Raw genomic sequence first — 288358 nt, 5'->3', positions numbered from 1 at the left:
TGACGGGTGCATTCACCTATGTATTTTGATGCAAACCCAGATTTACCAAGACTTGTAAAGCTTGGTTGTATGCCAACGTTATTTCCTGTTTCCATGGGTGCTGCATAGAGGAGAGTGCCTGTTTGCCATGTTTTCATGCTGGAAGGCATGCCTTCCTGCACAAATATAATCCTGTCCATAACACAGGCTGCCTGGCACTATGGCGCGAGGGCGTCTGTCGGTGCCAGGCATCAACAAGTGTTCCAGCTTAGGAGAGAGCAGACATGCTCGGCATCTTTGTAAGGGTGAAGTATATGTGCTGCTATACCTGAAATAACAGTTTTCACTCAATCATACATGTAGAACTCTAAAATACCCTCTAGCATGACTCCTATCAGTTACTGCATGTTTTTTATATTTCTGTAATATAATTCTTTTATACAGGAACTCATTTCATAGCTTTGAATGGGGAAGGTGTCATTGCAACAGCAGCGGGCAACACAGAAGGCAGGTCCCACAATGTCGACATCAACACCCAAGTATCAATAACACATGATTGGCAACTTATATCACTTGTGTAGTTAAATCCTAATACTATAGACAATGATGTTTTTGAATGGCTTTTACTTGTAGTCACACTTACCCTATTATATACTCATATTTCTTAAACTTTTTAAGGCCCTTAGTTACATCCACCGCCTGCCACAGACACAACCTCTGCTCTTAACAGTGCTCTAACGCCTGGACTGGCACCACACAGCAGAAGGATGGTTCAGACTGGTAATCTTAATGAATGTTTCTTTTTCTTTGGGCTAATTTATTTTTTATGATTGCTGGAGAACCCAAATGTCTTTTATCTTACATCTTATAAGTCCCATGAGCAATATGATACAATATGCATTTATGCTTGATGATACATGCATATAAAAATGTAAGCATAGCAATATCAGAAATCTGTTATGCCACATCTTAACTTTAAAGAGATGAATCTTTGTGTATTTCAAAAAGAGTATGTCAACTTTTTTATAGCTTTTTCTTATATAATGTTGGATGGCATTCTCTGCTCGCTCTCTCTTCTCAGCTTCTGTCATACAGCCGTCCCTAACGCTCTCCATAAAAGCATCACCACCACCTTACATTCTTGGTACAGCTATTTTTAGACCCTCTACCATCTCTGGGCCTGGTGAGTCTAGAAACCTATGTTCTTCTCTTTGGCACCTCTACCCTAGTTTTTTTTGATGTCACTCTATTTGGGAAGTATATCTAATTCTGTAAATCTGTTGATTGGTTTTGGTTACTTTCTTTTCTTATATGAATGTCTAAGTGTTATCATTTCTGCTACGGGCTAATTTCACAGAGGTATGATACTGATTGTAGCTAATCTACATCTCCATAGCTGCTGGGACACAGATTCAGGCTGCTGACATCATGGGTAAACTTCAAAACTCAAACACCTGTGACTGGAGCTTGTGAGTTCACATTGTTAATATATAATATTTCCACACCTGGATCTACCCTTAATTTTATACACATGTTTGCACAAATGGAAATAACTTTATTTTTTGTTTACAAAACAATGTTCATGAAAGTACTATGTAGACATGTAGGCAACACTAATTGAATGTAATCAACTTTTTTAATCTTGAAAGCCTTACACTGAGAAGAATGTGTCAGATATTTAAACTCACTAAACCTACAAATCTTTGAAAAGTAACAAGGCCCCGGGCCCAGACGGCTTCTCAGCTTCCTTTTATAAGGCATTTAGGGGGTCCCTACAACCAACCCTGCTAAAAGTTTTCAATGCCATAGCCAAGGAAGAACCCACATCCAATTAAATGAAAGAAGCCAATATTATTGTTATACCTAAGAAGGGGAAGGATCCCTTATTACCTAAAAATTATAGGCCAATCTCACTGATCAATGTGGACTGTAAAATCTATGCAAAATTTCTAGCCATACGACTGAATGGGGTTCTTCCAAAGTTGATCAGTAATTCCCAAGCTGGATTCCACAAAAAACGAATGTCTAATGACACCTGCTTATTATGTCACTTTCTTGAGCAAGCAAAGCTGAAGCCTGACCCATCTGTAGTCATCACCCTAGAGGCAGAAAAGGCATTTGATAGATTTTCATGGTCATTCTTGATACACTGCATGTTGTCTTTTAACCTAGGAGGTCCGTACATCGACATGGTTATGGCAATGTACTCAGCACCTATCGCCTGCATAGCGAACAATGGAACGCTCTTGTATGCCTTTGTTCTTGAGCAAGTCAAGTGAAGTCAAAATTTGTATAAAGCACTACTCACCCAGAGGGTTTCAAGGCGCATGAGGGGGGGGGTTCACTACTTATCAAATAGCCAAGTTTTAAGTTGTTTTCTGAAGGAGAGGTGGTTCTGTGCAAGGAGGAGGTGGGTGGGAAGAGAATTCCAGGTTTTGGCCGCTAAGTAGGAGAATGATCTTCCTCCCATGGTGGCTCTTTGGATGCGTGGAATTGTGGCGAGGGCTTGATATGACGATCATAGTTATCGGGTGGGGGTGTAAAAGGTCAGGCGCGTGTTGAGGTATCTGGGTACTAGGTCGTATAGGGCTTTGTGTGCATGTGGTGAGGAGACGGAACGTTATTCTCTTGTTGACGGGGAGCCAGGGAAGGTCTCTGAGGTGACCGGATATGTGATTGTGGCAGGGTACATCTAGGATGAGTTGGGCGGAGGCGTTCTGAATATGTTGAAGTTTTTTCTGTAATTTGTGGTTCCGGCGTAGAGGGTGTTTCCGTAGTCCAGTCGGCTTGTGACAAGTTCTTGGGTGACCGTCTTTCTTGTTTCGGTGGGGATCCATCGGAAGATCTTTCGGAGCATGCATAAGATGTTAAAGCATAATGATGAGATGGCGTTGACTTGTCTGGTCATCGAGAGGGAGGAGTCTAGAATGAATCCCAGGTTGCAAGCATGGTCCGTTGGTTTGGGTGCGCTGCCCAGGGCCGGTGGCCACCATGAGTCGTCCCATGCAGAGGGGGATGATCCTAGGATTAGGACTTCCGTATTGTCTGAATTCAGTTTTAAGCGGCTGTTCTTCATCCACTCGGCTACGTCTTTCATCCCTTCATGTAGGTTGGTTTTAGCGGCGTTTGGGTCTTTGGTGAGGGAGAGGATCAGCTGGGTGTCGTCGGCGTAGGAGATGATGTTGAGGTTGTGCTGACGTGCTATGGATGCGAGGGGGCTCATGTAGATGTTGAAGAGGGTGGGGCTGACAGATGATCCTTGTGGTACGCCGCAGATGACTTTAGTGGCCTCTGATCTGAAAGGGGGAGGCGGACTCTCTGGGTTCTTCCGGCGAGGAACGAGATGATCCAATCCAATGCTTTTCCTTGTATCCCAACGTTACTGAGGCATTGTACAAGGGTGCTATGACAGACCATATCAAACGCTGCGGAGAGGTCCAGGAGCATGAGGGCAGCTGTTTCCCCGTTGTCGAGTAGTGTTCAGATGTCATCTGTGGCTGCGATGAGGGCGGTTTTGGTGCTGTGTTTGGCTCGGAAGCCGGACTGTGAGGGGTCGAGGGAACCGTTAGACTCGAGGAAGGCGGCGAGCTGACTGTTGACGGTCTTCTCTATGACTTTGGCAGGGAATGGGAGGAGCTAGATGGGGCGGTAGTTCTTAAGTTCAGTGGGGTTTGCTGAGGTTTCTTCAAGAGGGCACTGAGTTTGGCATGTTTCCAGCTTTCTGGGAAGGTAGCGGTGTTGAGGGAGCAGTTGTTGAAATCCTGGAGATGGGGTGCGCTAATGGAGTCGGCCTTGTTGAAGATGTGGTGGGGGCATGGGTTGGTTGGTGATCCGGAGAGAATGGAGTTCATCAGGCGGATGGTGTCTTTGGTGCTGATCGGGTTCCAGGCGCAAAGGGTGGTGGTGGGGGGCTTCAGTTCGGTGGTAAGGGGGTAGACTGGTCGCCAAAGCTGGAATGTATGTCAGCGATTTTGCTGTGGAAGAATAAGGCTAGAGAGTTGCAGAGGTCTTGAGAGGGAGTGATGTTGTTGGTGCCGGCGCTGGGATTGGTAAGCTCTTTGACGATGCTGAAGAGTTCCTTGCTGTTGTGGGCGTTGTTGTCGAGTCGATCCTTGAAAGCTGATTTCTTGGTGGATCGGATCAACTGGTGGTGATTGCGAGTGGCGTCCTTGAGAGCGGTCATGTTGTCTGTGGTTGGGTTTTTTCGCCAGGCTTTCTCGAGGGTGCAGCAGTTCTTTTTGGAGTTCTTGAGGTTGTCATTAAACCAGGAGGCTTTTTTGCTTCCTAGCTTGTTGTGATGGTTTTTCAAGGGTGCTAATTTGTCAGCGCAGTGGTTGATCCATTGTGCGAGATTGATGGCTGCTTGATTTGGGTCCGACAATTTGGCGGGAGGGTTTTGGTTTAGCAATGTGGTGAGCTGGTCGGTGGTAATTTTGTTCCAGTTTCTGCGGGGAACTTGTTGTGGGTGGTGGTGGGCAAGGTACTAGACAGAGTTGTCCTCTTTCCTCCTCCCTCTTTATCCTAGCCCTTGAGCCACTAATTCAGGACATTAAGCGTAATAAAGAGATAGAAGGAGTAAGTTTTATGGTATCTCAGATTAAACTGGCTGCTTACGCTGATGATATTCTCGTTGTAACGGGAGACCCAAGCTCTTCCATTAAGGCACTGATGTGATCTATAGAGGATAATTCATCCCACTTGGGATACAAGTTAAACAGGGATAAATATGAAGTTAAGCCCAGTAACAGTCACTGCACCAGGGAGGTACTGGGTGATTCGGGCCTTGTGTGGAAGCTGGGATTTTCCAAATACATGGGGATAGAGTTCGGAAGTACTATCCTTGAGTCTCTCCATCAGAATGAATCTGCCACTCTGAGGAAGATTAAAAATCTGTTAGACATATGGTCCCCAAGATTCATCACATGGTGGGGTAGAGTCAAAACCATCAAGATGATGATCACACCCTTATTGAATTATCTAATAACTGTTAAGAATACCGCTTCTACAAGTTGTAAGGAGGAGAACAAAGTTTATTCTGACTGAATCCACATTAACCAGCTAACAAGTGAAGTCACCAACATTCTAAGGTGAGCTTCACGCCAACATTCTACTGATCATGGAATGTACCAAAAGGGTAGAGAGGAAGGGGTGGAGATTGAGGTTCAGTGGATTCTGAACCCATTTCATAAAGGTCATCGTATCGTGACGATTTTGGTATCAGCGGCCCGCAAATGACGAGTGCGGCATGTATGAGTGTTTTCGTCATGATCGAGCGATGGATTTACTACGTATTACGTTCTGAACCTTTGGGTTATATTTTGTGTACGGCAGCCATTTTGTAGGTTGCCCTCACATAGGCCTATGACTATGGCCGAACCAGTTCTTGGGACACGTACACCTTTAGCTGACTTCTGTGTGACCTGAGCAAGCTGACTCCATTGCCGGAGGCTAACTTGTTAGGCCAGTTCCTTGTTCGGCAGCTGGTCAAGATAGAGATCAAAGAGCAGGACATTGCTGAGTTTATGGTCCATGAACACACCCTTCTATCTTGCTTCTCATCTGTTTCTGTTCCTTCTTTTATGGTCCTTTTATTATGGGTTTCGTCCGGCCTGTCCGAGCAGGAATGTTGGATTTTGCCTTGCCATTTCTGGTGGGCTGGACAACTGAAAGTGGGCTTGCCGTCATGCGATATGTTTGAAATGTCGTTACGCGATTGGCCAGTTTGTATGTAATTGATGCCAGCCAGGAATGTGATTTTTAGAATAAAGACGATGTCTTGCTCTATGAATTTGTGCAGTCTCTAGCGAACCACCCTTGTTGTGCTTCGTAGATCTCTGTTCCTGATTGCAGCCAATAAATTTGATCTGTGACGTCACTGTTGGACTTTGGCCCTTAGGGCAGGTTCACCCCTAGACTTTTTGCGTGAAATGGTGACCTGGTGATGGTGATTTTAGGGATTCTGCGCACTTTCACTGTGTCCCAGTGGAAAGTGCGTGCGCACTCTGAGTGCATGTGCTGAGCTAGGCCTGCCCGCCCATAGGAATGCATGGGGAATGTATGTGTCCCTGGTAGTTCCTGATGCGTGGGGTGTACAGGCTTGAGTCTGGTATGTGTGAACTCGTGTGAGTGAATGCTGCGCAACGGTGTATGCAGCATGTATGTGTCTAGTAGGGAAGCGCCATTTCTAGACATGGCTGTACGTGTGCTGTGAGGGTGCTGGCGTGTGATTGGCTGGAGCTGGCTGGCATGCCAGGCTCCAGGAAGTCTGGATGGGTCTGCCCGGTGGTGAGTGGGAGATTTGCATGAGTAATGTGTGGGAGGAGTGTACCTGTGCCCTGGATGGGCTGGGTTTTCCCCCCACAATGCTGGCTCCGCCCCCCTGTGGTGTGTCTAATGACCCAAGCCCTGCCAGTGAATAGAGAGGGTGGTTGAGGTAAACAGAGTACTCAAGAACCAGCTGCGACTGGTTCCGCCCCCACTCTGCACCCTCAGACAAAGGGAAATGGTGTATAAAAATGGGGCTGTGTCCCCACAGAGGTTGTTCTTTTTCCAGGATCCTGAGGGGGCTGTTGCTGCTGTCGCTGGGCCAGAGGACCGCCACTTGGGGTGTCTCCCTGCCTGGAGACCCAGTGAGCTGGCTCTGGGCCCAGCCTTGCCCCCCTGCCTTGCTGAAGGACTCTGCTGGACCTTTATTTTACTTATAGCGCCTGGGAGCGCTCTATTTTGGTCCTCTAGCGCTTGGGAGCGCTTGATTTTGTTCTAGCGCTTGAGAGCGCTGTATTTTGCATCTAGCGCAGGGAGCGCTTTAAATTGCCTTTTAGCGCTGAGGAGTGCTTTGTCCGCCCAAGCGAGTGCCACCTCGCTTTTATTTGTGAATTCCCGGGAGGCTACCCCGGATTGCGGCAAAAAGAAGTTCCCCTCGGCCTCAGCAGCGCGACCCAGAGCCTGGGGGGCTCGTCTGCAGGGCCGCGCTGCCATTGGCTGTCTCGCCAGCCTATCAAGCTTTAGCCTGGCCGGAGGGTTGCCCGGCAACGGGAGAAGCGTCCTCGAGGACGTCGGGGAAAATGGCGGCCTAATCGCGGCTGGGGCGCCGGCCGCACGTACTGCCCAGGAGGAAGAAGGAGCCCAGCGTCTTGTCCTCGGCGAGGCTCTCGAGGGTGAGAGAGCCCCGCCCGTGGCCCGGTAAGGAGGAGAGCCAAGCTCCGGACGAGGAAGGAGACTGCCAGCGTCCCCGCAGCCTACGGAGAGACTGAGCCGGTGAGTGATTCGAGGGAGAGGGGGCGTCGGTGCCCGCCCCTCCCCTCCAGCGCGGGGTGCCTGGGTGTAGAGAGGCCCGCGGGGCCTCTCCAGATACTGAGTCCCCCGAGAGGGGCTCCCCGACCCTGCCCCAGTAGGAAGGAGCCGGAGAGGCTCCAGAGACAGCCCCCCTTTGGCTTGCAGAGCCCAGAGAGGCTTGTGACGGCCGCATTTCTTGTTCGGCCCACGAGGGCCCCGGGGGCACATCATTTCTTCTGGGCCCATGAGAGGCTCCTGGGCCAAAGTGAATCTCGAGTCCCCAGGGAGGGGACTCCGACGCTCCGGGGGCATAATTTGTTCATTTGAGCCCTGAGAGGCTCCAAGTGCCCACACTGGGTTGCGAGCCCAGAGAGGCTCGTGGGGGCACATCTTTGTCCTGGGGCACCGAGGCTCCCACGTGTGTTTTGCCCCGCCATCTTCACAGCTGCCCAGCACTTTGTGGGCAGCTGCCACGTTTAGGCCCCCCCTGACATTGGACACAGGGCGTCCTAGCCCCAACAAGGCCAGAGGGCCTAGGGACAGTCACAGGTGGTGACTTACGTGAGTTTGGCGCTATTGTTCCTTTTTCTGCACCTCTGAATGTATTGTTGATGCATCATGTGTTTTCCTCCCTTACACCTCTGAATGAATGTTATGCATTGCATCATGTGTTCTGTTTTTACACCCCTACAGGTATTGTGATGTGTAGGTGGTTGTTTTCTCCCTAGTGCAGGTGGTGCTAGTGAGGTCCTGGTTACCAGTAGTGACTGGTTGTGTGCTCTATCTTTATTGTGTGCTACAGTGATTTTACATGCAAAAGTATTATTTCTGAAAGTGTTACTTCTGATTCCGGACAGTGGTCCAGGTGGCCCTGTCTTGTAGATATCCCCTGTAAATTCTGCCCGTGCCTCTGGCACATTGTAAAGTGTGTGTTTTATCTAATGTGTTTTGGTGTAATACAAAGGCTATTTTTATATAACCTTGTGTGGAGTTTCCTTTGTGGTGGGCCTTTGGTTGTTGTTGCTGGGGTGCGTGCGCAAATACTTAGCCTACATCGCCTCCAAGTTTAGCCTTGCTGCTCGCGCCACGTTACCTAGAGGGTGAGTAGGGGTTATCTTGGCGTGTAACTCCCTTGCCCTGACTTGGGTGTGGTGGTCTCTGACTGACTTTGGCGAAAGCCCTGGCCAGCCAGGGATCCCATTTCCAACATTGGCGGCAAGCGGTGGGATAAGGATTTGTGTTTGCCTTGTACCTTAGTGGCGGCTGGCTGCACCACAAAACTCTGCATTTTAGATGACCACATTTTAGGGGATTGTTTTTTTGGAAGTTTCATATTTTCTTCTCCTGAAGGTATCATTGTGCAATTGTGTCAGTACATTTGTCCCCTACCCTGCGCCCAGAGTCGGTACCTGTGTCACTTGTGGTCAGGGTGAGGAATCAGGGGTGGTAGAAACTGCCTTACCAGTCCGAGGGGAGGGTTGTGTGTGGATGAATGGTGTGTGGCACTAGGCAAGTGAGTGTGAGTTCTCTGGGATAGAGAGCTTGCTGATACCTTTGTGAATTGTGTACTCCTGTGTTAGCTCAGACCCCTAGGTTCCCTGTGTGATCTCTTCTCTAGAACGTCTGCCAGAATGGATCTTGTTTTTGATTTCAGTGATCTAGATACCTACAGTACGTGGGAGCTGGTAAGGTTCTGTGAGGAGAGAGACCTAGGGAGGGGTGAGTCAAACTGGTACGACCTTAGGGACCGCCTGGTCAGATGGCACGATGGTCACTGGGATCGTGAGCGCAGGGAGGAAAGGGTCTGGGCCCCACACCAGGAGGGTGGTGGGTCTGTGGGGAGCCCTGAAGATTCAGAAGAGGAGGAAGAAGATGACAGCACCTGGACGCCAGTAGAGAGTAGAGACCCCATAGATAGGGAGTCCCTTGCTGGGTCCAGTGTAGGAGGCAGCGCCTCATCCCTTTCCCTGTCCCCAGAGGAGCTGGAAGATAGGAGGAGAGAAAGGGAGCACCAGCTGGCTTTAGAAAAGCTCAGGTTGGAGCATGCCCAGGCGATGGCGCAGCTGGAGCTTAGGAAGCAACAGCTAGAGACCGAGATGGTCTTAGCACAGGAAAGGATAGAGGAGGCTGAGAGGGCCTCCACCAGAGGCAAAGTAGCTCTGGAGGATAGACTATCCCCTGCGCGCAGTTTTAATTTTCTGGATTCCCCAGGGAGGGCTGAGTCCAGTGGTGGCAGCTATTTAGACTTCAGTGCAGACAGTCCCCTACCCCGTGCCCAACGTATGGTCCCTTGTTCCCAAGAGGAGGAGTTAAGGTTAAAGTTCAGGGGCAGTAGGAAACCGCCTCAACAGAAGTGGGGTTTTTTTGTGGATGACTGTTCTGATGCAATGTGGGATTGGCTGGCGGCTAGCTCGGATGATGAGAAAGACGGAGTGCTGAATATGTTTCTCAAGGAGCAGTTGCTCAGTGTTGTTTGTCCAGAGTTGCGCCAGCACCTGTTGAAGTCTGAATCCCTTAGTCCTTGGGCGCTTGCTGAGGAAGCAGAGCGCTGGGAGAGTGATAAAGGTTCTCTAGGGTCATTAGGGAGTGACTCCAAAAGTAGTGGTTCAGGTATCTTCCAGCCCAGCGTGGTGGAAGAGGCTCAGTGTAGCCCAGCTAGGTCCCAGGATAGCGAGGAGGGTGTAGGGGCTCACTGCCTGGCTCAGTGGAGCAGGAGTGAGGGGGAGACCGAGGTTCCCCGGACGCCCGAAGCCCTGCCTCAGGACTTGGATGGTTTCTGTAGGGAACACCAGGTTGGGGACCTAGGCTGTCCTGTTAGTCCACTTGAGGAAGATCTCTTAGTGAGTAGAGGACCTGGAGCGTCTGTAACCAGAGCTCCTGTGGTTCTAGAGGCTGGCAGTACCGCTCCGGTAGGGAGGGTACAGGAGTCCAGCGTGAGGAGTGATTGGGGGATGAGTTTCCCAGTGGATGCACCAGTGGACCAGGGACTAGCCAGTTGGGCTAGATCTTCTTGGGGGGACCCGGGTGGCGCCACTTCTGGTCTGGGGGATCGTCACGCACTGTCAGGTGGACAGAGGGCGGGAGATCTGCGCCAGACAGACAGTCACACAACATATGTCTCATTTGTTAGCCTCAGGGGGATGGAGTGTAAGTCCCCAGAAGTCCTGGAGTGCCAGGCAATTGTTCCACCGAAGGTTTTAGACCAGAGGTTGGAAGGCCAGGTTCAGGATCAGCCTGACCTGAAGGGTAGGATGACTGTAACTAGTGTCCTGACCGGTTCTTCTTCCAGAGGAACTTCTCCAGGTGGGAGAGGGCAGACCTCTGGAAGGGGGTGCAGAGGGTGGGAGAGCCCCCCTCTGACCCCGGTGCAACCTGAGGGGTTAAACCCTGGGTTGGAGTGGCGTTGTAAGGGTACCCCTCGCAGAGGGAGGAGGAACCCTAGAAGAAGAGGTAGGGGTAGGAGAGCCTTCCCTGAGACTCCTGGTCCGCCTGAGGTTGTAGACCCTAGGCTGGAGAACCAGTGGCAGTCTAGTCCTGTCTTGCAGACAGGAAGAGTGGAAAATGGCCGCTATGTGCCAGGGGTTACTACCCCCCGCTCTGCGAATTGGCAAGGACCAGTGGCACCTGGGTGGCCCAGGGCCTGGTCCTGGCCGCGGACAACTTGGGAGTACCAGTGGGGTAGCCCAGTTGGTCCAGACAGTGTGTTGAGAAGGAATCCCATGGGTTCACCGTGGCGTAGAACAGGAGGGTGTCCCTGCAGTTGCGGGCCCGCGTCTGTGTTCTATCGCCCCAAGCAGGGAAGTCCATCACGGTGGTGATTGGTCTCCCCTGCGTTTTGGCTGGAAGGGGGTTATGTTGGACTTTGGCCCTTAGGGCAGGTTCACCCCTAGACTTTTTGCGTGAAATGGTGACCTGGTGATGGTGATTTTAGGGATTCTGCGCACTTTCACTGTGTCCCAGTGGAAAGTGCGTGCGCACTCTGAGTGCATGTGCTGAGCTAGGCCTGCCCGCCCATAGGAATGCATGGGGAATGTATGTGTCCCTGGTAGTTCCTGATGCGTGGGGTGTACAGGCTTGAGTCTGGTATATGTGAACTCGTGAGAGTGAATGCTGCGAGATGGTGTATGCAGCATGTATGTGTCTAGTGGGGAAGCACCATTTCTAGACATGGCTGTACGTGTGCTGTGAGGGTGCTGGCGTGTGCTTGGCTGGAGCTGGCTGGCATGCCAGGCTCCAGGAAGTCTGGATGGGTCTGCCCGGTGGTGAGTGGGAGATTTGCATGAGTAATGTGTGGGAGGAGTGTACCTGTGCCCTGGATGGGCTGGGTTTTCCGACCACAATGCTGGCTCCGCCCCCCTGTGGTGTGTCTAATGACCCAAGCCCTGCCAGTGAATAGAGAGGGTGGTTGAGGTAAACAGAGTACTCAAGAACCAGCTGCGACTGGTTCCGCCCCCACTCTGCACCCTCAGACAAAGGGAAATGGTGTATAAAAATGGGGCTGTGTCCCCACAGAGGTTGTTCTTTTTCCAGGATCCTGAGGGGGCTGTTGCTGCTGTCGCTGGGCCAGAGGACCGCCACTTGGGGTGTCTCCCTGCCTGGAGACCCAGTGAGCTGGCTCTGGGCCCAGCCTTGCCCCCCTGCCTTGCTGAAGGACTCTGCTGGACCTTTATTTTACTTATAGCGCCTGGGAGCGCTCTATTTTGGTCCTCTAGCGCTTGGGAGCGCTTGATTTTGTTCTAGCGCTTGAGAGCGCTGTATTTTGCATCTAGCGCAGGGAGCGCTTTAAATTGCCTTTTAGCGCTGAGAAGCGCTTTGTCCGCCCAAGCGAGTGCCACCTCGCTTTTATTTGTGAATTCCCGGGAGGCTACCCCGGATTGCGGCAAAAAGAAGTTCCCCTCGGCCTCAGCAGCGCGACCCGGAGCCTGGGGGGCTCGTCTGCAGGGCCGCGCTGCCATTGGCTGTCTCGCCAGCCTATCAAGCTTTAGCCTGGCCGGAGGGTTGCCCGGCAACGGGAGAAGCGTCCTCGAGGACGTCGGGGAAAATGGCGGCCTAATCGCGGCTGGGGCGCCGGCCGCACGTACTGCCCAGGAGGAAGAAGGAGCCCATCGTCTTGTCCTCGGCGAGGCTCTCGAGGGTGAGAGAGCCCCGCCCGCAGCCCGGTAAGGAGGAGAGCCAAGCTCCGGACGAGGAAGGAGACTGCCAGCGTCCCCGCAGCCTACGGAGAGACTGAGCCGGTGAGTGATTCGAGGGAGAGGGGGCGTCGGTGCCCGCCCCTCCCCTCCAGCGCGGGGTGCCTGGGTGTAGAGAGGCCCGCGGGGCCTCTCCAGATACTGAGTCCCCCGAGAGGGGCTCCCCGACCCTGCCCCAGTAGGAAGGAGCCGGAGAGGCTCCAGAGACAGCCCCCCTTTGGCTTGCAGAGCCCAGAGAGGCTTGTGACGGCCGCATTTCTTGTTCGGCCCACGAGGGCCCCGGGGGCACATCATTTCTTCTGGGCCCATGAGAGGCTCCTGGGCCAAAGTGAATCTCGAGTCCCCAGGGAGGGGACTCCGACGCTCCGGGGGCATAATTTGATCATTTGAGCCCTGAGAGGCTCCAAGTGCCCACACTGGGTTGCGAGCCCAGAGAGGCTCGTGGGGGCACATCTTTGTCCTGGGGCACCGAGGCTCCCACGTGTGTTTTGCCCCGCCATCTTCACAGCTGCCCAGCACTTTGTGGGCAGCTGCCACGTTTAGGCCCCCCCTGACATTGGACACAGGGCGTCCTAGCCCCAACAAGGCCAGAGGGCCTAGGGACAGTCACAGGTGGTGACTTACGTGAGTTTGGCGCTATTGTTCCTTTTTCTGCACCTCTGAATGTATTGTTGATGCATCATGTGTTTTCCTCCCTTACACCTCTGAATGAATGTTATGCATTGCATCATGTGTTCTGTGTTTACACCCCTACAGGTATTGTGATGTGTAGGTGGTTGTTTTCTCCCTAGTGCAGGTGGTGCTAGTGAGGTCCTGGTTACCAGTAGTGACTGGTTGTGTGCTCTATCTTTATTGTGTGCTACAGTGATTTTACATGCAAAAGTATTATTTCTGAAAGTGTTACTTCTGATTCCGGACAGTGGTCCAGGTGGCCCTGTCTTGTAGATATCCCCTGTAAATTCTGCCCGTGCCTCTGGCACATTGTAAAGTGTGTGTTTTATCTAATGTGTTTTGGTGTAATACAAAGGCTATTTTTATATAACCTTGTGTGGAGTTTCCTTTGTGGTGGGCCTTTGGTTGTTGTTGCTGGGGTGCGTGCGCAAATACTTAGCCTACATCGCCTCCAAGTTTAGCCTTGCTGCTCGCGCCACGTTACCTAGAGGGTGAGTAGGGGTTATCTTGGCGTGTAACTCCCTTGCCCTGACTTGGGTGTGGTGGTCTCTGACTGACTTTGGCGAAAGCCCTGGCCAGCCAGGGATCCCATTTCCAACAGTCACCAATAAGTATCCTGTGCCTCTGTTTGCCAGGACAGGTGAATCTAAAGACATCGGGCATTCTCCCTGGCGCAGCTAGGTTCTAAAAAGCCGGTTCTTAAGAATAAGTAAAGTGGGAAGGGAAGATGAGGCGAAGGGAAATGGAAAGCACTGATTACAACACATCTCCCTGTGAATAAGGGAAAACTAAGGATTAAAGGTGAAAATGAAAACGTTCACAAAGGGAAAAACAATTCAATGCGACCTGAAAAATATAGGGTTTACATTTCATAATCTGCCAACCAGAAAGGAGGTCGATGACATCTGGATTCTTTAGAGCCATGTGAGATGGAGGATTGGCTCAATCAGACTCTCATCATTGGAGGACAATGAGGTGAGTACCTTGGAGCAACAAACTACATTATCCATGCTCCAGGTGCTCCTGTCTTCCAAAACAACCTAGTTGTTATTGACAAGTTTGACTCTCATTGGTTTGGAAGATGATGACACTCTAGCTCGAAGTACATTAGGCCTTTTTATGACCACTCATTGGCCTATTTGCATAACCTTATTGACTGTACCCCATTTTTTATAGTACCTGGATTTGTAGTCATTTTGATGTCGTTCAGCTTTTTACAGCACTGACTCCCTGTCTACCAAAACAAGACACCCACCATTAAGCCAATTGGGAGCCAGTTTCGATCCAGGATTTCTCCCTTTAAGGGAGACAAAAGGAAACACTTTTGTAACAGCATTAGGTGTGATATGATATGACTATAGCATTTGTCTTATGGCTTCTTCAACTGCTTCATGAGATGCCAAAGCTAATTGAATAGTGTATTTTATCATTCTGTTGGTTCTCTCTACCAATCCATTATCTTTTGGATAATAGAGTGATGATTTGAGATGTACAATGGATAATGTGGTCATAAATTGTTTCATTTCATCTGAAGTGAATTTAACACCATTGTCTGTGATTAATGTGCTGGGAATGCCTTCTTTGGAAAAGGTATCTTAAACAAATTCAATCAATGAAGATGTGATTGTGGAGACCATTTTCGTGGAAATCCAGGCTGAATATTAATTTATAAGTATGAACATGTATTTTTGGGAGTAGTTGAGCATGTTTAAAGGACCAATATTGTCTAGGCCTAATTTATCCCAGGGTTGATTGGGAATAGGTACAGGACTGAGCGGAACTTTACGAATAACCTTAGTTTTGTCACTGGTCTCACATGCAAGGCAATCTCTATTACTTTCTCTTCCACCATGGAACCCATGTTTGGAAACAAATAATCTTGTCTGATTTTGCTCTTTGTCATGCTTCTACCTGGGTGACCTTCATGGGCTTTGTGTATTATGCGTTCATACATTTTATTTGGAGGAACAATCCTATTGCCTCTGTAGATGTGGTTCTTTAGGATTGACAATTCATATTTTACTACCCAGAAAGGTTTAAGGGGCTGTGGAAGGTCATTGACACTTTTTGGCCATCCTTTGCAGATAGTGTTTGCTAATTCAGGAAGAGTAACATCTTCATTCATACATTTTTCCCATTCCTCTATGTTGATGGCAGGGATACTTACTGAGAAAATGGTTTCATCAGGAGGGTACATTTGAGGGCTTTCATTAGCGATTGGAAGTCTGGAGAGACAATCTGCATCACAATTTTTATTTCCAGGTACATAGTTCATGGTGTAGTTGAAACCCTGTAGACTTAAGATCCATTTGGAGATACAAGACATAGGGCTAAATGTAGGTAATTTTATTTTACCACTTCTTAAATACCGAATTTTACCGATTCGGTATTTAAGAAGTGGTAAGATGGAGGGGGGGGGGGATGTAGGTATTACAGAATCGGTAAATACCAAATCGTTGAGATTCGGTATTTACCGATTCTGTAAATACTGATTCGGTAATGCCCATTGATTCCCATGGGCATTGAAGCCCATAGGAATCAATGGGCATTGCCGAATCGGTATTTACCGATTTGGTAAATACCGATTCCAGCAAGGGTGCAGTGGGTGTCACTTTGACACCCTCTAGCACCCCAAATACAGGCATGTGTGCCATGTGGTACTCAGACATGCCCGAAGGGCATGTCTGTCTGTCATATGGCATAGGTGTGCATGCACACATGTGCATGCACACCTGGATTCGGTATTTTACCATCCAATTGGATTGGGTGGTAAAATACCGAATCTGAAAGGCCTTTGGGACTCAGAAGAGTCCCACCTACATCTAGAAGTTACCGAATCAGTAAAAATACTGATTAGGTATTTTACCGAATCGGTAAATTTACCAATTCGGTAAATATACAGATTCGGTAATGTTGGCCCCCTACATCCCAAAAACCCATTTACCGGTCGGTAACGGCCAAAATCGTCCGTTACCGGCCGGTAAATGGCCACCTACATCGGGCCCCTAGTTTTTTCTAAGCACTTCGTAGAAAACAAAGGAAGTAGGGTTTGTAATCAGTTTTCAGATTAAATGGGATCCCCCATGAAGAGAATTTAAAGTGATTTATAGCCCAATAACAAGTGAGGGCCTCCTTCTCAATTGTGGAGTAGTTTCTTTCTGTTTCCTTCAAAGTTCTGGATGCAAAGGCTATCACTTTCTCTTGTCCACTTACGTTTTCGGTAAGTGAGGCTCCCAACTCTTTCATGCTGGCATCCATTGGTAAAGTGGTTTTGGCATTGGGGTTGAACATACTTAGAATAAGTGCCTCTATAATACAAACAGTGACCAGAGGAGCAGAGGACTCCAACCTACCTGCCACATACCACTCCTGGGCCCCAAACGCTGTAGTCTTGCCGTGCCGCACAGCTCCCTTTCGCGACCCGCGGCTGGAGACTACAGCTCCCAGGGAGCATAGCGGCGACTTCCTGTTTGCCCACGCAGCGCGCCCGGAGGCGCTACATCAGCAGGATGCTCCCTCGGTGGAGCGGGGGAGAAACAAACAGTGACCAGAGGAGCAGAGGACTCCAACCTACCTGCCACATACCACTCCTGGGCCCCAAACGCTGTAGTCTCGCCGCTCCGCACAGCTCCATCTCGCTGTCAGGCCTTTCGTCGTACTCCTCAGGATGGGTTTGATGCTGATAGGGGGCCCACCTCTAGATCATCCCAAGTCTGGCTCTTAAGACCATAGACTGTTAAGGAGATCAAGCGGGGGAAAAAGATAGGTAGTCCGGAGGGGAACAGCTGGGCAACTGGAGCAGGAACCTGTAACATATAAAACAGGGAATCAATGGAAGAGCGGCTCTAACTCTATCTATTCTCTGCGATCAGTGGTATGTCCGCCACCCACCTGAAGAGTCCTATAAGTGATGAGAGAACGAAGAGTGACAGGCAAGGCGTCTTCTCAATTCTCAGAGTGTCCTGTGCAAAAGAGATAAAGAAGACCATAAATGTGCCCCCTTTGTCCCACCACTAGATAAAGGGTTTCAAACTTCCCCTGAGTTAAGGAAAACCATTCACCACCTACCCTCTGCGAACAGGAAGATGACCTAAAGCAATACTGAGGATGCCCTTCGCTTGTCACAGTGTACATAAATGAAAGAACTTTCCCCTCCGATAGTTTGGTTACTGTTAGTACCGACAGGCACTTCAAATACCCTAAGAGTATCTCAACCACAGCAAACGGGAGTCAATTAGGGTACTTCCATACGTGAATGTAGCAACTGAAATAATGCCCAGTTAAAGAAAGCAAAAAATGAATGAAAAGCACTCCTCTGCAGATACGTCTCTGCGAGGAACAGAAAGACCTCCTTTTTCCACTGTTGCACACTGGAAAACAAAAGCGTCAAAATCCTGAACACTTCAGACTCAGCCGAGTCGGAAGATAACCGGGTTGATAGCAACCTCAGTTCAACACTAAATAAACGCTCCCCTAAGCGCGGGGAAAACCTGTAGCTGGCACACTGAAGACGAAGTGGGCGCTTCTTAAGCCCCTCCAATGTATCCACCCAGGTTTCGACGGATCCGGAGTTCCCAGAACTCGAACAATCAGCCAATGATGCGGGCGCTTCCTAAGCCCCACCTGATATTCCAAAGGATCCGCAAATCTGTCCGACGCGAGCTTAACTACAGCCCGCCCGGAACGAACGCCAAAGCACAGAACGGGTCGCACAAACCACCAAGCCAAAACAGGAAGGAATAATCGGCAAAGTCTCTTCCTCTACCGCCAGGATATCCCGTTTCCCAGGCGTGCATCGTCATCTGACGCGCCGCGTTAGGAAACATGGGTAATGTAGTCTTTGCATGATCGAGATACTTTCACAATTGCAGGCAGTGATTTACCGGAGGCCGGGAAACCTGACAGAACACCCCCCCTTACAAGATTCACTGACTGCCTCCAGGTTTACCAGGATGCGACAAATGAAATTTATTAACCAGTCTAGGAGCATGAACAGCACCCGCAGGTTCCCAAGAGTCCTCCTCAGGCCCATAGCCCTTCCACGCCACCAGATACTGGAGCTGACCCTTCACCCTACGTGCATCCAGAATGCCTCTCACCTCATATTCAACGTCCTGCTGCACTCTCACGGGTTCAGGGCCTTTAGCCCGAGGACCCTTTGCGGGCTTGAGCAGGGACACATGGAAAACAGGATGGATCCGGAAATGTCCCGGGAGGCTCAGTTTCACAGCCACAGGGTTGATGTGACGAATCACCTGGTAAGGGCCAATGAACCTGGGGTTGAATACACTGTATTTGCGGAAGCGAATATTTCTAGTGGACAGCCATACCCAATCTCCCTTGGCATACTGAGGACAAGCCTTCCGATGTTTATCGGCCTGTGCCTTGTATTTCCCTTTAGCCCTCCCCAGTTTCACCCTTGCTAGCCGTACTTTTTCCCGTAACTGGACCAACCTAGACTGCAACTGAGGGATCGGGACCTCGGAGGATGAAACGCTCAAAGGGGCAAACCTAGGGTGAAACCCGTAGGTGCAGAAAAACGGGGTATATGAAGTTGAAGAATGAACAGCATCATTGTAAGACACCTCCGCAGTCCATAACCAATCAACCCAAGCCTCAGTAGTGGTATCCACAAAGCATCTCAAGTATTGCTTGAGTGTTTGGTTTAACCTCTCGATTTGCCCGTCAGTTTGGGGGTGAAAGCTGGTGGACAAGGAAGGGGCAATGCCCATCCTATTACACCACACTTTCCAAAACCTAGCAGTGAACTGGGCTCCCCTGTCTGAAACTATGACTTTAGGCAATCCGTGTAACCTAACTACATGAAGGAGCAATAGGTGAGCAAGTTGGCTGGCAGTAGGGACCCCTTTGCATGCAATAAAATGACCTAGCTTGGTCAAATAGTCCACAACTACCAATACCGCAGTCATCCCCCGATCTTTGGGAAGGCCCACCACAAAGTCCACAGAAAAGCTCTCCCAAGGACTCACAGGAGTAGGCATGTTTCGCAAAAGTCCTTGTGTTGGACGATGATCACTCTTGGCCTTAGAACAGGTGTCACATCGCTGAACCCATGCAAAGACATCAGGACGGATGGTAGGCCACCAATACAAACGTAGCATCTTCTCCAAGGTTTTCTTTCCTCCTGTGTGTCCAGCGCATGGTAGATCATGACACCACTGAAAAGCTTGTCGTCTTAGAGCTACCGTAGGCAGTAGTATCTGGGTTCCTTTTCTCGGCAACCCTTGTCGAATTTTCCACTCCGGATGTAGATGAATCCAGGTCTTCCAGCTAAAGGTTTGCACCCCTCTTTTTACTTTGTGAAGAAACTCATCAGTGTGTATAGTCCCTATCACTTTCTTGGGGTCAATGATGCTTTTTTCTTGTGCCACTTCCATGGCAGAGCTGTGTTCCTGACGCGAGAGTGCATCAGCCTTCCGATTATCACAACCTGGACGAAATGTCACCGTGAAGTGGAATTCGGCAAAAAACAGCATCCAACGTAGTTGTCGAGGGGTAAGGTGCCGAGCAGCTCGCATGAACTGTAAGTTGCGGTGATCGGTGTACACCGTGATTTGTTGTGATGCTCCCATCAACCAATGCCTCCATTCTGCGAAGGCGTCCTTTATTGCTAGCAGTTCTTTTTCCGCAATGGTGTAATTACGCTCCGCGCTGTTTAGTTTCCGAGACATGAAGGCAATGGGATGGAGATGACCTGTATTTTCATTCCGTTGGGAGAGCACCGCACCAACAGCTACTTCGGAGGCATCTGCTTCCACCACAAACGGGAGGGTCGGATCGGCGTGGGTTAGCACAGGAGCAGTCATGAAAGCCGTTTTCAAATGTTCAAAAGCTGTCTGTTCCTCCAAACCCCACACAAAAGGAGTGTTCTTCCTGGTGAGCTTAGTAAGCGGAGTCACCATGTCCGAGAAGTGTGCAATGAACCTCCTATAAAAATTTGCAAACCCAAGGAGTCTTTGGATGTCTTTGATGTTGCGAGGGCTTGGCCATTCCACGATTGCCCGTACTTTTCGGTCAGCCATAAGTTGCCCGGAGGGAGTGAGCATGACTCCAAGAAATTCAACAGTAGTGACATGGAATTCACACTTCGTCAGCTTACAATATAGATGGTTCTGTTGTAAGGCGCGAAGGACTTGGCCGACATGTCTTTGATGTTCCATGACTCCATTCGAGTAAATCAGAATGTCATCAATGTAGACGACCACAAAGATGTCTAAAAAGTCTCTCAAGACCTCATTCAAAAAAAATTGAAAAGAGGCTGGGGCATTGCAGAGCCCGAAGGGCATCACCAAGTATTCAAATAGTCCGTACCGCGTTTTAAACGCGGTCTTCCACTCATCGCCACTTCTTACTCGTACCAGATGGTAGGCTCCCCTGAGGTCCAATTTGGTGTAGATATTGGCAGATCGTACTTGCTCCAGTAATACTGGTATCAAGGGGAGCGGGTACTGGTTTTTTATCGTGATGGCATTCAAAGCCCTGTAATTGATGCAGCATCGGAGTTCCCCGTTGGCTTTAGGGATGAAAAACAGCGGGGAAGCTGCTGGGGATCTGGAGGGACGAATGAAACCCAATTTAAGCAGGTCATCCAAATACTCCCGGAGGTGTGCAGTTTCAGGTTGTGATAAAGCATAGATCCTACCACAAGGAACCACGGACCCTGGCGTCAAATCAATACGGCAATCGTATTCGCGATGTGGAGGGAGGACTTCTGCTTTTGCTTTGCTGAATACCTCCTCATACTCTCTATAACACTGAGGTAACTCTACTTCCTTCTCCGCAGCCGTGGAAAGGTAATGAGTAGAGGCTAAGGACAGGGAGGGTCGAGGCGTCTCTCTCAGGCAATGGGTTTGGCAATAGGTGGAATGAAAATGTACTGAATGATCCGTCCAGCTAATAGTGGGCTCATGTTTTTTCAGCCACGGAAGTCCCAAAATAACCCCGTAGGTCGGGGCATGAATGAGGTTGAATGTGATGTTTTCTGTATGGTCATCTCCATACCACATTTCATATTCTGGCGTATGTTGATTGATTGGGCCAGACTCCAGTTCATGTCCGTCAACCGCAAACACAGCCTCAGGAACAGTTTTGGTAACGGGAACTACCCCCAACCGCCGGGCTTCAGCTAGGTCTATAAAGCATCCAGTGGCCCCAGAGTCTATCATTGCTCGAATGGTCTTGGGGGTGTTGTCTATCCACAACTCCAGGGTCAGGAAGAACAGGCGGTTTTCTACATCTTCTTATTCGATTACTGAAGGGATGAAGTGAGTGCTCGAGTTTCTCCCTTCTGCTAAACTCAAGCGTTGGAGTTTTCCGACCCCTTCTCCACTGTGGATACTGCCACCTGTCCTGAACGATAACGACCGCCCTTAGGTTTCACAGGGCATTCCCTTAAGAAGTGTCCTTTCTTCCCACAATAGAGGCAGAGCCCAAACTTACGACGATGCTCTCTTTCATTCGGGGTTAATGATGCCCGTACAACCCCAATCTCCATGGATTCTACTTTCCCTTCAGATTTTTCCCCAGTGGCGGTCTTCTCACCCAAGAGGACTGGGCGGTCCTTTCTGCCTTGTTCTCCTTTGCGTTCCCGGAGACGGTGGTCCAAGCGTAGAGCTAAATCAATAAAAGCAGCGCACGTCGTAGGCTGGGGTTCAACTTGAGCGATAACATCCTTAAGATTTTCTGTGAGCCCCTGGTAGAACAGAACCATCTGTTTTGCTTCAGGCCAATCGGTTTCAGCGATTAACCTCCTAAAGTGGTTAAGGTAAGTAACTAAATCGGAGGAGCCCTGTTTTAGCACAAGCAATTCTTTATCCGCTGAAAAAGTTTCAGCCCTCCGGTCAAAGGTCTTCTCAAACTCAGATCTAAATAGCTCCCAATCATATAGAATAGCATCATTATTCCTCACTATGGGAACCGCCCACTGAGCTGCCTCTCCCCCCAGGTACGAGATCAAAAAGGAAACCCTGGATTGGTTAGTCAAAAAACACTTCGGTTTACACGTGAAGTGCAACAATACTTGAGTCATGAACACTTGTACTTTTTTCCTATCACCTAAAAACCGTTCAGGGGGGCCAAGGGAACCGGAGAAGGCATTTCCACCACTACTGAGGCAGGTTGAGAGGCTGAGGCCCCTGCATCAAACGGGTTACGCTGTGCGGCGTCAAATCGAGCCTGCAGAGTGGCTGTTTCTTGACGGGAGGTGGCTAGTTCTGTTTGCACTAAGCCCAGTGCCGCCAGAACATCATCTAAGGTGGCCATCCTTTAATTCAATCCCACCAGGAGGAGATGAACTCGTGGGCCGATTATTCTGTCAGGCCTTTCGTCGTACTCCTCAGGATGGGTTTGATGCTGATAGGGGGCCCACCTCTAGATCATCCCAAGTCTGGCTCTTAAGACCACAGACTGTTAAGGAGATCAAGCAGGGGAAAAAGATAGGTAGTCCGGAGGGGAACAGCTGGGCAACTGGAGCAGGAACCTGTAACATATAAAACAGGGAATCAATGGAAGAGCGGCTCTAACTCTATCTATTCTCTGCGATCAGTGGTATGTCCGCCACCCACCTGAAGAGTCCTATAAGTGATGAGAGAACGAAGAGTGACAGGCAAGGCGTCTTCTCAATTCTCAGAGTGTCCTGTGCAAAAGAGATAAAGAAGACCATAAATGTGCCCCCTTTGTCCCACCACTAGATAAAGGGTTTCAAACTTCCCCTGAGTTAAGGAAAACCATTCACCACCTACCCTCTGCGAACAGGAAGATGACCTAAAGCAATACTGGGGATGCCCTTCGCTTGTCACAGTGTACATAAATGAAAGAACTTTCCCCTCCGATAGTTTGGTTACTGTTAGTACCGACAGGCACTTCAAATACCCTAAGAGTATCTCAACCACAGCAAACGGGAGTCAATTAGGGTACTTCCATACGTGAATGTAGCAACTGAAATAATGCCCAGTTAAAGAAAGCAAAAAATGAATGAAAAGCACTCCTCTGCAGATACGTCTCTGCGAGGAACAGAAAGACCTCCTTTTTCCACTGTTGCACACTGGAAAACAAAAGCGTCAAAATCCTGAACACTTCAGACTCAGCCGAGTCGGAAGATAACCGGGTTGATAGCAACCTCAGTTCAACACTAAATAAACGCTCCCCTAAGCGCGGGGAAAACCTGTAGCTGGCAAACTGAAGACGAAGTGGGCGCTTCCTAAGCCCCTCCAATGTATCCACCCAGGTTTCGACGGATCCGGAGTTCCCAGAACTCGAACAATCAGCCAATGATGCGGGCGCTTCCTAAGCCCCACCTGATATTCCAAAGGATCCGCAAATCTGTCCGACGCGAGCTTAACCACAGCCCGCACGGAACGAACGCCAAAGCACAGAACGGGTCGCACAAACCACCAAGCCAAAACAGGAAGGAATAATCGGCAAAGTCTCTTCCTCTACCGCCAGGATATCCCGTTTCCCAGGCGCGCATCGTCATCTGACGCGCCGCGTTAGGAAACATGGGTAATGTAGTCTTTGCATGATCGAGATACTTTCACAATTGCAGGCAGTGATTTACCGGAGGCCGGGAAACCTGACACTCGCGGCCCGCGGCTGGAGACTACAGCTCCCAGGGAGCATAGCGGCGACTTCCTGTTTGCCCACGCAGCGCGCCCGGAGGCGCTACATCAGCAGGACGCTCCCTCGGTGGAGCGGGGGAGAAACAAACAGTGACCAGAGGAGCAGAGGACTCCAACCTACCTGCCACATACCACTCCTGGGCCCCAAACGCTGTAGTCTCGCCGCCCCGCACAGCTCCATCTCGCGGCCCACGGCTGGAGACTACAGCTCCCAGGGAGCATAGCGGCGACTTCCTGTTTGCCCACGCAGCGCGCCCGGAGGCGCTACATCAGCAGGACGCTCCCTCGGTGGAGCGGGGAGAAACAAACAGTGACCAAAGGAGCAGAGGACTCCAACCTACCTGCCACATACAACTCCTGGGCCCCAAACACTGTGGTCTCGCCGCGCCGCACAGCTGCATCTCACGGCCCACGGCTGGAGACTACAGCTCCCAGGGAGCATAGCGGCGACTTCCTGTTTGCCCACGCAGCACGCCCGGAGGCGCTACATCAGCCGGACGCTCCCTCGGTGGAGCGGGGGAGAAACAAACAGTGACCAGAGGAGCAGAGGACTCCAACCTACCTGCCACATACCACTCCTGGGCCCCAAACGCTGTAGTTTTGCAGCGCCGCACAGCTCCATCTCACGGCCCGTGGCTGGAGACTACAGCTCCCAGGGAGCATAGCGGCGACTTCTTGTTTGCCCACGCAGCGCGCCCGGAGGCGCTACATCAGCAGGACGCTCCCTCGGTGGAGCGGGGGAGAAACAAACAGTGACCAGTGGAGCAGCTGTTAATGTTGCAGGTAAAACAAATCAACTATCTAGAATAGCGAGTTGGAACACGGCAGGTGTAAAAGCGAAAATGGCGAATGACATCTGGATCAGCTACCTAAAAAAATTTCACATAATAGCTTTGCAAGAAACTTGGGATCATCAAAATAGTTTTTCCCTGGACGGGTACTCTCATTTCTATGTCCAAGCTAGGAAAAATGGGGCAGGAAGAGCCAGAGGGGGATTGATCACCCTGTTCTCTTTAGAAATAAAGGGACCACTTACACAGCTAGACATAGGAGGCCAAAATTGTCTGGCTGTAGAACTCTTAGCACCAGACTCAGACAATATATTATTTTTAAATTTTTACAACTCCCAAGATACAGACAAAAACTTCGATATGTTAGAGGAGTTATTATTATTATACAGCAGTAGGTCAACCTCCTTTGAAGTAATCCTAATGGGGGACCTAAACATACATCCGTGCGAAAACAAGTGTGGGAGTAAGACGTACGAAGGACCACAGTTTTCAGCACATTCTCATTTCGAGCACACCAAACAAGGGGAGGTTCTGGAAAATGTTCTAGCTAACCGGAACCTATATGAATCAGGGTGTTGTGAGGAGGAACGTAGGATCCCAACATTTAAAGGGAGGGATAGAGACATGAGCACAGTCATTGATTATATTTTTCTAACTGCTTTTATGTTAGGGTTAGTCTTTAGGTATTTTACAGAGGTCTCAACCTTTAGCGATCACAACCCCGTGATATTTGAATTATCAGCAGTAGGTGCACTGTCTTTAAGATCTGACCCCCAAAGGAAAGTAAGAGAGGTTATACCAACGGACCAAGGAAGAAAATAAAAATGGGGAAAAGTGGTCCCTGAGATTTTTACATCAGAAATCCTATTGAATGCAGGGGCTGAGATAAACACTTGCCTAGATGAAACAGGACAATGTCCAAACATAATACATGCATTTAAAATTATTTGTGCACATATAAATCAAAAACTGACAGTCAAGGATAAACACAAACCCCAAATGGAGTACAGATTGTTTGATAAAAAGTGCTCCATGGCTCACGCAGCACTTCTTAAATCCCTAAAGACCACCCCACGGGATAGGGGGTTGGTAGCTCAAAATAGAGCAGCCTACAAACAAGCTGTATTCGCTAGAAAAAGGGAACTACGGGATGAGGCTTGGACTGACTTGTTGTCACCAGAAGTTTTGAAAAACAGCTCCAGATTTTGGGAAGTAATAAATCAGCCACTGTTTGTAAATAATGTTAATACTGTGTTAGATTGTAACATCACTGATGAGGCCTGGATCGCCCACTTTGAGCAAATATATAGCCTTCCTCAAAGTGGAGATAATATCACGAACCAAGCATCAGACCAAGCCGTACATCCTTTAAGGTTCGAGACTGCAGAAATTGAAAGGTCTATAGGGGAAATGACCAAAAACAAGGCCCTAGGCCCGGATGGGGTCACTGCGGTCCTGTTCAGAGCCGCACCTTATTTGTGGGCAAAAGTCCTACCAAATGTATTTAACTCAATTGGGCAGGATAGTATGCCCTCTACATGGGCCACATCAATTATTGTGCCAATTTTTAAGAAGGGTTCTAGACAGGACCCTATTTGCTACAGACCCATTTCACTGATCGATTCTTCTGTAAAAATCTTTGGTCCGGTTCTGTTGCACAGATTGAACGATAGCTTAGCTGATAGAGGTGTCCTGTCTAAAACTCAGTATGGTTTTAAATCGAAACATAGTACTATAGATCAATATTTGAATTTACACCTTTTAATCAATAAGTACACTGTGGCCAGGGAGGGGTCCATGTACATGGGGTTCATGGACCTCTCCTCGGCATTTGACTTTGTAAATAGATCCAAACTCTGGAACATCTTGCTTGAAATGGGGGTATATGCACCTTTAGTGCACTTCATAGCAGATCTGTACTCAAACCTCACGGCTAAAATCAGAGTGAACACAGATGGAAGATGTACTTTAATTTTAATTTAATTGTGGGTTTATATAGGGCTAGAATAGACTCCTGGAGGAGTATCTCCGTGCTTCGACCGCTGGGGAACCCATCCTGGCTCACCCTGAGAGATGGTCCCTAATGGGTATCTCTAAGGTGCGACCAAGCATCCCCGGCGGTCTGGGGGGGCCGTTGTGAAGATGAGGCAAGCTAATGCCCAGAGTTGTCGAGTGTGGTCCCTGACTGGAGTAGGCACCGAGGCGAGAATTATCGAGCCCGCTGACCCTGGTCCACGACCCTGCCGCGTCGGGAATCGAACCCTGGTCCCGGGTCGTCCTCTGCTTACGGGTCTGCCGCCTCTAACCAGTGAGCCACACCACTTCACATGTACCAAGCAGTTCAGGTCAGACAGGGGCGTCAGGCAGGGGTGCATCTTGGCACCGTTGCTGTTCATACTCTATATAAACGCACTAGAACAAACCCTGGGGGAGGTTCCCGCAGACATTCCGCGTGTGGGGGAAACGGTTTTACCAGTTCTCCTATACGCGGACGACGCGGTTCTCTTATCGCAAACCAGGGTAGGCTTACAAAGACTGCTGAATGCTTTTGGCTCCTTCATGCAGAACCTGGACCTAAAAGTAAATGCAAAGGAATCCCAGGTTCTCATCACAGGAAGAAGTAACTCAAAGAATAAAGCAAAAACCTTCTTCTGTAATGGTGAAATGGTTTGTAGGGTCCCTAAATTTCTTTATTTGGGGGTTGGTTTTCGATCAGAAGGGCACCTGGCGGGCACAAAATCATAGCCGCTCGGTGGCATTCATGAGAACAGTCTCAGGGCTCATGGGGTTTAGTAAAAAACTGGGAGCTAAACCAATTAAGGCAATCTTAAAAGTATACGAATCTAAGTGTCTGTCGGTTGTAACCTACGGGTGTGAAATATGGGGTTACACCAGTGAAGAGAAACTACAACTAGTAGAGAACAAGTTTTTAAGAAGTGTACTCTCAGTTCCTCAATCAACCCCTACTTTCTCAACCCATACAGAACTGGGACTTGGGTATATTTCTGATCGGATTAAAATTGCACCCTTGATTTATTGGTTAAAAATATGGGTGAATGATGAGATTCCCCTAAACCATTCAATAATTAGGGATTGCCAGAGACTGGACAAAGTACATAAAATTCCTTGGCTGGCGTTCATAAGAGCTGGGTTCCAGAGAATAGGGCGTATTGGTTGGTTTACCTCTCCGGAAACAATAACCAACAAAGACATTGTCTTAACAAAAAAAGCCCTTTTGGATCTTTTCTCCTTAGAGCGGGAGGAAATAGAGATGGGAAAACCTAGGGTAAGAGAAAACTATGCATTGGTCACCTGCATAGGACCGGAACCATACTTGGTCACAGTAAATAATCCCTATCATCGGTTTCTCCTGACCAGATTTCGGTTTAATTTAATTCACTATACTCTGGGTGTTTATCATAAATGGTGCACCCCAGAACAGGCAGACCCTTGCTCTTGTGACGATCTCTCTGCTCAAAACACCTTACATTTTTTGATGTTTTGTGAACATTTTAATGAGTGCAGGAGGAAATATTTATTGCCAATTCTTAGAGAGGCAGGATTCGTACAAGTCAGGCCGGCACTAGTGTATCTAAAACAACTTGGCACACCTAAAATAATGTTTCACGTTGCTAGTTTTTTAAATTGCGGCCAACCGAATCAGGAGAAGGAACATCACATATCCACCGCTCTTAAACATTTGTGATAAATAGACCCCATATTTAGAAAAAAATCTTTAAGGGCAGGCCGACACCATGGTGTTCATATATTAATATGGTTTTTAGGAATATGTGAAATAAATGTAAAATGTATATTTTTCTTTTTTACATGATACGGAATGAATTTTAAGAAAAATATTGTTCTATTTTTAGGAAATTTTAAATAAAATTCACATTTATTGTAATTGATTGTATATTTTTATGACTGTGTTTTTTGTCTTTATATGATATTAATTTATCGAAAATAAAGGAATTGACTGACTGGCATGCACACCTGGATTCGGTATTTTACCATCCAATTGGACTGGGTGGTAAAATACCGAATCTGAAAGGCCTTTGGGACTCAGAAGAGTCCCACCTACATCTAGAAGTTACCGAATCAGTAAAAATACTGATTCAGTATTTTACTGAATCAGTAAATTTACTGATTCAGTAAATTTACAGATTCGGTAATGTTGGCCCCCTACATCCCAAAAACCCATATACAGGTCGGTAACGGCCAAAATCGTCCATTACCGGCTGGTAAATTGCCACCTACATCGGGCCCCTAGTTTTTTCCAAGCACTTGGTAGAAAACAAAGGAAGTAGGGTTTGTAATCAGTTTTCAGATTAAATGGGATCCCCCATAAAGAGAATTTAAAGTGATGTATAGCCCAATAACAAGTGAGGGCCTCCTTCTCAATTGTGGAGTAGTTTCTTTCTGTTTCCTTCAAAGTTCTGGATGCAAAGGCTATCACTTTCTCTTGTCCACTTACGTGTTGGGTAAGTGAGGCTCCCAACTCTTTCATGCTGGCATCCATTGTTAAAGTGGTTTTGGCATTGGGGTCGAACATACTTAGAATAGGTGCCTCTATAATAGCCTGCTTAATTTGAGTGAAATCATTGTGACATTGAGAATACGATTCAAACAAGGTACCTTTTTGAGTAATTCTCCAAGTGAATGGACATGGTCCGCAAAGTTCTTCACTTATCTGGACATGTATTCGGCTAAGCCCAGAAAGGATTCGATTTCTTCTTTGTTGGTAGGAGCAGGAGCGAATTTGACTGAGTCTATCAGGCTGGATTTTGTATTCAATTTTTCACCTGATATGGTTTGACCTAGATAAACCACTGATTCAATGCCTATCTTTCATTTCTTTTTTTGAGTGGTGAATCCAGCCTTGCTAAGTTTCTTTAAAACTTCTTCTAGGACTTTATTATGTTCCGTTTCAGATGCTCCATAAATCAGAATGTCGTCCTGAAAACACAGTACTTTGTCTGCACCCTCTAAAATATGCTGCATAATGCGTTGAAATACTGCCGCAGCAGGCGGTATGCGAAATGGCATCCTTGAAAATTGGTATGCCCCAAAGGGAGTTATGAAAGAGGTAAGCGACTTGGAATCAGGGTGGAGAGCTACCTGATGGTAAGCGCAAGAGAGATTGAGAACGCTAAAGAATTTTGCTCTTTGTGTAACCATAAGCATTTTGTGGTGTGTTACTCTTACAACGCAACTATTACAACGTAATGCTGTTACAACGCAGCTATTACAACGCAAATACCATTACAATGCATGCCATTACAACGCATGGCATTACATAGCAGATGCTATTACAACGCATACCATTACATCGTAAGTATTGGTAAGTATTTAATTTTTTTTTTTTTTTAATATTTTATAATTGATTTAATTATTATTAATTATAAATAAAAATATTTATTTCGTTTTTAAATATTATAAATTAAATATATTAATTTAAGTAATTTTTTAAATAAGTATGAGTATAGGAGTATATGTTTTGGGGTACTGATGTATATGTTTTGGGGTGTTTGGGTCTTTTTAGGTTTTTGGGCTGGGTTTGGGTTTTGGGGTACAGGGGTGTTTTTAGGTTTTTGGGCTGGGTTTGGGTTTTGGGGTACAGGGGTGTTTTTAGGTTTTAGGGCAGGGTTTGGGTTTTGGGGTACAGGGGTGTTTTTGGGTTTTAAGGCAGGGTTTGGGTTTTGGGGTACAGGGGTGTTTTTAGGTTTTAGGGCAGGGTTTGGGTTTTGGGGTACAGGGGTGTTTTTAGGTTTTTGGGCTGGGTTTGGGTTTTGGGGTACAGGGGTGTTTTTAGGTTTTAGGGCAGGGTTTGGGTTTTGGGGTACAGGGGTGTTTTTAGGTTTTAGGGCAGGGTTTGGGTTTTGGGGTACAGGGGTGTTTTTAGGTTTTAGGGCAGGGTTTGGGTTTTGGGGTACAGGGGTGTTTTTAGGTTTTAGGGCAGGGTTTGGGTTTTGGGGTACAGGGGTTTGTGTTTTGGGTTACATAAATTATATTTACCATTGTTAAATTAATTAAAATATGTTTAATAAATTAAATTAATTTTATTTCATTAATTACATTTTTAAATTAAAATAATTAAATTAAATAAATTATTCCAATTAATTAAATTTTATATCAATTTTAAAAATATGTACATTAAGTTAATTTTATTATTTAAATTAAATTAAATTATTCCCATTTTTTATTAAAATTACATTTATTAAATAGATATTATTTTATTAAATTAAATTAATGGCTATTTTAATATGCATTTTATTTAAATTAATTAAATTAAATTAATTAAATTAACTTAATAATATTTTTAAAAAAAGGTATACTTACCTATACTTACGATGTAATGCCATGCGTTGTAATACCATCTGCTATGTAATGCCATGCGTTGTAATGGCATCCGATGTAATGGATCCTGCGTTGTAAAAATTCCGTTGTAACGGAATGCGATGTAATATTTCGCGTTGTACTGACACCAATCCGCATTTTGTTGATGTTAGGGAGGGGATATCTGTTACCCATATGTTTGAATTCAAGTCTCTGAGGTCAACGCATAAGCGAATCCCCTTTCTTCCTTCTTTAGATGCCACAACAATAGGGGCCAACCATTCAAAACATTCGATACGCTCAATTACTTTATTGGCTTCCAATCTGTCAAGTACTTTTTTGTGCGGGTCTCTTATGAGTAAGGGAACAGACCTGGCCTTGTGGACAAAAGGTTTGTGCTTTGAGGTTAGTTTGATTTTATGCAGGTATCATTTCAACAGACCCAACTTATCAGTAAACACTTCGGGAAACTTCTCACATATTTCTTTCCCTATATTTGACCTATCTACTAGGTAAACTGGTTCAGTTGCATTTGGATCCAGTTTGATCCCCACACTTTCTGGTGTTTCCACCCAAGTAAATTAGAACCATTCTTAGTAGTGTAAACTTTCCCTACCCTGGATCTATCTTTAAAATTAATATGCATAAGAAGCATTCCAACAAGGGGTATGATATCATGGTTGTATCCTCCTGGTTTGATATCAGGGGGTTTATTTGCTGAAGACTTTTGAATTTGTGGATTCACTGATGAGTGTATATGGAGAACAAGAGTCCGCAAATACATCATATGGAATGTCATCCAGTAATATTTCACATTTAGGGTACATGTTATTTGTCACATCTGGATTGTTAGTTACTTGGACAACAATATATTCCTTGGGAATAGAATCATTGCTAACCATATAGGTTACAGGTTGCTTACATTCCTTGCAGACTTGTGAAAATGTTCCTCTTTTATTGCATTTCCTGCAAGTGACATTTCTCGAAGGGCATTTTATATGATTGGCCAAATGGTTGGGATTACCATATCTGTAACATCTAAGTTTTGTAGATATGTTATTTATCTTATTGTCCAACATTTGTTTGACCTCTACTGCATCCTTCATTTCGTTCATACAGAACAATGTGTGTACACTAGTTTTTGCTATATCAATAGCATGTTTCAAGTCAGGCGCTTCAACTAATAGTTTTTCTTGAATTATCTTATGACTTGTGCATCTGACTAATTGGTCCTTGATCAGAGATTCAGTTAACATGCCAAAATCACAAGTTGAAGCTAACCCTCTTAGAACGGCTAAGTAATTTTTACTTTGGGTACTTTAAAAAAATGTCGATTTTTTCCCAAAATTGTGTTTCTAGTTTTTTCAGAGTGTTTTGATACACATCATGTTGTACATCCCCCTTTGCATCTTCATTAATTTTTTCACCTTCAACTTTAGAATCAGGAAGGTCATCAAATATTTCTCTAGCATGTTTCCCTAAGTTATGCAATAAGATATGTTGTTTATGAACAGATTAAAATCTATCACCCCCTATGGCAATTAAATACGATTCAAACATGTTTACCCATTTTTTCCATGGTATAAGAGGTTCTCCTTCTTCATTCAGAAATGCAGGAGGTTGAGACATCGCAGATGCAGCCATAGGGAAGATACAAAATAAAGAGAAGATGGAAAAGAGGAAAGAAGGAATATATATATGAATTTATAAAAAAAACTTTAAAAAATGTAGAGAAGGAGTTGAATGAGAGTAGATGTAAAAGAGAAAATGGTAGACAGAGTAGCAGGATAATTTCACAGAAAGGATCACTGGACTATAAATATAAAAATTATACTACTATTGGAGTTGTTAGAATAGCAGTACAAGGAGTAAGCTGGTATAATACTTGAGAAAACCACCAGCGTAAAATAAAATAAACTGAAACACAAATGGAGTGCCAAGTTTATTCTGTGCCTGTCAGCGAGGTAAGTACTGGCATGCAGTAGGGAATGATAAATAGTTTGTTCAAGAGAAAAGCATCTGAAGAGGTATGAATAAGAACAGTACCAGGTGTGTACTAATTGCATGCAGTACCAGTCAGCAGAACCAAAGTAACAGACAGTGGAGATAGATGGTGGCTTCTCCGTACAGTACAATTTACAGTAAAAGTATAAAATGAAAATGAGAATGGCAACAATTGTATGTATTAAGCTGTGCCTGTCAGCAATGAAGAAATAGCTGGCAGCCGATGGACTGCTGTAGCCCACTAAATGAAAATTGCAACACCTGTCAGGAATGAGCTAAATAGCTGAGGTAAAACAAGCAGAGCGGCATTGCTGAATTTACGCTGTGCCTGTCAGCACTGAAAAAAAGAGTGGTAGGCTGTATAAAAAGCTGTTGTCCACAATGTGAATATAAAGCGCTGGCTAAATTGAGCACTAGTCAATCAGTCAGTCAAAAGCAATGTTTATTTAGACCTTAGTCTTTAAACTGCATTACCCAAAAATATAAAACATTAAAACAGGGATAAACAAGTATTCAGTAACAAACAGTAAAAAAAAAAATACAAATAAATCAATACATTCTTATTGCTGAATATGCTTTTTGATGACCAAATTCAGTCTAGGGCTCACAAAACTAAATGCACAAACATAATCACAATTAAAAATTCTACCCGTTTGGCACCGGGAAAGAAAAATGTAATTCATATTAAGTTAAAATTTATAAATATTCATCATTAAAATCACCATAATCCAGTATAATTCTAAAATTTTACAATATTTCACTAGGAGCTTTTTACAGACTTCATATAAATTCCGATTGCAATAACAATCTCGAGGTTAGGCAGACCCCAAGGTATCTATATTCTTTTACTACCTCCAATTTTAAGGAGCCTAGATAACAACTAAAACCTAAATCTCTTTTTCCAAAACAGAAGATTTAAGTTTTATCCACATTTACCGTTAAGTACTTTAACACACAGTATTCTTGGAAGACATTTAATTTCCTTTGAAGGCCTATCGCTGTCTGGTCAAAAATCACCAAATCATCTGCATAAAGCAGACAGGATTGTTTCAATCCATTCATTTTAGGGCTGGCACCTCTATCAGTCTCTAAGGCCTTTGGTATATCAGCAAGAAAAATGGCAATCAAGACCAGACAGCGCTGGGCCTTGAAAGGAAATTACATGTCTTCCAAGAATACGGTCCCAGAAGTGACGCGGTTATAGACGAGCCTTTGAATTGGATAGATCTGGTGGGGACTTAAAAGCAGACTTTTGAGTACCAAATGTTAGAAAAACAATAGGAAGTTTAAACCTGACTAGGGCGGCCGGCCCCAGTAACCTGCCTGCAATAATATTGAAAACCCAGCCACAATAGTGGGCAGAATTTTTATCTCATATGTTTTTACGGATTTTAGAGCTGGGAAAAATACAGAGAAACTGGAGAGGGGCTGTCAATCGACCAGTGCATAAGAAGGGTGACATGGATGTCCCTAAAGATTACAGGTTGATTAATCTTTTAGATATCGGGGAAAAAGTGTTAACAAAGATAATGTTAGATAGATTAAAAGACTGGGGCGAGGAGTGTGCAATCGTGCCTATAGAGCAAGGTGGGTTCTAACACGGCCATTCAACAATAGATCATTGCATTGTGGGCCGTCTCACGAAAGTCAATCGAGAAAAGTGGGAAGCTGTGTTGCTGCTTTCTTGACTTCCGTGCGGCATTTGACCTAGTGGATCGGAAATGCCAGTGGGAAACCCTTAAAAAAAGAATAATATCCTAGAAGTACTCTTTACTTTAATAAAAAACCTACATACTGAGAATTGGGCACAGATTATTATGTATAAGTAAGGGTCCTTAACTCCTAAAAATACAAATCGGAAATGGACTGAAACAAGCCTGTAGTAATTTTGGAAGATAAGGTAAAGGCATTGGTGTTAATGATTGTGAAGTTCCTAAAAAAGGTAGAACTTGTTGCTGTGGTTATGGGGTTGACAAGTTGAAGAACCCATTAGACACATGTAATAGCGATTGGATTAGAGGATTGTCTGTCTCCTTCCAGCGAAGATTCAGATCACCAAGAATTAGGTTATTGGAGTTGCCGGGTGCGCCTTGTGCTATCAGGTCGGATAGTTGTTCTCCAAAAGTGTTGTTTCTGCAAGGGGGGTAATAGAGCAGGTGACACAGTAAAGAATCCTTATCTTTGGTCTTGATGATGGCGGAGAAGCATTCAAATGAATCGTAATCAAAAGAGGTGGTTTCTGAAATGTCCAAGCTGTCCTTGTGGATGATACCCACCCCTCCTCCACGTTGATCTAACTTGTCTTTGGTAATGAGGGATTCAGCCAGGTCTCCTTGAGGAACGCGATGTCAATGTCATAAGTGAGGATAGCTTCAGCTAGTTCTGTTGCGTGAAGTGAGGCCGATCTGCAGTTGATTAGTAAGCAATTGGAGAATTGCTCCTGATTACTGGCAGATTTATCTTTAGTCTCCCTGGTTATGGCGGTGAGGACCGGGTATCTCTGTGATTTGGTGCTGGGAAGGTCTTTCCGGTGACCTGTGATTACTTGGATTTAGATTTGGGAGAATCTAAGGTGGGAGTGTTGTATGCAGCGGCTAGTAGGTCTGCTTCACTGTCTGACATAGGTGCTTCTGTTCAGAAAGGTCTTGAGGTCAGGTGTTTTGTGTCTGATAGAGTGTCGGATGGAGTATGTGATAGAGTATGAGTCTTGGTCCTAGGGAAGGGGACTCCAGTTTTTGCGGTCTTCTGTGGACAGGATCCCGAGATCTTGTAGGGGGGACAGTGTAGCTGGGTACTAGGGGTTTCAGTGGGCCTCGGGGTGCTGTTAGCGTTGATGATGTGCGCAGTCAGCGGAGGGCATTTAGAGAGTCTGCCGGCTATACCTAGGTTAGAGAGGATTTCCAATAAGCCCTGGGAGATTGCGTCAATCTGGTTTTCGAGAGCAGCAAGGCATTGTGACATGGAATTGAGGGAGGGGTTGGTGGCATCTAGGGTAACGACAAGCGTGTTGTGGTTCAGGTTGAGGGGTTGAGGGGTCAGGGAAGAAGATAGAGGAAGGGGAGGGGAAGGGACAGGGGAAGACCTTGAGTGACTGAGAGTGACTGAGAGCTGGGATGAGGCTCGTGGGGAGGGGGGTTACTGAAGGCGAGGTAGTATTTTCTGTAAGGGGCTGTGGGAGGCGGTAGCTGGGGGAGGTGTGGCAGTTGGAAGGAGGAATTGAGGGTGGGGTTGTAGTTTCCTGTTGTGGCTGGTTGGCAGTAAGTGTGCATTGTGATGCAGCAGTTCAAAGAGGAGCGTAGCGGGCAGTCACTCAATTTTGTAGAGAGGAGGGTAGGGAAGATGATGGTGAAAGAGTTTCGGGCATGGGGTTTCAGGTGGGAAGGTAGTACTTGTGGGGGAGGGGAAGGCCGGTCTCGAGCCATCCTAAAGGTAGTGTGAGCATGAGGGGACCTGGTTTAGCTACGGTGTTACGCTTCCCAGCAGGTTCTACCTACCCTTTCATCCATCAGAAGTCGATAAAATGAGTACCATTGAGGTTGGTAACAATGAAAATCTGTTATTCAGTGCCAAAATACTGTTCGGAGTGAACGTGTGCTTTACAAATACATATGTTATGTGTTCATGTATCAATACCACTCTCTCATTAATACCTGTCATATGCATTATCGAAAAGGGTGTTACCTAGCAGCATAAGAAGGGGACTTACCCATCATACGTTGTGTTTGATCCCTCCTTATTAGCTCCTAGTTCATTGAATAGTTTTAGAGGCTCCTGTTCTTGAGCATCAACCTCAAAAGGATGAAACGATATTTGAAGAGGGAATCACATGAGGGGAGTAGAGCTGTATCCTGTACGGCCTTTACAATGTGCTCTGTCGGTGCCAGCATGAAGTCCCGTTGTACAACCTAGGGTTCTTGCTGAACACAAACTCCTATTCCGTAGGCAATACATATAAAACCTCACGTTAATCACTAACATAGCAGTGGATAGAGCATTTTGTTACCATGCTTGTTGGAATTTTAACACCAACTGGTTTGCTTCCTGGCAAGAGTTGCCATGCTCTAAAGTACTGGGTTGTACAGGGAAAATGGTGCCTACATTACCAAAGACACCTTTGCTTATGAGGGAGAAGCTGTCAAATTGAGGGTGGTCACTTGATTACCACCTCTGCGGTGTTAGGAAGTATGACTATGACAAAGGAAAAATAATTCAAATAACACAGTGAGTTGCCACAGCCATGGAGTGTACATTTAATAACACAATCTGTGAATGTCTTCTTGAAGAACTAATTTTGGATTAAAAGAAGATGAAAAAGTAAAAGTCAACGTATACCAATAAAACGCTGGATATAGAAAAAAGGAATCTTGCAGTGGAACTGGATTATTACGGCCTTCAATATTTAATTGTTGATATTGGTATTACATTGGCGCTCCTTCTATATGGTGGATCACTTTGCTACATAGAATGCCCTCACAGTTGTGCTTTTGTTAAATACCCTTGTCCCTAAATAGCATTTCCTGAGTGTCAAGACAAATAATGTTACTACTTATGTAGGAAATGTCTAAACATTGGCACATACAAAGTATTATGAGAACATGTCAACTCTGAATTCATCCTGGAATGCATGGGCAACATCAACCTCACCCAGCTGGTCACAGACCCCACACACACAGTAGGACACATACTGGGTCCCATCTTCCCTTCCAGCCATGCAACAGAACTCACCTGGAGTGACTACTCCATTGTCCACATTACCATAACATGCCCCCCAAAACACCTTTTGTAGCTGGAACAAAGTGACAAAGACCTAATGGATGGATGGTCTTAACATCACCCAGCCTGAACCTACAATAGACCTGAAACAAGCAGTCCAGAACTTCGCCAACTGGATCACCAACACTGCCAATCTAGTAACCTTCATAAAACCAGGCAAGATCCACATATTCACCTAATAAACCAGCAGGTACACCCCAGAACACAGGACAATTAAAGGTAGCTGCAATCGACTGGAATGGAAATGGTACACCAGCAGAGACACCACAGACCATGCCACCTTCAAGTCCGCCCTTAACAAATACTACCAACAATTCAACTACCTGAAAAAGACACCCAAGCAGACCGTATTGAAACAAGCGCCAATCACACCAAGGAACTCTTCAGCATCGTCAGATGATTCTCCTGCCAAACGGTCACTGACAGCACAATCCCCCTGACAGGAAATATGCAATGCTCTTGCAAATCATTTCAACAACAAAATATCCACTTGCTACAAGAACTCTGATCCCCAACCCACCAACCTCCACAGCCTTTTCAATCCAATGGATGCCTCCCCTAACCAGCCACTCACAGCAAGAACAGATCACAACAGAGAACACCACAGTCATCATGAATTCAACTCACTCTGAAGCACCTAGGTATGCATATTATCCACCAACCTCAATACATCTATCACCACAGCCACCAATCCTGATGCATGGAAACAGGCAGAGTCAGAGAAGAAACCTTCCACTGCCTTGAGCAAACTGCAAAACTACCGCCCCATCTCGCCACTCCCTTTCCCTGCCAAACTCCTTGTGAAGTCTATCAATCAACAGCTTGTGCACACCTGGAGAGAAATAACATGCTAGACGCCTCCCAATCAGGTTTCGATGCCAACCACAACACCAAGACTTCCCTAACAGAATCTACCTATTGTCTTCCACCTCGGAACCCAAGAGCATCATCTGCGTTGTTCCTCAAGGTTCATTTCTCAGTCACGCACTCTTCAACACTTACATGAGACCTCTAACCGGTATCATCAGAACCAATGATCTCAACATCATATCTGAGATTTCTATAGGTTCTATTATTTTCTGCTTGCACAGGGAATCTAGTTCTAGGGCTAATTCTTTTTTGATGGATAAAGGAACCCTTCTGGATTTGTGTACCACTGTTTGAGCATCATGTTTAAGGATAAGCTGATATCCAATTGTGAGAATTTATGGTGCAAACAGGTATAACTTGATCTCTGGGAAGAACTTGTTCCTCACTATTGGGATCAAGATTTATAACTAAATGTTTCTGTTCTAACCAACCCAGAAGTGAAGACTTATTGTTGGATTCTGACCAGCCCAAGCACTGCAGGAACGTAGCATGCACCAGTCCCCTTTACCTGCCCACCGGACACTCACAGGACAACCACTATGAGTGCACCAATGAACCTGAAAAGAGGGTGGTAATGTTGAGGAGACACCAAGTCTTCCACCCTTAGTAACCATAGGACACAGCTCCCTCCTTCCTTTACGCTTCTGCACCTATGTACAATAGGAAAAAAACAAACCCTTCATGTATCTCTGTTCATACTATTAAGTCTCAACCCCAATGACCATGCCTTGCCAAACATACATGACCGCTCTTACCAGTGTGAAGCGCAGGCTCAGCTTCATAAAGGTCTGGAGTAAAAAACAAAAACGTGGCACTCTGGTGTCTGCAGCAAAGTCTCTATAACAGGGAAGTGGAGGGAGTCTTTTATCAATGTCCTTAAGGAATATACAGCGAGGGGAAAAAGGACTTACAATGGATTGTGTCACTGCCTGAAAAAACCCCTTCGTTTTCGTAGGTTTGACCGATGGGGCAGGGACAGAGGAAAACCTCTCGGGAATACCAAACAAACCCAGCGTTCTACAACAGAGCCTTCGCGGAGTGACCCAAAACGTCACTTCCGCCCAAAACGAAGCAGGGCGGCGTCTAGGCAAAGACGCGCTAAAACAAAACAAAGCTTCGTTTACACTCAGCGCTGCCTCTTTACACTTCACGAGAGAAATATCTCCCGACAACGCTATGAATGAACGGGAGCCCCCGAACACCCAGAATCAAGGCAAAAACGCAGGGACAAGAAAAACGGGGATGCAAAGGGGAGGGAAACCCGGGACCCAGAACTCTCTAACTAAAAGGGAAAAATGGGGGAAAAAGGAAACAGTCAAACCAACAAGGAATAAAACGAACCCTTCTCATGAGCCCGTGAGAAAGGGTAATACAAAAAAGGTATTGAATTGCAGGAAAAGTCTCTACACAGCAGCAAACAGCAGCCAACAACCAGGATACAGGAATCCGAACACTGGCAATATCAAGCATCGAACTAAAGGTAGGACCAACATTTATCCTCCTTGCCACTGTCATGTGATGTCAAGGCATGGTCACTAAAGAGGGCCTAACCCCAAACCCTAACACTTATCATGAGCAATATACACTGTAGCTGGGACAGAACGTTTTTTGAAGGTTAAGGTACAGTCAAATTCACCTAAAACTTCAACTGGTTTACCACCATAAGCTACAGGTTTGATGAATGACTTCCTTAAAGAAACACCAGATGATTTTATTTTCAGCCACTCTTCAGGACCAACTAACGTGAAAAAGGAACCTGAATCGGCCATCATACCAATTTGTTTGCCATGAATTTCCACTTGACAGTGAGGACGCTTAATGTTTGACAATTGTAATTTTAAAATCTGTGAAGCACTTTCCTCACAAGTGGACATAGATGGAATGTTCTGAGACTCAGTAACACAAATATTAGACAACATCATCATCTCATTTCCATCATCACTGTCTGAAGTTGAATTTGACTCGGGTTTAGCCTCAATAGCCAGAATTTTCTTAGTAGAAGGTTTAGAATTTGACTTGGAAGTAGTATACATTGGTTTAAATTTACAAAGCTTAGAAAAATGACCCTTCTTCTTGCACTTTGCACAAAACATGTCTATGGCAGGAAAAAAAGGAGCATTGCCCAAATGATTCCTGCTTCCACATCTGCAACATTCACAGACTCTCTTTTGTTTATCATACTTAACTTATTGTTTAACTACAGACTTGTCTACAGCTAGAGTAGGTGTCTTAGTGTCTAAAGCCATTTGATCCACATACTCAGCAGTTGACTCAATATTTTTAGCTATTTCGAGAGCTTTATCTAAAGTGAGATCTTGAGTAATTAGTAACTTTTTTGTACCTTTTTGCTATTAGTTTTTTCAACAATTTGATACCTAAACATTTCATCATGAAAGGTTTTGTAATCGCATGTGGCAGCCCAATCTCTTAAGTCACTTACAAACGTTTCAATAGATTCTCCAGGTAACTGTTTCCTCACATAAAATATATGCCTCTCCATAATAATGTTACACTTCTTTTTAAATCTAAGACCTAATACTTTTAGGGCAGAAGCGTATTCATCAATGGCATCTCCTTCACCCATGATGACAGCAGGAGGAAGATGTTTTAACGCTTTCCTTCCTTCTGTGCTTAAACAGTGACGTAAAAGAGCAAATGTCTTCTTTTTTGTGAAAACATCTGCTTCTATGGCTTCTAGATAAGTCTCAAAACCTTCAAACCATAACTCCCATTCAAGAAGAGGATTTCTGGGGGTGGAGAGAAATGGAGGAGGTGGTAGAATAGACTGTTGAATTATTATCAATAATTAAAATTAAATTGATAGGAAATTAATATAACTTATGATAATAAATGTATACAGTTTTTGTTGAAAAGAGAATAAAGTGAATGTAATTTAAAACAGTATATGCAATGTAAAATATAAATTGGTCATTATATGTAACAATGCAAAGAACAATATGAAATGTACACTCCAAAAATGAAGTGAAGTAATAATAAATCTGTTTAAATAAAAATTACACAAGAGTAATATGTGTGCATAACAAAAATGCACGTCAAACCCTTCAAAATCTAAAAATATGTAAAAATAGTTCTATTAAACCAAGCACTTAGAGTTATGAAAAGAGAAAAACACAATATATATATATATATATATATATATATTCACTGAAAAAAACATAGTTAGGAATTAGCATTTACAAAAGCTTGAAAATTCACTGAAAAAAACATAGGTTATATTTACAAAACCTTAATTTACTCGCACAAAACCATTGAAATTCGCATATATAGTTAGTTGCACTAACTATATATCGCGCACCCGCAATCCACTGCTGATGATGTCACATATTACATCATTCATGACATGGTCAGTGACATCACTGATGACATCACTGATGACATCTCAAATGACATCACTGATTACATCACTGATCACAACATCCAGTGACTGTGAAGTATTTCGGGGTTCCCAAGGCCTACACGCTCCAGAGATTACCCACTTACACAAGAACTGTTGGCACGGAAACTGTAAAATGCAAAGAACAAGTTTATTAAAACCCCATGGGGTGGTGGTACACTCAAACAGCACCCTTCGGTAATGCAAGAGGTATCACACCGAACACCGGTGTGACCCCGTTTATATACAGTTTTGGGGGCAATAAAAGTTTAGGCGGCACAAGTTAAGACACAGTTTTAGAGACATATATGGTCATGTTTTGGAATACTGCCAGCTCATTGGAGAGTTTCAAACCCACTGGTCAGTTAGCGGCACATTCCTGAAGGTTTACGGGTCAGTGAGAACTGCGCATGTGTGGCTTGACCAGTACTAAAAATAGCCTGTTGCTGGGCAGATGAGAGTGGTCAGTGGAATGGACAAAGGACTAAAGGGCACATCGGCCACGAGGCCGCTCATGGTGTAAGATGGCCGCTGCGACATTAAGAATGGCGTTTATCGTATATAGCCAAGTTAAGGAGGACAACGTGTAGGTTCAGCCAATCGCTAATCCAAAAGGGCCAATTACGACAGACGACCCTTTTAGCGTTTAGCTGAATCTACCTCATAATGAACATAGTCTGGATGTTCGTCCTCGATGTCTATTAACAAAATTTGTGTCACCTCTTTGCGTAGCATCATTTTGTCATGGGCAAGAGCTCGTCTCGATGGTAAGCAAGCTGATAGACACATTGAACATAAGGCAGGGCCACATTGGATACACAAACATATAAAGAACATTACTCCCACAAGTATGCAGAGAATTGTCAACAGTTTCCAGCCCCAAGTTGCAATCATGGACCAGAACCATCCAGAAAGTGTCCAAGTTCCATTGTCCGGGTGTATTTCGGCAGCTATTTTATGCAGCTTGGAAATCGCATCATACACAGATGGAGAATTATCAGGGACGTAAACACAACAGCTGCTTCCGATGATTCTACATGCCCCTCCACGATCAGCCAAAACAACGTCCAGCACCATCCGGTTTTGGAGGGTAACAATTCTGGAAATCTGCAGTTCTTCGGTAATATTCCCCAGGGCAATAGCAGTGTCATTCGCAACAGCCTCGACAACGCGAGTCAGCCGTCTAATTTTCCGGCTGTTCAATGCAGCCCCCACAAAGGAGAATAGTCCCAGATTGAAATCCACATACTGTTGTAATGCAGTGTCCGTTTGATCAATGTCCTCTAGAGCAACAGTTCGCTTAACTCTGTTCAAAACAAAATCGTGGTACAGAGTATAGTCGTTGTGGTACATCGGTGGGGCAATGAATACAGGAGGTAGCACAAACGATACATAACATGTGCCCAACCACCCCACTGGAAGCTGATGGTACCCCTTCGTTCCACAGATGAAGTAGGTGTTTCGAGATGCAACAAATGAAATGCCATTCGGGCTATCAAACGTGAGAGTAATATTACATTCGCTTTTCCCCACTGCAATCGTGCCCTTGTTTCGGATACATAAATCGGCTTTTGTGGCAATGACATTTATGACATGAGCACTGGATACATTCACATTCCGTTGATTGCTATATATTCGTGGAGCAGATACATTATCAGGCCTGTATTCTTCCCACTCAAAACGTGTACCCTCCGCCCGGGGAAACCCATCCTTGTCATGGGAACATACTTTATTCAAACGGAAAAGCACCCCCCCTTTGGTTGGCCATCTCAAAGTAAAGAGGAGGGTGTACCAGGCATTGCATGACCCATTGTGCGAAAACGGGAGTGGAATAAGTGGGGTGCCCCCTCTCTTCTGGTGCCCAGGCAACATTCCACACACCCAGCAGTTAGAAGTATTGGTCATATTATGCGTGTGGTGAAGAATCTGAATGAAGCTGTTATTTAAGTACGTTTGGCGATGGCGTTCTTCATGGAATGGCAATGTAAAATGGAAATGTTCAGACGGTGCCGGGGTAGTCGGCAGCAAATGTTCTCGTACAGGCACCACAAGTTCGACTACCCAGGCTATAACAGCTATCACCACAATAGTTAGAACAAAGAGAAAGGCACCCAATATTTTCTTGTCACGGGATGCCGTTGATGCCATAGTTCAAGAAAGTTTGTACAGAGTCTCAAGTAGCACGAATTGTTCACAAATTGTCCCAGATACACGTGCGTGTATACCTAAAAAAAAAATGCGGTGCTGAACTCCGAGGTAGCCGTTGTTTTTTTCTCCGGGCCAAGACGGGTGTCGCTACTCTGGCAGAACTGATCCCCCCCCCTTGGAATTCCCGGTTTCCGTTTCACAAACCTGGAGCGGTAACCAACCAGTCATAAAAAAGGAACAAAAATCTTCTTATCGCGGGCGTAGATTGTAGCGCTCTCTTCCGGTAGCAGATTGGTCCGGGAAGACTCCCTCCACTTCGGCCGACGTCACAGCTGGGCTCTTTTCTTTCTCCAGGATCTCCTTATAGTCAGTCAGCACAGCAGGAGTCACCAGGTCCGGAGAGACACGGCGACAATGGGTCGAATGCACCCACCGCTTCCTGTTCGTCACTCGTACTGCGGTGCGGGTCGCCAAGAGGACCTGCTCGGGGCCTTTCCACCTGGGCTCCAAACTGCTTGCTCTCTCAAACGAGCGGATCATCACGTGGTCCCCAGGACGAAGATCGTGGCCTTCTCCAGTGGAGTTATCAGGGAGCGCTTCTCGAACCTGTTGATGAATAGAGAGCAAATCATTTGTTAATCGTGCCAAATAATCATTCATCATAACACAAGGCACATCATGTATTAATCGCGGCTTGGGCACCCCCCAGATATTCATGGGGCGGCCAAACACCACCTCATAGGGCGTAAGGCCAGTTCGTGAGTGGGGTACTGATCTAAGAGAGAGCAGTGCCAGCGGCAATGCATCTGGCCACTTCAACGATGTAGACGCCACGATTTTGGCCAGCTTAAGCTTCAAGGTGGCATTGTACCGCTCGACCAAACCTGCTGACTGAGGGTGGAATACAGCGTGGAACTTTTGCTGAATCCCCAACCCCTTCAGTACATATTCCACAATCTTTCCAACAAAATGGGGCCCATTATCGCTCCACAGAAATTTGCAAACTCCAAAGCGAGGAAAGAACTCCTTAAGCAACACCTTAGCTGTTGTCAAAGCCGTATTGTCTTTCGTGGGGTAGGCCTCAACCCATTTGCTAAAGGCACACGCCACCACTAGGACGTACTTCAGGTTATTGCAGCGCTCGAGTTGGATGTAATCCATTTGAAGCACTTCAAACGGTGCAGAAGGTGGAACGAACCCTCCTTTCGGAGTATGGGCCCCCTTCCCAGGATTGTGTTGTAAACACACCAGGCAGGTCTGCACTACTCTCTTTGCAGTATTTGCAATCTCAGGATGTTCCCAGACTCGTGTTAAAAGCCGAGTTATTGCAAGAGCTCCGACATGGACCAGTCCATGAGTCATCTGGACCATCGCCTGTAAGTAAGCCGCAAGCAATTTCCACTTCTCCATGTCTTTGCTTCTCCAACAACCTTCGTCATCTAGCACCCCATCTGCTGCCCAAGCCGCAAGCTCAGATTCTGTAGCTGATTTTTGAATATCCCGTATCTCTGCTCTAGCATCACTCCATCTCTCGGCCTGTGATTGTACCACGTACATAGGGGAGCTAGTTCGGGACATAGCCGTCTGCCTTGCTATGCTGTCTGCAAAGGCATTTCCTTGACCCACTTTATCCGTGATCTTTTTATGGGCACTGCACTTCACTATCGCTACTTTCTTGGGGCAAAGCAACGCGTTTAGGAGATCACGCACTAACTCTCCGTGCATAATGTGCTCTCCGTGTGATGTCAGAAACCCACGTTCCCTCCAGAGAAGTCCGAAATCATGGGCCACTCCAAAGGCATACCGGCTGTCTGTGTATATGTTCACACATAGGCCAGCACTCAATTTGCAGGCTCTTGTTAAAGCTATCAGCTCTGCTGCCTGAGCCGATTTTTGTGGTATTCTAGCTGTTTCAACCACCGTCTTAAGAGTCGTGATCGCATATGCTGCGGAAGTCGTACCATCTGGTAGCCTCAAACACGATCCATCAACCCACAGTTCCCCATCCACATCAGGAAGTGGCACATCCTGTAAGTCAACACGACCCTTTGTCTGTTCCTCAGTCAGGAAAACACAGTCATGATGTTTTTCTTCCTGACCCTCCTCGGCCGGATAGGGCAATAAAGTCGCGGGGTTCAGAGTAGCGCATCTTTTCAATGTTATGTGTGGCGCTAAAAGTGTCAGCTCATATCCTGTAAGTCGTGCACTCGTGAGGTATTGGGTCTTTGTTTGGTTTAACAGGGCATCTACTGCGTGAGGAACTAACACCAACAGTTTGTGTGATAACACTATGCCCTCACTCTGTCGTATGGCTACTGCTGTTGCCGCTACCGCTCGAAAACACCCAGGCAACCCTCGTGCTACAGGATCCAGAATGGCAGAGAAGTATGCACATGGTCTCTGCTTGTCCCCGTGTAACTGCACTAACACTGACAACGCGCACCCATCATTCTCGTGCACATACAATGTGAAAAGTTTCGTGTAATCTGGTGTTCCTAGCACAGGTGCAGAACAAAGGGCCTGTCTCAACTGCTCAAAGGCTTTCTGACATTCGTCTGTCCACTCAAGAGGCATCGGTGTAGTTTTGGACAATAATGCTAGCAAAGGTTTTATGATATGTGAAAAACCCATGATCCATTGTCTACAAAAAGATGTCAACCCTATGAAGGCACGCACATCTCTCTGCGTGCGGGGGACTGGTGTGTCTAAAATTGCCTGAATTCGATCAGATGTTAATGCCCGCCCCTCCTTAGACAACAGATGACCGAGGTAGGTCACCTGGGGTCTACAGTATTGAAGCTTTTTCTTGGAAACCTTGTGATTGTTTTGTGCCAAAAAGGAAAGCAACGCAAGCGTACTCTGTTCACATTGTGCATAGGAGTCGGCGGCGAGCAGAAGGTCATCCACGTACTGGATGAGCGCCACACCAGACTGCAATTTAAAGGAATCTAGTTGACGTTTCAAAGCCTGGCTGTAGATGCTAGGGCTTTCAGTATATCCTTGGGGAACACGACAAAATCTATACGATTTATTATTGAGCGTAAAACCAAACAGATATCTGCTATCTGGATGAACAGGGATAGAAAAGAACGCATTCTTTAGGTCAATAACGCTAAAAGTGGTGGCTGTCGGCGGAACCAAAGTAAGCAAAGTCGTGATATCAGACACCACTGGGTATTGGGGAATGACAATTTTATTTATTTCACGCAAATCAATAATAAATCGATAGATCTTGCCATCTGAGTCTCTCTTAAGAATCGGTAGAATAGGGCTGTTGCAAACATTATAAGGGACCTCCTCCACCACCCCTGCAGAAATCAAATCCTGAACAATATGCGTCAGTGCAATTTCACCTTCCTTCGAGATCTTATACTGTGGCACTCGTGGTAGAGGGGCCCCCTCCTTAACAGTAATGTGTATTGGTGGAATGCGCATCTCTCCCACATCCGTATCTGATGTCGCCCACAACGTGTGCGGCAGAGAGGCCAAAGCGGGAATATCTAAAATGACACAAAATCTGTCAGGGTCAGGGCAATCATCAGGGTCAGGGTAGTTGTCATTCAGAATAACCCGCACTCCCTCTGGAGCGCAGCGTATTGTTGCTCGAAAATATTTAAGCAAGTCAATGCCCAAGATATTATCTGGGGTATGGGGCGATATCAAAAATTGGCCAAAACTAAAGTATTTGTCAATGCATAGTGCAAGGGGCTTGGACAATGGGCTGGGGGAGGGTGTGCCATCAAACCCTACACACGTAATCATTTCGCCAGACAGGGGAGCCCTCGGAACCAAGTTTTTCGACAGAGCGCTACGAGTAGCTCCTGTGTCGACTTGAAACTGATCAGTAGAACCCAAAATACCCGCTGTTACATATGGACCTTGCTGATCTACTGGCACTTCAACTGATTCCTTACCCCATCCTACGCAATCCTATGCATGCACATAATCCTGATGTTCCACATTCTCTCCTTCCAAAATCTGATATTGATTCCGTCTATCAAACGTATTTCGTTCGTCCTGGCCACGGCCCCTCTCCTCAACCTGTCTACGATCTCCTCCGCCACCTCTTGTTCCCGTATAACCTCCTCTTGACCTTCCACTGCCTCGACCACGCTGACTACGCTGTTCACGAAGTACCGGACAATCTTCGGCCCAATGCCCAAACTCCTTACAATAAGCACACTGATCCTCCGCAATGTCCGTACGACCATACGATGCGTTACCTCCACCTCGTCTACCTCTCTCATTCCCTCTACCCTGTGTTCCCCGAACCTGCGCCAACATCACCTTCGTTTTCAATTCCTTCGTCTTTTTCTCTACACTTTCTTTAGCCTCCACTTCCTGCCGCTCATAATACTGAGCCATAGTTAACAAAGACGCAGGGGTCGCCGTGGCCCAGGAACTTTCACTCGACTTCAATCGCTTTGCAATCTCTGGTAGGAGATTAGCCACATACTTATCTACAAACAAATGCCGACCCGTATCATCTGTTAAAGATTGACCACTGTAATCATGAAAGGCCTCCTCGAAGCGCGTAAAGAAATCGGAAACCGTTTCATCGGGTTTCTGCTTGCACGACGTTAACATAGTCCAATCAATCTTTTTGGCGGGAACAAGCGTTTTTAATTTACGCAAAATAGCTGCCGGGAGTTCTAGGATTAGCTGACAAGGCTTGCATGCTGGTGCCCTGTCTAAATCTGCAGCATTTATTTCTTTCCATGTCCCTCCCAATATTGTCTCATCATTATTTTTACGAATCTGCCGCCACATATCAGGGGGTAATATCAACCCAAAAAACAAATCTATATCTACAAGAGTCATCACACAAGACGATATAGCCCCCTCCACCCCCTCATAAAATGCCGCTGGATTTTTTCGGAGATCAGGTAAAGAATTTTTCAATGCCATGACATCTGCTCTATTCCATGGCGTATATACCCAATTATACACGAAATACCCTTTCGCATCCTTCGACAATTTATCATCATCCGTACCTTCCCCTTTTGGTGGAACATACAAAGGCGCAGCTTCACGCATAGGCATAACATGCAACGCAGAATTCTTATCTGAACCACGAAGAGAACACTCCTTAGCCTCCCCGCTATTTCCCGGCTCGGACTCCTTTTGTCTCCGTTTTCGTTCCTGTCGCAACTGGGTTGTCTCATCCCGCAGCTTGATCAATTGCTTGAACAGGTCGTCAACATCTGTAAGATCAAAATCACCTTTAGCTAAATTCTCACGATACACCGACAACACTTTAGGCTCAAGCGTATCAGAAAGTTCACGATATGCGTTTACAACTTCATCCGCCAAACTGGACAGAAAATACATTAATTCAAGATCCGACCACCCTTTCTTCTCTGTTAACAACTGCTCCTGAGTAACACAATGCTTATTCACTTTACGAGCCCAACTACGTAAATGAGCGGACCTATCCGCAGTAAACCTGAGAGCAGATACACCCTTTTGGTTCGACTTATCCTGTCCATCATCCTCGGAATCCGCAGCCGGAGCCGTCGGCAGAACGTACGGAGGCGGTGACCGATCTAACAAAGAAAAATCATCAATTTCATTATTAAGGACAGGATAGAGTGGTCGACGAATAGGAAACTGACCAGTCGTTTGCAAATTACGCTCCCGTTCCTCCCTTTCTGTCTTCTCCTGAGCCTCCTTTTCCTCAAGCTGTAAAGCCTTATCCCGAGCAGCCTTGCGCTGCTCTTTGTCCGCCAAGGCAACCTCACGCTTCATTCGCTCACGCGCCGCTTTCTCCCACATTCGCACACAATCAAACATGTTTTGTCTAGACCTGCGCTGAAACATACATTGCTCCACAAATTGGATTTTACTCAAATCGTATGACCCGTGTAGGGGCCATTGCAATTCGGGATCGGCCTTAGTGTACTTATGCCACAATTTACTGTACATAATAGGGGGGAGGCCAAACTTAATATACATTTCCCTATTTGGAGTCCCCTCTGGGGGAGCCGGCTGTGATTCCGCTAACCTAATTGAGGTACCGTCTCCAAAACAACACATTCCTCGAAGTGTGCTAAAAACAGGCATGTTCGAAAAGTATCACGAAAGCGTGACACCAGAAAAAATGGCACTTACAGTTCTCCACACGATTGTGCCGCTCAAGGGGAAAAAACAAAGTTAGAGAAACATCTCTACATGCCTGCCTATGTGAAGTGCACTACACATATAAGTTCAAAGATCACAAATTCACAATGTTAGCTAACTCAAATCAAAGTTCATAGAATTCGGCAAGCGTCCTCACTGATCACAAAGCACAGATTTTCAGTAAGCGTCCGAAGACTACCTTACCGAACACAATTCGTAGGACTTCAGTAAGCGTCCGAAGACTACCTTACCGAACACAAAGCTTACCAAATACTCAACTGTCCAGGTTCCAACTGCCAAGGTCTTGTAAGCCAAATCAGCCAAACGGCACTCTCTCAGTGATGCGGACACTTCGAAAACTCAGTCGGAGACCGGCGCCACCTGGAAAGTCAGATCGGAAGGAAAGGAAAAAACACCGTGGCAGCCAAGACTCGGGTCACTCGTGGCAGCGCGCGCCCATGGCGGATTTCCAAGCCTTCGTCACGACCTCTCCTTCGGGCATCCGAGTCGCCGATGAGTCCCTTCGTGGTCGCCAATTGAAGTATTTCGGGGTTCCCAAGGCCTACACGCTCCAGAGATTACCCACTTACACAAGAACTGTTGGCACGGAAACTGTAAAATGCAAAGAACAAGTTTATTAAAACCCCATGGGGTGGTGGTACACTCAAACAGCACCCTTCGGTAATGCAAGAGGTATCACACCGAACACCGGTGTGACCCCGTTTATATACAGTTTTGGGGGCAATAAAAGTTTAGGCGGCACAAGTTAAGACACAGTTTTAGAGACATATATGGTCATGTTTTGGAATACTGCCAGCTCATTGGAGAGTTTCAAACCCACTGGTCAGTTAGCGGCACATTCCTGAAGGTTTACGGGTCAGTGAGAACTGCGCATGTGTGGCTTGACCAGTACTAAAAATAGCCTGTTGCTGGGCAGATGAGAGTGGTCAGTGGAACGGACAAAGGACTAAAGGGCACATCGGCCACGAGGCCGCTCATGGTGTAAGATGGCCGCTGCGACATTAAGAATGGCGTTTATCGTATATAGCCAAGTTAAGGAGGACAACGTGTAGGTTCAGCCAATCGCTAATCCAAAAGGGCCAATTACGACAACTGTATGTTTCTGTAAAGGTAAAATATGTCTTACATATTGAAGAATGAGTGGATGTATAAGTGTCTGGATGAAGGATTTAGTAGGTGCATGACTCACTGTATGAGTGAGTGATTTAATGTGTCTCACTGAGTGCATGAGTTAGTGACTAAACTGTCTTAATTAGTGCATCATTATGTCTGTTGTTCTGTAAACTGCTGCATGTGTTGATCAGTAGCTATATGAGTAACTATATGGGTTATTGATTGGTTGCCCAAGTATTTGTATGGGAGACTGAGTGTGTGTGTGGGTGGCTGGGAGGTGTGTGACTCTGTGCATAGATGTGTGAGTAGTTGATTCACTATATGTATGGGTTCAAAAGTGAATTTGTTAAACACAGTACATGTGGGAGTTGACATATATAAATAACTGTGCATAAGAGCCAGTGAATGTGTGAGTGGCTGTAAGGGTCATTGTGAACATGTATCAGGGATTGTATAAGAGAGTAAATATGTGTTAGTATATGTTTGAATAAGTAAGGTGTGTATAACTGTATAGTTGAGAAAATGGAGGTGTGATTGATTCTTTGCATGACTGACTAGGTGTGTGAGTAACTCCATGGATAAGTGACAGTCTGTGAGTGTCTGTTTATACTGAATGTATCTAAGGTTATATTAGAGTCTGAAGATGTTCATTGTATTATCACATAAATGATATCATCAGTGATGTGATCAGTAATGTCAAATGAGATGTCATCAGTGATGTCATCAGTGATATCATTCGAGATGTCATCAATGATGTCATCAGTGATGTCATTTGAGATGTCATCAGTGATGTCATCAGTGATGTCACTGACCATGTCATGAATGATGTAATATGTGACATCATCAGCAGTGGATTGCGGGTGCGCGATATATAGTTAGTGCAACTAACTATATATGCAAATTTCAATGGTTTTGTGCGAGTAAATTAAGGTTTTGTAAATGCTAATCCCTAACTATATATGGTCTATAACCTATGGTTTTTTCAGTGAATTTTCAAGGTTTTGTAAATGCTAATTCCTAGCTATATATGGTCTATAACCTATGTTTTTTTCAGTGAATTTCAATGGCTTTTTAATAGCAAATATCAAAAGCTGTAAAATGTCAAGTACGTGGTAGGTAAAAACATTTTCGTATTTATGCACGCTGATGTACTTTGAACGCTGCCCCCCCCCTCCTCTTTTCTTTTAGGAGTATTCTCTCTTTGCAGATAGTGAAGGGTAGGTAACACAGGCCTTTGCCCCCGTTGTAATCCGTCGTGCCTGCTTCCCTCTCCATTTGATTGAAGTAGTGTGGCTCACTGGTTAGAGGCGGCAGACCCGAGAGCAGAGGACGGCCCGGGACCAGGGTTTGATTCCCGGCGCGGCAGGTTTCTGGACCAGGGTCAGCGGACTCGATAATTCTCTCGCCTCGGTGCCCACTCTGATCAGTGTTCACACTTGGCAACTCTGGGCATTAGCTTGCCTCATCTTCACTAACGGCCCCACCAGACCGCCGGGGATGCCTGGTCTCACCCTGGAGATACCCATTAAGGGACCATCTCTCAGGGAAGCCAGGAAGGGTTTCGCAGCGGTCGAAGCGCCTTGGGACTAGGCATGGGCGGAAAATCCGTTCCGCTCGCGGATTTTCGGGAAATCCGCAATCCGCGAGATTCGCGAATCTCCCGCAAAATCCGCAAATCCGCGAGCAGCGGATTTTGCTCGCACTGCTCGCACTGTTCGCGTGAGTTCGCGCCCCGCGAATAAGTGCAAAATTGCAGAAATACGATCTTAGCAAAACTGAAAGTAACTACTTACCAGGTTCAAAAGTTCAGGCTCATCATTAGTAGCCATTTCCTGTAGTGCTTCCTGAGGGGCCCCTCCAGAGTTCAGTTGCCAGTTGAAACTATTATGTGACCCTGCTCTGAACCTCAGAATAGTTACACATATGCCACAAAGGTCCTGAATTACAGCTAAGGGAGACAAGCAGGAGCCAGGCTGGAAGTTAAAATCCATTAATCAGCCCCTAATTCATTATTGTCAGTTGGGGCAGGGCAGGTGTTGTAACTAATTTTGCAACAATGAAAGCACTTAGCAAGTGCAAAAGATCACTAATCAGGGCGCACTAAGGAAGCAGGTGCCAGCTAAAAAAATATTCTGTGACACATTAATCAGCCCCAAATTAATTCAGGTCACTTGAGGCAGGGAAGGTGTGCTTTGCTTTGCCGAAAATAATGTACACTGGACAACCAGAGGGTGTGGTGTTGAAACAGAGGGTGGCATGGGTGGGCCAGAGGGTGGCATGAGTAGTCAGAGAGTGGCAGTGGTGACAGAGAGTGGCAGTGATGAAGAAGAGTGTCCCAAACAGGCTGGACACGTAGAAACAACAAGTTCGCAAAACTTGCGACCCGACAGGTAAGTTCGCAAATTGCGAAATTGTAAAAACCCTCGCGAACTGGCAGAAACACGGGCGAACACAAAAAAAAAAAAATCCGCAAATTCGCGGGAATTCGCGGATTTTGCGGATTGCGAATCCGCAAATCCGCAAAATTCGCGAACGCGAGATCCGCAAAATTCGCTCATGCTTACTTGGGACCCTCCGGGTAAGTAGTGCGCTATATAAATGCCTATACATACATTACATACATTACATTACATTACATCCTAGCATTTATTGTTTTGGAATTGGTTCTCTTTGGTTTATTCTCTATTTACAAACAAGCACAGAGTGGCAATACTCTGTTTAGTCTTTGCAGATAGTGAAAAATTGTTAAAAAACAAAAGGAATCAAGCAAAATCAGTAGACCACTAATGGGATCTCTTTTTGACCTTGCTAAAATAGAAACATTATGAACAACCCCTCATGACAAATACGAAACTAGTGAGAGGAACTGAGCTCGACACCATGATGGCTGCAAGACAGTTCGGCTCCGCCGCCCACCCCACTCATAATAACGACAAACACTATGCAAATATTATAAATATATACAACACACCAGCAAAGTAACAGGGTAAAACGTTTTATTAAATAACTATTTACATGGCAGCCTGCTGCAACATCGATCCAAACAAGCCTTTGTATTTTGGGCTAAAAAAAAAACAATCAATAGTAAGATTTTTATAGGTGAGTGTAGGTTCATGGTTTTCCATCCACAGACTAAAAGCCTGGAGTGGGAGTGAAAGAACAATAACGAGGTAAGAAGGAAGGCAGAGGTTGTGGGAAGGACTCTGGATATGGTATGTTGCTTGGTCCCTGAGATGCTTCGATGTCACTGCCTTGCACAAATGGCATAAGTCCTGGATGTTGGGTGCCATAGTTGAGGGTTCAGAGCAGCGCTTGTAACACTGTCTGAAGCTTATTTGCACCTGCTGCAGCTTCACTATTCTCAAAGTAAGTTGGGGCTGTTTGTGGACCTGACTGCATTGGAAAAAAATGTGATGCGGTGCCTCCCTGAACCGCTTGACGTAGGCCCCCGAGATAATTGCGCCTGCTCCACACCTTGTCCCACAATCCGTTTGACCTCAAGACACGTCCTGCGGTGCCCTGGTCCGACCATCACATATACCTGCACCAGGAGACGGCGTGTGGTGCAGTAGAAGGGAGAGGCGGCGCGAACGAGCCTCCCCCACCTCCCCAGGTGGAGGTTTCTCAGCTACACCCCAGCGCTTCACTCGACCATCTGACTTGCGCCCGCTCTTGCGACACAGTTCCTCGCTCGGCCAGCTGAATTGCGCCTGCTCTTGCTATTACAACGTCTCACCCGCCATCCTCGGAATTGCACCCAATCTTGCGGTACAGCGACAGGCGGCTGCTACGGAGCTCACGAAATGGCGGTCGACTCCACAGACTTGGGCCTGGCCTGCAAAGATGGCTCTGGGCAACCGTGGAACTCGGACGCTTGACTGCTAGGGCATGGGCCCCATTCCCAAAAGAGTCCCCTCAGCCTTGAAGATTCTACAATAGTCACTGGGACCCCCGACTCCCATAGACTACCGTTGGGGAGCGACTGCCATGATTGCTCGCGGAATGGCCACAACGTAGCCACGAGATGGTGGTGCTCTCATGCTAACGCCAGCTTCAGTCTGAAACATCCAGAAACACTGTAGACTACCAATTCGATCAGTTCCGGTGGAGCCCCAACGTGACCCGGTAGAGAAGAACTTGCCCTCCCCTCTTCGATTGATAGTTCTTGTTGCCTATCCCTTCTCTTGACATTTAACAGAACTTTTTGGACTGCTGAAAGGGGTTGTGTTCCGACCGCTGGTTGGTGGAGACATTTTGACTATATTCTGGACCTGCGTTGTCGCGTAATGCGTCATATGACGCGCCGCGTTAGCGCACCCGGAAGTGCTCCGGTGCGCGAGGCGCAGCTTCCCGGAAACGATCCAGAGCGCGGCCCGCAGAGCGAAACGTAAGCATAACAGGTCATGTGACCTGTTAATAAAACTTTTCATTGGTTCATTTTACTTTTGTTATTCTAATGATGAAAGGCTTGGTCATATGACCTAAAAATATCACTTTTCATTGCTTTCGAACATTTTTTTTTCCCAAATGATGAAAGCTCCACCTTTTTTTTTCTCACTCTGACTTGTAAAGCAAAGGACCCAGAAAAATTTACAGTTTATCACTAACAATGTTCCAGGCTAATGTATTTTCCCGGGAAATTTACAACTGTCCTGCAAGTAAAATATTCCTATTTCGAGAAAAAGGGCGTTTCTTCGTCCCATGAGGGAGCCGTTGAGCAAAAGAGGCTCGGCCTGCTGTCTTAGTCGCGGATAGGCATGAATATCGGATTCTTATCGATCACTTTATGTTGCAGGAGTGGAAAACACAACAGCCCTTGACCATTTATCTTTACTGCGTTCCTGCGTATTATACCTTTTAACCGTCATGTAATCGGGCTGCTTTGTTTCACTTGCCTTTTACTGATTCGAAAACAGTGGCTATTATTCAAAACTTTACCAAAAAAGGTACTACTACCATGTTTTGTTTTAAAAACCTTTATTGTGAAAATGTCAGTATACAAATACGGGCCTATAACCACGTGGGCCGGCCACGGAGCAAACTGGAATCGTATATGATGAGGGGACATTTACACTGTGGAAGAACGTAACGGGCGGGCCATTAGGTTGCAAGAACTAAGGCGTCTAACAGTTGCGGAATCGGTGGACGTACATTTTATAATTAAAGTACGACAGGGCCAGTTACAATAAAATTATCTAGATATACATTTGCGGGCAAGTACCATGAGTGACGTTATTTCGATCTTTCAATAGTACAGTAATCAATAACACATCAGAACTTAATATCAATAGGGATGTCCAAATGTTCAATCAGTACTCGTCCCCGCCCGCCATGTGCTTCAAAACTGCATACGTATCTTGTGATATCAAGGTTGGGCAACCAGTACACAACAAGGAGTTACGAGTCCCATTTATACCGGCGCCATTTTGGGAAAGGCCGGGCAGGTCCAGGATATAGTCAAAATGTCTCCACCAACAAGCGGTCGGACCAGAACCCCTTTCGGCAGTCCAAAAAGGTTCCGTTAAATGACAACAGAAGAGATAGGCAACAAGAACAATCAGTCAAAAGAGGGGACGCTTTCGTGAATGGGGCCCATGCCCTAGCAGGCAAGCGTCCGAGTTCCAAGGTGTCCCAGGGCCATTTTAGTGGACCATGCCCAAATCCAAAGAGCCGGCCGCCATTTTGAAAGTCTTGTTGCAGCCGCCTTTCGCTGTACCGCAAGAGTAAGCGCAATTCAGCTGGATGGTGGGCGAGACGCTGTAGCCTCAAGAGCGGGCGCAACTCAGCTGGATGGGGGGTGAGGCACTGTGCCGCAAGAGCGGGCGGAACTCAGCTGGAAGGCGAGTGAAACGCTAAGAGGCGCCCCACTGCAGATGAGGTACCTCCACCTGGGGAGGCGAGAGAGGCCCGTTTGCGCCGCCCCCCCCCCCCCGGGCACCCCACGCCGTCTTTCGGCGCAGCATTGTAGGATGGCCACACCAGTGAAACTTGCTGGACACCACCTCGGTGCCATCCGGATCTCGGCGCGTTCGAGTCACTGTACCGCAAGAGTGGGCAAAATTCAGCTGGATGGCGGGTGAGTCACTGTACCGCAAGAGCAGGCGAAACTCAGCTGGATGGCGGGTGAGTCGCTGTACCGCAAGAGCGGGCGAAACTCAGCTGGATGGAGGGTGAGGCACTGTGTCGCAAGAGTGGGCGCAACTCTGCTGAACGGCGAGTGAAACGGCAAAGGGCGCCGCACTGCACATGAGGTGCCTCCACCTAGGGAGAGGGGAGAGGCCAGTTTGCGCTGCCTCCCCCCCCCCCCCCCCCGGGCACCACACGCCGTCTTTCGGCGCAGCATTGTAGGATAGCAACACCAGTGCGGCAACTTGCTGGACACCACCTCGGTGCCATCCGGCTCTCGACGCGTTGTGCTCCCTTCGGCCTATTCACACATCGGTCCGCTACTGATGCCGCCTCACAGGCCAACAGATTTTGTAGGCTTTTTATAGCCCAAAGCCGCATAACAGGTCATGTGACTTGTTTATAAAACTTTTCATTGGTTCATTTTACTTTTGGTTTCCTAATGATGAAATGCTTGATCATATGACCTAAAAATAACACTTTTCATTGGATTGAAACATTTTTTTTTCCCAAACGATGAAAGCCCCACCTTTTTTTTTCTCACTCGCCAATCCAAAAAGGTTCCGTTAGATGACAAGAGAGGGGACAGGCAACAAGAACCATCTCTCAAAAAAGGGGAGGGCAAGTTCTTCCCTACCGGGTCACGTTGGGGCTCCACCGGAACTCATTGAATTGATAGTCTACAGTGTTTCTGGATGTTTCAGACTGAAGCTAGCGTCAGCATGAGAGCACCACCATCTCGTAGCTCCGTCGTGGCCATTCCGCAAGCAATCAAGGCAGTCGCTCCCCATCGGAAGCCTGCGGGAGTCGGGGGCCCCGATGACTTTTGTAGAATCTTCAAGGCTGAGGGGACGCTTTCGAGAATGGGGCCCAAGCCCTAGCAGGCAAATGTCCGAGTTCAAATGTGTCCCAGGGCCATTTTAGTGGACCAGGCCCAAATCCGAAGAGCCGGCCGCCATTTTAAGAGTCCTGTGGCAGCCGCCTATCGCTGCACCGCAAGAGTGGGCGCAATTCAACTGGATGGTGGGCGAGACGCTATAGCCGCAAGAGCGGGCACAACTCAACTGGATGGTGGACGAGACGCTGTAGCCGCAAGAGCGGGCGGTAAACAGCTGAATGGCGGATGAGGCACAGTGCAGCAAAAGCGGGCGGTAAACCGCTGAATGGCAACTGAAATGGTAAAGGGGCGCCCCACTACAGCAGACGAGCCTACACCTGGGGAGGCCCGTTCACGCCGCCTCCCCCCCACGGGGCGCCACACGCCGTTTTCGGTGCAGCATTGTAGGATGCCAAGACCAGTGCGGCAAGTAAAGGACATCACCTGGGTGCCGTCCAGATCTCAGTGCGTTGTACTGCTTTCGGACTATTTGCACAACAGACCGCTACTGACGCCACCTCACAGAAGACCATTGTTGCTTTGTTTTAAATGTTTTTTTTTTAACGTGTTTACTTTGTTGGTTTGTTTGGTTGCGTTGTATATATTTATAAGTTATTAAAGTGTTATAATCCTACTACTTTGTTGGAGTGCTATATATTTTTAATCTGACACATAATTGTGAAGACTTTGATGTACAAAAAGGCATCCCTGGAATCTTACGCTTCAGGCTCGGTCCCACACACCCTCACAGTGAGAATCCTCTCTCCAATCACAATACAGGATCGTTATCAGATAGTAGGAACGCGTGTGGTGTGACGGATCTCATGGGGTGGGGGCCTTGATCTACTGTAACTCCTTTGAAGAGGGGTGATTCTTTACAGTTGGGGCCATAAACTACTTCCGCAGGGCTAGGTGATAGCCTGGGACCGGCCTGGACAATCGGACACAGAGGAAGACGAGTGTCAGAGGGTGCGGTAGTGAATAAGGTGAAAGGGAGGTGTTGGGCGGGCACGGGGTGTGATTCTCAGGGAAGAGCAGTGCAGATGGGGGGATGTTTATGACCCATGCATGAGAGAGAGAGTGGGGGTGACCAGTGCGTGGGGGAGATGCTTGCGAGGGTGGGGAGCCATGCTGAGGATCGGCGGCGCGAAGAGAGTGGGTCTGGTCAAGGCATCTAAAATGGCTGCCGTGCACGACAAAAGTATGGCATTGGAAAAAAAGCAAGATGGCACAGACAATATTTATCAATACAGATTAATTTATAACAATTATTTTTAACAATATATTTACTCGCAGTGTCAAAATGGCGGTCAACACTTCCTGATTTCCTTCGAATCGAACGTTAACAGACGTCACGCAGCAAAAAAAAAAAAAAACGGTCACGCGCAGCCGCTGGAAAACAAGTATCAACATATAAGAGCATCCTCAGCCACCCTCAGAAAACATAGGGGGTCAGGATACGACTCCCGTACCCCCGTATACCCATTTCTCACATTGTTTTTCCTCCATCTTGTAATTTAATTAAAACGAAACACAAAATGGCGAATTCCCTTTTCGCGTCCCGGTTCGCTACCCGGTTCGCGAACCGGAAAGAGCTTCTACCGCAAAAAATCTATTTTTTTTTATTTGCCCCACGGGACCCTTTAATAACCCCAACATCATTCCTAGGGGGTCAAGAAGGGTCTACCTTGCCCCCTTTCATTAAATTCCCCCTTTGTTTTTCTCCTCCTCTTGTCTCTCGATCCTACCGAGAAACAAGATGGCGGTCGTTCCGGACTGTTTAGAATGTTGACAGACACCAGAGAGCCAATCAGCTTCGCTTCGCAAAGTTCCGTTACACGAAAAGTTCGTGAACCGGAGCGCTACCTGGTACGCTGTCACAGATATATCTGTTTTTTAAAACATTAATTTCTCAAAATCCACTGGAGCACATATCTTGAGACCTAGCGAAGGCACATCGGGCTAACAGTCTTCACAATTTTGCCAAGTTTCGTGCAAATCCATTCAGCCGTTCGAGCTAAAAGTGAGGCCAAACGCCCTATGGAAAAATGAATGGGAAAAACGCGTTTTGGGCCCCCCCTTTTTTCTCGGCCCCCCCTTGACGAAACCCCCCCAAATTTTCAGGGGCTGCTCAGAAACGAAATGTGCCATTTTCCGAAACATTTCAGCCGATTCCGTCCACAAACGCTAAAGTTATTAGACATAGAATTTTCAAAAGTCCCATAGAGAAAAAATCCTAACTATATATACCTACTGGCTATCGCCAGTAGGTCATATATATATATATATATTACCTACTGGCGGTCGCCAGTAGGTATATATAGTTAGGATTTTTTCTCTATGGAACTTTTGAAAAAAAAACTTGCACCATGAATTTCTTCATGGTGCAAGTTTTTTGTAAATACGCTCCCTCTTGCGGTTGGCAAATTTAGATTTTGATTATGGGAGTTACATAGCCATGTTAATAATGTCAAAAAAATGGTGTTAGGGCATTCTAAAAAAACGCTTTCATGTGTCTCAGGGACATTTTCAGTCATTTCCTCTTGAATGCAGGTGTACAATTGATTTATATGCTGTGTTGATTTATATGCGGAGTTACATAGGCATGTTAATAATGTCCCAAAAATGGTGTAAGGGCATAATCAAAATCTAAATTTGCCAACCGCAGGTGGGAGCGTATTTACAAGAAACTTGCCCCATAAGGTACGCTTTCCATTTAAAAAGGAAAAATAACATCATAGACACTCATATGCCTTATAAATATGACCCAAAACAACCTATGAAGCTCTAGCAGTACATATCCAGAAATGTAATTGATTTCAAAAAATCGTTTTTAAACTCTGCATATAAATCAATTGTATATCTGCATTCAAGAGGAAATGACTGAAAATGTCCTCGAGACACATGAAAGCGTTTTCTGGAATGCCCTAGCACCATTTTTTGGACATTATTAACATGGCTATGTAACTCCCATAATCAAAATCTAAATTTGCCAAGCGCAGGTGGGAGCGTATTTACAAGACACTTGCCCCATGAGGAACGCTTTCCATTTAAAAAGGAAAAAATAACATCTAAGACACTCAAATGCCTCATAAATATCTCCCAAAACAACCTATGAAGCTCTAGCAGTACATATCCAGAAATGTAATTGATTTCAAATAATGACTTACTTTATTGGTAGGCCTTCACATGTATTATCTCCTTTGTTTTCTTCAGTGAAAATCTTATCTGCAACCAAGTGTTGGCCTCACCTCAAACAAACAAAACAGGTGATGGACCGAATGTGGATCAATGACACACATTCACCCCAGTCCAAAGATCTGGGCCTAAACAAACCTCTGGATAGGCCACACCTTATCGTCATCCTGAATTAATCATTTAAAATATTAGGGAGAGATTTATGATTGTTGTATGCCTGTTTTGTACCACTGTGTGTCATTTTTGTGATGCAGTGCTGATGCAAAAGATTTTCTATGTTAAATAATAAATAGGGCATTAAGTTTTTGATGACTGTTATTCATTTACTGTTTGGTAATAGTGGTTAATAACATTTTTTATTATATTTTTCCACAGATTCAACTGCAGATTTTTTCATAATTTGAAAAATGCCAACGAAAAATCGAATTAGAAAGGCTAGAAAACGTCAAAGACAGCAGGATGATCTTTTATTGCAGCAGTCCTCTTCCCCAAATACTTTTCAAAACACCAAGAAAGCTCCGGGTAAGAGCACAAAATCATTCTTAAGAAATATTTTTAGTAAAAAAAGTATTTATCCCAAAAATGTTTCAGTTCAGAAAAAGAAAAGCAATTTAAATGGAAAAGAAAGACCCATCAAAAATGTTACTGGTAGAGGAAGAGATAACTCTGTGCATGATAGTAGAAGGAAACAACAGTTTAGGGACATTCGAAAACGAATGTTCCGTAACAGGATAATAGTTAATTTATTAAAAAATATTAAGAAAGGCCAACAGAAAGTGGCATTTTATAAGAAGAAGAAAAATGTAGAGAAAATTATTGATCATGCTTTTGAAATTAAGCGAAAGTTGTTTATTTTGGTAATCAATAGAATTAGGAAACTAAACAAGGTAATTTCTGATTTCAAAACAAAAAGTAGATGGAAGAGAGTAGTAAATCGTAGCAACTTTTGTGAAGTTTTTTCCGGAGAATGGATGCATAGTTCAAGTTGTGAGGCATTTTTTAATGAGGAGAGTTATTTTCAGGATAATGATTTGGTGTTTGCAGTTGACACCAGTGGTCAAGCTTATGAAGTGAAAGATGGTTGTCCAGTTGAAAAAGAAAAACTTGTGACAGCAGAGACAGAAGAGGCGCTAAGTGATGAGGTTTTAGGAAGACGTCCTAAGGGTCCTGTGTACATTTGGAAGTGTAGTTCTATTTGCAGTGTGCGACAGGTTTCCATCAATTTGCTTTGTGATTTCATACGGACATTTAATAAGAAAAGTTTGAAGCAGAAAATGAAGTGGTTGCAAGATTTAGATCCTTGCAGAGTGAGACAAATGACAGGTTTGCGTGGTCATTCACTGGCTTGTCTTTCCAGGAGAGTATGCCAGAGTGTTTTTCATCATTTCAGGATGCTAGCAGTGCATCATAATAAAGTGAGGAAATTAGTGAGACTGTTGTATCATGCTAAGAGTCCAGCAATTATGCTTAAACAATTATGTGCTGCTCTTTTGCATGGTTCTGAAATAGATGTCAAGAATATTTGTGAAGAAATTGAGTTTTGTTACTTTGGAAATAAAGATGAGAATGTTCAAATTGACCCAGAAGTAGAGGGTAATGTTGAAGATAATGTACAGGTTTCCAGTACAGAAAATTTTCAGAAGGAAATTGCCACGTTTCAGATGAAATTCAGTGAGAGGCCTAATTTCACTTGTGTGTGTTGTCGACGCACTTATTACAAGAATCAGACTAAGTTAGTGGATTTATATGCAAAAAGTGAAAGGGAAAATAATAGTGAATGGAAGGATTTTGCCACATACTTGATGGTAGAAAATTATTTTGATTTGGGATCGGATCAACGTGTGTGTACTTATTGTTGTAATAAATTAAACCAAAACCAGATGCCTGCTAGGGCAGTTCATAATAATCTGGAATTGGTTGAGATTCCTTCTGAATTGAAGGATTTAAATACTTATGAATCTATTTTGATTCAAAGTATCCATCCCTTTCAGGCTATGGTAAGAATGGAGCCAAAGACAGGGAAGTTGCCTCCAGCAGATTTACAGAGAGGATTAAAGGGAAGAGTTGTTTATTTGCCTCTAAATTTGAACAAAAACATTAACACAATTGGAGTAGAAAAAGTGGAAGAGGAACCTTTGGTTATCTTGGTTAATGGGGTTCCGACAAAGAATAAGAACATATGGCAAGATTTAGTGGATGTTAGGAAAGTTAAAAAGGCAACATTGTATTTGAAGAAAAATAATAAGTACTATGAGAATGTATATGTTGCAGAAGAGGAAGTAAGTGATGAAGAGGATAGCGATTTGTGTGCTGGCCAAATTGAGAAAGTAGAGGCCTCTAAAAGTGAAGAAATATATGAACATTATAGTGTTCATCCTTTGCATTCCAAGGAAGTCATGGGGAATGCTATTGAGTTGTTTCAAATGAAACAAGCCAAAGGGAGTCCCATTAGTGTTTGGGAGGAAAGTTTGGAAGCTCGGTGTTTCCCACAGCTATTTCCAACAGGTCAAGGAGGAAGATATGATGAGCGACCTCATCAAATTCCTGCGTCTGAATACCGGACTTTACGATTGTATGCAGAAGATCCTAGGTTTCGTCAATGCATTCCCTATTTGTTTCATCTTCTGTTTGAAAGCGATCTGTCTGGACTGTCATATGCAGTGAACCACATCTTAAAAAGTGGTATACAGATGCGAAATATCTCGGCAAGGGACTTTATGCATAAAGTCAATGTCCAAGACAGTATTTTGGATTCTCACTTAATTAATCTCATGGCATGTCAGCGTGGTACTAATGAGTACTGGTACCGTTGTCATGGTGATTTAAAATGTATGCTGAGGAACTTAGGAACTCTGACATGGTTCCTCACTCTGAGCTGTGCCGAGTATGGCTGGGAAGACTTACTTGAATTTCTACGAGAGGCAAATGGAACTATTGAAAACAGTGAATTCAAGACACCTGGAGAACTGTGTTCTTTGGATCCAGTGAATGTATGCAGGTACTTCAATCATAGATTTGAAGCTATGATGTCTTTCATCACAAATAAGAAGAATCCACCTCTTGGAGAGGTGTTGGATTTCTTCTGGAGAAAGGAGTTCAAAGCAAGAGGTGCTCCTCATATACATATGTTGTTGTGGATCAAGGATGCACCTAAATTTGGAACAGATCCGGATGACTTAGTGATGAATTTCATAGAACAGTATTCTACGTGTGCTGTTCCAAACGCAACGGAGAAGAAAAGCCGAACAGAACAAGTTCTACGTTTTCAAAGCCATCGTTGTGGAAAGTACTGTCGTCGTAAATTCAGAAACAAGGACAAGTTCTACACCAAATGTCGTTTCAACTTTCCACGACCGGTGATTTCTAAAGGAAGAGTGAACAGTTTGATGTCTTCACTGCGACATAATGTGACGAGGAAATCGCCCAAAAATACATACAATTTGAAAAGGAACGAAGAGTCCAAGTACATCAACGACTACAACCCAGTGATTTTGTCCATGTGGAATGCTAACATGGATATACAGTTTGTGGCTGACAACTGAATGGCTGTGGCTCGGTATGTGACATCTTACATCACCAAAAAAGAAAAGACAGAACTGAAGGATATGTGGGAGGACATTTCCCATGAAAAGAGCCTCAACAAGAAGTTGTACAGTTTCAGTCTGAAGATGTTATCGCATCGAGAAATCGGAGCTTACGAATGTTCTGATCGATTGTCTTCAGCAAGTCTCTATGCCAAATCTAGGAGTATCGTTTGGGCGAGTCTTGGTCTTGCTGCAACGCGAAATCGAGTTCTAAAACCTGTCCGGGAAATTGAGTATTTGGCAGAAAAGGAACCAAACAGTACCGACATTTTGAAGACCAACATGTTGGATACATATTATCCAAATCGAAGCAGTCACCTTGAGAATGTTTGTCTATATGAGGTTCTACAAAATTATATATTCAAGAGGAACATCAAAGAAGATATTGAGAAAGGAGTGTATGCTGTAATTGGAAGTGAGGGATGCCTGGTCAAGCAAAGAAAATGCCAATTAGTAAACCATCAAAAATTGAGTGGCGAATCTCCAGAAAAAAAGGAGTTCTTCTATTTAGCACTTTTGCAACTTTTCAAGCCTTGGCGTGCAGAAGAGGAACTGCTTGGAGATTTCCTCTGTTACGAAGACTCTTTCACTGCTGCTAAGGAGACCATAGAATGTCCTGCTTTTCACAAATATCAAGAAATGCTAACTTTGGAAATTGAGCAGGAAGCAACGATTGCAGCCGAGATTGCCAGAGACAGTTCTCAGGACAGTCAGAGTTCTGTTTCATTGAGTCAAGATCCACTTGGAGGACCTATTATTGAAAATGAAGCTGCCACTGCGATGAATGAAGTGGAAAGAGCCATGGCACATGCTCAGGAGGATTCAGTTAACTTAGAAGACTTGGAAAAACAACTCAACGTTGAGCAGAGGAAAATATATGATGAAGTTACCAAGCAAATTGAGCATGGATTAAGTCATGAGAAGAAAGAGTGCTCATGTACATCGTTGAAGCCTGTCCGACTGTACGTGAGTGGAGAAGCGGGAACTGGAAAAAGTTTCCTCATTAAAGCAATTTCTTGTTATTTGCAGGAAAGGACTAAGTCATCGCTGTCTTGTGTTGCCACCGCTCCTACTGGACTGGCAGCACATAACATTAAAGGTATTACTTTGCATCGTCTACTGATGCTGCCAGTGGAGCATGACAACAAATTACAATACCACAAGTTATCTGGGGATGCTTGCTGTGAAGTTTCAAGAGTCTTGAGGAAAATGAAACTACTTATCATTGACGAAGTAAGCATGGTTTCCAATGTCATGCTTGCCTTTGTGCATTTGAGAATGCAAGAAGTACTTAAAACTGAATATGATGTGTTATTTGGTGGCAAACACATCATTGTTTTCGGAGATCTTCTGCAGCTGACACCAGTAAAAGGTCAACCTGTGTTCAAAATACTCACGCATGAAGATACCAGGAAGTGCCTAGGGAGCATTGGCAACGTCAATATATGGTTAAACTTCAATTATGCTGAACTGCATGAAAATATGCGTCAGGCGAAGGATGAAGATTACAAGAAAATTCTACAAGATATTAGAATTGGAAAAGTGACCGAGCATGGAAAAGAAGCTTTAAATGCACGATTACTTTCAAATTTATATCCCGAACAAGAGATTGTGCCTGAGAATATTTTTCAGAAAATTACTGAGAAGAAATCCGGAATATGTTTGATGCCAACTCTTGCAGAATGTGCCTTCTTCAACAACAAAATGTTGAATTTAGAAAAGCAAGAGATTGTGAAACTTGAAGCTATTGACAAAATAGAGCATATGGGATCAACAATTATTTTGTCAGAGAATTTGAAAACAAAATTGGATTCATTAGAGAAGACTATATCTAAAACAGCGGGTTTTGAAAAGACTTTGAATGTGTGTTTAAATTGCCGAATCATTTTGAGAAGGAATTTACATGTTGAAAGAGGTCTGGTAAATGGATCAATGGGTAATGTTGTTGATTTTGAGAAATACAGAAATAGAGATGGAATAGAATTTTTAAAAATTAAATTTGATGGCATTGAGGAAGTACAGCTAATTGGTCGTTGTTCTGCTAGGTTTTTGCTTGTTAAAGACTTATATGTTCGCCGTAAACAGTTTCCTGTTTGCTTGGCATATGCAGTGACAATCCATAAATCGCAAGGTTTAAGTGTAGACAGTGCATTGGTGAATATTGGCAGTTCTGTGTTCAAGGAGGGTATGGCATATGTGGCATTGTCACGAGTTAGAACTTTATCGGGATTGTACTTGATTGACTGTGATGTCAACATTTGTGCGGATCTAGATTGTGTTAAGGAATTCAATAGGTTAAGAAGAGAGTATGCGCCACATTTGCCTCAATATCCTTTGTTTGAGAAACATGTGGTAGGCCGGAAACGTAGAAATATCAGTAATAGTAGGGAGGTTGTAGCAAAAAGCCCAAAAGTCGATGAACCGAAAATTGTTAGCAGAAAGAAAGTGGATTCTGTTGAAGATGTTGTCGGTTTTCAATTTGAAAACAGTTCTGGTGTCAACTGCTATGCAAATGTAGTGGTTAATGTTCTCTTTTCACTAGAGACTTTAAAAGAACAGATTGTGTTCAATTCGGAACAAAGTTTATGCTGCTTGTTGAATTCTGTGTTAGAGAAATGTAGCACTGATCGAACAAAAGTAGAAAGTGTGTCTGACGTTCGTTATCTGTTAGATGAATGTTCAGGTCAAACAGACTTCTCTGAAAATATTCAGCAGGATTGTCAGGAGTTTTTAATATATATGCTTGATGTATTGCAAGATGAGGGTGTAGATGTAGATCACCTGTTTGGGCTTTCTTATCAATGGCAGCATGACTGCGAGAACTGTATGGTATCAAGTAGTACTAGTGTAGACTCAGAAAGATTTATATATTTAACTTTGCCAGACAGTAAATCAGTCTTTAATAAGCTAGTAAATGCAGCGGATCACAACATGAAGTGTAGCCAATGTAAATCTGAAATGATGTCAACATTATTTATACGTAGATATGGCCAGTATGTCATTTTAATGATCCAACGATGTAGGCCTGATGGATCAAAATTCTCAACTTTAATAAAAAATGTTGTGGCTTCTCAGCTGTCAATATCAGGAAGGACTTTTGTAACTGTAGCAATTATCTATCACGATGGTCCTTCAACAACATCAGGACATTATACAGCTTATTTAAAGTCTCGAAACGGCTGGTCATTCTGCAATGATTCCGTTGTAACTTTCAAAAAAAAATTGCCGTTTGACCTTAAAAATTCTTACCTGGTGTTTTTAAAACCAACATTTTAAAGAAAGAATCTCGGGATTTCCTGTGAGGAATTGCAAAAGGTTCATCAAGTAGAGGGAATGTAAGTCTGCAATGCTGTCTAGATTATTGTTCCAAAACTTTTAATTATAATGTCAATTTAAAAATCCAACTATATAAACCTGATGCAAGTAAGTCTGTTTCATAGTAAGCAGTATCAGTGTCATAGGAAAAGGAGAACATGAGTGACAAAGAAGGGTAAGATATTAGTAGTCCAGGATTGTGAAAATAATCTTAAATGTTTTCTTTTTGAAAGTTGCGAAAATAGAAAATGACGGGATTTGATTAGAAGAATTACAAGACTTGTGAATCGCTGCAACATGATTTGGCCTAGTGGAAACATGTGGTAGAATGTGAGAAGTCTTTTGTTGTATGTAACATATTTTTCAAAACGATGGAGGTTTTCTTTCAGAAAGTGGCGGGCTGAAAATATTTATAGCACAACAGAGTGGACACTGTTCATAGGACATCCTTCGACGTCATTGAAAGTAAGTTAATTTTAAGGAGTTTTGAATTCAGATTTCTTAGGTTGTATGGGTTTTTTGAACACAATCATTTTGATTGTGTTTTTTTTCCCCGCTGTTACATGATGAATACCTTCAAGTCACTGATTTAAGTGAAATTTGATACATTCTGAGAACAGCAAAAATAAACCATTTAACATGTATAATTAATGTTTTGCTTTTTGTATTAATGATATACATTTAGAAATGTGAGGTAGATATGGAGAAACTGAGTCTTCAGTAAGTGTCAATTTTAATGCTTACAGTGCTGTACTTCTGGGTACTGTTTTTTTTAAAAAAAAGAAATAGGCCTCACCTCAAAGAAAGCTCTTGAAAGCACACATCTTATTTGCATCCTGAAACAATCATTTAAAAAGTTAGACACAATTTTATGATGGCTTTACATCTTTTTTGCGCTGCTATTGCATCGCTATTGTAAGACATCAGCAGTGCAAAAGAAGCACCATGTTCCAAAATAGGCCTCAGTTCATCAGCATGAAGATACTGTTTCTTTAAAATATATATCTTTAGGATTGTGTAGGGGATGTAGAGAAGCAGAGGCTTCTGTAAATGTCAAAGTTGTTGAAAAACTGTTTCTTCTTGAACGTTTTCCCTTTTCTTTTCTAATTTTTAAATACATGTTTTAATATTTTTGGAAATGTTTGTTCTCTCTTTTACAGATTGAAAGTATGAAAAAATATTTTAAAAAGGTAACAAGAATTATAAGGTAAATGTTTTCTACTCTTTTTACCCGCAATGCACTGCTGATGATGTCACTGACCATGTCATGAATGATGTAATAAGAGGACATGACTTACTTCATTGGTAGGCCTTCACATGCTTTATCTGCTCTGTATTCTTCAACAAGTGTAAAATTGATCTGTAACCCTGAGTAGGTCTCACCTTAAACAAACCTCAGGAGAGATCATACCTTATCGTCATCCTGAATTAATAAATAGATCTATTAAACAGTATCTCTGGTTTACTCCCTATAGCTGTCTTTGTTTTAACATTACTCTCTGTTTACTTCCCTTATACTAACTTTTTTTTTTTTAAAAAAAATATTTTTTTGGTTTGCTTCAAGTTCGCGAACCGGGCAGCGAACTGGAAAGCGAACCAAAAGAAATAGAGCTTCCCAGAGTGCTAAACATTGTAGCAATTTTATTTGAAAGGGGAGGTAGTTCTGAAAAGAACTTTATTTTTATGTTTTTTTATTTATTTTTTTTTTTTTCTGAACATTTTTTTTTTTTGTATTTTTAGAACAGTTTTATTTTTTTTGTGTGTTTTTCATGGAGGGGAAACAACAAAAAACAGGCATTGAAAAGGGCTCAACAGGAGCAAAAAAAAAAATTACTGCTTGGGTGGGTTAGGGCAATTATGGTTTTCAAACACCAAGTTGATTAAGTTCACGCTCATGTTCCCACATGAGAGCAGAGCACCACAATATATAAACGTAAACTTCATGTGCTTGAAGTTTGGCTGTATGTTTGGCACAGTTTCCTGTGCCTCTCTTCCAGTCAAAGATATACTTGATGTTGATCTGGCCACGGGAGTTGTCGGGGGATTATCTTGAAGGTCCCTTAACTCTGCCCGGCTGTAATTTAATGGATGCCACCTGGCCATATGTCGATGCATAGTATAGTTGCCCATACTATACTTTTTGTCAGTGCCTCGAGATAATCTGTATTTGCAGATTAGGCAGGTGGCATACTTGGCATTAACCTTCTTCTCCCCTCGAGGGATTGAGAAAAACTGCCATATAAAACTTGTTTTTCTTCGGGAAACACGGGGCAACTCCTGCATAAATTGAGGTTCATCTGTGTCCTCTTCTTCTAGGTCCTCCTCTTCCTCCTCTCTGTTGGAAATGAATTGTGATGGTGGTCCTCTCTTTGTCATGAGGAGGTTGAGGTGGTGGTGGGGGTCCACCAGCTGAAGCAAGGATAGAAGCCATTGCTGTAATATTGGAAAATGGTCTTTCTCTCACCAAGATGAAAGTCAGAGTGAGGAAAGAAGGAGGGGTTTACATGATTTGGGAAAAGCAAAAGTTCTGAACCAATGAAAAGTGTTATTTTTCGGTTACATGACCTAGTCATACATCATTTGGAAACCAAAAGTGAAATGAACCAATGAAAAGTTTGATAAACAAGTCACATGACCTGTTCCGCTTACGCTACGCGGTGCGCGCCGCGTCCCGGATCGTTTCCGGTTCGCGGTCCGGAGCACTTCCTGGAGCGCTAACGCGGCGCGTCATAAGACGCATTAAGCGACAAAGTGATACGTCGCGCTTCCGCGATGCGTCACAGTTCCGCTAACGAAACGTTTACCGGTTCGCGTACTAGATCGCGGAATCAACGGAAAGCTTCCAGGTTCGCTTACCGGAAGCAATGAAAAAAAATATTAAAAAAAATATATCAATAAACATCTAAAATATATTTTGGGATTTAAAGAAGAATACATTATACAGCTACAGATGTTAGCTTTTAAAAAACCAATGAAATTCACAGGAAAAACCATAGGTTATAGACCATATATAGTTAGGGATTAGCATTTAAAAAACCTTATTTTATTTGCACAAAACCATTGAAATTCCATATATAGTTAGTTGCACTAACTATATATCGCGGACCCGCAATCCACTGCTAATGATGTCACATATTACATCATTCATGACATGGTCAGTGACATCACTGATGACATCACTGATGACATCTCAAATGACATCACTGATGACATCACTGATGACAACACCCAGTGACTGTATGTTTCTGTAAAGTTAAAATATGTCTTACATATTGAAGAATGAGTGGATGTATAAGTGTCTGGATGAAGTATTTAGTAGGTGCATGACTGACTGTATGAGAGAATGATTAAATGTGTCTCACTGAGTGCATGGGTTAGTGATTAAAGTGTCTTAATTTGGCAATCATTATTTATGTTCTTCTGTAAACTGCTGCATGTTTAAATCAGTAGCTATATCAGTAACTATATGGGTTATTGAATGGTTGCCCAATTATTTGTATGGGAGACTGAGTATGTGTGTGGGTGGCTGGGAGGTGTATAACTCTGTGCATAGATGTGTGAGCAGTTGATTCCCTAGGTGTATGGGTTCAAAAGTGCATGTAGAAACAGCTGTATGGACAGTTGACTTTGTGCATGAGTATATTGGTGAGTGAATGGATATCTCAGTTCTACATGTCAAAGTAAGTACATATGTAAAACACACTCCATGTGAGAGTTGACATATATAAATAACTGAACATAAGAGCCAGTGAATGTGAGAGTGGCTGTATGAATCATTGTGAACTTGTATCAAGGATTGTATAAGAGAATAAATATGTGTTAGTATATGTTTGAATAAGTAAGGTGTGTATAACTGTATAGTTGAGGAAATGGAGGTGTGATTGATTCTTTGCATGACTGACTAGGTGTGTGAGTAACTCCATGGATGTGTGACAGTCTGTGAGTGGAATTTCAATGGTTTTATGCGAGTAAAATAAGGTTTTGTAAATGCTAATTCCTAACTATATATGGTCTATAACCTATGGTTTTTTCATTGAATTTTCAAGGTTTTGTAAATGCAAATTCCTAACTATATATGGTCTATAACCTATGGTTTTTTCAGTGAATTTCATTGGTTTTTTAAAAGCTAATATCTATAGCTGTAAAATATATTCTTTATTACGTGACGTATCACGTAGCCCGTGAGACGCCTCATGATGCATCGCATAACCGTGACAAATCGTCTCTGCAGCGCAAACAAAACCGCAATCGCAATTTTTTTTTTCTTTTGCCCCTCGGGGAACTTTAATAGCCCCCTCATCAATCCTAGGGGTTCAGGAGGAGTCTACCTTACCCCTTTCCTTCATTTACACCTTTTTTTTTTCCACCTCTTGTCTCTCGATCCCACACAGAGACAAGATGGCGGCCGCTCCAGACTGTTTACAATGTTAACAGCCAATCAGCTTCACCTCAGACTCCGGTTACACTGCCGGTTAGCTTCCCGGTTAGCTGCCCGGTTAGCTGCCCAGTTCGCGTACCAAGACGCGTCTTTACGGCGAAAAAATCGGAATTTTTTTTTTTGGGGCCCCGCGTGGCTCTATAATATCCCCCTCATCAATCCTAGGGGGTCAGAAGGGGTCTACCTTGCCCCCTTTCCTTCATTTCCCACTTTGTTTTGGCCTCCTCTTGTCTCTCGATCCTACCGAGAGACAAGATGGCGGCCGCTCCGGACTGTTTACAATGTTGACAGCCAATCAGCTACTCCTCAGACTCCCGAAACACTGCCGATTAGCTTCCCGGTTAGCTGCCCGGTTCGCGTACCAAGATGCGTCTCTACGGCGAAAAAAATCGGATTTCTTTTTTTTTTTTTGGGCCCCGCGTCGCTCTATAATATCCCCCTCATCAATCCTAGGGGGTCAGAAGGGGTCTACCTTGCCCCCTTTCCTTCATTTGCCCCTTCGTTTTGGCCTCCTCTGGTCTCTCGATCCTACCGAGAGACAAGATGGCGGCCGCTCCGGACTATTTAGAATGTTGACAGACACCGGAGAGCCAATCAGCTTCGCATCGCAAAGTTCCGTTACGCGAAAAGTATGCGAACCGGAGCGCTGCCCGGAGCGCTGTTACAGATATATATCTTTTTTTAAACGTTAATTTCTCTGTGGGGTGTGGGATTCGGCGGGCCGGAATAACAGGCGGGGAGGCCAGATATAGTGCGCTATGTTTAGCGAGTTTTTATTGTAGACACAGGTAGGTGTGGATTATAAGTCTCTGAACAAAAAGGGGGTCGATGGTGTTCTCTTGGGGAAGGCCGAGGTAGAGAAGACGTCCGGTCGGTGAGGGAAGGGAAGAGCTCCGGCTGCTGGGCTGATGTCGTCCGGATGGTGTAAGTCTTCCCTCTCGGAAATGCCGTTGGGTCTTTGACTTCTGTTGGTGAGCCTCGGAGGTTTGGGGCGAGAGAAAAAATAGAGGACCGTTAGTCTTTCGCTCCTCTCAGGATGTATAACTATCACCGACACCAGGAGGTGGGGATACAGAAAGTGGATAGTGAGGGACGGGTAACACGGGGAGGTGGGAGAGGCCGACAAATAGGAGGGGAGACCAAGGGTCGACAGGGTGCTCGAGGTGTAGGAAGGTGGGGGTCTATCTATAGATATATATACCGTGCTCTCATGCTCAAGTAGGTGCAGCGCTATACTATTTACACTAATTACAACTATCTACAAACGGCACACGGAGACGGATGACGGTTACTCACGTGGCCCGCCGCAACTCCCTGGTGAGTTGCGGCCGCTCTCCAGCCACCTCCTGAGGACTCCACCAGTCCTCAGACCACACGTCGCCGTCGGCGTCCTCCTCCACTCCTTCCACTTGGATCTCCGACTCCTCGTCTCTCTCTCTCTCAGCTCCGGGTCCTTCCTTGCTGCCTCCTGCCACAAGTCCGCGGGTTGGAACCTCCTTCGTTGTGGTTCGCTGGTTTTTATATCTTCCGGGATGTAGACGGGGGCGGGACTTCCGGGTTCATGTAGGACTGCATCCGGTTGTCCGTCTTCCGGGTTCTGACCTCGGTGACCCTGCAGAGGGAGAGAGAGAGAAGAAGTCCTATGGAGAGGGAACAAGTCATCATCTATGTTAGACGGACCCATCCCCGCGCGAGGATGCCTCTTTGTGACGGCAGGTACGGTGGCCTTTCCATATCCCCTTTCCCTAGCTGTCTTCCTTGTGGGGGTGGGAGAACAGGGAAAGCAAGAGAGGTAATCCGCATTGCCCTGTTCTGCCCCTTTCCTATGTTCAGTTGTGAACCTATAGGGCTGAAGGGAAAGGAACCACCTAAGGACACGGTCGTTGTGGCCTCGGTTGCGGGCCATCCAAGCCAGAGGGGCATGGTCCGTGTATAGCACGAATTCCCTCCCCTCTAAGTAATAGCGGAGACTGTCCACTGCCCACTTTATAGCTAGAGCCTTCTTCTCTACACAGGCATAGTTCATTTCTCTGGGGTAGAGCTTCCTGCTTATGTACAGAATGGGTCTTTCATTCCCGCTTGGGTCTCTCTGGGACAGGACGGCCCCCAACCCCTGATCGGAGGCATCCGTTTGGAGGATGAATGGTTGGCTATAGTCAGGGCTTACAAGGACTGGTCTGGATAGGAGGGCCTGTTTTAAAGCCTCGAAGGCCTGTAGTAAAGGGACCGAGGGACGTCTGAGGGCCTCTTCTGTTTTGGTACTTTTCTTTAGCAAATCTGTCAGGGGAACAGCTGTTTGGGAAAAGTTCGGTATGAACCGCCTGTAATACCCTAGAAGCCCCAGAAAGGCCCTAAATTCTGTTTTGGTCTGAGGGAAGGGTATGGAGCGGATGGCCTCTATCTTGTTGTCTTGGGGTCGGATGAGGCCGTCCCCTAAAAGATAGCCCAGGTACTTGACACTTTGTGCGGCCAAGGTTGTCTTGGCCGGGTTTATAGTAAACCCACTGTTGCCCAGAGCGGCCACCACCACCCTGAGGTGCTCCAAATGTTGGTCCCAGGTATTGCTGTGGATCACTATATCATCCAGATAAGCCCCAGCATAGTGGGAGTGGGGCTGTAGGACCCTATTAATGGCCCTCTGAAAAGTGGCAGGGGCGCCGTGTAAGCCGAAAGGCATTACTCGGAACTAAAACAAGCCCTCAGGGGTAGAGAAGGCAGTCTTCCGTTTATCGTCATCCTTCAGGGGTATCTGCCAGTACCCCTTGCATAAGTCAAGCGTGCTAATGTATTTTGCGGCTCCTATCCTTTCTACCATCTCATCAACCCGTGGAAGGGGGTATGAATCAAATCGTGAGACTTTGTTTACTGCTCTGAAGTCGATACAGAATCGCACCGAGCCATCGGGTTTGGGGACCAGTACTATTGGAGAGTTCCAGCTGCTAACCGACGGCTCGATAATGCCCATCTGTAACATCTGTTCTGTTTCCTTCTTTATTATGTTTCGGCGTGCTTCCGGGACCCGATAGGGTCGTTGTCTCACAGTTACTCCCGGATCAGTCTGGATGGCGTGTTCCACTAGTGTTGTACGTCCGGGTAGGGAGGAGAAGACGTTCTGTACCGGGGACAACATGGTTTTTAGTTCTTCTGTCATTGATGGGGGTAGATCCGGTTCTATGCAACCCTCAAAGGACATGGGGTTACCCGCCGGTTCACCAGATAGGACAGGTCGGGCCCCTCCCACTTCTTTAAGAGATTGATGTGGTAGATCTGCCGGACTCCTCGGGTTGGCTCGGTCTCTACTTCGTAGGTGACGGGGGTTACCTGACGAATGACTGTGAATGGACCCTGCCATTGCCCTAGGAGCTTGTGGTCCGAGGAAGGTAGCAGTAACAACACCAGATCGCCAACAGCCAAGATCCTCTTCTTGGCTCCCTTATCGTACTGTTGTTTTTGGGAGTTTTGGGCCTTCTCCATGTGTTGTCGTACAATGTCCCGGATTTGGGTGAGATGGGTCTTTAGATTGTCCACATACTCGGGAAGGGGCCGGGTACGATCAGGTTCTGCCTCCCAAGCCTCGAGGGCCATATCTAAGAGGGTTCTGGGAGGTCTTCCATACAACAGTTCATATGGGGAATATCCGGTGCTACTTTGGGTTTTTCACCGGATAGCGAACAGAGCCAGGGGCAACATCTCTTCCCACCTCTTGCTTTCCAAATCCAATAGCTTTTTCAGAGTGGCTTTTAGGGTGGCGTTGTAGCGTTCCACTAACCCATCCGTCTGGGGGTGGTACGCTGAGGTTCTCAGCTGCTTGATACCTAACTGGGAGCATACCTGGCGCATCAAGGCAGACACGAATGGGGTTCCTTGGTCCGTTAAAATTTCTCGTGGAAATCCTACCCGTGAAAAGATAGACACCAGGGCTTTCGCTATATTCTGGGTGGTGGGATGTTTCAGGGCGACGGCATCCGGGAAGCGCGTAGCATAGTCCACCACCACCAAGGCATATCTACAACCGCTCCTGGAGGGCAACACGGGCCCGATAAGATCCATTCCTACCCGGCTGAAGGGTATGTCTATGAGAGGAAGGGGCCAGAGGGGTGCCTTCGGGGGTCTGTAGCGGCTATTCCTTTGACAGATGGCACACTCCTTGCAGTATTGTTTGATTTGGCTATACACTCCCGGCCAGTAGAATTTTTCGAGTATTGCCTGTCCTGTCTTCTCTTCCCCGAAGTGGCCGCCCAGGAGATGACTATGCGCAAGGAACAACACCTTTTCCCGGAATGGAACCGGAATAACTAACTGGGGAGGTTTCTGGGGGTCCGCTTTTCGATACAACAGGCCTCTAGACCGGAAGAAGTAGGGACCTACATGTAACGGGTCCTCGTAGTCAAGGGCCTGCCCCCATGCATTTTGCAGGATGGGATCTTCTTGCTGTGCAGCTCTAAATTCACGGTCCGTTTCCCAGGGATGCTGCGCCTCTTGTACCGGATATGCTTCTGTGTACCTCCTTCTTTCCTTTTTCTTTTGGCTTTTCGTTTTGGTCTGCTTCTCGGAAGAGGGACTCAAGGTGTGGTTTTGGGAAAAGGGGGCTTCCTTCCACCACTTTTCCAGGGAATTGGTAGTGTCCCTTAGGAGAAGGGGGAGACCACTATAATCACTACCCAGAATGGCTTGTTCTGGCAAGTTAGGGATCAGTCCTACATTCAGGGCTCTTCCGTGGTCAGTACTGGTTTGTACTGTGACTCGCGCTGTGGGGTAGCTTTTGGTGTCTCCATGTACGCACTTGATGGCTACTGACCCTGTGACAGGGCTGACTGGTTTCGGCAGGTCCTGAGGTCGTACCACGCTGTGTCTACATCCAGTGTCGGCCAGCGCCATAAGGGGGTGGTTGTTGATTTTCACAGGACACCTAAACGGTGGGGGTGAGGTTCCTGCGGTAAGGCACACATAATTCCGAGTCACCCCGATTTCCATAGGCTCCTCCTTCTGGGGGCAATGACGGGCAATGTGTCCAAAACCACCGCAGTGATAACATTGTGGTCCGGGTGGGTTTGGTCGAGGCATCATCGGATAGGGCACGAAAGGAACAGGTTCAGCTCTTTGGGGAACAGGTGGCCGAGGGGGCCGGATGTGGCTTCCATGAGGGCCCCGAGGGAGGTGATCTTCTTTGTTCTTCTGAACTTCTTGGGCTTTGCTGTAGGCACTGGCTATCTCGACTGCCCGTTCGAGCGTCAGGTGAGCATGCTGCCGTACCCATTTTTGGGTGCTCGGGTGAAGGGAGGCGAGGAATTGTTCCAGGTTTATCTTAGCGACTATTTCTTCTTTAGTAGACGTAGTGGTTTTCAACCACCGGGATGTTAGATCCTGAATGCGATAAGAGAGGGCCCGAGGGGTTTCTTGGGGCCCCTCTCGGACTTGTCTTAAGCGGATCCTATAGGATTCCTCGTCTATCCCCAGACGCTCGAGGATGCACTTTTTAATATCGGCATACGGCGTCTGCCCCTGTATGTTGGCCTGTTGATATGCCGATTGTAGCTCCCCGGTCAGCAACTGACCCAAGTAATGACCCCAGCGATTTTCAGGCCAGTTGGCCGCTTGAGCCAGTCTTTCAAAATTCGTGAAAAAGAAGTCGGGGTCTTCCCCCGCGACATACTTTTGTAAGACGACCGACGGCAAGGGAGCCAGAGGCCTCTGCTGTCCCATCGCCTCTGTGAGCTTCCCTAGGGCCTGGTCCTGGGCAGTTCCTTGCCCTTTCAGGACGTCGTGGAGTTGGCCCCGGTCGTCCTCCGCTGTCTTCAGGAATCTTTCCATCATTTGTCCGAGCTGCTCCTGGCTTTCGGCCAGCTTCTTGACTGCGGCCTCCATGCCTCCAGGAGATCCCACTTCTGACACCACTTGTGGGGTGTGGGATTCGGCGGGCCGGAATAACAGGCGGGGAGGCCAGATATAGTGCGCTATGTTTAGCGAGTTTTTATTGTAGACACAGGTAGGTGTGGATTATAAGTCTCTGAACAAAAAGGGGGTCGATGGTGTTCTCTTGGGGAAGGCTGAGGTAGAGAAGACGTCCGGTCGGTGAGGGAAGGGAAGAGCTCCGGCTGCTGGGCTGATGTCGTCCGGATGGTGTAAGTCTTCCCTCTCGGAAATGCCGTTGGGTCTTTGACTTCTGTTGGTGAGCCTCGGAGGTTTGGGGCGAGAGAAAAAATAGAGGAACGTTAGTCTTTCGCTCCTCTCAGGATGTATAACTATCACCGACACCAGGAGGTGGAGATACAGAAAGTGGATAGTGAGGGACGGGTAACACGGGGAGGTGGGAGAGGCCGACAAATAGGAGGGGAGACCAAGGGTCGACAGGGTGCTCGAGGTGTAGGAAGGTGGGGGTCTATCTATAGATATATATACCGTGCTCTCGTGCTCAAGTAGGTGCAGCGCTATACTATTTACACTAATTACAACTATCTACAAACGGCACACGAAGACGGATGACGGTTACTCACGTGGCCCGCCGCAACTCCCTGGTGAGTTGCGGCCGCTCTCCAGCCACCTCCTGAGGACTCCACCAGTCCTCAGACCACACGTCGCCGTCGCCGTCCTCCTCCACTCCTTCCACTTGGATCTCCATTATAATGAGAGCAGCTGGTTCACTTGCCGCTTTTCCTGTTGCCAGTGATCAAGGGCGGTGGTTACGCCCGAAACGCGTTTGGCTACAATTTGGTGGGAGTGCCTGGCAGACCAATCCTTCGAATAAATGGATTAATTTCATCCAGTGTGGCAACCTCTCTGTGGACACTCATTTTCTTCATGTGCAGCGGCCGTCCAGCCGCGAGGAAGCCCCACCGCGTACTGAGCGAGTCCACAGCGTCAGAGATCAAGGGACGCTGTAGGAGGGATGAAACCGTTCGAAGGATGTTTCATTCGTCGGCCAGTTTGCTCCTGGCATGCCCACTGGGGCAAGACTGTGTATATTTGCAGGTACGGCGGGACCCACAGTGGCCTGTATGTCAGGTGGACTACAGAGACCAACATGCAACCGTGCTCACGCCCACTGGGGCGGGACATTATAATGAGAGCAGCTAGTTCACTTGCCGCTTTTCCTGTTGCCAGTGATCAAGGGCGGTGGTTACGCCCGAAACGCGTTTGGCTACAATTTGGTGGGAGTGCCTGGCAGACCAATCCTTCGAATAAATGGATTAATTTCATCCAGTGTGGCAACCTCTCTGTGGACACTCATTTTCTTCATGTGCAGCGGCCGTCCAGCCGCGAGGAAGCCCCACCGCGTACTGAGCGGGTCCACAGCGTCAGAGATCAAGGGACGCTGTAGGAGGGATGAAACCGTTCGAAGGATGTTTCATTCGTCGGCCAGTTTGCTCCTGGCATGCCCACTGGGGCAAGACTGTGTATATTTGCAGGTACGGCGGGACCCACAGTGGCCTGGATGTCAGGTGGACTACAGAGACCAACATGCAACCGTGCTCACGCCCACTGGGGCGGGACATTATAATGAGAGCAGCTGGTTCACTTGCCGCTTTTCCTGTTGCCAGTGATCAAGGGCGGTGGTTACGCCCGAAACGCGTTTGGCTACAATTTGGTGGGAGTGCCTGGCAGACCAATCCTTCGAATAAATGGATTAATTTCATCCAGTGTGGCAACCTCTCTGTGGACAATCATATATATATATATATATATATATATATATATATATATATATATATATATATATATATATATATATATATATATATATATATATATATATATATATATATATTACCTACTGGCGATAGCCAGTAGGTATATATAGTTAGGATTTTTTCTCTATGGGATTTCTGAAAATTCTATGCCTAATAACTTTGGCGTTTGTGGACGGAATTGGCTGAAATTTTCAGGAAAATGGCACATTTTGTTTCTGAGCAGCTCCTGGAAATTTGGGGGGCGTTCGTCAAGGGGGGGCCGAGAAAAAAGGGGGGTCCAAAAACGCGTTTTTCCCATGTTAATTTCCATAGGGCGGTTGGCCTCACTTTTAGCCCGAACGGCTGAATGGATTTCCACGAAACTTGGCAAAATTGTAGGGACTGTTAGCCCGATGTGCCTTTGCTAGGTCTCAATATATGTGCTTCAGTGGATTTTGAGAAATTAACGTTTAAAACAAGATATATATCTGTAACAGCGCTCCGGGTAGCGATCCGGTTAGCGAACTTTTCGCGTATCTGAACTTTGCGAAGCGAAGCTGATTGGTTCTCCAGTGTCTGTCAACATTCTAAACAGTCCGGAGCGGCCGCCATCTTGTCTCCCGGTAGGATCGAGAGACAAGCGGAGGCCAAAACAAAGGGGGAAATGAAGGAAAGGGGGCAAGGTAGACCCCTTCTGACCCCCTAGGATTGATGAGGGGGATATTATAGAGCCACGCGGGGCCCCAAAAAAAAAAAAAAAAAAATCCGATTTTTCGCCGTAGAGACGCGTCTTGGTAAGCGAACCGGGCAGCTAACCGGGCAGCTAACCGGGAAGCTAACCGGCAGTGTAACGGGAGTCTGAGGAGTAGCTGATTGGCTGTCAACATTGTAAACAGTCCGGAGCGGCCGCCATCTTGTCTCTCGGTAGGATCGAGAGACAAGAGGAGACCAAAACAAAGGGGGAAATGAAGGAAAGAGGGCAAGGTAGACCCCTTCTGACCCCATAGGATTGATGAGGGGGATATTATAAAGCCACGCGGGGCCAAAAAAAAAAATCTGATTTTTTCGCCGTAGAGACGCGTCTTAGTACGCGAACCAGGCAGCTAACCGGACAGCTAACCGGGAAGCTAACCGGCAGTGTAACGGGAGTCTGAGGAGTAGCTGATTGGCTGTCAACATTGTAAACAGTCCGGAGCGGCCGCCATCTTGTCTCTCGGTAGGATCGAGAGACAAGAGGTGGAAAAAAAAAATGTGTAAATGAATGAAAGGGGTAAGGCAGACCCCTCCTGAACCCCTAGGATTGATGAGGGGGCTATTAAAGTTCCCTGCGGGGCAAAAGAAAAAAAAATTGCGATTTTTCGCGGTAAAGGTGCTTCCTGGTACGTTAACCGGGCAGCTAACCGGCAGCGTAACGGGAGTCCGACATATTGTGTTTTTTGAACGTTTGTGATATGTGCACGTGTGGATTTTGTCTAATTAAGGTTAAAAAAATATATATATATCTTTAAGCGTGTTCTGGCGCGTTTACGTTTTGGGTTTGGTTTGCGCTGCAGAGACGATACGTCACGGTTATGCGATGCATCATGAGGCGTCTCACGGGCTACGTGATACGTCACTTAATAAAGAATATATTTTACAGCTATAGATATTAGCTTTTAAAAAACCATTGAAATTCACAGAAAAAACCATAGGTTATAGACCATATATAGTTAGGAATTTGCATTTACAAAACCTTGAAAATTCACTGAAAAAACCATAGGTTATAGACCATATATAGTTAGGGATTAGCATTTACAAAACCTTATTTTATTTGCACAAAACCATTGAAATTCCATATATAGTTAGTTGCACTAACTATATATCGCGGACCCACAATCCACTGCTAATGATGTCACATATTACATCATTCATGACATGGTCAGTGACATCACTGATGACATCACTGATGACATCTCAAATGACATCACTGATGACATCACTGATGACATCTCAAATGACATCACTGATGACATCACTGACATCTCATTTGACATTACTGATTACATCACTGATGATATCATTTATGTGATAATACATCTTCAGACTCTAATATAACCTTAGATACACTCAGTGTAAACAGGCACTCACAGACTGTCACACATCCATGGAGTTACTCACACACCTAGTCAGTCATGCAAAGAATCAATCACATCTCCATTTCCTCAACTATACAGTTATACACACCTTACTTATTCAAACATATAGTAACACATATTTACTCTCTTATACAATCCTTGATACAAGTTCACAATGATTCATACAGCCACTCACACATTCACTGGCTCTTATGTTCAGTTATTTATATATGTCAACTCTCACATGGAGTGTGTTTTACATATGTACTTACTTTGACATGTAGCACTGAGATATCCATTCACTCACCAATATACTCATGCACACAGTCAACTGTCCATACAGCTGTTTCTACATGCACTTTTGAACCCATACACCTAGGGAATCAATTGCTCACACATCTATGCACAGAGTTATACACCTCCCAGCCACCCACACACATACTCAGTCTCCCATACAAATACTTGGGCAACCATTCAATAACCCATATAGTTACTGATATAGCTACTGGTTTAAACATGCAGCAGTTTACAGAACAACATAAATAATGATTGCCAAATTAAGACACTTTAATCACTAACCCATACACTCAGTGAGACACATTTAATCATTCTCTCATACAGTCAGTCATGCACCTACTAAATCCTTCATCCAGACACTTATACATCCACTCATTCTTCAATATGTAAGACATATTTTAACTTTACAGAAACATACAGTCACTGGGTGTTGTCATCAGTGATGTCATCAGTGATGTCATTTGAGATGTCATCAGTGATGTCATCAGTGATGTCATTTGAGATGTCATCAGTGATGTCATCAGTGATGTCACTGACCATGTCATGAATGATGTAATATGTGACATCATTAGCAGTGGATTGCGGGTCCTCGATATATAGTTAGTGCAACTAACTATATATGGAATTTCAATGGTTTTGTGCAAATAAAATAAGGTTTTTTAAATGCTAATCCCTAACTATATATGGTCTATAACCTATGGTTTTTTCAGTGAATATATATATATATATATATATATATATATATATATATATATATATATATATATATATATATATATATATATTTATATACAATAAACATTAGCATATAAACTAGTCAAAAAACTGTGCAGAAATAGAAGATTCAGTGTTGAAATAAATAAATTTCAATTGTTTAAGGAAACGACAGTCAATGAGTGAAAGATCACATTGTAGTGAAGATTCTGTGTTGTTTAATCCAGTAAGTTGGTAAAGGCTGTGAAACAGGAAATGTATGTTCAAACGAGGCTTGGCACACGAAGAAAAAGCCTGTTGTCAGGGAAACAAAGAAAAACTTTGACGATAACAAAGTGATGACGATTGAATTAAGTGACCAATAGCTGTAATTTAAACAAATAATGGTTGTGACGTTGCGATGTTCCGACGTTGATCCTTGCGCTGTGCAGCACGTAGAAAAAAGAATTTAGTGACTAGACCTGTTGCCTTCAGGATGGACCTGCGTGCTGTTTACTTTTAATTTGAACTCCCTTCGCACTTGACTGGAAAGCATGAATGCCCGTGATGTGAAGCTTTGTAGTGAGTCTAATGCCAATAAGGAAGCTGCACATTAGTAGTGGATAATGGCTTCTTTATTTGTTTTTCGTTATCTCCCTAAAGAGCACCGAGCCGGCGCTGCTCCCCGTATGCGTTTGCGCCTCCTAATGAGTTGCGCGTGCATACATCCAAAATGGCCGCCCGAACGTCACGTCATTACGTGATGTGCAACAACTCGTGCGCGCCACTACAACCTTAAAAACGGAAAGATTCCCTCCACACTTGAGGATAACAAATTCCAAAGAAAGAAAGTAAGCTTTGTTATCTATCCATTTGACAAACACAATGTCAGAAATAAATATGCTTCTCCAAACGCTTGGCTGCACAGACATTATATGACGAATTACTGTAGGCAAACCTAATCCATGCTTAGAGAAACTTGCTTCTTCTCAATGCTAGACTGGATATATGCTGCTAAATTTAACGTAAATAGTCTCGAAACAGTTACATTTTTTCAACAAAGATAATATTGAAAGGAAAAGCTTCCGCAAGAATGTTAAAATAAACAGGAGTATTTAGTTCTTGCTAGGGCAATATATCACGCTAGAAAGTTAAAAAGAGAAAAGTCTCTAATGATTTAAAGCGATCCGAAGTTAAAGTTCATACCCAGCTTCGAGTTCATTTGAACTCTGGAGAACATGCACATGCTGCCAAAAAGGTGAGAAACCTTTAAATAAGTTCTGTGCCGGTCCAGGGTTGTTCTCCCAATCGTCGCCAATTAAAAGAAGATGCTGATTCCAATTGCATTTAATTTCTTTATTGTAGATAAGATACATCCAATAAAGTGACCGGCCAGAGGGACAGCAAACAGTAACTGACCCTCAACCATTCCACATGCCACCATACCAGGATGGAACGTAAGTCATGGTGGCATGTGCTACATTTATAAATACACACACATCAATTAAAGAAAATGTAAATGTAAATGTGTGTGTCTTGTAAATCGCACTGCTACCCGGAGGCGTCCTGGTGCTATAGACCGCTGGGGAACTCGTCCTGGCTTTCCCTGTGAGATGTTCCCTCCTGGGTATCTCCAAGGTGAAACCAGGCATCCCTGGCGAATGTGGGGGGCCGTTGTGGAGATGAGGCAAGCTAATGCCCAGAGTTGGCGAGTGTGATCCCTGGTTAGAGTAGGCACCAAGGCTAGAATTATCGAGTCCGCTGACCCTGATTCACGACCCTGCCATGTCGGGCCGTCCTCTGCTTCCGGGTCTGCCGCCTCTAACCAGTGAGCCACACCACTCCAAAGAAACATAAGACCCAACAGTCTATGAAAATGGATAGTACTAAAAGTGAGGTTTGGGTAAAAAAAATCAAAGGAGTACCTAAGGTTTGTGAAGTGAAAAAAGCGGTGGTAAATCTTGGGTTGGAATAGCATTCGCATAAAAATTCCCAGGTTTACCCTAACCTTCTTTGCAGCAGTTCCTATTTTCCATACTCCACACAAATCCATAGTACCCATCACTGCCTACATCTAACACTGAAAAATCCTTCCCCGTTATTTCAGAGCATGAGTGCCCACCCAGAGGCGCTGTGGTATTTTCTTTAATAGAGATCACACCATTTCAATGTTTCAATAGATGCTGCAATGAAGTATGTTTCTAGATGTTCCCTCGCTTGAGATGTTTAATTGTGGAAAAACTAGTCTTGCTACAGTGAAAAAAGATTTTAGGTACTAGTCACTGTAAGGAGATGTTTAAGAATAAATCTTCTACCCTCCTGTATGGGCTATGCGGGCTGCATAAGGGTGTTTTATTAACATTTAACTGGAAGGTTTTGACTTGCTAAAATTGACAGGTCAAAATCCAGTGTCATGTAAACTAAGCCTCTCGCTCAGCTCTACAGCGTTTGTTTTCAAGCTCATGGTTCCTACGAGTAAACTTAGTTCAATGCACCAATGCGTTAATGCAAAAGACAGGTTTTTATAGCCCCAGAGAACTCTACCCAATACATAGTTGAAGTAGCTGCAATGATTTTTCATTGCTAACAGTCCCTAATCGAGGGACGCTGTGGTGATCAGAAACAAACCAATTTAATTCTCTTGAATATCACACACACAAACTGCACTAAGAACAAGTCACATTTACTGAAAAGTATATTTATTTCAACAGGTGTGCCCTCTTGCTTAGCACATCTAAAACAACCACACAAATACAGTTAAAACAGCACAAATGCATGTTACACACAAAAAGAATGTTGTCTAAAATAACCTAAGACCCTAAAATCCACTTCTACGTGAGCAATGAGTACTTTAACTTTCATCAAAGGTTTCTGAGGTTAGGGAGGATCAGCAGAATGCCAATCTGATTACAGCCAAATGCTGTAATTATCAGTCGTCAGGAACGCTATGTTCCCCGCAAAAGTCAACCCCCTGTCCAATCAGCATCAGCTCCTCCCGGACTCAGACTCAATAGCATGTTTCAAAAGAAAATACGATATCGCAACATCTCGGGCAAAAAGACCTTCTCTGGTAGTATCTTGTGAAATAATATTTGGTGTGGAACCTCTCCTCACAAGTGGTGAAGTGACAGTCCTTTTACACTATGTCTTATCTAAGATAGAACTCCCAACATCACCTCAGGCATGTCTAGTATAACCAAGATGCATTATTAAAAACAAATAAGGTAAAAAAATACTATTTTTCTTATTTGACTTTGAAAATCAGATAACAATGCACTTGTTCCAGAATGATGTTACATGAGGTGTCTTGATGATGTCGATTTCAAAGTGAATTGACACTTTCACAAGTTCTTGGAAATATATAGACAGACACCACCTGCATCAAAAGCAGACAGGTAGAAGAATCCTCAGCAATATATAAAATGGAGTCTTGGCCTAGGTAAAATAGAGTTGAGCCTTATAGTGTTTATGTCACCAGTTTTTACACTGGTGCAGTCAGGCTACAACAGTAGGCTGGAAGCAAAGTTTGCACCACCAGCGTAGTGGTAGGCGCAAAATGAGTTGCAGTTCGCTAGAGGTGCTAATTTACAAGCCCATGGTACACCTTGTGTTAACTTATGTTATGTTATGTTATTATGAGTTTGTTGAGCGCTATATCACCCAGGGGTATCTAAGCGCTATCAGCGGAAACACAACATCAGTAGGCAAATAAAGCAGATCACAGAGGCCCCCACGCCTCCGCAAAAAGCACTGTCTTCAGCTTTTTCCTGAACAGCAATAGGTTTGTTTCCTTCCTGAGTTCAACCGGGAGAAGGTTCCATGCAAGGGGGACAGTGCTAGAAAAGGCTCTGCCGCCCTTGGATGTGAGGTTGTACCGAGGGCAAAGTAGGTTACATGCCTCAGCCGACCGGAGAGACCTAGTAGGAAAATACCTAGGGAGCCGATCTTTAATATATTTGGGGGCTGAGCCGTAAACCGCTTTGTGAACAATGCAGAGACTTTTAAATTTAGTTCTTTGGGCAATGGGTACCCAATGTAAGCTGCGGAGTAGGGGCGTAGCCCGAGTATGCCTGGGTTTATTAAAAATGAGTCTCGCCGCATCATTCATTACGACCTGTAGTCGGGCCAGAAGGTTGTTTGGGAGGCCATAGTAAAGAGAGTTACGATAGTCCAGCCATGCCAGAACTAAGGCGGAGACCGCCAGCCTCATGGTGGAAAAAGATAGAACTGAGGAGAGTTTCCTCAGCTGGCGGATCAGACTCACACAGACGCCGACCACAGATGATACCTGCTGAGTCATCGATAGTCGGGCATCAAAATTGATGCCCAGAATTTTATCTGATGGTGCTGGGGCTGGGAGTGGCCCCAATTCAGCTGGCTAGAGCTGGTCGCACCAAGGATTGGCAGCTGTAGTGATTACCAGGACTTCGGTTTTATCTGGATTTATTTTTAGAGAGTTGTTCGACATCCAGCTGATTATAAATTTGAGAGTGTTCTACATTCTCAAATGAGCCTGAGCGGTGTCCTCAATCTGAATCAGGATTTGTGTGTCGTCTGCATAATTGTAGACTCTACAGTCCATCCTGTTCAGTGACGCGATCAGTGGCTGAAGGTAAATGTCAAAAAGTAGGGGTGACAGGGCCGAGCCCTGGGGCATGCCGCAAGTCAGTTTTGCTGGTTTGGATACAGGATCAGCAAGCTGCACTCGTTGCGACCTATCTTCCAGGAAAGATGTCAACCAGGCGAAGGCTGTACCCCGAATCCCCAGGTCCTGTATCCGCGATAGAAGTTGGCAGTGATTAACGGTATCAAATGCCGCGGATAAGTCCAAGAGGATCAGGGCACAAGGTTTCTTATTATCCGCCTTGAGTCTCAGGTCTTATGGTAGAAACACAGAGGCAAGTTACATATGCAAGTTTGGGACAAAGCACTAGGCCAATTCAACCATGTTAATTGGGGTAAGCAAAGGTTAAGTCCACAGTGTTCTACAGCCAGAAAAAATGGAAAGAGCAAAAATATGGGGATACACTGTGCGCCCTTTCCCCTTATAGGAGCTCGCCCCTCTTTAGTCCTTCTCCTACCTGTTTCCCTGTCCCTTCTCTCCCCCCTTCTCTCTCTGTCTCCTGTTGTTGATCGAGACCAGGAAAATAAGCAAATACATTTTCCTTCTCGCTGGAATGAAGCTAAACATTAAGGCAGTGAATACATTTACAAATAGTGTAAACAGCAAATATGTATTTTATGTGTATATGTATTTTAGAGCAGTACCATATGCTACCTCTAGGGCACATTACATTAGCAAATAGAAATCCGAACCAAGTTTCAAAGGTGGGTCGGATGTGAATACCTGAATTCTCTTAAATATAACTCCTCTATTTGGGCCCAGAGAATCACCTACATGATGCACATACATAATATGCACCGCCCGCTAGCAATGAAGACAACCAGTGAAGGCAGCTTTTCTCCCAGCAGCCTTCAGTTAGAATGGATGATATGACTGTGTGTGTCTCATTCTCCCAGGTGTGAAGGTTGACACAGATCCTTTGATCTCTCTGCATAGATTGTGTAAGCTTTGTTGAAAACCTTTAGAATAAACAATCACCATAGAGTGGAGAAATGGCCTTCCAGCTGTTTCATTTCATTAGGTAATGTTACTTCAAAAAGACAAAATTAAAAATGCAACCATCAATTTTCTAGAAAGTCTGCAATTTTATAATAATGATTTAAAATGTAAATGAGCGACTCTAAGAAAACACCATGAATATTTTTACACAAGCTTGCTTATAACAATTGCAAAGCAGAACAATATGAAAAGAATGGTACTAAATGTAATCATATTCAGTTTTGATTAAATGAATAGTACGTCTGTCAGACAAATGAAAGGTACTGTGACTTACACTTACAGCTATTTTGAAAATTATAAAGTGGCCTAAACTCTCTTACTTATTTAACTGATATTTATATTTTAAGCATGCTATACATCTATAAATGAGGAACACATTTAAAAGTTCTCATTATTTCAAACAAAGTTCTTTCTTCAGTTAAAAATTGCCTTGGATTGTTTAGGCATCTCTGAAATCCAGTAATATTTGCACAGCACGTACATAACATGTGTATTTCTAAATTCCAGTGTAGCCCTTGAGGTAAGTTAGTTTTGAATATCAGATTATAATTGTTACCATTTTATCATCCTCAGAAGGTTTAGGGTCCTGAGTAAAACCATTGGCATCTGAATCTGTAACCATGAGAGAATCACAGTTTCATGCAATGGTACATTAGTCCACTGAGCCACCTGATTAACATATTAATCTACAAACAAATTAACATATTGTTTTTTTCTGCTGCAGACATGCCATGAAGTGAGGTTGTGATAATAAAGGATTTGTATACATCAATTGTCGATATCTGATTTTTTTTATTTGGAAACAGGTTTTTGCAATAAGTACTGTTTCGTATTCATATTCGGCCTCCAAAGGATGATGTAACATTTAGGAATGAAGATACAACCCAATAGTCCTGCACTCGATGACAAGATGGCAAAGATCTCGACGGCCACCAAATACTTTCCATTTGTGCTGAGATACGCTGGGATAAAAGAGACCCAGACAGCCAGAAACACAAGCATGCTGAAGGTGAGGAACTTGGCCTCATTGAAACTCTGAGGTAGATTACGAGCATAAAATGCAACCACAAAGCTGACAGTGGCCAACAAGCCTAGATATCCCAACATGAGATAGAAGAAGAGAACGGAGCCCTCGTCACACTGGAGGATGGTGGTGTCCCCCATCTGTATCTTCACTGGGAACGGGGGATCAAGAAGCAGCCAGACTGTGCAAAGTAGGACAGGAGCAAATGAACACAGAAGGACCACCCCAACGGGCATTCTGGTCCCAAGCCACCTTGAAGAACGGCTGGTGGGATCGCGGGCATTGAACGCTATAATCACAGTGATGGTCTTGGAAAGAATTGTGGAAATGCTGATGGAAAAGATAATTCCAAATAAGTTTTGACGGATCATGCAGGACATCCTCATGGGATGGCCAATGAAGGTAAAGGGAGAGAGGAAGCAAAGCATGAGGGCGATGAGAAGCACGTAGCTTAGCTCTCGATTGTTTGCTTTGACAATTGGTGTATCCTGGTACTTCTTGAAGATGCAGAGAACAAGAAAAGTGATTAGGAAGAGGAAGGTGGTGAGGCATGAGAGTGTGATTCCCAAAGGCTCCTCAAGGGACAGAAACTGGATAGTTGTTAGATCACAGCGGGTTCTCTCCTCATTGGGCCAGTGGTCTTCAGGACAAGGCCAGCAGTCACGGGAATCTGAAGTAAAGAACGGAGCTGGTTACTGATTACAGTCTTTGTACTTAGGAAGGGTCACATTGGTGTTAGAGAGAAAGGTGCAGCTTTTGTGAGGCACAGAATCGTGAATACTTCAGTTGTCTTTCCTGTGTCTCATTGCGTGGAAAAGACTGGGTAAAACAGTGGGTTCTCACTACCACCCCCCCCCGCACAGTAAACTGTGTTACGGTGGAATAAAGCCTGGAGACTTAAAGTCCTACAGGAGACACTACCAAGAAGTCTCAATGTAGATCAAAATTGTACAAGATCCTACTGTTTAATTTAAAATAAAAGAACACAAAGAATTAGCATAACATAGACAGAGCTTCCCAAACATTTTAGAACCATAACACCACTTTTAGAATGAGAAACCCTTGTGACCCACTTACCTCCAATGTACATGAGGCAGAGGATGAAGTCACTGACTGCACCCACCTGAAGGGGATCTCTAATCCCCTTGAAAAGTGCTGACGGGTTGCTGCCTGCATTGTGAAAACATGGAGCGGTTGCAAGTAGGCGCTCTGTGTCTTTTTACATGAATGTGCTGCCCCCAGGTCAGCACAAGTTCACAGCTGCCCTGGGGCAGTGAATTCACCTTACTGGGGTGCATTGTCATTGTTTGCACCTGGCACACCTTGTAAAAGGTACACTGGGTGCAAACAATAATAATGCTTAATTTGGCCCCCTATTTAGATAATAGTGTTGACCTGGCGGTCTCATAGTGGTGGTTTACTGACAGAGTGAGTCTATTTTGGGACACAGTGAGCATTGCCCTGCATCTATGGCTGCAGTAATGATGCTAGCATCACACACATGTTGTTGATTGGACAATTGTTAACATCTGGCTACTACTCTATAAATATACACAATTTCAAACCATGATCTTTTGCCATTCCACACCATCACAACACTGAAGCAGATATCCGGAAGTCAAGCAGGTTTTTTTGTTGTTCTCTCTGTTTCTTCTTGATTTTTGCACATGTAATTTGTTCCCTTTTATTTATTTAATATCAATTAAATATAATGCCTGACCCCAAAAATCCCTGTTTTACAGATGGAGAGTTGTCAATCATGGTGGATTAAATCATAATAGTAGAGCCACAATTGTTTGGAGCGCAAGTCTAAAATACACCCCTGTCTCAGAAAAGGATGTCTGGCTCACAATAATTGACAGAGTGAATGCTGTAGCTAACAATCAGTGCACACAAGATGAAATTAGGAAGCAGTGTAACGACCTGTGGGGAAGAGTGGGTTCCTTGTCCTTCAAGCAGCACATGCTGGACCAGAGGACTGCTAGTGGTTCTCGCAGGGAGGACAAGGTCTTATCCATCTTACGTCTTGAAGGTTTGCCAGGAATGCCTGGTAGAGTGGAGAGTGGTAAGTTATACCTTTAATGTGTCACCAAACACAAATCTCCTGTTTGTGTTGATGTTAGCTATTGCTAATGTGTCATGTTTTTGACATAGAAACCTAAATATATCAGTAACATCTTAATTAGTTTGTTTGTTTGACTGAATTTAGTTGTATTTAATATAACAGCTTTCAATATCCATCACGTTGACATGATGGACTGGAGCATGTAATAGTTTATACTCCAAAGAACATATGTTTTCCATAGTAAGTGTCTGTTCTGTTACTACTGCAGATTTTCAGAAGGTATGTTCAAGGAACAATGTTGCTACTGTTACAAATATTGAGTTGAAAAAACTACAAGTACCATGATGCCTTGTTTCTGTGTAGGGAAAAATATTCCCATTAAATTTAGATCACTCTCCCATTTTTCAACAAATGTTGCTGTATGTTAAAGTGTAATTCATTCATTAATATCTATTCAATGACCTCCTTCAAAATAGTTTGGGGTGTTTTTAGAATCATGTCATGTAAATAAATTGAGGCCATTTGGAGAAAGGATTTCCAACGCTGCAGGATAATACTAAGTGCTGATGTAAGCTCACTGCGCATGCTGATGACATTCAGGCTCTATGAATCGGGCAATTAAGGAGTCTGAAAGCAAGTTTTATTTTCCAATGAGCAAGCTCGGAAGCAGAGATGAAACGCACATGCAAAGAGAGAAATGATACACACAAAGAGAGAGATGGTGCAGGGACTGAGTGAGATTACACACTCAAGGAGAGAGATGACACACACAAAGAGATAGATAACACACACAAATAGAGAGATTACACAGGCAGAGCTTGAGATGACACACGCTAACAGAGAGATGACACACACAAAGAGAGAGATGTGGCAGAAACATAGCGAGATGACACACGCAAAGAGAGAGATGGCGCAGAGAGAGAGTGATATGGCACACGGAAAGAGAGAGATAGCGCAGGCAAAGAGGGAGATGACACACACAAAGAAAGAGATGGTGCAGGCAGATAGTGAGATGACACACGCAACGAGTGAGATGGTGCAGGCAGAGAGTGATATTAATAATGAAACTGTACTGCACTGCCATAAACTGAGAAACAACACTCACTGCATGATTTCATACTCTGGTGAGACACAGTTGCTGTGCCATAAACTTTGTTATATTGTAAACTAGTGTTTATATTGTTTACTTATTGTCATTGCTATGTAGTATGTTAGTGGTGGTCTATAATATGTTATTTTTTCTTTACCACAGATTGAAATCATCTATAGAAAGATAAAATAATATGCCGACGATGGAAAGAATAAGAAAAAGTTATAAACATGCTTTATTGTCCGAGAAAACACAGTTCGAAGATTCATCCAAAACACAATCTTCAGTGAAAAAAGGTCTTTTTAAGGAAATTACCGCAATGTAAAACACATCTGGATATTGTTTCATAGAAAAAAAAAATCTGTAAATACAAAGAAAAAGCTGAGCCCCCCCAAAAAATGTGATACCTGTACAAGGAGATAATATTTTCTATAGTAATAGACGGAGAAATCAATTTATTGACATTCGTAGACAAATGTTTTATAACAGAATTATTTGAAATTTATTAAAAAATGTTAAGAATTATAAAAAGAAAACTGCTTTTTACAAGAAAAAAAAAAGTATAGTGAAGATTGTGGATCAGGCTTTTGAAGTGATTTTTTTACATATATTTTAGCAATCAATAGAATTCGTACACTAGATAAGGTAATCAATGTTTTGAAATTAAAATGTAAGTGGAAAAGAGTAATTAATCAGACTAATTTGTGTGATGTTTTTTATGGAGAATGGAAGCATAGTTCAAGTTGTGAGCCATTTTTTATTGAAGAGAGTTACCTTCAGGATAATGGTTTGGTGCATGCAGTTGACACCAGTGGTCGAGCATATGAGGTGAAGGACGGTTGTCCGGTTGAAAAAGAAAAAAAAATTGTGCCTAGAAATGCAGAAGAGGTGTTAGCTGATGAAGTTTTAGGGAGATGTCCTAAGGCTCCAGTGTATACTTGGAATTGTAGTACTATTTGTAGTGTGCGACAGTATTCAATTGATTTTGTTTCGCAATTTCTTACGTACATATACTAAGAAAAGTCTTAAACAAAAAATGAAGATGTTGCAAGAGGTAGATCCTTGCAGAGTGAGAGAAAAAACAGGTTTGCATGGGCATTCACTGGCTTGTCTTTCAGGAAAAGTATGTCAGAGTGTTTTTTATCATTTTAGGATGTTAGCAGTGCATCATAATAAAGTGAGGAAATTAGTGAGAAGGTTGTATTATGCAAAAAATCCAGCACTTAAGCTAAAATATTTAAACAGTGCTCTTTTGCTTGGATCTGAATTAGATGTGAAGAATATTTGTGAAGAAATTGAGTTTTGTTATTTTGCTGAAAAAGAGGACAGTGCAGAAACTGATACATTAATAGAAGGTAATGTGGAAGAGAATGTACAGATTTCAAGTACAGAAAAATTTGATCATGAAATTACAAACTTTAAGGTCAATTCAAGTGAAATGCCTAATTTTTCTTCTGTGTGTTGTCGATGAACTCATTATAAGAATCAGACTATGTTAGTTGATTTATAGGTAAAAAGTGAAATGGAAACAATTAATGAGTGGAAGGATTTTGCAACTTATTTGTTGGTAGGAAATTGTTTTGATTTGGGTTCTGATCAACGTATTTGTAGATATTGTTATAATAAATTAAATGAAAACAGAATGCCTGCTAGAGCTGTTCATAATAATCTTGAGTTGGTAGACATTGATGGATTTAAATACCTATGAGTCTATTCTAATTCAATGTGTGCATCCTTTTCAGGCTATTGTTCGCATGGAGCCTAAGACAGGGAAATTGCCTCCTTCAGATTTACTGAAAGGATTAAAGGAAAGGGTTGTTTATTTGCCTCTAAATTTTAAGAAAATTATTGATACAATTGGTGTGGAAGAGGAACCTCTGGTTATTCTAGTTAATGGTGTTCCGACAAAGAGTAAGAAAATCTGGCAAGAATAAGTGGATGTTAGGAAAGTCAAAAAGGCAACGTTGTATTTGGTAAAAAACAATCACTACTACAAAAATGTATATGTTGAAGAAGAGGAAACAACTGTAGAAGAGGACAGTGATTTCTCAGCTGAGGAAATTAACAACCGTTAATGTCTCTAGAAGTGAAGAAATGTATGAACATTATAGTGTTCATCCTTTGCATTCATTCCATTCATTCCAACGAAGTAATGGGGAATGCTATTGACTTGTTTCAAATGAAAGAAGCAAAAGGAAGTCCCATTAGTGTATAGGAAGAAAGTTTGGAAGCTCGTTGTTTTCCTCAGTTATTTCCAACAGATCAAGGTGGACAATATGACAACTGACCTGTTCAAATTCCTGAATCCAAGTACCGGACTTTAAGATTATATGCAGAAGATCCAAGGTTTCATCAATGCATTCCATATTTGTTTCATCTGCTGTTTGAGAGTGACTTATCTGGACTTTCTTATGCAGTGAACCATATACTGAAAGTGGAGTACATCTGCAAAATGTTTTGGCAAGGGACTTTATGGATAAAGTCAAACTGCAAAGCAGTATTTTGTGGAGAAATGTGGCTCAATGGTTAGAGCAGCAGGCCCTGATGCAGAGGTCTGGCCTGGGACCAGGGTTCAATTCCCCCGCCTTGGCGGGTCTTGGGCTCAAAATTCCACTGACCTGATAATTCTCACCTCGGTACCTATTCCAGTCATGGAGTCCCACTCTGCTACTCTGGGCAATAGCTTGATTAATCTCCACAACGCCCCCCACAATGCTAAGGATGCCTGGCCTCCACCTTGGGGTGCCCAGGAGTGGACGCCTCACAGGGAAAGCCAGAATGCGTTCCACAGCGGTATTCATACAAGCGCCTTGAGACCCTTGCGGGTGAGTAGTGCGCTATGCAAGTATCAATTTACAATTTACAGTATTTTGGAATCTAACCTAATTATTCTCATGGCTTGTCAGCGTGGTACTAACGAGTATTGGTAACGAGTATTGGTACCGTCATCATGGGGAATTGAAATGTATACTAAGAAACTTAGGAACTCCTACATGGTTCCTCACTCTTAGCTGTGCTGCGTATGCTTGGGAAGACTTACTTCAATTTCTACGAGAGGCAAATGCAAACATTGAAAATATAGAATACAAGACACCTGGAGAACTGTGCTCTTTGGATCCAGTTAATGTATTCAGGTATTTCAATCATAGATTTGAAGCTATGATGTCTTTTATCACAAACAAAAAAAATCCTCCGCTTGGAGAGGTTTTGGATTTCTTTTGGAGAAAGGAGTATCAAGCAAGAGGTGTTTCTCACATACATATGCTGCTATAGATCGAAGATGCACCCAGGTTTGGAACAGGTTTGGAACAGATTCAGATTCAGATGACACAGTGATGAGTTTCATTGAACAGTATTCTACATGTGCTGTTCCGAAAAGTACAGAAGAAAACAATTTAAGACATCAAGTTTTATGCTTTAAAACCAATCGTTTTGGAGAATACTGTCGTCGAAAGTTCAAATCCAAGGACAAGTTCTACACAAAATGTTGTTTTGGATTTCCATGACCAGTAATATCTAAAGGAAGATTTTATGTCTTCTCTGCGACATACTGTGACAAGAAAATCATCAAAAAATACATACAACTTAAGAAGAAATGAAGAGTCCAAAAACATAAATGACTACAACCCAGTCATTTTGTCCATGTGGAATGCTAACATGGATATTCAATATATTGCTGTGGCTCCATATGTGACGTCTTACATCACAAAATCAGAAAAGACGGAACTAAATAAAATGTGGTAGGAAATTTCACATGAAAAGAGTCTAAGTAAGGAATTGTACAGTTAAAGTCTGAACATGTTGTCACATCGAGAAATTGGAGCATATGAATGTTCTGATCGGTTATCATCAGCAAGTCCATATGCCAAATCTAGAACAATCATTTGGGTGAGTTTACGTCTTGCTGCAACACGAAACCGAGTTTTGAAATCTGTACACAAAATTGAGTATTTGGCGGAGAAAGAACCAAACAGTACAGATATTTTGAAGACAAACATGTTGTATACATACTATCCAAGTAGAAGTAGTCATCTTGAGAACGTTTGTCTCTATGAAGTTCTGCAAAGCTATACTTTTAAGAGGAACATCACAGAAGATATCAATAATGGAGTATATGCTGTAATTGGATGTGAAGGATGTCTGGTGAAACAAAGAAAAGTCCATTTGACTAATCATCGAAAATTGAGTGCGAATCTCCTGACAAAAGGGAATTTTACTATTTAGCTCTTTTGCAACTCTTTAAGCCATGGCATTCAGAAGAGGAACTACTTGGGGATTTTCTCAGTTATGAAGATTCTTTCAATGCAACCAAGGATACCATAGAATGTCCTGTTTTTTTCAAATTATCCGCAAATATTGAAAGAGGAAATACAGCAAGAAGCTACAATTGCATCAGAGATAGCTAGAGACAGTTCTCAAGACAGTCAGAGTTCTGCTTCATTGAGTCAGGATCCACTAGGCGGACCAATTATCCAAAATGAAGCTGCCACTGCCATGGATGAAGTGGAAATAGCAATAGAACAAGCTCAGGAAGATGTAGTTAACTTAGAAGATTTGGAAAAAGAACTAAACGTTGAGCAGAAACAAATATATGATGAAGTCACAGAATAGATTGAGCATGATTTATGTCATGAGAAAAAAGAGTGCTCATGTACGTCATTTATGCCTGTCCGACTGTACGTGAGTGGAGAAGCAGGAACTGGAAAAAGGTTTCTTATTAAAGCAATTACAACTTATCTGCAGAAAAGAACTGAGTCATCGCTGTCTTGTGTTGTTACCGCTCCAACTGGGTTGACAGCACAAAACAATAAAGGGATTACTTTACATCGTTTATTGAATCCGCCAGTAGAGCATGATACTAAATTACAATACCACAAGCTATCTGGAGAAGCTTGTTGTGAAGTTTCCAGAGTCATGAAGAAAATGAATCTTCTTATCTTTGATGAGATAAGCATGGTATCAAATGTAATGCTTGCTTTTGTGCATTTAAGAATACAAGAAATTCTTAAAACAGAGTATGATGTGTTATTTGGAGGCAAACACGTCACTGTTTTAGGAGATCTACTGCAGCTAACTCCGGTAAGCATTGGAAATGTCAATATATGGTTACATATGGTTCAAATATGCAGAACTGCTTCAAAATTTGCGACAGGCAAAGGATGAAGATCATAACAATATTCTACAAAAGGTAAGAATTTGTAAATTAAGTGAGCATGGCAAAGAAGCTTTGCAGGCACGATTAATTTCAAATAATATTTTTAAGAAAATTTCTGAAAAAAAATCTGTGATATGCTTGATGCCAACTCTGCAAGAATGTTCAATCTTCAACAACAAAATGTTAAAGTTAGAAAATCAAGAGATTGTGAAGCTATTGATAAAATAGAGCATGAAAGAGTAACTATTATTTTGTCTGAAAAGTTGAAATCAAAATTAGATTCTTTAGAGAAGACAATATCTAAAACTGCTGGTTTGGAAAAGACTCTGCATGCATGTTTAAATTGTCGTATAATTTCACGACGGAATTTGCATGTGGAAAGAGGTTTAGTAAATGGAGCAATGGGCCAAGGAATTAAAGAAGTACAACAATTCAGTTGTTGTTCCGCTCGATTTTTGCTTGTGAAAGATTTTTATGTCAGCCGAAAACAGTTTCCTGTTTCTTAGGCATATGCGGAGATTATTCATAAATCTCAAGGTTTAGGTGTAGATAGTGCTTTGGTGAATATTGGAAGTTCTGTGTTCAAGGAGGGTATAGCATATGTTGCTTTATCTCGAGTCAGAACTTTATCTGGATTGTACTTGATTGATTTTGATGAGACAAAGATTAGTGCAGATCTAAATTGTGTAAAAGAATAGAATAGGTGAAGAAGAGAGTATGCTCCAAATTTACCTCAATATCCTCTATGTGAAAAGCGTGTGGTAGGCCGAAAAAGAAGAAATGAGAAAAATTCTGGTGAAGTTGTAGCAAAAAGAAAAAAGTAGATGAACCAGTAATTGTAAGCAGAAAGGAAAAGGTTTCAGTTGAAGATGTTGTTGGATTTCAGTTTGAAAACAGTCTGGTGTCAACTGGTAAGCTAATGTAGTGGTTAATGTTGTTTTTTTTCTCCAAACTTTACAAGAACAGATTGTTGAAAATCGGGATCAAATATGTTGTTGTTTGTTGAATTCTGTGTTTGAGAAATGTAGCAGTGATAGAACAAAAATAGAAAGTGCTTCTGAAATTCGAAATGTTTTAGACATATGATCTGGTCTAAATCAATTTTCACAGAATATTCAGCAAGATTGTCAGGAATTTCGAATGTATATGCTTGTTGTTTTGCAAGATGAAGGTATAGAGGTAGAACATCTTTTTGGCCTTTCTTATAAATGGCAGCATAACTGCGACAATTGTTCCTTTTCAAGTACTACTACAATAGACACTGAAAGATGTATATATTTGACTTTACCAGACTGCAAATCAGTGTCTTTTAATAATCTAGTTAGAGAAGCAAATTAAAACATGGTCTGTACTCAATGTAAATCTGCAATGCTATCAACATTATTTATACAAAGATATGGACAGTATGTAATGTTAATGTTCCAACGATGTAGACCAGATGGAACTAAATTGACAACTTTAATAAAACATGTTGTGGGTTCTCAATTATTAATTTCAGGAAGAACCTTTGTAACTCAGCAATTATTTTCCATGATGGTCCTTTGACAACATCAGGATATTACACAGCTTATTTAAAATGTCAAAAAGGCTGAACTCATTGTAATGTTACTCAATTGACTTTCAAACAACGTTTGCCTTTTGACTAACAAAATTCGTACCTAGTGTTTTTACAACCACAATTTTAGGAAAGGTAATTGGCCTATGAAGATTGGAGCAGTTAATAAAACTTAGTCTGCTGTTCAAAATTACTTTGTGAGTGAGAGTGATCAAGATGATAAAAAACTTGTATTTGTCATAGAGGTAGTGTAAGTGTATCACATAGTGTGTGATATCAGTATTATAGGAAATGTTGATCATGAGTGAGCCAGAAGTGAAAATATAACTATTGTTAGATGATCAAAAAGATGTTTGAGCTTTTCATTCAGAAAGTCAGGTAAATGGAAGTTTAAGAGTACTATTGAGTAACTTCCAAAGAAAAGGACTTTCCATATACTATTTGGCCTCGTGGAAAAGTAAGTGAATCAAAAATGAGTTAAGATATGTTTTTTCTAAGTTTTACATTATTTATTGAAACGTTGTATGGGTTTTTGAAACACAATCTTTTTGATTGTGGTTTTTTTTGCCCGCTGTCATATGATGAGTATTATTGAAGTCGCTGTATTTAGTGAAATTCAATATATTCTGAGAACAGCAAAAATGAACCATATAACATGTTGTACAAGTTATTTTGTATTGTGAAATATATATAATACTCCCCTTGTCTCATGCTCACTGCCTTTCTCTCACTCTCCTTCACCCCCGTTCCCTTACTCCACTTCCCTCACTAACCCTCATTCCTCATTCCTTCACTCCCCTTCCCCTCTCTCCCCTCCACCACTTTCCAGCTCTCAGTCTCTCTGCTTCACTCCCCTTCCCCTTCTTTCCTTCCTTTACTCCCTCAGTAATTGCTCACTCACCTTTATCCACCCTCTATCACCCCTCATTGCTCATCCTCACTGCCCTCCTCTCACACTCCCTCACTCCCGTTCCCTTACTCCACTTACCTCACTTATCCTCATTCCCCATCCTTAACTCCCCTTCTCCTCACTCAGTCCCTCTGATTCACTCCCCTTTCCCTTCTTTCCTTCCTTTGCTCCATCAGTAATTCCCCTTCCCTCACTCACCTTACTCCACTTTACTCACTCCTTCTCTCACTCCCTCTGTCCTCTCACTTCGTTACTCCTCTTCCCTCACTCCCTCTCTGTTACCCTCACTCCTTCTGTCCCCTCACTCTCTCATGCCCCTTCACTCACCCTCACTCACCTTTCTTCCCTCATTGTCGTAAATGCACCCTCACTCACTCCCCCTTCCCTCTCATTCACTCCCCTTTCCTTACTCCCCTTTCCTCATTAAGTTTTGCTAACTCACATTCCTTTAGTAAATTACTCACCTTCAGTTTATTTCTCTCTCCCTTTCTTCCTCTCTGTCACTGAATCTATCTGCCTCATTATCGTCTTAGTAATTTGCTCTCCCTCTATTTCTTTTTCCCTCTCTCTATCCTTCACCGTTACTTTATTTCCCCATTCTGTGTCCTTCACTCCTACTTTATCTCTTAGTACCCTTTTATGACTTTTAATCTCCTGCCTTGTCTCTTGAAATATATATTATACTTATTTTTTTTCCTCTTCCACAGATATTACATTTAGTAAACATATGTAATTAAGTTTACATTACTTATAGGGTAAGTTTGACAAACAAAATTTAGTTTCTCATCACTCTTTTCTATAACCTCACTACTGTTCTCTCACCCTCCCTCACCCCCGTTCCCTTATTCCTCTTCCCTCACTTATTCTCATTCCCCAGGTTTACCTCCCCCCACACTCAACTTCTTTCAGTCCCCCTGCTTTACTTCCCTTCCCCTCTCTTCCCTTCCTTTGATCCCTCACTCATTCCCCTTCCCTCACTCACCTTACTCTACTTCACTCACTCCTTCTCTCACTCCCTCTGTCCTCCCACTTCCTCACTCCCCTTCCCTCACTCCCTCTCTCTTAGCCTCACTCTCTCCATCCCCTCACTCTCTCACTCCTCTTCCATCACGCTCACTCCCTATAACTCACCCAAACTCTCTCACTTACCTTTCTTTGCTCCTTCACTCAGTCCCTTTCTGTCACTCCTTCCTTCACTCCCTCGGTCCCCTCTCTCCCTCACTCCCCTTGTCTTACCCTCACTCACTTTTATCCACCCTCTTTCACCCCTCTCTACTCATGCTCACAGCCCTTCTCTCACCCTTCATCACCCCCGTTCCCTTACTCCGGTTCCCTCAATAACCCTCATTCCCCATCCTTCACTCCCCTTCCCTTTACTTTCATCCCCCACTCACCTTCTCTCAGTACCTCTGCTTCATCATCTTCCCCTGTATTCCCTTCCTTCGCTCTCTCACTCACTCCCATCCCACACTCACCTTCTTTCAGTCCCCCTGCTTCACTTCCCTTCCCCTCTCTTCCCTTCCTTTGCTCATTTTCCTTTCCTCTCTCACTGTACTCCACTTCACTCACTCCTTCTCTCAGTCCCTCTGTCCTCTCACTTCCTCACTCCTCTTCCCTCACTCCCTCTAAATTACTCTCACTCCCTCCATCCCCTCACTCTGTGACCCCCCATTCACTCACCCTCACTCACCTTCCATCCTTCACTGTCATCAACTCACCCTCACTCACTCCCCTTCTGTATTTGTTCCCCTCAGTCACTTTCTACCCTTCATTCAGTCATTTTATCCATTCATTTATGCAGTGCAGATTCATTGAAAAAAAGAATGACACAACATATAAGGAATATAGCTCCTTTTGGAGAGTTGGAGGTAGTTCTAAAAATAACTTTTTTAATTTTTTTTTTCAATTTTATATTTTTTTTAATACTTTTTCAGAAAGATTTTATACTTTTTTAGTTTTTGGGGGTGAGAAAAACAAAACTAGGGAATCCAAAATTGCTCAACATGAGCAAAAGAAAGGGGAAAAATTAGTGCTGGGTGGAGCAGCGGTGTTCCTCCTTCTTGCGAACAATCAGCTCAACGCTCTGCCCCCCCTAGCCGAGCAGTTTGTCGCACTCCTTGCAGACGATCTTCAAGTTTCCGAAGACCGGCTGGATATTGGGAATCAAGTGAGCTCCTACTCTCCCAGAGGGTGTTGCTCCTCCTGTGGAGGTGCTGCTGCCATCTCGTGGGGGATTGCCTGCCAGATCCCTGACATTCTTCCTCGCAAAGTTATTGGGGTGCCTCCTCTCGACATGCCTGATTAAGGTGGCGTTGCCAAAGCTGTACTTTTTTGTTGGGTCACCACGTGACAAGGTGGTGCCACAGATTTTGCAAACAAAACAGGTGATGGACAGAATGTGGATCAATGTCACACATTCACCCCAGTCCAAAGATCTGGGCCCAAATCCATCGTTTTTTTGCACTCCACACCACCCAGGGTTAGACAATGGCGATATGCAAATCAGCTCTGACCCTGTGCCCCATGGGAACAGTCCAGTCTGAACTACAAAAGCCATGTCCTTCCCAGAACGGAATCAAGCATCCGAGGACCGGACCGGTTTCGAGGTAACACCTCTCATCAGCCCGGCTAGCTTGACTCCAGTGGTGTGGAGTGCCTGGGACCCATGTCTGAGCATCCCCAGCGCACTTGTGGCAGCAATTGCAAACAAAACAGGTGATGGACAGAATGTGGATCAATGTCACACATTCACCCCAGTCCAAAGATCTGGGCCCAAATCCATTGTTTTTTTGCACTCCACACCACCCTGGGTTAGACAATGGCGATATGCAAATCAGCTCTGACCCTGTGCCCCATGGGAACAGTCCAGTCCGAACTACAAAATCCATGTCCTTCCCAGAACGGAATCAAGCATCCGAGGACCGGACCGTTTTCGAGGTAACACCTCTCATCAGCACGGCTAGCTTGACTCCAGTGGTGTGGAATGCCTGGGACCCACTTCCGTGCATCCCCAGCGCACTTAGGGCGGAATATGCAAACACAAAAGGTTATGGACCGAATGTGGATCAATGTCACACACTCATCCCATTCCAAAGATCTGGGCCCAAATCCATCGTTTTTTTTGCACTCCACACCACCCTGGGCTAGACAATGGCGATATGCAAATCAGCTCTGACCCTGTGCCCCATGGGAACAGTCCAGTCCGAACTACAAAAGCCATGTCCTTCCCAGAACGGAATCAAGCATCTGAGGACCAGACCGGGTTCGAGGTAACACCTCTCATCAGCCCGGCTAGCTTGACTCCTGTGGTGTGGAGTGCCTGGGACCCACGTCTGGGCATCCCCTGCGCACTTAGGGCGGAATATGCAAACACAACAGGTGATGGACCGAATGTGGATCAATGTCACACACTCATCCCAGTCCAAAGATCTGGGCCAAAATCCATCGTTTTTTTGCACTCCACACCACCCTGGGTTAGACAATGGCGATATGCAAATCAGCTCTGACCCTGTGCCCCATGGGAACAGTCCAGTCCGAACTACAAAAGCCATGTCCTTCCCAGAACGGAATCAAGCATCCGAGGACCGGACCGGTTTCGAGGTAACACCTCTCATCAGCCCGGCTAGCTTGACTCCAGTGGTGTGGAGTGCCTGGGACCCACGTCTGGGCATCCCCAGCGCACTTAGGGCGGAATATGCAAACACAACAGGTGATGGACCGAATGTGGATCAATGTCACACACTCATCCCAGTCCAAAGATCTGGGCCCAAATCCATCGTTTTTTGCACTCCACACCACCCTGGGTTAGACAATGGCGATATGCAAATCAGCTCTGACCCTGTGCCCCATGGGAACAGTCCAGTCCAAACTACAAAAGCCATGTCCTTCCCAGAACGGAATCAAGCATCCGAGGACCGGACCGGTTTCGAGGTAACACCTCTCATCAGCCCGGCTAGCTTGACTCCAGTGGTGTGGAGTGCCTGGGACCCACGTCTGAGCATCCCCAGCCCAGTTCTAGTTAGCTGAACATTTTACTCATACAAAACCATTGAAATTTCCACGTTATAGTTAGTTGCACCACTATAACTTGCGCGCCCGCAATCCATTGCTGATGATGTCACATATTACATCAGTCATGACATCCTTCATCTGCTGCCTTACAAAGCAGATTTGTGCAAAAAAAGCCTTGTTTCTAGCTCAAATGTTGCCAAAAATGCAGCAACAAATGTTATAGCTTGGTGGAAGGTCGTTTGCAAACCTTGAATTGTCACCTCTTATTTATTGCTAAATGTGGGTGGTAAATTGGTACTAATGGTATGCAACCACTCTTGATACCTTCTGCACCTATCATGCCTCTTTCTGCACTTCTGTTGCTTCTGTCTGCAAATTTTTTTCTTTTTCTGTACTTTTCTTGCCTCTTTCTGCAAACCTCTTCTGCTTTCTGCACCCATTTTGCCTCTTTCCGCATTTTGCCCTTTTCTGCACCCCACTTCCCTCTACATGAACCCCTCCTGCCTCTTTCATCACCTCAGTTCATTCTTTCTGCCCTTCTTTTGTTTCTTTCTCCACTGGTTTTGCTTCTTTCTGCACCCCTTTTGCCTCATCCTCCTTTCCTCTTCACCATTTCTGCATCTCTGATACTTATGTATTTACTTCTCTAGCCTTTTTCTTCACCCCTTTTCCCTCTACAACTCTTTTGTTTCTTTTTACACCTCCCTTGCTTTTTCTGCACCCTTAGTGCCTCTTTCACAAGCCTCTTCCCGCACCCCTCTTGCATCTTTCTGCGCCTCTGTTCCTTCTTTCTGCACTTCTTTTCTTTCTTTCTGCAACTCTCACTTCTTTCTTGACCCCTTTTTCCTCTCCCTGCACCAATATTCCTTCTTTCTCCACTTCTTCTGTTTCTTTCTTTACCCCTCTTGCATCTTTCAGCACCTTTGTTCCTTCTTTCTACACTTCGTCTGTTTCTTTCCGCGCATCCCTTGCTTTTTCTGCACCCCTCGTGCCTCTTTCAAAACCCGCTTCCTCCATTATTTTTGCCTCTTTATGCACCTCTGTTCCTTCTTTAGGCACCACTTCTTTTGTTTCTTTCTGTACCTCTAACTTCTTACTTCACCGCGTTTGCCTCTTTCTGCAACGCTCTGCCCTCTTTTTGCACCCCTCTTGCCTTATTATGCACCTCTGTTGCGTCTTTTTGCAGTTCTCCTATTTCTTTCTGCCCATCTCTAGCTTCTTTTTGCAACCCACGTGCCTCTTTTTGCACATCTATTCCCTCTTCTTGTACCCCACTTGCCTCTTTCTGCACCTCTGTTGCTTCTTTCTAGACTACTCTTGGTTCTTTCTGCACCTCTTTGCTTCTTTGTGCATTAGTCGTGCTTCTTTCTACACCCCTCTTCTCTTGTTATGCACCCCTCTCACCTCTTTCTGTACCTCTGTACTGTCTTCTGCACATATTTTGTTTCTTTCTGTAGCTCTCTTGCTTCTATCTGCCATCCCTGCCTCTTTCTCCAGCCCTCTTTCCTCTTTCTGCACCCCTCTTGCCAATTTCTGCAAATATTTTACTTTTTTGTACTACTTTTGTTTCTTTCTGCACATCTCTTGCTTCTTTCTGCCACCCCATGCCTCTTTCTCCAGCCCCTTTCCTCTTTATGCACTCCTCTTGCCAATTTCTGCACATCAGTTACTTCTTTCTGTGCATCTTTTGTTTCTTTATGCAAATCTCTTGCTCATTTCTGTGCTTCTCTCACCTCTTTCTGTACTCAAATGGAAAGTGCCATCTGTCAAGTTTAAAGGACTGAGTGCTCTTGTGACGGAGACAGATGTCAACTTGTATATATATTCTCAAATGTGTTATGCATCTGAAGATGGTAGCTTAAAAAGTGGGTAGCTTCATCTATAGGTGGTTAAATGTTATCATTTCTTCTCTTTCATTCAGTTGCACAGGTAGACATGTTTGTGTATGTAGTTGTTATAGAGCCCCTCAAATATACTATTGAATACCCATGTGACCTGTATTATGAGCAGAAATAAATACATACAGCATTGTGTACACATATTTACAGAGTATGCTGTGCAGAGCACAGGTATTGAAGTATGTCTATGTCTATGTTTAGTTTTATATAACATGACAACCGTGATATGTTTAGGATTGCTGATTATTACTTGGTAGGTGGGCCTAACATTCTGAGCAGATGATTAATTGTGAACATCTTGAAAGAAGGATTAGTGATTAGGGTACTTTGTATGAGTACGATGTAAGTTACATCAAAGTAGGTCTCTTTCTGTACCTCTGTTGCTTCCTTATTTACTTTTCCTGGTTCTTTCTAAAACTATCTTCCTCTTTCTAAACTTTCCTGCCTCTTTCTGCATTTTCTTGCAACTCTCTTGCTTCTTTTTTCTGTACCTCACTTGACTCTTTACGCACCCCTGATGCTTCTGTCTGTACTTCTCTTGCCTCTTTTTGCACCCCTTTCCCACTTTCTGAACCCATCTTGCCTCTTTCGCCACCACTCTTGCCTCTTTTTGCACTTCTCTTACCTCTTCTGAACCTTGCTAGCTTCTTTCTGCACTTCCCTTGATTCTTGATTGCACACCATCTCTTGCTTCTTTCTGCACCCCTCGTCCCTCTTTTTATACCCCTCTTACTTCTTTTTGCACCTCTGATGCCTGTTTCTGTACCTCTCCTGCCTCTTTCCGCACTTCTGTTGCCTTTTTCAACATTTATTTTGCTTCTTTCTGCACTTTCCTTGCCTTTTTCTGTACCCCTCTCATGCTTTCAGCCCCTCTGTTACTTCTTTCTGCATTTCTCTTGCTCCTTTCTGCACTTGATTGCTTCTTACTGCACCCTTCTGGCTTTTTTCAGAACCCATCTTGCCTCTTTCTCCACATCTTTTCCACTTTCTGCCCCTCTCTTCTTTTTGCACCTCCCACTTTTTTCTGCACCTCTCTTACATCTGTACCTCTTTTGCCTCCTTATGTGCCTCTCGTGCCTCCTTCTGCACCTCTGTTGCTTCGTTCTACACTTCTCTTCCCTCTTTCTGCACCTCTCTTGCCTCTTTCAGGATCCTAGTTTTCCCTTTCCGCAACTCTTTTGCCTGTTTCTGCACCTCTCTTTCCCCTTTCTGAAGTTCTCGTGCCTCTTTCTGCACCTCCATTGCTTCTTTATGTACTTTTGTCGGATATTTATTCACTTCTTTTGCTTCTTTCTGCACTTCTCTTGCTTCTTTCTGTACCCCTCTTGCATCTTTCTGCATCCCTTTTTCTCTTTCTGTACCACTCTTCACATTTTTAGGCACCTTTCTTGCTACTTTATGTACCTTTCTTACCTCGATCAGCACATCTATTTCCGGAACTATGTTGCTTTTTTCTGGACTTCTATTTCCTCTTACAGTACCTCTCTTGCCTCGTTCTGCATCTTTCTTCCTCTTATTTCACCTTTCCAGCATCTATCTGTACCTCTCTTGCCTCCTTTGCACATCTCTTGCCTTGTTCTACACTTTTCTTTTGACTTTCTTCACCTCTGTTGCTTCTTTCTGTACTTTTCTTACTTCCTTCTGCACCCCTTGTTCCACCATATGCACCTCTGTTGCCCCTTTCTGCAGTTATGTTGTTTCTTTATGCAACTTGTATGCTTTTTTTTGTACACCTCTTTCTGCTTTCTCTTCCTCACTTGCCTCACTTGCCTTTTCCTGTACATCGATTGCCTCTTTCTGCACTTCTCTTTCCTCTCTCTGCAAATCTGTTGCTTACTTGTGGACTTCTCTTGTTTCTTTCTGCAACTCTCTTGCCTCTTTCTGCACCTCTCTTGCCTCTTTCTGCACCTCTCTTGCCAGTTTCTACACCTCTCTTTTACATTTCTGTTGCCTCTAGCTGCATTTCATTTGCTTCTTTCTGTACATCTGTTGGTTCTTTCTGCACCTATTTTGCTTCTTTCTGCACCTCTCTTGCTTCTTTCTGCATCCCTCGTGCCTCTTTTCGCACCCCTCTTCCCTCTTTCAACACAACTCTTAATTATTTCTGCAGCTCTTTTGCTTCTTTATGCAGGTTTCTTGCTTCAATCAACACTTCTTTTGCCTCTTTCTGCAACTCTGTTGCTTCTTTATGGACTTCTCTTTTCTCTTATTGCAACTCTCTCCCCTCTTTCTGCACCTTTCTTCTTCTTTCTTCACCTTTCCAGCCACTTTATGCACCTCTGTTGCTTCTTTCTTCAGTTCTTTTGTTTCTGTATACAACTCATTTGCTTCTTTCTGTACCTCTCTTTCCTCTTTCTGCAGCTCTCTTGCCTTTTTCTGTTCATCTATTGCTTCCTTCTGCACTTATCTTGCCTCTTTCTGCAACTCTGTTGCTTCATTTTAGACTTCTCTTGTTTCTTTCTCTAACTCTCTTGCATCTTTCTGTACCTCTCAAACCTGTTTCTGCACTTTTCTTGCCTCTTTCTGAAGTCTGTTACTTCTTTGTGCACTTATCTTGCATGTTTATGAAACTCTTGTCTTTTTCTGCACCCCTCTTGCCTGTTTCTAGCTCTTCTTGCTTCTTTCTGATCTTCTCTTGTATCTAGCTCTCCCCTTCTTCCTGCACCTCTCTCGCCTGTTTCTATACCTCTCGTTTACCTTTCTGCAGGTGTGTTGCCTCTAGCTGTACCTCCTTTGCTTCTTTCTGTACTTCTGTTGGTTATTTCTGCACTTCTCTTGCTTCTATCTGCACCTCTCTTGCTTCTTTTTGCACCCCTCTTGCCTCTCGTTGCACCCCTCTTCCCTCTTTCGACACCACTCTTTACCTTTCTAAAACTACCCTGCCTTTTTCAGCACTTCTCTTGCCTCTTTCTGCAACTCTGTTGCTTCTTTCTGTATTACTCTTTCCTCTTCCTGAACGACTCTTGCCTCTTTCTGCACATGTCTTTCTCTTTCTACATTTCTCTTCTTTCTGCACCTTTCCTGCATCTTTGTGTACCTCTCTTGCCTCTTTCTGCAATTTTCTTGCTTCTTTATGCACTTTTATTGCTTCATTCTGCACCTGTCTTACCTCTTTATACACCTCTGTTGCTTCTTTCTGCAGTTTTATTGGTTTTTTGCATCTCTTTTACTTCTTTCTGGACCCCTCTTCCTGCAACTCTCTTGCCTCTTTCTGTACCTTTTTTGCCTCTTTCTAAACATCTCTTTGCCTTTTCTGCAGCTCTGTTGCTTCTTTGTGGACTTCTCTTGCTTCCTTCTGAACCTCTCTAGCTTTCTTCCGGACCTCTGCAGACTTTTCAGCACCCCTCTTTCCTCTTTTCGTACCCCTCTTGCCTCTTTCTGTACTTTTATTGCTTCTTTCTGCATCCCTTAGGCCTTTTTCCGCACTCACCTTGCCTCTTCTGCACATCTTTTCTACTTTCTGCACCTCCCTTCTTTCTGCACCTCTTGCTTATTTCTACATCTCTTGCTTCCTTCTCTTTTACCTTTTTTGCCTCTTTATGCCCCTCGCTCTATATACCATCTGCTCTGTTGCTTCTTTCTATACTTCTCTTCCTTCTTTCCACACCTCACATTCCACTTTCTGGACCACGGGTCCCACTTTCTGCACCTCTCCTGCCTGATTCTGCACCCCTCTTTCTGCACTTTTCTTCCTTCTTTATGCACCTTTTTTGCCTCTTTCAGTAATTCTCTTGTCTCTTTCTGCAACTCTGCTGCTTCTTTCTGCACTACTCTTTCCTCTTTCTGCACCTCTTCTGCCTCTTCCTACACATTTCTTCCTCTCTCTGCACCATTCTTCCTCTTTCTGCACCTCTCCTTCCTCTTTCTGTTTCTCTTGTTATACCACTCTTGCTTCTTTCTGCACGACTCTTGTGAATGTATTCCCCTCTGTTGCTTCTTTCTGGAATTTTCTTGCTTCTTTCTGTACCCCTCTTACCTATGTATTCACCACTATTGCTTCTTTGTCTAGTTTTCTTGCCTCTTTCTGTACTTCTGTTGTTATTTTGTATCTTTCTGTACCTCTCTTGCTTCTTTCTGTGCCCCTCTTTTCTATGTCTGTACCTCTCTTGCCTCTTTATGTACCTGTCTTGCACTTCCCATGCCTCTTTCTGCAACTCTCTTGCTTCTTTCTGAACCCTCTTGCCTCTTTCAGCATTCATTTTCCCTCTTTATGCCCTTCTCTTGTCTGTTTCCTCACTTCTCTTGCTCCTTTCTGTATCTCTCTTGCTTGTTTCTGCTCTTCTCTTGCCTCTTTCTGCACCCCTGTTCCTTTTCTGCAACGCTCTTCCCTCTTTCTGTTCCACTTGTGCATCTTTTAGCACCTCTGTTACTTCTTTCTATACTTATCTTGCCTCTTCCTGGTTATTTCAGTTTCTTTCTGCACCTCGCCTGCCTCTTTCTGTACATGTCTTCCTCTTTCTGCACTTCTTCTGCCTCTTTCCATTACTTTTTCTGCACGTCCCTTGTGCGGAGGTGGAGGCTGTAATTAAGTCTCTGGTCCCACTAAAAGCAGCTGGGCCGGATGGGATACCAGATGACTTGCTTCGTGCTAATCCTAAGAAATGGGGACAACTGGTCGCTACATTATTAAATGCAATCATGAAGGGCGCCCTAGTACCTGATTCCTGGAAAGGGGCGGAGGTTGTCCCAATATTCAAAAAGGGGTGTTGGGACAACCCCGCTAACTACAGGCCCATCAGTCTCATCGACTCCTCCCAAAAGGTGGCAGGGAAGGTGATTTTGGGGAGGGTCCTCCAATGGGCTGATGACCACAAGATACTGTCTGACTTTCAGGCGGGATTCCGTTCAGGTACTGGAACGATCGAACAGACCTTCAGGCTGATGCTCCTGTACTGGAAGGTGGTGGTGCTGGGTAAGGGCAGTCTTTATTTGGCCTTCATTGACCTGAAGACTGCCTTTGACCTAGTACCTAGGGAGAAGCTATGGAGGGTTTTGCAGGCGCTGGGGCTGCCCCCTTATATCCTGTTGCTTCTGATTAAACTTCATTCAGACAATTATGCACAGGTGCGGTGGGGCACGAATGGGGAGAAAACCAATAGGATTCCGGTGTGTAGGGGTGTCCGCCAGGGTTGTGTGTTGGCTCCCACACTATTTTCATTGTATGTGAATGGTGTGGTAGAGCACCTGCTTAAAGAACCAGCAGATGCTCCATCCCTGGCGGGCACTCGGATCCCCACCCTGCTCTTTGCTGACGACACCCTACTCATTGCAAAGACATCTCAGGGTTTTCAAAAGCTCCTCATCCGCTTCCAGGAGTTCTGTTCCCTTAGGGGCCTGACGATCAACGTAGATAAGACCAAATTCCTTACCATGAACCCTCCCAAAAAGCTAGGGCCCCCTCTGGTTCTAAATACCGTTCCCCTGGAGAGGGTCTGTGAGTTCGACTATTTGGGGATTCGCCTCAGCAATTCTATGAGCTGGACCCAACACATTCAAAAGATGTTGCTCAACCACAAAAGGGTGACTGGCGTCCTACTCAGGGAACATCGTTCATCCCCCAAGCACTGTATCTCCCCGTTATAGACATATATAAAGCCAGAGGGGTTGCTGCCGCCCTGTATGCGGCGGAGTTGTGGGGCACCACAAACCTTGAGGTACTAGCAAAGGCAGAAAGCAAATTCTTGAAATAACTTTTGGCTCTTCCACTGAGCACTCCCACAGTCCCAGTGCTTCTCAACTTGGGCTGCAGACCAATTGCAGACCAGGCGCGACTGCGGCCCTTGCTTTTGTGGGCCCGCTTGTGGAGGGTCCCCGAGCTAGCCTCATATGTAGCAGGTCTGTCTGAGGTGATTGCAATGGAGGGATGGCATTGAATAAAATGGCTAAGGGATGTTAAGAGCCTACTGGGGGACTTTGGTTTGGAATACTCTTCGGGTACTTGTTCTGCTCCTCCCAAAGCCACCCTGAAGAAACTATATTGGGACTGGATATCTTCCAAACTCATTCGCAATCCTCGTCATTGCAATGCGATCGCAGCATTCCTATGAATTAAAGATGTGGCTGCATATGAGCCTTATCTGGACCTAATCTCCATCCCATTGGACAGGGCTCTCTATTTCAAGCTAAGAGTGGGCACCTTACCTTTAGGCAACCTGGTGTCAAGGTGGAGATCATCTTCCCAGTCTTCGTCCTTCTGTGCTATGTGCTCTTCACGGGTGGAGACGGTGGCACATTTTTTCTTCGAATGTCCGGACTATTGTGCTCCAAGGAGGTGCTGGCTTATACCATTGTGCAGGCTATTAGGTACACAACAGCACTTGGTGGCCCTCCGCATTTTATTGACTGATACATCCCCCTCCATTGTCTGTGGTGTTTCAAAGTTTTTAAAATGGGCATGGGTGATTCGTTCTAAAAGGCTTTCCATTTCAATTTAATTCTCTTTTTAACTATTTATTGTATTAATCTTGATTATTTTATTCTTTTTAAAAAACATAATTGCATTGTATTATAGGCCTTGAGAACGTATTTTCAATGTATGTACTGCTTTTAAGATATTTATGTATCGAAATAAAGCATATCACTCACTCACTCACACTTCTTTCTTTACCTTCCTTGCTTATTTCTGTACCCCTCTGCCTCTTTCTGCACCTCTTTTTCTTCTTTCTGAAGTTTTCTTGTTTCTTTCTGCACTCCTCCTACTTATTTCTGTATCCCTCTTGCCTTTTTCTACACTTCTCTTGCCTCTTTATGCAACTCTGTTGTATCTTTCTGCAGCTCTCTTGCTTATGTCTGTACCCCGCTTGCCTCTTTCTGCACTTCACTTGCCTCTTTCTGCAACTCTATTGCTTCTTTGTGGACTTCTCTTGCCTCTTTCTGCACCTCTGTTGTTCTCTTTCCACACTCTTCTTGCTGCATCTCTGTTACGTCTTTCTGCACTTCGTGTTCCTCTTTCTGTTCCCATTTTGCCTTGTTCTTATCTTCTCTTGCCTCTTTCTGTACCTCTATTATCCTCTTTCTACACTTTTCTTGCTGCAACACTGTTACTTCTTTCTTTACTTCTTGTGTATAATTCTGTACCAATGTTCCCTCATTCTGCACCTCTCTTGCCTCTTTCTGCACCTCTTTTGCATCTTTATGCACCTTTCTTGCCTCTTTCCTCACTTCTCTTGTGACTTTCTTTCTATACTTTTCTGCACCCCTCTTGGCTCTTTCTGCACCTCTGTTGCTTCTTTCTGCAGCTCTCCTGTTTCTTTCTGCAACTTGCTTGCTTCTGTCTGTACCCCTCCTCCCTCTTTCTGTACCACTGTTGCCTCTTTCTGCACCCTCTTGCTTCTTTCTGGTCTTCTCTTGCCTCTTTCTTTAAACCTTATCCCTCCTTCTCCACCTCTCTTGCTTCTTTTTGCACTCCTCTTGCCTCTTTTGGTACTCCTTTTCCCTCTTTTTGCGCTTCTCTTGCTTTTGTCTGCACCTCTCCTGACTCTTTTTCCACTTTTCTTGCCTCTTTCTGAACCTCTGTTGCTTCTTTCTGCACTTCTCTTGCTTTTTTTCTACACCTCACTTGCTTCTTTTGCCACCCGTTACCTTTTCTGCATCCCTGTACATCTGTATGGAAGGAGTTCAATATTTCCCTTACTGGCTGTGTTATCTTCTCCGGATGGATGATTGCTCAGGACATACCCATCTAAGTGTTTCTCAGCTTGTGCCATTGCTTGCACACCTGATTCTCTGCATTTTGTTAACATTTACAGATTTGAATTCTAACATTCAAATTGCTATTTGTTTTATTTACTTCATTAACTTACTTTTTTATACTCTATCAGTTTATCCAAACATCCTGCTCACTTCCAAACACTTTATATGTACAGTTTAATTCAAATACCTGTTAAATATGATTGTTCATCTCTCTTTCTCCTCCTCTGTATACGTTTTATTTTCTGTATGCAAAAAGTTCACATAAAGCAAGCAGAAGAATTGCACACAACTCTTATGCAAGGGATCGATTAATAGTAACCTTTTCAAATGTGCTTTTATCAACAAATAACAACATGGCTTTCATATTTTTAAAGTAATATAGCTCTTCTCAAAGATCATAATTGTTAACTTGTCTTAACTTACTTTAAAGAAAACTCAATGTGATAGGACATTTGTGCAGATCTGTGGATCCACTACAGCTCTCAGGGCAGCCCCCCGGTAATTTTGTTATAGATCCAAAGACCCACACAGGAATACAATATCTTGTTAAAAAATAATGCTGAACGGTTTCTTTTTGTCTAAATTTGTATCCCAATTCATTTTTTTCTATGCTACTACAAATATCCCTTAACGTTTGCACTGTTGTTTTTTCTAACTTTTCCCTCTATGCTCCTGTTGCTTGGTTGCTATGATGAATAGTATTTTAAAATACTCTGCCAACAGTAGCTCAGTTCACTTTATAGAGCAGTGTGCTACCTCCCATACCACCTGTATAGAGTGTGGTTCAAAGTTTGAACTTACAGGCATATCACATACACCAAAACGTTTTAGTAAATTCACCAAACCCAATCAAACTTCTCCTTACAATTTTTCTCAATAAAATAATCTAGTATTTACCACTAACATAATTATACCACACAATAAAAAACTTCTTTCAAATTTTTGTATCACAACATGTTCTTCACTGACTACTTTTTTAAAATCTTTCTTAGTCTCCTGCAGCCTGCTCTTGTGGGCTACTGCTCTTTTTGTTGAAAATGGTTAGAGTGTGAATTGTGGGTCACAGCTATGTGTTTTGTTCTAGAAAGACTAATATTGACAAGGACCTGGGTTTGTCTACCGTAGATAAAACTTGGATTGGCCAGAACAGTTTAAAGTGGCGTCAGCTGACTCCATTGGTTGAAAGCATTATGGATTGCGAACATCCAGACTTCACGATTGTTCAGTGTGGAGGCAATGGCCTAGGCACTCTTACTGGGGTAAGACTGGAAATCCTAGTGAAGGATGCCTTTAGAAAACTATTGACAATTTTACCTCACAATGCATTGGTGTTTCCAAAATATTCTATAGGCAGAAATAGAAGTGAGTAGGTGTGTGAGTCTCTGAGTAAGTGTGTGAGTGGGTACGTACGTCTCTAAGTAGGCCTTAATGGCCCTTTGAGTGGGTACGTGAATCTACGAGTGGGTCTGTGAGTGAGCATGTGAGTCTCTGTGAGGGTCTGTCAGTGGATGTGTGAATGTCTGAGTGAGTCTATTAGTGTATGGGTATGTTAAAAGCAGTATATGTGAGGGATGGGGTATGTGAATGACTTTATCGGTGAGTGAGTGAATGTGAGAGGGCTATTTAGGTGATGGTCTGCTCAAGCCAGTGACTATATTGGTGATTGAATATGCGTTGCTCTCTGTATGAGTTAATAAGTATGTGTGTGCATGTTTGTTAATATATCAGTGTGTGAATGGCTGTATGAGTATATGAGTGGATAAGTCAGTGGCTGTATTAGTGACTGAGTGGGTGTATAACTAGCTGTATGGGTGACTGAGTAAATGTGTGTGTAGACCTATGAATCTGTAAGTGGGTGTGTAAGTACTGGTATGGGTCTAAGAATGGGTTTGTGAAAGGTTGTGTGGGAGAGGATGTATGAAAGGTTCCAGTTGGTGTGAGTAGGTGCATTAGTGATTTTGTGGATGATGTCATCAGCGATGCTATCAGTGATGCCACTGACCATGGCATGAGTGATGTAATATGTAAGGTCGTAAGTAGTGCACCGCAGGGTTACAACTTATAGTTAGCTCAGCTAACTATAAAAGCTGAATATCACTGGTTTTATATGAGACCTAAGCCTAACTATAAAATATGTTTTTTTAGTGAATTACTAAGTTTTATTAATTCCATTTCCTAATTATAAGATCCATGTAATCCTTGTTTTTGTTAGTGAATTTCTATGTTTTTTTAACTAGCAGTTGTGTTTGTGGAGTGATGGAGATAGGGGGGCGGGTTCTCCAAAAACCTCTCAGGAATCCTATAGTGTAAGACTTTAGAGGCATTAGGAGGGCTCCTTGGCCCGAGGTCCCTCAATAGCCAAAAGGGCTCCATCCCTCTATTAGTAGTACATCAGGATGTGTGTTTGCATAGTGGTGGAGAAAGGGAACATGACCTCTAAAATCTCTTAGCAATCCTGCTGTGTGCGACTTACTGGAGATAACAGGAGGGGTAGTTGGTCCCCAAGTACCCTCAGCTCGCAAGGGAGCATCATCCATCAGCCATCACTGCGCCAGAGCCAAAAGAAATTGAGGTCCGCTGACCCTGCTCGTCATGCTTGGGTTACTCAAGTGTTGGGGAATCTCATTGGGTTAGCTTGGTATCAGTTCAGCTAAGATAAGGATAAGTGAGGTGGACACCTCACTCGGAAAGATAAATGGGAGACAGAATATATATCAGCCATAGCAAAAGTTAGTTTTAGAATGGGTCCTATTAGTATTGAGATGGAACATGCAATGCAATACAATAGCCAGTTTCCTGATATAAAAAGCCAGGCATGCTCACCCAGGGACGGGTTGAGTCACCTGAGTGTGTTGGCTGGCAGGAGGTCATGTTTAAAACTAGGCTTCATTGCAGAATACTCGCACACTTTTTGCACCATATAAGAACTGATAGATGCTGGGATTTGAGTTTGATAGTGCACTGGGACCAGCTAACCAGGACCCAGTGCTGGTGGTTCTACTCATAAAAGTGATATTCATTGGTTCACCCATTTGGCAAGGTACTTTTTCCCCTAGAATTCCCTAGTAGATGGTACCAGTGGTGGCCAGTGAAAGGGTTGTAAAGGGGTTCCCAGGACTGTAGCACAACACTGTGCCAACCTGTGTGACCCACGTAAAAATATGTTTGCATTTCTGCCATTGCAGCAATGCAATAGCAGCCTGACTGCTGAAGAGTGATTTTGCATACACCATGTGCTGCAGAGTCACACAAGTGCCTTAATGAAAGTAAGGTAGTTACTTAAGAGTCTTAAGATTGTCCTCCTATGCCCATGAGGGAGATCTCATTTTATTAAAGTTGTGGATATATATATGTTTATAAATATGTATATATCCCTACACTAACTCTGTAAGGCAAGGTTTTACTGAAAGTGACTGGCAGTCCATAGACTAACATGGATTGGCTACCGGTCAAACGTGCGATTGAAGCTCCATTATAGTTTAGCCAAATTGTGTTGTGTTTAGTGTCAAACAATGTGCTTTTTCACCACAACACATTTTTCATGTCAAGGAGGAGTTGTCATGTACGTAGGTACCACCATGAGTAGATGCTCGCTCATGGATTGGTGCTCCAGTGCCTTGGCAGGCTTCCCTGCTACTTGGAATGAATACTGTCATTCATAGAAACAAGTTTATAAAAACTATCCCGGGAAAATGAACCCAGGGGCCCTAAGAGCCAACTCTAACGTGTACAGCAAAGATGAGAATGTACAATGAAAACTGGATGTTGAGAGCAAATATAGAATGAGCACTGTATGTCCAAGATAAAGAAAGTATATATTTATGACATGGATATACTTATGAATGTACCTGGGGGAAAGGAATAATGGGTTAACTAAGAATATCAGGTCAAATAATAATGGAGATACTTGGAAGATTTTACATTCACATGTCTGTGGGGTTTTGTGTCTAATTTGATGACAGCTAATATGGACAATTGGTTTGACGAATACGGGGTAGCTGCAATACTGAATATATATACAGGCTGGGTTGCTATTCGGATTAAACAACTATCATGCTGAGGATAAGAATGGGTTATACAATAAGTATCGTAGGAAAAGTACAACAAATGGAATGAAAATGTGACTTGTAACTTTATTGACAAACTTGTGAAAATCAGGTCTGGAATGTCAATGTGAAAAATGTATGTGTTACATATAAGAGGGAGGAGAGTAATCGCCAGGTGAAACTCTAAGGCATACAAGGGGAAATGACAGACAATAGATTGTCAGTGTAAGCACAGGAGAACACTTCAGGAAGCCTAAGATTGCCGCCATTTTTAACCCTGAATTGAGCATTCAGGGATGAGGTTGTCCTTCCTTTTTGTCAGGCTGAGATGTGGACGAAGAGATGGAAGGGCTTTGAGGCAGCTGGGACTCGAATTTGACGTGTGGATGAAAGTTTGGACTATTACGGTGAGTTTTGATAGCACTTCTTTGCCTATATAAGTTAAGTGATAATCAAGAGATAATCATTTTAGTAGGGATTAGTCAAATGGGTTACGGTGAATCTTGAAAGCACCTTTTGCCGTCAGGAGGCAAGCAATGGGTGATACAGCATGGAGAAGTTACGTGGTGAAAAAAAGGAGATTTTAAAAGATAGTATTGCTGATTTATGTCACACAGGAGTCCTGAAAGATGAGTTTATGACCCCTTTTCTTTAAACAGCTGAATGCGGTACATAGAGCTTCGTGACTGAGATAATAAAGCAATGATTGTTTTTATTTTTAAAATGACTAAATGTCTTTTATATAACTAAGATGTTATCAACGAAGTGCTTTTTAATTGCAAAAACTGTCTGGGCATTGCGGGCCTTATGCAAATGTGCTGGTTAGGTGTGTGATTGATTTTAGATTGGTAACCACTGAGATACAAAAAGAGGGCAAATGAACATTATCAATGTAGGGTGTACTGCAAAGAGACACCGACGTGGATGCCAGCCTTTTGCATACAATACGGTGCTAATAACAAGTATATTGATGGTGCTTACACGTCCGATAGTATGATTATATATGTGCCAAAAGGGAAGCGCAAGTAACCATGGATCTTGACAGGTATTTTCCCATGACAGATGGAACTTACCATGGCTCCATGAATACTGATAACAGAGGAACAGACTATACATATCTTACACGTTTGAACAAGTTGGACTATACTGTTGACAAATCTTCTATCGAGGTAAGATTCGGAAAGGCATACATATGATTTCACGCAGTGTCAGGGGTTACTGATGCCCTGAGTAACTAGATAGTCTATAATCAAAGTATTGGTTTACATTTTTCCACAGAACTACGCACTCTGACAAACCTGTGACTGTAGAGGGGTAGTGCGTAATACGTTGCAAAGAAGGTGAGCAGGAATAATAAATGCGGTGTTGATTTGGAGATGGCGTGGTTTAGGGTATTTCAGACACATAAGTAGGTGTGGTTTATGACTAAGGGATGGTTTTAGTGTGTACATATGTTTTTTTTTGTTTGGGGTTTTCCCTCTTTTCTCCGGTTTCACCTTTTTCCTCTTTATTTTACAATGGTGGCGGTTGTCCTATTTTCCTTTGTGTACAATTAAGTTTGAAAAAAAAAGGTTATCATTGATGAACCTTAGGAAAATCATAACACACTTTTGGGTTGTGATGGTGGTCAATTTTTATGTGTATATCACACTGAAGGATGAATTAACCATATGTGAATACAGTTGTATAGTAGTTGGGTTTATTGAAAAATGATTAAGACATATAGGTTATAGTATGTCTTTTTATGTATGATTTACCGCCTTGAGGAAGACTGCATAGGGCAAAGCACGCGTCGGCTGTGAAGCATGATCTTTTAAGAAATACAATTTGAACTGGCTACACAACATGGCTTTCTGGGAATGATAAAGATTGTTCCGGCAAGAACATTGATGGTGTTTTGTTTTTGTTGCTGTGACATTCTGCTGCAATTGCTGTGGGCAGGAAGTCTCTTAGATGCTTCAGGTGGATGTGCCTCAAACGCCAAGGCTGCACTTAATATTGAATGTGTTGAACCTAATATTTTGTTGACATGTTTACAATAAGAGGACGCCATTTGATGTGCAGGTCATTCTATAGAAAATCCACCTTCTCTGTTTTCTATAGGCTTTATTGCGCCATTTGCCACCAAGACAAAAGTCTGCCTTCCTGGTGGGATGAGTGAGCACTTCCCCAGGACAGATAAAAAGGTTTTTGAAATAAGTAGATCACACCTTCTCCCTCCCAAGAAGGCTAGTATTTACAGCAATCAGGTTGGTCAGTCTCTTGGCTTCACCACACTTGACAAGCAAATGTGTTTGTCCCCCACTCAAGAGCAAAGCTTTTTCTGCCCTGTACATCCCCATAGGTTGGAACATTAGTTATCAGTTGTATACCTATCAATAGATTAGCCATACATTTAGGGTGTGATAGGAGGTCTGTGCAGCCAAACAAGGTTTTGCCATGGTCAAAGACCATAAAGTATAGAACTCTGTGTAGCAAGGTGACGTTCACCAGCAGGATGTTGTCATGTCAGGGGCGGGTTAGTTGCAGGGACCAGTAGCCCAGTGGTCACTTTCCCTCATACCACAAACACCACTAAACTAGGATATAAGCTGACACCAGCACATCAGTTCTGACTTTGAATCCAAGAAGATACACAAAAAATACTTTGTCACCAAAAACAGGATGTGGACTTTGCTGCAGTGAGAAGATAGGTCACTTAAGTGCCCTGAAGAGAACATATACTGAAACTGTGTTTTCAATGTGTTTCCATAGCAAAAACGAATTGCTCACTGAAAGGGTTATAACCTGCACACCTAAGTCGTATTTTTTTTCTCCAAATTAAGCAAATGTAAACACAATTAAAACAGCTGGTGCTTCCTTGTGTCCATGACCAGTTCCCGCCAGGCAAAATCAATCACAATAATTTGGGACACTAGAGTGTCACAAAATAATAAGGAAAAGTTTTCACAAGCATATTGCTAGCATGTTTTGACCAGTTATGACACAAATATATCATAATACTAATAGAATGTGCAAAAGGAATTTCATCCAACCACTTGCAAATATCTATACTACTATTATAAAGGAAGAACTTTGAACCTTTGAGGCGGGTAAACTCGGGAACCACAGCGCCAATCCACACACCCGATACATCGTTGTAATCGTCAGGGTGTGCAGATGGACATAGGCTATATAAACTTAATAAATATACGTTATTTAAAAAATTTACTGAAAAAAAGGTAGTCCCTTGGAAGAAGCGCCGGCCGCGACGTGCGTGCCCGCCCTGAGTAGCGTGGGGAGGAGCGGCGTCCAGGAGCGCGAAGGAGGAGCGGCGGACAGGCGGTGAGGAGCGGCGGACAGGCGGGGAGGAGCGGTGAGCGGCGGATGAGGTAGGTTATTTATTTATTTATTTAGGAGCGGTGAGCGGCGGAAAAATGAAGCAAAAATGAAAATCGTGAGCAAGAGGAAGCTAACAGAGCATTACAAAAATGAGCCAAACGGTGCATTACAGGAGGAAAAAGTTAAGTGTGCAGGTTACAAAAGCGTACATCGTGAGCAAGAGGAAGCAAACAGAGCATTACAAAAGTGAGCCAAACGGTGCATTAGAGGAGGAAAAAGTTACGTATGCAGCTTACAAAAGCGTACAAAGTAAACATAGAGGTATTGGAGGAAAAAGTGACATGTGCAGGTAGCAAGAGGAAGCAAACGGAGCATTAAAAAAGTGAGCCAAACAGAGCATTACAGGAGGAAAAATGTACGTGTGCAGGTTACAAAAGCGAAGAAAGTAAACATAGAGGTATAGGAGTAAAAAGTGACGTGTGCAGGTAGCAAGAGGAAGCAAACGGAGCATTAAAAAAGTGGGCCAAATGGTGCATTACAAGAGAAAAAAGTTACATGTGCAGGTTACAAAAGCGTACAAAGTAAACATAGAGGTAAAATACTGCAATATATGGAGGAAGGCTCCGGGGGACCCACGGACAACGTCGGGGCGGGCGGGGGCCCTGAAGCCTAATTGCTCCCGGACAACGTTGGGACGGGCTGCTAGTAATGTATATCAGAAATATTTTGTTACGATTAGGCAATTTAATAATCAGATAACCAAACACTCAATAGCTCAACAGGGTTACTCTTGATGTTCCGTTCTTTTAGTGTGCAGTGAGTTTGTATGTACATATCATCTTCATGTTCATTGTAGTGTTACATTTCTCATGTAGAGTTATGAGTCCCAATGCATTTTGGGCTGACCCATTTTCAGAGGAACACTTTAAGTAACAAGAAAAACAATAAATAAACTCCTCACCATGTCATAGTACTAACAAAGTCAAGCTTATATATCATTAGATTCAACAGTTATCAGTCATGTACTAAATTCCACAAATTCAAAATAAGTAATAGATTAGAAAAATGTACGAGGAGATTCAAGCTTGTCACCAGAATGTGTGTAAAACACACCTCTAATGTCTAAAAGCAAATGTGTGCACGCCAGAGAGTACACCAAAGAAAACACCTCATTAAATAGATCCAGGACTATTTATAACCCAAAAAGTGTGTGGTATCTCCACATAATACCTGTCAACTCACCTATCCAGGAATCTAACACTTATATTAACCCCTTCATTGCTCATGACGGAGCGGTTCTGTCATGAGCGCCGGTTGGGCTGTGCTTATGACGAAACCATTCCGTCATGGCCCCGCCCGCTCAATAGAACGTTCAGCACAGCGTGAACATTCGCGCCGCGCTGAAGGTTATAAGGGATTGGCTGTGAAACAAAAGGAGAAATGTCCCGCAAAGTGAGTCAAAATCACCACTTGCCAAAGTACAGCCAAAATCAAATTACTATGACGTGCTCTAAAGTGTCACTCACGTAAAAGATGAAGCGCCGCCTAATACATCTCAACCTTTTTTGTAAGGGGTGTTGTCAGGCTGCAAAAACTCGGACAGTTGGACATTGGCAAAAATAATTGCTTTCACACTCTTCTCCATTTATGGACAAAATCATAGAGAATTGTGTATACTCGGTTACTTCATCGCCTGTGTCCTGCATGTTAAACAACAAACATAATCTACACCGAAGGTTACCTCATTTCGCGTGGTATGTCAATGTCCATGTCTTTGTTAGATCCACTTTCAACTACAAAACCAAAATACGCAAAAAGTAAAAAAAACCTGTATAACCAAGAGACTCACTACAATGCAGGGGGTCTATATGATACGAAAACTCGTACTCACAGCCAAATGTCCCAACAACGTCCTGGATGTTAACCATAGTGCGCTTAAAAAAATTCAAACCGCCACATAGCGCAAATGCATGTAATGTGATGCAACTTGAAAGTGAACCATTTCACGCTTCTTTCAAAATAAAAGTGGACCTAAAAACAAAAATAATGTGAAAGCTAAAGGAATACTAAATTGTGATTGCCCATAATGAAATATACTTCCACAAGATACAGTCTTGAAAATTATTCAAAAATTCAAAACACTACTATGCGGAGAGGTTATGTGAACCCAAATTGCATAAAATGAAAACATGCCACTTCCACCATGTGCTAACCTTATAGTTCTGCTCCCATCCCGATGCGCCTGCTTACTACATAAGAACAGAGCTAAATACATAGTGGCAGTGTGCCTGCAGATTAGATGCTAGCTAATCACAATCACATGCACTTCCAGATCCACACGGACCCCAAGACCACCCTAAGAGGCACCCTCATCTACAGACCACCCAGACCCCGACCACAATTCTGCGACACCATCGCCGACTTCATCAGCACGCACACACTGACCTCCACCAACTACATCCTCCTCGGAGACCTGAACTTCCATCTGGAGAACAACAATGACAGAAACTTCTCCACCCTGATAGACAACCTCGCCAACCTTGGACTGGAACAGCTCATTACGTCGCGGACCCACATTCAGACACACACTAGATGCCATCTTCTCCTCAAGCCCCCACGTCTCCGAATCACTTCACCTTCCAGAAACCAATCGCACATCACCGCACCATACAGATCCCCCGTCGCTGCTGGGATGGAATCACCGAAGTAGAATTACAGACAAACCTCGCACTAAACCCACCGACCAACCCCTTCAACCCCGACGATGGTGCACGCACCCTTAGACGATGGATGGATGACTGCTCAAACGCATTAGCCCCGCTGAAAAAACAAACCCTCAAAGACACCAGCAAGAGAGCCATCCGCCACCACCACCACCTCATCAGGACCGCCAAGAGGACCTCTTTTAAAGACCGCCTTAACAACAGCGCACACAACAGCAAGAAGCTCTTCAATGTTGTGAAGGAACTCTCCAACTTCAGCTCCAACGACATCCCGCCGTCACAAGCCCTGTGCGACTCCCTCGCCAACTTCTTCCACCGCAAGACATCCACAACAACTTCAACCCGTGGATGACACCTACAGGCTCCAACACGTAGGAACCACAACACCCCACCTACTACGACCCCTGTGAGCATCGAAGACACAATACACTCTGGCTCACCATCTGACCCTTTTCAACACAACATCTTCAACAAAGCCTTCAGCTCCATCGCATCCACCTACGCAACATAATCAACCTCTCCTTGAGGACCTCAACCTTCCTTGAGAGCTGGATACACGTCGAGATAAACACTATACTGAAGAAACCCTAGGCGGATCCAAGCAAACTGAAAAACTTCTGGCCCATCTCCCTGCTTCCGTTCCCAGCTAAGGTCATCGAGAGAATAGTCAACATCCAGCTCATCCTCTACCTCGAAGACAACAGCATTCTGGACCCCGCCCAGTCAGGTTTCTGCATCAACCACAGCAGCACCGATACCGCCCTCATTGCTGCCACTGACATCAGAGCCCTGTTGGACAATGGCGAGACAGTGGCCCTCATTCTTTTGGACCTCTCTGCCGCCTTCTACACTGTCTGCCACAGCACACTAGGTAAACGACTCTACGACGCAGGGATCCGAGAAGGGAGGGATCTCCTTCCTTGAAATATGGGCATAAGATCGAGTCTTTCCATGAGTCTAGTATCCGATTGGTAGTAAAAGCATAGTTGTATAAGGGAACTAGGTTTTCAGGTTTCAGGTTTTAGAATCTTTATTTCGATTAAAATAATCATAAAAGACAAATAATAACAAACATTAATTAAAAATAAATATATATTCATTGACCATAAAAAATGAGCATTAAACAGTTTAAAGACAGTCCTAAAACGAGTTCTCCTTGCAGGGAGAAAGGTTTACCAATAAATATCGGCAATAATTTGTAAAAACAAGAAAGAAAAAGGGGACAATATAGATCACAATGGGGGGAAATCATTAACAGGAGCAGATGGGCAAACTTTACGAAAATAATGCTCTGACCGATAAGACATTAATAGCAATCCAAGGTTTATCTATTGTTTTGCCCTGAGTATCCAGGCCCAGCCCAAGTATTTGGCCGTACACACTGTAATAACTTCTAGTGTGTTAGTTTTTAATACATGAATGGCCTCTTCAGATTTTCTAATGAGCAGGCGCTGGAACAGTGGTTTTAACCATTTGACCCTTGGTGCCAGATATCTGGGGCATGCAAACAGAAAATGACCCACAGTTTCCTTATGGCCTGGGCACCATTTACAATGGTCCGTGTTACTTGATGGCCAGTTTTTCGTGAAGGTGTTCAATGGTAATGTTCCCACCCGGAACTGGTGATATAGTTTCCTATCTAAGGACTTAGAAACCATGTCCCAGTATTTTTCGCGGGAAGGGTCCAGTTTGAAAGTAAGGAACCTACCCGTGAGATTAGTGGAGCTTGAGGCATTGATTTTATTCAGACGGAGCGTAGCCCAATACAATTCTTTAAGTGCCAGTTTAGATGGAAAGATGCTGGTGGCAGGGGATAACCAGAGCTGCTCTAAACCCATGTCCATCAGGAAAGGGAACTAATAACTTAGCCCAATCTTCCAGCACACATTGAATACAGCAGATTGAAGGCTGTTGTACCCTGATGCACCATAATTTTTCATGGATTCCAGAAACTTGCAAACCTGGGCAGAGGTAGTCAGCTCATGGGTTTCCATCCGCGTAGTGTCAGCAGGATCTCTGATTTCGGCCTCAACGAGGTCCAGGGTGTCACAGCAGTATTATTGAGTCACATACTGAGACCAGACTTCTTCACAATCTGCGTTCCCCCTGCTCTTGTTTGAGGAACGAAGTTTGTTTATATGGTTCCAAATGTAGGTCAGATTTTTTTCCTTTAACAGAGCAAATATTTTTATCCAGTTGTTCTGTTCTGTTTGTTTCTTAGCTTCCCACGTTAATTTTTTGTAGGTTTTACACAGTAAGGCCATATTAATAGCAGAGAGCTCTGTACCTTTCAATTTATGCAGGCGCACAGCCCTCATAAGTGCTCTTCTTTGGGTGACTAAGACCGTATTGAAAATCCACTGTGAAGAGGGCTCGGGAATATGTGATGAACCTCAGGGCAAATTAAAAGGTAATTTATCAATGGCATTGTCAATGGCATTGTCCCACCAATGATGATAGTCTGTGGAAGGGTAGTGAGAGTTATTTCCATGAGCCAAGTGGCCACCTAATTGGCGCCTAAAGAGTCCAATTTGATTTGTCTGACTAGAGTGTCTGCGTTGATTTCCCCACTTCAAGCTCTTCAGCAGCAACAGGAACTTGCAGGTCCATTGTTACTGTCAAGGGGTTATGGTCGCTCTCTGTTTGAGTGGGAATCTCTATTTTAACTAACTTGCTTGCCAAAGCTGGTGATAAGAAAATATAATCAATGGTCAAGAGATTCTTAAATGTTGGAAATAGATGGGCACTGGGATCCTGTTCCATTGTGATTTGCTTCGCAGAGCGTAAATTATGATTAGTTAAAAAAGTGATCATGGCTTCTTGCTCCATTGGTTTTGGAGTCTAAGTGAGCGTTGGATCCCAGATCTCTGATGTTAAAATCACCTAATAACAGAACTTTAGCAGTAGCAAACTCAAGTAAAAGCTCTTCCAGTTGCTTGACCAAAAGAGCTGTTGCCCATGACTTTGATATATTAGCTATGTTGTGGTAACAGGTGATTAAAAGCAAAGCGAATGCCCTGGTTGGATTTGAAAGACTAGTGATTAATACAATTTGCCCTGCCGTAGAGTCCCGATAGAGGGGGTAGCTGCAACTTGCACCTATGTTTAATGAAAATAGAGAGGCCCCAGAAGGTCTACCATAGGAATTAGGCTGGGATGCTGGTTGAAAGAGTTCATAGTAGCCATGGAGAGCCGATGGAAACGGAGAGCAGGTCTCTTGAAAACAGATAATATCACCTTTGCTTTGATAGTCCAAGAGGAGATGGTCAGTTTAGGATCTGTCCGCATGCGTTGTAAAATCATGTTATATAATGGTAGTTGTTTTTTTTATTTTATTTATTTCCTTTCCACACTTCGATAGCAAGATTAGCATTTGACAATAGACAATTTCTATATGCAATGGTTACATGATTATCATAACATTACATACTTTTATCCAACTGGATATTCCATTGAAGTCCTTCAATCAAAATATCCAACAGAGATCATAGATACACATACTCTATTGCTACATATTTGGTAATATTGTTTTTTTTTAAGGTTATTCATATAAGCCAAAAATTGCTCCCACATCATTAGTCCCATTTTGCGCTTTTGTCAGAAATACAAGCTTACTCAACTGTAGTGGCTTACCCGTTTTTGCACAGGAACTGAGATGCTTGGTCTCTAATCCCTCTCAGCAATGTTAGTAGGTCTGTCCTCAGAACCTCCTAAACATTACTTCGGGGGACGGGGGAATTGGATAAAATAATAAACAAAGAAGAGACTGGTCCGGAATCAGCTCCCTCTGTCAGCTTCTGGAAGATTTTGTCTGTTCTTCCAATTGAACAGAGAATTCAACACACCTTTACAATCCTGTACATCTCTACTCTGAGTTTTAAATAATAAACTTGCTCTTCAGTCTTATCTCACCCACCCTATGCTTCTGGACCTTTAGCTTCTCTTCTGTCTTATCTGTTGCTGTTTCTGTCTTCCTCGCCAGCTAGTTGTTATTATAGAAAAATAAAGTCTAACTCCTGTTATTAATGTACCTCTACTAATCTCTAATGTATTTCTTCTTTTGAGGTAAGTGCACTTACTTCACTAGCTAGGCGTGCCTTCTTATAGATGGTAGTCTGTATTTCCTTCTTTCTTAAATTGCTGTAGCAACACACTAGAAAATTCTTCTCTACTGCTGCTTATATAAACATCTACTTCTGTACTCTGTTTGTTTCTCACAGGGTTTGTAGAGTCTGCAACACTTATTTGGCAGTCCAGGTCTGTATACACATATTTACAAAGAAATGAATTGCATCATAATGAAGTCTTGTGGAATAGAAAACTAACTTCCTTTTTTCTCTATTTGAATACTTTCAGAGTTCTCTGAGGTCCAACTAAGATGTCATATCAGGTAAGAACTTTCTATTATACATTGCAAATTTCTATCTTATGTCACTTAGCTTGTTTGTTCTCGTATTGCTGAAAACTTCTGCTCCTCTCTTTTCGTGTCTCTCCTTATGCTCTGAACTCGTAGCTCTCTCCTGCTCCAACCGCTTGACCTCCTCAAAATAAACGTTATCTCTAAACTTACGCCTTGCTCAGAGCGACGAATATCCGCTTGACAGCCTGGCTAGACACTCCGGACTCTTGAAGGAAATTCTCTTTGTTGACCTTCGTGACTGGAAATTTGGTGAGGAACTGAACACAAATTTAATGTGTCATTCCCCACTGGAAAACTCGGTGAAGTGCGCAAATTCAGGTACGCTTGTGCTGCACCTAATCTCCCTGCTGCTGCTTCAGAGAGACTAGACCTCTAACCAGAATTCCAGCTCCGGTGGACCTCTTCTGCTTCCATTGCCGGACCCACTCTGTCCACCAAGGGATTCCTGAACTGTGCGGGGCAGATCTATACTGCAAATGACGGAACTCTGTGTAGGGGTCTTGACAGCTTTCTTGCTCCTTTTAGCGAGTATAAGCAAAATTCCAAGCTTGAGATTCTAAATAACTTGGCCCTCCACACCTCAAATCTTGGAGGTTCTTGACATAGCCATGCCCCCGATATACATAAGCGGGCTATGGTCATTGCGACAAATAAAAAATATCTAAATTTATACAAACTACCCCCCTTTGAAACCTCGTGACCCATCCCTAGCATCTCTAATGCTTCACACAAAAATCTTTCCATAGCTTGTATAAAAGGAAGCAATTTACCACACGAATAAAAAATGTGGTCTATGTCCGCCTCGAGTGAAGTACATCGAAAACATTTCCCATCATATCTGTTACCCCATTTTTTCATTCGAGCAGGCGTATAGCACAACCTAAACACTGTTTTAAAAAATTGCACTTGTACATTTGCTGAGATTAAAGTTTCCTTAGCTCTTACAATTGCTTCCTCTATTGCTATATCTATTTCGTTCTCATCAATTGTTTCAGTCCAATATACCATATGTTTCCCCAAATCGTCATTCTTTCTTGAGTTTAAGATTTTATACAGTCCCCCTATTCTGCTATGAACCTTTACAGCCTCCATCAACGGGTTGGATATCAATTTTAAGTTTATTTTCCTAAGATATTCATAATTTGTATATATTTAAAAAACTGTGTTTGTGGTATACATAATCCTGTGACAGTAATGCAAACTGTTTTAGAGTGCCAGATTGGTCATACAAATCCCCTAGCGTGTTAATCCCTCTACCCTGCCAAAATCTCATCACACTGTCTCTACATATAGCTGGGAGCAATTTTGTTGCATTTAATGGGGTATAGTAAGTTATGGTTCCTAAGTTGATTAACTTAGGTACTTTCTTCTAGATTTTATTGACTGCTTCTATCGTCTTGAACTTGGTTCTTCTATAGTAGCTCCATTCTATTTCCCTGAATAAGCTCGGATTTGCAGCCATTCCCAGAGTTAAATGGTATATAGAAATATTAAAACTCGATGTTGCTGGATTAATTCCCTCTTCGCCTCCCATCAATACACTATGCATCTTTTGCAGAAAGCAAACATAATAATACAATAAAAAATCAGGGACCGATAGTCCCCCTCTGTCTTGTGGTAACGTCATGAGCCGCATGGCTCTCCGTGGTTTACCCGGAGTACATATAAATCTGGCGCACAAAGCCTGCAGTTGTTGAATTTGGGCCGGTAATATTTCCTAATGGTAGGGACCTAAAGAGATATAAAATGCTTGGTAGTATAATAATTTTTTATTATATTCGTTCTATTTATTAGAGTAAAATGTAGCCTCCCCCACTTATCGAAAGACTCCGCTATATTTCTGTGCAATGAGACACAATTGGCTGCTACCACTTCTGACATGGCTGCTCTTATCTTGACCCCCAAGTAGGTTGCTTCTACTACTACTCTAGGGTCATTTACCTTAACTGTATGCGAGCACACCAACTGTGTTTTTGCAGCATTCAACTTATAGCCCGACAGTTGACCAAAAACCTTAGCTAGTCGCTCAATTTCTACCAATCCAAGAGTCGGGTCTTCTGTAGTCACTGCTATGTCATCTGCAAAAGCAAAGACAATATGGGGAATATTAGGTACAAAAAAGGGTTTAATAGCCTCACTATTGATAAGCAAACCGATAAAAGGATTTATATTTAGTGCAAAAAGCAGAGGAGAGCAGGGACATCCCTGCCTTGTCCCTCTGGTTATCTGCACTAAATAAGAAGTCGCGCCCATAGATGCTATCCTAGCCGTTGGTACCACATATAAATTTTGCAGTGCAATCATAAACTTCCTGGGGAATCCCACAGTCTCCATTACCTCCCATAAATAGTTCCATTCCACGCGGTCAAATGCTTTTTCAGCATCGAGTAATATCAACCCTAAACTACGTTTTTCTACCTCTGCTATATCGAACAGCGTAATAACTTTGTTAATGTGTGCCACTGTTCCTCTCCCTGGAATGAAACCGTGTTGTTCCTCTGACACTAATGATGTCATAACTTTGGATATCCGATTTGCTAATATAATCTTTCAGTCACAATTTAATAATGATATTGGGCGATATGACCCCGGCATGTCGGCCTCTTTCCCTTCTTACTGAATACAACTATAAGGGCATCGTCCCATGATTTCGGTGTTTCTCCATTTTGAGCAGCCCTAAATGTTTCAAACAGTATATCTTTAAGTTCCTCAAATAAAAAGGTATATATGTCTCCTGGTAGTTGGTCATGACCCGCTGCTTTACCCATTGCCAACGTTTTGACTGCCCTAGCTACCTCATCCTCTGATAGGGGTGCCTCCAGTAGATCCACCTCTAATGGGTCTAACTTAGCTAATGTTCCTAAAAAAGAAAGATCCAATTCTTCTACCTTAGTTTGTTATGTCTTATATAGTGCTGAATAAAAATCATGAAATATGGCCAATATATCTTGGGGTCCTGTTCTTAGATAACCTGTTTTATCTTTCAAAGAGGGTATATGCTGACTGGCATCGTTCATGCGTAATTGTAGCGCTAGAGGACATCCTATGGTTTCACCGTATTCATGACAGATCTTACGCTTTGCCAAATATTTTCTTGCATTCTCACTATCCCATACACCCAGTATTTGTGCCCTTTCCTTTGCGACCTCTAACTCTAGTGTTTTCACATCACCCTGCGTAGCAATCCCACTTGTTAAGTTCTCTTCTACCCCTTGTAGTCCCTGATATAACCTTTCCATCTTCCTTGGTCGAGCTAAACCAAAACTTAATACCTCTCCCCTAAAACAGGCTTTGAATGTGTCCCACACAATCTTGATTGGGGCCAAGTTTATATTGTTCTTTAAAAATTCTCTTATCCACTCCTTCATGTATTTTTTAAACTCGTCATTGTAGCATAGTTTACGATTAAAAGTAAATTTCCTAGCTGTAGCAGGAGCCCACCACCCAGCAATTGACAATACGATAGGTGAGTGATCTGACGAAATGTTAGGGTAGATTTGCATTTTCACTTTGGCTGAGTAGGGCACTTCTACAAAGAAATAATCCAACCTAACTTTTTTTTGATGAGGATGGGAATAAAAAGTGTAGCCTGGATCTGTCGAAAACAAAGTACTCCATACATCCAGCAGGCCATAATCTTTCAATAAATTAAAAAGGGCTCTGCAAACCTGTGGTTTTCGTCCTTTGTAATTCTTCGCTCCCCCAGCAAACTCGTACTTTGTTAAATTAATATTCATATCCCCACAAATAATCAAGGGGGTAGCCCAGGCCGCCAGTTCCTGATGCACTTGTTCCAGAACCCCAGAATCATCTATATTAGAACCATAAATATTACATATTGTAAGATTCCCATACTGTCTCCCACATTCAACCATCGCCCACCTGCCATGTGTGTCTGTTGCTGTACGTCGTATTGTAACCAGATCCCTTTTTGCTAAAATAGATACCCCCCGCGTCATGCCTGATTGTTGGGACAAAACCAAAATAGTAAACCCCAATTCTATTAAAACTTGGTGTTTGTTCCAAGGGAGATGGGTCTCTTGTAAGCAGACCACATCTGGGGCAACATGACGTAACTCAGCCGCAATTCTCATTCGTTTGTTAAAATTATTTAACCTGGAGACATTTAGCGAACATATTTGTAGATTTCTAGTTGTAGTCATAGCTCACGGTTAAACATCCGACAGTATTAAACCCATTCAACCTTAACAAAATGCTGAAATGATTTTCTGTTGCATTGCTTATCATAGTCTTTATTGTTACTCTTGCTCTTACAAATTCGCCATCTTTAAATGCAAGTGTTGATTTTTTACCCCCTTTTAACCCCTCCACCAAATCCCTCCACCTACCCTTCACTCCCTCTACCCAGCTACCCCCTTGACCACCCCCCACCCTTCCCATTAACGAGGCATTCAGACTTATGGTCCTGTAGATGTAACTGACAATCCCCCGCCAACCCCCAGAAAGGAATCCTTCCCTCATAATTTGGGGAGTCTCACTATATATTAGCTATAGAATGACTATAGCACATTTTGAAAGGCATAACACAAAAGAGAAGACAACATTACTGCCCTTTGAATCTTTCAGGATCTACCAGACCCACCCAATCTTCCTTCTTCCTGCCCCAATACTTAGTATTTACTCAGTTGAGCTGGTTATCGTACTCAAGTCTTCCTTTGCCTGCTCCACGCTGGTAAAGAAATTCGTACGCTCCTTGTAAATAATCTTCAATTTTGCGGGATTCAGGAGGAACACTTGAGCCCCCTTAGCCCGTAATGGAGTTATTTACTGTCGCAATTGCCATCCGTTGTCAACAGTATATTTGCAAAAATATGGGGTTGCAAAGAATTCAAATCCTGGGCCAGGGTGTTTTTTATCGGGTCTTGCGAGCTTAAATATCTCTTCTCGGGCAAGAAAACTCTTAAATGAGATTAATATAGCCCTAGGCCTGCCTCAGTTTCTCTCTCCCCCTTTCTCCCCTCCTGTAGTCCCTTTCAAGTTGAATGGAAAGCAATGTGCTCTCTCGACCTCTTTGTCCCAGTCCCACTTTGTAAGTTCCGGAAAGGCTTCTTTGAACAGGTTGACTACAAATTTGTGAGGGTCTTGGCCTTCTTTGCTTTCAGGGACTTGTATGACTCTCAAGTTATTACGTCGAGCCCTGTTTCCAAAGTCAGCGAGTTTCCAAAGAGTGTCCTCATTTAGCCCTTGCAGTGCATTCTGTGGCTCCCTTCTGCTGTTCTACTGCATCTTCCAAACAGGAAATGCGATTCTCAGCCTTGTTAAACCTATTTGCAGTGTCTGCTTGCGATTTTTCAAGTCTTCGAACTGAGTTCTGGAGCTTGCGACACAAACTCTGGACTCTCTGACTCTCTTCCCTAGTCTCATCACGCAATGAGATTATAGATTCATAAATCAAGGCTAATGAGATCTCAGAATTCCCCTCCCCAGTGGTCTCCTCTGTCTCTGTCTCATTCCTTGTATAATCTGAGGCTTGAATATTTAAATCCCAAACAGTAGAGGGGCTATCTTCTGTAAGAACAATGGGGTCATCCTGACATAGACTGCTTGCCGGACTCCCTCCTTCTATACTCATTTGCAATCCATATTGTGTTACTAGATCTTCGCAAGACGAGGGCAATGAAGCTTCCGACATTGAATAGAAATCGCTGGATTCTCCATCAACTTGAGCCTGTTTTTGCTCCCGTTCCAGTTCATTTCCACCAGCAGCGCTACGGGTAAGTGTCTTGCCATCCGTTTCTAAAAGGGTCTCAGCAGTAATAGCCTTTACATTTGACCCCTTAGCTCGCTCCTTCTCTATCGATGCTGCCACTGCAAATCACCACAGTTTTATCTGCCCCTATCGTATTCACATTGACATTGGCATTTGACTGTGAGCCTTTAATTTTCCCTGGGTCCACTGGTGTTTTAGGTTGATTTTTCTTGGTCATATTTGTTTTAGCCCCCTCTTTGGGAATGCTGCTTACTCCCTGGTCATCTACGGCTTTCAGTTTCACCCTTGTGCCTTTAGGAGCCATATCCTCTCCTTTTCCTTCCCTTTTCACTATTTGCCAATACAGATCCAGCTACAATCTAACCCACCCTCTAAGTAGTCTCTCACAACTTGTTTTTCGTAACAGTTCGCTCAATACATTGCCGTGAGACTCGGACTCACCACTGTTGTCTTCCCGCTGCCGTCTCTCCATCCAATGCTATGAAAAGCTTAAGTTGTCTGCTCCAATGTTACCAGCAAAACACAGCAGGCATTCCACAGCGTTTTCCTAGCTATTTTCTCCAACATCTGCCCCTGTCACTTAGCCAGAGCCTCTGCGGTCAGGAAGCCGTTCTACTCCTGGGTCGACCCAATCAGCCACAGTTATGCGCAGCTCAGTCAGAGAGCCCCAGAGGAACGCCGCTGCACAATCAACGCCACCGCCCACACCAATGCCAGTAAGTATCTCTGACGAAGTTCTCATCTAAATGTTGTCAGAGAACTTCCAGAACCGGCACTTGGTTCAAACTCCGCCGTCCGACTTTCTCAGCTCCGCAATCCAGGCTAAAACGCTCGTTCTCCCGGTCAGGTCCTTTCAGCTCAAGCGGCTAGCAGGGGACGCGAGGAGTGGTCAGCCAGCACGTCCACTCTCGCGGACGCCATCTTGCCTTGTATAATGGTAGTTGTGATGTCAAAACCGCGTTATAAAATCATGCGTGGTAATTGTTTGCGTTGTAATGTCGTATATTCACTCATTCTCTCTATCCCGAAGATTAAAGATCTGAGGGAATGGTACAAGCTTAGAGGCATTCATTTTATAGCAACCTCTATGAGAGAGGACCTGTGACAGGCCCTCAGAGACTATTTGATAGAAAACCTAGATAGGGTTGACAACTCCTCTGTTACTACCCCATAAGAGGACGAGAAGGTGGTCATAGACCAAATTACTGAGGGAGAGAACTCTAATGATCCGGTATCACATAACCCCCCAATACCAGTGGAAAATGACTGAAGTCACTCTAGAATCCCCTCCACTTGTAGAGTGGCAGGAATGTTCATGTGTCCATCCTAATAAACTCTCCTTGGGGATTATGAAGTTAGAATTAGAAGAATTGTTTAACTCTTGAGATAAACAAGAGCTAAGATGGGACTAGTCCCCAAGGATGGTGGCAGCACAAAGGTAAAGAGGAGACTTTTGACCAAATGGATTGTTCCAAAGTTTAGGGATGGAGACGACATAACCAATTGGTTTCAGCTTTTGAGCGAGCTTGTGGTATTAGGAAAGGTGGTCTCCAACACCGGGGCTCTCTAATTTTGGAGTCATTCTAAGTGAAGGGCCGTGATAGACTTCTGACCCTTGATGAAAGTGTGGCTGAGTCCCATTCACACATTGAGGAGACACTGATTGAGGGGTTTGTTTTCACCACATAGTATTCGAGAGTACAATTCAGGGAGACCAGAAAGAGGCAGGATGAAATGTAGGTGGACTTTGTTAACTCCTCGTTTAAAGCACTGCATGGCTGTAATGAATGGACACATGATGGTCTGTATGATTTCATGGCGAAAGAGCACATTTTATGAGTAATTGTACCACAGAGTTATTTAAAGAGCTTCCGCTAGATTCTGGTTTAACTTCTCCTACTGAGTTTGGGAAGAGATCAGATACTTGGGTAAGATCAAGAGCACACAAGGAGCTACAGAGGGATAACTCCAAACAGGGGGTATGGCCCACAAATGTCAAAGAAGGGAGGTAGTAAGCCCGCCAAAGAAACTCTTTTCTGTACACCAGAACCCTAAACAACAAGCAGAGGCAGGGAGCCCCAGGTCTTAAATGGTTTCTGGTTAACAGGTTGTCTTTTTACTGTCAGCAGTTAAGTCACTACAGAGGTGACCCAGCCTGTTCCAAGAAGAAGGTGTAGCCATAGAGGAAGACTGCTCAGAAGAGGAGGGCCTCTTAGCATTAAGGTAGGAAACAGAACTAGATGGTAACCTAGTGATACCTGAGGGTGGGAGAAGGTACTTTTACTCCACACAGGTAACGGACACATATGCCAGTCATACTACAGTTGTGGACTTGTTGGTGACCCCAGATCAGTATGTGAAGGGAGAAAACAAGAAGTTATGGGAAGCCTCTAGAAAGGTATAAGGCCTGTATCCAAAGTGTCCCTGAAGCGGGAAGGTACCCCTTGTTGTCACACGGTGATGTTTAGTTCTGTCCTCTCCTTGTGTTGTCTCCTGTGCAATGACCCATCAGAGATTGGTCAGAACCCACGTGGTGTGTTTGCCCAGACCATCCCCCAACACAAGGTTCCTGGAGATCCAGCACCTGCAGTTCATAGACAGATATCCCCAAAGAAAGGAAAGAAGATAAGGAAAAGGAAGCCACTTGTAAGGCACTGGTGAGGCTTTTCCCATTGGCCAATTTTATTTGCAGCTTCCCAGAGGAAGTTAACTAGGCAAAAGCATGTATGGCAGAGTAGGGCCTGCAATTGTACATCCAGATTTTTTGCACTTTATTTACTGCCTTTCATTTACTGCCTGACAGACCAGGGAAACCGAGCTTTTGACAGGAGGGGTTTGTGAGGGTGGTACATCAGGACCTATCTGGATAGACCCCCTTGCGCCCAATTTTGACCGCTAGGTGCTGCTTTTTTTACTCTGATTAGGCTCTGGGATCTGCCAACCAGACCCGGGGCCTTTGCTCTGTTTACAAGTAAACTGTACCTGGGAATTTGGTATAATTATAAAGGGCAGTGCCTAACCCCTGTAAGTCCCTAGTAATTAATAAGGCAAGGGGGTTTCAAATTACCTATGAGTCCCTAGTATATAATAGAGCAATCAATCACTCCATTTGTAAAGCGCGCTACTTACCCGTGAGGGTCTCATAGCGCTGAGGGGGGTGGTGGTCTTCCTACTGCTGGAACAGCTAGGTCTTGAGGAGTCTTCTAAAGGTCAGTATGTCCTGGGTCTGTCATAGGCAGATGGGGAGGATTGTTTCAGGTTTTAGCGGTGATGTGGGAGAATGATCTGCCACTGGTCATCGCTCGGCAGATGCTGGGGACGGTGGTGAGGTCAGCAGAGCGAAGCTGGTGGTTTGTGGTATAGAAGGTGAGTTGTTCATTGAGGTAAGCTGGTCCGGCATTGTGGAGGGCTTTGTGAGCATGGGTGAGGAGCAGGAAGGTTTAGAGGCCCAGAAGATTTCCTGCAGTAGAGTGTGCACTGCCGTGCTGCCTGCTTCAAAGGACTCAAACTACCTTACTGTTACATTTAAGTCACCACTAAAGATGGCACTAGGTGCCCCAGGGATACAGTGCCTTGTAACTATTACTAGGTACATTATAACATATGTTTTATAGCCCTGATAAAGGAAAACAGTCAATTATGTTTTTTTTCCATAGTAGCGAAGGGCTTTATAGGCTAACATTAAGATATTTTATTTAACCATTATATTGTCCGGAGCCCCCTTAAAATATTCTTCCAGGTATCTAATTAATAGATAAGATAAATCCAACAATTTGCCACTGTTAGATTTATAATAAATATGACAGAAAATAGGTTAAGAAACTTTATTTTCTGTGAACTTACCAGCTGCCCTCTGATGATTGGCCAGTCTTTCCCAGGCTGAGCCAGAGCTGCTTGGTGAAGTGTAACGTGTCCTGTCAGAGTAGACAATAGATTTCCTGTGGGTGGAGAAGTTTGGCTGTAGAAGCAAAAAGGTGGGACATGGGTGGAGAGCCAAACTGGTCTTCAAAGGGATAATGACTGTTTTGGACCAGAACATTTTGACCCTTATCATGCACCCCCAGCTACACAGGAACATCAGTAATTAGATTTGTTAATGGGTTTGAAGGGGTGCATTCGTGAAACTTAGCCAGACCAGTGGGTTGGCATATCCAGCTCTAACCCAGGATGAGAGATTTTCCATGTTAGATTTTGAGAGAATAGAGAGTTCTGAGAAAAGATGATGCAGCGCTTTGGAGGGAGTGGTCATACACCTGGATGTCACCCTGATTCCCAGCGGTCATTGGTATCCCCCTGCTTCACTGCCAGAAACTGTGAATAAATACAGGAGAGCTGTATTGATCTTCAGATCTGCTGCTGAAACTGTAAGGAGAAGTTGGATTGCCATGCTAGAAACCCAAAAAGTTTGAAGGACTGCAACTACTGCACATTCTAGTACTACAGCTCTAAGGGCATTGCTTTGCTTCAAGAAGGATTAATCCCAGAGATGCTTGACCCCTAGATTGGTGTTGTGAACACTTTGTACCCTCAAGGAGAGCTTCTAGGAGAAGTTCCAGATGTTTGGACCACCTTTTGTGAAAATCTTCATAAGCTGACCAGGTGCGTTGTGGGAGTTGCAGTCTCAGACCCAAGCCTTAAACCAGAGATTTGGAAACCTCAGCTGGTGCTGTGGACCACTTTCCTGCATCGAGAAACACTTCTGGAAGTCCTCTTGACTTTGTGCCAGTCCAACATGACCTTTTCCAACCCCATGACATCTATTTGCTTCTAAGCGCTAGTTTTACATTTAATCTTTACAAATTCATATCACCGGTTCCCTGCATTGGATTTTTTTTTCATTTTGGTGTCTATTTGTTCATAAGCATATATTTGTGTGTTTATAAATTGGAGTTGGATTTTTATTTTCTGGTGTGTCTTACTCATTTAATGAATTGGTGTTTTAAAATGTTTTATACACCTATCTCCTAAATTAAGCCTGCCTGCCTACTCGAAACTTTTATTGTGTTTGTGGACTTTTAACTAGTCCCTACTTATCACTACTAATAAACCACTTGCCAACAATGGAGAAACAGTGAATGTCTGCTTTTGATTCCTGTGGGTATGTCCATAGTAGTCTGCTGATACTCTAACTGTTATAAAGGAACTGAAAGTCTCTTTTGCGATATCCACAGAAATCACATTACATTCCGACGAGGGTCCGGCGTTTAGCTCTGTGGTTTATAGGGAGGTCACTATGAATTTTGGGTGTTACTCTGAGTTTCTCTTCCCCCTACTAACCTGAGAGAATTTATGTGGTAGAGAGGGACAACAGTGACTTATGGCAGTCTTTAACAGCTAAGGTACAAGGTTTAGGTCACAATTAGTTCATCACACAAATGGGGTCCATAGTGGACTCAATAACCAATCCCTGGGTGGTTGAACTCCCTATGGAATCCTGTTTGGGGTAAGGGTGTGGGTCCCAGACATTCGACAATCACAGCACAGTGTCGGCGGAAACACCATTTGATCTCAATGAATGTCTGGCTGCTTTACAGGAAACGAACATCTTCCGGGATGAACAAAGCAACGTCCACAACAAATACACCTCCACTGAAAGCAAAAGAAGTACCAACAAGGCCTGATTGGGTCCTGAAAGATGGGCATTTGGTCAGGCAGAAAATTCGGGGCAAGAACAAATTTGGGCCATCTTACAGTGAACCTTTACCTGTTCTGGCTATTGAAGGTAGCTGAGCTGTGCTTCTTCCTTCCCTTGCTGTCCACAAAGACAAAAGATTTGTCTCCATTGATCTGGTGAAACCACATCATGTGGCTGATTCTCAACAGTAAGCTACAAAGGCGGCCCCGGCAAACTCTCGCTAGCATACAGGAAGTTCAGATAGAAGCTTAAATAACTAATGAAGCATCCTCTCTCCAACAAGAGATAACAATAAACAACAGCGGAGTATGCTTCCTTCTTGTTGCTACAACTATTACAACTGTAAGTCAGCTAGTGCAGAAACACACTTTTCAATTTGGAATTCTCACAAGAATACTGTCTATGTCAACATACCAGACATCGAGTCATCTCCCAGTTTTATTAAACCTGACGAGTGGCCAAAAATAGATTGCAGTGCCATTAACTTTCATGATTTCTCTTCAGATTCATCTGAACAACCCCCACCTCTGCTGTGGCACGTGTTTTCTATCTTTAACTGAAAAGGACAAACTTTCTTTCAACATGGTTACACCTTTGGTTTACAATTTTGTTACTTTACCTGGTCCTCTGGATTGGATTTTTGTGACAGTCTTTTTAATATGCTTAAATGTCAGGTTGGATTCAGACCGCCCTGCTACACAGACCTTCAGAGCAGGTAATCAACAGTGTCCTATAGATTATATTTTTATACAGGCTTGGAATTACGCAGTGGTGGAAAGATTCCGGGTAATCAAGTGTAGAGACAGTGACCATAATGCGTTGTACTATGAATTTTTAATGGGATTTCAAACCATTGTGAGATTGTGATCCCCCAAGACGTGGAATATTCCAAGCGCCTGACAACAAAGCTGTTAGAAGAATACATTGAGAAATTAGTAAGCTTCCAACAAGAAATAAAGGAGGATAGGTGTGAAGGCCAGCAGGTAGCGTGGTATGTGGATAGAATAGTGCAGGCAGTGCATTGCCTTAGAGTATACTTAAAAAATAATAAACAGGTTAAGGCAAAAATTCTGCATAGCCATGGTAAGCAACCTAAATGGTTTGACCTCGCCTGCCAGAATGAAAAAAAGGGCCATTCGGAAAAAAGAGCGGCGTCAGAGGATATGCTGTAACAATAGTAACTTAGAGACCCTGTTAATTTTGAAGAAAGAATATAAATCCTTAGTAAGGAAAAAGAAAAGGACCTTCAAAGAAAAATGTTGGGAAAACCTTCTAGAGACAATAGAAATTAAAAATATAGAACAATTTTGGAGGTTGATACTGGAGGCCGCATGCAGGACCCCGGGAAATATGAGCTGTGTGGTAGAAGAGGCGGCGTGGGTAAATTACCTAGGTAACCTTTATATAGCGAATAGAGCTTTGAATGTAATTGATGAAAAATCTGCATGGACAGGGTCGGTAGAAGCGTTAAAATCAGCCTTTAATACTGAGAAAGTAAAGGAAACAATTAAGAAGTTGAACTTATCTCGGGCAGCAGGTCCTGACAACCTTCCCGCCATCATAATAAAAATGCTGATAGATTGGTGGGCACGTTTTTATACCATATGTTTGTTGCCATTTTAGATTCAGGTTGTATTCCAAAATCATGGAGAGGTTCAATAATAAGATCCCTACACAAAAAGGGTGAAAGAAAGGACCCAATGACCTATAGAATAATTAATCTGCTAGGCATTGGAAAAAAGGTATTTTCTAAAATAATTCTTGGTAAATGAAAGGAATGGGTGGAGCAGTGGTCGATAGTCCCATCAGAACAGGGTGGTTTTAAGGAAGGACGTTCAACTGTTGACCACTGCTTTGCCCTGTGGGCCGTGGCGCAGAAGTCCATAGAGTTGCAGGGGAAGTTGTACTGTTGCTTTGTGGACTTCCGAGCAGCTTTCGATTTGGTAGACAGGGACTGTCTGTGGGAGACCATGATAAAATATGAGATTCACGATGATTTACTGCTGGTAATTCAGGAGTTGCACAGGCAAAACTGGGCGCAGGTAATTAAAGATACATCAGGCGGGCTAACTCCAGAAATAGCTATAAATATTGGTCTTGCTGATTTGCCCGTTACCTTGGGGACAGCAAGAGGCGCTAGCCCAAAATTAAATGGGAGGTACCTGTCCTGTTTACTGTATGCCGACAACCTAGTAATTTTGGATCAAACCGAGGTGGGTCTTCAAAAAAAGCTTAACACATTTAAGGCATATTGTGCAGCAAAGCGTCGAACAGTAAACATGGACAAAACAAAAATCCTGTGCTTCGGGAAATAGAGTATGAAGTTTAACTGGTACTTGGGCCAAACCAAACTTGACATAGTAAATGAATATAAATATCTTGGTATATGGTTCACACACTCTTTGAAGTGTGGGTTGCAATTGGAGGCACGGAAAATAAAAGTTCATACGACAATAGGTGGGCTGAAAAGATTCAATCAAAGTTATGGTGATATGCCCCATAAACCATTATTGATGGCCTATAAAGCAATGATCCCACCGCATTCCAATATGGTGCAGAAATCTTCTGTATTGATGGTAAAAACTCCTGGGATAAGGAAGAAGGGAAATGTTTAAAATCATTACTGTCCCTCCCCAGCTCGGCAATGGTCCAGGCAATTAGGACAGAGTTAGGCCTGACTGCTTGGAATGTGCAGGTGCAATCAAGCCTACTCAATTTTGGAACCGCTTGGGCCTTGAGGAGGTCACAAAGGTGTTGCACTGGTGTTTGAAAGAAATTCAAACTAGTGAGCTAAAATGGGCGAAAGCGACAAGGAGAAAAATTCTGAACATTTGCGAGCCCCTAAATGTGAAATTAGACCCAAAGACACTGCAATACAAAATAACAAAGAGTGTACTTAAAAAGCAGGCAAAATAATTGTCTAGAGCAGCAGACCAGGAGTACTTAAGTAAAAAAGATTAGGTAAAATGGTTGGGCAGTAGCTGGGTGAAAGACATAAGTTACCCGTACCTAGACACATTATTGAATCGTTGGCTGAGGATGGAAGTGCTTAAGATCAGAATTGGTATTAAGCCGGCTGTGGTAATTAGTGCTATAAAATCTGAAGTACTGCAGCACGATGGTAAATGTAATTGTAAGATAGGGATGAAATGTAATATTTTACACATTTTATTGGATTGTGATCAATTTTTAGAATTACATTAATTAATACTTCGTCTGATCTTTTTAAAGTAGAATATAAGGGCGCGTTTACAGGCATGGGAACTTCTCGCGGAAATGGAAAAGTTAGATATCGCGATAGCCATAGGGAAATTTATGCAGGGTGTATATAGGTTCGCTGCTACATTAGAGGTCTAAACGCAACAAATTGTGTAATAATCTAAAAAGAAATGTGATCGATGTTCAAATTGCTAGGAATGTATTTTCATGGATGTCATGTTTTCAAGACTATAATGTTTTTTGTGTGGATTTTTTAAAGATTAATGTAAGAGCTGTTGTTTAACACCTTGGGTGCTAAGGGGTTTTCCCCCTCCTGTGCTGATATTTCAGGATCCCCATTGTTTGTGACAAGGTCAACTCGTCATAAGCACAGGACAGGTAAAACCCATGACGAGTTGACCTTGTCATGAGCATGGAAGGGGTTAAAGACCGAATGGTCTAAATACATTTATTTTTGAACTGAACTGAACTGACAGTCTTTTTTCCATCTTCAGGACAGACTCTATCACTCAGAATGATCTACAGTACAACTGGTGAATTTGGTTCTCAAACCGCATTCATCATCACACTGAGAATGTAGAGATGTTTCCCTGGTGAACATTGTATCTGTTCTAGTTCCTGATGGGTTTGGTTGGGTTAGGGTATTGATTGATGTATATAGCCCAGAAGAACTTTTACAAATTCCATACACGTTTAAAGTTGGCCTGGGAGATGAACTCCGCTATGTTTGCGGACGTTAAGTTGCCGAGTGGGGAAAATCCACCTCCAGGCAAGATTTCTCAACACGGGTGGTACGATTTCTCAAAGCAGGTGGTTGCATATGGTTGCAACTGCTCACATTGAAAAACCTTCAGTTCTTATAGCAAAAGCTATGTGTTGGGTAGGTCATCTACTCGAATAGCAAGAAAAGAAGCAGCGCACTCGTGTGTTGCTCATGGTGCAATTCACATTAATTTCATAGCGTGGGGCAAACGCCCAGTGCTGAAAATTAACGTGAATGGCATGACCAAACATGCTCCGCTGCTTGCAGAACTCCACGTAGTGCAGCAGATGTTTTGGGTTCCTTCACAGAGGTCCACATAGTGCAACTCTGCAAACTCTACCCGGGCCTGGTTTAAAGTATCATTGAATGTTATAATTTCCCCTAGTACTGTTTCTGACAATTACGACATTGATACAGTGCATACAATTCTAGAAGATCTAGACCATTCTAAAGTACTCTTGTCTGATGAAATGTACGAAGGACCTAATTATGATGAAGTATTTTGTTTCCAACATTATGGTCACCCTTTTCTGCATGAAGCAAGTACTCCATGTGCTGTTTCCAATTCCACACAATGGAGTATTTGCCCTACACTACCACGAGGTAGTTCAAAAACATCTGCACAGACGTTTGCTTATTTTTCTGGTTAGGTTACATCTGACCTAGCCTCTTATTATTATAGGCGTGCACCTTCACCTACAAATATGCTGATATACTCTGTTTCTTTTCTTTCCCAGCTGTTTGTACAAGGTTTGACTTTTGAAGGACAATATTGGTGCAAATCCTTTTAGGAGGCAAAAGACTGGCAGGTTCAGTAAACTGAGGCATTGTTTAGAGCAAGCCTAATTCCACATAGATGATTTTCCTGAACAAAATTGCAACAAACATCATGGCTTGGATTAGCTGAGATGAACGATTTCATAATACCACACATACCCACATTTAGACATTTTGAAAACTAGTAGCAATTTAAAAAAGGAAACATTAGATATCATGCCTCTCAATGGCCCATCCACGGCCTGATCCTCTCCAGGCTGGATTATAGTAACGCCATCTACTTAGGAGCTCCCGAAGCCACCCGCAACAAACTACAGCGAATCCAAAATGCCGCTGCCAGGCTTCTCACGAACACTCCAGCCAGAACCTCGGCCAAGCCAGCGTTCAAACTCCTGCACTGGCTCCCAATAAGAGAGAGAGTTAAATTCAAGGCCCTCTGTTTGGCGCACAAACTGCTTCAGGACAAAGGTCCCCGCATCCTAAAAAAATTCATCACGCCATATAAAGCCTCAAGGAGCCTCCGTTCGGATCAAAAACACCGTATCACTGTCCATAGAGTAAAAAAGGCACGCACAGGAGGCCGGCGCTTCTCTGTAAACACGGCCAAACTGTGGAACTCCCTACCTCTCAAAATCAGGAGTGAACCCAATCATCTCCGCTTCAGAAAACTTTTGAAAACCCATCTCGTCCCCTGATCCCCCGCCCCTCTTCTCTCCCGGAACTCCTTTTTTTTTTTTTTTAAACTTTTTATTGTAAACAAGTTAACAGGAAAAAAATACGATACAAATATGTATATCCAGGACATTAAATACATTAGAGAAATAGTTAAATAATACAGCAAATATTGCAACAAGGAGGGAACAAAGAGGTATCATCAAAACGGCAAAGAAAGATCATAGACTCTCCCGGAACTCCACACCGAATCTGCTGTCTTGGTTTTAGCGCAGGGATGCTTACGGGTTACTATGCGCTCTACAAAACCCACATTCATTCATTAGACCCCAGTTGGAAGGGATGGTTAGTTTGGCTGTTAGACAGACAAGGATATCAGGCACACCTCCTAGATAACAATGAAGGTTTTAAAACAGGTAGGTCTGATGTGCTGTACATGCAGGCTGAACACTCAGGGGTTTGACAACTTACAGTGCTGGGAAGTTGTCCCTTGATTGGCTAAAAAACTCAACATTGTCTCAGGTGAAACAACACTTGTCCCTGCTATCACTCTCATCACCACCCACCTCCCTAGACTCATTGTGTAAGAAATTCTCACATCTAACGTCTAAACTGGTTTCTCTAAATTACAGAGAAACCATCCATTTTTCATTGATTGTACTCTTTAACACTCTGGTCAGGGTGGGCCTTAGCGCGCCCATACCACCGAGGTTTAGTCCTTAGGTCCTGATGAATGTCAGGTAAGTTACACCACGATGGCAGGAACATGTTGACCCCACTGAATGGAAATAGCTGAACAATTTACTCATCCTTTTTTTCTACACCTTGTTTTTAATGTGTCTGATTGACCACTTAATAAAGTTCTTTTGGACACAATTTAGACACTTTTAAACCACTCTACTACACTTTCACCCATCACTACCAATAAAACAGCCTCCGCAGTAATTCTGGCGTCGCAGCACACCAGGAAGGCTTGTCACCAACTGGGTTGGTGAGTGAGGGCTTTCTAAAAATCTAGCAAGATTTTCCCATGCTCCCTTTCTTCTTCTTATGAAGTAGTGACACTCTTTTGTTGTTTATACTACCTTCTATCAGATGACCTGGAACTCAAGGACTTTTTATGATGTCCTCAAAAACCATGTAAAAAACGCTTCTTGTATGCAATATACAATGATTGACAGGGCCAATTAGAGAAAAACTTTAGCAGTGGTTGACAATGCTATGAACAACTTGTCCTACAGAATGGATTCCTTGAAAAACATAGTGTCATTGGCAATAGACTGTATTCAACAAGATGTGTGCGCATTACAACTTGGGCAATCACAGCTTAGGTCTAGTCTGCTATTGAGCTGGACACTGCAAACAATACATACTGTCTGCATGCCATGGCGACATATGCAACATACACTGTGGTACACATAGAGTAACTGTTGATGAAACGCTATCCGCAGATACGATAATCCACAGGTATATCACTAATTGGGTAAACGGTCTGGATACGATTATTGGAAGCTACCTTTCAAATTCATATTTCAAAAAAAGGAAACCAATGTTTTATCAGCCGTTGAGACTGCAAGAATACTATATATGTATCCTTAGTGTGCAAGAATCTTTTGTTTCACCGGCCCTCTAATGCTTCCACATCATACTTATCTTACTACTTGAAAGATTCCTGAACTTTACGGATTTCAGGCTCCTCTCTAATAGTAGTTACTTGATGTTGAACGATAAAGGTTGCTGTCATCAGCCCGCACACCCTCCCCTCCGCGGACAACATCCTCCAAGGGGACCTCAACTTCCACCTGGAGAACAACAAGGACCGCAACAACACCGCCCTGCTGGACAACCTCGCAAACCTAGGAATCAAGCAACTGGTCAACACCCCCACTCACTACGCAGGCCACATGCTTGATCCAGTCTTCTCATCCAGCAAGCACATCACCTTCAGCCACTCTACCGGACTTCACTGGACCGACCACAGCTGCGTCCACTTCAGCTTCCAAAGAACAACGACTCACCACCACCCGCAACAGGTTCCTCACAGGACCTGGAGCAAGATCACCTCCAAGCAGCTCACCTCCTCCTCACCACCTCCCTCAGCCAGAACCCGCCCACAAGCACAACGGACCCCAACAAAGCAGTCCGCAACTTCACACAGTGGCGGACCGACTGCGCAGACAACCTCGCGCCACTGAAGAACTCTCCCAGCAGACCCAGAAGAAAGAATGCCACCTGGTTCACCGACGAACTGAAAAACTCCAAGAAGAACTGCACACCCTCAAGAAAGCCTGGCTCCTCAACCAAACCACAGACAACATGACCACCCTCAAACAAGCCCCCCGCACGCACCACGCACCACCAGTTCATCCGCACTAACAAGAAGAAAACACTGAAGGAAAGACTGGACAACAACGCCCACGACAGCAAGGAACTCTTCAGCATCGTCAAGGAGTTCTCCAACCCCAGCACAGGCAACAACAACATCACTCCCTCTCAAGACCTCTGCGACTCTCTCGCCTCGTTCTTCCACCGCAAGATCGCGACATCCACAACAGCCTCGGCGCACCATCCATGCACCCTACCGTCGAACCAACCCCCACCACCGCCACCCTCCGCACCTGGACCACGGTGACCACTAAAGACACAGCCCGCACGATGAACACAATCCACTCCGGTTCTCCGACCGACCCCTGCCCCGACCACATCTTCAACAAGGTCGACTTCATCATCGCACCCCAACTGCGGGACATCATCAACGCCTCCTTCAACACCGCCACCTTCCCAGAGAGCTTGAAGCACGCCAAACTCAGCGCCCTACTGAAGAAACCAACAGAGGACTCCACCGACCTCAAGAACTTTCGCCCCATCTCGCTTCTCCCTTTTCCTGCCAAAGTCATTGAGAAGACCGTCAACAGACAGCTTGCCGCCTTCCTCGAGACCAACGGATCCCTCGACCCCTCGCAGTCCAGTTTCCGAGCCAACCACAGCACCGAGACCGCCCTCATCGCTGCCACCGACGACATCAGTACCCTGCTCGACAACAGGGAAACAGCGGCCCTCATCCTCCTGGATCTCTCCGCAGTGTTCGACAAGGTCTGCCACCGCACCCTAGTCCAACACCTGAGCAACACAGGTGTCCAAGAGAAGGCTCTGGAATGGATCATCTCGTTCCTCGCCGGAAGGACACAGAGAGTCCGCCTCCCCCCGTTTAGATCCAAGGCCACCGAAGTCATTTGCGGCGTCCCACAAGGATCATCACTCAGCCCAACCCTCTTCAACGTCTACATGAGACCCCTTGCAGCCATCGCACGCCAACACAACCTCAACATCATCTCCTACACCGACGACACCCAACTGATCCTCTCCCTCACCAGTGACCCTGCCAACGCTAGAACTAGCCTACACGAAGGGATGAAAGACGTCGCCGAATGGATGAAGAACAGCCGCCTGAAACTGTACTCAGACAAGACGGAAGTCCTCATCCTGGGACCATCGCCCTCCGCCTGGGACAACACCTAGTGGCCCCCGGCCCTAGGCAGCGCACCCAAGCCAACAGACCACACGCGCAACCTGGGCTTCATCCTGGACTCCTCCCTCTCGATGACCAGACAAGTCAACGCCATCTCCTCATCATGCTTCAACACCCTACGCACGCTCCGTAAGATCTTCCGATGGATCCCGACCGAAACAAGGAAGATGGTCACCCAAGCACTCGTCACAAGCCGACTGGACTACGGAAACACCCTCTACACCGGAACCACAGCCAAGCTACAGAAAAGACTCCAACGCATCCAGAACGCCTCAGCCCGACTCATCCTGGACATTCCCCGATGCAGCCACATCTCCGGACACCTGAGGGACCTGCACTAGCTCTCCGTCAGCAAGAGAATGATGTTCAGACTCCTCACCCACGCACACAAGTCCCTCCACGACCTGGGCCCCAAGTACCTCAATGACCGCTTGACCTTCTACACGCCCATCCGCCAGCTACATTCGACAAAACTCGCCCTCGCCGCCGTACCATGCATCCAAAGAGCCACTGCCGGAGGAAGATCCTTCTCCTACCTGGAGAGTGTTCCACGTCTGAGCATGTGCAACTGGATTCAAGCTAGACTGTCTGATATTGGGTAATGCCCAAAACTGGTCCCAGGATGCTTGTTTCAGGTCCACGGAGGACATGGCTTGGCAGGTGGGGCTGGACTGTTCCATGAGGCACAGGGGTAAGACTGATTGAATACATTTAAATTCTATATATATATATTTTCAACTATTGCCCAAAAATACACTGGATTCATAACTCTCCAACAGCCCCGGAAATAAGTGACAGCACTCTTCACAATGGAAACTTGACTCCCACAACTTTACAAAATAAATATATCTAATCAATCAATCAATCAGGAGTTTATAAAGCATGCTACTCAGCCATGAGGGTCTCAAGGTGCTGGGAGTGGGTAGGTATAGCTCTGGGATAGTAGAAGAGCCAGGGATTGCTGTTTTTCCTAAAGGTGTGCACAGTGGTGAAGCGTCTGATGTTGACTGGTAGATCTTTCCAGGTCTTTGCTGTGACGTAGGAGAAGGCTCTTATACCTGCTCTGGTTCTACCGATGCGTGGGGTTTCTGCCAGGGCGAGGTTGGTGGAGGTTCCTTTTCTGTATGTGGAAGGAAACTCTTTCAATTAGGTATTTGAGGCCGATCTTGTGGAGGGATTTGTATGCGTGGGGGAGTAGTTTGAAGGTTACGCTCCTTTTGAAGGAGAGCAAGTGGATGTCTTGTAGGTATTGAGTCATGTGTTTGTGACGTGGGGTTCTAAGGATGAGTGTGGCTGTAGTGTTCTGGATGGTTTAGAGCTTGTGTAGCATGGCTTTGTTGATTCATGAGTAGAGGGCGATGCTGTAGTTCTGTCTGCTGGTTATGACTGCGTGGGCAGCGGGTCTTCTGTAATCGGGCGATCCACCTGAAGGTGATGCGGAGGATATGGAAGGTATTGAAGCAGGTGTAGGTGACAGCATTGATCTGGCGGGGCAAGGTGAGGGAGGATTCTAGAATGATGCTGAGGTTCCTGGTGTGGTGTAGCTCAGTGGGTGGATTTTCAAGGGCAGGGGGCCACCAGGAGTTATCCCAATCAGTGGGGAAGAGTCCAAGGACAAGGACCTCTAGCTGTTCTTTAGGCAGCTGTCACTCATCCAGGCTGCAATGTCTTTCATTCCTTCTTGTAGCTGAGTTTGGCGTCTTCTGGGTCCTTTGTGAGAGAGAGAATGAGCTGGGTGTCATTGGCGTAGGATATTATGCTGAGCTCATGCTGTCTGTCTATTGCGGCGAGGGGGCCATGTAAATGTTGAAGAGCGTGGGGCTGAGCGAGGAACCCTTGGGTACTCTGTAGTTGATCTCTGTGGGTTCAGATAGGAAGGGAGGGAGTCTGATTCTTTGGGCTCTGCTGGAGAGAAAGGAGCAGATCCAGTCAAGGGCGGTTTCCCATATACCGGCATCGGGTAGTCTGGCTGTAAGCGTGAGGTATGAGGCGGTGTTGAAGGCTGCATAGAGGTCTAGTAGGATAAGGGCTGCAGTGTGGCCCTGGTTTAGAAGCATACAGGTGTCATTGATGGCGGAGGGGAGGGCAGTCTCAGTGCTGTGGTTGCTCAGTGGACTGGGAGTAGTCGAGGATGGAGTACTCTTCGATGAAGGTGGTCAGCTAGGCATTGATTAATCTTTCAGTGACTGTAGCTGCGAAGGGGAAAAGGAAGATAGGCCAGTAGTTTTTTAGATCTGTCTAGTTGGCCAAGGGTTTTTTGAGGAGGGACATGACCTCTGCCTGCTTCCAGTTGTCAGGGAAGGTGCCGTATTTGAGAGAGGTGTTGATGGTCCGGCTTAGTTTGGGTGCTATTGCGCAGCAGCTCTGTGGTAGATGTGCAGTGGGCAGAGGTTCAAGGGGGCACCTGTGAGTGGGTGTTCTTCATGGTTGTGGTGGCATCTTTAATAGTGGCAGGTTTCCAGGTGGTGATGATCGGCTGGTTGTTGGTTGTGGAGAGGGTAGCAGTGTCGGAAGTTTGTTCGCTGAACTTGTAGTAGAGGGCCTTGATTTTCAGGTGCAAGTAGATCCTGAGCTTTTTGTAGAGATGCTGAGATGGAGTGAGGTCCCTGTTTTCGCTGGGGGGTTTGGTGAAATGTTGTATGATGTTTAAGAGTTATTTTGTGTTACTTGCCTTGGTTTGGATTTTGTTCTTGATGAAGGTTCACTTGGTGGCTCTTATGCGCTTGCGATATTCGTTCATGGCATTCATGTAGTTGTTCTGGTTTTTGGTGGTTTTCTTGTTTCGCCAGAGTTTCTCGAGGCATCTACACCTGGCTTCTTGGAGGTCAGTGGAGAACCAGGTGGCCTTCAGAGGGTGTTGTTTGCCGGGTGGCAGAGGGGTGCAAGCTTGTCAGTGGAGCCGGCGATCCAGCAGTGTAGTTCTTTGGATGAGGCGTTAGCTTTGGGCGTGGTGGATTGGGGGTCATGGAGGAAGATGATGCTCAGATGTTTCTCTGTGATATTGCCCCAGTTCCTTTGTGGATGGCCCAGGTGGGTTTGTGTGCGATGGTGGTGTTGAAAGTGAAGTGTTCACAGTGGTGGTCTTTCCAGAGGGGCTTTGGGGTATGGCTGAAGTGGATGTTTGTCCCTCCTGTGAAGATGGGGTTGAGGGTGTGTCAGGCTCTGTGATTGGGAGTAGTGATGAGCTGTTTCAGTCCAAGGTTGTCAAGGAGGGTTGTGGAGGTGGGGTCGCTGTCGTTGTCCAGGTGGAAGTTCTGGTCTCCAATGAGAATGTAGTCCATAGATATGATGCCATGGGGTGCAATGAGGTCGGCAATGTTGGTGGCAGAGGAGGCACAAGGTTGGGGGTTTGTAGACAAGGATTCCACGTAGGGTGGTTCTGGGGCTGGTTTGGATCTGGAAGTGGAGGTGCTCTGTGTTAGAGAGGGTTTCGCTCATGCTGGAGATGACGAGTCCTCCTCCTGGGCAGTGGGGCCAGTCCTTTCTCTGGATCTTGTATTTGTCAGAGATGGCGGTGGCGATGTCAGAGGTAGAGGTGACATTAGTCCAGATTTCTGTGAAGAAAGCGACATCGGTCGAGAGTGTGTCATGTAGGTCCCAGATCTCTATGGCGTGTCTGTGTAGGGAGCGTACATTGAAGATGACACACTTCAAGGCTTTAGTGGTGCGGGCATTCAGTGATGGTTCGTGGTCGTGGGGGCACTGTCAATTGTGAAGGATTGTTGGCCGTGGGTGGTGTTAGGTGTAGCACTTTGCCAGTGCATGGAGAGAGGCTGAGTTGTAGTGGTGGAAGGTCATAGATCCAGGGTTTCTGGTGCTGGCCACAGTTGGGTCATGGACAGGTGCAGACTAGCTTGCCTAAGCAGTACCGTTTGGCGTGACAGCCCAGCAGCCGCCATTAGGTATTGGAGGGGGGGGCGTGCAGCTGGGGGGCAGGAGCCGGGGAAGGGTCACAGAGCAGATGTGTCTGCAGGAAAGGGAGGGAAAACAAATAAAATGGAAGGTAAAGGCGAATAGCGAGTCAACAGAATGGGCACAGAAAGCCAATCAAGCAAGGACGGCACAGGCATAAAAATAAAACAACTCAACAATGGGTACAGCACATAACTTTATAACTTGTGATTACAGGTATATGTCATTGTCCATCCCTAAGAAGAAATGGCAATATGAAAATAGGATGAGAAACATCGATACATATTTGACATGGAGGCAAATACCATTTGTATGTCTTTCTATTTTCAATGCTGTGTGTATCCCTGGAGGAAGCTGGCACTCTATAGAGTGTACTAAAATGAAGTACACTGTTCCGAAAGTCCAGGGGTCCCCAAATATTAAACAGAGGTCAAAGCAGATAAATCTAATTCTTTTTGTGGTAGTGAGAAGTTTGGCTTATCAGAGGGAAGTGCTCAACATTTGTTGTTCCATACAGAGGCAATAAATGAGACGAACACTCAAGAATAAAACCGAGAGCAATTCATAACAATAAAGTCAATTTTTATGCATTTTTTTAGACTATTAACACAGTTTGAAGGTAAGTACTTTTGGAGTTACAATGTTTTAAAGTTTGCATTATGTATCAATTGCACAATTACACTCCACAGAAAAGAAAGGGGAAAAGTAGAAAAATCCACATATAAATCAGGCAATGTTTTAACTAAGTTAACTTTCTCGTTTTAGGTAAATGTTGGAACCAGGTCCCAAGTTTCAGCAGGAGAAGTTCTGGAGCATCCCAGATCGTGCAGGAGCAGAGTGCTGAGGACTTGGAATCTGGCATGCAAAGACGAATGGGCCACTAGAAAACACACTGCACATGAGAACTTACAGGTAAATCTGATTGGTCTCTTTGGAGGTATGAGGTAGGAGGTCTCTAAGGGTGGGGGAACCTTGGGAGCACAGCTGGTTAGTCAATGCTGGGGCGATTAGGGCCGTTTGAAGAGTTAATAGGTCAGCTGGACAGACTGAGTCGTAAGGTCCTCGCAGTCAGCAGCAGGCACGTTGGAGAGGGGATCTTAGAACAGCTGGGCCACTCAGGAAGTGGGTTGTGGTTGTCTCACCATCCCTCGATGGGTGCTTGCTTCGATTGCTTTGGGACTCATCTCCTCAGTGTTTGCCATTGGGGGCCCAATACCCCAGGTATTAGTATAAGATGCTCTGGTGGTTCCTGGTTCCTCCAAACTTGGTGGTGAGGCAAGTCTTACCCTAAAGAGCTCTTGTACCTTTAATGCATCTGTGCTGCATCAAGGGCATTAGGGAGCAGCAAGTTGACAACCCAGACTACACAGGCTTGGGGCATGCAGAGTGCAGGGGAGTGATACCTTCACTCCAAGGGAGATTCTTGTTGATTTCTTGAAGGCTGGAGGTGCTCTGGGGTTCTTGGAGTCCTTTCAGGTCTCAGTACAACACTGCAGCAGCAATTGTTTAGTCCTGGGAGCAAGGTTCCAGCTTTCAAGCAGTGGGTCTTCTTTTTTCAAGACTTCTCTTGTCCATCGAATCTAATGTTCAGGTTTTGTAATACAGATTTTGGGGGCATTACAAGGGAGAGAGGGCGGAGCCAATGGGCTACTTACCTTAAGGCTGTCTACACCATTTAGTGACCTTTTCCATGGGAAGGAGCACTACCCAAGCTGTGCGTGGAGGTTTCTCCACCATTCCAAGATGTTGGAAATTCAGGAGAGGTGTTTAAATCGCCAGCCCTACTCTAGGGTGGTGTAGGCTAAGTGGGATCCCTACTCCTGATCTAACTAATTTTTCCACCTTACCTCCCCCAAAAGTGGAGCAGGAAAGTAGTATTGGCTTCTTCCACTATCTGGAGTTTCCTGGGTAGGATGTCCTGCAGGATTTGTGGAGCATATCCACCCAGAGCAGGCTTTGTCTCTGTACTCTAAGAATGTTGGCTCTCACCCGAAAGGGTCCCACACATGTCTGATGGTGGAGGACTGGTGAAAACAAGTCAAAAAGCGGCCCATGCTAACTAGGTTTTCAGGGATCCTCTAAAAGGGACTCAAGTGTGAATCTATTAATAAATCCAACACTAGCATCAGTGAGGAATTATTAAGGCACAATGTTTCGTACCAAGACATCAGTGAAGACATCATAGATACTCTTTATGTTCTGTTCACTTACAACATCGCAGAAAGAACTGGACACTGTAGTGCTGGTATGCCCACACATAGGATATTGCCCTCCCTGCCTTAGGGCTAAATGCCTGAAGTAGGGGTGACTTACCTATATCTTATGCAGTGTTTGAAAGGCATGGCACACAGGGGTGTGTAAACTGTACGGGGATTGTGAGGAATGCACACCTGTTCATTCCTTCTAATTCAAAGTTTATCTTGACGTACTCAAAAGATGCGTGCTACTTAGTTGCAGTGTCATGCCCTTGAGACACTGAAATAGTTAACAATGAGAAACTGGGACGTGTCTACGCCCCAAACCAAATGCACTGCGAAATGTGCTACCATCAGCGCTGCTTGCTTTCTTTTTTCATCCGTTTTAACTTTTTATCCATGTTCTCATCTGTTTATTGTTGTTCTTTTTCAATTATCATCCCCTGTAAGACTCCGTTTGCTTTTTCCCAAGTTTCTAATGTTCTGCCTGTGCCACTCGGGGCCTCTTGAAAGAGCATGACTAGTGCAGGGTTTTCGTAAAAAGCAGTGTTTATTAAATACCCAATGTATTTTGGGCTGATATTGCGCCTTCTTCGGGGTCACTGTTGATTAATAAGAAAATATACAATATAGTAACATTCCATCAATCTACATTGTCCTGAATTCTCAAAGTTTAACCAACACTAACATTTCTTTAATAAACATTTTTATTTTTTCCTTCAACAGTTCCCTCATCTCCTTTTCTCATTGTCAAATGCATGCTTGGCCTTAAGGTAGTAGCTTGCCCTCCCTCTCCTAATAAAACTACCAGCGATTAGTTCTAACGATAAACCACTAAGTTCTACTTTAGTTAATTAATGTGTTCATGGGCTCACCCTGTGCTTCACGTATTCACAAACGGGCTATTTTTCATTATGTTTAGTTCTATCTTCATTCTCATGAATATGCACGTACCTGCCAAATGTCGTTTAAAAGCCACGCGTTCTCCTCTTCATTCACAAACAATATTATCCCTCCCACAATCCCTTGCTCTTTTAAACTACTCCCTACCAACCAACTGTTTTCAATTATCATCATCAAGGCAAACTGCTGCATACTACCACTACCTTGATGCAGTGTAATCTCAATCAACTCGATATAACAGTCACGATGTACTAATATTACTAGTGTGTGCCATGTCAACTCTTAAGATTTGCTTGCACGAAGGCACACAACCTGCAATGGCAGAGTGTTTATCCTTGTGATGTTATGTTATGTTAATTCTTTTTAAATAGCGCACCGCTGTCTCAGCGAAGAGGTATCCCGGTGCTGGTAGCAGTGCCAGTAAGGAAACTAGGGACTAAGCCACAGAAAATAGGTAGGTTTTGGTAGCCTTTCGAAAGGTCAGCAGGCTATCCAGACAGAGAATCTGAGTAGGCAGCGAAAGGACCATCCCCCAGCTCGGAGCCACTTCACTCAATGGACCGAAGCCAATTTTTGTCCAGCCGAGCGTAACTGTGGATACATAAGGTCCGAACAGATTGGACAGAATCTCATTGGATGAAAGTTTTAAAATGTTAAAAGTCAGACACATCGTTTTAAATGTGATCCTTTTGGTCATAGTCAACCAGTGTAGGCGCCGAATAGCCCCCGTTGCAGAGCAGGTCCTGGGAAGCCTCAGCAGGACTCAGGCTGCATAATTCTGAGTACCTTCTGCCTTATTTGCCCCTAACAGGAGCACATTTGCATCATCGAGTCTGGACAAAATGGCTGCTTGTAATATCATCTGGCGGGTAGATGGGTCGAAGAACCCCAACAAGGACCTTAATCCCTGGAGTAGGCCAAAGCAGATGCCTGCTACTTTTTTAGTGTGCTCCTGAAACCTAAGAGTCGAATCCAACCATACTCCAAGAATTTTTACTACCAGCTTGGGGGTGGGAGTGCTACCCAAGGTCTTGGGCCACCATTGCTCACTCCATAATCCCATAACTCTCCCCACCATCAACACCTCAGACTTATTGGTGTTGATATGAAGGCAGTTGGTGGTTATGTACTCCGTGACTGCCGCAAGGCCGGTCCAAAATTTGGAGGTGCCCTCTGTACGGTCATCAGAGAGGGCCACCACCAACTGTGTATCCTAAGCATATGAAACAATGATAAGACCATTGTCTCTGGCCACCATGGTGAGAGGTTGGATGTACAGATTAAAAAGGCCAGGGCTCAGGGCTGAACTCTGAGGAACACCCTGCCCGATAGAATGGGCGCGGGAGAGGAAGATAGGGGCAGATACTTGGAATGTTCTGTCTGACCGGAAGGATCCAAACCATTCCAAGGCTAGGCCTACAACACCAACCTCCTCCAGATGATGTAAAAGAATTTGATGGGAGACCGTGTCAAGCGCAGCACTCAGATCAAGCAGTATCAGCGCTGCAGTGTGCCCCTCATCCAGAATAGTCTGTAGATGTTCGGTCACATCTAGAAGAGCTGTCTCTGTGCCGTGTTATGTTATTGGGTGTCTTATAAAGTGCTCGGCTACTCGGGCAGAGTGTCCCGGCACTATACAGAACTGTAGAGGAGTGGCCAGAAAAACGCAGACAGACTACAGTCCGAAAAGCCAGGTTTTTAGTCCTTGTGACCAGGGCGGAAGACATTCTGGGACAGATCCAAGAAGCCAATGTTATTCAGAAAGCACATGAGGATGTTATTCGTATGTACTTCTGCAATTTTAGCTACCCATGGCAATAACGATGTAGGACGGAAATTTCCCAATTTTGCCGGATCCAGTGAGGGTTTTTTCAGTAGGGGGACTAACCTTGCCAGTTTCCACATCATATGGACACCTGCTGTGGTAAGCAAGATGTTGATTACCTGACACAGTGGTGCAAGAATCACAAATAGGGAATCCTTAAAATGGGCTGGCATCAAGGGATCCGTTGGAGAGACAGATTTAACTTTCTTGCTTAACAGGAGAAACTCATCCTGTGAGTTGGGGGATGGCTGCCAAAGTGTGAGTGGGAGGGGGACCATGTGAAACAGCAGGACCATGATGTCCGCAGGACAAGACTTATATATGGCTTCCACCTTCTTAACAAAAAAAGTAGCCAGGTCCTCATACTGCTGCCCCGACGTAATCACAGAAGTAGACAAGTCTTTCCTACTTTTAAGATTGTTAAATATTTTAAAAATACACTTGGCTGGGTTCTTACTAGACTTAATTTCATTGGTTAAGTAGGCCGCCCGTGCGGAGTGTATGGCCTTGTGATAGCTCTTAATAGCAACTTGGTAGCATTTCTTAGCCACAGGGTCATAATTCCTTCTCCAAACCAGTTCCACTTTTTTACAGGATTTGCTCATGGTGGCCAGAGATTCACTGAACCATGGATTAGAACTCGAGCTGCCGCCCTTGGACCATTTAGCCGGAATGAGGGAGTCTAAGGCATGTAAAATTCAGTCACAGAGTACTTTATACGTCAAATTAGGGTCTCCAGCTAGAACAGTGGGCTAAGTCACAAGATGGCATGTAACTCCTCTAGATTCAATCTATGCCAACGTTGTCTAAAATAAGCCATTGGATCAGCTCTATAAACAGGTTTATACAGAGGAAGAGACATGGAGACAGAACAATTGTCGGACCACCACACCGGACTAGGTGTCTTGACAGTAAGAGTGGGGATGTTGGAGAAACCGGGGTCCAGCAGGTGACCAGCAACATGAGTTGGGCCCACCACAAACTGATTAAATTGGCAAGCAGTAAAATCTGCAAGTAAGCTGCTGATTTCAGGATCAGCAGAGCAGTCAAAATGCAGGATTAGATCACCTACAGTACTGAAGTTAGCAGCTGTCAATTCCAGGGAGCCAATGGCGTCATTAATAGCAGATTTAAGCTCAGTGGCTGGCCCCGGGGTGCTATAAAGTAACATTCCTGTCATGGTAAAGCGAACGCTAAAGGAAATTCTGAAGTGAGCACATTCACAGGCAACCACATCCTCCTTAACAAATGAACAGCGGTAGAAAGATTTAAAATTAACAGCTATGCCACTGCCTCTGGATTCCCTATTTAAAGTCAAAATACCAAACCCCGGAGGGAGCGCTAAACCAAGTTCAGCCAACATAACATCGGACAGCCAAGTTTCCATTTTCAAATAAAACATCAGGTACTTCATCATGTATCTGGTCATATATCTCCATGTTTAGCCAGAGAGCGGAAGTTAAGATACAACATTTTCATAGAGGGCCTGGACGGGGACAAGGGACAATAAGGAAGCAGCCCAGGATGTGAATCCTAGCCACAGCAAGAACAGCATTAAGGCCCTTGTTGTGGAGGCCCGGGGTGGCCCAACCAGTGCTGCAGCTCCAGATGACCCTTTTTAATACCCATGCTCTAGGTACTAGGGGTACCATTCACTAGGGATTTATAGGGGTAACTGAAGGTGTGCCAATCATGGTACAGTTTTAGGAAAGACATCTGGGGCTGGGAACATGTTTAGCAGGGACCCAGTGCACTTACAATTCAAAATTACATGTGCACCAGTTCCAAAGTGGAGGCTAACCCTGCAAAATGAGGAACTTTACTACGGTACGATCACTTGTATTGCATGCTAAGTTTGTGTTTGTTGTTTTCAATGACTTCAATGTTGCACACCTCGTACACAGGACATAAGAATTCTCCAAATTAAATGAGCGGCAATATAATGAAATAATGCATACATTTGTGTAATTGGCAGGCATCACCAGATGCAACTAGTCTTCCAAACTTAGAAAGACAGAATGTTTGATTCTTACTCCCACAAAAAAAAACGGTTAGGTTTATGACTATATTAATCAAATAAACAATAAGGTTTAACCTTTGCCCTGACAAAAAAAGCTGGAACATTAGTAGCCTTAAATAAGAGATGAAACTAATATGGGGATGAATGGATAAGAGTACCCAAAGTCATCCACATCTAATTAATTTATTTATCAGACACAGAACACAAAAAATAAAGAAAAATGTGGTTGTCTTTATTCAAAATGCGCCCTCAACCGATGTTATGCTCATCCTGGCCCATATCACGACGATATAAACCAATGATGAAGTATGGTACTAATAGAGTTGGTGAGGTTCTCTACAATACCACATTGTGTTTTTTAGGCTCATGAATACCCACTTATGCGCTCGTGAACCACTCAGATTCTCAGACACCCACAACCATACAAATTCACAAAAAAAACAAAGGTTACAGGGATGTTATAGTTAGGAAAGACAATTAAAACAACTTAGAAATCCACTGAAAAAACAAAGGTTAGAGGAATGTTATAATTAGTTTTATGTTTAGCTTGTAGGAAACTAGTGAAATTCAGCAGTTATAACAACATAAGCTAACTATAACTCGCACCCGCAATGCACTGCTTATGAACTCATAGATTATGTCACTCATAACATGGTCATGACATCACTGATAACATCACTGAAAATGGTGAGTATGTTTCATAAAAGTTTCAGATACTTAAAGACATAATAAACTGCTGCATAAGTTAAATACTATTCTTTTTGATTACTAATAAGTGATACAATTTGTAAAATACCTGATTTTAGTGGTTTTGTGACTGTCCATATACGTGTGTCTGGGGGACTGTGAGTAGCTGTATTGTTTTGTGAGTGTGTATATGAGTAGCTGCATGGGTGAACAAATGGGTATATGCGTATTTGTAAGAGTCAAAAAATGGGTGTGCAAGTATTTATTTGGGGGACTGAGTAGATCTATGGTTGACATAGTGGCTGTGTAACAGACTGGCTGTTGTTTGAGTAACTGGCTGTGCAAGTGGCTGTATGGGTGAGTGAGAGGCTGTGAGAGTGGGTGTTTAGTTAACTCAGTGGGTGTGTGAGTGGCTGTATTCGGGAGTGATTGTCTGTGTGAGAGGGGGTATGGGTGAGAGAGTGATCATGTGAGCGCTTGCTTGGATGTGTGGATGGGTATGTATGTGATTGTGTGGTGTTTGTTTGGGTGAATCAGTAATTGTATTGGTGATTGAGTTGCTCTTTGGGGGGTCTATATGGGTGAGTGCATGGGTGTGTGAGTGGCTGGCTGTATGGGTGAATACATAGATGTGTTACTAACTGTCTGGGAGAGTGAGTGGCTGTGTGAGTGACTATATTATTCAGTGAGTGGCAGTGTGAGAAGGTGTATGGATAAGTGAGTGACTCTGTAAATGGCAGTGTGAGTGTTCTTATAGATGAGTCAATGATTATGTATTTGACTCAGTTTCAGTTTCAGTTTGTTTATTTATTTAAAAGGTTAAAAACCATCATGAAAATACATCACAGTAAAATACATGATCACAAACTTTCTCAACAACATATCGTTATTTAAAAAAAGAAGGAAGAAGGGCATCACATTTAAAAAAGAAGAGTTTTTGAGAGTAATAGGCCCAAAGGTCAGATGACATACAGAAGCCCTGAATCACATAATAGAAACCTCCCTTGCCAACCAATTTCAACAGCCCCTAGTATTTCTCAGTTTAAAAGCAATTTTAAGAAAGCTTATAATGGCACATAGGGTTCGCATTTCAGTGGCTTTTTGCAGAAACAGTAAGGCAGATTTGGCATGGATAATTTTTGAGTCTTTCAAAACACCTACTAAAAATCTTTGACGAGGTGTTTTAAAAAAAGGACACAATAATACAAAATGAAGGGTGTCCTGCGGAGACCTATTGTCGCAGCCGCAGGCACCCTTCTGCTCAATTGTTGGAGTAAACCCTGATGGATGAGCTAAATTGTGGTGCAACAAATTGAGCCTAAAACGAGTCATTAAAAACCTCTCACGCTGACTATGCAATAAAAAGAGGTAAGGTTCCATGCCAACTTGATTCGAGACTAACGAGTGAGCAACTACCGAGGATTTAATAGAGTCAAGCTCCCTCCTCCTGCCACTAAATTTGTCCCGCAATTGCCCTTGTACCGAGTGACTGGTGTATATGTCCACCAGGGATGGATCAAAAAATAGTCTCTGTTCATCTATTTCCCCCAGGGTATCTTTAATGTATTTCAACCAGGGGATTTGGAGGCATTTTTCTTTCATCAAACAATCCTGGATAATCAGTCTGGATAGTTCCGCATTGGGATTTAGCCAAATTTGGATCCAGGCCAGTATGGGTCTCAATCTAATCAAGTCCGCTATATATGTTATTCCCAGCTCATTGTGTGTTACTGCAGCGGAGGTGCTCAGCGGAAGTTTTAACAGTTTTTTAAAACATTTCTCTTCCTCGCTTTGGATTATTTGAGCATCTCTGAAACCCCAGACTTCAGATCCGTAAATAGTCTTTGAGATGCTGACTGATCTGTACAAAGTCAACACCTGCTCTGGGGACCACCTTCCCATTCGGCGAGCAAAATTTAATATGGCTCCATTAGCTGAGACAAGTCTCCTCGCCCTCTCCTCTACCAGCGGGGCGAACTTTAGCTTCTCGTCGAATAATAGACCCAGATATGGGAATGTTTTGACACTGTCCAAGACATGATCCCCCAGTTTGAATACGAATTTCTTCTGAGGTTTCTTCCCCACTATCATGATGAAGGATTTTGTCATGTTTACAGATAAGTCCAATTTCATCATGAAATCTGCGAAACCCTTGATTAGGAGCTGCAGGCCGACCGCCGTCTGGGCTAGGAGGACGACGTCATCGGCGTACAAAAGTACTGGCAGGTGACGTAAGCCCAGCTTTGGGCAATCAGTTCCCAATGCTATAAGGTCACTCTCTAGGCCATTTATGTAGAGGGAAAACAAAAAAGGTGCCAGGATACACCCCTGCCTGACCCCGCCCGAGCACAGGAAGGGATCGGTACTCACCCCCCCGCACTGTAGCGGACCTTGGCAGTGGTGTTCCAATGAAGTTCCCTCAGGATGTTGATAAGATCCGGGTCAATTCCCAGGTTGGACATGAGCGACCATAGTTTGGCTCTGTTAACATTGTCAAATGCCGCTGCTAAGTCCATGAACCCCATATACATGGTGCCTTCAGACGCCTTAGTATACTTAGCAGTGAGCAGGTACAGGTTGAGGCACTGGTCGGTGGTTGATCTCCCCGTTCTGAACCCATACTGAGTGTCCACCAAGATGTTATGGGTGTCTGTCCAGTCCAGTAGGCGATTGAGAAGTGCCCTCCCCAGTACCTTGGCAGAGACGTCGATAAGCGAGATTGGTCAATTGATGAGTGAGTCGATATATGAGTAGTTGTGTAAGTATGCAAGTTGCTGTATGAGTGGTTCTGTGGATGAGAGTGATATCATTTGAGATGTTATATGTGGGGTCCTAAGCAGTAAATTGCAGGGGTGTACTTTAAGGTTAGCTCAGGTAAAAATAACTGCTGAATTTCAATGGTTTTGTATGATAACTATAATGTCCCTCTAACTTTTGTTTTATCAGTGAAAAAATATATATATTTATATATATAAAACATTAAGGAAGAGTGCACAGCAGGGCACAGCAGAAGACAGTCCTCTGAGAGTACTTCCTTTGGTCAAGTACTGATCTAAAGAGTAGGTCTGAAGGTACTATTTATATACTCTGGTGTCCTTCTTCTGGAAGGTGAGAAAGCTTCTGGATTTGTTCGCTTAAGTGCATACAGTCTCCTGATTACCCTGCCCTGGCTTCAAACCGGCTGTAGTGACAATAAAGGGTAGCTTGCCCGTTTGGGTAGTGTCAGAGCACAAGCTATACAAGTGTAAATCAGACTATGCTCAGCTCCCCCTCAATCCTGCTAGCAGATGGCCCACTCAGGCATACCTACTCCCTCTATGTTTTATGTGCCTGCGAGGAATTCACAAAGTCTAATTGTCAGTTACACCGAGTCATGTAACCCTGGCCAGACTGCAGGTACAAAAGGGCTAAGGGAAGGAAAATGGCAACTTTCTAAAACTGGCATTTTGAAACATGGTAATGGAAAATATGACATTACCATTAAAGAAAATGTATCATAACAAGGTCATAGCTATGAAACATTACATATATACTTTGTCCAGTTAGGAATTACAACGTATTAGTGTAATAAGGTATCTTCAATGTAATTTTATGTGAGGGGTAAACCTCACAGTAGTGAAAATTAATTGAGGAGTTTCCATTACCAGGACATTAAAAGTACATTCCTCTTTTTTTAATTACACAGAACCCTGCCCTACGTGCTACCTAGGACCTACCTTAGGTGTGACTAACATGCAATAAAAAGCAATAAAAAGCAGAGTTTAATGCTTGGAAAGAGGGTTTAATTTTCAAGTTGACATGGCAGTCTAATACTGAATTCAGGCTGCACCGGCAGGCCTGGGACATGTTTTAATGAGCTACATAAGTGGGTGGTACAATACGTGTTGCATGCCCCATGGTAACATTTAATTTACAGGACCTGGATGTATAATATATGTTGGACCTGTCAGCCTTAGGGTAGTTTTCCCCCAAACTATTTGCTGCTTACCCTCTCTTTTTCTGACTTTTTTGTTGGCCTTACGTTTCTGAGCATTTTGCCACTGCTAACAAGTGCTAAAATGCATGTGTTTCACCCTTGCAAAAACTTGGTAATATTGGTGGATACCCAATTGGCATATTTAGTTTACTTAGAAAGTGGTAGACAATATACCTAGGGTCGGTAAATTAAATGCTAAAAGTGGAACTACAGCACAGGTGTGCCTTCCACTCAAGTAGCCTTTCAAACCTGTCTCAGGCCTGTCATTGCAGAGCTGTTGTGCGCAGTTTCACTGAAAGTTTGACTTGGCATTTAATGCCCTTTGCCTATTAATGATCTTCCCTTTTATTGCACATACTTTACCCTTTAAGTCGACCTTAGGTAGCCTATGGGGCACATGTGCTCCGTAAGTGGAAGGAAGGATATATACTTTTGAGTTTTAGATGACCGAGTAGTGAAAAACACCTACATTAATTTTTCACTACTGTTAGGCCTACATCCCTCATAGGTTAACATTGGGAATATCTTGATGCACTATTACGTTGTAATTCCTGATTAAAAGGAAGGAAGTAGGTGTCATGTTTCATATCATTGAAACAGTTATGATAAATCCTCTTTACTGGTAAAGGTGGATATGACATTACTAGTTTAGAAATACCACTTTTAGAAAGTTGGAATATCTTTGCTCTTACAGCTCTGTGTCACTGCAGACTGACTCCAATACTGGTCTAGGGTGGGTGATAGTTATGCTTTGTAAATTCCCTCTAGCCAGTCAAAAATGCAGGAAGGTTAGGTGTGTCTGAGTACTCAGCTGTATTCTGATGGCTCCTCCTAGGTTGGAAGGGAGGGAGGGAGGATATGACACTTACTCCTGAACAGGCAGTGTCCTAGCCCCACACAAATGTCTGATCATCCCCTACTGATAATACATAGCCAGGGTTAATATACGAAGTATCTTTGTGCACTTCAAAAACCCTTCCTAGATGTAATCCCATGTAAAAAGGTGTTGTGTTCTATCTAGGACCCCGATCAATGTTGTGACCTTATGCCTCAATACAGCTATAATCAATCCATACCCCTATAATGGCATAACAATCAGAGCCATATTTCAGAAACTCGTCTCTGCAGCTCATTAAAGTACATGACACAGCAGAAGCCACTATCTTAGATTCCTAGATTACACACCGAGTTCTTTCAACAGATAAAACCCCCAGCAACCTGGGAAAGCCCCGCTTGCTTTATTTTTATTAGTAATAGAACTCTAATGAGCACTGTAAGAACGACCAGTTCTTAGTGACATCTTTATTGACATCTTATGTCCAAAAACTTACGTCAAACAAGGCACCTTCCAGGTATAAATAACACCAACATTGCCTTAAGCAAATGCGATGGTGGTGGTGAAGACAGGAGCAGAACAGCTGTCCCTTGCAGAGCCCAGCAGATGCGAGAAGCCCACGGACGCTGCCCCTCCTCCTCCTTGACGCACTGAGAAAGACGTTGTCTTTTCTCCTGCCGAGAAAATCCAGCTCCGGCGTTTCCAGCCTACCCTTGCGGGTAATTGGAATATCGAGTCCTGAGAGGAGATACAAGACCTCCAACATTCTATTCCAGAGGTACAGTGTTGACTAAACCCTTAGAGAGAATTCTTGAAGCAAACACTTGGCAAACCAACTTAACTTAAACTGCTGCTTACTTACTCCCTCCCAAGTATTAGGCTTAGGTCAGGTACACTGGGGTAGGCATAGTTAGAAGCACCGGTTGAGGATGTTAGATAAATGTATATATGAATGTATATATTTTATTCATTTTAACTATTGTATGGCTAAGAAACCATATCAATGCTTTTACAGTATTATTTCACAATCCTCCTTTTACTGTACGCACTTTTTATAATAACAAGTCTTGCAATTGTGGCAATTCATTTCTCTTGCAGGAGAAGAAAAACTGTTCAATAAATAATACCTTTTATTGAAAACGCCCGTCTCTCTATTCTCTGCATCCTGGTGAAAGTAATTCTTGCACAACTGACTGAGTGAAATAGCTGTCTATTGTTTCACCCGACTCTAGAGATTGAGTCTTATTCTAAGGAGCAAAGTTGTCATGTTTATGCAGTTGTTGGAAAACTGAATCCCTACTTGTCTGTGCCTGGGAAGCTGATCACTTCCTATTCAGTCAAGAAAGTTTCCAGTGACCTCTGAGCTAGTTGGTTCAAACCCAATGAAGTCTAACATAGTCAGTAGAGACCTGGAAGACCGCACTTCTACGTCTACACTGCTGTTTATGTTATTTCAATGCGCAGGGCCTGTAGGGAAAATAGGAACTACACTACAAAGGCACAACTGTGTATGAGTACTGGATCTCTAACGCCATTAACTCATATACTTCTTGACCTACAACTGGACTCAGTCAGAAAAACTGATGTTCTGCATCAAGGACTGACACTCTGATGGACTACTGACCTAAAAAATGTGCTTTTCTGCTGTGCTGTCCTGATGCCTGCTGTTGACTGACCTCTCTGTGGAGAGCTGGACACTGCCTTGCAATCAAAGTGATCTCCAAGGGCTTGTTGGCTTGCCTCCTGTTGCTTGAGACTTACGACTATCAAAGTCTCTACCACTAGTCCTATTTCACTGGAAGTGGACCCAGATATTTTCACCAGAGAAATTAATGCATTTCTAGTCTGCGTGTAGCATCACTGGTCCCTCAACCCAGTTGTGGAAGTAGAATTTGTGCTTCTCATTCGTAACTGCCACATTCCGCCCAGAACCACCACTTTGGAAACAGCATTTCACTGCCACTGTGTGGAGAAGATCAATGCATTTCCCTTAAGCATGGAGTAACAGGAACATCATCTTTAGGAGCACCTCTCTTCGAACCGGCACTTTGCTAAACGGACCCAACACATTGCTGCCACTAGATGAAGGAAATCGACACATCACTTTGTGTTCAAGATTGACGCAACACTAGTCTGCATCCCTCATCTTGCTGTTGCTACCAATATCAAAGTACTCTCTTCACCGGGCCTGCATGCCTCATGTCCCTGGCCTGTGCTCCATCATGGGGTTGGCCTGAACTGTTGATTTTGCCATGGTCCAATGTGAACAGATTGCCCATTGACGCTTATAGCTTCTAAGCAATAGAACTCTTTTTATTATTTAAACATTAATAACATTGACATTTAATTACTGGATTTTTGTTTGTTTATTGTTGATTCATTTATTAAAATATTCTCTACTGCTCTTACCCTGTGTGGCGTGTTTTCATTGTGTTGCTGTGTGCGTGTGTGTTAAATAAATACTTTACACATTGCCTCTCTAGATAAGCCTGCCTTATTCATGCCAATCTATCAGAGGGTGAACACAGGTTATCTGTTAGTGTGTATCAAGCTTACCCTGACTAGAGAGGTGGTCCTTACTTGCCAAGTTGAGATCCCATTTCCAAAATTGATGATCAGTTCTGAGGATAGGACTTGTGTTTTGTGTAATAGTACATGGTATATTATTGTTTACTAAAACTCTATACTAAGACCAATTCATACCCTTTCTAACTCTCACAAATTAGCTTTTTGATTTTTGTGCTTAACCATGTCTCTCTCTGGAGAAGCAGCACCTGCACCTGCAGTAATTAATTTTTAGCAGGCCGAGTTAGAATCCTAAATCGTGGTCCAGCTTTAGGAGTTGAGAACCTGGGCAGAGGTGCATAATACAGGGGCTGATGTTGCAGAAAAGTAACAAGAGATTTGGTAGGAAATAGGACTTCCTGTGGAGAAGGCCAATTTGTTGCCATAAGCTGTGGTAATTTCACTCAGGGTGTGATCACATAACCTGACCCCAGAGGATAGGAGAAAGGAGAGAATACTCAAGCTAAAGCTTGCCAAGTTTGAGCAGTAACAAATGCTTGCCAAACTAATATTGGAGAATGAACAAGCGATAGAAAAAAAGGATGTTGGCTCTTGAGGAGCAGAAAAAGTCCCATGAGCTGAGCCTCAGAGAGCTGGACATCAGAGCACTTTAGTTGGAGTCCAGCAGAAATGACAGCGGCATATTCACAGTACCTGCTGCCCAAAGACCTTGTGCTTATTTATATATATAGATACGTGTTTGCAGCCTATGAAGTGGTTCTAAGAGTCCACAAGGTCCCAGAAGTGTTGGGTGGTGTTCTAGGGAGGTACATGCTTGCAATGGGGAAAGGCACACTCCTTATACTAGAGGTGAGGGAGGGGCCTGACCTGCTACACTGCAATAGATGCTATCTTCATCAGTTAGATTGGACTGCCCCAGAGAAATGCAGCCAACAGTTCAGGGGCAGCCTCAAATTTTCATCACAGACCTGGGTGCATGTCTTGGATGATGCTAGCAAGGCACTCTCCCAATGTATTATCCCTCTGCAAACATTGTGTTATGAATATACATGCATCATGTCATACGATCAATTATACATTCATATATGATGTTGCTATTCTTGTGCAAAGAGTTCCGACACCCTTAGGCCTGATACACTCCTTATAAAAGTGCTAAATAATTACACACATACAAATATAAGTAAATAAATAAATATGAACTTCAACTCTGTGACAAAGCTCTGAGGTCGGTTCATGCACAGCATGTATTCCATATGATCCTCGGGTGCCCATTACACGACTCGGAATGTATCAAGGCGCTTGAAGCCCCAAAACGTACATCTAGGAACGCCCGTTTTAAAAACATCTAATATTACATATTACACAGGGCGTATCTGACGCCGGAGCGACAGCAGAAATTCTACCCCCCTACACAATTCCTATGCCCCAGATGCCACTCCCCAGATGCAGATTTTCGTCACATGTTCTGGAGCTACCCGGATCTCCACCCCCTATGGCAGATGGTGCACAACACACTGAAAGACCTCACGGGCCTCACCACCCTAGCCACCTGGGAATCCAGCGCGTTGGGCATATTCCACATTCCACATTCCGAAACAGCTCCCGGCACACTGGCGCTTTGTATCCCTAGTGTTACTGCTAGCGAAAAGATGTATAGCCATGCACTGGCGATCATTAGAGGGCCCCCTATAGCAGCATGGACGGGGGCAGTTTGTAAATGGGCAACGGCGGAAGAAGACGCCCTGTGGGAGGAGGAGGCTAAAGGTGCCTGTAAACATCCCATCTCTATGGAATGGGCCATGCTACTACATAGTTTCTGACTGTTAACGCGCAATGATGACCCGGCCACACCTACACCTACAACTGCACTCACCCCGACCGATCCCTCTACCTCCGCCCCTGCGAGCCTGCTGCCCTGACCAACGACAAGTGCCGTCCTTTGGCGATACACAGTCCCACACTCATACCTAGCCTCCGGGGCGACTGGCCCGATGCCCAATCGGACATGACACTCCCGCCCTTTAGCGGCTCTGCCTCACTGTAAACGCGAGTCATTGACCCCTCTAACGCCCGACCCCATCTCTTCTTGATATGTCCGTGCAAACACCCAGATGCTCCCTCCCCGAGTTCTATCCCCCCAGTTACTTGGCAACACTGCTGCACGGACTCTGTAGACCCAATCCAATGATCCCCATGATGATGAGTCACATACTTGCGCTTGTTTTTCTTTCTCCTTGACTTTTATCCTGCGTTTTCTAGCTTCTGTGATTACTTACATGTTCTGTACTGTTCAGATAACGAAATGCCAATAAAAACAAGTTTAAAAAAAAATGTATTTCATATGATCTATCAATGCCAAGTGACACGTCAGGGACATCTTTAGCATTTTGGGGGCCCAGGTCCGAACTTATTTTGGAACCTTTCGCTCGAGAACGGCTTTGAATTTACGTTCCTATTTCAGCTCTTTCGTGTACTCTTTGGGAAACATCCTTTAGAACGCAACTTTTACCACGCAGAGCTGTTACAACGCAGGCTTTGCAATGAAAACCATAACAACGCATTGCACTGGGGTCACTCTAGGATAGTTAATAGATTTAATTTACTATCCAACACCTTCCCTAGTGTCCACGGGGACTGGAGTTGGAACAGTAAATTAAACTATTCACAATCCAGCACCCCAAAGCGCTATGCGTTGTAATGGTATGCGTAGTAAAACCTGCGTTGTAACAGCATGCGTGGTAAAAGCATGCGTTGTATCGTCATACATTCGTCCTCTTTGGCCAGGTCACTGAGACACAGCAGCAGCTGACTAACAATACTGTAAATATTCTCTGTGAAACCCTCTCATTTCTTATATGTGAGGTCCTGTTTTGATCCAAATAACTTTTTTCAGGGATGTTGAATGAAACATAAACACAACAGTTCTTTCCAAAATGCTTGTAATAGAATCTCACACATCACCCAGATTGAAAATAAGTTTAAGGAAAACAGAATTTAAAACAATACGTTTACAAATTATTAAAGGTCACTGGGGCAAGAATATAGCTGGCTCTCTCAGCGGCCCCTTGAAAGGCTGGGACTCTGGCCCAGAGGCCACTTTGCTCATGCCTTAAAATGTCTCTCTGCTAAGCTAAGCTTTCTAGCAATTGTTTAGTACTTTGTCCAAAATTAATGACATTCATGGTACTCTTTATACAGTATGAGTGATGGGGAGAACAAACAGGTTGCTATTCCATGATTATTTAATCATTGGTTCCACTGACTCCAAAGTGGCTACAGTGGTCACTGAACTCCCTGAAGTAAGGGGGAGGAGCTCCAGTAGAAGAGGGCCTTTTTCAAATGTTTCACAAGGACTCTGGTAAATCATTCCGTAGATATGACAGTCTGACAGAGATTAATGTTACCAATGTGGGCCTGCTTGAGTCACTGAAATGCAGTCCTTGGTCTGGTGCTTTTCTAAACATGACCACCTCCCACTTCTAGCAGCACAAGGGATGTATCCCCATCAGAGTCACAGGGTACTTACCTGTCATATTTGAAATCTCACCAGCAGAGCAGGGAACACAGTCAAAGCAGCACACAGGCCAACCTTTCCTCGCAGACTGTCTAAACCCAGGGAGGCAGCTCTCACTGCAGAAGGAACTCGGAGCCTGGGGGGAAACAGATACAGAGTGAGAAATGGAAACTACAACTTTGAAGATAAAAAATAAATCACACAGAGGTGTAGTGTAGTTCCTAGTTTCCCACTAGGCCCTGCGCATTGGAATAACATAAACAGTAGTATCGACGTAGAAGTGCGGATCTTCCAGGCCTCTACTGACTATGCTAAACTTAATTGGGTGTGTTACCAACTAGCTCAAAGGTCACTGGAAACGTTCTTCTCTGCATAGGAAGTGATCAGCTTCCCTGGCACAGACAAGAAGGGATTCAGCTTTCCAACAACCGTGCAACATGACAACTTTGCTCCTCAGATCAAGAGTCAATCTCTAGGGTCGTGTGAAACAATAGACATGTATTTCACTCAGTCAGATTAGTGCAGTTTACTTTCATGATATGTAGAGAATAGAGAGACGGGCGTTTGTCAATAAAGGGTTAACATTTATTAAACAGTCTTTCTTCTCGTACAAGAGAAATGTATTGCCACAATTGCAAGACTTGTTATTATAAAAAGTACGTACAGTAAGATAAGTATTGCAAAATAATACTGTAAAAGCATTGATATGGCCATACAATGGTTTAAAAGTAATAAAACATATATACAGTCATATATACATTAGGCTAAAATACTCAACTGGTGCTTCTAACTAAGCCTACCCCAGTGTGCCTGACCTAAGCCTAACACGTGGAAGGGGAGTAAGTAAGTAGCTTTAAGTTAAGTTGGTTTTGCCAAGGTTTGCTTCGAGAATTCTCATCTAAGGGTTTAGTCAACACCATACCTCTGAATAGAATGATGGAAGTCTGGTATTTCCTTCAGGGGGAACTCGGTATCCCAGTGATCCGCGAGGGCAGACTAGAAGCGCTGGAGCTGGATTTCTCTGTTCAGCGCGTCGAGAGGAGGAGGGGGGACAGCGTCCGCGGGCAGCTTGGCATCTGCTGGGCTCTTCGCAGAGGGGCGGCTGTTCAGCTCCTAAGTTCACCACACCATCGTTCGCGCTTTAGCAGCGATAATGGTATCAGTAGCTTCACCACCAAAGGGACAGCAGCAGCATCAGCGTACTGCATACAGCATACAACAGCAATGGGACACCAGCAATTGCTTAAGGCAACGTTGGTAGTATTTATACCTGACAGGTGCCTGGTTTGACGCAAGTTTGCTGGACATACGACGTCAATTAAAGATGTCACTAGGAAGTGATAGCTATCAGTTGCTCATTAGAGTTCCATTACTAATCAAAACACAGCAAGCGGGGATTTCCAGGTTTGCTGAGTTTTTATCTTGTTGAAGAACTCGGAGTGTTAATCTAGGAATATCAGATAGTGACTTCTGCTCTGTCATTGCACTAATTGGGTGCAGAGGAAGTGGCAGAAACTATTCTGGAATGTGGCTCTGTTCGTGTGAGGCCAGAGATGACTTTTCTGAATATCGCACTTGAACGGTTATGCCAATATAGGGAATAAATGGATTTATAGCCGAATAGGGGCATAAGGTTGCAGTATCGATCAGGAACCTAGATAAACACGCAACACCCACTCCACGTTTTCATGTCCATCAAATTACTAAAACTAGAGCAATAGGATGCATGTGTAACATTGCCCACCCCAAAATACATAAATGCATTCGAAATAGGCGTATATTGTAATACGTGAAGTTTAGGTACTGTACGTTTTTGAAGCATAGAAATCATTCAAAAATTATTGCATATGAAATCAATGAACGATTATGCAAAAAAATTACACATGAAGTATCTCTGAAACAGAAGAAGGGCGAGATAAATCTTCACATATAAATGCATTGCAATAAATGTGCTAGAGGCTGATGTAAGTTTGTTATGTCTCTAGATGTGTTTAGAAATAGAAGTTTGAAGCTTCTGTTCTCTAAGAATAGTTTTTACCTTAAGCAAAGAATTGTTCTTGCCAAAAAGGTCAATATTAAAAATGTCCAATTCAAAAGAATTAATGCTTGAACGGGGAAATAGAGTTCCAACGCTTTTAGCAGTTTTTGTTGATCAAAACTGAAGGCCGAATTCAGAGTTCATGGGAACGCTGTGTGTCGGAAAGCTTCTCCAAAGGTATTGTTTCTGTACGGGTGTGAACATCGTATCAGACAGGCTCTCAAAGAATTGGTCTACAAAATCAGGTGACAGTTCAACCAAATTCGATAGTGCTGTAACTTGGCAGGTGTGAGAATGATTGCTGTCATCATGGTCAGGAGCAGCAATGCTCACAGAAGGTCGTACCTGGGTGATATTGCTTTTGTCACTCGCTCCACTGTTACCACCTACTCGTAGTACAGGAGTCTCAACGAATGCCGTCATCAGGATTGGTAGCCGCTGGGGACAACACAATGCGTGAGCCGTTATTGGACTGAGCAAAGTATCGACGTCCATTGGTACTGCTGATGGAAGTGAAAGACAGATGTCCAACACACACTCATCTCCGCATAGCATACATCGAAGTACCGGTAAGATACAGTTCTGCCATATAGGTCTGAATGAAAGGAACCAGGTCATGTTTAGATCTCTCAGCCTGGCCAATCCGAGGACGTTAGTTATCCTGTCCCGGTAGCGCATTGCTAGGATTGTCTCTTCCATTCCCATGGGAGCTATGTCTGAGTTTCGGCTTGCCATAACGAAGCAGGAGGGTCAAAAATAAAATCCCTGCTACAAGTCCCAAAAATAATGGTATGCCGCCAAAAACAGAGTGAACAAAATTAGGAACGATTCCCAAAATTGCTTGAAAAGGTGTTAGCAGTCCCGTAAAGACTGTCTTAAATATGCCTGGGATGCTTGTGGCACTAGACATGTTAAGGAGTTGGCTGAGCATTTCTACGAAATGCACGGGGCAATTTGTTGATAAAAGTTCATGAACTTCGGTAGCTGTCCTTGCAACTAGAAGATCATACGTCTCTTTTGATGACGTTATAGGCACTGTTGTCTGCAAAAGCACAGACTTCATTTTGCTTAAAGTATCAATTCGTATAGAATAGAGATTCAGACGAGGCCAGATGGGAGTCAGTGTGTCTGCAGGCCCACTCGGGAACAATGCTTGCATACAGCATTTGACCATGGATGTTACGCTTAATAGCTAACTTTTCCCTGGCACAAGGCCACAACATCTGTTATCCGTTCTAAGAATGTAACTCCCGTTCGCAAGTTGCATAAAGAAGGGCTCTTTCTGAGTTGCAGGTGTGACTAGCTGGTGACATGAAAGGTTGTTAGAATTTCCATCACATGCTCCGTGTAAATTAATTCCTTGACACAAAAGTATACCGCTTAGTGAATGTTTACAATTTTCACCACTAAGAAAAACATTTTTGTCGCTGTCACTATAGCAAGAATGTGTGTATGGTAATTTCCATTCTGATTTTACATATCCTTTACCCAATTGTTCATACTGGCCAGTAGGTATGTATTCAAGGCACTTTTTAAATCGGAAAGTTGTTATCGGAATAGTGATAATTCTGTGTATTATCCATTCAATGACAGGACTCTCCGACATTGTCAATGGTAATCGCTCAAGTTTTTCGCTGCTCAGGATTGTATAGTCTGCTCCTTTCTGTGCCAAACTGATTTGTTTATCAGTAAGGTTAAAAATGGAAAATAATGACGTTGTGTTGATTAAACGCCAAGGCACATAGCCTGAACGAAGATTTTGCAGCGTCCAGCCTAATTGTATAATAGAACGTAATTGAGATTGGCCATGTTGTAACATTAGCAAGTCTCTATCTAGCACATCAAAGGCAGAGCATACAATATTGTCCAACGAATATATTCTGGAGGACAGAGTCATTAACCCATTGTCCACTACAGAAAGTGATTTTTCCAAATTAATACAATCAATTTCTCGTATTTTTTCAGCTGTTTCAATTTGTATGACTTCCCAAGCCTCGTTGTACGCAGCATAGATACTGGTCGCTATGAAACGCTTTTGACGCTGTTTGCGTGGTCCAAGAATGAAATCGCGCAAATCAGCACCATCTTTTAGTAAAGACAAGTGTTGCTTAATTTCAGCCAGTGTGGATGATGTTAGCCATTCAAGGCAGAGTTTCCCTACACTGTATGTTGTTATTATCCCTGGATGTTATCTCTGGGAGTATCTCGGGTCTAGTCTGGTCATTTTTAACCCCTGTGTTTTATTCAGGAATCTATCTTGACAGCTGTTTGTGTCAGTAGGCCAGATTAACCACTTTTTCCAATCAGGATGTGTTCTGTTAAAATGTGAAATTTGTGGCACGTCTAATTCAATATCTGCAGTTATATTTTCAGGTATTGGCTTTGGAATTGACGGTGTTTTAAGGTCTTTGATCTTAGCTAGGCCAAGATAGGATGTTTGGTGTATTGTGTCATTTAAAAACATCATTTGTTCTTTATTTATTTATTTATTTATGCAATTTTATATAGCGCGGACTTTACCCGAAGGTGTCAGAGCGCTTCACAATAGGAACAGAAAAGATAAAAACTGAGAACATTACACGAGCAACAGATTGCAGAGGCATATGTTACGTTACATACGGTAAAGTGATAATTGTGAGCAACCAAGAATACATGAGGTAGTAAAAATTGTGAGAAACCAAAAATACATGAGGTAGACAAGGTAATTGTGACACTTGTGAGCAAACAAAATACATGAGGTAGTAAAAATGTGGGCTACCAAAAATACATGAGGTAGTAAAAAGTGCACAGGAGGAAAAAGTGACAAGTGTGCAGGCTACAAGAGAAAATAGAGTATAATTTGTGGTATAATACTGCAATATATGTTACACACTCAAGCACAAGAACAAACGATTACGTAGGCAAGGTAAAAAACATGTGAGAGGAAGCAAACCGTGTGTTACAGGGGCAAAGTGGTGAGTGCAAGTTGCAAGAGGGTACCAAACACAAGTACATGGATAATACTGCAATAAAAGGCAAACACTCTAACCGCAAGAACACACTGGGAAGGCACTTCCATGGACATGAGAAGTAGAAATTATCAGTAGTGGGAGATCTTCCTTCAGACAAAAGAGAGTTACTTTTGGAGGTGTCTCTGGAGGAGGAGAGCTTTGAGGTCCCTTTTAAAGGCCTGGGAGGAGGCGGTGGTCCGGAGCTGAGGCGGGAATGAGTTCCAGATTCTCACTGCGTTGCCTGAAAAGGATTGGGCCATCGTTCTTTCCTTCTTGAAAGTGGGAGGTTCAAGCAGTAGATTCTCCGCATTGCGTGAAGGTCTAGAACCTCCACAGAGTTTCAGTTTATTCGCCAGGTAGAGAGGAGAAGAGGAGTGCAGGGCTTTGTGGGTGATACAAGCGGTCTTGTAGATAGCTCTAGCCTCAAAGGGAAGCCAGCGGAGGGTAGATAACATTGGTGTGATGTGATCGCTTCTTTGGGCCTCATAAACGAAACGAGTTGCTGAGTGGAAAACAGACTTAAGTGGGGACAAGTGGGATTTGGGGAGGCCAGTAAGAAGAGAATTGCAGTAGTCGAGTCTGGAAGAGGACCAGTGCTTGCACCAGGGTTATAAGGTCCCGATCCGCGAAGAAGCAACGGATTCCCCAAAGAAGGCGCAGTTGGTATCGAGCTGATTTCGCAATGGAATTGATGTGGGGAATTAGATTAAGTTTTTTGTCTAGTATGACACCAAGGGATTTGGCACTGTCGACAATGATGGGTTTATTGTTTAGTAGATTCATCTGATCCATCCATGATTGAACCGGGGGAGGAGAGAGTGAGGAGGAGAAGAGGAGGAATTCAGTTTTGGAGGGATTCAGAATCAGTTGATGAGTTGACATCCAGTTTTGAATGGAGTCGAGAGTGGAGCTTAGGATGGAAAGATCGTGAGTAGAGGCAATCTTGAGGTAGAGTTGAGTGTCGTCAGCATAAAGATGATAGTTAATCCCGGATTTACTTAGGAGATTTCCCAGTGGTTCTAAATAGAGATTGAACAGTGTGGGAGCAAGTATCGAGCCTTGGGGAACACCTTGACCTACCGCCACAGGAGGTGAAAGACTGTTCGCTATTTTGATCATTTGGGATCTGCCAGAAAGGAAGGATGCCAACCATTTAAGCACAGTGCCCTCCATGCCCATTCTCTGTTGAAGAATATTGAGGAGGGTATTGTGATTGACAGTGTCAAAGGCTGCGGAAAGGTCAAGGAGAATTAGCAGACAGAACCCCCCTGAATCGAGTATCCTCAACGCGTCATCAACCACTTGCAGTAGGGCTGTTTCAGTGCTGCAGTTTTGGATGAAGCCGGACTGACAGTGGTCTAGAAGGTCATTGTCCTTGATATGACAGGAGAGTTGTTTTGCTACACATCTTTCTGTGATCTTCGCCAGAAAGGGAAGGTTAGTGATGGGGCAGAAGTTGTTGAGGTCATTCGCATCAGCAGTGGGTTTTTTCAGAAGAGGGGGGACCTGCCCAGTTTTGAAGGAGGCAGGAAGGGAGCCTTGCCAGAGGGAGAGGTTGATCAGAGTGGTCCAATAGGAGAGGGAATGGGTATAGAAGTCAATGGCAATGGCACTGGGGATAGGGTCAAGAGAATGGTTGGATGGCTTTGTTTCTCGTATGCACTTGTAGAGAGGTGTGGCTCACTGGTTAGAGGCGGCAGACCCGGAGGCTGAGAACGGCCCGGGACCAGGGTTCGATTCCCGACGCGGCAGGGTCGAGGACCAGGGTCAGCGGACTGATAATTCTCGCCTCGGTGCCCACTTTGGGCAGTGATCACACTCGGTAACTCTGGGCATTAAGCTTGCCTCATCGCTACAACGGCCCCCCACAGACGCCGGGGATGCCTGGCTTCACCTTGGAGATACCCAGCATGGGACCATCTCACAGGGAAAGCCAGGACGGGTTCCCCAGCGGTCATTCGCGCCAGGATACTCCGGTAGTAATTGAGCGCGCTACAAAACACCTTACATTTACATTTACTTGAGAAGGGCATCTTCAGATATAGGGTCAAAGCTCTGCCAAATGACTAAGGATTTGCGCTCCTCTGGAGGGTTAGGATGAGCGACCTGATCCACAAGTGATTTCACTTTTTCATCAAAGAAAATAGCAAAATCCGCTGCTCTCTTTGTAGAATCATCCACCTTGGAGGTTGGGGGAGAGCAGTTAGGCATTTTGATGAGATCAAATAGTTTTTTGGGTCTATTTTTGACGGAGTCAAGGAGGGTTTTGAAGTGTGTCACTTTCTCAAGGAAGATGTGCTTGTGGTACTTGGATCTTGCTGAGCGAAGCTTGGCCAAATTGTCGGAGGAGGGCACTTGCCTCCATTGTTTCTCCAGGGATCTTAGCTGCTTCCTTTCCTCATAAAGGGATTTGTTGAACCAAGGTGCTGAGGGAGTGGGCCTTAACCTTTTGCTTTTGAGTGGAGCGACTTTATTAATTTCAGCTGCAAGAACTGTATCATGCAGGTTCTAAATAGTGCTTCAATGCCCTGTACCTGCCAATCTTTTGTACCCCAAATTGTTTTCGTTTCAATGTTATTTTTCCAATAATCAAAACCAAATGTCATCATTTTGTCATAAAATGCTTCTGAATATATCAATTTAGAATTTGTCAGCATTGTTTTCATTCTTGGTTTATCTAACAGTTTGTAATAAAACGTTTCTGCATCACTGGTGTTAAACCCTGAGAAGTATTTGGATTTCTCAAAAAATGCTTTAGAACTGCTTTTAGGTGGTGTATCACAATGTTCCCATTGATTATACATAAAAACATTTCTAGGCTGTGCAGATTTATGAAAATAATGATCACCATAGTGTGTGTAACAGAATAACTGCTCATAACTAGATGAACCTTGTAAATAATCATGATCTGTGAATCTAGCTGACATTACTAAATCAGACATCATGTCATTAATACTGTTAAAGTCCCAATCATCAGAGAATGTACTAGGCGTTACAAAGTCACTTAAGGAAACCTTCAGTTGATGAGGATACTTCAGGATTTCGACCGGACCATATATTTCATAGTCTGTTTTCTCCCATACTACCCCATCAGGTATTGGAATTGCTGTGACATTTACTGTTGACAGTTCTCTTTTCTTCACATGGGATGATCTGTGTGGTTTCAGGACTAGGTTGATGTTCTGACTTGCTGTGTCCATTGTAATATATTTTCCCTCAATGAATTTTCCCAAACAAAGTACCATGATGAGCCAAAGCAGGAGGAAAAACACACCTAGACCGAACCAGAACTCTAACCAAGGGGAAACAAGGTAGATTTCCTTCAGTTGATGAAAAAGTTCAGTTGCTTTTTCTTTAAAAGTCTTTTTTGTTTCTGGCATCACTTCGGGGTCGTCTTGATCTTCAGAGAAGTTGTCGAAGTTGATGAAATAACCAGAGGCAGTTCTGTCAATTGTTGGGATTGTTCTTTCAATCTGTCTTTCGATAGCATTTTCTGATGCCACATTAGTGCAGACTGGTGTTGTTTCTTGACAAACTGTTTCAATCTGTGTTTCAAGAGGCAAGAGTTCCATGGCATTATTGCATAGTCCTTCATTGTGCACTGCAGGCTGATCGAATGTGATTAGTCTTTCAGTTTGAACCTCTTGGATTGTTGCAAGTTTGGGTATTCTGTTGTTTCTTGGGAGTCCACTGGGCCTACTGTTGATTATAGGCCACATGCTTGTGGTTTTACCAGGTCTATAGACACAACTCTGTTCTCCTTTTTACCAGCAAGGGGCGGTAGTACTACTGATCTTGTTCCGGTGACTGCCAAGACAGGTACTGCTTTTCTGTAAGAAGGCCCAAATTCCTTCTTCACCGCGATCTTTTCTCTGACTAGATCCCCAATCTTTGGAATCCAGACAGGCCTTGCTGGGGCTGTTGTTTGTGGTGCCTCGTCAGTGGTATCTGGCTGTTGCTTTAACTTTATGTTGCTTAAGGATTTTCTTGTTTCATTCAGTTCCTGTAAAACAGCCAAGCGATCCTTTACATCAAAGTCTGTTGTTTTTTCTTGTACCACTGACATCTGACTATCGAGGTCCTGAATGTTCATTCTAATTCCGAACAATAGTTCGTATGGGCTGAAACCTTTTAGAGAATTTCTTGGTAAGTTATTAAGACTAGTCTGGACACTTATTAAATGTTTGACCCGCCCAGCGCCTGAACCTAATACCTTCGCTGTTATAGATCGCTTTATGTCCCGGTTTTTTCTTTCAACCACACTATTCCCTTCGGGGTGCGACGGACAAGAATACCGCAACCCAATTCCCATGCTGGCCATGGCCTCCTTATAGGCTCGAGAGCTGAAAGCAGGACCCTGGTCAGAATGGAACGTGGTAATTGCGTATGTGCCGATAAAGACTCGCAGATCTTTTATAACAGTTCTAGGCGTCAGCCGAGTGCTGGAGGCCACATTTTTAAGTGTGTTTAGCCTTAACTGTGTACAATGGGACGCGCTTCTCTTCTTTGATTGCGCAGATAGACCGCCTTATGCTGTCTAGCAGGGTTCCTGAAACTACACTGGCCTGTTCATTACTGCAATCTCTGTTGCAGTTTTCACAATTTTGAGCAAAACATTGAATATCTATGCTCATTCCTGGCCACCAGTACTCTGATTGTAATTCTTTCAGAGAAACCTTAATTGTTTGGTGTCTAAGACCCAACCCCATGTGTGCTTCCAGTAAGAGGAAGCCCCTCCTGCTCCTGTTTGGAATTACTCTGTCCCCCACTCCAGGGATTCGAGCAAAAGGAACGGAGTTTGCATCGATTACGTATGCATAACTGAGTGGATAGTTTACGGGTAGCGCTGCACAGTCGCCTTTTACGGTCGTTTTTACTGCCAGCATGGTTTCCCCATCTATGTATTTTTCTGTACGCTTTTTTTGTGGCTACGGAAGCCGGGTTAGTTGCTTCCGCTGTGGCTGTATTAGCCAATGAATTCCCTGCAACCTGAACGCCATCACGTTGAAGACTCTGTGCATGAATCACGTGAGTCTTTTGTAGTTCTTTGTGTAAAAGAGCTACCTGTTTCCAGAGCAATTTATGCTTTATTGTGGCACCTGTGTCATCTTTGTAGTCGTTTTCAATCCAACTCTGCAGTTTATTGTTGTAAGAGTTGACGCAAAAATGAGAATCGCACACGATAAGTGTTGGGAATTCACGTTCTGCATTTTCGAGCGCCATCTTTAAACATCTGATTTCAGTTCTCTGAACCGAACAGTTTCTTACAGATTCAGTTTTTGTTACTTTCGGTCTGAATTTACCGCACAGCCAACGACCTTTAATTATCGCACATGCTGCATCGTAGGATTTGCTCTCTACATTAAAATGCTGTACAAAACTATCTGTATAGATTATACAGGCGTATTGTGGAAGAGGCAGAAGTTCGATTGGCAGAGGATATTCTTCTTCATATTCTAAATCATTCAGTTCTTTGAATTGCGGGGCGAAATAGTATTTCACGTCTTCCGCTCATAGAGAATCTACACACTGTATCCATTTCGGATCCAGTGACACTGTAGGCAGGTTTACTGGGCTGAATAGCGCTTCGAAGGCGGATTCCGCTGTAAGGATATTAATCCGTTTGCCGTGTGCTAGTTCTCGTTCATTTGCTAATGCAATTTGCACTGCTTTCACAGTTCTTTCTGTGTGACTGAATGTTTCTTCTGCTTGTGTGTACAAGTGAGATTTAATTGAAATTGGTACCTTTTCTCCCTCATTAGAGGTTAGGTACGTGAATCCGCATCTTCCTGGGATGACTCGGATTACAAGATCGATCGTGTTGTCACGTGTATCTAATTTTGATTTTGCTAACATGTCTGTTTGTAGTGATCTCAAAATTTCTGTGTGTTTTTGAGTCCAATTGATTTGTTTAAAATTGGGTTTAATTAGTTCGTAGAGAGGTTTAACCCTCTCTGCGTAATTTAGAATGTATGTTCTTCCGAAATTCAGAAAACCTAGAATGGATTGTAAATTCTTCAGCGTTTTTGGAGCTTGGAGTACAGCGCACTTCTCTAAGAAGTTGTCCGCTAGGCTTTTCCCTTCACTTGATAATTCGTACCCTAAAAATAGTACTGTCAGATGGGCAATTCGGGACTTTTTAAAGTTGAATTTGTAACCCTCTGCTGCGAACCCAAGTATAATGGTGTTCACTCTTTTCAAGTGAGTATCCAAGTCGTCGTCTGTGAGATAGATATCATCTACGTAAGATAATGCCTCATCATCATATATTTGTAGTAACTCTGTTACCCTAGCTGAGAATAGTCCTGGGCTGTTCTTGAACCCCTGTGGGAGTCGACAGAATTTTTTCTGCGACCCAAATGCTGAGAAAGCGGTCAAATATCTGCTTTCTGGTGCAATGTTTTGACAAAAGAAACCATTAGATATGTCTAATGTCGTTTTATATTTTTTCCTAACTATGTTATTCATTAGGGCTGCACTATGCGAGTTTTGTACTGCAAAAGTTTTGCAACATGTATTAAGATGTCTGTAGTCAAAAACCAGACGATATGAATTGTCTGGCTTGGAGACAGGAAACAAAGGATTGTTCATTTGAGAGGTGCATGTTTCAATCACCCCCTGGTATTCAAGTTGATCTAAGATATCCCTGACTTGTTTTTTAGCTTCTTGCTTTATGGGATACTGCCGTTGGGCAGTTGGTTCACTTTTTAATTGGATTTTGTGAGGAGTTGAGTCCTCATCCCATCCTACATGATTTTTAAATAATGCAGGTACCTGGGCCACTGCCCATTTCCTTGCATAAGTATATTTTTTGTGAATCGGAATGTGAATCGAGAAGGCAGGCATAATCATTTCTTCGCCACAAGGGCACTCCCTGACAAACTCTGGGGGCCAATCTTTTTCAGCTAACAGAATATCATAGCCTTTTGAGAGCTTATCCCAAAATAGACCTCTTATTTTCCTAGTCTTATCACCCTCTATACGCAATGTTATTTCGTATATTTTATGGGGCTCGCTAAGTCTGGTGTCGGCAGTTTCAACCTGAATGTATTCATTCGTGTCCACTGTCTCCAGATGACTCATCAAGATCTTGCGCGCTATACGGATTTCTGCTGCACTGTCTAGCATTGTCTGTGTCCACTCCCCGTTTTTCAACTGTGTCCTCAGTATTCTCAGCATGGTTGATTACTCTAATACTGGCTACCTTCTTTTTCGAAAATTGAGATTTTTTACTCTGAGCAGGTTCCTTGTCTTTGGACTTGGTGTGCTCTCCTGGGTCTGACCATCCTCTTCTTTCCGAATTCTGTGGAAAAGATCGAGAGGGACGTGTATCAATACTTTTGATATCTATCAGGTTTTTTCAGATTATCCCTATTTCTAAGGTTATATCTTTTCTCAGAGGGCTCCCTCTGGGGAGACTGGCGTTCTCGAGTCGGAGTTCTTTCCCTCCGTCGAGGAGACCTTCCTCTGGACTGGAAAACTTTTTCCTTGGGAGTGGATTGTTTATTTCCATCCCAGCTCTTTTTTGGAGTGTTTGAATTATTTTTAATAAATAATTTTTCAGGATTTTCGAGCAGTTGGGGCGTTACCGGTTTCCCACCCAAGCTGTCTCTACCTAATTCTTCATAGCATTTCTCTATGATTTTGGCAAGCTCAACAGGATCTTTTATATCTGTTTCCTTCAACTACTGGCGAATCGCCACAGATGCTGCTTCTCCTTTTATGTTGGCTAATAATATAGCCGAGACCTGCTTGAAGTCTTTCAGTAATTTCATACCTAGATTTAAAGCGGGCTCTGGACCGTATTCATTTTGAATCTGTTTTAGCACTTCTGGTATTACTGCCATAGACGGAACACCGTGTGTTTTTGTGTAAATGGAAGCAAAGACTGTACCCCAAGTGTCGCAGTCCTCCACGTGTGGTGCGATTCCCATAGGAAGGCAGATGGTTAAGATTCTGTGTTTCTCAATAGGGGTAGTATCAGGAAATACTGCCTCTATTTGAGTGATTTTCTGTGCTAACCAGAAAGGGATTTGTTCCCGTTTTACGGGTGTTTTACCAAGACATGATTGTATGTTCTGTGGTGTGATTTTATTAGTGTTCCCCTGATGAGGGGTCAGCTGTGGTACATTAACAGCTGGCAGGACTGTTGCAGTCCGCATTACATATTGGACTAATTGCCTATCTATTTTTATTAATGTTTTTAGATGTACTAACAGCTCTTCCTTTGACATTTTTACAATGTCCAGATGTGGTGTGTAGCTGGCTAGAACCGGCCACGTTGCTCCTGGTCTACCTAGTGGACCGAGCCTGGTTATGTGATCATTATGTTTTAGGGCGCCATTAAACCAGAGCAGGTGCTCTTGAAATTTAAGTGGAATTTCAATCTCCTCGAAAGGAGCGTACTCTTCCGGAGGTTCCTCTATTTTGTAATAGTGAAACTCTTTTGTTGTAGCGTTTGCCGCTGGAAAGTTTATCCATGAATAGAATACCTCTGTCTGCCGATACTCGTGAGCCTCTATGATGAAAATTACTGTACCACCTTGAGGTGTCAGTCTGTTTTCTATAAGTTTTAAAGTTATAGATTTTCTTAAGTGGACCAGGATGATAATAGCACCCGGGTCTGTGTGTTCGGGACCCTGCTGAGTCGCATCTGCTGCGGCCCCAGTGGTTCCGTTTTCTCCTGGCATTGTTAAAATGCAAGGTTTTGCAGAGTTAGTCTCCAAGGAGACAAAGATTAGGTGCACAATATTTTGGAACACTGTATCCTTCAACGTTGAATAAACCAGAGCTTTACATAGGACTCTCTTCCTACTAAGGTCGGGCGGATTTTAACCTTTTACCCACTCCAGACGTCTATTGGAGTATTTACGGGAGAAAGGGGTCTGTGTGAAATATGCACGACTGAGTTATTCTAATGTCTTGCGTTAGTTTATCGCCTTACCAAACGTTTGGGCGCCATGTAGTGTAGTTCCTAGTTTCCCACTAGCCCCTGCGCATTGGAATAACATAAACAGTAGTATCGACATAGGAGTGCGGATCTTCCAGGCCTCTACTGACTACGCTAAACTTAATTGGGTGTGTTACCAACTAGCTCAGAGGTCACTGGAAACTTTCTTCTCTGCATAGGAAGTGATCAGCTTCCCTGGCACAGACAAGAAGGGATTCAGCTTTCCAACAACCGTGCAACATGACAACTTTGCTCCTCAGATCAAGAGTCAATCTCTAGGGTCGTGTGAAACAATAGACATGTATTTCACTCAGATTAGTGCAGTTTACTTTCACGATATGTAGAGAATAGAGAGACGGGCGTTTGTCAATAAAGGGTTAACATTTATTGAACAGTCTTTCTTCTCGTACAAGAGAAATGTATTGCCACAATTGCAAGACTTGTTATTATAAAAAGTACGTACAGTAAGATAAGTATTGCGAAATAATACTGTAAAAGCATTGATATGGTTTCTTAGCCATACAATGGTTTAAAAGTAATAAAACATATATACAGTCATATATAGATTAGGCTAAAATACTCAACTGGTGCTTCTAACTAAGCCTACCCCAGTGTGCCTGACCTAAGCCTAACACGTGGAAGGGGAGTAAGTAAGTAGCTTTAAGTTAAGTTGGTTGTGCCAAGGTTTGCTTCAAGAATTCTCATCTAAGGGTTTAGTCAACACCATACCTCTGAATAGAATGATGGAAGTCTGGTATTTCCTTCAGGGGGAACTTGGTATCCCAGTCACCCGCGAGGGCAGACTAGAAGCGCTGGAGCTGGATTTCTCTGTTCAGCGCGTCGAGAGGAGGAGGGGGGACAGCGTCCGCGGGCAGCTTGGCATCTGCTGGGCTCTTCGCAGAGGGACGGCTGTTCAGCTCCTAAGCTCACCACACCATCGTTCGCGCTTTAGCAGCGATAATGGTATCAGTAGCTTCACCAACAGCAACGGGGCAGCAGCAGCATCAGCGTACTGCATACAGCATACAACAGCAATGGGACACCAGCAATTGCTTAAGGCAACGTTGGTAGTATTTATACCTGACAGGTGCCTGATTTGACGCAAGTTTGCTGGACATACGACGTCAATTAAAGATGTCACTAGGAAGTGATAGCTATCAGTTGCTCATTAGAGTTCCATTACTAATCAAAACACAGCAAGCGGGGATTTCCAGGTTTGCTGAGTTTTTATCTTGTTGAAGAACTCGGAGTGTTAATCTAGGAATATCAGATAGTGACTTCGGCTCAGTCATTGCACTAATTGGTTGCAAAGGAAGTGGCAGAAACTATTGTGGAATGTGGCTCTGTTCGTGTGAGGCCAGAGATGACTTTTCTGAATATCGCACTTGAACGGTTATGCCAATATAGGGAATAAATGGATTTATAGCCGAATAGGGGCATAAGGTCGCAGTATCGATCAGGAACCTAGATAAACACGCAACAGAGGGACTTATGGCTTGGTGCTAAATGAGGGTACCATAGGGTACTGAACCATGCCATACCATAGCATATCATACTATTCCATACCACACCATAGCAATCAAAACCATGCTGAAGCCCACTGTATATTGTCTACAGATATTACCCTATGAAAACCAAAGTTTAGCTAAGGGGACTGCCACCAGAGTTTATAATGACACACATAAGTGTATCCCTTAACACTGGGTTGAAGGGGCTTACACTCAAAGTAAACTTGAGTCAGTGGAAGATACCACCCTGGAATGTGCCACTTCAGAAAGCTTAAGAATGCAAAGTTGGGTGTTCCAAACATAAGACCTAAGGCCATTTATTAACCTGGCAGGTCCAAAGACTTGGAACCTCTATAACAAGCATGGACTGAGAAAGGAAATACACAGGCAATATCAGTGTCACTGTGAGAGTTGCTTTCAGGCATTCCGCCATCTGTAGAACAACCTGTGTCAGGGTTTAATTTGAGTCCATTGGTGCCGGCGCACCTCCCGGCACCAGCCCGTATTATTCCTCAGCAGATTTTGACCCAGGAACACCAGAGAGAAAAACGCAGAAGGGAAATGAAGGAAGAAGAGAAATACAGTAAAAGAATGACAAATGGAGAAATCAGGGGTTCAGAGGGACACACAGGAGTGAGTTTCAGGGGTGGGGAGGGTCTGGTCATGGATGAAAGATATAGGACTGGGAATAAAGACTATGCAGCCTTGGTATTCAGCCCCAGCTGAGCAAAAGTGTAGGCCTGGCACTTAGTATTTTACAACTTAAGCAGTGGTGCCATCATCACACCCTAATACATGAGAAATTCATGCAATTCAGTAAAATCACATTTTATGAGTTCAAATCACTTAGGGTTGCTGTTAAATGGTATATTTCCATCTATTCTGATAATCATGGCACACATTAAACATCTGGATACCCTTGAAAGACCACCTTTGATGTGTGCTCTGCAGGAGTCCATTGATAACTCCCTTCTTCTGTAGGATGCAGGCAGCATAAAGCCTGGACATACCCAGGGGTGACCTGTCTGCTTTGACACTGTGTGGACAGCATTAGTTGCAACTAATCAATGAAGTAAAGTTGTACGGTATTGTCCAGGTGTGCCTGGCCTACATTCCTGCTCTGTCTGAGTCTTAATTAGTAGAGGGATAATCCCTCTGGATTTTAGTCATGTATTTCAGGCATTATTTCATGCCCTGCACCTGGTTACCACCTACTTCCAGTTTCACCTCTCCCTCCTTTAAACAGAATCACTGATTCCTCTAAGACAGTCTATGGGGGTACTTTTTATTTATGATACTACGGATAAGACACAATCACATTAGAATAAATTAATATATATTTTCCAGCACTACAAGGATTGGGGCCAGTGAAAGAGTCAGATGTTTGCAAAACTGTTTCCCACCTTACATGTTATGGATAAGAGAAAGCACTCGAATGCTCTGTTGGCACATTTCTGCTCCTTCATACTCATGACATACCTATTTACAGTGAATAACAGATCAAAACATAAAGCCGCGTTCAGGTACTTCTAAAATGCTGAAGATAACATTTACTGCATGATAAGTGAGCAAAATCCGAGGATTCCTCGACAACCCTTCAGTGTTGAAGCTGGACACAAAGATGATGCAGCCACTGGCGGTTTGGCCTGACCATCACTGGCATCATGTTCACACATCCATGGCAGGCAGTGGTCCACTTGAACAAGAAGGCAGACTTGTATATGGTATGGTATTTCAGCTCCTGTACTTATGACACTCTGACATTTTGATAAAACACAGTGTCCTCTCAACCCGGATTGGCTACAGACACCTACTACAGATCAGACATATAAAAGCTATCTGACATGTTTTTGACCATCTGCATTAAGGGACTGCCACTCACATTATGAAGATGCCGCTCACGCTTGTGCAAATCACATTGTTATCCTGGGCCTTGTGTTAAGATTTGCCCCCAAATTTAAGTCTTGTTATGCAATGTGGCCTAATGGTGTAATCTTTGTAAAATGTAATAACAGAAGTTTTCAACGTTATGCACATGACATCTGTGTACTTAAAATTTCCCATGAACCAGAAACCATCTACAAAGATGAAATGCACACCTCAGATAAAGAGCAGCTGATAATTAATGTCACATGTAAAGAATAGATGCATTGGCCCAGATTTACAAAGGGATTGCTTTGAACTTGCATCTCATTTCTAAACCACCCTCTTCTCTTCCACTATGACGGCTGTGTTTGTCTTTATTTAGTAATGAGTATTTTTTTTGGTGATCAGCTGAAAAAGAAGAAGCACAGTGCAGGAGTCTGCTTTAGACACAAGGATGTTTACTCCCTGCATCTGCAACAATTAAATATTTCCCTGCCTGGACCATAATACCTCACATGGTGGTCTCTTGAGCTCCTTAACAATTACACTGACATTGTATGGTTTATTTTGCCATGTGCATTTTATCTTTTTTCTGTTAGAAATGGGTATCTCTAGTTGACAGTGCCTTGCATCCTGTCCAAGTAGGGTCCCTTCATTCTACTCAGAGTAAGCGGATTACACACCCAAGATAACCCCTGCTCACCCCCCTGGTAGTTTGACACAAGCAGTCAGACTTATCTCAGAGGCAGTGTGTACAGCGTTTGTACAAACCACACACAGTAACACTGTGAAAACACTACAAATGTACATCACACCAGTTTAAAAGAATAAAGTATTTGTATGTAAACCAAATAAGACCAAATGACAAAAATCCAACATACATATATCAAAATATCACTTTTTACAGGTAAATACAGCTCAGTCCATATAAAAGTATGTATGGGTCACTTTCTGTACAAAGTACCTGGTATGAATCAAAATCTCTAAGGCGATGTGAGGCACCGGAAAGCACAGCGATGCATCCGTTTCTTACAAATAGGGAAGGTGATGGGTCGGTTCCTTGCTGAGGTTATTCATTGGTTTCCATTTGTGTGGGAAGATGTGTTGATTCTCCAGACACATGGCTTTAGTTCCGTACTGAAGCCCAATGCCGATGAAAACTTGGTGCACATGTGTGTTGTGTAGAAACTCCAGCTGCGGTGGCTTGGTGTGACCGTGAAACAGGTGCTGGATCAATTCCCACAGCTGCAGACACCTGATGCCTAGATTCCTTTATTTGCACAGCCGGGCCTGCGTTGAAGTCAGGGCAGTGGGCTTGGCCTTCGGAGACATGGTGCGTGTAAACTTCTCTGAGCGGTGGAGCTGCCCCTGAAAACAGGGCTGGAAGGGCATGGATTCTCAGCAGTAGAAGCAGAAAATCAACCTCCAAGAACTGGAATAAGAACAACAGGCAGCTCAGAACTCCCAGCAGCTTTCACGGACAGCTCGTATGGCGCTGATTTTGCCTCGCTGAGATCTAATATGGATAATACTGCATCGAGGGTTGACCAACTGGCTACCCTCCGGAATCATTCACCATTTGACCGATGCCTTCCCCCCCCTTTCCTGATAAAGACCCGCCGCAACCACCAACTGGGGCGCAACTAGGGTCGAAACATCGACGCTTTTCCTTTGGCCAAGATAGCTCCAGGAACTTGGACATTAACCATTTGTTTTCCTTGGAACATTTACTTTTATAATACTGGCCTTACAACGACGAATAACACTTCGTTTTTCCCTCCCCCTTTCTATCCCCCCTTGTGGTTTTATTGTAAATACATGTTTTGTATATAAGTGTCACTGTATGCATTGCACTAGTCACTTTGATCACCACAGTCACTTATCACGAATTGGCAGTACCTATTAGTAATGTAGTGGAATGAAGTAATTCCAGTATATTGTTTATCTTTGTTTTTAATATATGAAAACTTTGCCTTCAGAGAGGGTTTGCTTTTTCTGTGTTTCTGAGCTGTCTTCAGCCTCCTTTAAAGCAATTATTGTCACTACCCAACAGAACCACTTTTTAGTTAATCGCATATACCCAGGTTCTGAGGGACACAGGGTTACCCCTTGTTGTTAAAACATAATTTCTAATTGTGGCATTTTCAAACACACAATATAAACCTAAAACCAACTTTGTTAAAAGATATCTCTTGAAGTTTTGAGTTCAGGGATTTTAAACATCCAACTCTCTAGCTCTTCCCTGTTTAAAGTTAATTGTAAAATGTCACAAGGCAACTCAAATGCTAACATATTGAAGAGCTATGCTTTCAATAGTGAAATCAAAATTAACAGTATTTCACTATCAGGACATGTAGAACACACCAGCACATGTCCTACCTGTGAGAAGTTGGCCTGGTATATAATGCTCACTAATTCTTAGTGATCACTTTGTACCATGCCAAGCAACCCTTATGATGATGGTTGTAATTCAACCTTGTAGACCAGTTATCCTAGTGGTAACGTGGACAAAGCAGTCTTAGGCTAAACTCTGAAAGGCATGTGAAGCCAGCTGTTATACCACACACAACCCCCTTGAATACCAAATGAAAGGGACACCACACAGATATATATTGAAAATATATATTGATTTATTAACTATAAAATCCCCTGGACTCTTTATGAGCACAGAAGCACAAGCGTTAAATCACAAGACAGTTTAAAATACACAAAAGTTGCACAATATGGATGAGCCCTAGGGGCCACCTAAACCATATACTAAAAAAAGTGGTATAAGAGATACCAATAGGAAAGTGAAGAGGCCTAGGGCCTTGGGAATCGCTGGAGCTATTCGAGACTGGCAATGACTAAGTCGGGAAAGGCCCACAGGACTCGGGTGCAGTGTTCAAAGTGCACGCACTTTCCAATGTAAAGTCTATGGTGCGTAAAAAGAACAAAGTTAGAAAGTTAGGAACCTTCCGAGTGACCTACGGAGCTGAAACTTAAAACACAGGCCCTTGAGATGTGTACCAGTGCAGGAGCACTGGCGGAGCTGAGTTACCTCACCCACAGGAAGCGGGTGCACAGGGTCGAAGTAGTGTCGGGTTTCGTCACGCCCGTCGATGGTGCTTGGAGCTGGAGATGCTGCAGGCGGCTCGATGTGAAGAGTTCCGGTGGATCCAAGGGTGGATCTGAAGATGTGAAGACCTGAAAGCAGAGGGGACAGTGTTCAAAGTCACTAGCCAGTGACTACCGTGGAACCAGATTGGAACCAGGCGATGTCGGGTGCAAACAGGTGTTGTCGGGTAGCTTCTTTCTGCAGCCACGTGGATACCCGGGGTCGAGGACGTCCAGGAGTCGGTCACGAGCTGTCCCACGTAGGCTTCTCGCTGATGGCGGTGTCGGCGACCTGATCGGAGCAAACAGGCCTTGGCAAATGCAAGCCACGCAGAAGTGGAAAGATGCTTAACACTCGGACCAGCAAGGTCAGAGCGGGTGCTCCTTTTTACAGGAGCTTGGGTAGGTCTGGAGCAACCAGACCTGCTGTGTAAATCGTCGGTTTCGTCGCCAAGATGGCCGCTGACCACGTGGCTAGTGGCCGGGATGGCGCGTTGAGTGGCACAATGCAAAGGGGCCCCACGCAGATCGTGGAGATGCTGGAGGGCTGTTCTTCGGTGCAAGGACTGCTCGGCGGTGGGGGTTCTCAGTCCCCAAAGCACAACGTCGAGGATGCCTCAGAAGCTGCACAGTCAGCTGTTCGAGTGTCTTCCAAGAGGTCCGGTCCCACGTGACTCGGTGCCTCCACGGGTCCCTTCTTTGCAGGGACTGTGGATCGGGCTCTGAGAAGTCTGGGAGTCTGGTTCTTGTCGGGCTCTGGGCTCTGGGCTCCGGCGGGAGACGGGAGGCGGCGGCAAAGCAGACGTCGAGTTGCTGGTTGGTACCTGTGTTCACAGGGTGGCCACTCCTAGGCCACAAGGGAGATTCTCTTCAGTCTTCTGTGCAGCAGAATGTCGAAGTCCAGTCTTCTTCTTCGTGTAAAGTTGATTCAGGATGATCTGCTGTGCAATGGCACTGCTCCCACTCTTATTCCCAATCTGAGGGGTGGATCACCTACTAGGTCCCTCCTCTGGGAGGAACCAGGAAGGGGGGCGGTTACACCCCCTTTCCTTTGTCCAGTTCCGCGCCAAGCCTGGGTCTGGAAAGTCCCAGGACCGGTTTGGACTGGCCTATGCACGGGGACACCTTGTGTGCCCCGGGCATGTCTGATTCTATTCAGCCCTGTCCTACCCAATACACAAAACCCTGTCTGGGGTGGTGCTCGCACCTCCCAAGGCAGGAAACCCTTTGTCCAGGCCACCATCTGCCGAGTTTCGGTCAGCAGCAGGAGGCCAGACTCGTGTCTGTGGTGGCAGCATCCATTTTGTGATGCTGAGGCTCTGTTTAACTTTAACCGGGGTTAAGGCTACACACATGTCGTGTCCCTCTAGAAGGGTGGAATGCTATCCCCGTCGCCAGAATTGGCGAGGGGATAATATTCCAATTCGTATGACAACATACTCGACATGTTTTGATAAAGCCAAACCAAAGATAGCAAATAACCGCGAGGATTATAATGCACTTAAGAGTATATGGTATGGCAATATCCCGGAACAGCCTAGGGAGTGGTTCCCGACAGCTGCAGACAGGCTCAGCTCATGCTAGAGCACCATCTCACATATTTCCAAGCACTCTGCCTCCAGGATTGATGAGGCCTTCCATAGGAGTGGCTGATAGGAATATATGTGTCCAGTTTAGGTTTAGGCACAGACATACTGTACCTAAGTAAGAGGTGGTTACACCGACTTACCCCAGCTGAGTGATCAGCCAGTTGTGTCAAATATGGAGGCCAGGCCAGGGGTGGCACAATACATGCTGCAGCCCCTGGTAGGCCTTGGATACACCTATGCCCTGGGCACCTAGGGTGCACTAATACAGGGGCTCATAAGGTGAACCAGTTCCAATTCGTAATGCACCTAGAGTGCATTGGCAGTAATTTAGAGAGTGAACAGCAGGCTGTGGGTCTGATTAGCAGGCCCACAGCCACATTAAGTCAGAAACCAGTGAAGCAAAAAGCAAAAATTTGGGGTGACCATAGGATAGCAGACCCTACTCTCCTACACTACCTTTCACAAACACTGCACACTGCCCATGGGGCTAACTTGGGCCTACCTTAATGGTGCCTTACATGTAGAAAAAGTAAGGTTTAGGGCCAGCAAGTGGGTCTACTTGACAGGTGGACATGGCAGTTTAAAACTCTACTGAAGACACTGCTGTGCCAGGCCTGAGACAGGTTTACAAGGCTACTCATGTGGGTGGCTCAACCAGTGCTGCAAGCCTACTAGTATCATTTGATTTACAGGCCCTGGGCACATACAGTGCCCTTTACTAGGGACTTACTAGTAAATCAGATATGTCAATCATGGATAACTAATGAAAATCACAATTTACCCTGGGAATACTTGCACTTCAGCACTGATCAGCAGTGGTGAACTGTCCAGAGTACATAAACCAGAAAATCGAGGTTCAGCACACAGTCTAATAAAACAGGAGCTCAGAATCAGCAAAGACAGTGGAGCCACGCCAAGGCAGGCAGGTCTAAGATTTTCCATATATGATTTTAAGGTCTCTCCAGGGAGTCGAAGTCCCATTTTTGTTGCATTCCGTCTCCATTTTCATTGGATTCTAATTCTCATCACCTAAATCTTCATAATCTAGGATGTATGACGTTACAACGCATACCATTACAACTACCTACCATTACAACGCGACCATTACAACGCATACCATTACAACGCATAGCGCTTAGAGGTGCTGGATAGTGGTAAGTATAATTTACTATTCTAACTCCAGTCCCCGTGGACCCTAGGGAAGGTGTTGGATAGTAAATTATACTTATTCCCTATCCTAGAGCGCCCCCCAGCGCAATGCGTTGTAATGGTATGCGTTGTAAAAGTCGCGTTGTAATGGTAGTGCGGAGTTAAAGATGCGTTGTAACGGGTGTATACCCATAATCTAGGCCCTAGATGTAAGTTTTAAATGAGTGACACTCAGTTCATGTCTTTCGACACTGCCCCCACACATGGTGTCTAACACCATTAAGGTCAAGATATTTATTTCTCGTTTGTGCCAGTGTTCCAGACTATGGGAAGTACAACTGATATGGCTGCTTGTCTTCTTACTATGTTTTCATTAGATTCCGTTGATTTCTTAATTCAGGAGATCATTGGGACACGCCCCATGCCTAGCCATGTCTGCAGAGATCCGCCCTCTAAAGAGATCAGCTCTATACATGGAAGTGTTTCTTTTGCACAAAGAAAAGACGCACAACAAAGTCAACATAAGGCTAATAAAAACGTGTCTGTTGTGAATTTGAGCTGGAGAAGATTGTGGTCCAGATTTATATATATAAAACACACACCGATGCGCAGCAAGTAAAGTTCCTGTGCCGCATTACATGAAGAGGGAAGAGCAAAACAGCACCTTATCGAGGAAGATGTGGAACTACTCTGCTCTCTCCCAGGCGCTAGTGCTCGTTGTGCTCTCATGCACAACAACAACACTTTTGTATCGCGGTGCAAGTTTGTCTGTGTTTAGGTCCAAAGCATTATTGTGCAGGAATGGCACATTTCCAGCGCAAAAACTAGGCTAAACAGACACATTTAAAAGGAAACTTAGCACTCAAAATACGATAACAAATCAGTCCCAAACTCTTGTCAAATGACACATGTAGTGAGTGTGAAGATCAGTCTCTCCAAGCTGAACAGACCACAAGAAGATCCAATGTAGAATTGAAAGCAATTATTTTCTCATAATCCATAAAAAAGGACCATTGCCTTGAGAAGTATGTTATATTGTATATTGTTGTGTTATGCTATGTTATGTAATGTAATGTTAAGTTATGTTATGTTGTGTTATATTACGTTAAATTATTTTATGTACTGTTATGCTATGTTAGATTATGTTATGTTATGCTATGTAATGTTATGTTATATTATGGTACATTATGTTATGTTATGTTATGTTATGCTATGTAATGTTATGTTATGCTGTTACGTAATGGTATGTTATGCTATGTTATGTTATCCTATGCTATTCTGTGCTATGCTATCTTATGTTATGCTATGCTATATAATGTTCTGTTATGTTGTTGTGTTATGATTATGTTATGTTATGTTATGCTATGTTATATAGTGTTATGTTATGCTATGCTCTGTTATGCTATCCTATGTTATGTTATGCTATATAATGTTCTGTTATGTTGTTATGTTATGATTATGTTATTGTTATGTTATGTTAGATCATGTTATGTAATGTTATGTTATGCTATGTTATATAGTGCTTTGTTATGCTATGCTCTGTTATGTAGTTGAGCTTATATAGCGCACAGCTACCCGCAGTGGGTGTCCCGGCACTCTATTAGGGAACCCGTCCTGATATTCCCCTGTGTGATAGCCCCAGCGGGTATCCACAAGGTGAAAGTCAGGCATCCCGCCGCGAGGGGCCGTTGTGGAGATTAAGCAAGCTATTGCCCAGAGTCGCAGAGTGTGAACCCGTGAGTCAAGAAGGCACCAGAGCGAGAATTATCGAGTCCCGGGAACTTTTAGCCCAAGACCCGCTGAGGCGGGGAATTGAACCCTGGTCCAGGACCGATCTCAGCTTCCGGGTCTGCCGCCTCTAACCCCTGAGCCACACTTCTCCACAGAGAAGTGTGTGCTATGTTATGTTATGTTATGCTATGCTATATAATATTCTGTTATGTTGTTATGTTATAATTATGTTATGTTATATATGGTTATATTAAGTTATGTTAGATTATGGTATGTAATGTCATGTTATGCTTTGTTATATTGTGTTATGTTATGCTATGCTCTGTTATGCTATGTTATGTTATGCCATGCTATATAAAGTTATTCTATGTTGTTATGATTATTTTATGTTATGTTATGTATTGTTATGTTATGTTATGTTGTGTTATGTTATGTTAGATTATATTATGTAATGTTATGTTATGCTATGTTATATATTGTTATGTTATGCTATGTTATATGTTGTTATGTTATGCTATGCTCTGGTATGCTATGCTATGTCATGTTATGTTATGCAGATTTCTAGCGCACACTAGCACTAGTTGGGACAGTATCCAGGCATTGAGCAGGTGTCTGTCTAGGCACATCCAGGGCCTACTCGAGGTTACTCAGAAAAACAGGTCTGCAGATTTCTGCGGAACTCAAGAAGTGAGGAGGAGGCATTGCTGTGTAGTGGCGGGACATTCCACACTTTAGGAGGGATGGAGGAGAAGGCTGGACTCCGGGTTCTGTTTATCAATATGCATGGAGGTCAGAGTCCGGAGGATAATACGTTGCATCTGTCTGGGCCATCAGGTGGTACTACCTCCCCCTTTCCACAAAGCAATCTCCCAAAGATCCTCACCTGGTTGTCCCCTGTGTTCCACATCATGACATCGTCATCTATCCTGATCTGCCTCCCTTCAGGGGCGCTGGAGTCATAGGTCCCCACCTTCACCAGCCTCATGGAGCCTTCAGGGGAGATCTGGATGTTTATAAAATCAAACACGGCTGGCACATCACCATTTTTATCAAAGAAAATTTCCTCTCCAGAGCTGGTGTTAAAGCGCACATGCCTCACGTAGTGCAGCATCTGAAATTAGAAAGAAAAGGAGTAATAATGAACACATTCACTTGTTTCATCTTCTTGATCAATATGATTTGTGTATGTAGCAGGGAATAGTTGGCTGGAGGTTGTGAAGAAATATTAATTAGCAAATGAAATCCAAACATTCACAGAACACTAATTATTGCACATCGTGGTGAGGAAACCACTGGTCCATGCTCTTGACGTGTTACCCTCATATGCTCCTAACGCGGACAGGTGTGAAATTGTTTCTGCTTCCCTGCCTAGTTACTGATTTGGTTTCACAATGATTAACACTATCCATAGTAACTCTAGTCATCCAACTTCAATGACCTCCATCAACCTGACAGACCAGAGGTTTAATCCGAGTCTGTCATCTCGATGGCAAGAATGCGGGTGCAGAAAAGGGGATACATCAGTTCTGATCCGTGCAGCAGCGGTGATGCATTAAGATGCTTCATGTATAACACTTCAGTATCATCCTATACTGGGTTATCAACCATATGACAGGATAAGTGGTTCTCACAATTTAAGAATCCACAGAAGGGGAACATTTGTTTTTGTGTTTCTAGTATTTATTTTACCTGCCACATCACAACCTGGATCTACCAAGTAGGAATCCGTTGGATGTATAACAAAGTTCACCCCTCTATTTGTGGACCACCTCCTTCACTCTGGGAGTGGTGCCCCATCATTATAGGCACTATGATCACTGTGGTAAAGAAACACCATTTGGTGCCACACTGATTCCGTGCACCCCCTCAGGATATGTTGTCACATTGACTAGCTTGCTCACAGTTCCCCCATGAGTACCCCTAAATCTATAAAGGAAACAAACAAATAGTTTGGGCAACCTCAGAACATGACAACCCTGATCCCCCAGGAGTCACTGTAACGGAACACTTTCATTCCATCACTCATGCTCAATGGGAGAAATATACAAGAAATACAGAAAGGGGCATTTTGATTTTTGTATAAAATACATGAGCTGCAATGATCAATTGACAGAAGCAGATAAAACTGAATGGTAATATAAGGATGGTATAGCGAATGAAAAATTCCATCATCATGCTGAAGCAATGCACATACTCTGGCATCTAAGTAACGGGTATAGTGTTCGCCTACTATGTGCTTCCTAACCTCATTGTCCAGGATGTGTGTGCTCAGCCAAGAATCTCTTATTGGATGTTCAAACTCCCCATTACCTGAAGGCACAGTATGGAAGTCCCAGCTTTGGTCACCGGTTGGACATCCCCCCTCGCAGAAGGATCAACAGGAAGCAGAAAAATCTGAAATGCCATCATGACAGCCTGGCAGTGACCACAGCGTGCTCCTTTAATTTGAGCACGGAAGTACGTGTGAATTTTTTATTCAAAAAACACTTTATTCGATTATTTAAAATCATAAAAGTATGCTATTTAATTACATTGTTTTAAATCACATTTACAGGATAAAATAGTTATATTTACATATAATACAATTCATATACACAACTCACAGAGTTCATCAAGTACACAAGTTTCCAGAACATCTTACCAAATATACACACTAGCTACAAATCAGCATTTAATCGACAGGGGTTCATATTCAATTGTCTATTCAATTAAATCATTAAAATCTCTTCTGTCATTGAGAATTACATTTTCTTTTACTCACTGTTTCTTTCCTCTAACTGTCTAGCTTTTTTATTACAATGAAATTTGCTACCCCGAACATAAAAGCCGAGGATTCCATCAACTGTAAGTATATTAAGGCAGGTTTTACTTGTATGAAACCCCTATTTTTCAACAGTGGTATAATAAACCTTTTCCTTCCCTCCGTATAAAAAGCACAAAAGAACACAAAATGCATTGAGTCCTGGTTAGAATTATGGTCACAATTACAGGGGGCGGCATCCTCCGGTTTACTCCACTCCCTGCAATTTCGCAGTAACACATGCAATTGATTAAAACGGAATTTGGTTAAGTTTCTGGGTTTAAAAAAATTTCTGGTCGCCCAAGATAGTTAGATATGGTTTTGATATAAGACAACCATTTTATTTCTGCCACTTTATCTAGAGCCAAACAGTCCTTAATAATCTTATGGTTCAGAGTCAGGGCCGGATTTATCCATATTTTAATCCATTGCAGGATAGGGGCCATATTCAGATAGTCTGAGATATATCCCATCCCTAGCTCACGATGTACAGCAAAAGAGGGAGTTGATTGAGGGGGGCCCAGCAGAGCCCGCAGAAATTTGTTTTCCTCCCAATGTATGCGAATTATATCCTTGTATCCCCATATTGCTGCCCCATACCTAGCTATGGCCACGGATTTTGCTTTATAAATAGACAAAATTGATTCCCCCGGTTTGCCTCCCAGTCTCTTAGCAAAACCAAGAATAGCAAACGTTGATCGCTTTATGGCAGCTGCTTTATTTATTAATTGGGGGGCCTAGGAGCCTACATCATCAAAGACCACTCCTAGATCAGTGAATACTCTGACCTTGGTTATTGTATTGGTATTACACGAAACTGTTTTAAAATGCTTTCTACTTTTCCCTAGAGACATAACGTGGGATTTATCTGTGTTGACCACCAAGTCTAGCTTGTCCATAAACTCTCCAAATGAGTCTAGCAATCTTTGTAAGGCGTTAGGTGTTCTTGCCAAAAATACTGTATCATCCGCGTATAGGAGTACAGGGGTGTACGTTCCTCCCATACGAGGAATATCTGTTGTTACAGTTGCCAGGACCTTTTCCAGAGAGTTGATGTAAAGTGTAAACAACATTGGGGCCAGTATATATCCTTGATGCACCCCTCTGCCTGATTTAAATTTAGCAGTGCATTTTCCCTCCTGCATCATTCTGATTGATGCCGACAGGTCCCTATGTAGCTCGGCAAGAAAGTTTACCAGAGCCTGGTCTAATCCCAGCTCCAAAAGCATTTTACACAGCTTTGACCTATTAACTAAATCAAAATCTGTGGATAGGTCCATAAATGCCACGAAAATTGAGCCTTTTGATGCTATTGTGTATTTATTAACAATTAGATGTAAGTTTAGGCATTGATCTTCCGTGCCTCTTCCCGCTCAAACCCTGCATTGGGCATCACATAGAATGTCTTTATCCATCACCCAGGCATTTATCCTTGCCAAAATTACTTTTCCTAGTATCTTGATTGATGTGTCAATCAAGGAAATAGGACGATAACATCTTGGGTCCCCTCTTTGGCACTTCTTAAATATTGGTATTATAATAGAACGGGACCAGGTCTTGGGGAAGGTAGCAGGGCTAGAATTTGCTGCTTAGTTGAAAACATTAGTAAGTATTATGGACCAGAGCTCGGGGTTAGCTTTGTACAAGTCAGACGGTACCCCATCTGGTCCTGGGGCTTTCTTGGCAGATGTTTCGGCTATCGCTAACTGTACCTCTTTGATAGTGATATTCTGTACGGGACCTACTATTTCTTTAGGAAATGTCTCATAACTATCCAGTTCCAAATTACTACCATATAAATTCTCAAAATGGGTTAGCCATTCTTGTTCTGTAATATTTACTACTAGTGGTGCGTTATCCATCCCATTAAACAAAGGGGAATTGACTATAGTCCAGAATTTGGAACATTCCTTAGAGTATCTTTGTCAAATAGTGAGTCCCAAGCGTCTTGTTTTAAATCATTTTTCCTGGTTTGTAGTGTCTTTTTGTATAATTTCCTTAAAAAGGAGACCTTACTCTTATCTCTAGGCTTCTTATTTAGGGCTTGCAGGAGCTCGCCATGTTTTTTAGTACAGTTATGGTCAAACCATCTCTGCCCTTGTTTGGTTTATGTGATGTCTTCACTGTGAGTTCTAATGTGACCTGTTGACAGATCGTTTCAAAGGAGGTTATTACATCACCCCCAAATCTGAGTGGGTCTATACAAGTGTCAATTTCATTCCCCACCTTAGATTTAATTGTAGATAAGAACTCCTCAGGTATAATTTTGTTCCATTGTAATCTCCTCCCCTGATCCTTGGCCCGAACTCTAGAGGTAACTTTGAAAGTCTCCATTTTATTAAAAGGGAGTGTAGTGTTAACCAGTTTCATAACCACTGGGTTATGGTCACTAAATGTGGATTGAATAGCATTGTTGTATAAAACAGAACTTAATAATGCAGGGGATATAAACATGTAGTCTATGATGGTTTCACTTTCCCTTGCATTATATGTAGGTACAAGGTTCTTTATGTCTGCAAACCCGGGTTCGAACAGGTCTACCTCTGTGAGTAGTTCCTTCAGGGCAGATCCCTTTACTGAGTGTTCGAAATGCTGGTAACTTGAGTGGGCCGGGTAGTCAGCGTCTAAATACTGACAGTTTAAATCACATAAATGCACGTTAAAATCACCCATTAGGATGATGGAAAAAAGTGGTTTGAGCTTCTTTGTATGTAGATAAAAAATTTGTTAATGCATAAATGTGCTCATTAGGGGAGTCTCCCTGTGGTGCATTATAGAAATTAATATATAACACTTTATTTTTATTTGGCATTAGAACTTCTATGGCTAAAATATTAGGGGAGGTGGGATTAAGCTCTTTCACTGAACCTAATATATAGACCGCAATTAGAAATATCGGTCCTCCTTTATCCCTTCCTGATTTGGATGTACATGAGGGTACAAAATAAGAGGTGAACCCGTCCCCTCAAAAATTGCACTCCCTGTCCCATGTTTCTTGCAATGCGACTATATCATATTGCCTCAAGAATTCAATCCATGTCTTATTATCCCTCTTGGCACGTAGTCCTGCAATATTCCAACTCATAAGCTTAACAGGGATCTCCCTTTTTTCCTGTTGTGCTATCGGGCATGTGAGAGAGGTAAAAAGCTATTGCTACATGGGTACTCACTAGTAGGTGTTGATTAACCAAAGCACCCAAAAAAGAGGTGCAGGTAAATCCATAGTTGGTCTTCAATTGAAACAATGCCTTAAGTGGGTCCTTTTTGTTCATCCTTGGGGGAGAGAAATCAAGCCCCCAAGCCACCACAGCCGATGGGGAAAAGCCAATCAAAAAAGTAAATAGGCTAAAATACACACAGTACCTTGAATGGAGCCCTGTAGCGCAGAAGTAAGAGGGGTGGCCCAGCCCAGCCTCTTCGGGGCTATGATGGGCACAGATAGGCCCGCCCTTGGCCTGGGCTTTGCCCGGGCATGGCCAGCATGCATCGTTCACCGCAGGGGGAGAGGCAGCGGTTAATGCTTGATGGTCTTGCCTCCCCAATGGCAGCGGCTCAAGGGCAGGTTTCACCCTGGAACAGGGAGTCCCACCAGGGTGTGCAGCAGCACAAGGCTGCACCCTCCAGCAGCGGCACAAAGGCAAATTGCACCCAGGGACAGGAATCCCACCAGGGTGTTGAGCAGCAAAGGTTTGTGTCCCCAGTAGGTGAAGAATCAAATAATACTTTTTTATAGGAATTAATCCTTACCGAGATACATAAAGAAAGGAAGAACCCAATGCGTTTGTCTATACACACAAAGAAGATATACCCATCAATAGTTCAAAAACATAATGTTCACTATGAACATATTCATTTCTTTTGTTATTTACAAATTCATAAAAACGTTGTACAAATGTCAAAAGAAGAGATACTGCCAGGTGCAGTATAGAGTGCAGAAAAAAGTGCTTGTGTAAAGGTATAGTAGTAAAGGAGTCAAATAATCCAAATAGCAAAAGTAAGGTACAATTACTTATAAACGAAACCTGACCCCCAAGCTTAATCATAACAAATTATTGTTCAGAATAACACGGTGGGGGGGGGGGAGGGGGGGGCGGAGGGACAGGGTAAGACAAAAGGATTCAGGCTTCACAAAAAGAAGGGGGAGATTTTTGTCGACGTTTCGACCCTGGCGCATTGGTGGGAGAATTAACACCTCCGCTGCGGGTCTTCATCAAGACAGGGAATGGGCAAGGGAACCTGGGATAAAAAACAAATAGATCTCCTACAGTCTGCAATCCCAGGCATGCTGTCATCGTTATACTTGGGTGACTCAGGGTGGCACTATCAGTGATTCAGGTCCTCATGACCCATTTTACTCCCATGCCATTGGTACAACTGGTACCACTAATCAGTAACTTATAATGGGGATAAAGTCCTTGCCAATTGGTATTACTCTTTCACATGCATCAATATTTTAGGGAGAGAATACTGCGACTAGTGGCCTAGTTAGCAGGCTTCAGTTCACTTCAAAGTCAAAATCAACATTGGAGAACATATATGGGGAGTATAGGAAAGTAGGATCTGCTTTCATGGTTACCCCCACTTTTTGTTGGTGTCATATTGTTTTCTGACTAGTCTGACTGGGATCCGGCTAATCGGGACCCCAGTCACTGTGCTTCCTCCCAAAATTGGTTATGCTGAATACCTTGGTACACTCATAATTGACTGCTGGTGTACCCTAGTAAAAGTTGCTAAGGTACCTAGAGCCTAGGTACACCAGTGGTCCACCATGGGCTACAGCATATGTAATGCCAACCATAGGGTACCCTCCAAACTATGACTACAGGCCTGCTATTGCAGCCAGTGTGAGTTTGTGCAAGCACCTCTTGAAAAAATATAGGTCTCCTTACATGTAATACCACTGCACATGAAACCTATAACTTACCCTTCTAGCAGGCCTTCAGTCCTGAAGGCAGGGTTCTGGATTCTGTGTGAGGGTGGCCCTGCATGAGCAGACCACCCCTACAAACCCCAGGCTTTGTAAGTGAATCAGCTGTTACAAAAGATAGGGGCCATGCGTCATTACTCGATGACCATATCTAAACTGGCTGGAACTAACCTGGGCATGTTTGGTATCAAACATTTTAGACTCATACCCCAACACTGTGTCCGGTGTTGGAGTTATGATTCCATCCCCAGTGGGGCCCCTACAAGGAGCCCTCCATACTCCTGGGATCAATTTTATAGAGACTGACAGCAACCTAGGGCTGCTGCCGACCACATACACGATTCTACCCTCCTGCTGCTGAGCCAAGCCAGAGCAGGGGAAGGTAGGACACTAGGTTTCCTGCTATTCCTTACCTTCTCGATCTGCAAGCTTGCTGAAATGTCTATGTCCGTGCTCCGTACAGGTCATCCCAGGCCTGTGGACATCAAAGATAATGGAAGAAATCTCCCTTGGAGTGGAGTCACTACCCTGAATCCATACGCACCACAACACAACTGAACGGTTTGCCGATCCTGAGCTCCCACGGACTCCACAAAGCTCAGAAACACAGGAGGTGGTTCTCTTCTACTTCAAGGCCTGAGCTGTCTTTTCATCAAATTGAGGCCAGTATCCCTCGAGTCTCTACAACTGAACCCCTGTCCACCGTGTCATTGCATCACTTTACCACATGGCAACCGCCCCAGTTGTCTTGACCGACTCATGACAATAGCGTCAGATACATTGTAAGTTTCTGTCAAAGAGTCTGTCCCTGCTATAACTGATCAGCACCAATGCGTGTGGTTGGAACGGATGGACTCTGTTGTATTCAATGCCTCAGTAGCTCGGGCAGAGGAACCAACTCAGTGCAACAGTGCTGGAAGCTCCTCATCACCTTTCTACCTGCATACTTGAACTTGAGGGGCCTTTGTGTTCTGTGCCTACTGGTCACACCAGAGTGACATAGACTATGTCCCCTCTGCTTTCAGGTACTATTCGACTCGAACTCACGGGTGGGTCTCCATCGAGTCTTTTTGTCCTCCGATGGTAAGACTGCAACTGCAATGTACTGATTGAGTAGTATTGAGTACACATAGAGTATTCTCTTAACACATGACTTTCATGGGGCTCCTAGACTCTTGTCTGCGGTGGTTCCGTGGGACCCCAAATCTTCTACGTCTCTTGGGTCCTGTCTCGACATAGATCATGGTTCACATACTACTATTTTGATGTATGGTCTGCTCTCCTCCGGGGGACCTATGTTTTTTGTTTCTAGTTGCTGTTCTATGTTTGAAGTATTGTGTACATAGTGATTATATCATCAGGTACGAGATATAATAATGTGTTAGTGAGCGATTGTAATACATCTCTAATTTTATATGTACACTATGTGATTCTTTTTCATTTAGCCTACACTAATAGTTTAGATAATAGAAAACCGAGCTCCATTGCACTCCTTCTAGATTAACCCTGAAGGCTGCTCTTCACAGCTACTGCTTCAAGAGCTTTCCATGGTTATCTAAACCCCTAAAATCACCATAAGGTTTGCCTGGGTTAGTTCAGGGTGCTACACTTACATTAGTGAACACTTTATACTGATCTGGCTTCTTGCAGGGGGAACCTGGAAAAAGACTGTTTCCAAACATTAAATTCTGCCTTGGGTCCAGCAATTGAATAGTTCTTACTGCATACATTATTAATGCTTTAGATGTCTGGAGTCTTGTTGAAAGTCACCTAAATGGCCATTTGATTCCAGTTGTGGAGAAAATTAACGGACAATTGCTTCAAGTACATTTGCAATATACCTGAGTTATGTCAGTAGCTTCACAAATTGCATAGGCCCACTGGAGGTTTTTTTTCAATGGAGGTGATGATGATTAATCCTGGGCGGAGTTTTCGGAGTTCCCCTACGTGAAACTCCACAAAGTGCAAAAAAACTCTGCTGTGCTACGCGAAGCTCCGCAAGTGGCGGAGTGCTTTCGATCAATGCTGTTTGCAATGATTTTCAGTGCCAGATGCTTGTCCGCACTGTGCAATCATCATGAATGGCACCATGCACAGCGCAAGCGGGAGCTACTTCCCTTTGTGCTGTTTGAGTAGATTTTTACTCGAGAAGCAGCTTTCTCAAAGCGAACGGATGTTTTCTCAATGCAAGCAGTCACGAGCATACGCGACTACTCGCAATGATAAATATGATTGCCCGAGTTGAGAAATCTCACCGGATGGTTGATTTTCCACACTTGTGATCGAGAAATTGAAGTGGACAATCGCGAACGAGGAAAAATCCTGCTGGGAAGGTGGATTATCCTCGCTTCCCAACTTGATGTTACGCTTTACCTCTGTGTCCGCCTAGCCTTGCCTTGCCCAGCAGTGCCTAAGCCACGCCTCGCCAGACCAAGCCCACCGAGTGACGAGCGGGAACAGGAGGGCGAACGGGAGAGTGAACGCGACCAGCATTAAGCCCACATTCGAGAACCGAGGACCGGGGATATACGGGCGTGGAGAAGTGCGGCAAACAAAATACCCTCTTGGCCTCGGGACCACGCGGAGCCCTCACGGTGAGACGAGGTGAGCGGAGTGCAGCGCGGGCCAGAGGGACGGAGGGTTTGCAGGGCTTGCCGAGAGTCGGAAGGCAGAGGGAAGTTCTGACTCAAGTCGGGCGCAGGCCGAACAGACAGGCTAAGCCCGCAGACTTCCGAGACACGCTAGAGACCGGCAGCCCGGGGCAGACCCACACTGAGTCCCTCGCAGGAACAAAAACACAGGAATTATCTGCCGTAACACCAGGGGAACCGGGATATTGTGGTCTTGGACTTTTAGAAAATTGTAGCATAAAACTTGAAGGCCCTTGAAGAAGCAAGGGGCCAAGAAGAAAAAAAGAAGGGCATTTATTTTGCCTGCATAAGAAGTCGAAGTACCATGGAAAAAGTTGGTGAACCAACACGACAGAGATTCATAAGATAGGCAAGGCAAGAAGGCTGAAGGCAATAGGTGGAACAGAGGTAAGTGGAAAATTCTTTAATTAAGAGTCAAAATTACAGTAATTAATAAGAGATTCCACCCTAAGCAGATTATCAGCTCTTTTGGGCTAAAAACCCGGAAATGGCCCCTAAAAAAGGGCTGAATCCACGTACAGAGGAAGATCCAGGGGGGAGCAAATCATTGGTGGGCTCAAAATCCTTGGAAGAGACCCAGGAAAGTCATGTATCCTCTATGGATAATAGTAAGGGGAAACGCAAGAAAAGAAAAGTCAAAAGGGCAATGAAGAACGTCCAGAAGGCGAAAAGAGGCTGTAACCAAACAACGATGAAACAGAAAGAGTCCATGGCAGCGTCAAAATCCATAAAGGAGTTTGTGGGAAAACATTATAAATCATCAAACCCAGCGATAACATTGGACCAAGACGGAGGAAAGTGGAAATTGATGAAGAGTTTGGTGAAAACTCAGGCACGACAGTAGCAAATCAAAGACGGTCAGAAAAGGGAGGACCCCGGGGAGAAGTAAACTTGGAAACAGAAGAAGAAGGGGAGAACCCAATATCTATAAACCTGACACTGCAGAGTCAAAACCATCAGATTCCGGCGCCCCGACTATCATCCTCGCCTAACATGTTCTCATTGGTGTCACCAGAGAATGAAGGTTATAGGGGAAATGAAGGTCAGAACCAGAGCTATGTTTGGGGAGGCGCACCTGACCAATTCCAGCAGCAATGCACAACGCAAAAATCACCACAACTTCAAGAGAGTATAAGAACTGGCCATTATACAAACTCAGTCAGAAACATTATACAGGATTCGGTGATCTCTGAAACCCCCACATCTTCGTTGATGGACTTAATTTTGTTGCTTCAGAAGGCACTGCAAGGAATCCTGGAAGTAAGACTCTCGAACAACGGAGTGTTGAAAGCACAGAAACAGCATTTAAAGAAAATAGAAGAAGAATTAGGGGAGATAAAGAACCAAATGCCAAGTAGGTTAAGGCCAACCGACATTATCCCACCTATTGAGGAAAGCGCCTGGATAGAACTGGAAGAAGAAAGCAGGGCAACCATGGAAAGACCTCCCCACTCATTAGAGCAAACGGCAAAGGATGACGCTGAGATTGTAGACAATGTTTATATTTCAAAAAGACCCATGCTGATAAAAAGGCGTGGGTGGTATGTAGCTCTTGGGGCCAGGAATAGGGTAGGAAATTGCAGGCAACCGAAACCTGCAGGAAAGGGAAAAGGGAAGAAGATAATGGCTGGGGGGGAACAGGCAGAATTAAAAGCTGTAGCGCCAACTGTCATAACACGTAGTCACATGTATGTAGAGGCAAAACCACCAAAGACCCCGAAAGATTCAAGGGAAAAGCAGACATCAAGGAAAAAGCAGACATCTAGGGAGGTAACTGAGAAATCCCCCTCGTCACGTTTTATGAAGCAGAAAGTTCGGTCAATGGCTGAACAGACCAGCGAACAAAGATCAGTAAGCCTTCAAATACAAGAACTACCCGGCATGGGAAAGAAAGGACGGCAGGCAGGGAGAACAACTGCCAGCCAACAGGTGCATGAAATAAAGATGAATCTACAGGAGAGACACAACAACAAATGGTTATTCCTGGACCTGGTACCAGCCGAGAAGAAGCAAAAGTCGATAAGAAAAACAAGCCCCCTGAATAGGGCACTGATCTTAAGAGCATTTGCAAAATGCGGTAGTCTGAGGGGGCTCGGTACAAACGACCTTCAGCAGGTAGGTTTCATAGAGAACTGGAACGGAAAGGAAATAACAAAAATCACCCTTTACTCGGACCTGGTAAAAAGGGCAACCCAGAAAGCCTCAAACGAGATATACCGACAGGGAATAAGGATTATTCCTGAGTATGAAATAAAAACCCCTAGAGTCAATACCTTCTTAAAACAGCATGCAGGGCTACAGAAGAGACAAGTGATTCTCTACAGAGAAACGGAAGATGACCGGGGGTGTCTGAATGTTATGATAGAAAACACAGGGAATGAATCCTCATGGGACAATTGGTCTTTACAAAGTAATCCCTTGGGTGATTCCAATGACAGTAATACACTGGACACGGAAGAAGATGATGGGTTAAGTGACGTAGAATAGGATGGGGGGTCGCAAGAACTAGGTCTCTTAACATGGAATGTGAATGGGCTAGGCAATGAGGAAAAACGGGAATATATTAAGGAAATTATAAATAAAGTGGACATTGCCTGCCTTCAAGAGACCTGGCTATGCGACGAAACCCCAACCTTTGAAGGATACTTACAGTTGCATCATCCCGCTACTAAGAAAAAATATGGGCGGCCCTCGGGGGCCTGTTGACACTGATATTAACAAAAGTAATGAGAGAAGTTAAACTGCTGAAAACAAAATGTAAATGGGTACAATCAAGTAGAATAGAACTCCTGACGGTGGAACTGAATCATAAAATGTTGATTTTAATGAATGTATATATGCAGTGGGAGAATGGGGAGGAGTATGAAAGAGAGATGAGGTATTTTAAAGAGGACGTAGATAGTATCTTAGAAAAATATCCTGCAGATATAACAATATTAGTGGGGGATTTCAACCATAAATTGAATCCAAAAAAGGCCGACCTGTGGAACAGGGAGCAGATAGAGGTGTACGGAATAAACCTGGCTAGGTTTGCAGGGGGGGACATCTCGAAACAGGACTCAGATCTAGTTCATGCACTAGGAGGTAGGGGCTTTCATTGTGTAAATGGGAGAATAGAGACAGATTCCCCTGCAGGAAAGACGTTTAATCTAGGGGAACAGAACTGTCCTATTGACTATATATTCTTGCAGGCTTGGAACTTCTCCCAGATTAGAGATTTTAGGTTAGAACAAAAAGAGGTGAGTGATCACAAACTTCTCCACCTAATAATAGCAGGGGGTAGGAAAATGCAGAGGGATACCGTGATTAGTCAGGAGGTCGAGTATCCCAAAAAGGGTGACGACACGACTAACTGACGAATATATGGAAAAGCTGAAGGCCATGCAAATAAAAACGGCGCCTGAAAATTTTGAGAACAAAAACCTAGAATGGTTTACAGGGAAACTAGAAGAAGTGGTCCACTGCCTAAGAATACATTTAAATAGGGAGAAACCCATAAGAGTAAAACAGATAAACCGAAGTAAAGGGTTTTCAGTGGCGTGTCAATCCAAGAAAAAGGAGATACGAACAGCACAAAGACGGCAAAAAAAGAACTTCACAAAAGAGAGACAGGATCAGCTAATTAAGCTGAAAAAAGAATTCAAAGTAATGGTAAATAACGCTAAAAGGATATACAAAGAGAAATGCTGGTCAGATCTGTTAGTAGCCATAGAGGATAAAAATCTAAGGCAATTTTGGAAACTAGTAAAGGCAGCAGCCGGAACAGCAGATGGGGAATTAAATTGCGTGGTGAGCGAGGCCGCATGGGAAGAGTACATAAGGGAACCGTACGGGGCAAGATCTCCCAGAGAGGAGGTGGAGGCCAAAATATGGCACGAAATATCAGAAGACCTAATAGCCAAATTTAACGAAGAACAAGTTGAGCTCACAATAAAAGATCTTAAGCTAACCCGTGCAGCAGGTCCAGACAATCTCCCTGCAATAATACTAAAGTCGGAGGTTAAGTGGTGGGCAAGATTTCTCGCAAGGATGTTCCATGTAGTTTTAAAAAAAGGCGTAATGCCACCTACCTGGAAGGGTGCCATAATTAGGCCAATCCACGAGAAAGGGAGCAAAGAGGAGCCACAAAACTACCGGCTGATTAACCTCCTAGATATAGGAGAGAAAGTATTCTCTAAAATTGTACTCAAACAATTGAACGAATGGGCGGAGGAGTTCCAAATAGTACCCACAGAACAGGGTTGATTTAGAGCAGGCCACTCAACAATTGATCATGGATTTGCTTTATGGGCTATGGCTAGGAAGTCGACGGAACAAAACGGCAAGTTATGCTGTTGTTTCGTCGACTTCAGAGCAGCCTTTGACTCAGTAGATCGGGCATGCCTGTGGGATACACTAATGAGGTTAAAAATTCCCAAAGATCTCCTCATAATAATAAAGGAACTACATAGAGAAAATTGGGGGCAAGTTATCAAGGATACTGTGGGTTCTTTGACCCCAAAAATACCCATTGCTAATGGATTAAGACAGGGCTGTGTGTTGGCTCCCCAGCTTTTTTCTATCTTTCTGTCAGATCTCCCGGCATACCTTGAGGTAGAGGGTAGTGCTAGCCCTAAAATGGATGGGAACAAGGTAGCCTGCCTATTGTATGCGGACGATCTGGTAATAGTTGACGAGACCGAGAGGGGCCTCCAAATAAAGCTTAATGCCTTTAACATATACTGTGCTAGTAAATTTTTAACTATCAACCTAGATAAAACCAAAACCTTATGCATCGGGAAAAATATAAGTAGGTTTAGCTGGTACATAGGGGATCTCAAACTGGAGACAGTTAATGAGTATCGATACCTGGGCATATGGCTCGATAGGGCGCTAAATTGGAATACCCATCTGGAAACACAAAAAGCAAAGGCATTCTCTTCCATATGTGGTCTAAAAAGGTTTAATGGGGATTATGGAGAGATGTCATATCGACCGATGCTTAGAGCCTTTGAGGCAATGATCCCCTCCCAAGTCCTGTATGGAGCCGAGGTCCTTTATTTGAGCGGTAGGGGATCTTGGGACGGGATAGAGGGGAAATGCATAAAAAGGCTCCTATCACTTCCTCAATCTTCTATGATACAAGCCATTAGAATAGAAATAGGCACAATGTCCTGGATGATTCAAACACAGTTGGCTGCAATCAGATTTTGGAAGAGACTGGATGACCCTGAAAGCCAAAAAGTAGCACACTTGTGTCGAAAAGAAATTCTGAAAAGTGAGCTAAAATGGGCAAAGGCCAGTAGAGAAAAATTGATGGGAATTTGTAAAGCATTGAAGATTGAGGTAGACCAGGAATCATACCAAGTCCTAAGTACCAAAGGTGAGCTGAAGCAAAGGGGGAAAGAAGTTTCCCCCTTTGCCCCACTTGTGGGACACCCCCGCGCCGCACGGCCACCAGCTGCTGCGTGTGTCTCCCTCTGCCTGCCTTCTGCCTCGCCGCCGGCCTTGCTGACGCCTGGCCGTTCCCCTCTGGTTTTGCCAGTGTTTTTGCCCAAAATTTGTGCTTGTTTTTTTTTTTTTTTTTTTTTTTCTGTGCCGTCCGATCGCTTTTTTAGCTGTCTTTCCTCTGTTTTGCCCGTCTATTGTGCCTGTATTCCCTTGTGCTGTACCATCGTTTTTCCTTCCTGTTTTTGCCTTATTTTTCCCTCCATTTGTGCCTGTTAATGTAATTTTTCCTCTTTGCCGTGTCCAGTTTCCTTCCTGTTTGCCCGCCTACCTCGCCGCCCTCCGCTCTCCCTCCCCGCTTCCCGCCTCCCGCCACCGCCTGTGGCCAAGCCCCTTTTCTCTTCTGTTCCCTCCCCGCTCCCGCCTCCCAGCTGCTCCGCCCACCCGCGCACTTCGCCTTAAATGGCAACCGTGCGAACGCGCAGCGGTCACGCGCAGCGGTCACGCGCAGAGGGCGCGCCGATTGTGCGCCGAAGGCGCACCAAAGGTAAGCCCGTCTACGCCCGTCCGCGCCTGGACCGCGCCCAGTGCCAGGACCCCTGGCCCACGAGGACCCCGACCGACCCGCCTGACGTACTCCGCCGCCACCCTCACCGCTCTCAACACCGGGCGACTCCCAGAATGCCATCAAGCCACTCCATGACGTACCCACGGACCTTTCAGCTGCCACGCCTGCAAGTTCACCTGCACCCGGACCTGCCCCGCACCAGCACCCGCCAAGTCGAACACCAGCAGCACCCACCTCAAGTGCATCCTGCTCAACACCCGCTCCGTCCACAGACACGCCATCGAACTCTGGAACCTTCTAGACGCCACAGCCCCTGACGTTGCCTTCCTCACGGAGACCTGGATGAACGCCTCTTCAGCTCCCGACATCGCCATCGCCATCCCAGAGGGCTACAAGATCGTCCGGAGGGACCGAAACGCCAACCAGATGGGAGGAGGCATCGCCATCATCCACAGGAGCACCATCCGTCTCACGACCAGCACCGACAACACTCTGACCAGCGCCGAACACCTGCATTTCCAGATCCACACCAACCCGAACACCACCCTCAGAGGCACCCTGATCTACCGACCCCCTGGACCACGCACGCAATTCAGCGAGGACATCGCCGACTTCGTCAGCCCGCATGTCCTCCCCTCCGCTGACTACATCCTCCTGGGAGACCTCAACTTCCATCTGGAGAACAACAACGACCGCAACACCAGCACCCTGCTCGACAACCTCACCAACCTGGGACTCAAGCAACTGGTGTCCACCCCCACCCACCTCGCCGGACACACACTCGACGCAGTCTTCTCTTCCAGCACAGACATCGACTTCAGCCACGCCACAGAGCTTCAATGGACGGACCACAGCTGCGTCCACTTCACCTTCAAGAGAACAACGACCCACCAACACCAGCAACAGGCCGCCCGCAGAAGCTGGAACAAGATCACAGCAGACCAGCTCGCCACCTCCCTGAGCCAGCACCCTCCTGCCAGCTCAGCGAACCCCAGCCAGGCCGCCGACAACCTCACGAAGTGGATCAGCAACTGCGCGGATGAACTCGCCCCACTGAGGACCCCGCCTAGCAGACCCGGCAGCAAGAAGGCTCCATGGTTCACCGACGAACTCAAGAGCTCCAAGAAGAACTGCCGAGTCCTCGAGAAAGTCTGGAGAAGGGAACCGACACCAGACAACAGGACCTCCTTCAAACTTGCCACCCGGAAACACCACCAGCTGATCCGCGCCGCCAAGAAAACAGCATTCAAGGACCGGTTGGACAACAACGCACACAACTGCAAGGAACTCTTCAACATCGTGAAAGAGCTTTCCAACCCCAGCGCAGGAAACAACGACATCACCCCATCGCAAGACCTCTGCAACTCCCTCGCTTCATACTTCCACAACAAGATCGCGGACATACACAACAGCTTCAACAACCAACCAACACACACCATGACCGAACAACCACCCCCCACCACCACCCTCCACCCCTGGACCCCGATTAGCACCGAAGACACCATCCGCACGATGAACTCCATTCACTCCAGATCACCGACCGACCCCTGCCCTCACCACGTCTTCAACAAGGCCGACGCTGTCATCGCACCCCACCTGCGAGACATCATCAACACATCCTTCGACACCACCATCTTCCCTGAGAGCTGGAAACACGCCGAACTCAGCGCTCTACTCAAGAAACCAACAGCGGACCCCACCGACCTCAAGAATTACCGCCCCATCTCGCTCCTCCCGTTTCCAGCCAAAGTCATCGAGAAGACCGTCAACAAGCAGATGGCCGCCTTCCTCGAGACGAACGGATCCCTCGACCCCTCACAGTCCGGCTTCCGAGCCAACCACAGCACCGAGACCGCCCTCATCGCCGCCACCGATGACATCCGAGCCCTGATGGACAATGGAGAAACAGCGGCCCTCATCCTCCTAGACCTCTCCGCGGCATTCGACACGGTCTGCTACCGCACCCTAGTACGGCGCCTCAGCAACATCGGAATCCAGGACAAGGCGCTGGAATGGATCATCTCCTTCCTTGACGGAAGAACACAGAGAGTCCGCCTACCACCGTACAAGTCAGAGGCCTCCGAAGTCATCTGCGGCGTCCCCCAAGGATCATCTCTGAGCCCCACCCTCTTCAACGTCTACATGAACCCCCTCGCGGCCATCGTACGCAAACACAACCTCAGCATAATCTCCTACGCCGACGATACCCAGCTGATCCTCTCCCTGACCAACGACCCCGCCGCCGCCAGAGCCAACCTGCACGAAGGGATGAAAGAGGTTGCCGAGTGGATGACGACCAGCCGCCTGAAACTGAACTCGGACAAGACGGAGGTCCTCATCCTGGGCTCCTCACCCTCCGCCTGGGACGACTCCTGGTGGCCTCCCGCCCTGGGCACCGCACCCAAACCGACAGACCATGCACGCAACCTGGGCTTCATCCTGGACTCCTCCCTCTCCATGACCAGGCAAGTCAACAACGTCTCCTCGGCGTGCTTCAACATCCTACGCATGCTACGGAAGATCTTCTGGTGGATCCCCACCGAGACCAGGAAGACCGTCACCCAGGCCCTCGTCACCAGCCGACTGGACTACGGCAACGCCCTCTACGCCGGGACCACCGCCAAGCTCCAGAAGAGACTCCAGCGGATCCAGAACGCCTCAGCCAGACTCATCCTCGACATCCCACGAACCAGCCACATCTCCGGACATCTGAGAGACCTTCACTGGCTCCCCGTCAACAAAAGAATCACCTTCCGCCTCCTCACCCACGCACACAAAGCCCTACACGACCAAGGCCCGAGCTACCTCAACAGCCGAGTCAACTTCTACGCTCCCAAACGCCACCTCCGATCAGCCAACCACGCCCTCGCCGCCGTCCCCCGCATCCGAAGAGCGACTACAGGAGGAAGGTCCTTCTCCTACCTGGCCGCCAAGACCTGGAACTCCCTCCCGACCGACCTGCGCCTGACCCAAGACCACCCCTCCTTCAGGAAGAAGCTGAAGACCTGGCTGTTCGAGCAGTAGCGGCACCCCCCCCCCCCTCCCCAGCGCCTTGAGACCCTACGGGTATGTAGCGCGCTTTATAAGTGTCAATGATTGATTGATTGAAGTTTCCAAACGGTGTGATTTAGAATATTTAGCAAAGAAAAAATCAGTAGCGCATATGTTAAAGGCTTGGTCTAATGAAGATTGGTTCCCCTACCTAGACATTTTACCTAACCGTGGGTTCAGGCAAGAGATCCTGAGGCTACGGATCGGGATTAACCCATGGTTAGTAAACAGAGACCTTAAAACAAACATGTTAGACCAGCAAGGTCTCTGTAGGTGTGAGTTGGGAACCAAAGGAGACCTGCCACATATCTTGCTAGACTGTTTGTTACTCCTAGAGCAGAGAAAACTGTGGCTGCGTCCTGTGTTTTTAAATTATGATATAAAAACAAGGATGCAGGCAGCTAGCCTTTTATTTGAAATCCATTCCATTGATATTGCAATTGCCCTGGGGAAATTCATAAAGGAGGCCCTGAGTGCATTAAGAAGCCAGGAATAATTTGTAGTACTGCAGGAAACTCTAGGCCAAATGAAATTGCTTGTAGGGTAATGAAAACGAATAGGCTTTTATATGTAAAAATAGGTTTTAAGAAATGTAAGTTTTAGTGGTATTTTAGAATTTTGAAAATGGTGTGTAGATTCTTTTTAACGGATTATCTTTTAAAAAAAGGTGTTATGAATTCACTGTGCAAACTCCTTCCTGTATTATGCTCGTTGCATTGTTTAAAGACTATGGTCATAATAAACATATATTTGACTTGACTTGACTGAAATAGTTCTTACTGCATACATTATTAATGCTTTAGATGTCTGGAGTCTTGTTGAAAGTCACCTAAATGGCCATTTGATTCCAGTTGTGGGGAAAATTAACAGACAATTGCTTCAAGTACATTTGCAATATGCCTGAGATATGTCAGTAGCTTCAAAAATTGCATAGGCCCACTGAAGGTTTTTTCAATGGAGGTGATGATGATTAATCCTGGGAGGAGTTTTCGGAGTTCCCCTACGTGAAACTCCACAAAGTGCAAAAAAACTCTGCTGTGCTACGCGAAGCTCTGCAAGAGGCGGAGTGCTTTCGATCAATGCTGTTTGCAATGATTTTCAGTGCCAGATGCTTGTCCGCACTGTGCAATCATCATGAATGGCACCATGCACAGCGCAAGCGGGAGCTACTTCCCTTTGTGCTGTCTGAGTAGATTTTTACTCGAGCAGCAGCTTTCTCAAAGCGAACGGATGTTTTCTCAATGCAAGCAGTCACGAGCATACGCGACTACTCGCAATGATAAATATGATTGCCCGAGTTGAGAAATCTCACCGGATGGTTGATTTTCCACACTTGTGATCGAGAAATTGAAGTGGACAATCGCGAACGAGGAAATTATCCTCGCTTCCCAACTTGATGTTGACGAACGTGAGCAAGGAAAAAACTCAGCTCCGCTGTGTGAAGCAGCGTTTTTTTTAACTCCGCGGGCTCCGCGGAATGTGTAGTGTGAAAACCTCTGCAAACTCACCGCCCAGACCTCATGATGATGTGTTTGATATCTTGAGCATGTACATAGCTGATCTCATGGGGACTTTCAATTTTATATATTGATATCACATGACACTCATAATTTTTGACACTAACATTTAGAATACTTACAATATTCTTCCCTTTGTTCTTTTGATGTTTTTATATTATGATTTAATATCTCACTTACAGCGTGTAATTGGGAACGTGTCAATGTGTAACTCACTCTGTTACTCACAGGGACCAATGAAAATTAATAAACAAATGAATTACAAATTGCCAGATGTGGGATGGGGATGGGGTTTGATAGAAATGGCTTTTTCAGCAGGTTTACCCCCAGACCTGTTTGACCTCCTGTTTTTGGCCTTGTTTTGTTGGTTTTAGAACTATGGGCACTTTACCACTGCTATTCAGTGCTAAAATGCATATGCTCTCCATGTAAATTATGTTTATGGATTGGTGTTTCCGTATTTGGCTTATTTCATTCACTTTTAAGTCCCTAGTGTAGTGCCCTGGTTGTTCCCTGGGCATGTGAATCAAATCCTGTAAGTGGGTCTGCAGCGCTGTTTGTGCCACCCACACAAGCAGCTCCAAAAGGCTCTCAGACCTGCATCTGCAGTGTTTGCACATAGTAGTGACTGCCATGTTGACCTGGCAAGTGCAGCCACTTGCCAGGACCAAACCTTTCCATTTGTTACATGTAAGTCACCCCTAAGTGTGCCCAAGATACCACTGTGGGCAGGGTGCAGTGTGGGTAAAAGGTAGGGCATGTCCTGGTACTTGTGACATGTCCTGAAAGTGAACTACAATGTAATTAGTGTTTCACTGTTAGAAGGCTATTTGTTCCCTAGGACAGAATAGGGTTAACTCAGCAACATTTTACCAGTATATCTTCCCAATTGGACAAGATAGATAAATGGAGTTTAGCATGCCTGAACTCATAATGTAAAAATACATCTGTTATAAAGCAGCAGAAACAGCTGGATGGCTTGTAGACTTTTCTTTATTCATAACTTTCACCATCACAGGTTCCAGTCATCTCAAGTCAGCTGTGGAATGTTCAGTACATCACAGGTAGGCATATACCATCAGGGGAGGAGGGAATGGGGTGACGGGGCATACAAAGTACAGAATATAACAACATAGTTCAGTAAAGATGATTTTTATGTTCTGTATTTGAATATACTACTTTTATAAAGTGGGTATTTTCTTGCTTAGCCATACTGTGTGTCTTTGCTTGGTTGTGGATTGAGTGTCTGGCTTTGGAGTGACAGGGGCTGGTGATGGGCATTTACAGTATATAGCCAGTGGGGGGATTAAGGTGTGTTCTGCCTTTCCTGTATGAGTCAGAGCTGGGTTGAGTAGACTGGGTCTGCATTCAGAGTAGTGGGACGCGTTTTTTGCTAGCATCTGAAAAGGTCTGGTCTACATGTAGAGGGGTTTGAGGAGATTCCCTTGTACCTGAAGAGGCCCTCCCACCAATGCACAATGCTCTCTCCACCTCCGGCCAGGAAGCAGGGCCAGGGAGGATAGAACTGATTTGGGCTGAGCAGAGACACTCTCTGCCCAAAAGAACAAAGAGAAACTGAGAATACATATTGGGGCAGAGATACCTGAACTTTAGATTACTGTGAACTAAGGAATCCTCCTTGAAGATGAGCTGGAAAAGCTGTCAGGAGGACCTGCCACTTTGCTGTATGTTCTGCTGTCTTGACCTGCTGTTTCATCATCCTTTTGTTAGAATTTTCTTCAAGGGCTGTAAGAATAGCTTTCCTCCTGCAGGGAACTTGTTGGAATCAAGGAACCTGCCAAGGAGAAGAGATGGAAGAGCTGCCAGGAAGAGCAATGTCACTGTTGTGTTGATGCTTTGTTAGGTTAACCTGCAGTTGCTGCTTCTGCCTTGGGTAGTGAAAGTACTGGACTGAACTTTCTTTACTTGTGCTGAGTATGACCACTGAGTACTGCCTCTAGAACCATGGTTTCAGTTGCCACAGAGAGGGGACACCAACAGTCGCTGGCTTTGTGTCCTTTATGGCACCGCAGAGGGTACTGCCACATCTCGTATCAAAACCCTGGTCTCACCAACGATGATGACCGCCATCGCCCATCCCACACTGCAGTCTGGACCTACAGATGCTAGCTCCCCGCAAACCAGCACTGTCACCTACACCGTGATCCGTCAGCACGGCAATGGGAACTGCCTTCACTCCGCATCGCAGCTCTGGTCTCACCCATGCCACTGGATGACTACCACTGAGCGGCTGCCCGCACTGTGCTGTGAGGGTACCGCATGCCACACCACTATGCTTCATATCGTAACTGGAATGGTTGCCATGTCCAGCCTGCACCAACGTGTCGGCCGCAACAAAAAGGTACTGTTGAAGAGTCTGATGACAACAATACGTTTGGATAGAACTGTTGGATTCTGTTGCTTTCAACACTGAAATAGCCTTGTAAAGAGCTACCGACTTCAATGAACTGCATTTTAAAGTAATTCTTACAAAGTGCATTTTTTTAAATGTTGTATGTTAGATTTTTATCGTCTGATCATATTTTGAATAGTAAAGTGTTCTATATTTTTCTAAACTGTTGTGGTGTCCGTTCGAGGTGTTTTACTGTGGTACTGTTGGTTATGTGCAAATGCTTAACACACTGCCTCTGAGATAAGTCTGTTTGCTCATGCCAAGCAATCAAGGAGTGACTAGGAGTTACTTTAGATGTGTATCCCCCTTAGCCTGACTAGGAAGAAGGGTCTCTACTTGGACAAAGTTGAAAACCATTGCCAACTAGAGAACCCTATTTCTAACAGAGTTCATCTGCTTCCTCCCTCCCTCAGTAGCCCAGTCTGGGTCGCTGCATGCTGTCCTGTGTACCGAGGTGTATGACAGAAAGGAGCAGGTAAATATAATGCAATAGATAAGGACACCACATAAAAAGTATGCACACAGTAGACTACTAGCCTCAATAGTAGGCGTGGCTTTACCAAGCATGAGCCGGCCTGTAAACCAACACCACAGGATGCTGCTCATGGCCCACCAGTCCAGATGTGAGGAGTAAATTAGGAGAAACAAGGCACCACACAACAGAACAGACTGATAAGAGGCCAGGGACTGGGAACGCTGAGGGAACTAAACAGTAGGAAACCAACAAAGATAAGGAAAGAAATTATGTTTATGAGCACAATTGAAAAGCCAGATCACTTAATGGTTGTATGTAGGAACCTGGTACCAATGATACAAAACGTACCTCAAGCCCTGGAAGTGGGTGGAACAGGGGTCTTCAATTATAGGTCTAATGTTCCAAGGTTCATATTTATAGGAGGCTTGCTCTGCCGTTGTGTTATATTTAGTGATGCAGCAGCAGTGCAAACCTTTCAATATTTTCTATGATGCCATGCAAAGCCATTTTGTGTGCCTTTAATTGGCCTCAAATGTACATAGTAAGGCAAGACAGCTCAAATTCCTGTGCTGCCTTACTCTGTGCTAGGGAGGCGTTCCAAGGGCATTCCACGGGTGTTCCATGGGCGTTCCATGGGCGTTCCACACGAAGGCGCGCCTAAGGCAAGCCCGTCTGCGCCCGTCATCGCCAAGACATCGCCTCTCGCCAGTCCCCCTGCACAAAATCCCCCATTTCGAGTCAGCTATGACAGAGATCACCTCCATGCACTAAACGCCAAAACTAGATGCAACAAGCTCGAAGGCTGCCTCGGACAAACTGCACTTCACTGTGAGTCCTGTAGTTTTGCTACGCCCCTGCCCAGCCTGGTAAGCTGTACAGCGGCGATACCTAAGCTTCCCTCCCTCCGGGTTCTACAACTGAATGTTAGATCTCTCGTAAAGCACCATGCAGAAGTCAATACCCTCATTACGGACGAAAACCCAGATATTCTGTTCATATGTGAAACCTGGCTCCATAACGACCAAACTAGCATTTTAAATCTTACGCTGCCAAACGGTTTCTCCATGAAACTGGTAAACAGAGACTCTAGGGGCGGGGGAATAGCCGTTGTATATCGAACAACATACAACTGCTCCTTCACCAAAGAAGAAATCTGGGGTTGCGAATGCGCACGCTTCAAGATTGCCACTTGCCCGCAATTCACTCTCTCTGGCCTTTACATCTACCGGCCACCAGGCCCCTCCGCCAGATTTATTGAGGAACTCTTGGAACTTGCTCACACCTTGGCAGTCTCTTCCCCCAACTTCACCATTTTGGGTGATCTCAATCTCCATTTCGACTCCACCACTGATTCCATTATCAAAAACCTGCTAGCCGACATCACGGCCTTGCAGTTAAACTCCCTGGTTCACTCCCCCACCCACATTGCTGGGCACATATTAGATCCCGTTTTCTCTAACTTATCGGAAGCCACGGCTGACCCCCCTGAACCCATGGGCTGGACTGATCACTTTCTTGTTAAACTAACCATTATGGCAAAAAAAACGCCCCCCAAAGCCGCGGCCAACCCCAGCCACAAACGACCATGGCACAAACTCGTCTCCGGAGACCTCATCAACCACCTAGGAGAATTCCACCTCCCTGATGAGAACAGCGATATTAACACAGTATACGCCGCCTTCCACGAATGGATTGTCACAGGGCTTGACGCCTTAATTCCGGCCAAATGGACCAAAACCCGCAGTTCCCCCTCTAACCCATGGTACAATGATTCACTCAAAACATTACGGAAAGAGTGCAAAAAAGCCGAACGCGAGTGGAGGAAAAACTATTTAGACAGTGATAAAACCCTTTACCTATCTAAACTTCGCACTTACCACAAGGCGATTCGCACTACTCGAGCCTCCTTCTACGCAAAGGAAATCGAACGCAGCTCCAATCCCACCAAAACCATCTTCAACTTAGTCCAAAGTCTCCAGAAAATCCCCAATCCAGGCTCTTGCATCACCTCCTTGAAACAATGCGAAGACCTTGCCACCTTTTTCATTGAAAAAGTGAGGAAGATCTACACGTCCTTCCCGCAAGACGATGCTACGCCCACTAATATCCCCCACTCGGCGGCAGAGGCATCAAAACTGTTAAGAATACCTGACATATCCCTCGACGACCTTTCTAAACTGTGTAGACAGGTCAAGTCTGGTTCCCCAGCAGACCCCATGCGACCGTCCAAATTCTTGGAATCACTTGACTTCTTCCTCCCCCCGCTTGCCAAACTACTCAATCTTTCCTTTTCCTCAGCGGTGGTCCCCACCTGTTGGAAATCTGCATGGGTTTCACCCATCATCAAAAAACCCACATTGGATCCCAAAAAACCAGAAAATTTCCGGCCCATTTCACTGCTCCCCTGGACGTCAAAACTGGCTGAAGCTCACGTTAACAAAATACTATCCCACCACATGCAGCAAAACCATGTCCTGGACCCTTCCCAAAACGGCTTCAGACCAGGTCACAGCACTGAGTGGGCTCTGTTGACCACTACGGAGCACCTTCGAGGTATCCTGGACGCCGGTCAAAGTGCCGCGCTGATCCTGTTGGATCTCAGCGCGGCCTTTGACACGGTCTCACACAACATCTTGTTGAAACGACTTGAGGCCATAGGGATTGGCGAATTAGCTCTTGAATGGTTCCAGTCCTTCTTAAAAGACAGGTCCTTTCGAGTTTCAGCCCCACCCTACATCTCTCAACCCCATTCCATCGGACAAGGAGTCCCCCAGGGGTCGGCGCTTAGCCCATCCCTTTTTAATCTATACGTCCAGCCTCTCGCAGTGGTGGCAAAAGAGTGGGACCTCATGCTGGTGTCGTACGCTGACGACACTCAGCTGGTCATCACACTCTCAGAAGGCCCATCACCGTCGGCAACCAAATTCAGAGATGGCCTAGCAGCAGTCGCACAGTGGATGACACTCAACTGCTTGCAGCTAAATGCCGGGAAAACGGAGGTTCTTCTCCTGGGAAAAAACCCCAGCCATTGGAGCGATCATTGGTGGCCCTCTGTGCTTGGCCCCACCCCCGTGCCAAAAAATGTTGTAAAAAACTTAGGTGTCTGGCTCGACCCCACACTTAACTTTCAGTCCCACACGAAGAAAGTGGCAGCTACGTGTGTGGGTCTAATGAGGAGCCTCAACCCCATACTTGGATTTTTTGACTCCAAAACCCGCCAGCTCATCATTCAATCTATGATCCTTGCCCGGCTGGACTATGCCAATGTTTTACTCTTGGGGCAAACAAAGCAGAACTAGCAAGGCTGCAACGTATCCAAAACTCGGCCGCCAGAGCAGTGGTTGGTCTCCCACGTAGGTGCTCTGCCAGAACCACCATCCGCAATTTACACTGGCTACCAATTGAATCTCGTATTCACTTTAAAACCCTTACCATGGCATTTAAAATCCTCAACTCTGATTGTCCTGAACTCCTACGCCCGCTTCTGGTGCCCTACACTCCCCAGCGCACCCTGCGCTCACTGGGACAACACCTCGTGATGGTCCCCCGAACTAAGCTCTGTAGAACGGGTGGACGTTCCTTCAAAGTCTTAGGGGCTCCACTATGGAACTCCCTACCTCCACACATCCGTACCCAAACCAATCTGATCGCTTTCCGAAAGGAACTCAAAACCCATCTCTTCTCTGTCATCTAATTCCTCTGTTGGTTTCCCCTTCTCCTCAGGTACTGGTTAGGTTAGCGCCGGGACGCTCCGTTGCTGGGGCAGCTGTTGCGCTTTAACAAATAAATAACATAACATAACATTCCACGGGCGTTCCACGGGCGTTCCACGGCGTTCCACGGGCGTTCCACGGGCATTCCACGGGCGTTCCTACAAAACACCCATGGATTTCGATGCATCCCCAGATTTACTAGAGTCTGTAAACCTGGGGATGTGCCAAACATGATGCCTCCCAGTGAAGACTCAACAAGGACAAATGTATATATTTCTCCCAGTTGTTCATCTTTGAGTCTGTAGCACACATGGAAAGAAGAAAAAGCCTCCTTCCTGCACAGAAACAATCCTGCAGTATGATGAAAGGATGCCCTGCGCTGGCGCTAGGGATAGGCAGACAAAACGGCACCAGCACAGCAGCATGAGCTGTATTGCATAGACACCGAGCCTTCCTACCCTTTCCTTCTGACGCGGGCCAGAGCAGTAAGGTGCCAAAAGATCACACATCTGGGTCCAATTCTTTAAGGTTTTGACTGGCCTATCTTCCAACTCGCCCAGCCCCTGCAGAGCAGGTCAAGTTTTGGTATTCCCCCAAGCCTTGATTCTGATGTGTGACCTCCTTTCCTAGGTCTTTCACATACCCTAATTCCAGGTAGGCCTTCCCTGATTGTGTGATTGGATTCTTTGAGGCTGTAATTTGAGATTTTGCTGCCCCACACTTCCCTTGTCCACCTTTGCTTTCTGAGAGAATCATTCTGGTGAAAGAACACTCTGCCCTAAGGAGAAATGGTGTAAGGGTTCAGGTCACAGCAGACTTATGAATGTCATAGGCAGTGTAGCCAGCCCAAGTCCATGTATCATTCAGGAGAGAGGTTCTTCACTAGGTCATTTCTGGATATTGAGCTCCAGGAGTTCTATGCCTCAATGTTCCTTCTTGCAATACCCTCATTTCAAAGTGGATGTGTTTTGGGCAGTTACAGAGGCTTTTCACTGTTTTAAATCGAAATGGAGGGCTTATGTCTGTTTGACCATAACACCACACTGAGAGACTTTGGTAATTCTTCACATTTAAACATGTTTGAGACACTAATGATCAAGATCTTCTCAAATAAGGAAAGAATACCTGGAATGATGATGTTGTTAGAGCAGTTTTCAGGCACTCTAATGTGGCCATAGTAGTTTCACAACGATCAAAAAACAACAAAAAATATCTCCTACCTGCCATGACTTTAGATATTGTACGTCAAGACATCTATGGTTCTGGAAGGGTCCCATCTCAGTTCTGCATGACATCAGGTCCTGCAGAGCTTGTGCCAGGGCATACACTGCAAGGTAGGTGTGATAAGTGTAACTCATTTCAGACAATACAAACATTGACTCCAGGTCTTCAAGCACCTCTGTGCCAGTGCACTGCAGCTCCCCTTCCTTAGCGTCCACTGGCCCTGACCCTGAAGAGCTGGCATTGTTTGACCACTTACACCCAAAGGCTGCCTCCCAGAAGGCATGGATGAAAATATCTTCTGGAAACCTAGAGGGGTGAAGGCTCTCTAAGAAAGGCTTAAATCCGGGCATGTCCGAGGAATGGAGCACCATTCCCAAGGAACCATTCATTAATCCCAAAGAGGGCCATGGGAAATAATCTAGAGTTATTGTTACACTAGATGTGAAAATCCACATTCTATCAGTTATGTTCAGGTCACTTAACTCCTGCAGAAGAGGTCTAATTTCCATCTCATAACAATCGCAGATGATAACCCTGGCAGAGGAGCTCCGTATCCTCTCGGCGATGCTCCTCAACTTTTCCATTGTTAACTTGTCCTGGATTTTTTCCCAGAATGAGAAGCAGACTCCCACGCTGTTCAAATCTTCCCCCAGATCGTTGCCCCACATGTAGTAGATGTCAACATCTTCAGTTATTAGTCCTATCCAAGTCCAACCAAAGTGCTTCACTAACTCTGCTAATGCCGTAGCCTGTGGTCTCATGGGTGGAACGGTGCGTAGAACAGATGGGAACTGAGCTTTGTCACTCAGGGCATCGTGCACTGCTCCATAACTGATCTAAAAAGGAAGCATAGTGAACAGACCAATACTTTACGACCTAGGAGAAATTCTGAGACTTTTAGTTGTACACCACTCAAATCAAAGATGACATTTTAATTTCCAAGCTATGATGAGATATCACAAATAATAGCAAAAACATGTTTATGTTAAATACTAATGCTAATTAATTTAGTGTTGTCAATTTAATTGTAAAATAAACAAATATATATTTTGAATATATTACATTAATATAAATTATTTTTTCAGATGTTCACATTAAAAAAATCCAACTCAAGTTAAAAAAGATATCTTTTTGGTATGTATTGCGAATAGTAAACATTTTAGTTAACATTATTTCACATGGGTTTTAAATTTAAAACCCTGCCTCTATTATTTTTCGTGATGGGCTGGACTGAATACAAATTCTGAGCTGGGATACATTTATTGCTTTTTTTTTTACTGTAATACGATTTGGAGTGTAGTTCGCGAATTGCAACAGACAAACTTTTTTGTGGGTGGATGCATGTCCCTCCATAACGCCTTCGTAAGCCCCCTCCTGACCTTGCCTTACTTCTCGCTTAGTCCTGCCCTTTAGAGGAGGGTTACCCCCATTTTCCAGTTATTCCCCATCAATTTCCCATGCATGCGTATGTGTCCAGAGATCACTGTGCATTAAAGATAGGAAAGGCAGAGTTGCAAACCCCCACACAGAGGTTTATGAAGCAATTTGGAGTATATGAGTAGTATTACTGTCACCCTACTAAATGTGCTAAAAATGGTGCTTGTGAATGGACCTGTAGAGTTACTATACCATAAGGTAAAGGAAGGAGCATTGCCGTGGCGAAAGGTGCTGGATTTGAAATGCCTCTTAGTCTGCTCCTTCCACGCATCATTTTTATTCATGGCAATCCATGGCCTCTTTCTGCCATCACCCTGCTTTCACCAATATACATTAACTGCTGCAACCTTAAATTAGTGGTACACAGTGCTGGCTGCAGACAGAATACAGCGCTTACTGTAGTAATGTTCACTGGTGAAGACCTGCTTGGTTGGGACCATAACCACCAGAGGGGAGACAATTGCCAAGGTGCTGTTTTAGGAATGATACTGTGATGGAGTGGTGCCGCTCACCCAGCTGCAACTGACATCTCAGATGTGCTCTGACAAGAGTGGGGGTTTACATGGCAGGTCCTGGTGCCTTTGGATTGAGAAATATCCAGGCATGGCACCATTTTAAAACAGGGAAATTGTATATTTTGAAAGAAATCGGGCTAATATTTTTCCCTGTTGACTTCTAGAGAAAAATAGGTCATTTCAGGTGCAAGACAGCTAAACTAAAGTAAGTTATGCCTTCAATATTTGGGAGTCTCTTGATGAATAAGGTCTGTTGGCATTTATGGGTATTTGTGGGCAATATGTTATATGAGCTACAGCACAGGAAAGATGTGGAACAGCGGCAGGGCGGCTGACTCCGGAGGTGGGGCTCACGGCTCGATCGCAGGAGGCAGCTCAGCTCAGCTCAGCATCATGTGACTCTGATCAATAGCTCACTTAATCTCCCTCATGGCCCACAGTGCCTTGAGACCCATACAGCTGATTAGATTGGGCTTTATAAATTTCGAGTTGGTTCTTGGTTAGTTAGATAACTACTCACACCAAGATGATACCATGCATAGACTATCCAACAGCTAAAGCTATTTGAAGATGGTTTCTGATGCTTACAAAGATGTACAACAAAGACCAGGATGGAACTCTAACAAAACCTCTGCTCATGAGCTCTTGGAACCTCTGCAGGTTTTGTCAATTTTCATCATGACGAGTAAGTTTGCATTTTGTCCAGCCGGTTTTCTCACTTTTTTCTGTTTTCCTCACTTTCTTTCTCTGTAGGTTGTATTTATATTTCCTGTATATTTCTACTGTGCAATGGTCTTCTAAGGAAGCTCTGAATGTCTGGCTCGTCATTCCGTGTTCATGGGTCTAATGACTTTGTACTTGTTAAACAGTTGCTTTGTTGATTACTTGTATTTGTTGCATATAAAGTAAAGTGTTTTTAAACTGTATCTCTCTCACACACAAAATACTGTTGCCTCACCTATTTCTCCACAGTGCGTGTTCCACAAACATTGTAAGCAAGTAGTATTTATTGTGTGCAAACAGACAGTCAGCACGTGATGGAGGTTTGTTTGTAGCAAAGAGCAAAAGTCAGCTGTCACTTCTTCATGATAACTATTCTACAAAGAGTGGTGCACCTTCAGCTCATTCCTTAATTGTAGCAAGGCTGTGGAAGTCATGATGAGTATTTCAAAATCATTCCAAGTCCTCAGTGTAAATATCTAGACGGCAAGTTGCTTTCCTTGACTTGAAGGCAGGTGTGTTAAGAGCAGCCAGATGTTGGAGCCCCATGTAGAGATGAAATACGACTGTGGCAAAGAAACAACCTTCATATATTCTACAAGTGATTGTGATCTTTCAGGACCTTGAGGTGCCAATTTGATGGTAAGTAGAGGTAACAGGCTTTCTTTAGAGAAGACTTTGATGACGGATGAGATTAAGATAACAATACCATAGGCAGTGGTTTTGAGGGCACTGAGGACGTCAGTGAGATAGTGTTTTGAAGTATGTCCATTGTGGGATGAAGTGCAGAGTACTGGGTGTCAGAGTAGAAGCAAGTTTGGTGCTCTCAAAATGCTGTCGGATATTATGCATTTTTCATTGAAGAAGTGTTTGACGGCATTGAACTTGTCTGTGGAGTATGAGAGAAGAGCATCAGTCAGAGTGTCATGCAGTTCTTGTTTGCTTAAAATATTGATTTCCATTTACTGATAGCTTCATTGGTGCTGTTGTTATAGTACTTGGCTTTGTCTGAATTTATGTGCTGGCTAAAGACTGCTTGGAGGGACTTCAGTTGTGTGGGGTCATATTGTGTTTCTGTTTTTCTTCCACTTTCTTTCTGGTCTGTGGATAGAACATCTGTTGCTAGCTAGGTTTTTCAGTACCCGGATGATGAATGGGTTCATTTTTCACATCAGTGTTCTAGATGGAGTTTGGGAGTTGGTGAACTGTGTTGAAGTGATTTAGAAAGGTGCTGATATCAGATATGGAAGTGGCAGGGTAAAAGAAGAGCATGAACCTTTGGTTATCCACGAAGGTTTTTGCTTAAAAGATCTAAAGGTTAGTTATTCCATTGCAGGTTGTCAGCAATGTGTAGTTTTGACAGTTAAGATTGGTGATAGCGGTGGAAAAGTTATTGGTCCATTCTAGCGATATGACAGGCTAGTTTTAGATGGCTGGCAATGTTGAGTAGAGGAGTTCCAGGACGTACCTTTAGAGTGAGATGATTGGGTAACATGTTGTACTATATTGAGTGTGTTGATGAGGCTGGAGAGGGTGTATTTTTGTAGTTGTATGCTTGGGTTGTCTGGGGTATAATAGTATGGCCTTCTTGGATTAATGAAGTGGTGAGGTGTTATGACATTTTTTGGTGTTCTAGGGCAAGGTGGAAAATGGCAGGCTAAGTTGTGTAAAGTGGTATGTGGGGCTCGCTTACATAGGGTGCGGAACCAAGTTGACTTCTAGTTGACAGTGGGATCCCTTCCTTTTTTATGGGCATGGTCTATACCAGGGTTCTCTAATGTCTGTCCTGGAGGGCTGGAGCCATGACATATTTTTAGCTTATCCACATTTAGATAATTAAGCCTTCATAACATTCTGTCATGGACGTTGCCCTCCAGGAGTGAACCATGTTTCTACGATGAAGTCTGTATCAAAGTTGTGTTCGGTGTCGGGATCTATGGTGTGAGTATGGGGCACTGCTGACGATGCGTTCCTGAGCATGAAATGGAGTTTGTACTTTTTAGTTCAAGGGTGTGTGGTGGTTAGTAAGAGGTGTTTGCCATATGGGAGGGTGGAATATGTAATTCCACTGTTCTACTTGGAGGATTTTAGTAATTCTACGTTTTCTTTGTAACACAGAATTACTAATAAAATTCAGCCTTTAACCTGATGGAATTATTCAGCACTGTTTGTTTTTTACTGGACTGGAAGAGGGAGCAGTCTCAGTATGTTTAAAAAAACTGCAGATTAAACTTAAATCTGCAGTGAATTTTAAATATAGAGGCACAGCACCCTCTGCTACCCCTATGTGAAACCCACAAACAGCACTACTGTGCATCCCCTCTGTTGCTCTTACGTAATCAGAGTACATAAGTCTTAGATAGACTAGGCTTGTAAAGGTGCCGAGCCGTATGTTTCGCAGTGCACATCTCTCTGAGCCCTTGCACACTCTGCATTAGGATAAGGGTGCTGAGGGGTCTGCACTATAAGTGCATTTGGTATTTGGCAGTGCTATTTATTAGCTCAAAATGCACCCTCATATACATTTTTAGACACAAGGGTGCATTTTGTACTAAGAAAAAAGTGCCAAATACTTTTCCACCCCTGTACAGAATGCCATTGAATCTTGCTGTATTTAAAATATTTCTGTATAATTCAGCTCAATCAAATTCGGGCAATCTGCCCATCCCTAGTATGCAGCTGTGCCTATGTGTTTTGATGATACTCCTTGAGCAGTTATGTGGCATACATCCAGTGCTTAATTTGTGCCGGTGCTTTCCGGTGCTTAGCACCGGCACTTAATTGGTCTACGCATTTTGCATGTGCGTCACACATGCACATTGATGTTTTTTAAAATGTACTGAGTCTGACCGTAATATAATATTCTATGCTCAGCGTGTTCAATCATGCAGGTCACAGCGGTTAACAATAGCTGCCCTGAGGCTGCCTGCCATGCCGACCATTTGTCCAGGAGTTAAACAGAGAATTATAAATGATGTATGTTGCTTGCTTGTGTGGTAATAGCGGCCGCAGCCCTTGGTAACTTCACAGTGCGTGCTTGCGTGCCCAGCTGACTGTGCGTGCGCATTTCCTGAAGGTGGGCGGGCGCGGGCCACGTGACCAGTACACACACTGTCGGGCGGCAGCAGTAGTTCTGTCTCACACACACACACTGATTTATTTGGGTGCCAGGGGCGGGCTGGATTTCGTTTCTGTTCTGATAGGGGGGTAGGGGCTGTACGCACAGCGTGCGCAGATTTTTTTATTATTTCACATGACCACATGCTCCACGTTGCCACAGCTCACTGCTAAGTCATCCGCGTGCCCGAACTGCCCCCCACAGACGACGACATTGAGGCTCAGCCTGAGGGCAGGGCACTGAGGGCAGGGCACTGAGGGCAGGGCAGCCTGTGTGCAGGGCAGGCAGGCAGCCAGGCATCGATCAGCCAGGCATCGATATGCAGTTCTGTCTGGTGGTTCTGGTAACATTGGGTAGCAAACAGTGCACCAGGCCGCCTAATCGTAAAACACACAGTTATACACAGAGCCGGATCGGGACCTCCCACCACGAGTAAGGTAAGGATTGAAGTTAAATTAAAGAAACAGTGAGTGAGTTAGTAAAGTACTGAGTGAGCAAAGCTAACTAAGCGGCTAAGCCAACTAACTTCTAGCAATTCCAATACCGTGCACAAAAAAAAAAACGCTGTATTTTTATTTTTGGTAGTGTGCGTGAGGTACTGGTCTGGTTGTAAGATCACCGGCGTGTGTGTGTGCGGGGGGAGGGGGAGAGGGGTAGGGAGACCAGCCCTGCAGGATGCACTGCCTTGTCTTCCACAGTTTCCACGTCTTTCCAGCACTGCAACTAACTCGGTGCCTGAGTCCGGTATGAATCCTCTCTGGGTTTCAAAACGTATGTGATTGTCATGTTTACTGAGGTCTAAAACCTGCAACCTTCCCTGGCTTTCCAGCAGTCTAGCTCAGTCAGTCTGTCAGTCATGTTCACGGACACGTGGAGAGCTTATTGCGAGGATGGGCTACTGATCGAAGAGGAAGGTTTTCAGAGCCTTGCTAAAACCAGAAAGAGACGATTACTTGCAAAGTGAGACAGGCAATGAACGCCAAGTTTCTGCCGCAGCGACGGACAAGCTTTACTGCCATGGGGGTGGTAGGTTACTTATTTCAGATTCTGAAGGAGAAACATAAGTCAGATCTCAGATATCTGCAAGTGCTGCGCCAATGATATTTCTGCGACATACAAACAGGCGGTTGCATGCTTTCTGCACTATGAAGCCTGGAGCATGGCTCTGCAATGCGTTAGGAGCTAATGGGGCTTCTCCTTGCTCCTGTTACAGAGTAAACATTTTTATAAGCCACATAGAGGACATACATCCGTTTTCTGAACTCATTCAAGGTGGCCTACATGTAGCTTGGTCTGGTGGCTTAGTGGACTAATGAGTTCACTGTAGGGTCTTGTGTTTGATCTCATGGTCATAGGTTCAAATTCGGGTGGATCCTCTCAGCCTTTCATCCTTCTGAGGTCGAAAAAATGAGCACCATCGAGTTGGGTAGCAATAAACGTCTGTTATTCAGTGCCACATGTTATGCTACGCTTTGAAGCAGCAAGATGCACGGATTTACTGTTAAATATCATAGGTAGGGTACGAGTGCCCACTATTGTCAGACTGATGACTAATAGTAAAAGAACATGGCACAGCATTTTCAGGTGAAAAAGTAACGTTTTGAGTTTTTATAAACTTGAGGGACTAGGCCACGATTGGAACAAGTTATGAACATATGTTGCTGGAGCAGAGTGAGAGGTCCCACACTGGGAAGATGTTATGTTAAAATAACTTGTTGAGAGCACGAATACCTGTAGGTGTCTACGCGCTGCCTACTGTGAGCATAAAAAAAGACCCCTTGATTATAAAAAGGGGATTCATAACGATCTTTAGATTTGCTCAAGGTCCTTAGTACCTTAATATAGACTCCTTATTTGGATTTCAGTCTCCAACCCTTCTGCTGTATTAATAGGTGCTTTAATCATAAATAAAAAAAGAGGGAGACTAAACACCAGATTAAGGTCCAGTACCCATGCTTCTCACTATGATTGACACTTCTAATCAGTGTGGGTACTTGTTTCTATGTGGACTGGGTATAGAAAACGTTAAAGAAAAGGTGTGGTTGGAATATATGGTTGATAATCAATTGTCTTACAAAGACTCTATCCAGTATACCGTACATAACATATCAATTTGAGTTCATTGACAATTTCCACCCATCAGTTAAATGTCTCTCCACCAACTGCAACATATAGATCACATAGTGGTACATTTTGAGATTTACACACATTTTCTAATTTGAGTTCACTTTTAAGTTGTTGTCATAGGCTTCTCAAATGCTAAAATATGTTGTGTTATATTGATTCTTATAGCACACTAATCACCCAAGAGGGTATCCAGGCCCTCGGGCAGATGTGTACGTTTTTCGATATGCTTATGTGAAGAACTAGGTCTTCAGCTTCTTGCGAAACTCAAGACATGAGGAGGTAGCTCTAATGTGTTTGGGCTTGTGGATGGGGCCAATAAAGGAAGTGGGTGGAGCCACTGGAGGTTATGGGTGGAGCCGGGAAAGTGGGTGTGGCCTTTTTAAAATGTGAGCACCTGCACTTCATATTTTACAAATTAAGCACTGCATACATCTAGTGTTTGTGATTGTGAAAATAAGCATGGCACATTGCCAAGTGAGTCGCATTATAGTCTCTTATTTCTTAGTTTGCAGCAGTGTAGGGTTGTCTGATAGAAGTGTGAATGGTTTTACCATAGATGCCCCTATCATGCAGCATAAACCAAAAATGCATCTTAACCATGCATTCCTTTACTACGCATGCCTTTACCAAGTAATTTTAAAGTAAAGGCATGAATGGTAAAGGGGTATGTGTGGGTAAGGTTGTGAACCCCCACCCCCATCCCTAAGCTACAAACTTTAACCTGAGGTCCAAACCCCCAACTCGTCCCTAACAGACTACCTCTACCCCCTCCGACCCCCTTATGCTGTCCGTAAAACTAACCCAACCTCTTCCACTTTGGCCTGTAATGCAAACCCCTATTTTTGAAAACAGCCACCCTCAAGTGCTAAAAAATGACCCCACCCTCCTCTAAGCTCTAAAAACTACCCTGACTACCTACTTCTCTCCCCCTCCCCTTAGGCCTAAAACCTTCTCCCTTAACAAACACTATCCAGACCTCCTCCACCCCTTGGGCTGTCATTAATACTACCCCAACCACTTCCACTGCCCTTAAGCAAAATACATTAACCCCTACTTAAAAAAGACAACCCGACCCCCTGCCCTAAAAACTCATTGGACTCCCCCACATTCCTGAAAACTACCCTGACTACTCCAGCCCTGAAAACAACCCCAGATCCCCAACTCTGAAAACTAGGTCAGATGCCTATTAATGAAAATCACTGCCAACCCCCAGCCCTAAAAACTACCTCTGACCCCTAAGCCCTGAAAACAACCCCTGACCTCCTAGTCCTGAAAACTTCCCCTGAACCCCCTAGCCCAGAGAACTAGCCCCCCCTCAGCCCTGAACACTACCCTGACCCCCAGCCCGTAAAATTACCCCAACCCCAGTCATAAAACTACCCGGACCCTCTTCCCCAAAAACTACTCCAACCCCCAACCCAGATAACTAGCCTGACCCACCAGCCTAGAAAACTACCCCATCCCCCAGCTTTGAAAACTACACCCCACACCCCTGCCCAGAAAAGTACCCCAACCTCCGCGCAGATAAGTACTCAGCCCCACTTACCTCACTGTAGCTCTGGTTAAGGCAAGCGAGGTTAATCTTGCCTGGTCAGAACACGCATGGTTAAGACAACTGTGTTCCGTCCATTTCCTGCAGGATAGGAGTTCTTAGCGAAGGCTTTTCCTGCCCTGAAAAGGCCCCAACATTGAATTTCCTCATCTTTGTTCACCTTTGCATGTATAAACAGGAGATGTATTTGTCTGTGTTGGCCTTCACTGTATTTAAAAGTGATCTGTGTTTCTAATAAGTATTTTAGAGAAGTTTCTCTTCCCAGTTGAATCTGATGAGAGCATTTTCAGTTTAATGCACGGTGAGAAGCTGTTTTCATTCATTTTCGTTACTAAATGGTGCATGCTTGAAAACCAAGGCTTTGAAAGCTGGGCCAGTGCTTTATTCTTAGATCTTGCGTTTGGAAACCACTTAAATAGGACATTGTTGGCATTGTCTGCAGGATGTTTGCCCATTCTGATAACCAAAGGGAGAATGTCTTGGTTTAAGGGGAAGGTGAGCTTTGAGGATGAGAAACCCAAATATTCTGTGCCAGGGAGGGTTGAGGAAGATTGCAGCCTGTGGCCAAGAGACAGGGGAACAATACATAAGCATCTATGCAATGGGATCTAGGGAGAAGCCCAACTGAAGCTGACTGAAAATGACAAACAAGAGTGTAAAGTTGGGTATGCATACTGCACTTAGGATAATATAAGCAAGCAGGGGAAGAACAAGGTATCGGAATCCAAGCTGGAGGTGCACATGATTTTTAGAGAAGCACCACATTGTGGGCCTTCTCTAGTGGATCCCAGCTTGGGGATCGCCCCAGGAGGACAATCGCCAAGCAGAGACCTTCCCACTAGGCTCCAGGGAGGGGGAGTGGTACCTTGGGCAAGGGCCATTTCTCTCCCCGTAAAAGTGGCACCTCTAGTCTTCCTACACCCCATGGGGGTCAGTAGCCCCCAATATGCCCCCAGGAGACAAAAGGGGGCAATAGCCCCTAATCTCCCACCCGGGGGGCATAAAGCCCACTAAGCACCAGGGATTTATGTTCGTATTTATTCTTAGGGGTGGGGGCTACCCAGAATGAGCCTGGCACTGCCGCACCCCTAAAAAATTGCCACAGTCTTTCTGCCCTCGGGAGGCATATGGGACAATAGACCCTGATCTGTGGGTCCTTGTACACCCAGGGGAATCCAGGATATGGTGACTTTGTGGGTCTCACCAGGCTCTGGAACCCAGAATCACTTGCAAACATCAAACATTGTAAAAAACAAAACATTTCTGTGATCAAAAGTTCTGGAATCTGTAGGGATAGACGAACTTACAACCACCCAGCATTCCTCAAAGTCTTCAGATAAAAATAGTACCTCACTGGTGTGGGTAGGCCTAGGACCTGCAACAGGAAATGGTCAAAAATGCAACGTGGACACATCACATTTTTCCAGTGAAAACTGACCCTTTTTTCCTAATGTGCCTAGCTGTGGATTTTTGTGCCTATCTCTGCTGACACCTAGGGAAACCTAGATAGCCTGTACATTTTTGAAAACTAGAGACCCAGCAAAATCCAGGATGGGGTTAAATGTTTGTGTCTCACTAGATTATATTACCCAGAATCCTTTGCAAACCTCAAACTTTAGAAAAAAAAAACATATTGTACAGACATTTCTGTGATGCAATGTTCTGAAATCTAAGGGGAGCAACTAACTTCCATGAAACTAGCATTCTCCAAAGTCTCCAGATAAAAATGGTTCCTCACTTGTGTGGGTAGGCCTAGTGCCTGTGAAAGACAAGGGCCTAAATCATATTGTGGAGACTTCAAAATTATTGATTAAAAACATATCTTGCTTTCCGAGGGAGGGACCTGCGTTTTTGATCTTCAGCTCGGCGGCCATCCAGGGAACCTACCTATCCTTGCCATTTCTGAAAACTATACACTCCAGGAAGTCAAGAGAGGTGTCACGCTCGTGGAACCCCCCCCAACATTTTACTACCCAGAATCTCCTGCAAACCTCAAATTTAGCTGAAAAAATAAACATTTTCTCAAAGCTCTGTGTGGGAAAGTTGTGGGATCACTGGGCTACCACCCATCATTCCTCCCACTACCCTGATAGAAATGATACTTCACTCATGTGGATGGGCCAAGTACCCACAATTGTGGGGACATCTAAATTTCCTTTCACAAAACAACTTGATTTTGCAAGCGGAAGCACCTGGAGTTTGGGCGCGGGCTCGGTGGCCATCTAGGGAAACCTCCAAACCCACAAATTTCTGAGAACTAGATACCTGGGGGAGTCCAGTGACGTATGGCTTGTGTGGATCCCCCAACGTGCAAGGACTCACAGTGCCGGCACAAACATCCTACCTCCCAGCGTTCCCCCTGCTCTCCTGATTAAAATGATAACTCAATGAATACATAACACCTGAGCACACATTCTCATTATTTCTATGATCCAATATGTTTGTTACTCTCCAAACAATGTTTCTTTGACCTATAGTCCAGAGTTCGTATTATCCCAAAGAAAGATGCAATGGTCCAGTCATAATCTTCTGTTGGATGAAAGCTTTTCATTTCAAGTTAACAATGAATAACACCACAGCAGCCGATGTGCGTTTCGCTCACAGGGCTTTTTCAAGGCTTTATTGACTTTCTTAGAAACCTAAATTCGATAACTCGGGAAAAGGGAGCCCGTCCGTCTTTTTGATTAGTGATGGCCCGGATGTTCGCAATTGTAATCTCGAGCAAGTTGGAAATAGTGACGCCTTGTGATATTCCTTAAAGATGTATTGTAGTCTGAAAAATATCAAATTCTTTGGCGTCATTTGATCGTTTGTATCCAGGCAGTAAAAGTGGTTCAATGTATTAAACCATGGTTTAAGTCAATAAAGCCTTGAAAAGGCCCTGTGGGCGAAACGCACGTTGGCTGCTGTGGTGCTATTCATTGTTAACTTGATAGAAATAATGAGAATGTGTGCTCAGGTGTTATGTATTCAATTTTGTGACTAGGATTCATCTGAATCCGTGGACAGATTGACACTTTGGTGGGTAGGTGTCACACACCTTGTAGAGCACCCAAGCCTGAGTTGCTGATAATATTGATTGGTCTAGCTTTGAAAATGACAACAATCGGATGTGCAGATTGAATTAGGCAAAACCCATAATCTTTTTTTCTATAAAATGATACCTCACTTCAGGTTTCAGGTTTTATTGGATTAGCGCAGTTAATTAAAACCATAGCTATAAAAAACATGAGCACAGTTTTAAAAAGCAAAAACTGAAAAAAAACAATCAAGTTTTAAAGTCCTGTACATGTAAGAACCCATCTTGTAGGTGCCCGTATAATCGAGAAAAACAGTGCAGGTCATAACGTGAAATAGATTAGTGTAGGAATGCTAAGTAAGGGGACAGAAAGAGTCTGTGATATGTTTTTTGGGGGGAGAACTGGAAGCACGGGAGCCAAAGAGGGTAAAAAAAGGTTGTCCTAGAGTCTCAAGAACTTTCCAGTCCTTGCAAGTACTTGAGTGACCGAGGAAGTAAAGCACATGGCTGATGCTTCCCAACATGACCTGATGCACCATTTTAAATATAATGGTTTTAAAATAAGTCTTCTGGGGGCGTCCATAGCAGGACAGCAGCACAGGAGATGCAGCCATGATTCAGTCTGGTAATTGCACAGTCTGCATGCCCCCTCCGCACTTGTTAAAGGCAGTTGAACGCAGACCTAGGAGACGCATGAAAATTATATTCTTCCGAGCCACTGCATTTAAGTTTTCCAGGAGGTAAGATTGAGGTGCCCCAGGGAGGTCTGAGTTGTTCAGGGGGAGCCAGACTGTTGATGTTTTTAAAGCCTGGGAGTCCATCTGGTGGGAAATTTGTTTGACCTGCTTATTGATAACCTTTTTCTAGACTGTGTATGAAATAGTGTCCGAGGTTAGTAATGAGTTATCGATCTCTAGCGATTTTATAGCCTTTGTAACTTGACAATTCCATGGACTTCCTGGGCTAGCAAGGGTTTCTTTTAGCCAGGCTTTTAAAGTGTTGTCTGTGGCTTTTAATGTCCTTATAAAGTATTTCAGGGTGTCAGCCTCACAGTAAATAGATTGTTTTTGAAGGCCCAGCTCCAGTCGTAATCTTGCCCTATGAATGAAGTTTGGAAGATGAAAGATTTTTTTATATATGGCAACTTGGGCAAGGTCAAGACTAACAGAGCATGCGCCAGGGAGGGCCTGGTGACCATAGTTTAAGGCGGGGAGAAGAGTAGCTTTAATGACCTTCAGGATGGGTTCTGCCGAAGGACTACTCAGTCACTGTGAGTCGGATCAAGGAGTATATTATAGCTCCTGCTCTCTTTTTCAAGGCAGCTAGATGGACTGCTGGTCTAGAGGACTCGCTAAACCCGACCCCCAGGTAATTATATTTTGTCGTTGTCTTGATATTTGCATGCCCGATGTACCACCTTAAGCTTTTCTTGTTCTTACAGCCGCCGAATTCCAAACCCTTAGTCTTTTCCTGATTGATAATTAAGGTATTGGCAGTATTATATTTGTAGAGTCTGCTTAACGCTCTTTGGAGGCCCGATTTTACCTGATGCATTATTACAATATTGTCGGCTTATTGTAAAATGTGCAAGTTCCTTTTTGCAGAGCCCAATTTTGGCGGGAGGAGATTACTTTTCTCCAAGAATGTTTCCAGGTCAGCAGTGTGGTGATTGAACAAGAGGGGGGCAAGAACGCAACCTTAAGGTGTTGCGCAACACTTTATCAAAGGCTACGCTGTAGTCTATCAAGCAGCAGTAGAGATGAAGATGATTTTTTTGTGCTGCTTGTTGGCTCAGAATAGCAAGAGTTGTGATGTTATCTGTTGTGAAGGCCGGAGATCGGAACCCTGTTTGTAAATATGGTAGAATGTTGTTTTCTGCAACCCATTTTTCTAATGACCTAAGAAGACACCGGGCGTATACCTTGGCCTCAAGATCTAATAGGGCTATGAGCCGGTAGTTAGCTGGTAGCGAGGGATCTCCTTTCTTAAATATTGGGCATAGGATCGAGCCCAGCCATGAGTCTGGTAGCCGACGAGTCATAAACACGTTGTTACATTGGGGGACCAAAAGCTTGGCGCACTCTTCCGAAGCACATTTAAATACCACTGCTGGAAGGCCGTTGGGCCCGGGAGCGCAGTCGTTTTTCATGGCTTTCAAATACTTGGAGACCTCGGCTGAGGTAGTCAGCTCGTGTGTTTCTGTCTGAGTGGTATCAACACGATCTCTTAATTTGATCACCACAGGATACGGGGTATCACAGCAGTATTGATGAGTCACATGCTGGGCCCAATCATCTTCACGATACCTCACTTGTGTGGGTGGGCCAAGGGCCTATGACTGGGAAGGGCCAAACACATAGGGATGCAGGGTATAGCACAGAAAATTCTAAGCACCACATTATTACAAATGAAACATTTTTAGCCACTTCTGCATTGGACAGCCACTCAAGTGAGGTATCATTTTACTCGTGAGGCCATGGGGAATGCTAGGTGGAAAGACATTTGTGCCTTACAATGAAAAACCATTGCAAGAAGCAGCTTAGTTATTGGCTCTGTGTTTCTCTGGTTCAGGGTGAATCTACAAGTCCTATATATTTCCACAATAAGAATCCGGGTTGATGGGAGGTCTGGTCTTGTCTAGGGTAGTTTGCCAGTCACATACCGGAAGCTTAGACCACTTCCTCCGAAGAGATGGTTTGGTTGTTTACACCAGATGAGGCTTGTGGATAATCAGAGTAAAGGGGATGAGACGGTGATCGGACCAAGGGATGGGGAGGGCGTGACTACTTCCAGCCCCTAACAGTTGCTGAATATAGGGTCAAGAAGGTGGCCTTTTATATGGGTAGGACTTACTATTTGCTGAGTGAGTTCCAAGGCTGCTAAGCTATCAATCAAGTGAAGGGCAGATGGGTTCAAAACCTCGTCCAGATAGATATTGAGATCTCCAAGGAGGGCATGGTTGCTAGACCCGCAACTAGCGGGGGGAGATTTTCAACGAAGTCCGCCATTGTTCCCGGGGGGCAATATATAAGGATCCCCGATAGAGTAATGGTGGGGGAAAGATCTAAGGCAAATATTAAGCTTTCGCAACTCGGGATAAGAGAGTGAGAGATTCGACACTGGAACGAGTCTCTGAAAATGATGGCTAATCCACCGCCCTTCGCTGTTTTGCGATTCTCAAGTACCACTTGGTACCCTTGTGGAATGGCCTGAACCAGATCTGGTTCAGACTCATTGGTAAGCCAGTGTTCAGTCAGAAATACGCTATCTGGGTCAAGATCCTAAATAAGGAGATTAATTTCTAGGGAATGCTTCACTAGTGACCTGCAGTTCAGGAGAAGCATATTATATTTGACCGTGGGGGTGTTGCTGGTGAAGGCCAGTGATGGTCACACGAGATGGAAGGGTGACCCCTAAGTGCATACAGCTCTCTCGGGCTGTAGCTCCTTCTTTCTGGCATCCGAGATGTAGGGGGTATGGCCCCTAGCCCCGGTCGGCTGCAGACAGGCGCAGACGGGCTCGCCTTTGGCGCGTCTTCAGCGGCACGCCCGCTGTGTTGGTCCGCTGCACGGCCTAGACGTCAGTGGAATAAATCCCTAAAGGGAGGGGTCAGGGGTCATGTCTCGCTCTCTCCCCGGTCCGCCCTCCACACAAACAGCCTACAGCTGCGGTGGAACGGGGTCAGAGCCGGAGGCGTGTGGCGTAGCAAACTGCAATGTGTGTGCCAATTGGTGTGTGTCTAGAGTTGTGTCCTTGTTTACACCTGGTGCCAAAAGCAAAAAAAAAAGATTGATTATTTAGTCTTTTTTTTTCTTTTTCCTCTTTGGAGAGTGGACCTATGACCACTCCAATCTTCATTGATTCTGCACCATTTTGAGAGTTTGTTTTTACTTCTGTGAAACCTGGACACAATGAAACAAAATTAATTTCTTTTTTCTCCTTTCCTCTCGCCTAGACAGAATTATATCTCTACCAATAAATCAATTAATTGTGAAACATCTGATAACTCCTTCAGTGCTCATTAAGGATTGGTTCCATCAGGCGTGTCAATGCTCCTGTGCTCATGATAGAACCTTTTTGTCATGTGCACAGGCGTACAAAATCCCTCCTCTGCAGAAGTATTTCCTTTTTTATTTTTGTCTTAGGAGTTGGAGAAGAGCTTCTCCAACAACCTGAGGCTTTTGTTTTCTTTAATGTAATGACGATTGCATGCATGGTACACTGAAAATGAAGCTCATACATAATTTCAGTTTCATTGTTTCATTGCTAGTGGGGCTATCTCAGACCCCCAAGCACCAAATTACATGAGAGAGGTATCGTTAGAAAGGGGAAAATCTCCCTTTTCTAATGGTATCCTTCTCTAGTTTATCCTTGCTTGGGGAATGCCCCAGGAGGAGAATTCCCATGCAGGGACCCACCCACTAGGCCCCAGGGAGGGGGGAGTGGGCCGTTGGGCAAAGGCCTTTGCTCCCCAAATAGAAAGTGGAATATCCAGTCTTTCTACACCCCATGGGGGTCAGCAGCCCCCAATATGCCCACCATGGGGATCAGAAAACACCCTAGATGCCAGAGATTTTTATTTGTAGGTCAGGGGTGGAGGCAGCCAAGAATGGGCATGCCAATGCCCCAATCTTCCCCCAAAAACCTCAAAAGTCTTTCTGTCCCCCCCCCCATGTGGTCACTTTTGTGGGTCTTAACAGGTTCTGGTACACAGAATAACTTGCAAACCACAAACATGGTAACAAAAAACACATTTCTGTGATGGGAAGTTCCAGAATCTGTATTGATCCACAAACCACCAACCACCCAGCATTCCGCTAAGTCTCCAGATAAAAAAAGGTGTGGGTAGGCCTAGAATCTGCAACAGGAGATGGCCAAAAATGCAACGTGGACACATCACATTTTTCCAGTGAAAACTGGCCCTTTTATCCTAATGTGCCTAGCTGTGGATTTCTGACCCTAGCTCTGCTGACACCTTGGGAAACCTAGCAAACCTATACATTTTTAGAAACTAGAAACCCAGTGAAATTTAGGATAGGGTGACTCTCACCAGATTATATTACCCAGAATCCTTTGCAAACCTCAAACTTTAGAAAACAAAACAAATTTTACACACATTTCTGTGATGCAATTTTCGGGAATCTAAGGGGAGCAAAAAACCTAGCATTCCCCCAAGTCTCCTGATAAAAATGGTACCTCACTTGTGTAGGTAGGCCTAGTGCCTGTCACAGAAAATGGCACAAAACATCCGGTGGAGATTTCAAAATTATCGATATCAAAAATACCTCGTTTTGCAAGGGAGTCACCTGCTTTTTGATATCGGGCTTGCGGCCATCTAGGGAACCTACCTATCCTTGACATTTCTGAAAACCAAACACCTGGGGGAGTCCAGGGAAGTGCAACTTGCATGGATTCCCCAATATTTTTTTACCCAGAATCCCCTGCAAACCTTAAATTTAGCCTGAAAAAAATCACATTTTTCTCACCTTTCTGGGTGGGAAAGTTATGGGATCACCTAGCTGACACAAGTTTCGTCCCACCAATCATTCCCCCCACTACCCTGATAAAAATGATACCTCACTCATGTAGGTGGGCCAAGTACCCGCAACAGGCAAGGGCCCAGAACCTACTGTGGAAACATCTAAATTTCCTTTCACAAAACAACCTGGTTTTGCAGTACCTGATGTTTTGTCCCGGGCTAGGTGGCCATCTAGGGAAACCTACTAAACCCACATGTTTCTGAAAACTAGACACCTGGGGGAGTCCAGGGAGACATGGCTTGTGTGGAGCCCCCACGTTTCCCAACCCAGAAACCCATGCAAACCTCAAATTTAGCTGAAAGAAATCACTTTTTCCACTCATTTTTGCAAGAACTTATAGTGCTGGCACAAATGTCCTATTTCCCAGCATTCCCCTTACTCTCCTGACTAAAACGATACCTCACTTGTGTGGGTGGGCCAAGGGCCTGTGACTGGGAAGGGCCAAAAACATAGGGATCAAGGGTATAGCACAGAAAATACTTCAATATTTTTTTACAATTCTTTTTAGCCTTTTCTGCATTGGACAGCCACTCAAGTGAGGTATCATTTTACTCGGGAGATCATGGGGTGGAAGGGCATGTGTGCCGTACAATTAAAAACTATTGCAAGAAGCAGCTTAGTTATTGGCTCTGTGTTTCTCTGGTTCATAGTGAATCTACAAGTCTTATATATTCCCACAACCAGAATGATCCAGCAGATATAGCAGTCAATTCCTTTAAAAAATGTGTCATACTTAGAAGAAGTTACAGGTGATAATGTTGGCATTTTCAATTTTTCTTTTTTTCTACTGTTAGTTTCTGTACAGAAAACCTTGAAGGATCTAGACAAATGCCCCAGGTCCTCTTGTGGCTATCCATTTGGCAAAGAATGACAGTAGATTTGATACAAACCACTATAAGAGAATGCTGTAACATAGATTATTACAAAAGAATTGGGTGGCTAAATCATGTAGAAACTGTATTAAAGTCTATAGGGGGTCACAAAGAAATGGTTTAAAGATCTATATTCCCAAAGAGAAGTGAGGCTCAAGTGAGGAAGTGTGGCTCAATGGTTAGAGTGGCAGACCCTGATGCAGAGGTCAGGCCTGGGACCAGGGTTCAATTCCCTGCCTTGGCGGGTCTTGTGCTCAAAATTCCACGGCCCTGATAATTCTCGCCTCGGTGCCTATTCCAATCATGGAGTCCCACTCTGCAACTCTGGGCAATAGCTTGCTTAATCTCCACAATGGCCCCACAACGCTAAGGATGCCAGGCCTCCACCTTGGGTCACCCAGGTGTGGATGCCTCACAGGGAAAGCCAGGATGGGTTCCAAAGCGGTATTCGTACAAGCACCTTGAGACCCTTGCGGGTGAGTAGTGCGCTATACAAGTATCAGTTTACATTTAAAGAGCAGAATACGCCAGTGGAGAAAAAAATACAGATCCATCATTCTGGTATTACGTATGACCTGGTCCCATTAATACCAAAAGATGGTTTCCATTACTTAGCACAGATAAACAACGCCCAGCACAGATTTATTCTACTGCATAAACATGATCCCACTACTCCTGGGATATCCACAAAAGAAGTGTAGGCTAGCAGATCTTGATCTGCATGTCCTACTATTTGTCAAAAATTTTCTGAAGCAAGGAAATTGTTTATACTGCCAATTTTGAGGCATCATAATTTTAGGCAATGTCGGGTCGCAATGTATTTCTTAACCCCTTCGCAGCTGGCGGGATTCCCCCGCTGTGGAGGGGGGGCGCGTACAGCGCCCCATGCTCATGACGAGGTCAGCTCGTCATGAGCCACGTCGCTCCAGTGCTCATGATGAGCTTAGCTTGTCATGACCGCGCCCGTTCCAATGGAACGTTCAGCAGGGGAATCAGCCCAGCGTGCGAGCGTTCCACGGAATGGGCGCGGTCATGACAAGCTCAGCTTGTCATGAGCACCGTAGCGCCATCGCTCATGACGAGCTGAGCTCATCATGAGCATCCAAATGGTTAAAAGCCCTACGTGACCCATTCGTCTGTTTCTGTGGAAGAGGGAAAGGGTGGGCATAGTTTGTAGCAGCACCTTGTAACAACATTATGAACAGTTTTTTCTACTATAACTGATTTTAAAAGTTTTAATTGGACCACAGCAAAATGTATTTAATAATGTTTTAACTAATGTATATATGAATATTTATTGATCTGGATATTTTTTATATGTATTCTTTTGCTTTTATGATCTGTTCGCAATGATGAAATAAAGCTGTGTGAAACATGACCCCTTGCTTAATTCAGACTTTTGTCTACACCTTTTTGAAATGTATAGCTTTTCAGGATTCATTATTGCTTTCATACCCATTTCACCACTAACTGGAAAGAGGTTGAAAGCACAAAAAGTTACAAAAATAGGCTCTGTTCCACTAAAATGTCAAAACTGTGTAACAAAATGTGGTTTTCTGACAAAAGTCTCTCTGTCCTTGAAAGCTGTGAAAATAAATAGTGCATTCAGCACCATGCAACCTTTGTTGACACCATTTCCAAGGAAAAAAAACCTGATACTTTCTTCTGCATCACTTTATTTCCATTTTTCCCTAAAAATAAATACATTTGTCTGTATTTTGACTAAATTCTGGGTTCTCTCTGGGGGAATCAACAAACCCTGGATACCCTTAAAATACCCATGATGTTGGGAGAAAAGTACACAAATTTGGCATAAATACCTGTGAAGGGTCGACCCTTACCTCGAGGGGGCAGCGGACCGATGTGGACTCTCATACCTGCGGAACTACTCCTCTCTCTGTCTCCCCACAGGCACCAACGGTAAAACCGGTACATGGCGGACCGGAAACAACCTTTTGTGACCCCGGAAGTGTGGAGAGTAATGAAGGACCGGAAGTGACCACACCTGACCTCGGAAGTCGTTCTACTGGATTCCGGCTGAAGGGTAGAAAAGCTAGCGACTCGGAGGACTCGGGGTTCCCAGCAGCGGACTCGTGGCAGGAGTTAGCAGAACGCGGAGAACCAGCAGCGGAAAGCAGAGAAGAAACGAAGAGCCAAAAAGAAGAAGACGAAGAAGACGTTTGGTGTGAGGACTGGTGGCGTCCTCAGGAGGTGGCTGGAGACTGGCCGTAACTCGGAGGAGAGTTACGGCGGGGCACGTGAGTACCTTTTTACCTTTCTCCGTGTTTCCCCCTTGTAGCAGTGTACATAGCGTAAATAGTCTCCCGAACCACCCTCACTGTATAAACGTACACCGACACTGTATAGAATTGCGCACTGTTTCCCCCTCCCGGTCACACTCTCTTCCCGTTACCCCTCCCCTCTGTCTACCATACCACCCTCCCTCACGACCGCTTCAACCCCTCTCACTTCCCGGTGCTGGTGACTGTATTACGACATTCGTTGTCCCCTGGACTAATCGCCCTGTTTCATTCTTTTTACCTCCGAGGGGCTCACCGTACCTACACCACGGAAAGACGACCTCAGCCCAGCGGCGGACATCCCGACGACATCTTCCCGGAACCTCGTCCCTACACCCACACCTGGACTTCCACCCGGACCACCGTACCTCCTGAACTCAGTTTTTTTCTGTATTACCAATAAAGTTCTCGCTAATCATAGCGCACTTCATACGGCCTCCACGCCTGTTATTCCGGCCCGCCCTAACCCCCGCTCCACAATATCTTATTTGGATGAAAAGTTACAGTTGCCTGAGAGCAAACTATCCCAAATAGCCAAAAAAAAGGTTTAGCACGGGGGAAAGGCTTAGAAGCAAAATGGTTAAATCATGGTGGCTTAGGAATAGCCCTGACACTATTATGCTTTTTGCATGAAGGAGCTGACAATGTGTACATAACTTCCTGAGAGTAAATAACATTGTCAGTGGAAGAGAAAGATGTGAGAATTTAAGGCTCGTACATAATTCTCAATGCTGGACATGATAGCTAGTACGTATCCACATTCGAATGACATGCTTCCCACTTTGCAATTTAAGACGTGAGAAATGGGGTCGTTGGTTAACCAGGGTGTTAGTCCTTGTCAAGCAACAGACACAATCCTTTACATGGTGAACCACAAACAGTAAATAAATTAACCTGTGCTTAACACTAGATTGCTTAATTAGAGGCAATTTGTAAAGAATGTATGCAGCACACATGAAAAAACAACACAAAAAACTATTTAGAAAATAGATTAATTTTTAATTAATTATTTGACACCAACATGAGAAAAATCCAATGAGTAAAACTGGAGATATAGATTTTTGAAGAATAAAGTGAAAATATCTCCAAACAGTGGCAGCAAGGGATCTCTAATTGCGCTGGACAAAGACAAAGTGAAACGCTGAGGCAGACTGCATTGAAGTGCAGGTCGGATACAGGGACCAGGTTGTGTGAATGGCGATGATCTTGTCAACAATGAGGATGTGGAGCGCCAACAAGTCAATGCAATGGCGGTGGCAGCAATGCACTACTGCGCACAGCAGTGATGATGCGTCAGTGCTGACCCACGCAGGGATAGCGGTGCACTGTTTTTTTTTACTCTGCCGTAATTATGATGCCTTGATTTTGCTTTTGCAAGCACCTTAGGCCCTCTTCCAAGTTTCCATGATTGGGGTAGCACCACTTGGCAGGACAGACTCACAGGTGGCAGAGTCCAGGAGCAAATACCAGGTAGTTCTTTTATCCCCCTGAGATCAGTAGGCCAGTGGATTAGCGCTTGAAGTAACTCGGAGACATATGCAAGAGTAAGTGGTGGAGTGAGGCATTAGTAATCATGGCTTAACACTTCACTCCGCCACTTCAGAAATGCATGGCTGAACCATATTTTCAAGGATATGGTGCAGCCTTGCATTTCCCCCTGCGCTGGGGCTACACTTAGCCGTGTACTACCAATGCAACACCCTTTCACCATAGGGCAAGGTTGTCTGTTATGTTATGTTATGTTATGTTATGTTATGTTATGTTATGTTATGTTATGTTAAACAAGTTTATAAAGCACATGGCTACCCCAGCAACAGGGCGTCCCAGCGCTTGCAAACAAGCCAGACGACAGAGCACAGCGGACATAAAGTAACAGTATGGCTGGTGCCCGGAGTGCGGGATACCCTAGATGGAGGTAAACAGCCAGGTTTTAATTTGTTTCCGGAAGAGCTGGTTGTCCTTAGTGGCGCGTACCTTTAGGGGGAAGGAATTCCAGAGCATCGGGGCCATGTACTTAAATCATCGTCCCCCAGCTCTACTCCTACGAACCCTGATGGTGCGGGCAAGGTGGAGATCTGCGGAGCGAAGAGCACGGGTGGGAGTGTAAAAAGTACAGAGTCCTTGCAGTATTTGAGGGCCATAGCCATGTAGAATTTTATGGAATAAACAGAGGGTTTTGAATTGATTTCTTTATTTTATGGGCAACCAGTGTAGACGTTGTGGAATGTGTGATGTGTGGCAATGTTTCAGCAGAGCAAAGAGAGTGCGGGCAGCCGCATTTTGAGCCCTTTGAAGTCTTTTTGTAACCGTCAGGTTTGAGCCAAGCAGAAGGGCATTACAGTAGTCCAGATGAGATAGAACCAGAGACTGGACTACTGTCTGGCGGTTCGGTGGTTCGAAGAAGCCCAGAATGGGCTTAAGGGGGCAAAGACGGCCATAGCAAGTGCCTGCCACTCTTTTTGCATGGGATTCGAAGGAAAGTGAGTTGTCTATGAGGACCCCCACATTTTTGACTTCCATCTTTAGAGTAGGAGATGGGCCCAGCATTGGGGGCCACCAATGATAATCCCACTTCTGAGGGTCACGGCAGATCAAGAGCACCTCAGTTTTAGAGGAGTTAAGTTGGAGACAGTTCTCTGTCATCCAGCTTGAGATGGCTAGGACATTTTCTTGAAATTCAGCTCGGTCCACCTCAGTGTTATTGGAGAAAGTGAAAATAAGCTGTGTGTTGTCCGCGTACGAAATTAGTTTAATCTTTCGTTCCCTGATCATCAGGGCCAGGGGGCGGACGTACACATTAAACAGCGTGTGGCTGAGAGCAGAGCCCTGAGGGACACCGCAGCTAAGAGGGAACCTACTGGATGAGTACGGCGGGGCATGGACCTGGAAGGAGCGGTCGGATAGAAATGACACGAACCAGTCCAGAGCTCTGCCACAGACCCCGACCTCCCCAAGTCGCTTAAGCAAGATCTTATGGGAGACCGTGTTGAAGGCTGCACTCAGATCCAGCAGTATTAGAACTGAGGTCTTACCCAGATCTTGTGAGGCCCTTAGTTGTTCCATGACTGCCAAGAGGGCAGACTCCATGCTGTGTTTAGCCCGGAAGCCATTTTGAGATTCATCCAGAATCCCATTGGTTTCCAGGTATCAGTCATGGTGGAGGTCACATGCGCTTCCATCACCTTGGCCATGTACAGCAGAAGGGAAATCGGTCTGAAATTTTCTGGCTGAGAGGGCTCCAAGGTCGTTTTTTTCAACAAGGGGACGACCTTGGCGTGTTTCCAGGAGCTGGGGACTGAAGCTAACTGGAGTGGTCTGTTAATCAGCTCCCGCCCCTCAAGCAGAATGGAGTCCTGGAATAGCCTGAACATTTTGGGTTTTACCGGGTCATTTGGTGACCCAGACTTTACTTTTAATGCCAGAAGTTCCATATCTGTCTGGGAAAGGGGTGGGAGAAGTTGAAGAGAGTGAGGGGGGTCAAGTAAGCCTGTGACTTGGCTGAGGGTCATAGCCAGACTATTGGAGTTTAGTGAATTATGGATCTCTTCTACTTTGTTAACAAAAAAGCAGGCCAGATCTTCGCATTGCGAGTCTGTGTGCAGGGGAGGATTATTTATGTTTAGCAAGGTGACCCTTCCTACACATAAAGAATCCAGAAAATGCCAATTTGTCACATCCATGTGTGCTGCCTAATGGAGCACGCATGAAAGTTACAAAATGTCATTTTTATAAGGATTTTTAATGTGCAGGAAGGGTCATCTACCTACACATAAACAAGCCAAGGCATTTTGCTTTTTCCATATTTGTTGCAAAAGGCAGCACAAATGGAAATAAATGATTTCTCCTCATTTTGCCAAGTTATGATAAGGTTTTCCTGATCCCAATTTTGGCTCTGTCTCCTATTTATTCTGCCCTTGTAAATAGGGACAATAGGTATTGCAATGGAATGCCCACTGCAACATCCACTGCCCACCCCTTTCACGCTAAGTATAGAGTGAAAGGGGGCCTTATTTACAAGGAAGCGTTAAGCCACGTTAAGTGGCTTAGCAATTCTTTTGTAAATAAGGCAAAGCCCCTATCGCCAATGAAACATCACAAAAAATAATGCTCCTGTGGTGATAGGGGCTTGTACATATGCCCCTCTGTGTTCTGGAGAAAAATGATGCAGGCCCAGCCCTTCTCACCACGGTAATGAGAGCAGGAGACAGCCTTTTAGTACAGTAAGGTAGCAGTTCTTCCAGAGCCGCAGTCCATCAGATTGGCAGTCCTTTGCCAGCATAGCAGTCCTTCTTCCTGGCAGAGTATCCACAGGTCCAGAAGTGTACTTAAGTGGTCGGGTCTGACGTCCAGTTCCAGTCATGACTTTGAAGTATGGGAGAGTTCAGAAAACGGCATGTGAAGTGCACAGAGGTGATCCCTTTCTACCCTGGCTCAAGACTCAATACAGGGGGTTATCAACCCTTTGTGTGGGAAAAGGACATAGCCTATTAAAATGTAAGTGTGAGGCTGTGCCCAGCTCCTCCCTCCCATCTCCCAAAATGGCCCATAATGTAATACCAAAGGTCCCATAGTGTGCATCTGTCTAGGGGGAATATGCAAAGCCCAGCTGCCACCCAACCCAGAAAGGTTTCAGGTACACACGAGGAGAAAATGGCCGACTTTCTAAAAGATGTGTTTTTCAGAATTCTAATGATAAATGCAACTTTGACATTAAATATAATTTAATATTTCAATGTCATAGGTGCCAAACATGACAGATGAACTTCCTCTCAATTAGGAATGATAGCTGATTTAATATCATAAGGAATCCCTAAAGTTACCATATGAGATGGGTATGCCTCACAGTGGAGACAAACAAATGTGTGAGTTTTCACTACCAGGATAAGTTAAACTTAAACATGAGCTTTGTGTATGGTGATCATTTATGATTATTTATCAATATAAAAAATAAAGTTTGTCCAGGCAAAAGTGTTATTGTATTTTAATTGTACGCTCCCACTGCATCTTCAGGGAAATTCAGTATAGCCGCCATAGTATTATGATATTCTTAGGACCTGCATGCTCGTCTTTTATGTTGTTCTACTTTTTCACTTGATAAACTTTGCAAAGTAACCAAGCTGTTCATCCGTGAACAAGGCATTGAGAACACCAACATGCATTGAGTGTTTTCATCTGTTTTGAAAATGTAGTTCCTGGGAAAATATATATGACCATTTCAGAAAACAAATCTGTAATCTGCTTAATGACAACATACGTGAATGTTCTATATTCAAAAAACAACTTTTGAAGCTGGAAAATGAAGACATAATAAAAATGGAAGCCATTGATAAAATTGAGCATGAGGGAATCATTATTATTTTGACAGAAAAGTTGAAAACAAAATTGGATTCTTTAGAAAAATCGATATCAAAAAGTGCTGGTTTAGAAAAGAATTGATTTGCTTGTAGAAACTGTCGGGAAATTTTAGGGCATAATTTGGATGTCGAAAAATGTTTAGTTAATGGAGCAATGTGCAAAGTTGTGGATTTTGTTAATTATCCGAAAAAAGATGGTATTGAATTTTTAATAATTAAATTTGATCAGATTGAAGAAGTAAAACAAATGGGTTGTTGTTCAGTTCATCTGTTGCTTATTAAAGATTTATATGTCCGTAGAAAACAGTTGCGAGTTTCTCTGGCATATGCAGTGACTATTCACAAATCTCAAGGTTTAGGTGTAGAAGGTGCTTTGCTTAACATTGGAAATACATATGTTGCTTTGCCACGAGTCAAAACTTTATCTGGTTTGTTCTTGATTGATTTTGATGACGACGATCACAGAGGCCTACATCAATTCTCTTGTCACAGAATATTTTACTGTAAACCACAGGCTCAAGCCCTCTCAAAATGGTTTTCTGCTACATCTTGGGAGTCCACTGGGCCAACTACTTATTATTGGCCACATGATTGTGGTTTTACCAGGTCGATTGATACAACTCAGCAAGGGGCGGTAGTACTACTGATCTTGTTCCGCTGATAGCTAAGACAGGTACTGCTTTTCTGTAAAAAGGCCCAAATTCCTTCTTCAACGCGATCTTTTCTCTGACCAGATCCCCAATCTCTGGAATCCAGACAGGTCATTCTGGGACAGGTGTTTTTTCTTCAGTGGCCATTGGCTTTAGCTTTGTGTTACTTAGACTTCTTCTTGTTTCATTTAAGTCCTGTAAAATAGCCACACAATCTTTGATATCAAAGGTTTTTTGTTCCACCACTGAAGTCTGACTATCGAGGTCTTTGATTAACATTCTAGTACCAAACAAAAGTTTATACAGAGTGATTTCACCCAGAGAACGTCTTTGCATATTATTAAGACTACGTTGGACACTTATTAGGTGTTTGACCCACCCATCACCCGAACCTAATACCCTTGCTGTTATAGATTGCTTTATGTCACGTTTTTTTCTCTCCACTACCGCATTTCCCTCAGGATGGAATGGACTAGAGTACCGCAATGCAATGCCCAAGCTGACCATGGCCTCCTTGTAAGCTCAAGAGCTAAACGCAGGACACTGGTCAGAATGTAGCATGCCAATTGCGTTTGTGCCAATAAAGACTCGCAAATCTTTTATAACACTTCTGGCATCAGCCGAGCGCTGGGGCCACATCCAAATGAATCTCATCTTAATATTTATGGGATCACATTTTTCTGTGCAAACGTCTGCATGCAGATAGCCTAATGCTGTCTAATAGTGGTGTCTGGGCTGGAATCTGGTCCGGTTCATGACTGCGATCTCTAATGCAGTCCTGACAATTCATTGCAAAGTTATAAATTTGCACGCTCATCCCCGGCCACCAGTATTGCGTTTGAAATTCTATTAGAGATTTCCAGATTTCTTGGTCCTTCAGACCCATTCTCATGTGTGCTTCTTGAATCACGTAAGCCCTCTGGTTCGTGTTTGGAATTACTCTCCCCCCACTCCAGGGATTCGAGCAAAAGGAACGGAGTTCCCGTCAATTATGTATGTATTGTTGAGTGGAAAATTTCGAGGTAATGCCGCATAGTCGCCTTTTAATGAGGCTTTTACTGCCAGCACGGTTTCTCCATCTATTTTTTTTTTCGAATGCTTTTTTGTAGCTACGGAAGCCGGTTGAACAACTGCTGTTGTGGCTTTGTTAGCCAATGAATTCCCTGCAATGTGAACGCCATCACGTTGAAGACTCTGCGTATGTATCACGTGAGTCTTTTGTAGTTCTTTCTGTAAAAGAACTACTTGTTCCCATTGTTTTTTATGCTTTATTGTGACCATTTTCAATCCAGGTCAGCATGAAATCATTGTAAGACTGGACGCAGAAATGCGAATCGCACACTATTAGTGTGGGCATTTTCAAGCGCCATCTTTAAAGCTTGTAGTTCAGCTTGCTGAGCTGTACAGTTTCTGAGTGATTCAGTTTTAGTGACCATGGGTCTAAATTTTCCTTCGTGCCAACGACCTTTAACAATCGTGCACGCAGCACTATAAGATTGTTTACCCCCAACTGCGGGTTGTGCTGAACTGTCCGTATATATTACACAGCCATAGTGTTCCAGAGGCATGATTTCAGTCGGCAGAGGACATTCATATTCGTATTGGAGAAATTCTTGCGTTTTTAAGTTAGGATCAAATTCATATACTACCTCTGATGCCGCAAGAGAATTAACCAATTTTATCCATCTTGGATGTAAAGCTTTAGCATTCGGAATGCTTGCTCTTGTTACTGCCTCTAGGGCAGGTACCGGTGTAACGATTATTATACGTTTACCTTGTGCGAGGGCTCTTTCTTTTGCTACAGCAGTTTGGACTGCAGTCAGAATTTTTTAAGTAGAACTGAATTTCATTTCAGCTTGTGTGTACAAGTGTGATTTATAAGCTATTGGTACCGTTTCTCCCTCATTAGAGTTCAGGTACATAAATCAGCATCTTTCTGGGATGACTCGGATTACAAGGTTGCGTTTGTTTGCGCGTGTTTGCAATTTTGTTTTAGTTAACATGTCTGTTTGTATTGATCGTAAAATTTTTGTGTGTTTCTGAGTCCAATTAATTGGTTTGAAATCAGGTTTTATTAATTCATAGAGGGTTTTAACCCTCTCTGCATAGTTTAGAATGTAAGTTCTTCTGAAATTCAGGAAAACTAGAATTGATTGTAAGTTTTTCAGCATTTTTAGAGCTTGGAATACTGCACACTTCTCTAAGAAGTTGTCTGCTAGACTTTTGCCTTCACTTGATAACTCATATACTAAAAATAGGACAGTGAGATGGGCAATTCGTGACTTTTTAAAGTTGAATTCGTACCCATTAGATGCAAACCCAAGTATAACAGTGTTCACTCTTTTCCAGTGTGTCTCCAGGTCATCGTCTGTAAGATAGATGTCATCGACATAACATAATGCCTCATCATCATACATTTGTAGTATTTCTGTTACCCTTGCTGAAAATAATCCTGGGCTGTTCTTGAATCCCTGGGGGGGAAGACAGAATTGCCTTTGGGCCCCCATACTTGAGAAAGCGGTCAAATACCTGCTTTCTGGTGCAATGTTTTGACAGAAAAAACCATTTGAAAATATCTAATGTCGTTTTATATTTTTTGTGCACCATGTTATTCATTAGTGCTGCACTGTGTGAGTTTTGTACGGCAAATGTTCTGCAACAAGAGTTTAGGAGTCTGTAGTCCAAAACTAGACAATTTGTCCGGTTTGGAGACAGTAAACAAAAGGGTTGTTCATTTGTGAGGTGCATGTTTCAATCACTCCCTGGTATTCAAGTTGATCTAAGATCTCCCTGACTTGTTATTTAGCTTCTTGCTTAACAGGATACTGCCTCTGTGCAGTAGGTTGATGTTTTAACTGAATTTTATGGTGAGGAGAATCCTTATCCCATCCTACATGATTTTTATATAATGCAGGGGCTTGGGCCACTGCCCATTTTCTAGCATATGTGTATTTTTTTATGACTTGGAATGTTTTTTGAGAAGGCGGATATAATAATTTCTTCACCATGAGGGCACTCCCTGACAAACTCTGGGGCCAGTCTTTCTCTGCTACAAGGATATCATAGCCTTTAGAAAGATTCTCCCTAAAGAGACCGCTTATTTTCCTAGTTTTGTCCCCTTCTATACGTAATGTTATTTCATATAATTTATGAGGTACACTAACTCTGGTGTCTGCAGTTTCCACTTGAATGTATTCATTCGTGTCCACTGACTCCAGAAGATTCATCAGGATCTTGTGAGCTATGGTCACTTCTGCTGCGCTGTCTAGCATTGTCTGAGCCCATTCTCCGTTCTTGAGTTGTGTCCTCAGAATCCTCGGCATGTTTTATTTTAATACTAGCTACCTTCTTTTTAGGAAATTGTAATTTTTTACTTTGATGAGCAGGTTCCTTGTCTTTGGACGTGACGCGCTCTTCTTTATGTTCTGACCGTCCTCTTCTTTCCGATTTCTGTGAGGAAGTCTGAAAAGATCGAGAGGGACGTGTATCATTATCTTGATATCTGTGAGGTTTTCTTAAATTATCTCTATTTCTAATGTTTTATCTTTTTTCAGAGGGCTCCTGTTGTGGAGACCTGTCCCCTTGTCCTGGAGATCTATTTCTCCGTTGGGGAGACCTTCCTCTGGACTGAAACTGTTTTTCTCTGGGATTGGTTTGTTTATTACCCTCCCACTTCTTCTTTGGAGTAAGGAGATTATTCTTAATAAAGCTTTTTTTCAGGATTTTCGGTTAGTTGTGGTTTTAGTGGTTTCCCACCCAAACTATCTCTACCTAATTCTTCATATGATTTTTCAATTATTCCGGCAAGTTCAAAAGGTTATTCTGCTATATCTGTTTCTTTCAATTTTTGGTGGATCGCCACAGATGCTGCTTCTCCTTTTATGTTAGCTAATAGTATAGTGGAGACTTGCTTGAAGTATTACAGTAATTTCATACCTAGATTTAAATCAGGCTCTGGACTGTATTCATTTTGAATCTGTCTTAGTACGTCTGGTATAACCACTATGGACGGAACACCATGTGTTTTTGTGTATATCGAAGCAAAGACTGTTCCCCAAGTGTCACAGTCCTCCACATGTGGTGCGATCCCCATTGGTAGACAGATTGTCAGAATTCTGTGTTTTTCATGAGGTGTAGGATAAGGAAATACTACCTCTATTGGAGTAATTTTTTGAGCTAACCAGACCGGAATTTGTTCCCGTTTTGTGGGTAATTTGCCAATGACTGATTATATAGTCTGTGGTGTAATTTTATTTGTATTCCCCTGGTGAGGGGTGTGCTGTGGAATTTTTATTGCTGGTTGGACTGTTAAAGTCCTCATGACATATTGGACCAATTGTCTATGTATTTTAATTAGTTGTTTTAGCTGAACTAAACGTTCTCCGCTTGACATTTTTCAATGTCAGAATGAGGTGTATAGCTGGCTAGAACCGGCCATGTGGCTCCTGGTCTACCTAGTGGACCGAGCCTGGTGATGTGATTTTTATGTTCTAGGGCGCCATTAAACCAGAGTCATGAGCGTCGGGTGGCCTGTGCTCATGACGGAACCGTTCCGTCATGAGCCCATAGGTTCTTTAGAACCTTCCGCACCACAGCGGAATTCGCGCAGAACAGAAGGGGTTAAGTGCTGAGCCAGTGACACCATATTGAAAAACAATGGTCTGTGACCCTATTTGTTAAATAAACTGAATTAATCAGTACATGATCAATATTTCCACATTGTTAAGGGATAAGTCTCTCCGATCAACCCTAATCAATAAATGTACCAAATTCACACAAGAACAGCGTGCAACAGCGAGAATGACAAAATCAGGGACAATTTGAATTAATTGTATTTCCAAACAACTATCTCTAGAATTAGAGGTGTTTGAGGTTGCCCAAATAAGGCGTGCAAAGAATAAGAAAAGTATCAGATGATTAGAAGCGAAGGTTCAGAAAGAGGCATAAAATTATTCACAAATGTGTTTGTTTACAGAATCGGTTGCACAGTTCACCGTCCTATAATAACCTGGCCTTGAGTATAAATTGTATACACATTTATTCAATAAATGGAGAACATGACTTCCAAAGCTTATTTGCATATGAACAAATGTCACAAAATCCAGGTTTAAAAGAAAGAACATCAACGTTTTGACTCGTCTTAGGGCCTGTGGGTGAGTTGGACCTGGGCCATGCAAGTCTTCATCAGGACTAATACAATGGGCAACCAATGAGTAGTGTGGACCCTGAAACAGAGGAAGACTATGATACAGGCTGTTGCTATAAAATGCGACTAATTACAATCTCGCAGAAGGAGAACGGGTGACAACAGCCTCTGACAGACGATTCAGCAAGATGGCATGAGACACCCTGTCAAACGTGGCACTGAGATCCCAAAATATTAGTGTCGATGTCTACCCCACTTCTAAGGCCTTCCACAGATGTTCAGTCACAGCCAAAACCATTGACTCTGTGCAGTGAGAGACTAATCACATTTGATAAACCTGCAGTGAATAAACATCAACATCCTGCGCATGCTTCGGAAGATCTTCTGGTGGATCCCCACGGAGACCAGGAAGACCGTCACCCAGGCCCTCGTCACCAGCTGACTGGACTACGGCAACGCACTCTACGCTGGAACCACCGCCAAGATCCAGGAGAGACTCCAGCGCATCCAGAACGCCTCAGCCAGACTCATCCTCAACATCCAGCGACACTGCCACATCTCCGGACACCTTAGAGACCTGCACTGGCTCCCTGTCAACAAGAGAATCACCTTCCGCCTCCTTACCCACGCACACAAAGCTCTCCACGATCAAGGCCCGAGCTTCCTCAACAACCGCATCAACTTCTATGCTCCCAAACGCACCTCCGTTCTGCCAGCCACGCCCTCGCCGCCGTCCCACGCATCCGCAGAGCCACTGCAGGAGGAAGGTCCTTCTCCTACCTCGCCGCCAAGACCTGGAACTCCCTCCCGGCCGACCTGCGCCTGACCCAAGACCACCTCTCCTTCAGGAAGAAGCTCAAGACCTGGCTGTTCGAGCAGTAGCGGCACCCCTCCCCTAGCGCCTCGAGACCCTACGGGTAGGTAGTGCGCTCTATAAATGTCTTTGATTGATTGATTGATTGATTGAATAAAGAAAGACTATGCAACAAAGCCATGTAACTTGTGCCTCTTGAAACCCAAATTGCAACAGCTCGTCAAGAAACACCTGTCTACAATGATGTAGCCTCTGACTATACTTATATGACGAAAGAAGAAGCAACTACAAAGATTAATAAAAATCCTGAAGCAATTCCAACAATTGACAGAACTGCATCTGACTACTTCATCAATTTTGATGACTTTTCTGAGGATCCAAGTGAACATGATGAAAAGCCAACAAATACAAGTTTCAAAGAAAAAATAACTGAACTCTTTCATCAACTTGGAGAAACATATCTGATTTCACCATGGATTGAATTGTGGATTGTGTTAGGTGTACTTTTCCTCCTGCTCTGGCTCATTTTAGTTTTAAGCTTGGGAAGAATGATTGATGGAAAATACAGTACAATGGACACAGCAAGTCAGAACATCAACTTGGTTCTAAAGCCTCACAGATCATCTCACATTGAAAAAAGAGAACTATCACCAGTAAACATCACAGCCATTACTATGCCTGGTGGTATAGCATGGGACGCTACTGATTACGACATCGATGGCCCAGTTGAACTATTGAAATATCTCCGCACTGAGATCGACAGGCGAAGTCTGCCCCTCGAACTGCGGGAGACGCCGTAAATGGAACAATATGGTTATGGATGAGGGCAAGGTCCTGGAAATACGACTAATCATGACTAAGGTTTTGACTAAGTTGGAATCTACCACCTTAAATGCCCATGAGATTTCCACTCTCTTTGGCCACACCGCTAAGTCTATAGGTGACCTTTTTATTATACGAAGCCAACATTCTAAGGCTGGTAAGAGGGGTTGCCCCAGGGGAAATTCAGGTTGGTATACTAACCCTTGTTGGAAAGCAAAGAGGGATTTAATTACTGCAGTTAAAACAAAGGGATGTGGGCTGATAAGTATTGGCAGGAAAAAGTATAGGGGTGCCATTTGTAAAGCAAAGAAAGAGTGGGAGAATCAGTTCTGGTGCGATGTGAAGATGGCTAACGCTGGAAGAGATTCTAGGGGCTTTTGGGACCTAGTCAGAGCTAAGAATAAGCCCACTGATTCCCTCATAACATGCAATAACCCCCAGGCATTGTGGTTGGATCATTTCTCCCGACTATACACTTCAACAACGGGTGAGGGGTGGGGATCCTTTGAAATACTACCACTGGACCACCCAGGGCTGAGTGAGGATCTATTGTTTACCGACAAAGAAGTAGAGAATGCGATTAAGTCCCTTATTCCCAATAAGGCTGCAGGGCCTGATGGATTACCGGGGGAATTGCTTTGCATTCATTTGTTAGAATGGGGGAACCTTATTGCCTCGCTGTTAAATGCAAGCTACCATGATGCTGCTCTCCCTGAATTTTGGATGGGTGCTGAGGTCGTCCCGATCTTCAAAAAAGGGAGTAGGGATGATCCAGCACACTATCGACCTATAAGCTTGATAGACTCATCACAGAAAGTTGCATGGAAGGTGGTTTTGGGGAAGATGCTACAGTGGGTAGAGGACAACAGGATCCTCTCTGACTTTCAGGCGGGTTTCAGATCAGGCACCGGGACCATTGAAAAATCCTTTCGACTGCTGTTGCTTTATTAGAAGGTGGTTGTACTGGGTAAAGGCAGTCTGTAGCTTGCTTTCATTGATCTGCGCACTGCATTCGACCTAGTGCCTCGTGATTGCCTATGGAGGGTACTGTCTGATATCTGCTGTCACTATTAATAAAGCTCCATACTAAGAATTTTGCGCAGGTGCGGTGGGGTAAACAGGGCCAAAAGACCACCCGAATAACAGTAAATAGGGGTGTCCGTCAGGGGTGCGTCCTTGCCCCCACTCTGTTTTCCTTGTATGTCAAAGGAGTGGTGGAGCATCTTTTAAAACAACCTTCAGATGCTCCTACCCTGGCGGGCAGGAGAATACCTACCCTATTATTTGCAGACAATACCCTTTCGATTTCTAAAACCCCAGTTGGGTTACAAAGTCTTCAAGATAGCTTTCAATCGTTTTGCGATTCTCTGGGTTTGAAAATCAACACTGAAAAGACCAAATATTTGGTCTTGAATCCCCCGAAAAAGCATGGCCGGCCACCCTTACTGAATATAGTGCCTTTGGAAAGAGTCAAGGTTTTTGATTATCTAGGGATTCGCCTGTCTGATTCCATGAAGTGGAATTGCCATCTTGAAAACATGCTTCTCACCCATAAAAGGGTGGTGGGGGCCCTACTTAAAGAACAGCAACTATCTACTCTCAAACCTATCACCCCGGTGTTAGACATCTACAAGGGAGAGGTATTAGTGCAGCGCTTTATGGAGCAGAGCTTTGGGGAGCCCAGAATATGGATCAGTTATCCTGCTCATAGAACAAGTTCCTGAAGGATTTAATGAGCCTCGCGTCTAATACCCACACTTTACCTTTGCTCTTAGACATGGGTTGTCGCCCTATTAAAGACCAGGCCAGATTAAGACCCCTTCTTCTTTGGGCCTGCTTATGGAGAGTCCCTGAACTCACTAGCTACGTGGAAGGGTTAAAAAAGGTTTTATTGCTGCCAGGCTGGTGCAAAATAGGATGGCTAAGGGATACTAAGCATCTCCTCAGAGAATTGGGATTCGGCGAGGCTAGGCACTCTATGTCCGCACCCCCTAAGGCAGTCTTAAAAAAAGCTTATTGGCAGTGGGTATCGAATAAAAGAAATACTAACCCTAATCTGTGTAGAACCACCAGAGAATTTTTACTTGATAAGGAAGTAACCCTATGTGAACCTTATCTCGAGGCAATTTCAAAATCTAGAGATATAGCTTTATATTTTAAATTTAGAATTGGAGTGCTTCCTTTGGGTGAATTGACCGCTTGCTGGAAGATCCCGGTGCAAACCAGCAAGTTTTGTCCCTTCTGTGCCACTAGGACGGAGTCGATTCCCCATTTTTTATTTGAATGCCCTGCCTATAAAGCTCCTCACTCTTAGAGAATTCTTGATTCAGATTCATGGTAGAAACTATCTTAACTCGATCTGCAGCTCACTTACTCCTTCCCACGTACTAGGCTTAGGTTAGGTACACCGGGATAGGCGTATCTTAGAAGCACCAGTTGAGTACGTTTAGTCATGATTTTATCAATGTATATATTTTATCTATTTTAAAAATCGTATGGCTTAGAAACCATACCATGCTTTTACAGTATTATTTCATAATACTCCTTTTACTGTACACACTTTACTTTATGACAAGTATTGCAATTGTAGCAACTCACTTCTCTTGCATGAGAAAGAAGACTGTTCAATAAAAAACCTCTTTTATTGAAAACGCCCGTCTCTCTATTTTCTCTGCACTTCTGGTGAAACTAAGCATGTACGATTGACTGAGTAAAATAGTTATTTATTGTTTCCGCGACTCTGGAGTTATACTCCTTTTTCTGGAGGGAGCAAAGTTGTCATGTTTATGCGGTTGTCAGAAACTAATCCCTTATTGTGTACTCGAGAAAGTTTCTAGTGACCTCTGAGCTAGCTGGCATTCATAATTAAGTCTAACATATTCAATAGAGACCTGGTCGACCTAAGTCCTATGTCTAAACTATTGTTTATGTTATTTCAATGTGCAGAGCCTATTGGGAATATAGGAGCTAGACTACAGTATATTATACTATATCTAAGAAGGTCTCTTTGGGTTTTAGCTGGGCGGCCCCATACCTCTGATCCTAGTGAAAAGGGATCACATCATCTTCCACCAGCTCTTTGCATGCGAAGCATCATCAAGTGTGTGTTAATTCCCTAAGCAGTGCAATATTAAATGTGCCTAAAGCCAGAATTTGGCCGCAGCTGTTTGTATGTTATGTCTAGAAAGTGCAAAAGATCAGATCTCACAACAACCACTGTGTTGAAATACCCTTGAAGGCCTCGGCACTCATTGTACAGACCAAGCAAAGCTGACACAATAGAAAAACATATTATTCTCGTGTGAAGCAAAACATTCTATTAGGCTCAAAGCTCTAATAACAATATGTGCCGTGTGCAGAAGCAGCAGAAAGGTAAAATGGTGTTTAAACTCCTAATAAGCTCATGCTAACTTAACACAGTGTGTAGGCAAAGCATATCTATATGACACTATCCCTTGATCCAAGCACGGATAAGATAAGATAAGATAAGATAAGATAAGATAAGGGGCAAATTTTTGAAATGCAGAGTTCAAGAACGACAGTCAGCTCAATTTTGCGCAAGTGAAAAAAGTAAAACATTTTCACACAAAAAAACAAAATCTCATCAGTTAGAAAGTTTAGTCATTGGCTTGGGAAAAGTCAATAGGCCTGGGGCAGAGATAATTGTTATATACCTGGTGCAAAATATCATGGCTAAGGGATACTAAGCATCTCCTCGCAGAATTGGGATTCGGCGAGGCTTGGCACTCTATGTCCGCACCCCCTAAGGCTGTCTTAAAAAAAGCTTATTGGCAGTGGGTATCGAATAAAAGAAATACTAACCCAAATCTCTGTAGAACCACCAGAGAATTTTTAATAGATAAGGAAGTAACCCTATGTGAACCTTATCTCGAGGCAATTTCAAAATCTAGAGATATAGCTTTATATTTTAAATTTAGAATTGGAGTGCTTCCTTTACGTGAATTGACCGCTTGCTGGAAGATCCCGGTGCAAACCAGCAAGTTTTGTCCCTTCTGTGCCACTAGGACGGAGTCGATCGCCCATTTTTTATTTGAATGCCCTGCCTATAAAGCTCTTCACCCTTAGAGAATCCTTGATTCAGATTCTTGGCAGAAACTATCTTAACTCGAACTGCAGCTCACTTACTCCTTCCCACATACTAGGCTTAGGTTAGGTACCCCGGGATAGGCGTATCTTAGAAGCACCAGTTGAGTACGTTTAGCCATGATTTTATCAATGTATATATTTTATCTATTTTAAACATCGTATGGCTTAGAAACCATACCATGCTTTTACAGTATTATTTCATAATACTCCTTTTACTGTACACACTTTACTTTATGACAAGTATTGCAATTGTAGCAACTCACTTCTCTTGCATGAGAAAGAAGACTGTTCAATAAAAAACCTCTTTTATTGAAAACGCCCGTCTCTCTATTTTCTCTGCACTTCTGGTGAAACTAAGCATGTACGATTGACTGAGTAAAATAGTTATTTATTGTTTCCGCGACTCTGGAGTTATACTCCTTTTTCTGGACGGAGCAAGTTTATGCGGATGTCAGAAACTAATCCCTTCTTGTGTACTCGAGAAAGTTTCTAGTGACCACTGAGCTAGCTGGCATTCATAATTAAGTCTAACATATTCAATAGAGACCTGGTCGACCTAAGTCCTATGTCTAAACTATCGTTTATGTTATTTCAATGCGCAGAGCCTATTGGGAATATAGGAGCTACACTACAGTATATTGTATTATATCTAAGAAGGTCTCTTTGGGTTTTAGCAGGGCGGCCCCATATCTCTGATCCTAGTGGAAAGGGATCACATCATCTTCCACCAGCTCTTTGCATGCGAAGCATCATCAAGTGTGTGTTAATTCCCTAAGCAGTGCAATATTAAATGTGCCTAAAGCCAGAATTTGGCCGCAGCTGTTTGTATGTTATGTATAGAAAGTGCAAAAGATCAGATCTCACAACAACCACTGTGTTGAAATACCCTTGAAGGCCTCGGCACTCATTGTACAGACATAACTTACCAAGCAAAGCTGACACAATAGAAAAACATAATATTCTCGTGTGAAGCAATACATTCTACTAGGCTCAAAGCTGTAATAACAATATGTGCCGTGTGCAGAAGCAGCAGAAAGGTAAAATGGTGTTTAAACTCCTAATAAGCTCATGCTAACTTAACACAGTGTGTAGGCAAAGCATATCTATATGACACCATCCCTTGATCCGAGCACGGATAAGATAAGATAAGATAAGGGGCACATTTTGAAATGCAGAGTTCAAGAACGACAGTCAGCTCAATTTTACGCAAGTGAAAAAAGTAAAACATTTTCACACAAAAAAAACAAAATCTCATCAGTTAGAAAGTTTAGTCATTGGCTTGGGAAAAGTCAATAGGCCTAGGGCAGAGATAATTGTTATATACCTGGTGCAAAATATCATGGCTAAGGGATACTAAGCATCTCCTCGCAGAATTGGGATTCGGCAAGGCTTGGCACTCTATGTCCGCACCCCTAAGGCTGTCTTAAAAAAAGCTTATTGGCAGTGGGTATCGAATAAGAGAAATACTAACCCTAATCTGTGTAGTACCACCAGAGCATTTTTAATAGATAAGGAAGTAACCCTATGTGAACCTTATCTCGATGCAATTTCAAAATCTAGAGATATAGCTTTATATTTTCAATTTAGAATTGGAGTGCTTCCTTTGGGTGAATTGACCGCTTGCTGGAAGATCCCGGCGCAAACCAGCAAGTTTTGTCCCTTCTGTGCCACTTGGACGGAGTCGATCCCACATTTTTTATTTGAATGCCCTGCCTATAAAGCTCTTCACCCTTAGAGAATTCTTGATTCAGATTCTTGGCAGAAAGTATCTTAACTCGAACTGCAGCTCTCTTACTCCTTCCCACGTACTAGGCTTAGGTTAGGTACACCGGGATAGGCGTATCTTAGAAGCACCAGTGGAGTATGTTTAGTCATGATTTTATCAATGTATATATTTTATCTATTTTAAACATCGTATGGCTTAGAAACCATACCATGCTTTTTCAGTATTATTTCATAATACTCCTTTTACTGTACACACTTTACTTTATGACAAGCATTGCAATTGTAGCAACTCATTTCTCTTGCATGAGAAAGAAGACTGTTCAATAAAAAACCTCTTTTATTGAAAACGCCTATCTCTCTATTTTCTCTGCACTTCTGGTGAAACTAAGCATGTACGATTGACTGAGTAAAATAGTTATCTATTGTTTCCGCGACGCTGGAGTTATACTCCTTTTTCTGGAGGGAGCAAAGTTGTCATGTTTATGCGGTTGTCAGAAACTAATCCCTTCTTGTGTACTCGAGAAAGTTTCTAGTGACCTCTGAGCAAGCTGGCATTCATAATTAAGTCTAACATATTCAATAGAGACCTAGTCGACCTAAGTCCTACGTCTAAACTATCGTTTATGTTATTCCAATGCGTAGAGCCTATTGGGAATTTAGGAGCTACACTACAGTATATTATATTATATCTAAGAAGGTCTCTTTGGGTTTTAGCTGGGCGGCCCCATACCTCTGATCCTAGCGGAAAGGGATCACATCATCTTTCACCAGCTCTTTGCATGCAAAGCATCATCAAGTGTGTGTTAATTCCCTAAGCAGTGCAATATTAAATGTGCCTAAAGCCAGAATTTGGCCGCAGCTGTTTGTATGTTATGTCTAGAAAGTGCAAAAGATCAGATCTCACAACAACCACTGTGTTGAAATACCCTTGAATGCCTCGGCACTCACTGTACAGACCAAGCAAAGCTGATACAATAGAAAAACATATTATTCTTGTGTGAAGCAAAACATTCTACTATTCTCAAAGCTGTACTAACAATATGTGCCGTGTGCAGAAACAGCAGAAAGGTAAAATGGCGTTTAAACTCCTAATAAGCTCATGCTAACTTAACACAGTGTGTAGGCAAAGCATATTTATATGTCACCCTCCCTTGATCCAAGCACGGATAAGATAAGATAAGATAAGGGGCAAATTTTTGAAATGCAGAGTTCAAGAACGACAGTCAGCTCAATTTTGCGCAAGTGAAAAAAGTAAAACATTTTCCCACAAAAAAACAAAATCTTATAAGCAAGAAAGTTTAGTCATTGGCTTGGGAAAAGTCAATAGGCCTGGGGCAGAGATAATTGTTATATACCTGGGGCAAAATAGGATGGCTAAGGGATACTAAGCATCTCCTCGGAGAATTGGGATTCGGCGAGGCTTGGCACTCTATGTCCGCAAACCCTAAGGCTGTCTTAAAAAAAGCTTATTGGCAGTGGGTATCGAATAAAATAAATACTAACCCTAATCTGTGTAGAACCACCAGAGAATTTTTAATAGATAAGGAAGTAACCCTATGTGAACCTTATCTCGATGCAATTTCAAAATCTAGAGATAGAGCTTTATATTTTAAAATTAGAATTGGAGTGCTTCCTTTGGGTGAATTGACCGCTTGCTGGAAGATCCTGGCGCAGACCAGCAAGTTTTGTCCCTACTGTGCCACTAGGATGGAGTCGATCCCCCGTTTTTTATTTGAATGCCCTGCCTATAAAGCTCCTCGCCACAGGTGGCTTAAACCCTTGTGTAAAGAGCCGGGCACTGGACACTATAACAAAGCTTTGTGAATATTGAAATCTGATACAAGGCCCCTATTTGTCTATGGTATGGTGAAGTTTTTAAGTTGGGCATGGCTAATCAGATCAAAAAGGCTTATGTATATTTTTTAATTAATTTTTAATCTCTATGCTCACTATTGTATGTAATTTATTGATACCATTCGCACTTCATCTTGTATGATGGTATTGTATGTGGATTGGCTCTTTTATCTTTTTATTACGTTTGTTCATTGCTTTTAAAGATATGCCTTATATCGAAATAAAGCCAAATTTGACTGACTCATTGACTATTGAAATATCCACATCAGTTCAAGGTTTCATTAAGTGACTTTGTATCACCTAGTATCTGCTAATCCTAGAAATGTTTTTGCTTATAATCAATGGGAACATTGTCCAACACCGCCAAAATGCAGCTCGAAAACATTTCATGAGAAATTCCCATACTTCTCAGGGTTTAATATCACTGATCCAGGAACGTTTTATTTTAAGATTTTAAATAAGACAGGAATGGAAAACATGTTAACAAACACTAAATTGATATATTCTCCAAAATTCTATGAAAAACTGTCTACATTTGGTTTTGAATTTTTCGAAAAACAACATTGACACAAAAACAGTCTGGGGTACAAAAGAGTGGCAGGTACAAGGTTTAGAATCATTATTCAGAGCCTGCATGATCCCAGAACAAATAATGTTCCTGAATGACACCATTCAACAAACAACCTGTCTTGGCCTAGCTAAGATAAAAGAATTAAACAACCCGTCTATACCAAAGCCCATACCTGATAGCAATAGCTCTTCAGATGCGGAAATAGACGTTTCCCATATTTTACACCAAAACAGAACTAATCCTGATTGGAGAAAATGGTTGTCTTAGCCCACAGATACAATAACTGTCAAGATAGATTCATTAAATAAAACACAGGGGTCCAAACAGAACAGGCCAGACCCAAGATATTCCCAGAGACAACATCCAGGGAAAATTACAACATATAGTGTAGGAAAACTATGCCTCGAATGCTACAGAAATCCAAACTGCCTGAAATTAAGCAACACTTGCCTTTACTTAAAGAAGGTGCTGACTTGCGAGATTTCTTATTGGGACCTCCCAAACAGCGTCAAAAACGTTTCATATACGCCGGTATATACGCTGCTTACAACGAAGCTTGGAAAGTAACGAAAATTGAAACTGCTGAAAAAATACGAGAAATTGATCATATGTCTGTAGTGGACAGTGGGTTAACGACTCTGTCCTCCAGAATTTATTCACTGGACTGTATTGTATCATCTGCTATTGATATAATAGTACAGGATATGCCATTGTTATAACGGTACACAGACAAAATATCGATTTTTAAAAATCGATATACAAAAATATCGAAGTTTAAATATCGAAGGGACAAAATATCGAAGGTAAGTAATATCAACAGTCTTAATATCGATATTAGTATGATATCAGTAATATCGAAGTTTTAAATATCGATGTCAATAATATCGAAATAAATACCTTCGATGTTACTAATATCAATTTTTAAATAAATTTAGTGTATATTATATTGTATTTATTATTTTTTATTATTTATTTTACCAAGACAAGCCTAACTCCATTCATAACTATAACAGAGAAGTCTATCTAAATCTATAACTACTACAGAGGGATAGTATATAACTATCAGAAAAAGTTTACCATATTAACTTATAGTGCACAATATACTTCAGTTTTAAAAATATCAACTTACCTTTACAAACAAGTTGAAGTGTTTAGTGATAATTCAATTGTAATGTACAACAAGAAGTAGCAGTCAAAATGGCTGTGTTTCCTTCTCTTACTTTATATATATTCAGGTATATAACCAATCAAATGTCAGGTAATAAAAGTAGAAAATGAAAGTAACATTTTCATTGGTTGTCAATTCCAACACTTTAGATGTGTTTTGTGGAGTAATTTACCTCACGGTATTTAGAGAGGTCTACAGGCGTAATGGCTAAATGGAATTTCAATCAAATTTGTGAAAATGAAAGGGATTGTTATGTAGTATGAGCTAATGTATATTTGGTGAGAGTGTCTCCAGTCGTTTTTCTGTGAATTACTTTCCCACCTTTTTTATTGGACCGCTTCCCGGTATGCGTCCCGGTCCGCGAACCAGCAGCATTACAGGAGTCCACCATTTTGTGTTTCGGTCGAATTAAGATACAAGATGGAGGGCAAATAATGTTCAGAATGGGTAGAAGGGGGCACGGTAGATGTATCTTGACCCCCTAGGTTTTCTGAGGGTGGCTGAGGAGGACCATATGTGCGGGAAAAAAACATTTTTTTTTTAAATTTTGCGCGGTTAGCTTCCAGTTCGCGTACCGGGTAGCGCTCTGGGAGCGTAGGTTGTTGAAAATTAGAGAAAAAAGTTAGAGAAAAATAATAAATGTGAGTGATCAGATGTAGGGTAGCTCTGAGAAGAGCTTTTGGGTTTATGGTACATTTAGGTACTTATAAGTAGGTACCAATGCACAGTCTTAAATTCAAAATGAAAATTCTGTTGCCCTCATCTGAGAAGTGAACTCCATCTCCTCTGTAGATATCTTGCATGCAGTAACGCAAGTTATTGTTGTACATGGAGCCCATTCCATGGTCTCTCATGTAAGCTGAAACAGATTTGTTTACATGCTTCCTCGACTTCTCAATTTGTGGACAAAATTGGTTGGACCACCTCCATTTCTGTCTTTGGCATATATTGGAATATACCAAGGCAGTTTGAGGAAAAAGTGCCATTAATTGCTCAAAGGTGTCCTTTAAAAGCATTTCCAGACCTACCCCAGTCAAAGTGCCCAAATCATTACCTCCACAGTGCACAATTAACAGGTCAGGTTTTGGCAAATGCATAAAGGTTTTCACCAATGGTATCAATTGGTGACATTTTAATCCTCTTTGGCCCAACCACTTAATTTCCACATCTTGTAAATTGAGGTTAGGTAAATTTCTGTTCTCAGCATACCTTTGAGCCCAGTAGATGTAACTATGTCCAACAATCCAGACATTAAACATGGTGGGAGAAGGTTGTGCTGCAGTCAGATGAAGTGTGGTAATGAAAGGGCAGTTGAAACAGTAGGAGTTTGGAAAGAAAAAAAAAACTGTGGATTTCCAGTGCTAATGATTCATTAGCAGTGATTGGTGCATTTCCATTTCTGAAAACAGAAAGTTAGGGTGCATGGATGTGTTCTTTGAAAGATGTAATTTGAATGGTCAAGGAAGAAACATTTAATGAAAGATTGCACTGGATACGCAGGTGCACTGAAAGTTCAGAGTTCAATTGAAACATTGTTGTGTGAACTTGCAAACATGAGAGGTCTTTCAGGAGGTGGTTGCTAAGCAAAAAAGGCAGAGAGGGCAGAGGGGGGAAGGGTTTTGATTTGAAAAAAGTGAGGGAAGAGTTATGATTGGCTAATATGAGAGATCAGCATTTCTCTGCTTTCTATAGCTGCAGCCTCTGGAGTGCATCCTATTTGTTCTGCTGAAGACAATTTGGTGTATTTTTGAGACTGTTTTGAAACTCAAAAAGTATTTGCTAAGGTGAGAAAAGATTTATTTAATTTAGATAGAGAATAGTATGATTTAAGGAGAACATGATGAAGAAAGCTGTGTTTTTAAAATGTGGCTTTGTCTCAAGTGATATACCAATAGATTTTGTTTCTTTGAGAAATTGTAATTGCATATTATGTGTAGAAATCTGGCATGCAGTAACGCAAGTTATTGTTGTACATGGAGCCCATTCCATGGTCTCTCATGTAAGCTGAAACAGATATGTTGTGTTTAAAAACGATTTTTGAAAACAATTACATTTCTGGATATGTTCTGCTAGAGCTTCATAGGTTGTTTGGGCCATATTTATAAGGCATTTGAGTGTCTCTGATGTTATTGTTCCCATTTTAATTGAAGAGCTTTCTTCATGGGGCTAGTTTCTTGTAAATACGCTCCCACCTGTGCTTGGCAAATTTAGATTTTGATTATGGGAGTTACATAGCCATGTTAAAAATGTCCCAAAAATGGTGCAAGGGCATTCAAAAAAACGCTTTCATGTGTCTTAAGGACATTTTTAGTCATTTCCTCTTGAATGTAGGTATACAATTGATTTATATTTTGCGTTTAAAAACGATTTTTTGAAATCAATTACATTTCTGGATATGTACTGCTAGAGCTTCATAGGTTGTTTGGGCCATATTTATAAGGCATTTGAGTGTCTATGATGTTATTTTTCCCATTTTAAATGGAAAGCGTTCTTCATGGGGCAAGTTTCTTGTAAATACGCTCCCACCTGTGCTTGGCAAATTTAGATTTTGATTATGGGAGTTACATAGCCATGTTAAAAATGTCCCAAAAATGGTGCAAGGGCATTCAAAAAAAAATGCTTTCATGTGTCTTAAGGACATTTCTAGTCATTTCCTCTTGAATGTAGGTATACAATTGATGTATATGTTGTGTTTAAAAACGATTTTTTGAAATCAATTACATTTCTGGATATGTACTGCTAGAGCTTCATAGGTTGTTTGGGCCATATTTATAAGGCATTTGAGTGTCTATGATGTTATTTTTCCCATTTTAATTGAAGAGCTTTCTCCATGGGGCAAGTTTCTTGTAAATACGCTCCCACCTGTGCTTGGCAAATTTTGATTTTGATTATGGGAGTTACATAGCCATGTTAAAAATGACCCAATGATGGTTCAGGGGCAATCAAAAAAACGCTTTTATGTGTCTTAAGGACATTTTCAGTCATTTCCTCTTGAATGTAGGTATACAATTGATTTATATGTTGTGTTTAAAAACGTTTTTTGAAATCAATTACATTTCTGGATATGTACTGCTAGAGCTTCATAGGTTGTTTGGAGCATATTTAAAAGGCATTTGAGTGTCTATGATGTTATTTTTCCCATTTTAATTGAAGAGCTTTCTCCATGGGGCAACTTTCTTGTAAATACGCTCCCACCTGTGCTTGTCAAATTTTGATTTTGATTATGGGAGTTACATATCCCCTGCCCCTCGCGCTGTCCAGTCCTCCCGCATTACCTACGATGCCGCCACCCTCCTAGCCCTTAACCCCGGTCGCGCCCCCAATTGCGTCCAAGCCGCTCCTGGACACACCCATGGACCTTTCTCCTGCTTCTCCTGCAAATTCAGCGCCACCGACATCATCACCGCTACGACCACACCACTGTCTCCCGACCCCGACCACCTACAATGCATCCTTCTCAACACCCGATCGGTCCACAGGCACGCCATTGACCTATGGAATCTACTAGATACCATCTCTCCAGACATCGCCTTCCTAACAGAAACATGGATGAACGCTTCCTCCGCCCCAGACATCACCATTGCCATCCCTGAAGACTATAAGATCACTCGCAAAGACCGCACCAGCCACACAGGAGGAGGAATCGCTATCGTCCACAAGAAATCAATCCGCATCTCAACCAGCTCTGACGCCAACCTCGCCAACTCCGAACACCTTCACTTCCAGATCCACATCGACCCCAAAACAACACTAAGAGGCACTCTCCTCTACAGACCACCAGGACCCCGAACAAAATTCAGTGAAGACATCACGGACTTCATCACTCCACACGCGCTCCCCTCCAAAGACTACATCCTTCTGGGAGACCTCAACTTTCACCTTGAAAAGATCAACGACCGCAACACCACCACCCTCTTGGACAACCTCGCCAACCTCGGACTTAAACAACTAGTCACTTCCCCCACTCACATCGCAGGTCACACACTCGACCCCATCTTCACATCCAGCAATCATGTCTCCTTCAGCCACACCACGGACCTCCTCTGGACTGACCACAGCTGCGTTCACTTCACCTACAACAAACCAAAACCCAACATCCACCTCCAACCTACCCTGCAAAGAAACTGGAACAAAATCACCACGGACCAAATCTCCGCATCGCTCCTCCGAAACTCCCCAGCCCTCTCTTCTAACGCCAACGAAGCCGCCGCCAACCTCACCCTATGGTTATCCAACACCGCTGACACCCTAGCACCACTGAAAAAACGTCAAAACAAACCTGGCAGCAAGAAGGCATCATGGTTCAACGACGATCTCAAGAAGTCCAAGAAACTATGCCGCTCCCTTGAAAAGGCCTGGAAAAAAGACCCAACCACTAGCACCAAGGACGCCTTCAAAAACGCCACTCGCATACACCATCAACTGATCCGAAAAGCCAAGAAAACAGCATTCAAGGATCGACTCGACAACAACGCCCACAACAGCAAGGAACTCTTCAACATCGTCAAGGAATTTTCCAATCCCTCAGCCAACTCCAACGACATCACCCCCTCTCAAACCCTCTGCAACTCCCTAGCCTCATTTTTCCACAACAAGATTGCAGACATCCACAACAGCTTCGACAACCAACCCGGATTCCTACTCACCCCACCTTTTGCTGATCATCTTCCCCCCGTGAACACCCTTAACGTCTAGAACCCAATCTCCACTGAGGACACCATCCGCCTGATGAATTCCATCCACTCAGGATCCCCCACAGACCCATGTCCCCACCACATCTTCAACAAAGCAGACTCCGTCATAGCACCGCACCTCCGAGACCTCATCAACTGTTCCTTCAACTCCGCCACCTTCCCAGAAGACTGGAAACACGCTGAACTCACCGCCCTTCTGAAAAAACCAACAGCAGACCCCACCGAACTCAAAAATTACCGCCCCATCTCGCTTCTTCCATTCCCGGCCAAAGTCATCGAGAAAGCTGTCAACAACCAGCTCGCCGCCTTCCTCGAAGCCAACAAATCCCTCGACCCCTCACAATCTGGCTTCCGAGCAAAACACAGCACGGAGACCGCCCTCATCGCAGCAACAGACGACATTCGAACTCTACTGGACAATGGAGACACAGTCGCTCTCATCCTCCTTGACCTCTCTGCAGCATTCGACACAGTCTGCCACAGCACCCTTTTACAACGCCTCAAAAACATCGGTATCCAAGGAAAAGCACTTGAATGGATCACCTCGTTCCTCACCGGAAGAACCCAGAGAGTCCGCCTTCCACCATTCAAGTCCGAGGCCTCTGAAGTCATCTGCGGCGTACCACAAGGATCCTCACTCAGTCCCACACTCTTCAACGTATACATGAGCCCCCTCGCAGCCATCGCACGCCAACACAACCTCAACATCATCTCCTACGCGGACGACACTCAACTGATCCTTTCTCTCACCAATGACCCCAACACCGCCAAAACCAACCTACACGAAGGAATGAAAGAAGTTGCCGAATGGATGAAACAAAGCCGTCTGAAACTGAACTCAGACAAAACAGAAGTCCTCATCTTAGGTACTTCCCCCTCTGCATGGGACGACTCCTGGTGGCCGGAAGCCCTCGGAAAAGCACCCATCCCGACAGACCACGCACGGAACCTAGGCATCATCCTGGATTCTTCACTCTCAATGAACAGACAAGTCAGCGCCGTATCCTCTTCCTGCTTCAACATTCTTCGCATGCTCAGAAAAACATTCCGCTGGATCCCCGCCGAAACAAGGAAAACAGTCACCCACGCTCTAGTCACGAGCCGACTGGACTACGGAAACACCCTCTACGCAGGTACTACCGCAAAACTCCAGAAGAAACTCCAACGAATCCAAAACGCCTCAGCCAGGATCATATTAGACATCCCACGCAACGAACACATTTCTGCTCACCTTAAAGACCTCCACTGGCTACCCGTCAATAAGAGGATCACTTTCCGACTGCTTACCCACGCACACAAATCACTCTACAACATCGGACCAGATTGCCTCAACTCACGAATATCCTTCTACACCCCCTCCCGCCAACTACGTTCTTCCAGCCAAGCCCTCGCCACTGTACCTCGCATCAACAAGACCACCATGGGAGGCAGATCCTTTTCTTACCTGGCTGCTAAAACATGGAACTCACTCCCTGCTTACCTTCGCCTTACCCAGAACCACCTAGCATTCAGAAAACAACTTAAAACGTGGATATTTGACAAGTAATCCTCCTTCCCCTCCTTAGCGCCTTGAAACCCTCTGGGTATGTAGTGCGCTATACAAATTTTATGACTTGACTTGACTTCATTGGTAGGCCTTCACATGTATTATCTCCTTTGTATTCTTCAACAAGCGAAAAACTCTTCTGCAACCGTGAGTAGGCCTCACCTTAAACAAACCTCTGGAAAGGCCGCACCTTATCGTCATCCTGAATCAATCATTTAAAATGTTACGGAGAGATTTATGATAGGTGTATGCCTGTTTTGTACCACTGTGCGTCACTTTTGTGACGCAGTGGTGGTGCAAAAGATTTGCTATGTTAAATAATAAGTAGGGTGTTAAGTTTTTGATGACTGTTATTCATTTACTGTTTGGTAATAGTGGTTAATAACATTTTTTATTATATTTTTCCACAGATTCAACTGCAGATCATTTCAAAATTTGAAAATGCCAACTAAGAATCGAATTAGAAAGGCTAGAAAACGTCAAAGACAGCAGGATGATCTATTATTGCAGCAGTCCTCTCCCAAAAAAACTTGTGAAATCACCAAGAAAGCTCCGGGTAAGACCACAAAATCATTCATAAGAAATATTTGTAGTAAAAAAAGTATTTCTACAGAAAATGTTTCAGTCCCGAAAAAGAGAAGCAATTTAAATGGAAAGGAAAGACCAATCAAAAATGTTACTGCTAGAGCAAGAGACTCTGTGCATGATAGTAGAAGGAAACAACAGTTTAGGGACATTCGAAAACGAATGTTCCGCAACAGGATAATAGTTAATTTATTAAAAAATATTAAGAAAGGCCAACAGAAAGTGGCATTTTATAAGAAAAAGAAAAATGTAGAGAAAATTATTGATCATGCTTTCGAAATTAAGCGAAAGTTGTTTATTTTGATAATCAATAGAATTAGGAAACTAAACAAGGTAATTTCTGATTTCAAATCAAAAAGTAGATGGAAGAGAGTAGGTAATCGTAGTAACTTTTGTGAAGTTTTTTCCGGAGAATGGATGCATAGTTCAAGTTGTGAGGCATTTTTTAATGAGGAGAGTTATTTTCAGGATGATGATTTGGTATTTGCAGTTGACACCAGTGGTCGAGCTTATGAAGTGAAGGATGGTTGTCCAGTTGAAAAAGAAAAACTTGTGACAACAGAGATAGAAGAGGTGTTAGGTAATGAGGTTTTAGAAAGACGTCCTAAAGGTCCTCTATACATTTGGAAGTGTAGTTCTATTTGCAGTGTGCGACAGGATTCCATCAATTTGCTTTGTGATTTTGTACGGACATTTAATAAGAAAAGTTTGAAGCAGAAAATGAAGTTGTTGCAAGAATTAGATCCTTGCAGAGTGAGACAAGTGACAGGTTTGCGTGGTCATTCACTGGCTTGTCTTTCCAGGAGAGTATGCCAGAGTGTTTTTCATCATTTCAGGATGCTAGCAGTGCATCATAATAAAGTGAGGAAATTAGTGAGAATGTTGTATCATGCTAAGAGTCCAGCAAGTATGCTTAAACAATTATGTGCTGCTCTTTTGCATGGTTCTGAAATAGATGTCAAGAATATTTGTGAAGAAATTGACTTTTGTTACTTTGGAAGTAAAGATGAGAATGTTCAAATTGACCCAGATGTAGAGGGTAATGTTGAAGATAATGTACAGGTTTCCAGTACAGATAATTTTCAGAAGGAAATTGCCACGTTTCAGATGAAATCTAGTGAGAGGCCTAATTTCACTTGTGTGTGTTGTCGACGCACTTATTACAAGAATCAGATTAAGTTAGTGGATTTATATGCAAAAAGTGAAAGGGAAAATAATAGTGAATGGAAGGATTTTGCCACATACTTGATGGTAGAAAATTGTTTTGATTTGGGTTCGGATCAACGTGTGTGTACTTATTGTTGTAACAAATTAAACCAAAACCAGATGCCTGCTAGGGCTGTTCATAATAATCTGGAATTGGTTGAGATTCCTTCTGAATTGAAGGATTTAAATACTTATGAATCTATTTTGATTCAAAGTATCCATCCCTTTCAGGCTATTGTAAGAATGGAGCCAAAGACAGGGAAGTTGCCTCCATCAGATTTACAGAGAGGATTAAAGGGAAGAGTTGTTTATTTGCCTCTAGATTTGAACAAAAACATAAACACAATTGGAGTAGAAAAAGTGGAAGAGGAACCTCTGGTTATCTTAGTTAATGGGGTTCCGACAAAGAATAAGAAAATATGGCAAGATTTAGTGGATGTTAGGAAAGTCAAAAAGGCAACATTGTATTTGAAGAAAAATAATAAGTACTATAAGAATGTATATGTTGCAGAAGAGGAAGTAAGTGATGAAGAGGATAGCGATTTGTGTGCTGGCCAAATTGAGAAAGTAGAGGCCTCTAAAAGTGAAGAAATATATGAACATGATAGTGTTCATCCTTTGCATTCCAAGGAAGTCATGGGGAATGCTATTGAGTTGTTTCAAATGAAACAAGCCAAAGGGAGTCCCATTAGTGTTTGGGAGGAAAGTTTGGAAGCTCAGTGTTTCCCACAGCTATTTCCAACAGGTCAAGGAGGAAGATATGATGAGCGACCTCATCAAATTCCTGCGTCTGAATACCGGACTTTACGATTGTATGCAGAAGATCCTAGGTTTCGTCAATGCATTCCCTATTTGTTTCATCTCCTGTTTGAAAGCGATCTGTCTGGACTGTCATATGCAGTGAACCACATCTTAAAAAGTGGTATACAGATGCGAAACATCTCGGCAAGTGACTTTATGCATAAAGTCAATGTCCAAGACAGTATTTTGGATTCTCACCTAATTAATCTCATGGCGTGTCAGCGTGGTACTAATGAGTACTGGTACCGTCGTCATGGTGACTTAAAATGTATGTTGAGGAACTTAGGAACTCCCACATGGTTCCTCACTCTGAGCTGTGCCGAGTATGGCTGGGAAGACTTACTTGAATTTCTACGAGAGGCAAATGGAAATATTGCAAACATTGAATTCAAGACACCTGGAGAACTGTGTTCTTTGGATCCAGTGAATGTATGCAGGTACTTCAATCATAGATTTGAAGCTATGATGTCTTTCATCACAAATAAGAAGAATCCACCTCTTGGAGAGGTGTTGGATTTCTTCTGGAGAAAGGAGTACCAAGCAAGAGGTGCTCCTCATATACATATGTTGCTGTGGATCAAGGATGCACCTAAATTTGGAACAGATCCGGATGACTTAGTGATGAATTTCATAGAACAGTATTCTACGTGTGCTGTTCCAAACGCAACGGAGAAGAAAAGCCTAAGAGAACAAGTTCTACGTTTCCAAAGCCATCGTTGTGGAAAGTACTGTTGTCGTAAATTCAGAAACAAGGACAAGTTCTACACCAAATGTCGTTTCAACTTTCCACGACCGGTGATTTCTAAAGGAAGAGTGAACAGTTTGATGTCTTCTCTGCGACATAATGTGACGAGGAAATCACCCAAAAATACATACAATTTGAAAAGGAACGAAAAGTCCAAGTACATCAACGACTACAACCCAGTGATTTTGTCCATGTGGAATGCTAATATGGATATACAGTTTGTGGCTGACAACTGTATGGCTGTGGCTCGGTATGTGACATCTTACATCACCAAAAAATAAAAGACAGAATTGAAGGATATGTGGGAGGACATTTCCCATGAAAAGAGCCTCAGTAAGAAGTTGTACAGTTTCAGTCTGAAGATGTTGTCGCATCGAGAAATTGGAGCTTACGAATGTTCTGACCGGTTGTCTTCAGCAAGTCTTTATTCTAAATCCAGGAGTATCGTTTGGGCGAGTCTTGGTCTTGCTGCAACGCGTAATCGAGTTCTGAAACCTGTGCGGGAAATTGAGTATTTGGCGGAAAAGGAGCCAAACAGTACCGACATTTTGAAGACCAACCTGTTGGATACATATTATTCAAATCGAAGCAGTCACCTCGAGAATGTTTGTTTGTATGAGGTTCTATAAAATTACATATTCAAAAGGAACATCAAAGAAGATATTGAGAAAGGAGTGTATGCTGTAATTGGAAGTGAGGGATGTCTGGTGAAGCAAAGAAAATGCCACTTGGTAAATCATCGAAAATTGAGTGGCGAATCTCCAGAAAAAAAGGAGTTTTTCTATTTAGCACTTTTGCAACTGTTCAAGCCTTGGCATGCAGAAGAGGAACTGCTTGGAGATTCCATCTGTTACAAAGACTCTTTCACTTCTGCCAAGGAGACCATAGAATGTCCTGCTTTTCCCAAATATCAAGAAATGTTGACTTTGGAAATTGAGCAGGAAGCAACGATTGCAGCCGAGATTGCCAGAGACAGTTCTCAGGACAGTCAGAGTTCTGTTTCATTGAGTCAGGATCCACTAGGAGGACCTATTATTGAAAATGAAGCTGCCACTGCTATGAATGAAGTGGAAAGAGCCATGGCACATGCTCAGGAGGATGCGGTTAACTTAGAAGACTTGGAAAAGCAACTCAACGTTGAGCAGAGGAAAATATATGATGAAGTTACCAAGCAAATTGATCATGGATTAAGTCATGAGAAGAAAGAGTGCTCATGTATGTCGTTGAAGCCTGTCCGACTGTACGTGAGTGGAGAAGCGGGAACTGGAAAAAGTTTCCTTATTAAAGCAATTTCTTGTTATTTGCAGGAAAGGACTGAGTCATCACTGTCTTGTGTTGTTACCGCTCCTACTGGACTGGCAGCACATAACATTAAAGGTATTACTTTGCATCGTCTACTGAGGCTGCCAGTGGAGCATGACAACAAATTACAATACCACAAGTTATCTGGGGATGCTTGTTGTGAAGTTTCAAGAGTCTTGAGGAAAATGAAACTTCTTATCATTGACGAAGTAAGCATGGTTTCCAATGTCATGCTTGCCTTTGTGCATTTGAGAATGCAAGAAGTTCTTAAAACTGAGTATGATGTGTTATTTGGTGGCAAACACATCATTTTTTTCGGAGATCTTCTACAGCTGACACCAGTAAAAGGACAACCTGTGTTCAAAATACTCACGCATGAAGATACCAGGAAGTGCCTAGGGAGCATTGGCAACGTCAATATATGGTTAAACTTCAATTATGCTGAACTGCATGAAAATATGCGTCAGGCAAAGGATGAAGATTACAAGAATATTCTACAAGATATTAGAATTGGAAAAGTGACCGAGCATGGAAAAAAAGCATTACATGCACGATTACTGTCAAATTTATATCCAGAACAAGACGTTGTGCCTGAGAATATTTTTCAGAAAATTACTGAGAAGAAATCTGGAATATGTTTGATGCCAACTCTTGCAGAATTTGCCATCTTCAACAACAAAATGTTGAATTTAGAAAAGCAAGAGATTGTGAAACTTGAAGCTATTGATAGAATAGAGCATATGGGATCAACAATTATTTTGTCTGAGAATTTGAAATCAAAATTGGATTCATTAGAGAAGACTATATCTAAAACAGCGGGTTTTGAAAAGACTTTGAATGTGTGTTTAAATTGCCGAATCATTTTGAGAAGGAATTTACATGTTGAAAGAGGTCTGGTAAATGGATCAATGGGTAATGTTGTTGATTTTGAGAAATACAGAAGTAGAGATGGAATAGAATTTTTAAAAATTAAATTTGATGGCATTGAGGAAGTACAGGTAATTGGTCGTTGTTCTGCTAGGTTTTTGCTTGTTAAAGACTTATATGTTCGCCGTAAACAGTTTCCTGTTTGCTTGGCATATGCAGTGACAATCCATAAATCGCAAGGTTTAAGTGTAGATAGTGCATTGGTGAATATTGGTAGTTCTGTGTTCAAGGAAGGTATGGCTTATGTAGCATTGTCACGAGTCAGAACTTTATCGGGATTGTACTTGATTGACTGTGATGTCACAAACATTTGTGCAGATCTAGATTGTGTTAAGGAATACAATAGGTTCAGAAGAGAGTATGCGCCACATTTGCCTCAATATCCTTTGTTTGAGAAACGTGTGGTAGGCCGGAAACGTAGAAATATCAGTAATAGTAGGGAGGTTGTAGCAAAAAGCCCAAAAGTCGATGAACCGAAAATTGTAAGCAGAAAGAAAATGGATTCTGTTGAAGATGTTGTCGGTTTTCAATTTGAAAACAGTTCTGGTGTCAACTGCTATGCTAATGTAGTGGTTAATGTTGTCTTTTCACTAGAGACTTTAAAGGAACAGATTGTGATCAATTCTGAACAAAGTTTATGCTGTTTGTTGAATTCTGTGTTAGAGAAATGTAGCACTGATAGAACAAAAGTAGAAAGTGTGTCTGAAGTTCGTTATCTATTAGACGAATGTTCAGGTCAAACAGACTTCTCTGAAAATATTCAGCAGGATTGTCAGAAGTTTTTAATGTATATGCTTGATGTATTGCAAGGTGAGGGTGTAGATGTAGATCACCTGTTTGGGCTTTCTTATCAATGGCAGCATGACTACGAGAACTGTAGGGTATCAAGTACTACTAGTGTAGACTCAGAAAGATTTATATATTTAACTTTGCCAGACAGTAAATCAGTCTCATTTAATAAGCTAGTAAAAGCAGCTGATCACAACACGGAGTGTAGCCAATGTAAATCTGAAATGATGTCAACATAATTTATACGAAGATATGGCCAGTATGTCATTTTAATGATCCAACGATGTAGGCCTGATGGATCAAAATTGACAACTTTAATAAAAAAATTTGTTGCTTCGCATTTGTCAATATCAGGAAGGACTTTTGTAACTGCAGCAATTATCTAACCCGATGGTCCTTCAACAACTTCAGGACATTACACAGCTGATTTAAAGTCTAGAAACGGCTGGTCATTCTGCAACGATTCTGTTGTAACTTTCAAAAAAAAATTGCCGTATGACCTTAAAAATTCTTACCTGGTGTTTTTAAAACCAACATTTTAAGGAAAGAATCTCGGGATTTGCTCTGAGGAATTGCAAGAGGTTCATGGAGTAGAGGGAATGTAAGTCTGCAATGCTGTCTAGATTATTGGTCCAAAACTTTTAATTATAATGTCATTTTAAAAATCCAACTATATAAACCTGATGCAAGTAAGTCTGCTTCATAGTAAGCAGTATCAGTGTCATAGGAAAAGTAGAACATGAGTGAGCAAGAAGGGTAAGATATTAGTAGTCCAGGATTGTGAAAGTAATCTTAAATGTTTTCTTTCTGAAAGTTGCGAAAATAGAAAATGACGGGATTTGATTTAAAAAATTCCAAGAGTTGTAAATCGCTCCAACATGATTTGGCCATGTGGAAACATGTGGTAGAATGTGAGAAGTCTTTTATCGTATGTAACATATTTTTCAAAACGATGGAGGTTTTCTTTCAGAAAGTGGCGGGCTGAAAATATTAATAGCACAACAGAGTGTACGCTGTTCATAGGACATCCTTCGACGTTATGGAAAGTAAGTTAATTTTAAGGAGTTTTGAATTCAGATTTCTTATGTTGTATGGGTTTTTTAAACACAATCATTTTGATTGTGTTTTTTTTCCCCGCTGTTACATGATGAATACCTTCAAGTCACTGATTTAAGTGAAATTTGATACATTCTGAGAACACAAAAATAAACCATTTAACATGTATAATTAATTCTCTACTTTTTGTACTTATGATATACATTTAGAAATGTGAGGTAGACATGGAGAAACTGAGGCTTCTGTAAATGTCAAAGTTAATGCATACACTGCTGCACTTCTGGGTACTGTTTCATATGCTGGACTACATCTGCACTATGAGATACCTAAGCAAAGGCAACACAGGTGATGTGATTGTGAAATGAGCAAAAGAAACTCCACGTTTTTCAATTACATTACCTGTGTTTCCTAAGTTTACGAATGACATTGTGCAGATGAAGTTTAGGTCTGTCTATGGACACAGAAGAGGTCTGGCCGTTGTTTAAGAGTGAAGTGGACATGTTTTACTTCAATGGTAGGCCTTCACATGTATTATCTCCTCTGTATTCTTCAACAAGCATAAATTTGATATGCAACCCTGAGTAGGCCTCACCTTAAACAAAATTTTGGAGAGGCCACACCTTATCGTCATCCTGAAACAATCATTTAATCTATTACATTTAACTTCTATTAATTCTACTGCTTCATTTGTTTAATTCTTACTTTCCTGCCTTTGCTACTTCCCTCATTCCTTTCTCTATTACTTAATTATTATACTACTTCCACTATTTTTCTCAGTCCCTCTCTTCTCATACTTCTTCACTCTTGTTCACTTACTCTGTCTCTATTAATGTCACTGTTTCTGAGTGATCACAAATTTTTTTTTACAAAAAGAACAGTAAGTATAAGGGAAGGAAACAGACAGTTATGTTACAATAAAGACAGCTATAGGGAGTAAACAAAAGATACTGTTACTCGCAATCCACTGCTGATGATGTCATTGACCAAGTCATGAATGATGCAATATGTGACATAATCAGCAGTGGATTGCGGGTAACAGTATCTTTTGTTTACTCCCTATAGCTGGCTTTCTTTTAACATAACTGTCTGTTTCCTTCCCTTAAACTTACTGTTCTTTTTTTAAAAGATTTTTTTTGATTCGCTCTCGGTTCGCGTACCGGAGTGCGAACCGGGAAGCGAACTAAAAGAAATAGAGGTTGGCAGAGTTCCAAATATTCTACCAATTTTTTTATAACGGGGAGGTAGTTCTGAAAAGAACTTATTTTTTTGTTTTTGTTGTTTAAAATTTTGTAAATTATTTTTCAGAACATTTTTTTAATTTTTTCGTATTTTCTGAAAATTTTGATATTTTTTTGTTTTTTTGGGGGGAGGGGGGAAACAAAAATGATTCATTGTAAAGGGCTCAACAGGAGCAACAAAAAAAAAGAATTTATTGTTTGGGGCGTTTCGGGCAAACATGATTATCAATAGCTTTGATAATTAGAGTAATGCTACTTTCTCTGTAGCAAATGAATTGATTGCAGCGCACGCACACTTGTTTCACTTCCCCAAACTTCATTTATATGTTTGGGACCATCTCCCTCGCCTCTGGTCCCGTCACTTCTTGTACAACCGATCTTCTGGTCATTGCAGGGGGATTTTCTTGCTCGTCAAGTAGCTGGGCAGCACTATAGTTGTTGGGATGCCACCTACTCATATGCCGATGCATAGTGTAGTTGCCGAAACTGTATTTTTTATCAGTCCCCCTGGACAGTCTTTCTGTACATATACGGCAAAACACGTAGCGTGCATTTACTTTCTTTTGGCCCTCGGGAAATTTTAAAAATTGCCAAATATAGTTCTCCTTCCGATTATACCTTCTGGGCTCCTCTGGCAAAAACAGTGTCTCTTCCTGCTCTTCCTCCTCTTCCTGTTCTTCCTCTTCTTCTTGAATATTAACTTCAGCAGGTGGTCCTCTCTTCCTTGGATCTGGTGGAGGTGGTGGGGAAGAACTAGCTGAAGCTACTAATGAAGACATATATCAATGTTAATAAAGGGTCTTTCTCTCACCAAGATGAAAGTCAGAGTGAGGAAAGAAGGAGGGGTTTTCATCATTTGGGAAAAGCAAAAGTTCTAAACCAATGAAAAGTGTTAATTTTAGATCACATGACCTAGTATTACATCATTAGGAAACCAAAAGTGAAATGAACCAATGAAAAGTGTTATTACCGAGTTACATGACCTGCTGTGTTTACGTTTCGCGCTTTGCGCCGCGTTCCAGTTCGCTTCCGAGTCCGCTAACTTGGCGCGTCAAATAACGTATTACGCAACAACGCAAAACGTCATGCTAACGCAACAGTTACGCAAATGGAACATTTACCGGTTCGCGGACCGAGTCGCGGCTCCAAATTGAGCTAACGGGAAGCTAACCGGTTCGCGGACTGGGAGCGAAACAAAAAAATAAATTTAAATTTTTTTTTATCAAAAACATGTAAAATATATTTTAAGATTTAAAGAAGAATACATTTTACAGCTGCAGATATTAGCTTTTAAAAAACCATTGAAATTCACTGAAAAAACCATAGGTTAAAGACCAGATATAGTTAGGAATTAGCATTTACAAAACCTTGAAAATTGACTGAAAAAACCATGGGTTATAGAACATATATAGTTAGGGATTAGCATTTACAAAACCTTATTTTACTCACACAAAACCATTGAAATTTCATATATAGTTAGTTGCACTAACTATATATCGCGCAACCGCAATCCACTGCTGATCATGTCACATATTACATCATTCATGACATGGTCAGTGACATCACTGATGACATCACTGATGACATCTCAAATGACATCACTGATGACATCACTGATGACAACATCCAGTGACTGTATGTTTCTGTAAAGTTGAAATATGTCTTACATATTGAAGAATGAGTGGATGTATAAGTGTCTGGATGAAGGATTTAGTAGGTGCATGACTGACTGTATGAGTGAGTGATTAAATGTGTCTCACTGAGTGCATGGGTTAGTGACTAAACTGTCTTAATTTGTGCATCATTATGTCTGTTGTTCTGTAAACTGCTGCATGTGTTGATCAGTAGCTATATGAGTAGCTATATGGGTTATTGATTGGTTGCCCAAGTATTTGTATGGGACACTGAGTGTGTGTGTGGGTGGCTGGGAGGTATATGACTCTGTGCATAGATGTGTGAGCAGTGGATTCACTAGATGTATGGGTTCAAAAGTGCATGTGGAAACAGCTGTATGGGCGGTTGACTGTGTGCATGAGTCTATTGGTGAGTGAATGGATATCTTAGTGCTACATGTCAAAGTAAGTACATATGTAAAACACAGTACATGTGAGATTTGACATATATAAATAACTGTGCATGAGAGCCAGTGAATGTGTGAGTGTCTGTATGGATCATTGTGAACTTGTATCAGGGATTGTATAAGAGAGTAAATGTGTGTTAGTATATGTTTGAATAAGTAAGGTGTGTATAACTGTATAGTTGAGGAAATGGAGGTGTGATTGATTGTTTGCATGACTGACTAGGTGTGTGAGTAACTCCATGGATGAGTGACAGTCTGTGAGTGTCTGTTTACACTGATTGTATCTCAGGTTATTTTAGAGTCTGAAGAGGTTCATCGTATTATCACATGCATGATATCATCAGTGATGTGATCAGTAATGTCAAATGAGATGTCATCAGTGATGTAATTTGAGATGTCATCAGTGATGTAATTTGAGATGTCATCAGTGATGTCATCAGTGATGTCATTTGAAATGTCATCAGTGATGTCATCAGTGATGTCACTGACCATGTCATGAATGATGTAATATGTGACATGATCAGCAGTGGATTGCGGGTGCGCGATATATAGTTAGTGCAACTAACTATATATGAAATTTCAATGGTTTTGTGTGAGTAAAATAAGGTTTTGTAAATGCTAAACCCTAACTATATATGTTCTATAACCCATGGTTTTTTCAGTGAATATATATATATATATATATATATATTCACTGAAAAAAACATAGGTTTCTCACCCGTTATAGTTAGCTGAACATTTTACTCATACAAAACCATTGAAATTCCCACGTTATAGTTAGTTGGACTCACTATAACTTGTGCGCCCGCAATCCACTGCTGGTGATGTCACATATTACATCATTCATGACATGGTCAGTGACATCACAGATGACATCACTGATGACATCTCAAATTACATCACTGATGACATCACTGATGACATCTCAAATGACATCTCTGATGACATCATCCAGCGTCTCTGTCTTTCTGTAAAGTTTAAATATGTTTTACATATTGAAGAATGAGTGGATGTATAAGTGTCTGGATGAAGGATTTAGTAGGTGCGTGACTGACTCTATGAGTGAGTGATTAAATGTGTCGTACTGAATGCATGGGCTAGTGACTAATCCGTCTGAATGTGTGCATCATTATGTCTGTTGTTGTGTAAGCTGCTGCATGTGTTGATCAGTAGCTATATGAGTGGCTATATGGGTTATTGATTGATCGCCCAAGTATTTGTATGTGAGGATGAGTGTGTGTGTTGGTGGCTGGGAGCTGAGTGACTCTGTGCATAGATGTGTGAGCAGTTGATTTACTTTGTGTATGCGTTCAAGAGTGCATGTGGAAACAGCTGTATGGGCGGTTGACTGTGTGCCTAGGTAAGCGAGCGTCAAGCCATGTGACCTTAAAACAACACTTTTAATAACAGTTTTCACAAGTAGGGAAAAAACACCACCCATTTATCTCACAACCTCTTGCTTTTGCTGAGACAAGACCTCTTGTCTGTTCCTGCTAAACAAAAACTAGATTCCACCATGTCTGGTTCCAAGAACCCTTCCCAGGGCCAGTCCTCAGACTCTTCAGATTGATTCCTGCCTGAGGCCCCCCCACAGAGAAAAGTGAAGGACCACTTCATATGGAGGTTTTTCTCTTTTCCAGGGGGGGAGAAAAAATGCAATGCTCCCAAAGTCACCTGCAAGATTTGTGACACTGTCTTATCACGAGGAGATCCCACCTGGAATAGTTTCGGGATTACTACTCTTATCAGGTATGTTGAGAGGAAGCATCCGATTAATTATGCATGGGAGAGCACCAGAGCCCTGGCTCGCAATCTACCACAAGATGGCCCCTCCACTTCCACCGGAGGTGCAACATCATCTGTGAGAGGAAGACCAGCACTGATAATTCCAAATATTCAGCCTGTTTTTGGAGACATTACAATTCATTGTAAGCAGTGTGACCAACTGCTATGTTATGGGGAGCAGAGTATTCAAATAATTGTTAGAACCAGGGTAGAACACCGCTGCTCCCCTCGGCCTTAATGTTTTCCTTTTTTTTGCTCCTGTTGAGCAGTTTTGCATTCCCTAGTTTTGTTTTTGTTCTGAAAAATATAAAAAAAAATTTAAAAACGTTCAGAAAAAGTAAAAAAAAAACTAAAAATGAAGAAAAAAAACTGTTCTTTTTAGAACTACCTCCAATTCTCCAAAAAGAGCTATATTTCTTACATATTCTCAAGGAGTGAGAGAAGTGGAGTACGGTGAGAAAGGAAAGAGAGAGGAAAGGAAAATGAGTGAGGGAGCGAAGGAAGGGAAGAGAGGGGAAGGGAAGTGAAGCAGGGGGACTGAAAGAAGGTGATTGTGGGAGGTTCGTGAGGGAAAGGAGAGTGAACATGGGGAATGAGTATAAGTGAGGAAAGCGGAGTAAGGGAATG

General features: G+C 43.9%; 1 protein-coding gene across 1 annotated transcript; it reads right to left on the bottom strand.

The window, feature by feature from the left end:
• Window positions 1-90046: 90046 nt before the first annotated feature.
• On the bottom strand, window positions 90047-206257 carry LOC147718197 (extracellular calcium-sensing receptor-like). Its single transcript, XM_086967162.1, has 4 exons — window positions 206141-206257; window positions 197684-197911; window positions 171896-172019; window positions 90047-90948 (listed from the first exon to the last, which is right to left on the bottom strand). The coding sequence occupies exons 1-4, from the start codon at window positions 206255-206257 to the stop codon at window positions 90047-90049; spliced, it is 1371 nt and encodes a 456-aa protein (XP_086823288.1).
• Window positions 206258-288358: the final 82101 nt, after the last annotated feature.

This window comes from Lissotriton vulgaris, chromosome 4_1, assembly GCF_964263255.1.
Source record: "Lissotriton vulgaris chromosome 4_1, aLisVul1.2, whole genome shotgun sequence".
NCBI classification, from domain to species: Eukaryota; Metazoa; Chordata; class Amphibia; order Caudata; family Salamandridae; genus Lissotriton; species Lissotriton vulgaris.
This window is presented reverse-complemented; position numbering and strand designations above follow the sequence as displayed.

Bases quoted from the DNA above. Each gene is read 5' to 3' on its own strand.
- LOC147718197 (XM_086967162.1), bottom strand. From the start codon at position 206,257: ATGTATGCAGTAAGAACTATTCAATTGCTGGACCCAAGGCAGAATTTA. The intron at 197,912-206,140 runs GTAAGTGTAGCA...TTCTAATTTCAG, and splicing joins AGTATAAAGTGTTCACTAAT to ATGCTGCACTACGTGAGGCA. The intron at 172,020-197,683 runs GTGAGGATCTTT...GTTTCCCCCCAG, and splicing joins GGAACACAGGGGACAACCAG to GCTCCGAGTTCCTTCTGCAG.